We start from the raw sequence: 208,740 nt of genomic DNA on the forward strand, positions 1-208,740 counted from the left end.
TGGCCATTTCGAGGTCAGGGTTGTTGCGAATGCGAGCAAAGGTTTTAAAATTGCTAAAATGTTCTTTTCGAACGAGAGCACGCCGTCATAAAAGGGCAAACACACACAGCCTCAGGTGATGCGCAGCCAGCCAGCATTCGTATGCGAAAAAAAAAAGACTCCAAAGGGCATTTAAACAAAGAACATTTGCAGGCTGTCGTCTTCATGAAACTATTATACGGACGCCGGGCTTAGAAATAACAATAAAAACCTGTTAATTAAGTCTGTATGAAAATCTCTCTCTCTCACTCAAGGCTGGGAAACCAGTTCATCATATACAGGGTGCCCCCCCCCCCCAAAAAAATGCATTCACTCTTTGACTGCACATTAGGCAAATATATATATATATATATATATATATTTTAAAAAAAAATTCTTGACATATCACGACTTCATTTTTATAAGTCATTGTTGTAATTTTGCAACTTTTGGAGTGTGTGCCTGTATAAACGCATGTGAAAGATTTGTGTTTGAAGCCCCGAGGGAGAATTTCACAGCCATCATTCATCTACACTGTGGAAGTGTCAGTGTGTCTTAAATCCAGATCGACAGTGGTAAACCTCCATTTTTCTTAAACCAAATCTGATATATGAGGGAGTAAAAAGGGAATTGATTGGCGATTAAAAGCAGAAAAAGAAAAAAAAGCAAACCCAACGTAAAGCGCAGATTTGCCCATTGGAGATGCAGGTTTAATCTCTGCAAATGATCTTTATATTTGAATCTATTTTAGCTTTTCAGGTGAATTTTTTTCCACGATGTTTTTGGGGCTCCCCCTGGAGGTCACGAACCCCTTAGCGTTCGCCGATATCGCCTAAAGGGCGAGTCGGCCCTGTACTCACTGATAAAATGAACATAAATATACAGCGTTTTAGTGTTTGTGTGATTTGATAACCGCACGCTTGTCACAAACAACAGTGACTCTAACGGCCTGTCAGGGTAAACAAACAACATATGCTGAAATTGCCCCGTCGTCCTCGGCTTGTGCGAGGACAATTTTCAAGTGAAAAAGCATCTCATTTTCGTGGGAGGAAATGAGGACAAAAATTAAAAATAAAAATCACCTAAAAAGAAGAATGCAATGAAGCTTAGACATGCACAGAAAATGACAATCAATCTATTAATATTCTACAGACAGTGTGAATGCTGCTTCTCTGTCTTGAAACTAAGGCCTGAATGCACAACTCATAATTAAAGGTCGGAAGTGAGAGCCTCTTTCTCTTCCGATTCGTACATGAGGGGCCACTTTATTAGGGATGCCCGCACAGCCTAATGAGATCTGGTACACGAGTGGAATAAAGCCAACATTGTGCCTTTGCAAAGACAATTACTCTCACTTCTGAATAACAAATTGCTTTAGTTGCGCTTTACTTTCGACATCCATCTCAAGGATAAATATGACACAAGTTTCCAAAAGGAGAAATGATGCCTTCAGGGCCAATTGGGAAGCGCAAATCGAGAAAAAGGGAGCGGTCATAAAGATGAAAAATGATTGCGTAAGAAGAATGAGCAGCAAGAAAATCAAGGGACTGATGAAATCCTTGAAGAAATATTTCCACATTGTATTCTCCTTCAACATGAACAACATTTTATGTAGGACTTCTTTGTGTAGTGCAAAGAAGTGAATCATTAGAAATACAACAAGAATTTTTGGGAATAAATGACATCTCACAATAAAAAGTTTTTCTTTCGGTTTTAAGAAAACGTCAATTGTGGAAATATTTGTTATATTTGTTAAAAATCATATTTTTCAACATTTTGTGAAGAACCAAAAAAAGAAAATGTATTTTGTTCTTTCATTTCTCTACTTTCTTGACTTATTCTCATCACTTTGCGATTTGTTGTCGCCTTGTAATTTTGCTATTTTTTTTTCTTTTCAGTTAACGGACTACAACTGGTACTTTTGCACTATGATTTCATCTGCGTAAAAAAAAAAGATTTGTGCCCCAACCCTTTTTGTTTCCCCCCGATGTGCAATAAACACCACATTTGCATTTAATGCGTGCGTATTTGTGTCTGATTATAATTCTCCCCCTCGCGCACACAAACGTACTCGCTGGCTGTTAAATCCCCCCATGACAGCCCCGATTGTTTCCCACCATCCAGTTGCTAGGCAACACTGGAACTTGAGCTGCTGCTGGGCTATTGTGGGCCACGGTGGACGGGGATGGAGATGAGTTGAGGAAGTCTGGGAGGTATTTTGAGTGGGGCTCCTTTGAGGTTCGGTGGGTGGGGGCTGACGGAGACAGCGGCATATTATCTCGCCCCCCGTCACGCGTCTCGCCGGGCATCGTGGGAGCCTGGTTTGCGCTCGGGTCAAACGTGCGTTTGATGCAATTACAGAGGAGGGGTCGTTAGTCATGTTTTCTTTTCACTGCTTTTTCATTTATGCTGCCTGGAATGAATGGAGTGCATTTGAAAAGTCTACACACCCCTGTTGAAATGCCAGGTTTTTGTGACGTCAAAAAAAAAAAAAAAAAAAAATGAAGTCAATATCATTTAAAAACTTTTTTTCTTTCCACTGTTAAATGTGAACTAATAGCAAATAATGTGGTTGCACAAGTGTACGCACGCTCTTTTGACTTCATGGGAATCAGCACACACCTGCCACAAGTTAAACTGCCTCTAATTAACTTTAAATAAAGTTCAGATTCACCCCAAAAACATATATTTCCAACGGATTGCTGAATAAATATTTCACAATTAAATAAAAACAATTACATTTTATTTAAATACTAATTTCAATTTAGTATCACTATAATTGCAGTTGCTAACAAGGTTGCAAATCAATGCTAATGTCAGATGAGTAACACATGTAGAAAGATAATCACAGCCATAAATTATTTTATTCCCTGTGAAAACGACTACAATTTCTTAGCAGTTGTGACCGTCTTCTTTGCTTATAGCCGTAATTTCTATTACGGTTATATAAAATATGTGATGAAACAAAATCTTTTAGCAATCGCAAGGATGACATATCAACAAAAACATACTAAAAAAAAAAGTATTCAACTTTTTTATCTGTTAAATTTGATATGTAAATTGGTCATCAAGCGGGTGCGAGGAACAAGAGAAAAAAGCCATTTTGGGGATGATTTGGTACTGTAAATAATACCAATAAATAATCATTTTTACGACAGCTACAGTTACATTTTGTCTCGGGACCAGTATAATTTACACAACAATGGCAGGTTTGTGTATTTTGTGGTAGGGTTATTTGAAATTTCACTGGGTGAGTGGGCACAGAAAATGTCTTCCGGTTGTGGAATGAGCCTTCCCTCACCTGATACCTCAGCTCCAAACACATTCGCTTTGATGGTGGCCAAATGTGGATGCATCAGCTGTGGGAATCAGTCTGGCATCACCGTCCGACAGCTGCCCGTGTACATCATGCGAGGGCAGGAGGGGCATGGAGGATTTGGATTTCTGTTGGGTTTAAGGATTTAGACAAAATTCAAAGTGAAAGGAACAAGAATTATATCGTAATGTAATATTACGAGGGGAAAGAAAGTCACAATCTTACAATTTTTACGTCAATAAAAATGTAACTTTTATGAGAAAAAAAGTCAGAATGTGAAGAGGAAACACGTACAGTTGAGCGTTCTTTCTATCTAGCTAGCTGGCTAGCGGGCTAGGTAGCTAGCTTGTATTTCCTCCATAAGAGAACCCTAATTTTACGAGAATTGAGTTGTAATTTTAAAAAGCGAATGTCAGCACATGAACCTAAATGCAACAGTGATCTGAAAAGAAAAAAAAATACAATTACAAGAATAATGCTGCTGCAAGAATTCAATTTTGAGGAATAATGGGAGGCCGTCGTGGTTTGGTGAATCCCCCGCGCATTTGTGGTTCACACTTAACAAATTCACCTTCTTTTTCCCCCCTGTGGAACCTGTACCCAGCGATTTCTTCAAAAGCTCAGCTTTTCACAATTTGTGCTCTTTCTGAAATGCCCTAAAATGCCACAGGATGGTGCCTATGATGAAAGTAGTACAATAAGAATGTCTTTGTAGCCATGTTTTTTTGCACTACTAGTGCCACTTTTACCTACTAGTAAACGATTAAGCCATTTTTGTTTTTTTTTTAAGTCGAGTGAGTGATTTATATTTATCAATATATATTTATTTATATGAAGCTATTTTTGGCAATCCTTGGGCTCATGTCCGGCGAATACCGGGGGACTACTTTATTTGTAGCTGCCCTTTAAATGTACTTCGCTGCGGTCGCCTTTTTTTTTTTTTTTTTTTTTTTTTTTTTTTTTAAGGCCGCAAGTCTTCCAAACAGTCCTGCTCGTTTATTTAGCGACAAGAACGAGACACAAAGTAGTCAATAAAACATTGTTGGCACGGAATACGTTGCCACGGTGCCACTTTTGCGATCGAACTCCGCCGAGGACGAGGAAGCGTTTGAGCACCGCTTCCGGCTCCTCAGTTCCGACGTCGACTACTGTGCGCGGCCGCCTTGTGAGCACTCATTGCCGGGGAGAGTCGCTGCGATGGACCGGTGAGTTTGCGGTACCTCTGCAGGAGGAACGCTTGAATTGAACGTGAATATCAGTTTGTATCTATGTTGTGAGAGGTCTCTTTACATTTACGCTGTATTCACACATTTGGTTTTTTTTTTTCAAAATTTGTCATATGTAGGGAAGCATGGTATGGTAGTGGTTTTCACGCCTGCCTCACAGTTATGAGATTCAGGGTTTGAAGCTGTTCCTGTGTGGTTCTTTGCATTCAAAAAAACAAAATGAGGGTCAAGATGGCGCCTATCCCCGCTGACTTTGGGCGAGAGGTGAGGTACACCCTGGACTGGTCGCCAGCCAATCACAGGGCACATATAAACAAACAGCCAGCTAAACCGATGGACAAGTCAAAGTCTTCAACGATCACCGTGCTGCCACAACCACAATAATAAACACCTAATGTTTCCATGAAGTGTGCGCTTGTGCAAACTATTCACATCCTGAGCATCTTTCTGGATTTTGTGGGTTGCAGAGCTGTTACAATGGAGCACTACAAGGCGGCCATGTTGCTGAGCGGTGCAGGTGATGCTCTGGGCTACAGGAACCAGAGGTGGGAGTACAACAAGTCCGGACCAGCCATTCACAAGGTGGGATCCGCTATGCCAACAGATGATGACACACTCAACACTAGTTTTCCATGTTCAAAAAGGAATGGGGAAAAAGTTGTCTCTGTTACATGGGTGCACCTATGGCCAACAACGAGGCACTCTAAAGCACCCATGCTAGCCCAAGTGCGTCACTGGACCCCAGTTCAGATTCTCCTTGACCTGCAGGAACTGGAGGAGCTTGGCGGGCTGAAGAACATCAACGCCGAGCTGCCCGATTGGCCCGTGAGCGACGACACCGTCCTGCATCTGGCCACGGCCGAGGGACTCGCCACCGGTGTGCTCCAAATCGCACGTTTTGCCCGTTTCTCCCCCCCCCTCTCTCTCTCTCTCTCTCTCTCGTCCTTTCCGTGATTGGATTGATGCGATGGGCCCGCGTGGTCGTGATGAGCCCTCATCACGCAGGAAGGCACGCACGCACACAAGCCGCCCTCCTCATCAAGGCTGAAGGTTAAATCGCATTTGCGGCCCTTTGTGGCATTATTGGGCGCAGCTGTGACCTTTGCGGTGATGAAGGCAAACAAGCTGCAGACCTCACAGCTGTGTAACGTGTTTTTAAAATGTTAACACGGAGCACGGCTCATGTTTTACCCCAATTAACTGTCTAGTCTCTCAGGTGTTATGGAAAGAAGCATTCATTCTGAAGTCAGGGAATACTGTGGTAATGTGACTTACAACTAACACGACATTTTTTTTGGTTCTGTTTTGAAATTGTAATTCAATAGCCGATCTTTATACCTGCTTTGGCCCTGAGTGCTAAACGGTGAATAGATGTGATTTTTTTTTTTTTTTTTTTAGCGAATAATGGAAAATAGGTTCCCCAAAAAAATATGCAAATATGGGGCGGTTCACCGTAATCGAATTAACCCAAGTGTGGCTTTCCCATCATTCACTATTGAATGCAAACAAACACAACTGAAGTAAGTTGTACTATGAGAGATGATATATTTTCCGTTCCACAGCCAAGAAGGGAGAAGAGCTTCTGCACGAGGTGGCCGCTCGCTACGTGGAGGGGATGAAAGACATGGAAGGGAGGAAACCGGGACCGTCAAGCATTCTGGGTAAGAATTTAGCAAGTAGTAAAGTTATGATAGTAAAATAAAAATTATTATGAGAAAAATAGTCGGGCTGTAGACTCTCAAGAAAAAAAGTCAATTTTAACGAGTGGATATCCAAAGTGAGTTGAACAAACATAAAACTACCAGAATAAAGTTAGAAGAATGAAATTGTAAGATTACGACCACAGAGAAGTTGCAAACAATTTGGACTCTCACAAGAAATTTGAAAAGAAAAAAATCATTAAAAACATGATGTAGTCATACTAGAATAATGTTGCAGAGTTACAACCATGCAGCCAGAATATTGTAAAAAGTTTCAATATTGTGTGGAATAAAGTTGTTGTTTCAATGAGTGAATATAAAAATTCCCAGATTAACGTACATGCAACATGGCATCACTGAAAATTCAAAAAGTAAAATTAAATAAAAGTGAAATACATTTGTGAGGTAAGCAGAACTAAACCATAATTTTATGGGAATAAATTAGTAATATTGCAGCAAAAAACTAATTATACGAAATATGTCCAAAAAATTGGTATTTATTCCTAGGAAGAAAGAGAGAGGAACAAAAAAAAAAAATGAAATGTCCAAATTCCTTTCAGGAGTGTCGCAGCTGAGGCCTGGGGAGGAAGGGGGCTACAGAGTTCCATACAACCCGGAGGGGACGGGCTGTGGAGCTGCCATGAGATCCATGTGCATTGGCCTCAGGTTATTAAAAAAAATAAAAATAATAATAATAATGGTTAAATAATTAATTTCAAACTGTAAAATAATAAAATGTAAGTCAAATAAAGTTACTCATGTGTTTACTATTTTGAAAAAATAACTTGTTTTATAATAAAATAAGTAAAACTTCAATTGCATAAGCATTTAACTTTTTTAAAATAATTAATGTATTTTAAATAATAACATTGGTAAAATAATACATTTTATTTATTTCAAAGTGGCTAATTTATTTTAAATAAATACTAGTAAAATAAACAATTTTACATATGCATTCAATTTTTTTTAAATATTAACCAAATATTAATGTTCAATATTAGAGCAACAAAATATTAGTAAAATGAACAATTTTATATATTTAAGTTTTTAAAATATTAATTTATTTTAATAGAATAAAAAACGACAAAATATACAATTTTGAATATGTATATAGGGTTTTACAATTGGTCATTTTAAGTAATAATAGATATAATAAAATTTATTTTACATATGCATTAAAATGTTTCAAAGTAATTGTTTAATTAACATACAAGTCAAATAAATAATTTTACATACACATTCAAAATTTCTTAATTGGTTATTTAATTTAATGTTAATAAAATAAAAACATGGATAAAAGTTGACAATTTTACTTATGTACTTAACTTTTCTTAATCGGTTGCATTTATTTTATATAAAAATATTCACAACTATTTTAAATGACTAAAAAATAATTTTAAACAAATGTTTTGTAAATAAAATGAGTTAAATATGAATATGCATTTAATTTTTTTCAATAATTGGTCAACATAAATGATATAGATTTAAACCAATTTACATAGTTTACATTTTCATTTTGACCTTTTTTTTTCTTCTAAACCTCATCTACATATGACCTTATCCATCTATTTAAAAAAATCAAACGTGACCCTTGAGCACAAACCTTTCCCTACCCTCGCTCACTCACGGCAAACAGATACCCTAAGCCCGACCAGCTGTTGTCCTTGGTGGCGGTTGCCGTGGAGACGGGCAGAATGACCCACCCTCACCCCACCGGTTTCCTGGGAGCCGTCGCCTCGGCGCTTTTCGCCGCGTACGCCGTCCAGCGCCGGCCCCTCACCACGTGGGGCGTGGGCCTGCTCAACGAGGCGTGCCCCATCGCCAGGAACTTCGTGCAGCGTCGAGGCTTCGCTGTAGACGAGACCGAACGAGACTGGAGCTACTTCTGCGACAAGTGGCAGTGGTAAGACGCCGACGCACGTGTCGCCTCGCATTCGCATCGCTGACATCAGCAACTTCTCATAACCCACGCCTGTCAAACTTGCTTCCGTCACGGGGCACATCCCAATTACTGTACTAGTAATGCACTACTTTGCTCTTTGTCCTCACAAGACAATTCTGCACACTACTGTCTTACTAGTAATGGTTTTCGCTCTACTAGTGCCACTGTAAGGCCTTCTAGTATGCAATTAAACCTTACTAGTAAATTACTGTGTGGCACTAGTAAGTTACTAGCCCAACGGAAGGTATGTGTCACCCACTAGAAGCCTAGTAATATAGCCTCGCTATATAGGCAAAACCACTAATGGGCATTTTGGTGCTAGTTATAGGGTGCAGGGGTTCACTGTTCTTGTTAGGAAAAAGCACCCCGCTCCCCATGTGCGTGTTACTAGTACTAATAGTGAAGCACCAGGTGTTAACTATAAAATAAAAAATCCATTATACGTCATTTGTTTTCTGCACTACTTTAGTAGCAAGTACCTTTGCAATGTGTCGCCGCAGGTACCTAGACACGAGGGGCATCTCGAATGGGGTGGGGCCCCCAATGTGGCCAGACTCGTACGGGCCGGCCGAGCGGGACCGAGCGTATGAGACGTTCAGCCTGGCAGGCTGGGCGGGGCGCAGCGGGCACGACGCGCCCATGATCGCACTGGACGCGCTGCTGGCGGCCGGGTCAGACTGGGAGGAGCTCATGAGCAGTGCGGCCTTCCACGGAGGTTACGATAAATGTTAAACCGCAGTTTCATCGTGCTTCAGATTATTTTGAAGTGGAATCATGGAAGTCGTTATGTTGCTCACAGCCACTGGGGGGGGGGGCATTTTCTACAGCGCTTGTCCTCATTTAGTGTTGCCAGCGAATTGGACAAGTCAATGTTTGCTCTATTTGCCCTGACATTGACTGGCCACAAGTCCAGGGTGTTCCCAAAATCAGCTCTGATGGTCTCCAGCACAACTTAACCTTCTCAGTTAACATGGCTATTTTACTTCTAAAGCCGTCAATGGCAGTGAATGTGGTAAATGAGGATGAGCCTTATAGAAAACGGATGGTTGGATCTTTACCAGCCACATAAAAGCCTTTTTCTTGCCCCATCGTGTCCAGGTGACAGCGACAGCACCGCCGTGATCGCCTGCTGCTGCTGGGGACTCCTCCACGGCACCCGCGGGGTCCCCGAAGGCAACTACGTCCGCCTGGAATACCGCGAGCGACTGGAGCGCAGCGGCGAGCTGCTCTATTCGCTGGCGCACTGATCAAGGCCACCGTGGGCGCCCCCACAGCAAGGGGAAAGTAGGCCACACGCGCACGTGTTGACGCCCAACGAGCTGAGCTGAGCTGTGCTGGCTGTCGCGGAGCGGCAGTACGTTTGGTGCCATACTCGCCCTGAGGGGACACCGCGTCCCACTGACCCACACGGGAGTCACAACAAGGACGTGACTGTCACATGATGTCACTACAGTGTGGCTGCTGCTGTATCCAGAGGGGGCCCCCTAGTGGTTGTTTGAAGTAACCTTGCAGCATTGTAATGAGTGGGACCACTGGATGCAAATGAGAATGACAAGTCCCCCTTTGGAGAAAGCCATTTGCGTATTTATTCGATATCACTGATATCCAGCTTATGGTCCATGGACTAGTAGACTGTCCTCACTAATTACACAATTCAGTGAACTAGTAGAACGACTGTCTTACTACTGTATGCCATTTCTGCACGCTAGTACGACATAGTAGGATAACTGCATGTTAGTAGTGAAGCAAAACTACACCTATTGCATCTGTGCTAGATTTTAACTATCCATCCATTTTCTGAGCCGGTTCTCCTCACTAGGGTCGCGGACGTGCTGGAGCCTAAGATTTTAACTAGTAGAACTTAATTTCACTTGTTCAACTAGCATAGTTTTTCCTCAAATTTGATATCCAGCTTCATCTTCATGTACTGGTACACTTTGCCCTCACTAGCAAGACAATTGAGAGCAATACAAGCATGAACTGGTCCGTAGCGGAAAAAAGGTTGGGAAGCATTGCACTAACTGTGTGCTACTAGTGACATAACATTCTGCTAGTTAATCTCTAGTTCTTTACACGTAGCACACAGATGTCAACTGGAGCACAGATCAGCGTCATTAGTAACATGTAGTTGTGTAACAAAAGGCCTTCTTGGCAGTAGTTGAAACAATATAAGGCAAAGTCGTTCTACCAGTGTGCTGAACTGTCTTACGCGTGACTAAGAGTGTGTGTGTGTGTGTGACTTTCCATATCCACGGGGAGGTACTTACCAGTACTTGATTTTTGTGACGTGGATGAATAGTAAGCTGTATAATGATATGTGCTTAAACGCAACTGCAACCCTGTAAAAAAAATAAAAAATAAAATAAAATACCACAGTATGTTGTAGTTAAGTTGAAAACTTTTATTTTTTGGTCATTATGTTTTTAACGTTTTTTTTTGTCTTGTCCATTTTTTATTATTTTATTTTCCTAAAGAAGAGAAGAATGGTCGGAGGGTGATTTTTAACTATTGGGGCGAGTTAAAAGAACTGATTTGTTAAAAATCCCCTGTCCTCTTCAAATGCCTCCTGTCGTGCAGTATTCATCCCGTGTGTGTGTGCGTTTGTCAAAAAGCCAACACACCCGACAAGGCCAAAAACATTTTGGCTGGAAGGTCAAACCATTTGTCCTCTGACTGGTCCAAGAGGGCAAGGTGCCGCCTGCCTCTGAACAAAAGGAAGAAGTTGAAGAGGAGCGCAAGGATTTGAACAGATGTTAAGACGCTGCTGCTGCTGCCGCCACGGTCTTTGTTGTCGTCTTGCCATCTTCATCTGTTTGTATTTAAAAAAAGAAAAAGAAAAAACAAGTTCCTTCTCTTCTGGGGCCAATGAACAACAACAGAAGAAGAAGGTGCTGTGAGACTTTTGTCCTTCCCCGGCCGCTGCACTTTGCTGTCAGTCTTGTTTTCGGACGTTCAGTTAGCTCATCGCCCAGCGGACCGCGGGGATGTCTGCGCTCAATCCTGGGAACATTTCATGCTGGACAAGTTTAGTTTCCAGGTGGATGGAAGGATGCCGGGTGTGTCTGAACCTGCATTGCTGTGAGCAGTGAAAAAGAAAAATTAAGTGAGAATTTTAAATAATGGGCTTAAAAAAAAATGCAATTGACATGTCCCCTACAAATGTTTATATTTAACTATATTAAGAGTTTACCATTCCACGAACTATAATTCCAAAACACTTTAATATTTCTAACTCATCGGCCAACGTAACTTTTAAAAATAAATGGCTTGTAGATTTGATTTAAGAAAAAAAGATGCACTGAAAATTCACATTCTATGACACCAATTACTACAGTCTTACTAGCCAGGGCGCCATCTAGTGTTATAGCTGAGTTGGTTGGTTATTTGCAGGTGATGGGGACTGAGCCCAATCGCAAATAATGAAAAAATGTGAGTAATTGACACCACAGAAAAAAGTTTACAATTGCCTATAGAGTCCACAATTTTTCTAAAATGTCCTAATATGGTGCCAAAAGCCCTGCCTGACCAAAAAAGTAGTGCTTGAGCAACCTCTTGGTCCATTTCATAAAGAGCACAAAAACAGCAGATTGGTGATTTTTCCAGTGAACAACAGCGGATAGGTTAACAATTTACATATATAATATTATATTTTCCTACCTTGCGGATGTCCGATGTAAAAGTGTTGGTGTGTTCCTTGCTGCGGTCCGTGCTGCGGGTGCTGGGGCACCGAGCCGGGCCCCTGCTGCGGGGGAGGCTGCAGCATCACTAACTGGGGCTGACCGTGGCTCCCCGTGTGGTGGGGACCTGACATGGCTCCTTGTACATGGGCCTGACGAAGGCAGGGACACGACAAAATGAGACGTTTATGTTGGAAACGGAATTTCAAAAGGTAAGCCCGGGCAAGTTCCTACCTGCGCCAATTGCCCCAGGGGGTACGTGGGCGGGATGCCCTGGTGGCCGTGGATGCTGTAGCCCTGAATGGGGTAGGAGCCCTGCGGGGACGTGTGGCCTGGCGGCATGTTGGGTGGGGTTGGTGCCGATAGTGGACCCGAGTGGTACAAGGACTGGGGCTGTGGGCCTGACTGCGCATTCTGAAAGAACACGTCAGCATTCAGTCGTTGTCACAACTGTGAACTCAACCACGCAGATGACGTGAAGATCACATTACATTCAATGTGTTCTTTGGACGAGCAGAACTCTTACACACACACTTCGGGAGCTGCCATATCACAAGACAACCAATGTGTGTTCATACAGCATGTGCAGTGTCTTTTACAAAAAAATGATGAGATGAGATTTTGTCTCCAGCTATCGAATATTTTTTTTAGAATAGAGTATTCTACCGATTAAATTGGATCGAAAATTTATTTTGCCTTATTATTTAAGTGCTTGTGAGGGGCTGGTATTATTTTGTCCACTTGGGTTGCCATCCTCACATTTTCTTTTAGTATTTGTGACCTTTGTGTGTATGGCTTTAAAAGGCAGGGCCTGGCCTGGTGAGTGACGTGGGCGTCAGCAAACCAGAGTGGAGAGTTGGCTGGCCATCAATGTTTTGCTTTTGTTTTTTAATCACTGTAATCCTCAAGGGAAAAATGCATCTCGTGATTTACTGAAACAATATCCGATATGGTGACTCAGTGAAACAACATTCTTAAGTATAGAAAACCTGTATCGTCATAGTCAATTTGTGGAGACAGTGACAAGATTTGAACTAGAGATAAGTGGACAAGCAAATAAAAAAGATTAATCAATTAAACAAAAAAATGTAATTATCTACTTCTCATTTTGTAATAATTTCCACTGATCGTTAGCCTAATAACGTAACTGCCAAAGTAATTTCTAACTTACTGTAACAATATAACAAAAAAAAATGCCAAAGTGCTTGCTAAAAACTGTGTGTGTGTTTGTGTAGATTCACACTCATCCGGGTCATGGCAATTCACAAAGGTTTAATTCCGTCAAATGGAGTCAGTCTTTCTTATTTAATTTGTTGTGTTTTTTTCTCATTTTCCGAAAACGACTTGGGCTATTACGCTTTTAGGCGAACGAGATGAGCCTATTCATTTGAATGAATTAAATTGTAAAGAGACTTTATGGACACCCTTTATGTAGGAAAGAAAGTCTCCGGGGTTGTCTCACCTGTCCGGGGCTGGGTGCGGCATGCTGGGGTGGGGGCTGGTTGCCCGTTGGGGTACTGGATGGCTGTGGCTGATGTACTGCCCCCGAGTGGTGGGAGAAGGACTGTGGCGCTGCAAGAGAAAAGACAGTCCATGTTATTCTTTTATTTTATTTTTTTGCCAGGTTTAAGATCAATTCATGAGAACGGCTGCTAAAACTACACTTTTCCTCACCATAGATGCCCTGCTGAGGTCCCTGTGGCCCATCCCCCTGTGTCTGGAACTGTGGGCCTCCTGGAGGTCCAAGGGCTTGCGGATGGGGACCCCCGCCTTGCCCTATCATCCTAGCTCCCCCCTGCAGCATGGAGTACATGGGCTGAAAGAGAAGTTGACCATTATTTGAAATGTCAAAGCAAAACATGGGTGGTGGTGGGGGGTGCCTTTTACTACCTGTCCAGGGTAGGGTGACATAGCCTGGATGACCTGCTGCTGGCCATACTGCTGCGGGGTGTACTGAAGGTAGGACTGAGGGTAAGGGGAGGCAACCAAGGGGGCGCCGGCGGCTGACGCCGCAGCTTGCAGCATAGGGGGTGCCGATGTGCCATGGTCTGAACGCGGCGCCACCACAGAGCCTGAAATGTGGCATTGTTTTAATTGAGGTCATAGGGAGGTAGCCATTTGAGAGCTTTAGGGCACAAAGTTCGTGATAGCATCGCTAAGTAAATTAAAGATGTACCTTGACTTAAGAGTGGCCCAACTTACAAGGTTTAATGACAGACCCCATTTTTACACAAGAGCGCTATTTTTCTTCATTAGAAACATACAGAAATGTGGTAGTTTTTCACGGCTCGACTGGATTAATGGCATTTCAATGGGGAAAAAATTATTTGACAAAGCAAGTTGTGTTATGAACTTAGTCATAGACCCAATTAAACTCATTAGTCAAGGTACCACTTTAAAGGTATAACAACCTTCAGTATGAAGTAAAAAGAAGGTTCCATGCATTACCTTTGGTCCTGGGGTACTTTCCCTGGCCGACGGCAGACATAGTGTACTGGTACATTTGTGGGGTCTGGGGGGGGGGGGGGGGGGGGGGAATTCATTCTTGAATACCATAAAGCACTTGCGACGTGGTGCACTAAGCATTTTTTTAAGTAAATCAAAGTTGAAGAAGTTTCTTTGACAATCCAATCAGAAATCTCTACTTATGTACCTGTACAGAATGAATCTGCGACACATAGGACAGGTAGGGGGCGTTGTAGAGCGGACCCTGCCCCCCTGGGTGCTGAATGACCACGGGGCTCGGGGGAGTGGGTCGGGGCGGGGTGGGCGCAGTGTTGGGTTTTGTCTGTACAGCAAGGCAATGGGTTAAAACAGGATCGTTGGTATGGGTCCGACCACATTTTACATATACACGCAACATACAAGTTAAAGGCTCACCATAGGCATCTGAGCTTTGACGGGGTTGAATTCTTTAGCGTTGGGGTTTAACGTGGATTTCTTCACTTGGCTACACATGAGGACAAAGATGTTAAAATGGTTCCCATCACAGCGACAACATATCTTTTTTTTTTTTCATTTTTAAACTCACTCTGCCACACCCTCCGTGCGCTCTGACGTGCCCTCCTCACTTCCTGGGGTCCTGGCCGGCTGAGGGGCAGCCGGTGAATGCCTGTCTGGAACGGCTCCCGCGGCAACAGAGTTGGGGGCACCTGGCGTGACGGCCTCCTTGGAGGCTTCGTCGGACGGGAGTGGCAAAGGGTGAGGGAGGGAGGAGCTGGGGACGGGGGGCTGCGGCTTTGGTTCGGAAGCGGCGTGAGCGTCTGACGGCGAAGGTTTGGCTGCGCTGGCCTGCGTGGCATCGCCTACCGCGGGGGGAGTCGCCGCTGCGGGAGAGCTCGGCGAGCTTGAGCTGCCTCCACTTGGCTGGAGCTGGACGGAAAACCACAAGCGCCAAGTAACTAACTTATCTATATAGCACTTTTCACAGTACGAAATATTAAACATTGGTGTTAAACCACAGCGAAGCCCTAACAGGACAAAAATGACAACAAATCCACCAAGTATGGAGGAGGGTGATCATTAAGGGCTCTGTAAGTGACTTAACATTTTGTATTGAATCCTAAAATAAACAGGAAGCTAATTGCAGTGTAATTAAAGTAACAGTAGAAGTATGTCCAAATGTAATGAAACAATCAAATTTTTAAGGTTACAATATAATTATATGAAAAGTATTTGCTTATCAAGTCAAATATTTTTTACCAAATAATTGTAGTGGTGTGTTTCAGTGTACCAATGTCTTGAAATTGGGCAACGCCTTTCCAATTTCACACGCCATGGAAAATCAACCAAACACTTACCCTAAATTCCTTGCCAAACTTCCGTAGCTCCTCAATTTGTGACCTTTGTTGAACTGAAGGAGCTAGCCGGGAAACGGCATATAATGAAAACAGGTTTTGAGAATGTAGTTGCGGTGCTTCATGTCATTTTGGCACGTTCTCACCTTTGCTGCTTTTGCTTTCCTCCGTGCCACCGGGGCTCTCCACGGAGCGCTCTTTTGCAGCGGCGCCAAGGATCTCATTCACTGGCAGGACAAATGACAAACTAATGAGTTGTGCCGCTCCATTAGGTGTGTCGACTGACTCAATTTGGCAGATGAACTTGGTGTCATTGCAGAATAATGTAGACTTCGATTTCAAACTTTTCATTATCAAGGGGGAACAGGAGGTGAAAGGGTTGACTGTACCATCCACGGGGAAGAGAGGGGCGGGGCCTGAAGTCTTCTGCACCGGCAAGGAGATGGACGACGTGTCTAAATAAGGCGTGTCCTGGGAAGAGGCTGATTTCGGCGAACGAGTGGCTGCAAGGACAGAATCCAACTCATCAGTAGATATAAAAGGAGAGCATGGTACTGTAGAGCAGCTGACAGATAAAATGAGAGCATATGTTACCAGTGGACTGAGCATGTGTGTTGGGAGTGCGGACTGTTCTGCTCGACTGTGGAGCTCTTTGAGCTTTGGGAGAAGTCCTGGTGGCGACTGAAAGACAGAACACAAAAAAAAACGATTTCCTACTAAAATTGTAACAAAACTTCTATTCATAACACTCCAATTGATAAAAATACTTCAATTACAGAAGTAAAAATGCATCAAATTGGTGTCAAGGTCTGACTTGTGAACATGCCACTAAGATCGTTTTGTAAACACTGCTTAAAAATTGTCATCTTCCTTCATATTGCGCTTGTTTTAATTCTGAATGTGGAAATGGGATTTGCCTGCTGCTCAGTGCAGGGGCGGATCTATTCTAGTGGGATACAGGGCAGCAGACCACCCCAAAATACTGAAAAATCCTAAATTATTTACACCATCATTTTTAAACAGAAAGCTGTGATGTAGCAGCCTTTTAAAAAGAATTACAATGTACAGTTCTAGAAAGAGAATTAAAAAATAATAATAAATAATAATAATAAAAAAAAGAGACCAAAAATGGTTAGCCACTGTAACATTATGCAGTTGGAGCACAAATGATTCAGCTAGAATGTATTGCATAAAAAGGTTGAATAAAAATCTTACTGAAATAAATGTTGAAAAAGAAACAGTTCTTAAAGATTAAATGCAAAAGTTAAATACAACTGAACAGTCTTCAGTGATTCTTCTGCGTACCAGCAGAGGGTGCCTGTGAACCACAAGTAGTATTTGTACTGCAATGAGAAACACCGCTCCAAATGACAATATTTGTATGTTATTTAGGAGTTATGACATCAGCAGACTATACAATAAAACCAAAATGTTCATTTTTGCTCAAACATAAATCAGTAAATAGGAAAAGAAAGAAATCAATCATTTTGCAGTGTTCTTTTGTGGCCTCCCTATAAAAATGAAACATAATTGACCAAAACGGAGACTTGCAAACGCTACTTACCTCCATTGACAGGTCTAGCAGCCTCTGACAGGGAGTGTGGTACGGAGTGGGAATGTGGCACTAAGTGTCCATGGGGGGCAGGCGGGCTAGTCGGAGAATGGGCAGTAGAGAGGGAGGCAGCAGAGGGTGGTGCCGCCCCCGGAGAAGCGGGCGTGTACGGACTGGCGGGACCAGAGCCGGGGCCTGGACTGGGGCTTCCCTGGGGGTGGTGAGCAGCGTATGCCCCGCTTCGGCCAGACAGGGGGCTGCTTCGCTCCGAGGGGGAGACGCCAGATTGGGGGCCGGCTGCGGGGGGCAGCGGGGGTCTGGGAGATGAGGAAGAGGATGGAGGGGTGGAGCGATAACCCCCAGTGAGACGACTGTGAGGCGGAGGACCCCCGGGACCTCTCTCGGCTCGCTCTCTGTTCATCTCCCTTTGCCGTTGAGGTAATGGGATGTACTTGCCCTCCCTGAGTAACAAAACACACCAGTCAAGCTGTCAATAAAACCTTCGATTGATTGCTCATACTAATTGTCGAAGCTATTGTACTACATTACATACACCTGCATATTCCAATAAAATCGATGCAAAAGCTGGACAAAGAAAAATGATCACACTGTCAAAGAAGTATTTAACTACAGCTACAAACGAGTTAGTGGTGAGTGTAATTGACTCGCAAATGTGTTGGAAGAAGTGTAATTATCTGCGACTTTGAATGTGTGTGGCTTTAAAAGGCGGGGCCTGGCTTGGTGAGTGACATATGTGTTAGCAAATGAGAATGTAGTTGGCTGTTGTTAGTGCAGGTTAGCCAGTCAGTGTGTTGAGTGTCTGTGCATCAGTTGAGGCCATAGCTGCTCGCACATTGTTTCTCTCTTTTGTTCCCATTCGTTCAATAAAGCTATTGAAAGCGCACCGGCATTCTGTCTTTTACGGACGCTTTTCTCATGACTCGCCGCCATCGTGCCAACTTATTTGTACACGGAGTGCTGTATGCGTCTGCAGTAACATTTGTGTGGAAAAATTATCCCTGCAAAAGCATCGAGGCAGAGATTTTGCTTAAAAAAAAAAAAATCTAACTGGGAAAACCCATGAAGTTGGTATACTTCTATGTGAAGGTAACATCTTTTGGCCTTGTCGAGAAGCTAAAAACAAACAGCTCTCAGTATAATGCGTGGTGGAACTCAGCATTATTATTGTTACAAATGCAGAGTTTGTGATACAGCTCTTTTTGGACATTAGATTAACTTGATTATGATAACACTTAATTGATACAGAAATACAGTCATTTACAGCAACCCTTTCAACACTAATGTAGTCAAATGTATGTAATTTTGAGCTTGGACATCACAATGTGGAGACCCTACTTTGAACATCACGCCTCTCACCTGGCTCCAGGGCTATCTCGGCCCCTTTCCCGTTCACGGGGACTCTCGTGGCCTCGCTCCCGATCGGTACCGTCGCGCACCACAGCGCTGTACTTGTCTTCCTCACTTTTACCCTCGTCGTTCTCCAAGCCCACTCGGTGGCGATACTGGGGGCTAGACTCAATCTCACTGGCCAGGCGAGCAGCGCGGGCCTCCCTCTGTCGGTACACTTCGGAGTTGCCTCTCTCTAGTGGCACACTGTGAGGTGGGGGGGGAAGCAACCAGTTTTTATCTCTACCTTTTTCCTCTCCAAAACGCATAAAATATGACTATAGCTTTTCAACTATATGTTCAGCCAACATACATGCTTCAGTCGTTTTTTGTTTTCTCAGAAAACACCACTAACTCGATAATAACATACCATAAATTTGGAACAATAAAAACTCAAGGAAATGTGGGTTTTAGTCCATTAAGACATTTCTCGGTGGCTGTTACAGAAACTTACGTATACATAGAAAGGCTGGAATCATACGTAGACGTGACTCCATATTTCACTTCATTGTAACGGAACATCTCGTTGGCATCCCAGCCGTTGGACTAAGGTGGAAAACAACAAACTATTCAATGAAACAAATCACAACAAGGCAATATAGGAATGTCAAGTGACATCTTTAAAGGGCTCTATGGAAACAAGTGTCTTACAACAACGTAAAAATATACGTCAACTACAGTGCATTGACAAATAACAGAATACAAACAACAACTAGTAGAGGTATTTTTGGAAAGAACTATGGTGCCATATCAATATGGGATGCTAATGCCGTGTCTGAAGAACTTACTGCATCAGTGTCCAGATTATAACTCTCCCCATTGCTGTCTCCTCCCTCCCATCTCTGCAACACCTTCTCTTTGTGTTCTCCGTTGACGCGAGTGGAGCTGATGGCGGTGTCGGTGAAGGTATCTACGCACAGTTCAAGATAATACAATATTCAACCACACAATAAGAACTTGGTTTTGTTACTTACATTGCAAAGCAGTTTTGTAAACAGACACGCTGCAAACTCACAGGTACTTAAAGTAATCTTTACTTGCACTGTGCACTTTCATTCATCATTGTTTACACAGAAACGAGTAAACCATTGAATGCGAATCAAACATGAATGTGACACTGAAAATCACCCGAGCGTGTACCTCTGGTGGCATAGTTGAGGTCTACGTCTTTGCATATCATAGTAACCAAGTCTGAAGGGCTGAAGATCATGGTGTCAGTGATGTCTTCCCTCCGCGGTGGAGTCGATGTCGAGATCTCCACGCTGCGTTTGTGCACAGCGTCCACAGCCAACTCGCACTAACGACATTGAGGGTCAACACGTTAAGACAGTACACATGATTAAAATGTTTTTTTAAATCAATAACTGGTAACATGGACAATAAAACCATGCAAAAAATAAATTGTTTACTATCATTTAACCACTTTTAAGACACACGAATTGTGTGTGGGACATGACAAAAATCTTGTACACCCAATTAAACTGCATAAAATGAGGGGGGAAACACATTTTAATAGATTTACCATTGAAATGGTATGTGTGCCAATGTTCATCCATGAATAATAAGAGTTCCGTATTTGATAATTCTGCATTGCTTATTTGTGTGCCATATAACCAAGTAAAAATAATGTTGGGGGAAGTAGCAGCCTTACCCGGGAACTAAGTGTCTTGAAAATGCCTTCGAACATACTGCCATTCTTCACTCTTATATCGCAAGTGGAACCCTAAAAGATTTTTTTTCAGATTTGAAAATTGTAATCACAGAGCTACTTGACACATCAATTCTCTGGAAGAAAATAATAACAACTGAAAGAAGAGGATAATAATGATACTGAGCAAAGAAAACTCACCACAACAGCTGTGAGGAAATGAAGCATTCTAGCATTGTTGTAAACACCCTCAAAAACCTGCACAAGGGATGTGACACAAAGTATCTATCAAGATTCAAGCAAGACATTCCAAACATGCTATCTTGATATCAGATGATATATTTATCAATCTACTTGGGACTAAGAGAGCAAAGCGTTACCCTTTTTTTCGCAACAGAAAATGCCACCTTAATCATATCAGGTTAAGTGAGGTCAAAGGAGGCAGCTACTTTCACCTTGTGTGATTGGAAAGCAACAGAATCTTGCATATACAAAATTCCTCATTCAGCTAAGAAAAATGCAAAGTTTAGATCTTTGGTGCTCTGTGGTTTACACACATTTTTTTGTCGGTCTGCAAAATGTATTTTACATGAGTCACCACCAGTTCTGCAATTATTCCATTAGGTAAAAATTCTTAAAACTTTTGCTTTTGTTTGCTGGCCAAAAGGTCTATGCCGAGATACTCACAGGAGAAGACTGGAACGACGGTTTTGCAGAAGTTCGATTCCTGTGGAAGAACAATAACAGATATTTAAGGTTGTTTTTTTCAGAAGTCAGATAAAGAGCAACAATGTAACGTTAAACATTTAAAACAACAAGCAAATCCTTGCTGTCATTACATCAAATCAATTTAAAATCCCCCAAAGTACGTTTGCTAATAACGATTTTGTTCAAATTCCAAACAAATCTCGTCGTGAACAAAAGCAACAACAAAAAAGCCCGAAGTACAAATGACAAAATGCGATGTTTTACGTTCAGTCCAAACTAGAAACATGAGGGTTGCTCAACGAGGCTGTAACGCAGCCAAGAAACATACACGGTTACAACACAAAGGCTCGGGCGAATCTGACCAAAACAAAAACAGCACATTGGCAACAGCGACGACGAAGCACGACTGACCTTGCGTTAGCCATTTAAATCTCTTCAAAGTTGACAAAACGGCTCTGCGGGCGCCGTTTTGAACGAGCTACATTGAAATTAGCGTTGCAAATCCGTTATTGTTTTCCGCCGAGCTGCGTCCCCTTTCTGGGTCTTGACCGGCCAGATAAACTTTCTTTCACCTGTATGTTGATTTGCCACTTAATGGTTTCCCCGAAGTTCAACCCGCCCATTGTAGTCGTTTTCGGTTCCGTTTGAGGAATCGGATTGGGTCAACCCACCTGTCAATCTTACAATAAGGAATTGGATTGGCCAGGAGAGAAGCTCAGTGGCTGAGACGCGCCCCATTGAGCACCCTGAGCGTTAACCGGTAGGCCTCGCTCGACCCCGGACTTTCCTGTCACGTGTAGCCCGGCTCACTCACCTCCCGACCGGCGTCCTGTTGCCGCTGCTGCCGCCGCCACTGACAGGAGAAGACATACCAGCGGGGCCCGTGGTACCATTAGCCGCTTTTCTCCCGCCGGAGTTGGGCTGCTGTTGTTTCAGCATGGCGAAGAAGCACAGTACCAAAAAGTATCGAAACTGCTAAACACTAACCGTCCGATGCGAAGTAGCGTCGGTTGTAAACTATCTTTAGCAGTTCGAGCCGGTGTCACCTCAGCAATACCGGCTATGGTAGCTAATCTTGCTAAGCGAATACCAGTCGCTTGTGGCCTAGGCAAACACCCAACTAATTCAACCGAATGCGGCGTGCACTCTCAAAATGCTTCCCCGAACATCGACTTTGTGATATCAGCGGTTATGACAAAGCAAACGACGGTTAAAAAAAAATCACACGAGTTTTCGTGTAATTATTTAGCGACGGCTAGGTGGCTTAGCATTAGCTTTGATCCTCAAGCTCCAGTCAGGCGCTTTCACTCCGCGTTTTACTTTCTTCCTTTCTACCGCGTCACCTTGACTCCGGCACCGGCGAAACCTCCCGATAAAAAATGTGTATATAAGGTCTTCGCGTTGCTTGTCAGTCGCTTCCGAAAGTGAAATTGTTCAGGTTTCGTATAGAAAACCTGCAGCGGACGGTCAACACCACCTCTCGGTAGGTTCACTTGACTCAATCCGCGCGCGGCCAACTGGGTAACCGGTCCGAAAGGGGCAGTGGGAGGAGTTTCGACGTACGTGCGCGCACACCTTCTGCCAGGCGTTGAGGGTGAGCGCGCACGTTAAAGGAGGGATTGATTGAATCGAATTGTTCTACGATTGATTCTTTTAACACAAGGGACAAAGTGCAGCTAAGTAGAAGAATAGATCATTGTGTTTAAAAAAAAAAAAAAAAAAGTATAAGTACTGATTTAATTCTTTTAGTAAAAAAAAAAAAAAAAAAGAGTAAAGACCCTGTAAAGAAAAGTATAAACTTTATATTGCAAAATAGCAACGCGACAAGATTTGCCAAAACTGGCAAAATGCTGAGTCTCGTTGGAAAGGTCACTTCAACTATTACATTTCACCTTATACTACACAAAACACATAAGCTCCGCACAGGTATGCATACATATACACAACTGTTCAAAAGTTTAGGGGTCAATGAGAAATGTCCATTTAAAAAAAGAACAAATGAAATTTTTAAAACCACATTAACAACGTCTGTTTTTTAAATGCTTTTTTAAAATGTAATTTACGTGCTATATCCAATCAGTTTATAACTGTATTAAGGTTTGCCAATGTGCTTTAATCAGTTTAAAAGTGTATTAAGGCAAATGTTCCGACAAATGATGTTTCCATTTTATGTTTCGGTGAGTACATCTATAGCTTTCACTAATGTAACATTTTGTGTCCAGCAAATTTGTGCGTGCGTCTTTAGTGCATGCATTATGACTGTAAGCCCCACACAACATGGCCGCCGCCTCAGCCAATATTTCCTAGTGTTTCCGAAAACGTTGCCTTATCAAGTACTTTGTTACCCCTTTAAAAAAAACAACAGCAGCCTGAAACCAGAAACATCCTCTGTAATTTGCTCCAGAAACTGTAAGTAATTCAAAGTAGTCACTTTTAGGGGGTTGTGATAGCTGCAATATTCCAATGCATTCGTTCCTAACAGAAGTCAAAGGCGTTTGTCAGCTTCTTTTAAACCAGTTACACAATTGCACAGCCTACAAGTTAAACAAGACGTTTCTATTGTGTTTTCTCATAAACATCAAGCCACATGTACGTTATCTGAAAATCTAATGTGCTATTTTATTCTTTGTTAGACTAAAGGGGGAGGGGGGGGGGGGATATTTCAGTCATTTAGGAGTGAAAATTAAACTAGAACATTTCATACATATTTTAAATCCAGTAGTAGTGAGATTATCCAATATTAGTCAATTGTTTCGGAGAGTATGTTTTAAATGTGTGAATTTACTCTACCTAAAGTGGTTAAGCACATCTGGCTCATTGTTAGAGGTTTCAGGTTCGAATCTCAGCATGCGTGGAGTTTGCATGAACTCGGTCTTTCTTACACATTGCAAAGACAATTTCAGTGTGAATGTTTTTTTTTTTTTTTTTTGGTCTGTATATCTCCCGACTCCCCAGGTTAGCATCGTTCATGTTGACAAAGAAGCTCCCCCCCTTGGAGAGTTTCCTTTTACTGGTCTCCAGACGCGCCAGTCATTTTAGCAGACAGCAGTATGACGTCATCGTGGTGGGCGGGGGTCACGCGGGCACCGAGGCGGCGGCGGCGGCATCCCGAGTGGGTGCACAGACGCTGCTGGTCACGCAGAAAGTACAAACCGTCGGTAAGAGAGCGAGCTTTGACCTCCAAGTTCTTGCTCATGGTCCAAGCAGTGTGGTTCTCCTCTCATCACGTTCCTTCCAGGTTCCTTGTCGTGCAACCCCTCTCTGGGCGGAGTAGGGAAGGGTCACCTGGTGAAGGAGGTGGATGCTTTGGACGGCGTGTGCGGGCGAGCGGGAGACTGGGCCGGCATCCATTTTTCCATCTTGAATCGCAGGAAAGGTCCCGCTGTGTGGGGGCCACGGGCTCAGCTGGACCGCCAACGTTACCGCCAATTCATTCAGGTGAAGGGGGGGAAAAAAATAAAAAAATATTTTGATGAGTCAATCCAAACTCCACTTTGTCAACGTATTATTATTACGAACGATTATCGGTGCAGACGTTCGACACGTATCGGCATTGTCCTTTTTCTATGTTGTGTTTTCTGCTTGCAGTCCGAGCTGCTGTCCACTCCCAGACTGACAGTGCTGGAGGGATCAGTGGAGGAGCTTCTTTTAACAGAATCAAACCCGGAAGAGCCCGGACGCCACAGAGTCACTGGAATACGTTTGGGTGGGCAGCAAAAAAGCCCACCCACGGGCTCCCTCCCATCACTGCCTAAATAGAACATGGCCATTGAAGTGTACTTACTAAATACAGTTTAGTTGTATTTAACTTTTTAGTACACTGCATTTATATTCAATCTTTAAAAACTGTTTTGTTTAAAAAAAATAAAAATTTTCGTCCTCTCACGGCAGCAGGCGCAAGCCTCTCGATCTCGGCCCGCTCCGTGGTTCTTACCACCGGTACTTTCCTATCGGGCTCCCTCTTCATGGGTCAGAACACATCCCCCGGGGGACGGATCGGAGACGCCCCGTCCGGCGCCGGAATGTCCCACACGCTGAGGGAGCGCCTGGGGCTGAAGATGGGCCGACTCAGGACGGGTACGCCTCCCAGAATACTGAAGGCTTCGGTGGACTTTCACGAAGCTACGCTACACCCATCTGATAGTCATCCGACTCCCTTCAGCTTCCTCAATAGCCACACACACTGCAAGGTACCTTGGAGCACATTTGAATGCAGCGAGTATACTATACCGACGCTTTTAATCTCAATGAGTGTTTTAACAGGCTGAGGAACAGCTACCGTGCTACTTGACCTATACCACACCTGGTGTGGATAAAGTGGTGAAGGAGAGCCTTCATCTCAACTGTCACATACAGCAGGACACGAAGGGCCCCAGGTACACACACAGAGAGAGTGAACATGCCCATATTGTCAGTTCAGTTAATGTCATATTACCCATATATATATATATATATATATATATATATACTGCTCAATATGCACCCCTGATACTATAGTATGAGCACTTTTATATTTCAATTTTATTGAACGCGTTTAATCACGTACAGAAATTTTGTAACATGTTTTTTTTGAATAAGAAAAAAAAATAGCAGTCTGTAGTATTGTACTTTATAAAAACACAGTCATGACCTAATTCATTGGAATGTAAAGAATTAAATAGTTTGAGAATCATTTCTTCCCGGCCGCTCCTGGTGTTGCCACTTGGCCACCGGGGGCAGTATAATACAGTCAAGGATACAAATGAAGAAGACTGTCACAGCTGCTCAGTAAGCTGCAGTAATAGTTGTCGTTTTTCGCAGAGGATAAAGAATATATGCCTGTGACTATTGTTATATTGTCCATGTGTGTTGCTGCACTTTGTGTTCAAATATCTTTTGATTACAGTTCTAACTACTGTGACAATTCTAGTTTTGTTAGCCTCTCAATGGCCTTTTGCTTTGTTTGCTCACATTAAACTAAGTAGAGCAAGTTTTACAAAAATTAAGATAAAAACAAAAAGTTATGTACACCAGACACATTTGCGAATCTCTGCTCAGATTCCTAAAAAAGAGGCCCTTGTCTATATTCAGGTACTGCCCGTCAATTGAAGCCCGAGTACTTCGCTTTCCTGGTCGGCAGCATCAGGTATGGCTGGAGCCTGAGGGGCTGACCTCTGACCTGGTGTACCCGCAGGGTCTGTCCATGACCATGCCCGCTGACATGCAGCTGCGCCTCATCAGAGAGATCCCAGCCTTACACAGAGCTGAAATCCACACACCCGGTACGTGCGACCTAAACCAGCCCCCGTTAAAAACATTTTTTTTTAATGTTTTTTTTTTTTTTTTGGGTGTTAGGCTATGGCGTGCAGTACGACTTTGTGTGCCCCACTCAGCTGAGCCCTGCACTGCAGGTGAAAAGCACCCAAGGTCTCTTCCTGGCCGGGCAGATTAACGGGACCACGGGGTATGAGGAGGCTGCAGCACAGGTGCCGCAGCTGCATTTTACGAGGTCTAAAAAAAAAAAAATACAGCGGTACCTCGACCTGCAAGTTTAATTTGTCCTGTGATTGATTGATCATTGATTTAATCCTACATCATATCGGGTTTTCCATTCACTTTAATGTGGAAAATTGATTTGTAATACGATTACGATGTCAAATCAATTATCCCCTATCGCAGTGAATTCAAATTCCGTGAATCCCTGAAGGCAAAAATTAAGCCATAGTATATAAAGCTTCCCATTTGCTTTTACGGGACTTCCTCCTCCCTCTGCTCTACAGGGCTTGTGGGCGGGGGTCAACGCAGCCCGCACGGCGCTCTCCGTGCCCACAGTGGCGCTGTCTCGGACCGAGAGCTACATCGGAGTTCTGATTGATGACCTAGTGACTCGAGGTGTGACGGAGCCTTACCGGATGTTCACCAGTCGGGCCGAGTTTCGAACGTCTCTGAGGCCGGACAATGCTGACCTGCGACTTACCCTGAAAGGTAAACAGCGATGCGGAGCCTCTCTATAGATTATAGTAAACCCCTTCCATTGCTGGGGATTACGTTCCAGACTTTCCCTCCACAAACCCAAACGAACGTCTTTTCAGGCTTTGAGGAAGTGGGGTGCGTGTCCTCCCTGCGCTACCAGCAGACTGTGAGAGTGAGGGAGAGTCTCCAGGATGCGCTTGCAGCTCTCCACGAAGTCTCTCTGTCTGCCACAAACTGGAGACGTAAACTGCCAGGCGTGCCCATCAGCGAGACGAAACCCGCCAATTTGACGCAAGTTTCAAGCCGTTGGACTTGTCTAGTGATAATCCCATAAAAGTGCCTCTGTGGTCAGGTTTTAAGTCTTTGGGCATCTGGTTTCTCTTTCAGTGGTTTGGAGATGCTGCAATACAACGACGTGTCCTTTGAAGTGGTGGCCTCCGTCTTCCCAGAATGCCTTTCACCGTACAGAGAATTCTCCCAAAGGCTGAAGATAGAAGGTGATATATAACTACTTACAAAATCATTTTCATTCCAAGTCAGTCACTTTCTGCTCCCGATAAGTACCCTGGTGCCTATTATTTACAAACATTATGAAAAATGTATTTGTAATGTAATTGATGGCTGTTCTTCTTTTGTGGACGCGTCTCATGTGCTGTGCAGCTGTGTACAGGCCTCACTGCGTCCTCCAGCAGAAGGAGATCGAGAGAATTCAAAAAGAGGAGAGCATGTCTCTTCCACAGGACTTGGACTATTTGTCTCTGCCGGTTTCTCTGTCACAGGAGGTCCGGGAGATTTTGGACAGAATGCGGCCCAGCACGGTGAGTCCAAACGCACCGTTCTACATAGTATACGTTATCTTTATCGTGTTTCCTGCTATATTGCGGGTCACCTACCGCATGCAGCCCTGCTATATTGTATTTGTGCCGAAATCTTCAATATATCGTGGAAGTGTGCGCTTATACACAGCCGGGTGCATCGCAATAAATTGCAATTAGGCCACTTCAAGTAGTTCAATAAAAAAAAAATCATTATAAAGATTCACTACGGAGTATATTTTCTGATTTTATCTTCCAGCTAACGAAAACCCCAATCCGCAAATGACGTTGGAATTGACCTTGCGAAAAGTGTTTTGTTGTGTTGAATGAATCTGTATAATTTATGAGTTTCTCGTTCAGAATTGCAATGCTGCAATAAATGAACTCTCCTACAGTATTCTACTTTATTGAGATGCACCTGTACATGTATCTGTTGTGTTTTTATGTGCAGGTAGATTGCCAAATTTAAATTGTCCTTAGAAAGGGAGTGTTGAGAAGAAGCAGATGTGTATATATATATATATATATATAGAGATATATATATCTCTATCTATCTATATATATATATATATATAGATACATATCTCTCTCTCTCTCTATATATATATATATATATATATATACATATATACACACATATATATATATATATATATATATATATATATATACATATACATATACATATATATACATATACATATATATACATATACATATATATATATATATATATATATACATATATATACATATATATATGTGTGTATATATATATATATATATGTATGTATATATACATATATATATATATATATATATATATATATATATATATATATATATATATATATATGTATATATATATGTATATATAGATATACACACACACACACACGTATATATGATTTGAGTTACAAATGTGGTCACGGGACAAAGTAAACTCGTAAGTCATGGTAAGACTATAAAATATTTTTTTTTATATATGGACTCACAATCTTGCGAATTTTCACCTATTGCTGGTGGGTCTTACATTTCTTCCACAATAAACGGGTTTCAACATATAAATTTTTATTTTGGGGCGGTATTACAAAAATAAATAAATAAAAACTACGTCACCGAGTTATGGCATACATTAAAAAAGCTCATTGTGTCCCTCCAGCTGGGTGCTGCTACACGTTTGCAAGGAATAACTCCGGCTGCAATTGTCCACCTTCTCAACTACGTCCGCCACTCGGGGAGAAAGGAGAAAAGGACGCACAGCAACTAGCCAGTCCGGCAGGAGAAGCTGAATACAAAAAAAATAACACCTTCAGCCCAAATGCTGTTCCTAAAAATTTACAAAAATAAGTTTTATTTTATTCTGAGGGGAAAGGATTCAAGTTACAGATGAGAACCCCCTTTTTCCTTTAGTGCAGTCTCGCACAAGTGCACCCTCAGCCAATGTGTGTATAGAATTTCTCTTGGACAAATAAAGCAATGCCTTCCTCAAACTTTCAATAACCAAAACATCTACGATCCAGTTCCCTGGTGAGGAATTCTAATCCTGTTGGGAAACTGGCTGTAAGCAACGTTGAACTGTAAGTGACCTTAACTGTAATAAGAATGAGTCTGTCCAGCTCAGCAGTGCCTCTGGTGAAGACGCCAATCGAGCAGAGCGCGTCGTCAAGTTGACCCAGTCTCCAGCACAGTTTTGGGGTAAACCGTCATGTCGGCAAATGCGACCTCAGTGGTTAGAGCGATGGTTGACGACAAAGGGCACTGAAAGACACGTCAGAGGGTTTATTTTCAGAATGGAAGCATTGTTTGGGTGGTTAACAGCAGGGTTGCAAAGGGGATAGAACATTTATGGCAAATTGCCATGGGATGTTAAGATGGGACAGTTTGGAAATATATTCAAATTGGAAACTTTCTATGTGAGGTGAGGGTCATTTAATGGAAACATATCTAAGCATAAAGATATGGGCCATTCCTCAGAATCACCTGGAAATAAAATGTATAAATGATAGCTAAATTTAAACAAATAAAAGGTTAACTAAGTGCCCAGTACATTTATCTGATTGTATTGTATTAGAATTAATTTCAACTGGAGGGTCAATAAAGGACTATAAGAAAGCAAGATTCAGTCTTAGTAGTTGTTACTATTGGGGCAGTACTGTTGCCTAAAATAATTTTGGGGGGATATTTTTGAAATAAAACAAAATGTTGAATCATTGTAATGTGCTCAGTGTCAACATTCCATTAACAGCAATGCCATGTGATTATATTTCACGCATGTTCTTTATAAAAATAAAATAAAATCACTGCTGTTACTCACATGAGTTTCAGATGAATAAAACAATGACGAAAAAAAGACATTTTTGATTACTTCAATACAGGTATGTGTATTATCAGATTTAGAGTGGGGGAAAAAAAGACCAAATTTATGTTTATTTTGTAAGAGTTACAAGCAAATTGAACCGCTTCAATTAAAAAAAAAAAAAGAAAGAAAAGAACAAAAAATTCCTGGAGTTTCGCAACCTTAGCAAAGAGGGTACTGGCCTACCTGAAACTTTTGACAGTGGAAGAGGTATTTAACACCCAGGATGTAACTCTGAGGGAGGTCGAGGAGGCCCATACGAGCCCACAGCACTTGCACGGAGAGCAAGTGTGGGAGGGTACAGCCCGAGTCACATGTTTCCTAAGAGGGGAAACCAATCGGTTAGATCTTCCAAGATTATAGTGATGAACTTGTCAGAAACGCTAATATTTTGTTAGCGGTCACAGGTTAGGTTTTAGATAATCCTATCAGTTCATCCACTTTTTCCAGGCGACTGGTACCTCCGAGCTGACAGGACACTCCTGCTTGAGGACTGTCGCCCAGTCGGGTTGGGAACCCGAGCTCGTGGCAATCACGTCAGGAACAGCGGCTCCCTGCAAGATGCTGTCAATCTGGGAACGCAGCTCAGCGCAGTTCCTGGAAGGAGAACTTGGAACACACAGATACGTTCAAGACACTGTAAAGTGACTTCAGGGATGTGTTTCTAAATAAATTGCACGTGTTTGAAGATAACTGCTGAAAACGTGCAAAGACTGAAAACTATGTAGTACTGAATTGTGGAGATATAGCGTCAAACAGTTTTTTCACTTCGGGGGGCATTGCTAAAACTGTGCCAAGTGACGCACTTGTTTTTTTTGGTGCGCTGGTCCCCATAAGTACGTAGGCATTTTCTAGCAATTTCCGGGGACTCCTGTTTGAGAACCCCCGCATTAAAGAAATGCAAAGCAGGAAAGACCTTGCTGTTGCTTCTTGTGGGCAATTTTGGCTTACCTAAACTTGCAGCCTGTGATTGTATTGTACGTGAAGAGGATGTTCATCCTCGTGGCGGGGTCAGAGGAGCACTCGCTAGCTTGCGGCAACCCCATTATGGTCACCTGGTATGTTATCAAGGATCTGCGCCGCGTAACTGGCAAAACTACAAAATGTAACCAGCTCTGAAGGAGGTTCACAACATGGTCGCAAGGATACGGGTTTCACTTCTCCGTTAAAGCCACCAAGGACACTGGATCCCACCCGCAGTCCAACTGAGGGAATCGTCGGCATTGGAGACGGGCGAGATGTCCCTAGCTAAAGAAGACGGAAGCACTAAAATAATCTGCTTTGTGATAAATCCCATGCCTTATATTATTAATAACAATATTAAAACCTTATATTGGATCGAGTGCACTTGTTGCAACAACTGGTTCATTTTCACATCCGTTAGAACAACATTCACTGTCGCACTTGCCAGCTCTCCTCTCTCTGTGTACACTATGACAAACTCCACCTGGAAAAGGTTCAAAACAGATGGAACAAATTAACTCGTGGCTGTCATGTGACATAACACCATATTTGGACGGAAAGACTTCAAACACAAAAGCCAACATCTTCACTTTTTTTGTGAATGGAATAAAATGAGTGTAAAAATGTTTGCTTCCAAAATATCAAACTTTTATTGAAAGTCTTTAATCTAGGTATTTGATGTCATTTCACCACAAACCATAAAACGGCAAGAAAATAATTTTGATTGAATTCTTTATTTCGAACGTGTGAAAGTGACGTAGAAAGACGAACAAAAATACAAGATTAAACTAAACTAAAAAAGTTGTACACATTCAAAAGAAAGAGTAGGAACAAGTAAAAACGTATTTAAGTGTTACGAGTTAGCGAGAAATAACGGGCGCAGAGATGTTGGAGGATGTACGTGACGAGGTCATAAATACGTATGAACTTGCCATTGACTTCAATGGAGATGACGCTCGCTGCAGTAAAATGCGTATGGCGCTTGTCGATTTCCGAAATAAAACCATTTCAAATGAGTTTTCCTGCGAGTGTTTTGGTTTTGGTGGTTTGAGAAATGCAAAATCGACTGTTGCCGTGGTAGGCAGTCCGCTGCTAGTAGGCATGGATCTATTTTTGTCTAAATTGCGCTTGCCAGCTTTTGCGCTTCAATTCGTCACTTCAAAAACGTCTCACCTTTTTTGCCACGTTAACACAAAGATTTGTTTCCTCACTGGGTGCAGGCCAGTCAGAAAGTGGGGAGACTGGGATCTGTAACAAAAAAAAAAAAATGGAATTTTACTTATTTACACAGTAGCTTCTCATTTATGCTGACGCCTTCTTTTAACCAGCAGGATACAGGGGTAAATGTGTTCTCACCAAAAGGTCAGACACTTGTTCTTCTGCAGGTTTTGGAATCTGTAATAACATTTGTATTAACTTGAGGGGAAGTGTTTTTTTGTTTTTGTAAAACGCGAGCAAACTTGCTTACTTTAATCAGACTCAGTTCCGTGAAGTAGGAGAGAGCGCTGAGATTTGGGTCTTTGGTGCACGACTGAGGATTTACCATGCGGGTACAAGACAGAGACTGTGACCTTAAGAAGCCTGCAAGCAGAGGAACACAAGTGTTGATGGTGGTTGTAAAACGAAGGTACAAAGCATGTAAAAATGAAATCACTACACAACCAGTGTCTTTCATCCTACATAAAACCACAGCAGATCCAAGAAATTTAAATGTCATGACATCTTTTTGTTCACAGAAAGAAGGTGATTGGAGAAAACTTTGAAAAGCTCTCTCTCGACTTGCATTTGTGGAGTTTTTACTGTATGTGGTCTCAGCTTACGTGCGGGGTTGCGACTAAGACAGAAAGCACCAGCCGCTCCTGGAGACGGCTGACGAAGGAGACCTCGCACAGATGATTTGGTGAAAACTGTCTGGATGACATCATCCGCCTAGAAATTGATTTTATCATTGCAAAGGAAGGAAAAACAAGTTGAATAATTGCATAAATTACAAACGTATGGGAACATGGTCTTCGACATCATCAAACGTCACAAAAATGTTTTTGTTACCCGATAAAAATGTCTGCTGTGGCCGACGCTTATTGGTTGAGGTGATGAGAAGTGATAAGAGTCTCCTAAAACTGGAAGTTGAAGTGGAACAGTGGGGACCTCCAAATGCTCAGCTGTTGGGAGAAAAAAAAAATAAATACAAAAACAACATTAAAACTGTGTTGGTCATATCCTTGTGATAAAACCGATTTGACAATCTGCACATAAAAAAGTTAAATACACGTTTACTGCACTTGGACAGTGATTGTTTCGTGTGCCACTAGACTGAGCCCGCATACCATATTTTGAGAATAACTGATGTTGTGTAGAATAAATTTATTTACATCATCATCTGCTTGGTAAAATTAATTGGTGTATGTAATTGGTATGGTTAACCTAATAGCATAATTGCCCATGTCATTTTCAAGTTACTGTCACAATAGCAATAAAAAATAATGTTGAAAACATAACATAATATCCCCAGGCATATATTCTTTATCCTCTGCGAAGAACGAGCAATATTACTGCGGCTTACTGAGGCGGGACCGTCTCCATGCAAATCCATGTCTGTATTATACTGCCGCCAGGTGGCCAAGGCTCACACTCCAGAAGGAGCAGTACAATGTCCATTGAATTCAAGCAAAAAAATGTGGCAAAAACTGTTTAATTCTTTACATACTATTTTATTATGCCATTAGTTAAATTTTTTTTATAATGTACAATGCTATGAGTAAAATTTTTCTAATTAAAACATACGTTACAAAAGTGTAATATTTTTTTTTGTGTTAGGTTGGAACAGACTAATGGCATTTCCATGAATTTCAGTGGGGAGAGATGTTTTGAGATAAGAGTGTTCTGAGTTACGAAAATGGTCAGGGAACAAATGAAATTCTTATCTTAAGGCACAACTGTGTAGTGCTTGGTTGAAATGTACTTGCGTCCATTTACCTGCAGATTGAACACAAAACAAAGATTCGGTCACACTGACTAAAGAAGAATCCACGTTGGCGCGGAACATCAGCCATTTCTCAATGCAGACTCCTGACCTGCAAAGCACACACAAAAAAAAGTCTAGTCATCTAAACAATGTCAAAAATATGGTCTTTTACAAGCACTGATGATACGTTCTTACGTGGCTTTCTGAGGACATCCTTTGAAAACAGTACTCAGGTCAGCAACGCCGCAATCAGCAATGTCACAACAGCAGCCAATGTTGCAGAAATCGGGAGTCAAATCGCAGACACACGCTGGATAACAACACACAAACCTTTTGTTACTCCAGATTACATGTTCAGTATGAGTTCCCAAGCCTGGCATTGACAAGGATCAACAAGTGAAGGGTTCTCTAAGGAATTAACTACATTGCACAAACAAGACATAGATTAGATGAAAAGGCCCAAAAGAGAGAGTAGCGATTGAGCTTAACTAATATAACTCATTATTCATAAAGTTGAAAAAATACATGTCTGTGCATTTGTTATACATGTCTATATATGTTGCTGCGCCATTTCTGTTTGAATATCAGTTAGAGGTTTACACTGCGAGATCAATCCAATGTGTTAGCCCATCTATGGAATTTTTAACGTTTTAGCATTAAGCTATCGGAGATGAACCGTTGTGGGTAACCGGGTGTCGCATTATCGCACCTTTTTATGAGTCCCAAGTCCAAGTCCAGCATATCACTAATATTTTTTCAGTCACTATAATGAGCTAATTTAGAAGTTATTGTTTGTCAGTTCACATTAGCAAAACTATGGAAACACTTGTTTTAACATACGACATGTAACATGATTTACTTCTCATTACAAGTACAATGTAAGTTAATAAACCAGTGAAACTATTTTGTGTGGAGAGATGTATTTTTTTTCCCGTTGTGCCATTAGTTATCAATTAGGCACCATTTGTGATTGACAGGGGGAAGAAAAAAATAGTTTTTAGTTCCATACTTAAGTACATCTCAGTCTATACTTTAGTTTTGACTATATTCAACTCTAGTTAAATCAATAATTCTCCTTTTGAGTCTTTTAATTTTACGTTATCGATGATCTGTACTTGCGTGAGTACTTTCGCCACTTCTGCCAATTACTGCTTATGCACTTTTGTTTAGACACAATCTGCATTTTGTTGCCTTGTACTTGTGACATTTGAAATGACAATAAAGTTGAATCTAATTGAATGCGTGAGAATCTTCACATACATTGAAATCAAGTTGCCAATTACCCTCAGGGAGTCTCACAATCGGGGTGTCTTCAAAAGGAGTCCCAGTGCTTCCGCCTGTAACATTTACGGACTCATTGGGGCCAGGGAGGGGAATGGTGGAATTCACTCCGTCGGTCACCCCAGAAGAAGTGGTGGTTGCTGAACTGACAGGTTGCCCATTTATCGGAATTACGGCAGTAGCAGCCGTCGAAGTTTGGTTGTCTGCAAAGGGGGTCCCGCTTTCACCGCGAACATTTATGGAGTCATTCGTGGCAGGGAGGGGGCTGGTGGACTTCAGTCCGTCGGTGACCCCCGGAGAAGGGGTCGCTGAGCTGACAGGTTGCTCATCTGTCAGAGTTGCAGTCGTCCCCGCTTGCGTCAAACACTCGACCGCTAAGACGACGAAGGCGAGACGTAAACGGCCCCACTGGCAGCTGTTCATCTCCTCACACAACAAACATGGTGCGAATAGCAACACGGTTCTAGCTGGCCATTGATTTAGCAGCTTGAGCTATTTTTCGTTTACGTTTGACCGTAACGCCAAAGTAAACCAAGCAACACGGCTCTAGCTGGCCATTGATTTAGCAGCGTGAGCTAGTTTTCGTTTATTTTTGAACTTAACGCCAAAGTAAACCAAGGTGACATCATAAATACGTGTTTCGAGCTAGCTAAAGATGCTACATACTGTACACACACACACAGGAGCGGTTGTGAGGCTTGTTGCCAAAGGAAGTTGAATCAGCAACTTCCGGTTACAACAATAATATATAGTTCCGTAAAACCGAAAGCGCTAATGAATATTTGTATATTATATACACATTACATTACTGCACACAAAATAATTTTCCTCTTTTTAAAAATGTTTTTAATTTGTTTTTGCTTGTACTGACGCTGATACTGCGATACCCGTTACCAGTATGTCGTATACATACTGAAGTCTACTATTCTCTACTCCCTGTCGTGCAGTTTGGGGAAAACAAAGTGTTAACGTGTGCTTGCGTCAAGCTATATATTTACACTCCAGTTCAATAGTGTAAAACTAAACAAAATGTTTTTAAATTACATTGTATATTTCACCAAATGTAAATTAATATTCCTTTGTCACATTAAAAACCAAATTAAAGTTGCTTGTATTTGGATTTCTTCAAGCGACAAGTGTAATTGTTTCATTGTCATTGGTAGTGCTGTACATATACATATAAATTGTTTAAGGATTTATTCTAAATTGATTTACAGTCATTTGTGATACAAAAACATTTTTCCTCACTTTTGGGCCATTCGTTTTAGGTCAATGATTCCTTAACCACGTGTCTGAACCTTATGTGACAAAATACAGCATTCTCTCTCTCCCATCTGCTCTAAAGACAAGAGTGGGGTCTGGCTGCATGGTCAAGTGCTTTTCATAACACAGAGTTATGTTCACCATCTTATTCCATTTTTTAAAGGAAAGTGCTTTGTGGTCAAATCTTTTGAGCTTGTTTTCAGTATCAACATGGTTTCAGTTATTGACAGGCTGTTGAGCAATCACATTTCTAAAGTTGCTCCAGGCTGAACATGCTCACTATGTATTCTGCAAACGGTGTTGATTGCGTGACCATACTAAACAATGATAACCAGGTTCTAGTCACTATTTACCATTATTTAGCCACACATTTAGACCTTTATTTAGCCACACATTTAGACCTTTATTTCGACCGAGGACGGCGAACCGTGGGTAAAGAGTTGGCTTGACTTGACCCTGGGTCCAAACTTGCAGTCAAAGGTGTGAGAGGAAAGCACATGTTCTTTCTCTGATTCAAATGCATTGCTCATGAATCCACTGACACTTCCATTTCAGTTGTAGAATTGCGCCAGTGACCATTGTTCTCTTTGGCTGTGGAACTATCACAAGACCATCCTTGTCCTTTCCTCACGCTACACAGGAAATGCTTGATAAAAGTATCAGGAGGGAGGGATCTTACAGTACAGCTGAGGGCTTCTCTTCACTCTGTTTATGGCAAAGTCCTGTCGGGACAGCCCACTGCAGGTTTTTTTTACTCACGTGTCGGAGAGGCTGTAAAGCAAACCCACGTGAGTTCGCAGAAGTAAAGTCCAGATGTTAGCGGACCGGATAGGATAGGATAGGAAAGGGATATTCGACAGAGACGAGGAGTTCCAGCTCGGGTGGGATTTGTGGTCGATAAAGTCAAGACTCTGGCAAATATTTGACAAAAGAGGAGAACAGGACTTCAGACTGAACCAACATACTGGATTTTCTGCAGCAATTTTGAAGACTTTTTTTTTTTTCTTCTTTCTGTCCAGTAAAACGTTTTGATTCCAGCCATGTCAGAGGACAACGAGTTATCCTACAGTGCTGCCATCCAGGAGGCCAGCACCTCCATCTCTCGCTTCCCTCTCATCCCAGTTAAAGGGATTCCTCTCATGAGCCTCATCGCCAATAACTTTGACGCCATCTCAGCTTTCTGTCCTGACAGCTCGGACCTCCTCATTGCCACCTACCCCAAAGCAGGTCCGACAAAATGCACTGCTTCTCACCACATTCGGATTACGGGATGTCGTCATTCATTGTGTTCTTTAATTTTGGGGGTTTAGGGACAACATGGACTCAGGAGATAGTTGATCTGCTTCTTCACAACGGGGATGCCGTGGCTTGCAGACGAGCCCCCACGCTGCTCCGTAGTCCTTTCCTGGAGATCTGGAGCCCACCACATATCCCCTCAGGTGTGTTCTGTACATACATTTGTGGACGTGTTGCTGCAATCTGTTCTAAATTCACTGGAAACGTTATTAGGCACATGTGCAAAAACCAAGGTGAAATTGAAAGGTTGTATACAACAATTTACAGTACACTTTCCATGGGACGTTTCTCCAAACAGGATCTGAAGAGAAAACACAAAACGTCCAGAGCAGGCGTTCGTTCGAAGCTAGGGAAAGTCTATCCGGAGGGCTGCACTGGAACTCTGCATCAACAAAACACAACAACCAAATCATTCATATTTTTAAACAAATGTTGTATGGCCGTACTAAAACTGACCCCTCCTGAGAAAAAGTTTGATGATCTATTATAAACAGCTCTCAGTATGATGCAGTACATCACTGCAAGCTACAGTCAATACGAATAGGAGGCAAACATCATCGTTTCCCTGCGAATGGTTTGTTGGCAAGACATTTTGCACATCGATAGACGGCTCGTCTTTGCAATTTCCAGTTTAAACTCACTGCGAACAAACGGAGCAGGCTTGTTGGGAAGGCAATCTGTTACACTAATACTGGGCAGCCGCACTTGGTCTCTTGCGCTTCTCACGTCACTGGAGAAACCGGACTGGCAAATTCTTACATGAGAGAGAAAGATGAGATTGTGAGAAATAGCATTAAATATTGCGCAGGTGTGAGAAAGTGCTAAAATGTAATTTCTCATCAGCGCACATCAGAAAAGTCCATTCGTCAGCCACTCCCTCAATGATCATGTTAACCATGTCTTAAATTCCACGTCTATTTTTTAAAATCAATTTACCTGTTGAAACGGAAACGACGGCCGGCGTTCCGTCTCCCTTACAAGCAACTTTCCTCACTCGCTGTAGCATCTTGCCGACTCGCACTTCACACATTCAAACTGCAGCAGTAGAGAAGAAGGCTAGTATAGTAGTAGAGTAATGCAATCTGGATTCACAGTTTGTGTGACGTCATGGTGAAGAGGTCTACGCGTATAGTACAGTATAATATTTTATCCTTAATGGATGAATGTAAATCCTCAGGTCTTGAGCTCCTGAATAAAATGGCTCCCCCGAGAATCATTAAGACACATCTGCCAATTCAGCTGGTTCCGACTGGATTTTGGGAAAAGAAGTGCAAAGTAAGTTGACACATGCACCGATGGATTACAATACACGTTTAAAACATACTAATAATGAGCTCTCATTAAATGTTGTATCATGTGTACAGACCATCTACGTAGCGCGCAATGCTAAGGACAACATGGTGAGTTACTACCATTTTGATCGCATGAATTTGACCCAACCTGAGCCCGGACCTTGGGAGGGCTACATCCACAAGTTCATGCGAGGAGAGTGTAAGTGGATCCGTGTCATGTGGACCAAGAAAAGAATAAGAATAACAAAAACTAAATCAAGAGCCCTGTAAAAGGATTTGGGGAGTTGTTATGATTCTATGAGTTAAAAAAAGTCAAAAGTCAAACACATTTGGTTCACTTAATTTAAAAACAATTGCCAGTTAATAAAACGAAACTTCAAAATCGTGAGAAAAATTAAATCAAGCTGTTGTCTGCTCTCAAACTGAATTTGTGAAGCCGCAACGGCTAAGAAATGGATACTACTTCGTCTAGCATGTTTCTTATGTCTACACATCCCTACATATTTGAGCTGCCAACATGTAATAACCATTTATAGCCTCTGGTGGATGGAATATATCCTACTGTGGTTGTTGTTTTTTTACACCGCAACAACGAGGCGCTCTAAAGTGGACACGTCAGTGGAAGTCCCAGCTCACGTCTGACCTTTTTTTTCCCCCCTCCACCTCATTGCTCTTCTGCCTTTCTCTCTGTGACATGCGTGCACTCAAGGCCTACAATGAGGCGCTCTAAAGCTACCTGAAGGGAAGATGCATTTTCGGGGGTGTAGGCCTAGTTAGCAAGCTAACTGCATGTCGGAATTGCACCAGGTAACTGCTGAAGGCACTTGAGTTTATATTTAATGGTGGAGGGTGGACTCATGCCAGACCCCAAGTGTGTCACTGGGTCCCATTTTAGCCCAAACATGAAATGATGAATAACAATTTAACGCTACAGTATATCTCCACGGCTACATACTTCTGTCTTTGCACATTTGCAATTGTCTTCAAACATGTATAATGTGTTTAGAGACAAATCTCAGAATTTACTGAAAATGGATTGTAACTGTTGTACAAATGTAAAGAGGAAGTCACCAATGTATGATAAACCCTGAATACAACTAAAATAAAGAGTAACTATTTACCATTTTAGGATGCTCAACAGACATAATGGAGAAGGGTTGAAGAATGGTACTGTCACCTAATGGTGTTTTGTACTTGTAGATTGCTGGAATTAAGTATTGTGTAGTTCATTTTTTTCAACCGTTATTGAGACAAGCCACATATTTTACATTAGAAAAATCTCGCAGCACACCCCCGAACAAAAATATCATAAAAGGTATCATGGACAGTATATCCTGAAATAACTATGACCGCACAATTTACTCACAAATGTAAATCTGGGCCTGTTTACTTAAACAAAAACCTTTTATTTTGTTGAATGAATTGTAACAGGTTATTTGGACCTTCTGCCATCTAGTGGAAAAGCATTTATTTACGTTTGTCACACTTTGCATAGATAAAGGAACAAAGACACATCTGACACATCATAAGAAAACATTTCAGACCATGTAGGTGTAATTGGTTAATTTCACGTGCACTAAATGTGCTCTGCAGTGTCGTGGGGCTCCTGGTACGATCACGTGAAAGGTTATTGGCAGGAACGAGAGAAGAGGAACATCCTTTACGTCTTTTATGAAGACATGAAAGAGGTAGAGATTTATGTATTATCCCTCCCGTGGTGTTCATTGTTATTTTTAACTGTCAAGATGTGGGGAATGTATTCTATATATAATACAGTGGTACCTTGACTTATAAGTGCCTCGACTTGCACGTTTTATGAGTTAGAGCTGTCGAATGGTTGATTTTTGTGTGTGTGTGTAGCGATCAGATACGCCACCGCTGGAATGAAGTGAAAAAAAAAAGGTGCAATTAAGGTACTGTAATGCCCTCACGTGTGGGCAAGGAGAGCCACAGGCGCCGATGCATTCTCAACTGCTGTCGGCCACAACTCTCACAACAAATTAGGCCAACTCGACTGCAGCTCCTGACGTCACTCACTAGGCCACGCCCCTTAAAGGCACACATCAAACACATGGCTACGACAGTACGTACAGGAATTAAACATAAAACCAGTTTACGTTTTGAGATTTTCTTGTAGTCTGTTTATTTAAAAAAAAAAAAACAGTACTATTGTTCTTTATTCAAAACGTAGCCAAATATGATTTTGGTGGTTTGAAAGGGATTTATGGCATTTACATTTATTTCAATGGTGAAAATGGATTTGATTTACAAGCTTGCTGACGGAACGAATTAAACTCGTCAAAGTACCACTGTATACAGTATACTAGGGCTGCAAGCAACTCTTATTTGAATAATCAATTAATCTGTCAATTATTTTATTGTTTCATCGATAAACTGTGGATTTAAAAAAAAACAACTTACAATTTCCATCCCTTTATTAAAAAACAGGACATTACTTCAAATTGACAGTGCAGAAAATGCACAAACAAAATGATTATGAAATGATTATTCCGTTTCTGGTTTGGTGGGTAACAGGTCAGAAAATAGGCAAAAATGTTGCTCATTGTTTTCCAAAATAAAAGATGTTTGCAAATGTCTATTTTGATGAGTCACAAAGATAAGCAGTGTGCTTTATTATGGTAATAAATATAATTATCAATATTTACTGTTGAGAGACTGAAATTCTGAGTATTTGGACAGTTTTAAGTTAAATAAGGTCGAATCTATTATCAAAAATCATTATCGATTAATTGAACAATCGATTAGTTGATTAATGGTTGCACCTCTGAAGTACAAATTAGTATATAATCTGGATCTGATGCAAATTTGTATTGTTTAGCCATGTCTTCGTGATTATTTAGTTTGCAATGAACTCCAAAGGTTTTTGCCTACATCCCTCCGTTTCTTTTTACCATGCAGAATCCCAGACGTGAAGTGGAACGCATCATGAGGTACCTGGACTTGTCCCTCTCTGATGACGTCATCGGCCGCATTGTGGAGCTGACGAGCTTCAAAGCAATGAAGGAGAACCCAATGGCCAACTACACGTTCATTCCCAAGACTGTTTTCGATCAGTCCATCTCGGACTTCATGAGAAAAGGTCATTCAACGCATGAGTCAAACGTTGTTATAGTACAGCAGTGGCCCCTAGAGGTTTTGGTAGTCACTGCATTCTCCTCTGTCCTATTTTCAAAATGAGTCATTTTTGATGCTGTCAAACAAGGGCGGGGAACCTTTTTCCTATGAAGAAATATCATGCAACATTCTAACAAATGTTCATGAATCAGTGTTTAAAAATGTGTAACTGAATCTATTTTGTGCCTTTAAAACACATTCACTGCCATTGATGGCTTTAGAAGTCAAATATCCATGTTAACTGGGAAGGCTGGCAGTGAATGAGTTAAAAATTGTTCCTCTGAAGCTTTAAAGACCGTCTGGCAATTTTTTTTTATTATTTAGCAGGCTTGCTACCAACGCGTCACACTTTATTTTCACTTTACAGGGCGTGAAATGTTTTTCGAGCTGCATGTCAGCATAATTTAACAAAAAGTGGCGCACCTGTTCTTCTTCTTCTTTGACAGGAGAAGTCGGTGATTGGAAAAATCATTTTACCCCTGAGCAGTCAGCAGAGTTCGACGAGGACTACGAGAAGCAAATGAAGCAAGTCAACATACCGTTCAGAACGGAGATCGAATAGGCTTGTTTGCAGCGTTTCAATTCTTGTCAAAGCTACTTCTGGGTTAAAAAGAAATCTACCATAAAACCTGGAAGACATGAAAATATATCAATAGAAGAGACGTTATGATACCACTTTGTGACTACTTTTTAGATGTTCCTCAATTTAATGCATCATTGTGGTTCATGTGGGAATATTACACAGTAATGTAGTCCGAAATTATGCAGTACACCACACTATTTTACGGATTATTTAAGTATGCAATCTAATTTGACTGTCACAATATTGACCGTACCTTTCTTACCTCATGAAACACGAGGTTGACTAAACAAACGCGTTCACACCCAGAGTTTGAATAACTGAAATAGTGAACTTCAAACACAGAATTTCGACATCGGCATGGTATTCTATCTTCCTCGCTTTACTTCTGCTTTGTTTAAATACATACAGCCAGTGATTTTCTACTCTATATCTTGTCCTTATTAGGGTCACCAGTATGCTGGAGCCTGTCCCACCCTTGACTGGTCGTAGGCCACAGATAAACAAACAAATACTCGCACTCACATTCACACAATTCAGTCTTCAATGAACCTACCATGCACGTTTTTGGAATGTGGGAGGACGCCAGAGAACCCAGAACAAACCCACGTAAGCACGAGGAGAACATGCTAACTCCACTTAGGAAGGCCGAAGTGGAGATTCGAACCCCAAACCTGAGAACTGTTTGCAGATGCGCTAACCACTCCAGTACTGTGCTCTCTTTGTTTGAATCATAGGAATGGGATGGATTGGATTGCTCATGTGGGGGAAAAAAAGTATCTGCTTTGATCCACATGCTCATTATCAAAGGAACCCTTTGCCTCTTTTTCAAAAAGTCTCCCTAATGCCGTGGTGTAATTTGCTTCATTCCTAATGGATGGTTTCTACAACAAGATTTGCTAGAGTTTGAGTGTAGGAACTGGAACATTCTACAGGATTCATGTCAAGGTTTTAAGTGACTAAATTACAGCGCTTACTGTATGACTTAGCCCAATGCTTAAAAGCATGAATGTAATAAAAATTCATCTAATGTCCTCTGGTCATGCTTTAATTAATTTCATCTATTTGGGTACAATGGTGTATTTTGGTGGTAGAAAAGTTAAGGGAGCTACTCAAGAGATGTGGGAGTGATGGATTTCAGTTGACGGGTTAAGGGTTCGAGTTAATGGTATTGTTGGGGTTTAATTATCATTTCAACTGCATGGTTTGAAAATCAGTTGGAAAAAAATTAACACATGGCTATCTACTGCCTGATAAATGTTATTTGACCAGTTAGAATTTAATTGAAATCACATTTTGTTCCTGAAATCCATCCTGAAACCACCCAACTGCTGGGATCTAGAATGGACCCGATTTTTCTGGGGGGGGATCAAAGTTATCCCAATCCTACTAAAATGTTTTGAACACCACAAACTAAGATTGCATTACATGATCTAATCTGATTTCAAATCAGATTTTGGTTTTGAACAACCCATTTTCAAGAATTGATCCAATCCATTATCCAAAATCTGATCAGATTACCAATGACCAACTGAATCCCCAGGGTAGCTTTCGGGGGTCAGGGGCAAGGACGTTAGGTCTTAGGGAGTTGGAGTTAAGAGCAAAAAGACAAAACAGTCAAGCCACCTTGCAAAATGTTAGATATATTTTAGAAGTTATCATTTATTTGCTTAGCTTGCATTAGTATTATGGACAATTTTTTAGAAAGAACGATGTCTCGCCTTCAAGAAGATGACTCAGCATCATCCGATGGAAGGGCGCCTTAACCAAGGACGTGATCGGATGTGGTCGGGGACGTGACAGGTGTTGGTCTGGTCCCATGTTTTGTGTTGTGTCCGTGCGAAAGGCACAAGATGATAAATCCCAACGATACTGTTGTGAAAGGGGCTAACAAAACAACGTGATAATCGGCGAACCAATAACGAGTGACCCATTTGGACCCTCGACCGTACGTTTCCCATGATTTATGTTGTGTCTGAGTGCTTAGAACATTATGTCTTGTAAAACCCTCCTATTTTCAAATAAATGTAGGAGCGACGGGGGAGATTGTTTAGAGCGTGTTGAGAGGCTGTAACCTGAACAATCTCCCATGCGCCCTCCTCATGAGAAAAAGAAACCAGCGAACTTCATTCCTTTTGTGTCTATTTTTTATAATGTTGGGTGAGATACATCCAACACAAAGACAACAAGCACCTTTAGGGTTCTCTTGATTACATTTTGGGTGTGGCACTGTTGGAAGTGCTCCACTGACGTTAGTTAGGTTTTGAAATAAAACTGCAAGAGCTGCAAGGCAAATATTCAGATGTTATGGGACTAGGGATATCAATTACACAAAGGAGAAAGGACTTCATACAGGAAGAACTGCCATACTGAAAGGGATATTTTTTTGTTGCGCCACACAACATTTGACTTCAGTCATGTCAGACAACCAGACTGTCATCCCTCGCTCCCACTTGGTCCCAGTAGAAGGGGTTCTTTTGGAGGACCACATCGCCACAGGTTTAGATGCCGTGTCTGCCTTCTGTCCTCATCCGTCAGACCTCCTTGTCGTCGCCTACCCTAAATCAGGTTTGCTAACTTTCGTGGTCCTTGTACAGTATTTTTTGGCTGAATGTGTCATTTAGATGTATAATGATGTCATTAGGGGTAGCACGAAAGGTATGTCGGTAGTCTGCCTCACAGTCATGGCTTATGGGTTTGAATCTTATCTCTGACCTTCCTGGATGGATTTTGCATGTTCTCCCTTTGCTACATGAGTGTTCTGCAGGTACTCCAGTTTCCGTCCACGTTTCAAAAACAAGCACGTTATGTTCATTGAACACTCCAAATTGTCTATCGCTATGATTGTGAGTGTGACTGGTTGTTTCTCTTCCTGCCTCTTGCCAAAAGTCAGCTGCGATAGGCTCCAGCTGCCCCGTGACCTTCATGAGGACAAGCGTTGTAGTAATGGATGAGGGGGCCTCGATATTTAAGTCATGTGTTCTTGTATGTACATTTGGCTGATCAGGCTCAACATGGACTCTGGAGATAATTGACCTGCTCCTTCATAAAGGAGATGTCGAGACCTGCAGACGAGCCCCGATAACGATCCGAACAACTTTCCTCGAGGCTACCATTCGACTACGCAGCAAATCAGGTGTGTAGACGTCAACTGGATGTCATTAGATTGTCCAGGTGCTCCTATTGAAGTCTAAGGTTTGTGTAGGGCACAGTTTGATGAAATACTGGTAAATTTTCAAGGTAATTTAAATATATATTGTTAAGGTAAATTTGTTCAAATTGTCTGGTTCACCCTTTATCAGGAAAGTTACCATATTGGAGAAATTACATGTGAGAGAGAGGAGAAAAAAAAAAAAAAAAAAAAGGGTTGGCGTCCTTCTGCCTCGCAAGAAGCCACGTCATTCTGACCCAGCCCATCAGCAATTCCAGCATTTGACCAATCATCAGGATTCTGGAGCATGCCACATTTCCTTGTTTTTTTCCTTCAGTCAGTTCACAGCCTGTGCATACATACTGTACCTATCGCAACAGACATGAATTGAGAAACATTGTACAGTGCCGTGAAAAAGTATTGGCCCCCTTGTCAAATTCTTATATTTTTGGAATGTTTCCCCACTTTAATGTTGAAGCTCATCAAACAAATATTACCCAAGTGAACTTAAGATGCTCTTTCTAAATGGAGATTTCATTTATTAAGGAAAAATAAAAACCTTTCAATGGCAATGAATGAGTTTAAAATCAAGTTTAGCCTAATCTTTTTTGCATAAAGGGGGAGAACTGTGGTTGTGCCAGCCGTCTCTGCCATTAGCAACGATGACGAGGAGGACGTTACTAGGGGCAAAGGGGCATGGAGGGGTCTCGCGTAGATCTCCATTCAAGCTAGCACCAGCACTGGGCACACAGAACAATACAGTTGTTGTGACATTTGGCACGTCCCAACGTACAGCAATTACACTTAAAACCAGTTGATTTGCTTTTATTATGTGTTCATAGAATACAGTGCTATTTCTCTTCATTTAAAACATTGCAGTGTTTTTTGGGGGGCAGGAATGGATGAAGGGAATTTCAAATCAATTTCAGTGGAGTAAATGGAGTTCCCAACTTGGTCACAGAACGAATGAAACTTGTAAGTCAAGGTACCACTGTACTTTGATACTTAAAATGCATTTGCTGTAAATCACCAGGTCTTGATCAACTGAAGGAAATGGATCCCCCAAGAGTCATTAAGACACATCTCCCATTTCAGCTGGTTCCACTCGGGTTTTGGGAAAAGAAGTGCAAAGTAAGTTGATGCGGCCAAGCACCTGCGGGGATGACGACTCAGAACCACCCCTCATTTAATCACGTGACGTGTTTTAAAGACGATCTACGTTGCGCGCAATGCTAAGGATACCCTGGTGAGCTTCTACTACTTTCATCACATGAATAAGACTTGTCCTGAGCCTGGAACCTGGGATGACTTCATCCACAAGTTTATGCATGATGAGTGTAAGTATGAGTGTCATGAGGAATATTCGACCATTTCAGTGACTTTTGTCTCTGTAGTGCAATGGGGCTCCTGGTATGATCACGTGAAACGTTTCTGGGAGGAACGAGAAAAGAGGAACATCCTTTACCTCTTCTATGAAGACATGAAAGAGGTAGTGATTTATCTCCCCCAAGTTGTTTATCGTCCCTACTTATCGGTTAATAATTACCATTGTCCAAATGTTAGCTTTCTCACAGTATTTCCACATAAACTTGGAAAATTGGGCTAGGTCTGGGCATTAGAGCAAGGAAGTTGTCAGTTGTCAGTGTGACCTTGCGTTCTGGTCCTCACCCAGGCTCTTGCCTGTTCGGGGGATGATGGTGCACTGTGACAGGACTGGGCAGTGTCCTTCTTGGGCTCTAAATGATTTTGTGGCACTGCAGTTCCAGTGGTCCCGTGGGTTTAATGTTGTTCTGGATTTGTGTCCCACTCATTTGCCCCTTAGGGGCTCTCTGGGTATTGAATGGCGGCAGATGCATGGGGGGCATACAAGCCTTGACATAAGACACACCTTTTTGGCTTTATTTTTTTCCCTTTGGTTCCCCTGCCTAGAATCCTCGGCGTGAAGTGGAGCGAATCATGAGGTACCTGGACTTGTCTCTCTCTGATGATGTCATCAGCCGCATTGTGGAGCTGACGACCTTCAAGAACATGAAGGACAATCCCATGGCCAACTATACCTTCCTTTCCAACGAGATTTATGATCAGTCCATCTCCAAATTCATTAGAAAAGGTCATTAAACCTTTATTTAACCACCATAAAGCAACTGCAGTATATATTATAACCATGGGGTCTCAAGCAGGGCTGGGGAACCTTTTTCCTATCAGGGGCAATTTCAGCCCCAGGTTTCCCACCCCACAATTTCAGTGCTTAGGTTTCTGTCATTTATTTCATATTTGTCAGGAGAATTTAACTAACCGGTGCGTCTCTTCCTTTTGCTTGGTTCACAACAGGAGAAGTCGGTGATTGGAAAAATCATTTTACGCCTGAGCAGGCAGCAGAGTTTGACGAGGATTACAAGAAGAAAATGAAGCAAGTCAACATACCGTTCAAAACACAGTTCTAACAGGCTGCGCAGTGTTGCAATTAATTATGCTTAGTTTGAGTTCTCCCCTTCTCAGTAAAATATAGTTTGTTTCATGCTTGCGGGAAAGCTAGCTAAACATGCTACACACGAACATGTTTCAAAGGTTTATTGTTGATGTAAAAAAAAAAAAAAATTCGAGTAAATCCAGTCAAAGAGATAACATTTGCATCATTTGATAAAGGATAATCTTCTTTAATTCACAATGCCCTCTATCAAAGGAACCCTTTGTCTCTGTTTTATGCAACTATTGCCATTATGCGATGAGATAATTTACATTGTTTCTATCACAAGACTTTCTCCAGGTCCACTGTCAGACCTGGAACATTCAACAGGATCCATGACAATGTTTTACATGATACTGGGGAAATATCAGTTCGAAACAATACGCCTGGATGAATCACAGTGCTCACAGTACAATATGTTATGGATATCCTGTTGCTTAAAAACAATGTAACATGCATTTAAAATTCACCTGATGTCCTTTGGTCATGCTTTTATAGATTTAATCTATTTGGGTACCAAGGTGTGTTTTGGGGTAACGACGGGAGGAAAAGTGAAGTAAACTATACTTCAGCAGTCAGCAGAGTTTGAAGAGGACACCCGAGAAGAAAATGAAGCAAGTCAACAATACGGTCTAACAGGCTTGGCAGTGTTTCAATTGCTTCTATATTGCTTTAGTTATTTCTCTGTGTTTGCTTGTTAGAACCGCAGCGTAACATCACAGTAAAATACCATTTTGTTTGTTTAGCAGTTGGGAGAACGCTAGCTAATCATGCTACACGGGAACGTGTTGCAAAGACGTCTTGTCGAAGCAACTTGCTAACATCCATCCATCCATTTTCTGTACCGCTTTATCATCACAAGGGTCGCGGGCGTGCTGGAGCCTATCCCAGCTAACTTCGGGCGGGATGTTAAACAAAATAAATAAATACAATTTTAAAAAACAACTATCAAGCCTGTGTGGTGGATTTCCGGGTGTCTGTGTGTGATCGTCCATCTGGGTGAATGGGGCTTCCGTCGAGCGGGAACGAAGAAATACTTCGAGACACAGGCTTTTGGGCTAGATTAGGTTTATTGGGAAGCACATTTGTCATAACAGCCGTTTACAGAGTCAAATTTGCAAAAAGCCCGCCAGAAATTCTCGGTCACAAGCTTATAAAGTCTCGGATCTGTGGGCGTACTCAGAGACCACCCCGAGGCTTGATTGGTTCACTTAGTGGGTTTGAATGGCAGGGCTCCTCCTCTTACCTATAGTTAGTGTCACTTCCGTCTACAACAGGGCTCGAGAATGCGACTAAGTTAGTCGCATACGCGACCTTTTTTTCAATTTCTTCAATTAAAAATTTCATCTTGTGGCATTTGCACGAGTGCATGTTTTAATGGTTGAAAATTGCCTTTTTTTTCACTGCAATCTCCTCCTCCTGCACGAGAGAGAGAGAGATACCGCCAAACGATTGCCTGCTTAATTTGTCTGTCGTTGTCATTTCACTCATTATTACACAGTCACGTGCAAAGATTTAAATAACTTATGAAGGTAGAAAAGCTAACAAATCACTTATGTGCAAAGTTAAAAAAAACAAGACTCCTTTAAAGAGGATTGTATAGGAAAACAAACTATGATTAAAATAAAGTGCAATAAGAGCAGTAGTGATGATTTATCCATGTTCAGCTTTTGATTTTAAATAGGTAAATTGGTTTGTTTTGCCAGTATTTAATTTGCAAAATAGTGTGAATAATCATAAAGGATACTTTTATATGGTGTTGGTACACTTTTGGAATCATTTTTAAATGTATGTCAATCATATGGTTGTGTTAAAGCTCAAAATTAAGTAGTTTTCCCAGGGGGAAGCGGTTTAGGGACCCTTACTATAAAAACTGGCCCCTCTGACTCAAACAAATGATCAAATAAAAGTAAACCCTTTGTTTTTATTTTGCAAAGCAGACTTTGACGAGGACTACGAGAAGCAAATGAAGCAAGTCAAAATACCGTTCCTAATACAGGTCTAATAGGCTTTGCAGCATTTCAATGGCTTCAACTTAGTTCGTTATTTTTCAATCATTGCTGGTTACAATTCTAGTATAATGTCATATTAAAATAAAATACTGTTTGCCGGTTGCAGGGAAGCTAGGTAAATGTGAACCACTGGAACGTTTTACAAAAGGTTTCTTGTCGAAGCAACTTCCGATGATTTGAAAAAAAAAAAATCTCCCATAAAGCCTTAAAAAGGAAATGTAATTTTCATCATTAGATAAAGAAGACAAGCCAAAATATATAAATACTGTATGACATATATTATATGTGATTTTTTTAAACTATTTTCTGCATATCCCGATGCTTAGTGTGCTTTGGGGGCAAGAAGGGTGAAAGACGTATGAGTGACGGATTTCATAGTGACCCGCCTAACCTTGTCAAAACCGTGATCCATTTGGACTGGGACTCCTGAACAAAATAAAAGGGCCACTGCGGGTTTAGGATTAAATACTAGGTACTGTATTGGGTAAGGTAGGGGAAGCAATTAGGGTTAGGATCAAAAACTCAAGCAGTCAGCCAGCCTCCTTGCAAAGACAAAAAGCACCTTTAGGCTCCTCCTGATTACATTTTAGGCGTGATGCTTTTTGACACAGCCCACTGAGGGTTTTTATCCAAACCAGCAAGAGCTGCAAGGCAAATGCTCAGATTGTATGGGACCTCTTTATTATCATAAAGAGGAGAAAGGACTCCATACAGAACCATACTGAAGGGCTACAATCAACAATCTTTGGTTGTTCCACCAGACGTTTTGACCTCAGTCATGTCAAACAAACAAACGGTCATCCATCACCCCCCAACTGTCAAAGTTCAAGGGATTCCTCATCCGGACCACGTTGCCGAAGACTTTGACGCCATCTCTTCTTTCGCTCCTCATCTGTCTGACATCCTCATCGCCTCCTACCCCAAATCAGGTTTGACCGCTTCCATGCTTCTTGTTCTGGTCCTTGTACAAACCCCAATGGACCATATGGACGGAAACATATTACTTATTTCCGGCGGAAAGATTAGGCAGCATACGGGTTTCTGGTGTTCATCTGTTTCAAGCTACTGGGGTGCCATCTGACATCGAAATAAAATAACCTCATTTTTTAAATGTGTGATATTCTGGGGTTGTGTAATAGGTATATTCAATCGTTAAGTGCTGGTATTTGTCAAGGTGGAAATGTCATCAAATGTTTTGAGAAAAAATAATCATAATTCAAGCCATGAGAATATTGATCCTGACAGTGCTACATGGTCGTTATTATTGTTTTTATTAAAAAGGCGAGTGTCAAGATTGGGTATAAAAGAAGCATCAAAGGCTCAGTTGTTCACAAGCAAGGATGCGGCGAGGTTTGTGAACTTTGCGGAAAAACTGTGAGCAAATCGTCCAACAGTTTAATAACAACGTTTGTCAACATACAACTGCAAGAAATGTAGGGATTTCATCGTCTACGGTCCATTATCATCAAAAGATTCAGAGAATCTGCAGAAATCCCTGCATGCAAGCGGCAAGGACAAAAGCCAACTTTGATTGCCTGTCCTATAGTAAATGGACGAATGCGTGGATGGATAGATGCTCATAGCTGTAAATGGGATGGCTGGCTAACGTGATGCTTCGGTAGCTGTACTAGATATTTAAGTCTTATGTTCTTGTACATTTGGGTGACGAGGGACGACATGGACCCAGGAGATAGTTGACCTACTTCTTCATAATGGAGATGCTGAAGCCTGCAGACGCGCCCCAATAACGGTCCGCGTGCCTTTCCTCGAGGGTTCCGCCCGACTAGGCCGCCCATCAGGTGTGTGGACCCCAATTGGGTTGTATTCGATTGAGCAGGTATTCCAATTAAGGTGTCCAGTGAGTGTGGGACAAAGGCTGAAGAAATATTGGGAAAAAAATTCAAACGGTGGTCAGTACCCAGTGGAACCAATTCCTTAAATTCAGAAAATGAGAAGCATGATGAGATTCAGTCAGAGGTCATTTTTTAAATCAAGTGTACTTAGTTCTTCTTAGTATGCTTTCATCAATTTCATGTCTGAAACTACTTCAGATCTAAATGGAAGGCATACAGTGGGTACGGAAAGTATTCAGACCCCCTTACATTTTTCACTCTTTTTTTTATATTGTAGCCATTTGCTAAAATAGTTTAAGTTCATTTTTGTTCCACATTGATATACACACATCACCCCATATTGACAGGAGAAAAAAAACGCAATTGTTGAAATTTTTGCAGATTTATTAAAAAATAAAAATTGAAATATCACACAGCCATAAGAATTCAGACCCTTTGCTCAGTATTTAGTAGAAGCGCCCTTTTGAGCTAATACAGCCATGAGTCATTTTGGGAATGATGCAACAAGTTTTTCACACCTGGATTTGGGGATCATCTGCCATTACTCATTGCAGATCCTCTCCAGTTTTGTCAGGTTGGATGGTGAACGTTGGTGGGCAGCCATTTTCAGGTCTTTCCAGAGATGCTCAATTGGGTTTAAGTCAGGGCTCTGGCTGGGCCATTCAAAAACAGTCATGGAGTTGTTCTGAAGCCACTCCTTCGGTATTTTAGTTGTGTGCTTAGGGTCGTTGTCATTTTTGAAAGTGAACCTTCGGCCCAGTCTGAGGTTCTGAGCACTCTGGAGAAGGTTTTCGTCCAGAATATCCCTGTACTTGGCCGCATTCATCTTTTCTTCAATTGCAACCAGTCTCCCTGTCCCTGCAGCTGAAAAACACCCGCACAACATGATGCTGCCACCACCATGCTTCACTGTTGGGACTGTATTGGACAGGTGATGAGCAGTGTCTGGTTTTCTCCACACATGCCACTTAGAATGAAGGCCAATCATTTCTATCTTGGTCTCATCAGACCAGAGAATCTTATTTCTCACCATCTTGGAGTCCTTCAGGTGTTTTTTAGCAAACGCCGTGCGGGTTTTAATGTGTCTTGCACTGAGGAGAGGCTTCCGTCGGGCCACTCTTGTCATAAAGCCCCGACTGGTGGAGGGCTGCAGTGATGGTTGACTTTCTAGAACTTTCTCCCATCTCCCGACTGCATCTCTGGAGCTCAGCCACGGTGATCTTTGGTTTCTTCTTTACCTCTCTCACCAAGACTCTGATCCCCCGATTGCTCAGTTTGGCTGGACGGCCAGCTCTAGGAATGGTTCTGATCGTCCCAAACGTCTTCCACTTCAGGATTATGGAGGCCACTGTGCTCTTAGGAACCTTAAGTGCAGCAGAAATGTTTTTGTAACCTTGGCCAGAACTGTGCCTTGCCATAATACTGTCTCTGAGCTCTTCAGGCAGTTCCTTTGACCTCATGATTCTCCTTTGCTCTGACATGCACTGTGAGCTGTAAGGTCTTATATAGACAGGGCTGTGGCTTTCCTAATCAAGTCCTATCAGTATAATCAAACACAACTGGACTTCAATGAAGGTGTAGAACCATTTTAAGAAATGGACAGCACCCAAGTTAAATATATGAGTGTCACAGCAAAGGGTCTGAATACTTATGGCTGTGTGATATTTCAGTTTTTCTTTTTTAATAAATCAGCAAAAGTATCAACAATTACGTTTTTTCTGTCAATATGGATTAATGAGGGAAAAAAATTAACTTAAGTGATTTTAACAAATGGCTGCAATATAACAAAGAGTGAAACATTTAAGGGGGTCTGAAAACTTTCCGTACCCACTGTATGTGAGAATGTGATTGTTTTTGTCACAGTGACAGCAGTTAGGTTACAGCCATGCCTGAAAATCTTGACGTGGCAGTTGAGAATGAGGAGACAGACAATGTAGTGACAGAGGATTAAAAAAATCCTTTTATTCAATTCATAAGAAATTACCACCAATTAATCGATTAATAATTAAGATGTATTTGCCGTAAATACTCAGGTCTTGATCTCCTGAAGAAAATGGATCCCCCAAGAGTCATTAAGACACATCTGCCATTTCAGCTGGTTCCAGCCGGGTTTTGGGAAAACAATTGCAAAGTAAGTTGATGCAGCCAAGCACCTGCAGGGATGACGACTCAGAATCACCCCTCATTTAATAACGTGACATGTTTTAAAGACCATCTACGTTGCGCGCAATGCTAAGGACACCCTGGTGAGCTTCTACTATTTTCATCATATGGATATGAACAGTCCTGAGCCTGGACCCTGGGACGGCTTCATCCACAAGTTCATGGATGGAGAGTGTAAGTTCACGTGACATGAGGACAATTCAACCATTTCAGTGACTTCCTGAATGTTGCCTCTGCAGTGCAATGGGGGTCCTGGTACGATCACGTGAAAGGTTACTGGGAGGAACGAGAAAAGAGGAACATCCTTTACATCTTCTATGAAGACATGAAAGAGGTAGTGATTCAAGACAGGATTTTAAAAAAACTAGATATACCGTATTTCCACATGGCTTTGGGCTAGGGTAGGGCTTTAGGGTAAGGAAGAACCCATTGTCACTGTGACCTTGCATTCTGGCCCTTACCAAGGCTCTTGTTTGAGGGAATGGTAGTTCCAGGTGAGTCCACCTTTCCTGTGACCTTGGCCGGAACCTGTGCACTCTGACTGGACTGGTCAGCAGGCTTCTTGGGCTCCAGATGGGTTTGTGGTGCTGCAGGTGCAGTGGTCCTATGGGTTTTATGTCTCAGGTAATGGACCGGGATGTTGAGCCACAGTTGACCTCTCGGCTCAAGTGGGAGCCGAGTCAATAATTGTGCCACCCACAACTACGCCTTGGGGCTCCCTGGGTTCTGTGTGGCAGGAGATACATGGGCGCCTTAAAAGCTGATATATTAGGTGGCCTATATTTCACTGACAAGGTCTCTATGTATTTTTTCTCAAGAAAATGAAACTGGCAGTCCATCCATCCATCCATCTTCTGAGCCGCTTCTCCTCACTAGGGTCGCAGGCGTGCTGGAGCCTATCCCAGCTGTCATCGGGCAGGAGGCGGGGTACACCCTGAACTGGTTGCCAGCCAATCGCAGGGCACATAGAAACAAACAACCATTCGCACTCACAGTCCTGCCTACGGGCAATTTAGAGTCTCCAATTAATGCATGTTTTTGAGATGTGGGAGGAAACCGGAGTTCCCGGAGAAAACCCACGCAGGCACGGGGAGAACATGCAAACTCCACACAGGCGGGGCCGGGGATTGAACCCGGGTCCTCAGAACTGTGAGGCTGACACTCTAACCAGTCGCACACCGTGCCGCGAAACTGGCAGTCATTTTCAAAATATCAATCTGTTTTAAAGCATGAGAATAAGCGGTACGGAAAATGGATGGATGGTAAATAATGAATTGCCTTTGGAACAGCCCCTTTTCAGCACCCCCATGTGGCAGAAGTTCAGGCCAAATCCGCTGCATAGCGTATGTGGCCAAAGGAATGTACTACAATATAGTTATTACGGTGTCATTAATTAAAATGGTACGAACACGAATTCAAGCAGGTTTACACCCTAAAAGTGGGTGGGCTTTCAAAATCTGGTGAAAACCATCATAAAAACGGTCTCAAATAACTAGTGGTTTTTTCTGGGGGGGGCAGACATTGTTTTTAAATCCAGAACAATACAAGAAGTGTCAATGTTCAAGCATGAGAGAGGACCAATTAGTTCTATTTTTCCTTTTCTTCCCCTGCCCAGAATCCTCAGGATGAAGTGGACCGAATCATGAGGTACCTAGACTTGTCGCTCTCTGATGATGTCATCAGCCACATTGTGGAGCTGACGAGCTTCAAGAACATGAAGGCGAACCCAATGGCCAACTACACCTTTGTTCCCAAAATTGTTTTCGACCAGTCCAACTACAGCTTCATGAGAAAAGGTCATTCAACACCAGTCAACTTCCATTAGACAACATCAGTGGCCTCTAGAAATTTTGGGAGTGACTGAATTTCCTTCTGGTTTAAGCTGATGTTGTCAAACAAGGGTAGGGAACCATTTTCCTGCCATAAATCGATGAAAAAATATTATGCAACACTCTTAACGTTAATTATCACGTTATATGAAATTGTGAGTCAAGATTAGGTTTAGAATTTTCTTCTAAATGCATGCCAGCGTAATTTAACAAACACAGGTCTTTTCTGTCCTCAACAGGAGAAGTCGGTGATTGGAAAAATTATTTTACCTCTGAGCAGTCTGCAGAGTTTGACGAGGACTACGAGAAGAAAATGAAGCAAGTCAACATACCGTTCAGAATGGAGTTCTCATAGGCTTGTTTGCAGCGTTTCAATTCTTGTCAAAGCTACTTCTGGGTTAAAAAGAAATCTACAATAAAACCTGGAAGACATAAAAATATATCAATAGAAGAGACGTTATGATACCACTTTGTTCCTACTTTTTCGACGTTCCTCAATTTAATACATCATTGTGGTTCATGTGGGAATATTACACAGTAATGTAGTCCGAAATTATGCAGTACAACACACTATTTTACGGATTATTTAAATATGCAATCTAATTTGATTGTCACAATATTGACCGTACCTTCTTTACCTCATGAAACTTGCGGTTGACTAAACAAACGTGTTCACACCCAGAGTTTGAATAACTAAAATAGTGAAATTCAAACACAGAACTTTGACATAGGCATGGTATTCTATCTTCCTAGCTTTCTTTCTGCTTTGTTTAAATCCAGCCAGCCAGCCATTTTCTACTCTATATCTTGTCCTTCTCGCAGGCTTAGCAGCATTTCAACGGCTGGCTCACACTAAAATAAAATATGTTTTGTTTCATGGTTGCACTGAAGCTAGCCAAAGTTTCTTGTTGAAGCAACTTTCGTGTTAAAAAGAAATTACCATAAAGCCAGTAAAACAGATTATGAAGTACAACCCCAATTCCAATGAAGTTGGCACATTGTGTTAAAAATAAATAAAAACAGAATACAGTGTTCCCGTGCCGCTTAGCGCTTCACGTTTTGCGGCTTCAGTGCTTCGGGGGTTTTTCCAAAATATTCATAAAATTATTATTATTTTTTTTTAAATACAGCCATATCGGCAGCCATATTGCGGAACAACGCGTTGTTTCATGTTGATGTGCGCGAGAGATATGTTGCTCCAAAAAAAAGCATTAATGGTGCCTTCACAGCTGTGTAAATTACCCATGCCATTAGCACTAGCACAGCCCCATACCATCACAGATGCTGACTTTTGAACTTTGCGTCCATAATAGTCCGGATGTTTCGTTTCCTCTTTGGCCCGGAGCACACGACATCCACAATTTCCAAAAACAATTTGAAATGTGGACTCATCGGACCACAGAACACTTTTCCACTTTGCATCAGTCCACTTAGATGAGCTCGGGCCCAGAAAAGCCGGCGGCGTTTCTGGGTGTTGTTGATAAATGGCTTTTGCGTTGCATAGTAGAGTTTCAAGTTGCACTTACGGATGGAGCGCCGAACTGTATTTACTGACATTGGTTTTCTGAAGTGTTCCTGAGCCCATGCGGTGATATCCTTGACACATTGATGTCAGTTTTTGATGGAGTGCCGCCTGAGGGATCGAAGGTCACGGGCATTCAATGTTGGTTTTCTGCCTTGCCGCTTACATGCTTAGTGTATCAGTTTGACCATTAAATATCTCGTCTTTGTAGTGTTTTCAATTAAATATAGGTTGAATATGATTTTCAAATCATTGTATTCTGTTTTTATTTATGTTTAAAACAACGTCCCAACTTCATTGGAAATGGGGTTGTAGTTCAACCTCTTTAAGTGTATTCTATTTCAAGTGTAATGTAGCCTCCTGTATCATCAACATCCCAAATACCAAAAATTTAGCATTTATTGTTAACGCCATCATTATGTTTGCTCCAGTTAGTTCAACAGCTTCTTTTATCCCTTTTGTTAAAATCATATCGATAATATGTACAGTGTTTTCTGAATATCCCCGATTTAGCAGCTATGGCTTCAGGTGAAAAGGTGTTCGCTCCTTTAAAAAGATATACAAAAACTCGCAATTGTATCAGGGGTTCAAAAAATTAAATAATTATTTTTTTAAATTAAATAATAAAAAACAGCTGCTTTATGAACTATACAGTATGTCTTAAACGCATTTGACAACATCTTACCCTTATTCAATGTCGGGATACATTTTACTATTAACAGGCTACTTTTATTCTTATTCCCCAAAAAAATAGTACTTATTTTGCTTATATAAGTTCTTTTTAAAACATGTTTGTTTTAAAACTAACTAAACTAATGCACACTATTAATTCAAACTACTATACAGCCTTTCAAGACACCTTGAACCTAAATCTATAAAACGTGATGATGATGATGATGATGCCAAAAATGTACACTTGCCGCTCGTCCAACATTTCTCAGTCTTGGACATTTGCTATGACCTCAAAGTCCCTTATCAATCGAGAGTCAAAACCTGCGTACCGGCAGTTACACTTTGCCGTTCATTTTGTTCACCGGCTTCAGAAGCCAGCAATCTGCAATCTGTGGCTGTTCCTCCACCTGCCAGGTTGTCTCTGCTGATTTCTTTCTTCATCTGTTCAACCTGCTATTATCATCACAGCTAGCACTGGAGGTTACAGCAGCCCCCCGACGAACATATCTGTGATTTTGGCATATTCAGCATAATCTCTGACGATGTTCTTCAACTAATTTGCACTTTTTTTTGTTTAGTTTTTTTTTAGTTTCTCCGTGTTTTCTTCCCCCCCAATATGGCGTCGCTCACTTCTCTGTACGACTGGGTCGAGCTGGAAACTAGCAGCGGGAAGAACACGGACAGATTTCGTATAACCTGATTGGCTCAGTCTACTGTCTGTATTGAAGTTGGACCAATGGGCCACCTCCTCTAAATTACAGGGCAGGTGTCAGGCAGCTTTTGTCCTATACTCTGATTGGTTGAGTTTACTGTCTGTATTCTCCACCCCTTCTAAATTGTGGGCCGGGTGGATGATGGATGGATTTAACGCCATTTGAAACAATTGCTCAATGGCACGAAAATCCGTTTTCGAACTGTCCCAGGCTACATTTTAGATTAGATTAGATTAGATTAGATAGATAGATAGATAGATAGATAGATAGATAGATAGATAGATAGATAGATAGATAGATAGATAGATAGATAGATAGATAGATAGATAGATAGATAGATAGATAGATAGATAGATACTATTTCAAATAAAGGACAAATTAAGGTTTACACACACAGACACGCACACACATGTAATTATGATACGATAACGATATGTGACGTCAACTGTGGGAAACATTTTTTTATTCCGTTGACAAGTTCAGCAACTGGTATTCCAGACTTTTTTTTTTTTTTACACGAATCTTGACAATGTTACGACCGCGCTACTACCTAACACTGCCTTTAAGTCATGTTTTATAACTGGTTTAACATCCTTCACATGAATCCCTTCTGTTCTTACAAGTTAACTTTTTAGTTACAGTCATTAACGTTTACAAATTATATTTGCATCATTTACATTTTTTAGAGATTCAACAGTGTTATCCTCTACTTTATTATCCTCAGGAGAAGTTGGTGATTGTAAAAAGAATTTTACACACGAGCAGTCAGCAGACTTTTATGAAGATTATGAGAATAAAATAAGTCAACATGTGGTTCAGAAAACAGCTCTAACAACATCAAATTAGTCTAAACAAAAAAAGACCAATTGACAAAAAGTGTGATGCTTGATTAATCAAATCCAAAAAACAATGACATGTATTTGACTCCCTTCTCAAGCGTGGATGTAAAACACGTCATATTTAAACGAGTTAATAAAAAGGGGGGTAAAAAAATCATTCATAATAAAATATGCTCAGCAATACAGGTACACGAGTTTGGCATCATCAGTTTATTTCATCTCATCGCGTAAACAATATATAAGACCAAAAGTGTTGAGACTGCGTGGACATGCCCAACGTGTGTCAAGAGACCACTGACTGCAGCGAGCCTATCGAGTCGAAGCGCTGGCCGCTGGATGGATGACGGCTTTTCTGCCCTTCGTGAAGTCGTTAGCGCGACCCTACAGCACACTTGTGCGGAGCTCGCCAGAAGCGGGGCGCCTGCACGAGGCAGTAAAGACTAAAAGAGTCAAAGTCATGAGCTGAAAAACCTATCATAGGAAAATGGACAGAGGACACGAAAACACAACAGCTGAGAATATCCAAGTTTAACAAAAAAAGTCACTTTTAATACATCATTTCTGAGAATAAAATCTTAAATACTTTAATACTTAATTTGCAAGGACATCTCGCTTTTTAAAATTTCTATCTCCTTCCTTATATAGAGGCTATTTTTATATAGATTTTTGACACATTTTGTTGATTTTTTTTGCACATTTCCCTGTGTTTTATCTATTCTCCTCTGTTGGTTGGTTCAGTTGGGCCTTACGGCTGTGATGCTCCTTCCTCTCTTCCTCTCGAGCTCTTCTCCACCTATTTCTCCCCAACCCTTTTAAGATCTTCTTCTACATCTCTATTTAGCTTCTGTACCTGCCAAGGGAAAAGGAATCAGTCAGGAAGGGGAGAGGGTTTGTGGTACAAAATGGAAAAAAAAAAAGAAGGACAAGGACTTGAAGTACGCTTGCCAATGTTTTTTGGGAAAATCTTCCCCCAAAAAACGGACATAATCGAAGCACACATAAAAAAAGATTTCTCCAATGCATTATATGATTGGAGATCAATGTGCATTGATCAAATCTAAGAAAAGCAAGCGACTTAGGGCTGAAAATGTGTCAGTAAATGACGCATAAAGCTTTTCCTAATTCTATTTACTTCCGGGATTTAAAATGATGACTATAGCCACTCTATTCTAGTTCTAGCCCAGAAAGATCTATTAAAAAAACAAGAACAATTATTCCAGTGGTACCCTGACTTAAGAGTGACCTGACTTACGAGTCTTTCGAGGACAATTTTTTTGTGTCTTGATTTTTAGGTTTTTTAAGTTACAAGTGCTAAATAGTGGCACTAAACTTCACAACAAGAAGCAGTTTGGCAGCTAATGAACAATTGCATATCAACCAAACCACATAACTATGTCAAACCAAAGTCTGCTAGCTTAATGCTAACGCATAATGCTCAATGCCATAGCAGGGCTAACAATACTAGGATCGATGTTGCGGTAATTACAAACCTTTAAACAACATATTTTCACACATGCAGTCAAATCATATAGCAATACTCACAGGCATATATTCTTTATCCTCTGTGAAAAACGACTAATATTATTGCAGCTTAGTTGCGACGGGCTGTGCTCCATCATCAAATCCATATGATACGAGTATTTTGAGTTACCAACGTGGTCACGGAACGGATTACGCTCGAAAGTCAAGGCACCACTGAATGCCAATTACGGAATAACACACTTCAGAGCAAGCATCGCGACTGTGCTCCTAATGCGGACATACATTCGCTCCAATGCAAATGCGGACAACTGAAACGAGCTGAACTCACCACGGAAACCATCACTCACTGATGTCATGTGACACCAATAATGCGCACAAACACATGGCTCAAAATACATGAAAAAGTACAGGAAATAGCAAAGTAGGCAAACTATGCACGAGGAGGACATATGGGACGAAACACTAACATGCGTTAAAACAACATATACTGGCAGTATGTGGCAGATTTATAATACCTTACTTTAGTTACAGGCTAACGGTGATGGTGGACTGAATTAGCCTGGAAACCAATAGAAAGGGTTAATTTGACAATGAATGGAGGGTCAGTAATATGATAGCTTTGAGTGAACCTGGAGGATGGGATCACACTTTAAGGATTATGTTAATGATGTTATACATTTCAAAGAAACGCTGTATAAAGAAATCACGGAATCAGATTTGTTACGTCAGAAAGAGCCAGAATGCCCAAATACTTACACTCAACGTAGTTACGAGCCATAAACTTCAACACCTCGTCAATCAAGATGACGGGGAAGGAAAGTTTGAGGACAACAATCCATTGTTCTACAGTCAGATGGGTCAATTTGAAGATCATCTGAGGGGGTGTGAAAGTTGAAGAGTCAGTAGTTGCAGCGTCGAAAGCAACAATGGCGACTACACCATTGACCTACACAGAAACAGGAAGTACTAAAATAGCCGCAACAGGAGATGATTTCGCCTTTGATTTGTTTGGATTTAGAATACATTCCCTTTTGAAAGAAGTGGAACACAGAAATAATCCCTTCCAGATGACAAACGGGAACAGGAATGATTTTTTTTTTTTGTATGATTAGTCGTCACATTTTGACCTGGGAAAAGATAAACAGGTAATGGGATATGCTCGGAACATGGGAACAAGGGAAATTGGTGGCAGTTTGGCTTTTGGATTCTTTTGAATGTTTATTTCCTTGAAAGTGAACTGTCCTTAATGTCAATGAACTTACGGGCAGAGGGTCAACATAGATGATCATGAAGTGCAGGGACATGGAGAGGGTCATGGCAGAAAGCAGCCAGAAGTTACTCCATGGGGGCATACGGATCAGGGACTGGTTCTCAGACAAGCTTGAGAAGAATAAAAAAGAATTCATCTACTTTTGCAGACCTGTTGTGTTGCTATTCACACTCATCCTGTGTTTATGGACGTACCTGTTGAGAGCGTTGCACATCTCAATGGTGACCAGCACGGACAGAGCCATGGTCATGGGAGGAGAGGCCTCAAAGACTTCACACTCAACGCCGGTGAAGTCCTCGTTCTCGTCATGGCACTGCATGAAGTGGGACTGAGGAGAATTTGGTGTTAAATGCGTGTATGAACAGGGAGGCTTGCGACATGGTCGAGAGATAAACACCTACCAATTGGTGGTAGGTGACTGAGGGACCAGTGGTGTCGTACAGGAACCACCAGGCAGCGCCACCAACGGTGGCAGCACCGACGTATCCTGCAGGAAGGGGCCAGTGTAGGTAAAACAAAACTAACAAAAAAAAACATTTGAACAAGAGAAGAGGATCTCTATAATCCACGTACCACCAATGGCCATGTATCTGAAGAACAGCCAGCCAGAGATCAGGGGCTCCTTGGGGGAACGTGGGGGCTTGCCCATGATGTCCAGATCAGGGGGGTTGAAGCCCAGAGCGGTGGCGGGCAGGCCATCAGTCACCAGGTTGACCCACAGAAGCTGCACGGGGATCAGAGCCTCGGGCAGTCCCAGAGCGGCAGTCAGGAAGATACTGGCAAGATAAACATGGAGCGCTCAAACAAAGGCGGTACTTGAGTTCGGAAGCTGAAACATGGCAGCTTTCTGATCACGGTATGGGGCTATAAGTAAAATTTGATTTGGGGCCAGATACAAGCATCTATCATCTTTCTTATTCCCACAAGTCCCTACATGCTTGAGCTGCATAAATATCTGCTTAAAGTCTCCGGTGGCTGGAATATATCCCACTGGGTCGTCGCAGGGCTTTTTCATGCTGCAACAATGAGGCGCTCTAAAGCAGCCACACCAGCGCAAAGTCCCGGTCCATGTCAGACTATTTTTCTTTCCAATCCATGCTCTTTTGCCTTTGCCTCCATGAAGTGCACGCTCTAAGGCAGCCACGCCAGCAGACTTTACAAACGGAAGATGTGTTGTCAGGGTATAGGCCTAGCTAGCTAGCTAACCGCACATGACAAAGTTATTCTATAATGGGGATGGTGGACTCATGCCGGACCCATAAGTGCGTCACTGAGCGCTGCTTTAGCCACGCCCTAACAAAATCTGAAAAACTCAAATGGCGAAAATAGTTTAGCACTTTAGCTAACAGTTAAGTTTAACTTTATGTTACTCTGTTCTTGCTGAATACTTCCATCTCTGATGACAGTTTTTTGCTCGGAGGGTGAGGGGGTGAATGTTCACAGGGCCATACGTAGTTTGCTTATGCTTTTCCTGATTGTCTTCCTTACCAGACAACCTCACCCACGTTGGAGGAGATGAGGTAGCGAATGAACTGCTTCATGTTATTGTAGATAGCTCTGCCCTCCTCAACAGCAGCCACAATGGAAGAGAAGTTGTCGTCAGCCAGGACCATCTCAGAGGCAGACTTGGCAACGGCAGTGCCAGAGCCCATGGCGATGCCAATCTCGGCCTTCTTCAAGGCAGGGGCATCGTTCACACCATCACCAGTCTGTGGCAAGACCACAACTCACTGTTTGCTGTCTAGCTTAGGTTCATCATCATCATCTTTTGTGGTCTTCTTACCATGGCAGTAATGTCATCATAACTTTGCAGGTACTCAACAATCTTGGACTTGTGGGATGGCTCCACACGGGCGAAGCAGCAAGCTCTACGGACAGCCTCAGACTGCTCGTGGATGGGCAAGTCATCAAACTCACGTCCGGTGTAGGCCTTGCTTTCCACATCCTCATCCTCCCCGAAGATGCCAATACGACGGCAGATGGCGATGGCGGTTCCCTTGTTGTCACCTGAAGAGCGACAGGAATAAAGTTAGTGATGATCATGGATGTAATATTTATGCACAATGCAATTGTATACGAACCAGTGATCATAATGACACGGATTCCGGCGTCTCTGCACAGCTCGATGGAGCCAGACACCTCCTTACGAGGGGGATCCAGCATTCCCACGCAGCCAACAAAGGTCAGGTCAGTCTGTGACAAAAGGGTAGCAATGGGACTTTCAGACCTTGTTAACTCTTGGGGACTGCTTAATTTGACTAGTAAAACCATCAGGCTCTCGCCTCGTATTCAGCAAACTTGGTGGAGTCCTCCAGGTTCATCTCCTCCGGCTTCAGAGGGTTGTCGCAGGTGGCCAGGGCCAGGCAACGCAGGGTGTCACGGCCGGTACCCCAGTCCCTGATGACGGTCATAATCTTCTCCTTGATGGCATTGGTCAAAGGGACGCGGGTGGTGCCAACGCGCACGTACATGCACCTGTCAATCACACCTTCTGGGGCACCCTGTGAAGGCAGGTGGTTTTGACGCCTGTGCTAGGCAAGTTGAAATATTTGGCTCAAGAGGAAGACACAAACCTTCACAAACATCTTGGCACCGCCGTCACCCTTGGTGGGAGTGCAGTAAACAGACATGGACTTCCTGTCGCGGGAGAACTCCAGGGTGAAGTTCTTCTTCATGAGCTGCTTGATGACCTGTAAACCAAGGAAATATTAGAATTCTGTTAGATACAGGGTCAAAAACAGCACTAAGTAACAATAGAATAACATTGCAGCTGTATTGACGCAATGCTCACCACTGGTTTGGAACCTTTTTTTGTTTTGTACAGTGGTACCTTGACATTACTCCTGTATCAAATTAATTTTCTCCATTGAAATGAACTGAAATGCCATTAATCTGGTCCAGCATCCCCAAAAAACACCACAAAGAAAAATAACAGCATTGTATCAAACATAACATAAATAAATAAACTGGTGTACTTATTGTACATAATGTAGTCTTTTTTTTTGTTGGATATGTGCCTTTAAGGGGTGTGGCCTAGTGAGTTGGTCGCTGGGTTTGTTGTGCGAGTGTCTGGGCGTGAGTTGTGGCCAACCGAAGCTCCATGTTCTCATTTTGAATTTGTGGTTGACTGTTTGCCACGGTCAATGAATGTCTGAAACCGCATCAGCGACTTTGGCTCTCCTTGTCCACATGCGAGGGCACTTGTAATCACTGTAGTCTTGATACATGAGTTTTACAGGAATAGAAGATACAACATTTGTACTTTTGTGGCCCTGGAACACGTACAACAACTGACAATTTACAGTACTTCAGTTGGTATCTGTAGATGAGGGTAAAGAGACCAATGCCATAAGTCGTAATGACCCTTGTCCCGCAAGATCCCGTCTGCAATTACGCACCTCATATTGCTATTTACTGAATTGTTCAGGGCCCAAAAGGTACAGGAATCTTCACAAGAGATAAAAGTCACTTGTCAAGGGAATCAAAGCAGTACCACTGCACTGTCAAGAGCTTGTCCAAATAAAAGTACAGTTTGCACAATTCGTTGAGAATATAAAAAAAAAACTCAGTGAAATGAATGGAATACGAGGAGAATACTCATATTGAAACGAGAAAGGAATCTTACACAGCAGCAAGCGTTGGCCCTCTCAATTCTGGACAGGTTCTTCACGTTGGAGTTGAACACGTTCATCTTCTCAACCAGGCAGCACAGGGCGGTCTCGGTGGCCTCACCGACCTTCTCATAGATCTTCTTAGACTGGGATGATGGAAAGCAGTGATTGTTCGTGATCCTTCCATGTTGTGTAGGAGGAAAAAAACGGTGGAATTGGACGAGCCGATGCGGAAAACACGGGCTTTACCTCGTTGTAGTCCAGAGAGGAGTCGTTGCACAGGGCGCAGATGGTGGCGAGCTCTACAAGACCGTCGTAGGCGCTGCAGTTGGTCTTTGCACCTCCCTGGGAACTGCAAACCAAGGTAGGAATTCCGGATCAATCCGAGATGTTTTTTTGTTTGTTTTTGTTTTATATATTATTGATGGTTTCTATAATTGCAACATGATAGTGGTGGATTGAGTCGGGTAAGTCAGCACTGACGAGCTAGCTACCAAATGCACAGCCCCTGCCACAAACTTACAATATTGTACAATATAAGAAATTCTGGTTCAGAATTGCAAACTTACACCTCGCCCTCAGGGGTGTACTTGGATCCAGAGATATCGAATGCGTCAAGGTCAACATGGCTGCCCTCAACGTTCTTGACAATGAACATCTGCGGAGGAGGAACTCGTCAGGTGTGTTAAACAACTTGCTATGGTCTCTATGACGTTTCCTGTGGACTCACCTTGGTCACACACATCTGGTTGGTGGTGAGGGTGCCAGTCTTGTCGGAGCAGATGACGGAGGTGCAGCCCAGGGTCTCCACAGAGGGCAGGCTTCTGACGATGGCGTTCTTCTTGGCCATACGACGGGTTCCAAGGGCCAGGCAGGTGGTGATGACAGCGGGCAGACCTGAGCCACATAGGAGGACCATGTTTGTTTCTCATCATTTAGATTATATAATAATCATTTCTTTGATTTAAAACGGTTATTATTTAATTCACACCCTTAAAAACACATCAAAATCAATCAATCAAAAATCTGTCGTGATTGTTTTGAGTGCCCCCCTCCCTCGCTTCTCATGCAATAGACTAATCCATCTTCTTACTGCGCATGGGCAGGAAAACAAACATTTTGGCGCGTTGTGAGGAAAATGAAACATTTTCCCTTTAACCATAACTAAACAAGGTTTCAACCACATAAAACAGCAAAAGCCAGACGCTCTTGTCAATACCAGTAGTACCGCTGTCAGTGTCAATCGAGGATGATGCATTGAGATGAAGTGGAGCGTGACGTGAGTGACGCTCATCACAAAGATGTATTAAAACACTGAAATGGTCAACTATATTAAACGTACAGTAGATACATGTTTGTCAGTAAAAGCACTGAGAGGATTCACTTTTTTTTATTTTAAGGACTTTATCAAGCTCAGGAAATAGGATCATTTTCTCAAATTCACATTTTAAAAAAATCTGATGATCATTAATATTCGAAATCTTTGCAATGCACTGATGTGGAGGGCCCAATAACTGGGTTTGCCTTAGCCCCCCAAATGACTAAAAAGGCCCCTTGTCAGTTTTATGGAATTGGATTCAAGGGGTTTCGCAATTGGCTTTTTTCCTTCAGAAGAACATGTGAGTGTGACAAACCGAGAAGACAGACTTTTGTGCGTGCTCACCCTCAGGAATGGCAGCCACAGCCAAAGCGACTGCGATCTTGAAGTAGTAGACGGCACCGCGGATCCATGAGCCTCCGTGGACGGGGTCGTTGAAGTGGCCGATGTTGATGGCCCAGACGGCGACGCAGATCAGAGAGATGACCTTGGACAGCTGCTCGCCGAACTCATCCAGCTTGGCCTGCAGAGGGGTCTTCTCCTGCTCGGTGGCGGCCATCTGGTCGCGGATCTTGCCGATCTCGGTGGAGACTCCGGTGGCCACAGCCACACCGATGGCCTTGCCGGCGGCGATGTTGGTGCCCTACGGTAGCGAGGAGGAGGACGAGGAGATTAAGACGAGGACTAAGCAGAGGCTCCGAGCGAGGCTGGAACTTTAGGGACAGAAGAAACGATGTTTGTCGGAGGAAGCTTACAGAGAAAAGCATGTTCTTCTTGTCCTGGTTGACGGCTCTGGGGTCCGGAACAGACTCGGTGTGCTTGATCACACTGACCGACTCACCTGAGGGAGGAAATGGACATTTGCTATGAAACCTGAAAGACACACGTACGCTACTCTGAAAACGTTATGGATCTTGCTTGGGCTTTTGGGTGAAATTTCAGGATGAACCTAAGATGTAATATAAGCGTGACAGGTAAACTGAATTTTCATGTCCATTTGTACAATCTTTCAGTACTTTTTGCATGACTTTGAGCTTGCTCTTCTCTAGCAAGGACCTGAGCGGCAAAATGTGTTTCATCTCGACTCAAACATTTCCAAGGAGAGTTCTTCTGCGCCTATCGGTGCGTCTTCCAGTCTCTCTGTATCTGCGTTGCAACCTGTTGATGGCACTCTAAGCTCAGTGGACACTTAGTGGGCAGTAGTGAAACATTGAAGAGTTGAACATGTGCCTTCAAAAATTTAAAGACGTCACCTGTCAAAGTTACATTGCCTTTTAGGTTCTTCTGTAAACTTCCCCTGAAAGCCAACTATCCTTAACCTTTTATGAATAGCGTATGAACACGTTTGCTGTCAGCTTACCAGTGAGGATGGACTGGTCAACACGCAGAGTGGTGGACTTGATGGAAACAAGCCTGATGTCAGCAGGGACTTTGTCACCAACTGGGAATCACATGCAATCAATGGTTTACATCTACTTGAAGCCTCCATTAGCGTTCCCTTTTTCTTTGAGATACAGAACACTCATGCGCTACTGCAATAGCCACACCTGCACAATCCGCAATCCATTCAATAAGTACTGTATAATAGATCGTACTGTATGTTGTACTCATGTTGTGAAAGATATTAAATATAGGAGGTCTACCATGCAGTAAAATTATGCTTGCTTGTTGTTGTTTGTTTTCAGTATGGAAAATTGAGCCTCAACTCCTTTAATTGTGTGCAAGTTGATTATTATTCGACACCAACATTTTAAATTTCTTCCCACTTTTTCGACATGCTTCTCCTTCCACCTTTCTCTACTGATTCAAACCATTCAAACGTCTAGAGATTCCCAAAATCTAGCAATTTCCTACCACGTTCCATAAATCCCCCCCAAATTCCAAACCCTTCACGGTACAATTCCAGAATTTTCACAGCAAAAAGAACCCAAATTAAGAGATATTTTACATATATACCTCCTCCTTCCACATTTCTTGACCCATTCAAAACATTCCAACTGTTCCGCTCATTCAGGACATCTTGGGAACAATTACCATCACTCAAGATTTCACAGTAAAATTCCCAAACGGAAGCTGTATTATACATAGTTACCTCCTCTTTGCACATCGACCAATTCAAACAATTCCAAGTCTCACATTGTACATTTCAACGTTTCGATTAGCTCCACAGCACTTCAGTTCAGCGTGTCCTTGAGAACAAAGAATTTAAATATATGCATAAAAGACATGAATTTCTCTGTGAATGAAATAAATGGAATAAAGTAAAGTCTGGCATATGCATAGCCATTATCCAACTATTTAGCATATCTACAGCACTGCTATTATAGTTTACTCTACTCTGTGTACGATTGTATTAGATTATGCAGGTGTACTTAACGTGTCTAGGCATACAGACTGCATAAATATGATGACCTTCTGCAAGAACATTAATTATTTTCACACCCTATAATATTCAAGTGACTGTAAGGGAGACCCTCGGAGCATTTCTATACTTGAGCCGTGGATTTCATAAGGGTGCGGAGGGTAAACCGATGCCCGGCGAGAATGAAGCGCGGGGGGTTGTCAGCAAGAGGGGCAACAGGTGTACATGGACAAGGGAGGGGAGAAGAGGTGCGGCAGGTGCAAGCCAAGGGTATTTATACTTTGTGATTTTGTTTTCCTTCACTCAGCATGTTTTCACAGCCCAGCGGCAGCGCCAGCGTCCCTTGCTTGGCATTGCCTTAAAAAGACATGACGCTTGGCCTTCTGCTTTCTCTATGCAGTCAATTATGCGTCCGGTGATGGACACTTCATTAGGGCCACTCGCACAATGTAATAAACTTGAATACTAAATTTAAAAAAAAAAAAATCTAAAAAAATGCTCCGTTTTGATTGTCATTGTACAAGAGGTATTTATTTAACAATGTTTACCATTGTGGTTGCATTCTACCGGGAGCTGTGTGCAAGCGTTGTTTCAAATGTTTTGATGTCGGTAAAACTAATTGTGCCTGTCACAATACGTCACTGGCCGAGATAGACAAACAAAGACAGATGATTTATAGTAAATAAATAATCATTTTCGGACCAATGAACAGAATGATCAGTGATTACGAATCACTGTTGGAAACCTTATTTCCCATCCGCATCAAGAGCGTGAACACATCTTACCAGAGACCTCCACGATGTCTCCAGGGACAATTTCTCTGGCCTTGATCCTCTGCACGCTCTTTCTGTCAGAACGGTAGACTTTGCCCATCTCAGGCTCGTACTCCTTGAGAGCCTCGATGGCATCCTCAGCATTACGCTCCTGCCAGGCGCACACATACACACATTCGATCATATTAGTTAAAACCCCCCCCAAAAAAGGGGTTGGGGGTCAGCCGCAGGGATGTCAACGCAGCTGAGTCGGATATAAACAAAGCCGCGGGTCATCCGCACGCTTTTAGGGCGTGCCTTCGTCGTGCATTGTTCTACGGCTGACAACGAAGAATGATAAATGCCCTCATTCAGAAAAAAAAGCCTTGGCATGGGCGCGATGAACTTCCTCCACTGACAAATGCCTGACAGCGGTGCCAAGCACTTAACGGCGTGCCTGCAGAGGTGTTTGAATAGCACTACAATAGGATTCAGCCAATAACCTGCTCGGACACAATCTGTCACATACACGTGGAGGACTTAACACATTTATTGGAGAAGGCGACCAGCCAGAATCATAATTCATGCCGAATAATTCATGCAGAATCATAATTCATGCCGACTTTGAAATTTCACTCATTTCTCGACTCACTGAGTTTTCTGTTCAGGAATGCAACTAAATCATTATCATTTGACATTGGAATCAAGAAGTAATGACATATTTTTTTAAATGATACATTTGAAGATTCTTGGATAGCGATAACAATAATCAGAATGACAATTAATTAGTCATTTTTAATTATAACATTAAAAATAGGATTTTGTTCATCTGACCAAACTTTGTGGTTGGTGGTCTAATACAGTTAAGCACTGCATCAACTCAAATTACTTCATATTATTTCTCATGCGACTTCTTTTTATTTTGAAATAATGTTATATTTTGATGACACGAACACAAGAATTAAATCCACATGCAAAAGCCAATGAGATTCAAAATAAAAAAATAGTCTTTTATTATCTGGATACATTATTATAATGATAATATAGCTTAGTTTCGATCACTACTGTCAGAGAATTTAATTTGTACTTTATAAAGATTGTTTCATCATGCTAATAATTAATTGTAATAATAATAAATATTTTTTGCAAGTGTGGTACGTTCACCACTACAATCAATTCCAAAGTACAATTCTGTTGTATTTAACTTTGACTAAGTTTAATATCTTTGCATTTAATATTTAAGAAGAGTTTGTTTTTAAACATTTATTTGGTCCATTTCTTATTTTACTTTGATTAGCCATACATACTAATTGAATCACTATTTAAGTAGAATTTTTAAAAAAGGATTTCCCTATATTTAAGTGCAGTATTAATATTCAAACCATGCATAACGTTATTGTGGCTTACGATCATATTAAATACACTTTTTAGGAATAAAACTGGTCTCATTTTTGATGGTGGTATTTGAAAAGCTAAGTTTTTTGTTTTTTTTTAGGTGGTACTTGGTGTAAAAGGTTTGAGAAGCACTGATGTAATGCATTTGAAAACTTTGGCTTTTAACATACAGTTTTGTAAATTAACTAAGAATTAGTTGCTGTTGGGTCTTATTGGCATGTGCAGGTGTACCTAATGAAGTGCCCATATTGTATTAATACAGTACACTGGTGTCAAACTCAAGGCCCGGGGGCCAGATCCGGCCCGCCACATCATTTTACGCGGCCCGCAAAAGCAAATCACGTGTGCCAACTTTCATCATTCTTGCTAAGATCTGTGAAAAAAAAAATTCGAATTGTCATATGTAATAAATAATAAGGTTGAGAAATTACAAGCATTATTTTTTTACCGAGCCCAAATAATATGATGAGGCGATTAAATACAGTATTTATATGGTTGCACAGTCAAAACGGTTTGACACCCCTGATAAAAGTACGTTAGAAATTAATGTGTGAATAGTGGCAACTTTTACGTCTCATTAAATATTCATATTAGAGTGTGGTACTTGAGTGCGTCTGTTTATCTATCCAATGGACAATAGTGGGAAGTAACCATGTACAAATACTATACTTAAGTAGACCTTTCAGGAATTTGCACTTTACGTCAGTTTTTTATTTATTTATTTTTTTTTTTTACCTTTACTCTTTATATTGAAAACAGAAGTGTATACTTTCTGAAAATAGAGAGAAAATATATATTTTTTCAACCACAGCAGAAGATTACAGAATGTTTAAAAAAAAAAAAAAAAAAGGCCTAGATAGAGAAAGGTAAAGTCAATAGCATTTGAGTTCTTGACTGACATATCTTGGGGACTTATGACTTTAGGCTGGAAAAACACTAACGGTAAGACATTTCCCATACATGGTCTTATTTAAAAGAAATATGTACTTCAGTGCATTCAAGTCTGTACTTTTACTTCAGTAAAACATTGAAACCAGTTCTTGTAATATTACCAGTCTTTTTATTTTACAAAGTACACAAAGCACTTGTACTTGAGCGCAGAGTACGTTTGCTACCTCTGCCAATGCAATATTGAGACAGCGGCCTCTTATTTTGTTACTCCATTTGTGGCATATATGGCGACATGTGTGACATTGTTTATGCACGTTGCGCTAAATGGTGCAACACCACCGTCCGTCCGCAGCGGCCAAAAAGCTATTTTGAGTCTCGGCGCTGTAAAAGTGATAGTGTTCCAGTCGAGCATGAAGCGAGCGGGCCTGCCTGGGGTCACCGGAGCCGGTGTGCTTTCTGACATCACCGTAACGGGATCAGCGTGTTATTGCCCAATGTGCCGGGTGCCCCCACCCTTCCTTCATCCCTTCCTTCCATCCATCAATCGCACTGACCTGCCATACTCCGACCACAGCATTAGCGATGAGGATGAGGAGGATGACGAAGGGCTCCACAAAGGCAGTGACGGTCTCCTCACCTTCCTCGAACCAAGCCAGAACCTTGAAGGACAAAGAGAGGGTCAATCATACTTGAGCGGGGGTTCTGGAACGGGGTCGGGCGGGCAAAATGGGTCTTAAGGGGAGTAAATAATAACGTAAGCTATTTTATTCATCAGGAATGAAAAATGAGTTTTAAATTAAAAAGCTGAATGTTACAAGATATCACTGCAAAAAAAAAAAAAAAAATGGGTCCCCTGATGGGACCAGCCGAAAGTCACGACAACAACAACAACACTTTTTTACATTTTAAATTATTTTTTGAATGTAAATAAAGGTTTGATGAAAGTTTGTCACACATTTTTTAAATCTAAAATGTTAAATATTACATTATTTGTTATTTAAAATGTTTCAAGTTGAACTTGACAAGATATCCGGCCTTTTTTTAAATTAAGATGTCACAGTAATACTACCAACTTTTTGCTTTGTCACCAAGCTAAGATTTCTTTAAATATGTTTAACTGCTTGAAATGTGGAATTGGAACTGAATTTTCTTTCATTGAATTAAGTTTGAATTAAAGACATTGATTTTTTTTTTTAACACATTTCTTTTTTTACCATAACATTTTTTATCAACAACCATCAAATATCATCACATTTCTAACAACAATTTTGAATCTTAAATTCAAACTGAGATGGCAAAACAATACCACAAGCTCGAACACTTATTTTATTTACTGTATATGAAAACAAAATCAGTTTAAAAATTCCAATTCAGGTAGCACAGATATATTTATTTATATCTTGTGGTGTTTATGTGCCATCTGAGTTGGAAATTGAATTGAACATTTTGAAATTGTTTGAAATTTGATGGTAGTTGATGATTGTTGTTACATATTTGATAGAGAGTAAAAGAGTAAAGAGTAAAAGTATGACTTTGGTCAAACATTTGCGTGTAAGATATGTGACTTTAAGCAAATTCAATGTTAGAAATTGAAACTCAAACTTTGATGTCGTTGCTATACTTTCAGGTTTTTTTTTTTTTTTTTTCCTGTATGTGACCCTGAGTGGAAAAAGTTTGGACATCCCTGGTTTAGATGTCCATATGCTTTACAGAGAAAACACTGCACTTGAGTAATGACTGAGGTTACTTAAAGTGTAATAAATGTTTAATAAATGAGTAATAAAAAAAAGAAGCATTATTTTATGGCCGGTGTAATCGTAATTGGGCGACATCATTGTTTTTAATTGGATCTGCATGTCCTTGCGACTCAGAGACCATCGTTCCTTCCTTGAGTCCTGACCTTTCCCGAAGGATTCAGTTTCCCTCCTCAGCTTCGGTCCTCCCTTAAAATAACCCCCCACCCCACCGCTCATCTCCCTCCCTCCCTCAACCACCCCCCTCTTCACTTTCATGACCCCCAACCCTCCCTCTCGCCCCTCAACATTCACCTTCTAAGGCCATCATGACAGCTGGGGGTGAAAGCCGGCTGCCGGAATGAATACACCTCCTCCTACGATGCGCAATTTGTCTCAAGTTGTCATCTTGCGAAATACACTGAGAGGTCTTGGAGGGGGAATCGAAGAGGGTGGGGGGGACTAGGGGTGGGGGGGAAGGAGTCTTGACAGGACTTGTTGTCCCTCACACCACATGAGTTTTAGAGTCCGGATTTAAAATGACAGACATGGTCGGGCGGCGTGCCCAGTGTTTACTTACAAAAGAGATGCAGGCGGCCAGCAGCAGGATTCTGACCAGCAAGTCCTCGAACTGCTCGACGATCAGCTCCCAGATGCTCTTGCCTGTGATGTGCAAAGAGAGGACAAATCCACCTTGTATTTCCGTGCCAAAGTCAGCAAGGAAAACTGAATTGTGAGGATCGTGCTGTCACTCGGTATCATTGAAGTTAACATGAAACCGCAAAGGTAAAATCAAGGCGACTGGACTCTTCACGTGAAGATGTTTCCAAAATCCAAAAGGCTTCTTCAGTTCTAAATTTGAAGTGTGGAGTCTCTGGCTTGAGACCCGAAGTAGCCTTGAGGATCACTACAGGGAGTCTCCACACCTAATATGTAGAACTGAAGAAGCCTTTTGGCTTAAAAGGTGAAACATCTTCAACAAACAGGAATCCAGTTGCCTGCTTCAACCTTTGAGGATCACCGTGACCTGGAAAGACTGAGAATCTCCACAGACAAGTGAAGATGAAGGTCACCTGAGCGCAACTGAGTGGTGTTTTGAGGGGTGGGCTTTAAATACTTACCCTCCTCAGCGGGCAGCTCTGGAGGAGGAGGAGAAGAGAAGAAAAGTTCAGTGATTCAGCTTAATGAGGCTAATGCATACAGAGGTTTGTTGACTCCAAAGAATAAAGCAATTAGTCATTGATGGGCAATCACGTCACATATCATTTAACCCTAAGCCCCCCAAGCCCTTTGAACCTTGCCTAAAATTATCCGAGCTCCCCGGCCCATATATCAGCCAGGAAGCTTCTTGAGCCTGTCACCTGTCTCTCTCGCTCTCCGGCCATCTTCTTTGGCTATCTTTAAATAGCCTCTCAAAGCCCTCAAAGATCTCTGCTTCTCAATGTCTCACTGCGTGTCAAGCAGCTGTCGCTAAGCCTCGCTAAAAAAGCCATGGCCGCGCAAGCAGAGACCCTTCCCCACTCTTCCCGAGTCTGTCCCGTCTTACCATTGAAGCCATACTTGTCCAGATTCTTCTTGAACTGGTCTGGGGTCAGACCCGTGTTCTCGTTCACGCCGAAGCAAGCCAGGCATTCTGCCGGGTTCTTGGTGTGTGAGTTCTCCATCCTGTTGGGATAGATAACGGACTGGCCGTACGACGGTTCCTGTCCGCGCTCTCTTGTTGGGTCTACTCGTTTACAAGTGTGTGCACCCTTGATCCACCACCCTCGCCCCTAAGCGCCACCCTCCGATTCAGGAGTGCTGGTCTGACAGAAAGAGCAAATAAGCGCATACTTGCTCAGGGTTTTATACCACCTAAGGGTTCCCTGGATTGGTGGACACCCCCCGCTGACACACGCCTTCGCATACCAACATGGTGGGCGCACATGGTGACTGGGAGGGCTCGCGTTAGGGTGGGGTGTGGCGTGAGGTGGAGCAACGAGGAGGTAAGACAGGAACAGGGGGTACAAGGAGGCTTGGATTTTGGGAAAGGAGGTGAAGCGGCAGTGGTGAGTCTGAGGAGGGGGGGGGGGGGGTGTCACCGCAGATGAAAATGGGATCTGTTTTTGGAACATGCATGGTCAGTGGAATAAGACGAAGAGAGAAGGCGAGAGAGTGTCGTAGGGGATCATGCAGCAGGAGGGTTTTTTTGTTGTTTCTTTTGGGTAGGGGGCGGCGTTCACTGAGTGACAGCTCAACTGGTTTCTGCTGAGGAAGTTGGAGACAATGAAATTTGGAGGCGCATGGGGGTCTTGGACAATCAAATTTAAGGCAGTGTTTCTCAAGGCGCATATTTCACTTTGGATGAAATTGCACAGTAGACCACTAAAGAAAGAATGTCACAGAAGTATACACTACTCCCAAAAAGTTAGGGATATTGGCTTTTCGAGTGAAATTTCAGGATTAACCTAAAATGTACTTCACTCATTACAGGGGATCTTAATTTGAACTTCTCTATGCGGTTCAGTGGGCCTCTTCGGATTCAGTTTTTTGCTTAGGAACTTTCAAGACGACCTGGAAGTACTTGGTGGAAAGGCTGTTCGAATTCTGTAAATGCGTAGGAAAGGTGCAACTTTTAACCCACCTGCATAGGTTACTTCTGACCAACCTTTAAGAAATGGTGTTACCCATAATCCTTTGCAGCAGCAACATTTCAAGAAACAGGTCACCAATGAAGTATACCGAGTCTACGTGAAGACGTTCGGGAGTTTCACGCTAGTGACTTAGAGTACATCAACGATAGTCGCAGTTGCGCGATGGTTTCGGTAGGGAAAATTCATTTGAACAGTGCTGTCTTTCCCACCTTTTCATCTCAGCTTAACCGAAGGCACGGTGGAAGGGTGGGGAATTTGACTTTCTGAATGCGCCGAGTGTTTCAGTACTTTTTGCACAACTCGCTGTTCTCTGACAAAGAGCTGAACGGCAAAATTCGCAACAGGTGCCGTAAGAGATCGTCGGAAGCGGTGAACTATTCAGTTTCACTTGAATTGGTCAGAAAAGCATTATTTATTGACTACAGCTAAGGTATCGTTGATCGTCTGTCAATGCTAATGACGTATAGTGACAGGCAGAACAATTAATTCGCTTCCACTAGATAGAAAAAGGTACAGTTAACGTGTGCATCCACGTGTTGTCCTTCATACAACGGAATAATTTGCTTTGCGCTTATCACTAAGTCAATTTGTGCGTCGGTTGAGACGAAATCATCATGTCATTATGTATACTTTTGTGAAACGCTTGATAAGAGGATAAAGTGAGCACGCAGAGGAGGAATGGGAGCAGGAATGTCCAGAGCAAAGCCGGCATGACACATAATCGCAGCGCAGAGGAGACGCACTGTTGGAGGGATGAAGGGGGATCGAATTATATGCCACTTCCCCCCCCCCCCTCCCCCAGTTACGAGCAGTGAAGACACACGACCGCGCTCACGCTGCGACTCACAATGGCCTCTTGCGGCAGAGTCACCGCATTGAACTGGCCAGAACATTAGGTACACGACACCTGCACAATCTCATGAACTCCGGAGTTGGATAGAAAATTGGCCTTTAACATGGTAATAAAGTGAATGACAGGTGTATTACTATATTTTTTATTTTAGGGTATCTTAGATGGCTAGATAGCTAGCTAGCTAGATAGCTAGATAGCTAGATAGATAGATAGATAGATAGATAGATAGATAGATAGATAGATAGATAGATAGATAGATAGATAGAGCAGGTGTACCTAAGGAAGGATCACACTGGTGGATTGAAAAGCAGATGAAAAGTTGATTTACTATTTCCTTAAACAACACTAAAGTGTCGTAAACAGGCAGGTGGGGGCTCGGGGAGGTTCGGGGGGGCTTCGAGCTGGCGCAACAAGTTAATAAGACGTCAGTTGTCACACGACTGGCCACTCCAGCTCCCACATTTCATCGACCACCATTCCGTCCAGATTGGTAAACAGACATTACAAAGGCCATTCCAGAATTGGGGGGTGGGGATTAAGGTACCCACATTTTTGAAAAAGCAACCATTTATTTTATGATTGTTTGTGATCTTTGCAAGAAAGGCAAGTCATAAACTATCACATTTGTCCAGCTCAAACCAAGAACGGTACACTTTTTGCTCATGAGTATGTGTTAGCTGCGTTAGCTGCTATGCTAAGAACAAGAACAAACTTTTATATAAAGTACAAACTGAAAAAAAAACTTTGATAAGAATGTATTTTTTTGATAATATGAGTAACAGGGTTGAGTTTGAGTGAAACGCTGCAATACAGCTGAAAACCTAAAATATGAAAAAACAGATGAGAGGACTTAGCACCTTAGGTTTACGTGAGCTATTGACGTGATACACACTTTTAAATCTTTAAAAGGACACGACCCTGTCATTTGTTGCCTCGTCAATAAACACACACTTACAGCTCAGTACACTATTAAGTATTATCTAGCCATTAGCTAACTAGATAGATAGATAGATAGATAGATAGATAGATAGATAGATAGATAGATAGATAGATAGATAGATAGATAGATAGATAGATAGATAGATAGGTTAGCTAACTAGCTAAACACTAGCTAGCTACGTACGCTGTACGTTAATCATCCTGTAGCTAGCTAGCTAGCTAACTAGCTAGCTACGTACGCTGTACGTTAATCATCCTGTAGCTAGCTAGCTAGCTAACTAGCTAGCTAGTTAGATACTTACCATTGCCAACATGAACATGCCAGATTATATTGGCTCAGATGTGTTTTTGTAACAATTTGGGGCCTTTTGTTCACGTGTATTTGGCCCAGAACTTTCTCTTCAGCTGTTGTACAAGCGTTCTGACCTCTGAGATTTTGGGGAGCTGCGATTGGGGTCGGCCTGTCAGTGTCTCCCTCAGGGCGTCGCAGTGACATTTAACACAATATCCCAGAAGGATAGTGTTTCCCAACCCCCCCTCATCCTCCTCCCCGGGCCCCTCTGCCATCTTCGAGGCACTACAAGGCAAGCTGGGACACTCGTGGGGGCGCTAACATGCCAGGACATCTTGCCAGGTCTGAGGGATTACTTTGTGCCACCTTAACCCCAACCGCCAAACCCTCCCAGCCCTTCCATCATTTGTTTACACTATCCGTGTTGCCAGATCTGAACAAGCGTTAAGTAGTGCGGGTGCGTGGGAGACGGCTTGGTGGGGGGCTTGCGCAGCCGCATGCGCGACGGGGTTACGCAACTGATGAGCATCACTGCAAAATGAGGCGGACAAGGAGACATTTTCAGGCGCATGAGAGATGCACCAAAACGCATGCTCGGAAGTGACAAAAGTACACTCTACTTCAGTAAAAATACAGACTTGGAAAAAGTCTTGCAAAAGTAGAAGTACCAATTCAAGTTCTGTTCTTATGAGTGTATAAAAAAAAAAAAAAAAAAAAAAAAAAAAAAGTACAGACTGAAATGCTGGCCAAAAGGAAAGTTTTACTGTCGATTATATAAAATACCCTTTTTTATACATGCGTCATTAGAGTCTGAAAGATCTGTCTGTACCTCTGTACAGATCGAACCTCTTGTGATACGGTAGTAAAAAAGTAAGCCCACAAGAATGAGTAAAAAAATGAGTAAACATTTTTTTTTTTTTTTTTTAAATAAACCACGAAACACCTTGGCCAATTCCAACATCCTATCTTTGTTAAGCAGGATTTTCTGCAATGACGGTGACCGAAATAAAATTACAGAGTGGACTTGACTGACGTAACACACTTCGGGTGTAACCATCTCCGATTACGCCAAGATGGGACCTAGTCATTGAAGAGAAACTAGCGCAGGGCTCCCACTCATTACAACAGCTAGATTCAGCATAATGGTGAGTTAGCCTCGTGGGAACAGTGTGGGGAAGTGTCACTTTTCATGTTCCCAGTGCGCCAAGCAAGGTCTGTGAAGGCATGCTCGGATGAGTTTGGTGTAGAAGAATTTGAGATCCCTGAACTACAGTACATAACGTAACCTCAAATCCATTACACATTTGGGATGGACTAGAACGGGAGATTGTGCGCCAGCCCCTACAGAGCTCATATTTCTGAATTTAGGGTAGGGGGGCTACTACGACTACGACTACTACTATACAGGGTCGGGCCAGAAGTGGGTGTACACTTTTGGAATTACAGGTACTGTGGAAAATGGAGATTAGAGATCATTAGAGATTGAAAAGAAATAAACTGGTTTTATAGTGTAATCAAGCCGAAAGTCACACACACACACACACACGCACCGTAGTATCAAGAGTGTTGATGTTCCTTTAAAGGGCGTGGCCTAGGAAGTGACATCAGAATCGGCAGTTAGTCTGCATGTTAGCATCTACGCCATGCTCCTTGTGAGTGTTTTCATTTTTTAGTTGTGCGTTTGACCATTTTCCCCCGTTTAATAAATGGCCGAAAGCGCGTCCGCACCTTTTATCTGAAACTCACTCGTAATTGGCCTTTATTGACTCAAATGCACACGCAAATGAAATCGGCCGGCGAAGAGTTGGCAGGAGGAAAAGTTGAATTGAAAGACACGAGTGGTATTGACAGTGAGGACATAATTAGTAGCGGGCAATAAGGCAATGGATAAAGGAGCTACAGTGTCCGCGTTCGCCGGGTACTTTTTACAGCATTAGCTAATAGTAATAATAGAAGTGGCAGCTGAGTCCGTGAATCCAGGATTCCTCCGCTGATATAAATAGAGCAGGTGACACTGTGATGCCGGGCATGGCACCACGGCAGCTTCACACACTTTTTTAATTATGAATGTGGAATCATTAGGAGAAAACATACATGACAGGACTTCACAGAAAGTTAGGATATCGTGGTGACATTTCAGGATGAATCTAAAATGCACTACGATCGTAACAGGTGCACTGAATTTCATCTTCTCTATGTCCAACTGTCGAATATTTCTGTACTTTTGGCACAACTTGCTGTTTTCGAACAGGGAAGTGCATGGCAAAATTCACAAAAGGTCCTTTTTCAAGCAATGTTAGCGTAGAGTCCGAGGTGTAGTCTAAAGTCAGTCTTTTCTGGGGATGGGAATTGATAGGAACTTAACAATTCTGATTTTATTGATGATAATGCTCATTGATTCTAGTTGGGTGAAGGAATTAATTAATACCAATGATATATGATACAATGATATGATTAGGACTGCAACTAACGGTTAGTTTAATCATCAATTAATCCGTCGATTCATTTTTTTCAATTAAATCGCAAAAAAAAACAAATTTCCCCATTCTATTGAAAAACAGGACCTTATTTCAAATTGACAGTGCAGAAAATACACAGAAATTGATTAGTGTTCAGTTACTGGTTTGGTCTGTAGCATGTCAGAACACGGGCAAAAATGTTGATTGTTTTTTTTTTTTAAATGTAAAAGCAGATGGTTGCAAATGTCTTAATTTAATTAAAAACAAAGATAATCAGTCCTTTTTTTTTTATATAGAGAACTACATAAATCTGAGAATATTTACTGTTGAGAGCCTGGAATTTGGACCGTTTTAGGTTAAACAAGGTCTCTAAATGATTGATTATCAAAATTGTTGATTAATTGGATAATCGATTAGTTGTCCATTAATTGATCAATTGTTGCACCTCTAATACAATGTTAGCGTCTAAAGTCCCTCTTGTCTAGGGATGGGAATGGATGAGAATTTAGAGAGTTTGATTCCATTATCGATACTGCTTATTGACTCGATTCTCATCGGGTGATGGAATGGAATAATACAAATGATGGGATTATTTAATATGACAACACAAAAGATGATTCTGCAAAGTGCTTTGCGATATGGACAAAACTTAATATCCCAATATACTGTTGGTCATTTTGTATCCCGATAATGATACACACTAACGTAACAGTTGGAGCGAATCTACAATGCAACATTAGAGTCAAAAACAACGTAAACGAAAGGATTTTATGTACAGTAGGTGTTTTGATATCGCACTACGACACTTGACCCCACGTTGGAAAAGTTCAGAACCAAAATACACTTTTTGCGTGTGACGTCGTTACTTATTTGTAAGAGGAATCGATAATTGGAATCGTCAGCCAAGCAAACAAATGACTCCTAGGAATCGAATTACTGTTCTCAAAGAGAACCGGTTTTCGATTCCCATTCCTCGTCAGAGTCCAAAATGTAATGTTTGCAGTATTGAGGCGGCCGAATCATTGGACCCCAGGGATCCCCCCAGGTTGTTCGCGCCATTCCTCACACTTAAGGCTGCAATACAGAAGACGCTGGGGACACGGCGGGAAAACCACACTGGTGGTCAAAAGCGGCTTTCACTCTTGACTGGCCAATTCAACATCCTGCTGGCAAGCAGTCTTGAACCGAACATGCATGTTTTTGGAATGTGGGAAGTAGTGCCCGGAGAAAACCCACACAAGAATTAGGGTGGGGAACCTGCAAACTCCACGCAGGAAGGATTTGGGATTCGAACCGCAACCTGAAAACTGTGAGGCAAATGTGCTGACCACAGATATTGAACTTCTTCTTTTCCTATATTATTTACATACCTTTTCCCTCTCGCTCCTTTGTTTTTTCTGTCACTCCCCTTCAAAGACTTTGTTCTGTTCTACGGAACGACTGTAATTCTCAATCAGCATCCATCAGAATACAAAGAGACCACAGAGACCGTTTACAAAGTCCAGTGACACAGTAAAAACAACAACAATGTTGTCATGTTTTTTTGATAAAGAAAATCACACTAAAAACAATACTGTCACACAGACCAAAAGGAATAAGAGTAACCATTTCTCAGTGACTCAGTAACCTTCAATTACATTCGTCGTTTTTCGCAGAGGATAAAGAATAGATGCCGTGCTGGGATTATGTAATTTAATTACAAAATGTATGTAATTGTCATCCATTACATAACTGGGAGGAAATGTGCAATTAAATGTATAAATTAAGGTTGATTTTGGAAATTTCCATGATTACAATTTTAGTTACATTTGAAAAAAAATAGCCACAAAAGCTTGGATTTTATTTGATTTTTTTCTTATATTCATTCGTCCTTCTAAAACCGTCGCTTGTGATTGGCTCTTTCGTCATGTGCCATTCTTCCATAGTCTCAAATATGACATATTTTTCCAAATATGAACAATGAAATACATGAATGAGAACACAAAATTGTTTCCCTCTATTTTATGAACTAACATTTTGTCCATCCCAAGAATAAGAAAGAAAAAATGCTTTACGTTAGCCTGACTCTTATGCCACTGAAACAAAAACGTTAACACACACGTTAGCGTTAATGAGAACGGACTAAGAAAAAAATGCTAAATTAACTCACGATAACTGGAAAAAAAATACATCTGACCTGTGTGTGCTTTTCAAAAGGATTAGAAGTACAGATATTTGTTTCCAAATGTAGGGAGTAAAGTAAAAAGTTGTCATAAAAATAAATACTCAAGTACACATAAATGTAAAATCAACTTAGGCTATTCCTAACACGGCTAATATGATATTTGTTTAAGCATTGTATGTTTTCAATAATTTAATATGGCCCTCAGAGGATTTAATAGCTTCCCCACCCAGCCATGTCTTTTAACCATTACATTTCATTATGTGCATGCATCACATTATATTTAGCACAGAAATATCCCGTTGCAGACAGCATGTGGGATTGCACGAGCGGAAACGAAATCTCTCTCCAGTTTCGTGATACCGCTCGTAAAAAGAGGAAGGGCCGCTCAGTGGCGCGCATACCAGGATACGTGTACAGTATTACTATCTGCGGCGGAGGGTGGTTAACAGTCATTGTACACTTCATTAGGTGGTACACATGGACTAGCTAAAGAAAACCAACGAGCCGCCAGCGAGATGATAGAAAATAGATTGTTGTACAACTTACAGATGTCCAAACTTCCTTTTTTTCCCCCCCTCTCCCCTCTACAGAGGATCACAACTAAATCAACACTGTTCACTTTAGGTCACCCTGCAGTATATGTAAAAAGTCTACACACCCCTGTTAAAATGCCAGGTTTTTGTGACACAAATAAATGAGAGGCCAAGATAAAGTCAAAAACATTTCCACCATGAATGTGACTGTACAATTAAAAAAACAATTCATTTTGAGAGGTTAAGTAAAGCACTGAGATAATGGGGTTGCACAAGTGTGCACACCCTCTCAAAATGGGTTTGTGGCTGTGTTCACAATGAACCAATCAAATTCAAACATTTCAGGTGCCGCTGATTGAACTAAATAAAGTTAAGCTGTTCCAGTAGACTTGATTTTTTTTCCTTTAATTGAATTATAGATCGCATTAATAGTGGAAAGTTTCAATTTGATCTCATTTTTTGCATCACACCAATGTAGTGTTTTGAACAGGGGTGTGAAGACACTTTAGATCAACTGTATGCTAAGCAGTTAAATGTACTGAAAGGGGAAAAAAATGCTGTTCTTGGGGACAAAGCAAAATGTTAGTGTGAGATTTTGTAACATTCAATATATAGACTTTTTAGATATTCTTGTAACAATAATTTATTAAATACTGTCTTCTATCTATAAAAAAGCACAATATTTTAATGTTCAAATATTTTAAGACATTTTTTCATTATTTTCTACTTTAAAATTTTTAATACAAAATACATTGTGATTTTTTTCCCTTAAAACCAGTGCAATATATTAATATCTTGAAACCTTTAAATATTTTATAACTTACAATAAAACCATTTTTCTTCAAGAATAATTTTTTTCATTTTAAAAATAATTTCAAATCCCTTTTTTTTTTTTTTTTCAAATGTGATATCTTTCAACTTGGGTCGCCACTGACTGACATCGTCAATCAAGCCTTTTGTTTTTGTTTTTAATTGGAAAATGTATGATTATAATGAGTGCATTTAAGCTTTAAGGAAGCATTAAGGAACAGTGTACTCTTTCTTTTGGGAGGTTCAATACTTACATTGTCACAGTACACGATATATTGTGGGTCTTGAAAGATGAATCGAAATGCTCTAAAACAGCTGGCAATTATGAGGAAGTCCGCTTTGAAAACGGCCCGCAGTGAATGAGTTCATAATTAGCATCTCTGGTGAGTATGATGCATTTTCATTCTTTGTTTTTGTTATTGGATTTCAAACCGGATGAGTAACAGCAACGTGCTGCTAAGATTGCATTTTTGCATAATATGGTGGTATGAAGGTTTCTATAATTGCGACGGACGAGCCTAGAATAGTTCAACTTCTGTTGCATACAAAAAAAACGGGTACACACGGGACGCTGTAGCTCAGATTCTCGCTTTATTGGTCAACTTGATCAAAGACTACAAAACGAATTCACAAAAAAAATCTCTTTCAAGTAATCAAATCTGTACAAACCTAAACTGTACGGGGTTGTTTTTTTTTTTTTTTTTTTTTTTTACAGCTCTGGCTCATATGAATCTGAGGAGTTGTGCATGTGTGTGCGTGTGTGTGACATGCACGCACGCCCCCGCGCGCACACACACGGAGATTTTACAATAACGGTGGGACAGGGAAAACAAAATATGCCCTCCCTCCGGGAGGACACACACGCCACCTGCTGGCAAAATTTCCTTGCGTCGGACACGCGGCCGGCCGAACTGCTTTTTCAGTCAAATCGCTGTAGAGGCGCGCTCTGTGGTGTCAACCTTTCCACAGGTAGAGTGGCAGGAGGGAGAGGGAGAGAGGGAGAGAGAGAGAGAGAGAGAGAGCGAGAGAGCGCGCGAGAGAAAAGTGGAAATCGCTAATACTCTCTCACCAAGCGTACAACCCGCCCGCCATTTTAATGCGCACTGGCACACAGGGGCGTACATTCACTCGTTCGCGCACTCGCTCAGACAATATGTAACAGGAAATGTTTTCAGAAGTACAGATTTAAAAAAAGGGGGAGAAAAAAGCCCTGGGTAAAGGTTTGCTTTCCGGCTGTTTGCTGAAAGAAAGGAGAGGTAGAAAGGGCAGGGAGGATGGGGGGCAAAGGTCGCGGGGCCCACTACTGCTGTCATTTCTTAGCTTTCCTCGGCGGGGTGACGGGGCGTCCCGAGCCCATGCCGCCGCCTCCGCCGTAGAACAGCTTCTTGTCTGCGGGCTTGAGAATCTGGCAAAGGAAAGGAAACACAAATGCACTTCAAAATAACCTTAGCGGACGTTCACTGTATACTGAAATAACGATCTCGCCTCAGTGTGCTCGCAAATTGACCTACTGGGCCTTTTCAGTTGAACACAAAGCTATTCATCGATGAGTTCAATGGCAACAGAGTGGATGCGCAGGTTAATTGTCACCTTCGCTGATGAGCATTTAATTGTTCTGCTTGTCACTTTTTGCTGCTGGCATAGATAGCTGAACAAAAGATACATTATTTGTGGTAAACGCATATATTTTGGGGCCAATTATAAGGAAATGTGAGCTCATGAGTGGGCAGGAATCACTGCCCGTGAATGGCGTCTGGCATTCCATCTCCTTTCCAAGCTATTTATCTCATGTTACATCATCTTCTGAATGGACAATTCACACATTGAACCAAGACAATATTTCTTCCAAAATATTGTTCCTGAACCAAATGAAAAGAACCGGTGAAAAGAGGTCGCGCCGCATGTTCATCCGGCGTATCGGAATTCTCTCTTCCGCTCGCTCACCTGGAACGAGCACATGAGGGTCTCGTCGACGCTCATCATGGCGCCCGCGTTGTCGAACTCCCCGCAGTAGTTTGGGGCGGAAAACAGCGTGACCAGCTGCCTCTTGGCAAAGAACTCGTAGCCGTCCTCGACCACCTGAAACAGAAAGGACGGCTCGGTATTGAGGAACATCTCCAACCGGAGCCACTTCACAAACGCTGACTTTTTCTAGAGCCCGTCCTAAGAAGTTGGGACTGGCTGGTCAGTTTATGAGAACGACTACAGGAGAGACAATTGAGTCTGTTTGCTGCCACCGGCTGACAGAAGCGAGTACTTCATCTACCCTCATTTTGCACGTAGGGTAAGCGTTGCAGGCGTGAACCTGAACCAGCGGCGTGCAAACTTTTGTGCTCAAGGGGCCAAAGTTGATTTTTTTTTTTTTTTTTTTTTTTTTTAAATGGAGAGATAGGCCAGGTCATTCGTAGCTAAAGCATAAGGAGGAAAAAAAAAAGGAAAGAAAGTGAAATAGTGAAAAGTAGAATGTGGGTGTAATTGATTAAAATAAAAAAATCTATTATACGTAATCTCTTAAGGGGAGTTCAACTCACACTCTGCTAATATATAAACAAATTAAATAAATGATACAAATAGAATTCCCAAGCTTTTATTGTACTTTATAATAAATTAAAATTGATCAACTAAATGAACAAAAAATTTTAAATGTATATGCAAATGTGTTATTTGTTATCATTCACAATAATAAACACATTTATAAAATGTTAAATATAACCTACATGTAAAATTGTTTGTTTTACTTTTTTGGAGGAATTTTTTTTGGAGGAATTTTTAAGTCTCATATTTTAATTGTAAGCTTTACAATTTAATCAACTAATTATCTAATACAATACCAAAGTTCAATGTATATCTAAAGTTATACATTTACATGTATAAATCAATACACTAAATACAATAATTTGAAATGCGCTGTATCTGTAAAATTGTTTCGTTTGCGCTTCATATTTTTTATTTACTAATAATTTTTTCATGAAATAATACAATTTAATTTTTAAAAAAGGTAAAACTCTGAGTACTCCGCACCCCTAAAATTAAAACTGTAATTGCCGATAGATGCCTCAAGATAGAAAAAAAAAAAAAAAAAAAGTCAATTTCAGCTTTCTTTTTACCCAAATTACCACCAGATGGCGCCAAAGCAACACTGGTATTGCTTTGGCCTGAGCATAAATACAGCGAATTAGAGTTTTTCAGTGGTTTTATTTACAATAAAGCAATTATTAACGAGAGAGAGAGAGAGAGAGAGATATATATAGATATATATAGATATATATATATATATATATATATATATATATATAAAAAAAAAAAAACAGTATAAATATTACAGGACTGTTGATATTGTAAAACAAGGGCGCCTGCGGGCCCTAATTTGCCCACCCGTGCCCCAAACTGACCTGATGGGCCCGGCAGATGAGGTCCATGTCGTGCTTGTGGAGGAACTTGGTGACCACGTCGGCGCCGAACGTGAAGGAGACGCCGCGGTCGTTCTCCCCCCAGCCCAGCACGTCCTTGTCGGGGTCGGCCCACAGCAGGTCGCACAAGAGGCCCTGGTCGGGCACGTCGGTGGGGCGCATGACCCTTCGCACCTGCTCCATAGACTGCAGATCCGGAGACAGGCCTGGCGGAGGAAAACGGGAAGAACGTCACGTGCCTCTCTGGTTCCAGCTTTGTGGGACTTTGATTGCTGCGGGCCGCACAGATGAATAAATCTGGCAAGCGGACTGTATGTTTTGCTTCTCGTCCGGCGGAACAGCACGCGATCAGACGGGGAGACGCGTTTGCCCTCGCGATTATCACGATCGTCTGTTTACATATTCAGCATCGTGCGTGTTGATGGTTGAGACAGAGGATCGCGCCGCTCCGGACTGCACGCTACTAATTCACAATTCGAGGAACGCTTGGAACGATCCGGTCCCTGTTATAACAGCAAATACTGCAGTCTTCATTCATGACAGAGGTGGGAGGAAGTCACAATGTGCAACTCTCAAGTCTGAACCTTCAGGTTTTCGAAAACAAAAGTTGAGTTGAGTCCTGCACAAAATTTCAAGCAAGTCAAATCAGGTCATACAATCATAACATAAATTGGAGCAATAAAATGTTTTCCGTTTATCAGTATTACCACACTACTGGTCGCCTTACATTGCTTAATGACTCTCTGTACTTTTGTGTTGATGTCCTAAATGTATACTTTGTCACAGTGGCTTGTTTGCCTGTAGCACTAGAGTGGCTCCAAATACCAAATGTTATTTTTTTATAATAAAGTTGTATTTTTTTCAATTCCCTTTGTAAAATGTGACTTTATTTGCCCATCAAACAGACTTTGTCATTGAAAGATTTTCTTTTTGGGGAGGCGGGGGGGATGTTGGGAAGACTCATAAGATTGCAGTTTTTCCTAGAAAAATAAGTTCAACTTTTTTCATAAAGTATTTTTTTAGAAACAAAATAGTCATATTTCATAAGAGAATAAATGTCTCTTTTCCAGATTTTTTTAAAAATAATTTTAAATTAATAATTAAAATGACATTACCCCAAACTTTGACTTTATTGTAATAATATAACTTTTTTTTTCAAAACTAACTTTATTCTTATTCTCAAAAAAAAATACATCTGAATGTTACCTGAACCTTACAACCTAGTCTACAAAATAGGAGACTTTTTAATTGCTATAGCATTTAGGGGTACACGTGGTAGTTATGTTTAATTGATGTAAGGATTATGAGGGAGGTCCTTGGCAAAAAATTCTCCCCTGCAAGGGCTCACTCGACCGAGCTTTGTCAAATACATAACTGCTACTACTAGTCGTCAGTAAGTACGACTCTTCCGTTGCGAGTCAAACCGAAATTAAGATGGCACAGGGCCTTGAAGGTCGGGAGACGGCGGTGTTGACAGTAAACGCCCGACAGCGGCGAGCGAGTGTTTGTTGTTCTTGTGACGCTACCTCCATGGCAACAGAAGATCTTCTCGTCAACAATGGCGGCGACGGGCAAACAGTTGAAGCAGTCGGTGAAGGTCTTCCACAGCTTTATGTTGTACCGCCTCTTACCTGTGCACCAAAACAAACAAAAAATATTATTGGTCTCTTATCTGGACACCAATAAAATCTCAAGGCTCAGCCTGTTGCATCACATTCTTAAAGAAAACATTTTATGTAATAGCGGCCATAAACGGCAGACGGGCTCACATTGCTCGATCACGCGGTTTAGCCCGAGAGCGCATGTAGCTTCAGGTTGGCAGTGTACCAACGCTGATAACTGAGAACTAACTTCAAGGCTCTTTAGAGGCAAACCCCTTCTTTCTCCATGCGTGTGGAAGTCGAAACCCCTTTTGAAGCATCTACTCTAAGTTAAGAACAGTGGAACCTCTGAGGCCTAACATTGTAAAAATGGTCCAATTTGTTTGAGGTTTATCAAATTTTTAGGGGGAAAAAAAAAATTGCCTCAAAAGGCAAATTAACCTGTTACAACACAACAAATAAGATTAGGTTTGTTTGTTTTTAATTTGTTGTATCTTGTATTAAACTGCATGTTTTATTTTCTTTATTAAAACATACAGTAATGACATAATGTAACTATAAAGAATTAAAACGTTTTTGTCATTTTTTGCTTCACTTCAACAGGAATTGTGCTTCTCCTTTTGGTGTGCGCATCTTGGCCACATGGGGCAGTAGAACACAGACGGGGACACGCACAAAGAAGAGTTTCACAACCGGAATCAGTAAGCTGCAATAATATTTTTCGCAAAGGATGAACAATATATGCCTATGAGTATCGTTATATTGTCTGTACACGTGTCGCTCCACCGTTTGTGTTCAAATATCCGTTGCTTAGGGGTTATAACACCGCAACACCAAGGCTTTTCGTTAGCACGTCCATGGCGTTTTGCATTGTTTGTTGACATGAAGCTAAACGGCCATGTGGTTGTTCTAAATACACGATGTATAATTCTTTGTTTTGTGTTCAGTTTGGCAGCAAACCTCAACTGGAATTGGCAATAAACAGCTACAAACCTCTTTTTTTTGAAGAAGAAGAAGAATTGCAGAAAGAAAAGAATTTAATCTCAAGGCACCAATGTATAATAAAAAAAATAGATAACATGACAAAATGAATATGGATTTCACTTTCAAGTTAAATTGTACCTAAATAAATGTTTAAAAACAAACAGTTCTCAAAGGTTAAAATGCAAATGTGCTTAGAAGTTCAATATACTGTACCAAAGCAGTGATTCTTTTGCTTACCACTAGAGGGAGCCCGTGTAACACACTGATAATCACTGGACAAAAGCGTTGACTCCACGTCTTTGGCTTTTTGGGTAGAAGATGTTTTTTTTTTTTTTTGATTGAACAGACACGTAAATAGCGAGTAGCTGGATGCGTAATTGCCAGTGACTCGCACGGAAGCTTGCCAACGATTTTTTTTCTTCCCCACTCCATTACGTGACGGTCAGGCGTGTTTAACTGGCGAGTAGTTTTACTTGATTTTACAGTGCCCAACTTGCCTTTACAAGTGGATGCCAGTTCACTATGTTAACTTAAACATAGCCTGTAAGAGAATGATCTAGTTGCTATGTCGTGGAATCCACTGTTTCTTCTGCTTGTTCAACACTGTTGCAATAAACTCAGCCAAAAACTAATTACGTGAACCCGTGAGACCAGAGCGTTAAAAAAGGTGGCGACTTACACTCATCATAGAAACCATATATCCTGTTAATGGAGGCACACTCGTGGTTTCCCCTCAGCAGAAAAAAGTTTTCTGGGTATTTGATCTTGTACGCCAGCAACAGGCAGATGGTCTCCAGCGACTGCTTGCCTCGGTCCACGTAGTCTCCCAGGAACAGGTAGTTGCTCTCCGGTGGGAAGCCGCCGTATTCGAACAGCCTCAGTAGGTCATAGTACTGCCCGTGAACATCCCCTGTTTACGCAAATAGATGGACATTGGCCACGATGTTTCAAAAGTGTGAGTATCATGCTAGAAAGGAGCAACGTAGCATTCGCAAAGTAGCATCGGCCAAGGAAAAATGATGGACATTGTATTCCAAAATAAAAGCAGATTTTTGCAAATGTCTTATTTTGATTACACACAAATATAATCAGTCTGCTTTCATGGAGGATGACAGAAATCTGAGAATATTTACAGCGGAGAAGCTGAAATTCCGAGGATTTGGAAGGTTTTAAATTAAACAAGGTTTCTTCACGATTAATTGATCATCAAAATAGTTGTTTATTCATTTGATGATCAATTAGTTAGTTTGATTAATTGTTGTGCCTCAAGTTTAATTCTCTTATGTTTGGTGTGTCACCTTTACAGGAAACTTCATCTGGGAGTGACCAAAAAAAAAAAAAAACAACACCTTGAAGTAAGTACGCTGTGCCTCTTATTTGGAGAACTGTGCAACCAGGAGTCCTCATTTTGTGTTGTTATACGACAGCCTCCCAATTCATGACAGGCACTGAGGAATACTTTTTAAAAATGTGTTTTAATACATGTAAATGTGTTTAAAGCCTCCGGAGCGGGGTAAAACTGTTATAAAAGAATGTTTTTATATTGTCTCTGCATATTGCGGGGTGGGTGTGGAACATATCGCTGGCAATATAATGTAATACACGAGGCATACGGTACACTGATAACAATTTCCTCAGCATTCGGTGCTAATAAGTACTTTGGCAGACATCCCAAAAACCTCTCACCGCAAATCTTGAGAGGCGCCTCGAGTTCGAGCAGGATTGGCTGGCTGAGGAAGAGCTCCCTGGATTTGAGGCAAAGGCCCCGGATTTCATTCTCTGTCAACTGGACATTTTTGCCAGGTCTGGAGCCTTTCACTGCCACCGGTGGGAGAGAGAGCAGGCGTGAGAAATCAGCAATAAACCTCCAACTAAAGACATAAACAGACATCAGAAAAAGTATTGCATTCCAAGAAAACTAGTGTGGCCCCAACGCAACTTCCAGCTGCATTTAAACAGCATTTTATATCTGTTTTTAGAGCATAATATTTCAGACGGTTAAAACTGTTACAGTGGCACATGTCTGCGTCCTTCATTTCCTTAAAGAAGACAAACCATTTTTGTTGCGCTTTACCAAAAAATCAGAGATCAGTGACAAAAGAATGAAACTGTGATATTTAATTTTACATTTTTTGCACATGCAGTTGTCATGTTTATCTCCATCTTATTATTAAGGTGGACTGAAAGTCACTTTGGACATGTATGCATCTTTGGTTATGTATTTATAAAAAAAAATAAAAAAGACTTTTAGTGCCCCAACTTCTGAAGTTTTTGACTTACAAACTTCACATAAGTGAGTAATTAAAAGTACTGGAATGCTCTCGTGTGTGAGCAAGGAGAATTACATTAAACACAAATCCAAAATGAGAACACGCACTCGCAAGGAGCTGCTGTAGACCACAACTCACACCCAGAGGCTCACATGCAGACTAATGGGCCAACCTGACTCCACCTCTTGGATGTCACTGACTAGCCAACGCCCATTAAATACACACATTCAACACAAATACTACAGTATGCGCAGCAATTACACTTTAAAGAGACATTTTATTTATACGCTTTTATTGTGTTTATTAAATACACAAAAATGTGTTTTTGGGGGAGCTGGTCCTAATTAAAGTCATAGCAATTTATTTCAATGGGGAAATTTTATTTTAAATATGACTCAATTGGGTTACAAACTCGCTCAAGGTACCACTGGAGGCTCGTCAATTTTGTAAAAAAAAAAAAAAAAAAAAAAACAGCTGTCATTTTCGCCACCCAGATTCTTAATAAAGTGCTCCGAAAGGCACTTGGAACATGTAAGCATGTGTAAATATATATATATTTTTTTAACTATATAAAATGTTTTCAAAAGCTATTTTTGAACAATACATTGACTGAGTCGTTGCTAACTTCTGCAGAAGTGGGTCGCAACCACTGTTGTACATTGTTCCCCTTGAAGCAGTAAAGCGCTAATGATTAGTAGAGCCAAATGATTGCGCGCGCTGTTTTTGCCGTAGTTTACGAGCTTGTGGAGAATCTGCTGTCCAACCTTTAAATCGAATAAGAAATGCATCTATATTCAAATGCGTAAAAATACGTAGACGATGGGCAAAATAATTTTGGTAAGCCAATTCCATTTTAAAAAGAAGGAAAAAAAGGTTTTTGGGTTGGTGAAACGCTGATATTAATTCGTTATGGTGTGTTGTAAAAGGGGGGAAAAGGGCAAATAGTGAGAATGTATACCGAATAGAGCATCGTTTACTCGGCTATGAAACTTAGCTTAAAATGGCTACCTCGCTCGGTGGAAGAGGTATCGAGCGAAATTGTGCAAGTCTTACCTTCCAACAGACGCTGAATGATGGAGTCGATGTTCAGTTTGTCGGCCTCCGCCATGATTTCCCTCAACTCCAAATGTTAGTTTTTTTTTTCTTTTCTTACAAATAGCTACGATGCGAGGGCGTAGTAGTGAGTGATAGCGGGTTCCTGAGTAACAGTTTTGTTTTTCAGCTCAACTAGTTTAGCGATAGCGCTTAATCGGCTATCGTTAGCCGGTGAGCCCGCTAACCTTGGGGGAGAGAAGAATGGGCAAAGCCGAACGGGCCGTCTTTATAGACTACGGAATAGCTGACAATCACTTCGAAAACTGAACCGAGTCAATTGTTTCCCATGAGATATCCGAAGTCAAACGAGGATTGTCGATGAATTTCGTTGTTCCTGCCGTGGCTGCTTAGCACCATGCCATCGACAGAAAAAAAAAAAGAACACTCAATGAGTGTTAGCGTGAAAGGTTGGGCGGAATTGGCGAGACAAGATGCCGGTTGCCTATTGGTCCGTTCGGCGAAGAGGCGGGGTTAGCGAGATTCAATATTTGTGTGCTTCGGTCGTTTCTGGTTTCTGTCAGCATTTACTCACACGAAAGAAATCAGTCATTTAAATGGCAAACATTCACCAAATGAACACAATTTTGCTGTACACCACGGACACTGTGCTATTTAAACCACTCACGTTCGTCCTATTAATGTTCACCAGCGTTTTATGCGCTTGTTTTTTTTTTGTACTGTATGAAGGGACATCCACGGGAGCGGCAAGAATGGGAGGAATGTACGACGTACATTGGCATCGGACTCGCAATGACGCAATGACCCAGCCTTTCCCACCGTGCGTGCGCGTGCGTGAGCGCGAGCGCGTGCGAGCCCAGACTTGTGGACATGTGTGACGTCAGCCAGACGTTCCAAACTGTTAAATATGTACGTGTCAATAAAGTTTATTATTTATTTTAGTGCCACCTCACTGCGCCCTGAAATCTACGTCGGGAATGCCGACATTTTGGATGTGGCATATCTTCTCATAATGTTTGCACTGGACTTCGCGCAGTTAAAATCAGCATTAAGCTGACTCCGTCATATTTGCATGTTTTGTTTTCTATATTGCGTTAGCTGTTAATTCAGAGTATGTTCATTAATGTGCACTGTCCCGTCGGAATAAAGCAATAAAAAAATACATACATACATAAAATACAGAATCAAAACAATTGACATTTTACAGTTAATGCAAGAAAGGAAAAAATGAATCAAAATCCCCCAAAATTTAAAAAATAACACACACACACACAAAACTATTTAGTAGTCTTGTAGTAAGTGAATGCACTGAATTTCATGTAGCGCCTTTCTATAAAGTGCACAAACTTAATGCCTCCCATTCATCCATTATTCAATTATTTATATTGACCAGGTGTCACCAGCATGGTGCCAGCGGTTACCCCCAAGTAACACTAAAATTAGTTAGTGAAAATTAGTTAGTGATGGGACATTGTGATCTCCTAGGAACATTTTTAGAAGTGATCATTAGAAAATGCAAACCCTTGCAGATATTTAGAGAAACAAAAAGTGTTGCATATTAATATATATCTGGTTCCTACCTTGTTCTATTATTGTGAGAAATCATTAACATGATCAGTTTCGTCACACAAATGAACATAATTATCAGTATTAATATCTAATTCAAGCTAATTTGAGTATATTTCTATTTTTGATTTGTGTATCTAACTGGTAGCCCTTCACATTAATCAATACCAAAGAAGTAGCTTTCTGTATAAATAGGTTGGTGGCTATAGACGATATAAAGTTTACTTAGTGGTGAACAAACCACATACAATATGGCGGTGATGTTGACGTACGAATCAGTCTCTGGCCAAAATACCCGGATGTTACCGCCCATTCGTGTTTCCATTTACTGTTATGGCGACGTCACCTACGGACGCTACCACCTTTCATTTGTTTCTTTTCTTGTACGAACTTTATTCATTTTCACGTTGACCGCTAGTATGAAGCTCGTCACGCGGCCGGACGCTGTTTAACGTTCGTGAATCTATACCATTTTCTCTTCAAAAAGCCGTATACACAAGAGCGACCATGAAGCTGCTTCATCGGGACATTGAAAAAGATAATGCCGGGTCAGTGAGCTAACCTAGTTAGCCATCGTAGCTAGCCCTGCATGCTAACCCCTTTTTACAGCAGTTGCCCACGTGCCACGTACCAGCACGTTTGTTGACATCTGGTGACGAAAATAAGACATCTCATAGCATTTATTCATTTTTTGCATACTACGAGGCTGTCGGACGTCTCGCCAGCTAGCTGAAGTGTAAACAAACCAAATAATACTGAAGTGCTATGTGTAGTATGCGTTTCCTAACTGCTATTGGGCTATCATGGCATATATTGTATATTGGAAAAAATCCCAAGGCACACCACCAAACAAAATGTATTTACAAATGTACTTCGTGTCAATCTGAGCCTGTGTCGATATGCTGAGTGAAGTTTTGACATATTGAGTGACATCATCATCATCATCACTCACCTGCCATCCACTTTTGCAGTCAGGTTACTCTGATGCCAGAGGAAGCAGAGGACATGTGGCACACCTACAACCTGCTGCAACAGGGGGACAGTCTGAGAGCGTCCACTATAAGGTACCCGCCCGGGTATTGCCGTTGAATTGGTCGAGTTATTCGATTAATCATTGAAACCCTAGTTGAGTGACATCTTTAGTTGGAGTTGGTCTGCACCGCCATCTGGCATCTCTGTAATTGTGAACGAAATCCAGCACACTGGCTAAGCAGATGTCCCCCACCCCTTTTTTTTTCTTTTTTTTTTTTTCTGAACGCCACAGAAAAGTACAGACAGAATCCACTACGGGAAGCGTGGGCAGCTCAAGAGTTCGGACAACTTTGACGTTATGTGTGGAGACCATCGACTTTGACACGCAGGCCTGCCAGTTGCGAGTCAAGGGCACCAACATCGAGGAGAACCAGTACGTCAAGGTCGGGACTCGTCTCCAATAATTGACTAAGGTTGACTCACAAATGTCTCCTAAAAATAGTTAGGGTTCTTCATCTCAACAAACCAAACCAATAATAAATGTCTGGTAAAATCAATACCTTCCTGACAGTGTTAAAAAAAACAAAAAAACAATTACAATATAGTGTTTAGCGAATCCATTAGGTTCTTTTTAAAATAAAGTGTGTGTGCTTCACTCATCAGATGGGGGCTTACCACACTATTGAGCTTGAGCTGAATAGGAAGTTCACGCTCGCTAAAAAGAGTTGGGACAGCGTTGTGTTGGCCAGAATCGGTAAGCGGGAATTGTATGACAGTTACGGTGCCGTGAAAAAGTTCCCCCACTTTAATGTTTAAGAGCAACTAAACATACAATGCCATTTTTAAATGGTGATTTTATTTATTAAGAAGAAAAAAAAAAGACACCCTCAGCAGCAACAACTGACATCAAGGTTTTTCTGTAACTGGCAATGAGTCTTTCACAGCTCTGTGGAGATATTTTGGTCCACTCGTCCTTGCAGAATTGTTTCAATTCAGCAACAATGGAGAGTTTTCGAGCATGAAAGTACTTTTCAAGGTCACGCCACTGCATTTCAATCAGATTCAAGTCCAGAGTTTGACTCGGCCACTCCAAAAGCTTCATTTTGCTTCTTCTTTTTATGACTTGCTGGTGTGTTTTGGATCGTTATCCTGCTTCAGAACCCCAAGTGCGCTTCAGCTTGAGTTCACCAACGGACGGCCAAACATTCTCCTTCAGGATTTTCTGGTAAAGAGCAGAATTTGTGGTTCCGTCAATCACAGCAGCACAAATACAAGCATTTGAGGAGGGGGGCCAATACTTTTCCACAGCACCGTATGGATATTGAAAATGTTACTTTTGCACGATATGATCCATTGACGCTTGTGCGCGGACTGCGCCGCAGACGAGGCGTGCGACGCAACGCAGAAGGCGGACGTGGCTGCGGTGGTTATGCAGGAGGGTCTGGCCAACCTGGTGCTGGTGACCCCCGCCATGACGCTACTGCGTGCCAAAGTGGAGCTCACCATTCCGCGCAAGCGGAGGGGAAGCTGCACCCAGCACGAAAAGGTGCATCTGTCCTCCAGTTGTTTCATGCAGTACGGTAATCGTATGTGAGTGTGACTGGCGTCTCCTCGCAGGCTCTTGAAAGGTTCTACGAAGCCGTCATGCAGGCCATACTTCGCCACATTAATTTTGATGGTAAGACTTTACTGAACTTACAAAAGGTTCATTTTCAATTGTCACCCAAAAGCCCTATATATTTGATACAAATTGATTTCACTTCGTGACGGGACTCATAACTTCAAAAATTCGTATCTCAAATCATATTTCCCCATTGAAATGAATGGGAATTTCATTAATCCATTCCAGCCTCCTTTTAAAAAATATATATTTATTATTATTTTTTTTTTAAATAAGTAACACTTAATAACATTGTACTTTATAAGAACTGAAAGTAATGACATAGTTAAATAAGATGTAAAACATTGAAACAGTTTTTGCCAGATCTTGGGCTTCAATCCAATGGACATTGTGCAGCTCCTTTTGGTGTGTGCACCTTGGCCAGCTGGGGGCAGTATATTACGGACATGTTAGACTCCTTCGCAGGGGCGGGCACGTGTACCACACATTACCCAAAGTGCCCCTATATGTGCGATGTGCCCCCTGTGCTCCATTAATGTTTTTGTTTTAATTTATTTTATGTTTGGTTTGACAGTAACCAACTAGGGGAGTGGCAATAAACAGCTTGAAACCTCTTTTGATTTCAATATATTTATTTTTCTATCTGCCAAATTGCTGCTTGTTGTGAAATGAGTTGAGTTGCATTCACTGCCACCCATATCTCCAATTTTGGCTCGCAAAGTCAATGGAACAAATCGACCCGACGACGGCTTGACTTTGCAAAACTGGAAAATTGGGTCACTCATCTCTCAAGGCAGCACTTTTGTCAAACCTTTTGTGAGTGGTGTGTGTTTTATTATGGTTGCTGCGTTGCGCTCTTGACTTGCTGTTCGCTTGCTCCTCAGTGGTGAAGTGCATCCTGGTGGCCAGTCCGGGCTTCGTGAAGGACCAGTTTATGACGCATCTCTTCAAAGAGGCCGTGCGACAAGACAACAAGCTGCTGCTGGAGAACCGACCCAAGTTCGTGATGGTCCACTCGTCGTCGGGTCACAAGTACTCACTCAAAGGTGATAAGGGGAAGTCTTGTAATGTTAAAGTCTTGCTCAGTAGCAAGTCTTGTGTGGTGTTGGACTGGAGAGAAAAGATACACCATAGAAAGAAAGCGTGATGTGAGCGCTCCTGCTTGGTGTTTTACAGAAATCCTCTCAGATCCCACAGTGACAAACAGGCTGTCTGATACCAAGGTGACATTCCTCTCTTTCTGTATACAGCATACAGTGTTGATTTTTAAGCGCGATTCTTCAAATACAGGCTGCGGGAGAGGTGAAAGTCTTGGAGGACTTCTACAAGATGCTCCAACATGAGCCTGACAGAGCTTTTTACGGGTTAGCATTAGTAGAGCGTGGTGATTTTTGACCAGCATTCATTTCAAGTGGTGATGGACTCGTATCTCTCTACGTTTCCTCACAGACTCGCTCACGTGGAGAGAGCCGCAGACGCCCTCGCCGTCGACACTTTGCTGGTCAGCGATAAGCTCTTCAGGTGAGTAACATGCGTGTTTCCCAACCTTTAATCGAGCCAAGCCACATATTTTACATAAGAATATCTCCCTCCACCACCTAAAAAAATAAAAGTCACAAAGTGTATATACTGAAATACTGATAACCTCGTCTCAATGTACTCACAAAAGTAGTTACGGTACTCAGGGTGAATTCTATGCTCACTGCTTGTTATTGCGTGTCTGCACAGACATCAGGATGTGCCCACAAGGGCACGCTACGTCCGCTTGGTGGATAAAGTGAGAGACAGTGGCGGCAATGTCAGGTAAGCCTGGGAAAAGAAAAAAAAAAAAAATGAAAATAAAATAAAGCACAGCGAGGCCACATTTGAGGTGATTTGTGGCTGTAAAGTTATTTTTCTTCACGCAGAATATTCTCAAGCCTTCACGTCTCCGGTGAACGTAAGTTGCTCAAAAAATGTATTTGGTCTCTCTATATCATTTTTCCCTCTGGAGAGCAGGTCTGGAATGTAACCCCCCCCCCCGTGATAAACAGACTCACTGTATTCCAAATGCTGTCTTGATTGTATTTGCAGCACGTGTATGCGAGTGTTGGTTGATATGTTTTAGCATGCCGCAATCAGTGCAAGTCATTCTACCTCGTTTCTTTAGAACTGACTCAACTGAGCGGAGTTGCGGCCATCTTGCGGTTTCCCATTGCCGAGGTTTCGGAGGGCGAAGACGACAGCAGCTCAGATGATGATTGAGTATAAAAACATGGATGAATTTAAAAAAAAAACAGTCTTGTGTGTTGTAAATATGAAGTGTGTATCGCTTTATATAAATTTTGTTTCCACCAGAATTCAGACCAAAATGGATTTATACAGTAACTGGCTAAACAACTGAATTCCCCCCATCAATCTACTGTCCCCAAAGTAAACCAACACAGGAAAAGATGCAAAAATATACAATTTATTATGTCTTTTTTTTTTTAAATAACCATTTTGACCACTGCATTTCAACAAGCTACTGTCCAAGTCAAGTAAGCAGGATTTTTTCCATGTGAATTCCACAATTTCTTACACGTGTGATGGCGGTTAAGCACCAAGCTTACCCTAGTGCCACCAGGGCTAAAGTGCATTTAAAAATATACACAGTATCTTTAACCCTTACATACTGTTTATTTTCGATGCACACATTGTATGTTCAAAATTGACCCAGGCCCAGAATATGCTCAAAATAATTTACTAGATCATATACTACAGATCCTGTCTGTCAACATTAATAAATGGATGATTATTCCTTAATATTTCAGAGAAATCATTGCTTACGTGGGTGCAGCTCTCGCACCTGTCTCGGCACCCTTTGACCTGTGTTTTTAAAAAATATATTTTTACTACTAACATGCATTTTAGTCTAATTTCCAGAGGGCTGGAATTAAATCCTTTAACTGCATTTGTTGGTACTGTGTGGATGCTACAAATTTGGTGTACAGGAATGAAGACAGCAAAATGCTAAACGGTTAGCAATCGTCATTAGCATTAGTGCGCCAGCGATGACCATTTTAGGTCCAAAAAATGCTACGATTCAGCTCACTCCTACATCACGTATGTACATTAAAAAAAAAAAAATTCCATTACACATCCAACAGTTTCTTAAAAATCATTTATAGACCGGTTCTCTGTCGAGTTTGGAAACATTTTACCTGGTTCAATTAAGGCGTGCGACTGCATTAAATGTCCGAGTGAAACATGGGTTGTAGTGGCGCAAACAAAGTTCCGGTGGACTTTTTTTTTTGTCTCGGCGGAGCTTCGAGGCAGACATTTTGCGTCGACCTATTTCTGAAGTTATTCGATTTTTTTTGCCTCCCCTTCCCAACAGCCCTACATGAGCATTTGTAATTTAAATTTGTTGAGTCACTTTCAGAAAAGTCATTCAAATCGCAGGGTGAAAGAATGACATTTGAGGGATTTTTCTCTCTGTCATATGTGAAACTTGTGAACATTCTGTAAGGTTTAAACTATACGTCACACCCCACTGACTCCTAAAAGTCAAATCTATCAACCCAGCTTGTCATGCGACCATTTGTGGGTCACTCTTCAGGACACTGGTAGTTCTTGACCCAGGTCAGATCCTCCAGCGTTCCCCAGTGGAGGTAAATAATGGAGCAGATAACCATAACGTGCATGATCTGGTGACTGTTACCCCAGTTGTCAAACAGGCCCGGGACGAAGCGCTCGGGGATCTGGACCACGTTGACCACCCCGCCCAGCACGGCCAGGGAGTCCATGATGACGAAGAGGCGCAACGAGTCGGGGCTGCCCACCCCGCTGCCGTACGCGCGGAACAGGAAGAGGCTGAAGCGGAACACGGCCTGCCACACAAAGGCCCGCAGACGCAGGACGTTGGTGCGAGCCGTGGTGGCACAGTAGATGCCGTAGGCCGACAGGAAGACGTAGGCCAGCATTGCGGCCTGCTGCACGGCCGGGAAGCAAAGGAGCGTGATGTGGATGATCGGAAGGGCACCTGGGGACAAAGGAGCATGGGCGAAGAATTTACAGCACAATACGGGGTTCTTCCCTGTTATTTCGCAGCCCCGCTATATCGCAGATGTTTTGATATTCCCGCTCAAAAGCTTTGTATTTGCCAATACAGGCCACAAGATGGCAGAATTTTTTTTTTAACTTTCAAACGAGGCCTGACTAACTGAAGCTCCTCCCCCTAACTTTAACCTACTTCCTCAACAGAAAGTTTTGCAGCGAATGGGCTAATTTGTGAGTGCCGAACCGTGACTATGCAGGGTTCACTGCACTATAAATGTTTTCATTCATTACTCGTACAAACAATATTTTCTGTAAATTTTATGCTCGCATTTGTGTATTCAAATGTAGTGTGTTTGGATCGTGTTTTAACAGGTTCAAATATTTGGCCTTATATGTTAGCATTAAGCTAGCAGACTTGTGAGCCAAAGTTATATGGTTGGAACATTTTCCTGTTTGTCTTTTATGTCAGTGTCACTGTAAACTGACAAATGAGCACGCTATGCCTGGTATTTGAGGAACCCTGCAAACATTTATTTATTTTTTGCCAAGGAGTCAAGATCACACCTAGCGTGTTCACCAAGCAGACGCCGACCATGTCCAGCGAGAGCAGGGTGTCGTACACGTGCTCCCCGCCGACGTGGTTCATGAACACGTGGTAGAGCACGGAGCCCACGGTGGGGCTGAGGCAGGCCAGGTAGTGGACCACGCCGATCCAGACGCTGTCCACCTCCCTCCAGGGAATGCTGAAGGGCAGCAGCACCAGAAACAGGAAGAAAGGGATCCCTGAGGAACGCCAGAGAGGTTTGAGGTTGCCGATCAATTGACCCGTCCACACAGAGGAACCTGACAAATGTTAATAGCCTTTGCTTCCCCTCTGTAAGAGTGTTACACTTAATCAACTTAGTGGATAGTCAAGGAGAAAATTGAGCATGAAGGTGATTTTTACACCAGGGCAAGACAAATGAAACCTAAGAGAAACTGTTACAGAAAAATCTTTAAATACTCTTATATAAAACATCTGTTCAAACGCAAAACAGGGATGGGAAAACCTGCGTTTATTCAATATCCATCTTTGTCCTCGCTAGTAAGGCACACTCGTATAACAACTGTTTTACTAGTGATAATTTTTCCTACTACTCGTGCCACGTTTGGCCTACGAGAACAACCTTAAAATGGATATCAAGGACATCGAATAAATGCTCCAATGGCTTCAATATCCTTTAACATTGAATAAATACTCAAGCAGCTTTATGGAAAGACCAACTATTGATGTTACACTTTCCTAAAAAGAAGACTATTGATGCAGTTTCCGAAAAAGACACCCTACATTTGAAATCAAATCAGAACTTCCTAATCCTTACTTTGTCAAATGGTTACTTTTTTCCAACCTCCGTGGCTGACAAAACACAGTCTGCTTTTTTGTTTGTTGCGTTTTACTTTTGAGTTGAATCCCTACTTTTCTTTTAACCAAGTACCTGCACTTCAACTCGAGTAAGAGTACTTCTTGCCACCTCGGACTGCATTTCCATACTCATCTGCTCAAGACCCAGTTAGCAGCGGGATATTTCCGGGACAGGGATTCCCAGGGCAGATTACAACTAATCCCATTATCCTAATTACACACGCCTGTCAAGTCAGTTTGGAAAATTGGCCACAAGTGAGAGTATAGTGGACATCTGCAACTTTGTACACGTTCCCCTTGCAAGAACCTGTTGTTTATTTAAGGCTAATAAACACCGTCTGTTAAAACACGTGTCAAACAACAAGGTGATCGACTTACCATGGCTGTAGATGTTGCCCAGCTCATTGTGCATGTAGAAGAGACTCCGCGCACACTCGTGAGCGGTGGACACTGGGCGATAGCCGGTCAGGACGTATTTGTTAAACTGAAGATGCGTCGGGGTTTTGGTGAAGTCCAACAGCCGCGGCCCCCGGGTGAACCATCGTGACGACTTCCCGCAGATCCGACTTCCGCGTGCGTCGGGCATCTTACGGCAGGCCGCGGGAGGCCGCGACATGGCCGAGACCTCCGCCATCCATCGCGCAACTCTGGTGGAAGGACGGCAGAGGCAAGCAACCCGTAGCGGCACGCTCGCGGCCGGGGCCAATCAGTGCACGCTTCTTAAGGATAAAGCAGGGCTAATCCTCACCAAAAGGCCATGCACGCTATTGCCTCTCATCTAAGTGAATAAGTCAATCACACCTTAACCTCATTGGAAATAGATCGTTGGAGGTTTTTTTTTTTTTTTTTTTTGGGGGGGGGGGGGGGGTGACAAACGAATGTAACTCGTGGCAGTTTCTGGCATGTGCATCATGTGCGGCCACACACGGCCTTCTTTTGGAGTTAATTTTGCTTGGAAAACCAGCTCATTTGTGCATTATCGCCAACATCTGGATTCAAGTGTGTCAGCAAAACAAAAAGTTTAAAATACAATTTGCTTGTTGCACATGCGCAAGTAGATGAAAAATGTACTTGCATTGTCTCAAATTTTACAGTTTCATATGGGATTTTCATTCAATCATTTCTCTGCAACGCATAGATTCGCCTTATGTATTAATGGTGCTACACAAACTTTGCTTGCCAGGATCTGGTTTCACGGTTTTTGCCTTTTTACAAACTGTAGGACCAACACACACAAATCTGAAGTGTATCTTTGATTTTAATCACACAAATACTGTACAATAAACATTACAAGTAGCTCTAAAACCAAAATCGCCATGCAAAATAAATTAGAAAGCATTTTGTTTTTATATAGAAATATGCAAGATATATTTGAGGCAAAACTGACTGATTCAATCAAAAACAGACAAGCAGAGGACAAAACTCCATTCTTCTTGTTTGCACGTACAGTTAACATGCAAGCGCAGAGTAGAAAGATGTTGCAGGGTTCATTAAGAGGTATATATTTATATAATACATAGATAACATAGCAACTCAATGTGTAAAAGGTTTAAAGACTAAGCAAGTAAATAGAGTAAACTAATATACAATCAGGAAGTGATGACAAATATACAGTGGCACATGTGATGACAGCAGTGTTAACCTGTGTGAAAGAACAATGGATTAACCTTTTTATATTTTTATGATTTAAATCCGTTCCTTACCTTGGTAGCCACTATTTCCAACGAAGCCATTAAAGTCGTATTTACCATTTTTTGACCCTGAAGACAAATGAAACTGTCACACAGTGGTCTTAGTTTTCGGCGGTTTATTAACTGCAGTCGAATGTAATGCAGTTTGTGTCTCTTGCCTTGAGGGTGTAAATGCAGTTTGAGGCGCTGCTGGATGTGAAGCTGACGCGGCATCTGCTCGGGGTCGTCCGGCTGCGCCGACCCCCGGGCCGCGGCCTGTTGGTCCGCGTCGGCGGAATCAAACGAGAGCCCGCCGGCGCCCCTGAGGTCAGAGGGGAGGTCGTCCGATCCCATCGGCACGGGGGCGGGTGCCGCGGGGAGCGAAATAACTTCGGAGAGGAAAATGATTATCGTCTTTTATCAACATGCTTTATAGGCATTGTAAAATCGATGTTTTACCTTCTGGTTGTAGTTTGCTTCCACTTATGTAACCCACATTTTCTGAAAGTGATTAAAAATAAAAATGACTGCAATGGCGGTAAAATAGTTTTCTGCAGCCTTCAAGTTCTAAAAAGAAAAACTATTGATGACACTTTCCTAAAATGAAGGCGACCCAAGTAATGAGTTGACTTGCTTGATTACTGTCACAATAACTTGCGACTTAAAACTTGAAGACTGATGACTTGCACATTTGTGACTTATTCCCACTGACCATATTTATTATTCGCCATGCCCTCGCCATCGACTGCTCGTGACAGAGTTGGATCACCTCCCACTGAGAGGAAGCAAGCACAAAAATTGTAAGATTTTGTTCCAATGTAAATTCTGTGAATAGGCTCAATAAAGTTTGGAAAACACTGCTCTACCTGATCGCCTTTCAGAAGCAGATTCAAGAGGTTGGCTCTGGTGGAGTCCCTGGTTATCCACTAAAAGATTCAAATCAAATTATGTACAAATGACAGAGTTAATATGTGCTACATGATTGAAAAAGAAACAAACCATTTTTCCCAGCAGGCTTTCCGTCACCCACCAGGCCTTGTGGCCCATAGGAAGCGTCACCACCACCTTGGCAATTACAAGGAGATGTTAAAATAAAAATGCTTATAAAAGGTCACATTTGAAGCCTCTCACCATAGTTGACATTTGGTCCAAATCCAAGAGGGCCTGACTGATATGGCGAGGCTCCAGGACCTGGGGGAGGGGATTCAAAATGAGCTACATGCAGTAAACAGAGGACTCGTCCAGATTGTGGGTTAGTTTCATGGATTTGATGTTTATATATTTACCGTTTTGGCCAGCACCAGGATATTGGAGTTGGGGGACAAATCCAACAGGTTGAACTTCATGGGGCATTCCGCCATAACCTGCACAGGAAATACTGTTGCCATCAGGACAAAACATTTTTGTATGTGTCAAAACACTTAACTCACCATATTTGCCAGCCATGTGTCCATTGCTGCCACGACCGAGAAGGTGGCCAATATTGGGTAAGCCACCATAACCTGACCAGCGAGGATATAGTTATAGCTTCAGGTGACTTTACACCGATTTTTATCGGCTGATCGCTATCGGACGATATTTAACATTTGACGATCGGCTTTAATGTCATAATTCGGCGATCCGATTAATGACTTCATTGACCGGCTCCGCAAAAGACAATGCCGCGTGCACGGTATATTTGAATCCAAAGGCTAGTTTATTTTTAGCCTTGTCGCGTGTCTTTTGACGTAGTACTGTAAATATCTGACGGCCAATGAAGTTATTTAAAAAAAACGTCTGCGGTGTGGAACAGACAACACGTAATGCCCGGATCAGACAAATTTGCACTACGTCAGACTACTGCAATAAAATCTTGTATTCCAATACCACCACATCTCGTTTTTTTTACAATCATTGGTTTGACCTGAATGATTAGAATAAACGATCTGACTAGAGGAGCGATTTCCGACCTTATGGAGCCAAGGAACATTCCAATTGAAAAACAAACACCAACAAACAAAAATGTCACAAAAAGTGGATACATCAATTACTGTATTTACTTCCTGCCATCCAATAGGAGACCATTAATTTGTTCTGTCTGTCACTCTGCCTCACTGGCATAATAAATAGAGGAATAAAGATACATTTATTGTAAATATATTTTTGAGCAATTAAGTACACAAGTATATACAGTAAATGAACAGGTCATTTAAACAGACATTCCTCCATCTTGTGATCGGATCGGTGATCGTTTTTTTTTTTTTTAACCCACTGATCGGCCCCAAAAATCCTGATCGTGCAAAGCCTACTTTTTATAGCTTATTTACATAGAGTATCATATCTATACTTACCATATTGTCCAGGTACACCACCACCCGTATTGGTTCCACCTATAATTTACATAGAGGATTTGGTGATCCTGAAAGCTTTAAAACTTTTTTTTTTTTTTGCACTGCATCCTAATTATACACTGCCAATATATATATCAGTGACATAACAATGGCCAGTTTTGACCAAACAATATGCCTACCGTATTTTCCGGATTTCAAATCAGCAGTGGGTTCATAGACGCCATAGCCTGCACGAAAAATTTACAGTTTCAGAAGCAGAGTTAAGAACGTTTCATAATGTTTGTAAACAATAGTCAAGTAGTTCTGGGTGATCGAAAGTGATTATCTTGAACTAAAAATAAAAATGTTTGGGGCTGCATCACCAGATATAGCCCAAGGGGTTTAGGGTAGTTTTCAGTTTACTTAAAATGAAAAATAAATTCAGCAAAACCTGGTCGGTGAGGAGGAGTGAGTTGATGGCGCAAATAATTGTACAGAGCAGCTCGCAAGACCACCTAGTGCCTTCTAACCGGAAAGACAAACCAAGCCATCATCGGGTTTGTTACAAGTAAAATGGTCATCTTTGTATAATTCAGACCATAAAGGCTAGCCTGAGAGCTAACGTCAGCGCTATAGCATGAATAATCCAAGCAACAAAGTCAATTAGCTAGTCCCTCAATAATCATGTTTGCCATGTCTGAATTTCCACCATGTCTGTTTTTGAATCAACTTCGCGCATGAAAATACATGTTTTTTTTTTTCCCCACACCTCAAGCCATTGACTTTGTTTTTCCCCAATCGCACTGCCTTGGAAGAGGTTTGTTTACAAGTAGTGGAATTAGCGCTTTGTCACCCCTAAGTAGATGTGATGTCGCAATGAACAGGTCTGTTCCTGTCACACGTTTCGAAATTCGTATAGTACATACCGTAATTACCGACACCATTAGTTCCCGTTTGAGGGCTGCCACCAAATTGCAATCCGCCAATGCCTGAAAACAACACCAAAGAAGAAGAGATTGAGACTCTTTGGGGGAAATTAAAGGTTTTAAAAATTTCAACGTCCAACAACAAAAACTCACCATACTTTGCATTGGATTTCTCAGGACCCATCCCAGTTGGACCACCGTAAAGTAAGCCCACCATTCCTGATGCAGTTGGGAGAAAATGATGCTGCTACTTGTTAAAATTAGATTTTCCTGACCAAATTACAAACAAAAACGAAACTTCCAGGATCAAACATACCACCGTACACTGGGCCTTTTATTCCATTAGGACCGAGGCCAGCTGGCTGCTGCTCAGGCCGACCCACACCTGCAGAGGTCAACATCTCAGTGAATACCACATAAGACCGATGGATATGTTATTTAAAAAAAAAAATTAAATTAAAAAAAAACTCTCTCTACCCATGCCAGTGACATAGTGACAGGCGGAACAATTAGATGTTCTTCCACTAGATTGCAGAAGGTAGAATTAACCTGTGTATCCACCTGTCACCATTTATACATCATAATACAATATGAATAATACAACAATAATACACTGAACAGTGGCAGTTTCTGGTATGTGCGGCCACACGGACCATTCAAGCTAGGACCGCCACTGACAAACAGTAGCAGAGATTTGATTTAAATATACTGTATATAGCCTACTTTGTGTGACATTTGTTTTATGGTGTTCTGTGAGCTTTTTATAATTTAAATTATGTAGCTTGGCCTAATCAGATTTAACCTCATTTTCTTTATTAGATGGCATAGTCTCACCATCTAGTGCGGCTGGAACTGCTGGGGCGCCATTGTAAGGAACCTGCAGACCACCACCTGCAAAAATAAAAACTTCAAAATCAAACAAAAATTCTCAGAAGTGGGATCCAATGAGGGCCAAATTGTCATACCCGATTTTGCGTTCATTGTCGGAACACCGTGGCCAAGATCTGCGGGGAAAAAAATAAATATAAACGCTATTACGCATACATCTATTTAGGGTCGCAGGTGAGCTGGCGCCTATCCCAGCTGAGTTTGGGTGAGAGGTGGGCTACACCCTGGACTGGTCTCCTGTTAATTGCAATAATCCAAATCAATTGTTTTAAATAGGATGGTTACATTACATACTAGCATAGTCAGGGTGGACACCTGCAACATAGCCATTTGGATAGCCTGGAACAACAACAACAACAAAAAATAACTAACTTAGTGTTAATACATTACTAGTTGGAGCCTGTGTTAAGCATCCAGTTTACCCGCTTTAGAATTGCCAGTTTCTCCATTTCCTATAAATACATCTGATTTCATGTTTATGTACCTACCACATTAAAAATGTATTGCACATTCTGCCTAAATACAGGGCGACAGAGTTGGTTCAAAGCTTTGTTTAAATTCTTACCTGGGTAAGAGTTTCCCTTGACATAGCCAGCTGCTGCAAGGTTGGCTCCTTGACTGTAAACTGAGTAAGCATAAAAACAATATGAATTGTTTATTGTTGTGAGGGCAACACTTTTGGGGTGAGGGAATTGGGTACTCACTTGGCTGTTGGGGTTTGCCTGCATTAGGATATCCAAGGCCTGCAAGCACACAAATATGAGTGAGTTGGGACATTTGTCATGATTGGTTGGATAAACAACCTTACCTGCTCTGTATCCATTAATAGGTACAGTATGGCCTCCAGTTCCATAACCTTTGAATACATAAGATATGCAATTTAAATCGATTAGCAATTAAAACAAAAAGTGGCGACAGACGTAAATTTGATTTACCGGGTTTGGCACCAAATCTGTTTGGAACACCTGCTCCGTAACCTGACAACAAATACAATGTATGATGAGAAAAACAAGAATGGTACCTTGACTAACAAGTTTTTTTTTGCTTTGTGGGGCAAGCTAAAATTTGAGTTTCATAAACTCAGCAGTTCAGTTAATCTAATGTAGCCACAGTTCCCTCTGCACTTTCAGCTCTTTCTTGAACAGGACAAAAACAAATACTGACATGGGGTGAGCAACTTTAAGCAACTGAATCATAAGTACCTTTAGTGTTGGAGCCCGCCAATGCACCAAGTCCTGCATTATAGCCTAGGAGGGACAAAAGAAAAAAACCTGACCCATTTTCATATCTAACACACACTGCATATTCCAAAAGGTGGCAAAACATTTTACCCCACAAATGTATGATAATCACATGGTAAATGATACTAGACACCTTTCTTTGCAGTGTTTTACCTGTTCCAGGTATTTTCATCCACTGTCCAGTTGTACCTCCTGGGGCACAGTATACAATAAATGTGCATTTATTTTTTACTAGGAGCAAAGAAACATGATAAAACATTTACATCAACAAATGCACCACATTGTTGAGCTTTATACATAAAGCTCATTTGATTCATCAACTAGTAGACAGGATTTACCAGGTTTGGCTGCTTTAGGTCCCTGTCCTTTGGAGACTGAGGCTCCTCCTACATTCTCTAAAACTCAGGACAGATTAGCAGGTTACATTTAGTCAACTTGTGTCTTATGGATAATTTTTTTTATTTTGGAACACAAATCGCACGTCATGCACAAAATGCAACAAACTAAGTACAGTGTCAGGCATCATATTACATTAAATGATTACATTTGATGTTATACAAGTTACAGTTACAAACAGTGTTCGAACAGTCAAACGTGCACGATGGGTAAACATCTCATTCAGGATTCCGTTAGTTGACCAAAGAACCCAAGTTCCCCTGAAAGGACACCTTTGACCATTAGCCGGTCCTGTGCTTCCTCAGTCTCTAGATTCTGGACTTCCTCCTCCAAGGGAGCTGTAGGAGCAGGTGTTTGCTCTGGATGGAGGACGTTCTCTGAACTCGCAGGAGCGTAACCCTCGCTCGTCGCCCACCCCAAAAACATCTGGACTTTTTTGTGTGCGCACAGCGCCGCCAAACACATAGCCACACGTCAACTTCACAATTATGCTCTACCAACCCGACTTTGACAAGTCTTGCCTGCTTAATTTGGGGGGGGAAAAAAAACTAAAGGTTTTATGAAAAACATTTTGGAAGTGCCAGCACCCATGGCATATGCTATGATTCAGAGATTTAAGATGATTTTTTGTTAAAACCATGAAAAACAATAACATGCAAGATTTGCAACTCAAAGATGAGAAACTTCATCTGTCAAGACTGGTATGATACAATAACTTCACAGTTTAGCTAACAGATAGCTGGTCTAACAGCTAAGCTTCACGTCAGTTATGAGTTTAACTGAGAGGGAAAAAAAAAAAAAAAAGTAATCGCCAATGGTATTAAAAAGTACTGTATGTGGTTGTGAATGTGATAGTACAGCTAACAAATGGAAGTACAGCTATTGAGTGCAAAGTCGTTAAAATTTTAATACGACTGAGCAAGATTGCGTGACTTGACTTAGGACTTGCATAAGCCAAGTTATGACTTGCTTGAAACTTAAAAAGGTCAAGACTTGAGACCGACTTATGACGTGTAAGACCTCTTGATACTTGCCTTGACGAAGGGCTGCAGGATTCTCTCCTGCTGGTCCAGCTTCATAGGAAGGGGCCTTCAGACTTTTGTCCAGTGGTCTCATGGGTGCTGACCCTGAAGAGTCTTTATGACCAAGCTTGGGCTCTTTACCCTGAGGGAAAACCGGTGCATAAACCGGTGTAGCCTGCGGGATGGGCAGCGGCTGCATGTAGAGTTTCCCCTGCGGCACAGGTGAGGGCAGCTTCTGGTACTGGTCTTGGGTCACCAGAACAAGCCGGCCACTGGTGGGCTCAGGCGCCAGAAACGAGTCTCCTTCGATGATTGGTCGTTGAGGTGTGGCGCCCTCCCAGGGAGCTGAGCCTGGTTGCTGAGGTGAAAGAACATCACCTTTAAGACCTTTGCCATTAGGCGCACCTGGGATCTTTGGACCGTTACCATACGGCATCTGGACAAATCCTGAGACGCAAACAAAAGCATTTTCATATATTGTTCAATCGGATTACAGACGCTACAGTGTCTACACATGGGATGTCATATCAGTTTGTGCAAGTGTTATTTAGGCTATTATGCTAGCTAATGCTATCAATGAGCCTCATGTGAAGGTGGTTTCTGTTGAATAATTTAACTACTGAATACAGTCTACTGGGTTCATGAACGTGTACATGCTAGATTCAGGGCGTTGGTGCTTTATGGTCCTCTGTTTTAAGTGCCACCTTGTGGCATCTATACACAATCAAGAACCCATTTTGGAGAGGGGCCTCAATAAGTTAGATAATCAATAGGAGTAGGGCTCTGCCCCTAATCACCAACCATAAAACAATTGGCACCCCCACCCCTTCATATACAAAATGCACTGGTGTGCGCTTGTGCATACTGTACTTACTAGAGTTTGGTGCTTTAGCCGGTTGATTTGGTATGCCAGCAAAACCACCAAAGCCTGTGGATATAACCATATACATAATACAAGTACAGCAGTTCATCCCAGTTTGGATGTCACAACACAAGGAGCACTACCTTGGCCAGGTAACATCGGCCCAACGCCTTTAGTGGTCTGAGGGGGCGAGCGTGCACCTAGCCATCCATATCCTGCATACAGTGGTTCATATTTATCATAACACGATACCAAGAACAGAGCGCTCAAATGGCATAAGCATTGGGCTCCTGAAACACACCACTAAGTTTATTTCCAAATCCTCCAAGTGCTGCACCATTTCCAGTTTCAGGGCCTGAAGGGAAGCACAATCAGTATGATGTTGTAAACACTAGTGCTCTACTGTTCATATTAATAGGACGTCACCATATCCTTTCGTGCCACCAGCTCCATAACCTAAAATCAAACAATCAATGTACCATTTTTTTTTTGGGTCGTATCAGTGATAAGTGTTATCCACTACCATTAGGTTTGGCTCCATATCCATTGGGAACAGCGCCAATTCCATAACCTTGAATAAAAAGATCCACATGGAGATTAGACAGAATTGTAGCATACATACTTTTGTTGCATGTTCTTAGAGATGTTAGTACCTCCTTTGTTTGCTCCATATCCTTAAAAAAAATGAAAGGACGTTACTTTAAGAACTACACTTATATGCTGTGTACACATTTTAATGTAAAATGCGAGCCTTACCACTAGGCTTGACAACATTCCCATAGCCTAAAAAAAAAAAAAAAATACAAATAAAATTTTATGGTAAAATGACATTCAATCCTCTGGATAATTTAATTAACCTAATGTGCCTGTTTTTGGAATGTGGGAGGAAGCTGGAGCATATAGTTTAACCATAGCTACCCGGTTTTACAGGACACTTGGTGCCACCATGACCTTCAGAATCAACAAAAAGTCCATCATACTGATTCTATGGCTCGATTAAAAAGATAGTGACAGTGACCACTAGTTGGCAGGTGCCTGTACTTAAATGGCGAGATAACCAACGTGAACAGATGGGTGCATGCATGTGGTGAGCTTACCATTGGGGACAGCACCTTGTCTGTTGGGTACACCCGCTGCACCGCCGTATCCTGAACATTTCAAATCATCATGGGGTCAAAAACCTGAGTGAGCGAGACAATGACAAGTGACTTTTTGGCCCATCAGTAAAGTTGTTCTAACCTGGTTTGGGTCCTTTCATTCCTCCACTTCCATAACGTGGTCCCAGACCCATTCCATAACCACCAGTGTAGCCTAAGAATACACACAAATGCATGGCCTTCTTAACATTGTATTTACAATAGTAGGCGAGGTCAACGGAGACCGGCTGTCTCACCACCCATTGGTTGTGTACCATAACCGTATGCTGAAAGAACAAAATATACACACTATTAAGGATAGGTGTTGATGAAAAGAGCTGTAAAGAGAAATTCACTTACCCTTGCCATGGTTCCTGGTAAACTGGGGAACCCCTTGAATTTGAGACACTCCCACACCTGCACCAGGACCGTATTAACAATCAAATACAAGTTAACGTTGAACCCACAAGAGAACAGTCGAGGTGTTTGTTTCATCACCTGCTCCATAATATGGCTGGCCGTATCCTTTCATGGGTTTACGTCCAGCACCCACCAGGCCTGTTTCAGGACAATACGTAATGCAAAAGATATTAACAAATACATAAATGGATCTGCCTTAAAATGTCATCTAATTATGTATACAGTCCATATCAGGGTTCCCAAACATTACCATTGTTACCAGCTCCATTTCCGTTTGGTAAAACAGATTTTGCTCCATATCCTAAAGAGTAATTGTTGTAGTATACTGTAATTAGTCATTAGTGCAGTAAAATCATATGTAATTGTCTATAGATGCCACAAGATGATGGCAAAGGACTACTTTTGTCTAAAAGCAGCTCAACTCGCTTCAAAGGTTCCTTGTCACAAACATGCCACCAAAACAATACTTTTATAACAGGAGAGTTTTTCAGCGAATAATTGAGGACTGGTTTAAAAAAAAAATCCACAAATTGCTACATTTGCAAAGGCCACACTGCAAATATACGGGGGTTCACCGTTCCTCAAAAGTATGATACAGGAGGGAATTTGATTTTCACTGATGTCACCACACCAACTAATGATAGTCTTTGTCCACAACACTACTAGTGGTCACTCACCATTTGGCTTGGCTCCATTTCCACCAAGAGCACCACCGTAACCTAAACAGAAAATTTTGTCATTACCATGTTGTAGGACTTCTGAAACCACATTCATTTACGCCACCAAAATGTGTGGTATTAAATGCTCAAAACTTAATACACCCTTCATCAGACCTTTGTTTCCACTCTGGGGTCCAGCAGGAGGACCTCCATAACCTTGAGAAGACAAGAGTTCCATTTCATGAATAATACCAAAGGTAACTACCAAAATCTTGTCATCTTCATCTAAAAGTACCATTGCCTTTATTTCCTTGTGCACCAAATACGCCAGCGTGATAGCTGTAGCCTGCAACGTGAACATTAAAAACAATGTAGGAGAGTACAATGTACAACTAGAATTTCTAAAGGGAAACACACCGTTGCCTTTCATTGGATGTTGGTTGGTGGGACCAGCATGATCGTCATATCCTGCATCAATGACAAAGTGGCACTACATTCAAGCCACAAATTATTAGAGTTGGATTGGATATTGTATTATAATCACACCATGTACCATTATATTTAGCTGCATTGCTATTGGATGAAACTGCTGGATTTCCCATTAAAAAAATAATAAAAATCCAAGATTACCATTTGGTTTTGTTTCACTAATAGTTTCAGTACAATGTGTTGCTATAGTTCAGAAATCTTCTGGGATACTTACAACCTTTGTGTTCGCAAACCAATGATTTTGTGTGATACAAATTCATATCAATTGATCTTTAACTTGCCATCATTGCCCCCAAAAAAATAAAAACTGTCAAAATCAACTTTACAGCAAGCTTCGACTATGCATGTTCAGTAAATTACTACCTTGTGGCCACCCTCCCTGAGCTTGCGCTGCACCATTTGCCGCACTGTAGCCTAAAAAAAACAAAAAAAAAATACAAAAAAAAAGTTAGAATGTGGGGATTCTTCAAAGCAGACATCAAATAAATAAAAACCTATCAATTAGTCAACCTTTCATTCCTGCTCCATTGGCAATTCAAGCAGCTAATCCATTGCCTTAAATTTGAGTGAAACACCAATCAAAAATGGGCTCTTGCAACATTGACTTAAGGTCATACAGCTTTTATTTCACGTTCACTCACCTACTCCTTTATTGGGGTAGCCACCGTAGCCATTCTGCGCACCCATTGGTGAACCGACACCTTAGGAATAGAAAACGGTTTTCACGTACTTGTGAAAAAGATTTCAATTCATTGTTTGGAGGTATTGAGCCTAAACCTTTCAATGGAATCAGCCTTCTTCCAGTGCCTCCGCCATTGTGTGCTCTCTTTCCTATAAGAAAAGGCCATTTTTAGCTGCGAACATTTTAATATTTATAATTAAAATACTGTTTGTTACGTAACATGCCCTCCCTCACCATTAAAGTGTGCTTCACGGCTAATGGGTACTCCAGCACCATAACCTTCAACCAATTACATATTTTTTCATTTAACCAGCAGTTCACGTGAATAAAGATGTCACTTTCCATTAACAAACTCTTTGAGAGGACTTTAAATGGCAAAAAATAAACAATAAATTTAAAAAAAATTAATAACTTGTCGTTTTATAGGAGAGTGGATTAAAGTTCAGTGCAATAGTCGTCCAAGTCCAGACATCCGTCAAATCTATCAATATTTCACAAACAGTGATAAATAACATCCAGAGTACCTTGGTTTAACCCCGAATAAAGTTCAGATGTTCTGGTAGGCTTTTCCTTACATCTTAAAGCGTTGAAAATACACTTTATAGACTTCACCCAAGTAAGACGCTTTTGATGATGTCGGTGGTTCAGGAGTGGCTTGGAAAACCGGAGTGCAATACTTGGCCACTTTGTCCTTCCATGCAAGAAAAACCGCATTGGTTGACATCTACGTGCTCTCAAGAAGACTCGTGAAACGCTGTGTTATCGAGTAGAATTTTATGTTATCCAAGACATTCCAATTTATTTAAATGCACCTGCATGTATAAAAATACTGTGGTCAGGGAAGACTTAAAACTTTTTGGAAGTCAATGCAGACATTGTGTATCAGCAGTAAAACCACTCTCTTGCCTCCTCACAGAGGGATGTTAAATTTAGACAGCTGCTGTCACCGACGCTCGAGTGCCTTTGATTTGGACAGAAAACGGAATATATGGACAACACGGGCACAGCTGCTAAGATTTCCGTTTGACAGGCTAGTTTGAAATTTGACAAGCAAATCCGAGCGTTTGAAAAAGACATTCATCTAAACTCTGAGCGCATTACAACATTTACGGTACAAGGCCGCAACAAGCTTAATGGCAGAGTATCATGGGACAGTATGATTTGAAGACAAACACAATGTTACAATATTTACATTCAAATAAAATACTTAAATGTTGCCATGTATTTAGTTCTCACCAAATTAATGTATTATTTTAAAGACAAAATTACTCATGAACGTTATCCATCCAACACAAGAGCTGTAACATTCTACCATCAGTTTGTTTTGATTGACCCTGATAGAAAGAAATTCGAGCCACTAAGTGTGCCAACTCCATGTTAATTTCAAAATGACTAAAAGGGAGTTAGCCCACTATAGTTCTCTGCGGCTCATTTATATAATAACAGCTGTTTTGTTTTTTACTGGAATTGTATATTACAGTGGCACAACTGCATCAGTGATGCATCCAATATTTAAGTTACATTTGCCTGCAATTAGGAAGTCTAGTACATGAGCAAGTTTGTAGATTTTCATAAGACAATTTATATATGCTATTACTTGCTGAAAGTGCAATAACATTCAATGTTATTGCACTTTCAAAACATTACAATGCTAAATATTTAGTGACGTCAGTATGTTTGACATTGAAATTGTGAAGACTGTCAATCAGAGAACTAGAGTGGGCTAACTCAATTTCTGTCATTTCACAGGAGAGTAGTTTTGAAATTTAATGGCGATAAGTGCAATAGTAGTCCAAGTCCAAACATCTGCCAACTCATTCAACATTTCTTGAAAGACTTTCAATTTGATACCAAGACTTCACTTCTAATTTTATTCCAAAAGTGTGTTTAGTGTACTCACTGCCAGTATGCGCACTCTGGACCAGCCACAGGATCAGCACACTCTGGAACACCAAGCGCCCTCTCATGTTGGACCTGGAAGGGGAAGAAAAGCCCATTTTTAAAAAAAAAATATGTTTTAAAGAGAAGAATAGGATGAAGTTGAGTGTGCAGTATACCCAATTTATGAGGGTCTCATATACACTCTGGCTGCCAAGTGCTCCTCCTCCAGTCTCCCACCCATCACCCCCTAAATCCACACCAGTTGTATGCACACACACGCAAAGTGACCAATTAGGGACTTAAAGCACATTTACACTTTTAAGTGAAAGTTGGAGACGCAAAGAGAGGGTGTTTGGACAGTGACCGTGTTTGGACAGTGACATCCCTCGTGTTTGTAGAGACAATAAAACCATCTTTGAAGCAGTTCAGGAAGGTCTCGGCGAGTGTTTTCTTTTAAAGGGTGATGGATGCCGACTCTCCGTAATGGGGGCACTTTGTTAGGAGTTAAACGAAATTAAAACATAGCTGGGCTTTTTTTTCATTATAATTTTTTTAATTGAGCATAAATTGAATGAAACTTGTTTACATTTAAAAATAAATTTAAACAAAAGATTATCACTAGCAAAATGTGTAAATGTTTTAAAATATATATATATATATATATATATATATATATATATATGAAGCATGCTCAAGCCCCCAAAATGAGCAGTCCTCGTAATGACAGACATGACCTCAGACGAGTGTGCAGTTAGCCCAGATGAGCGACTCCATGGAAACCGCAAGGGAGAGCTTTGAGTTTCCATGGCGTCATGCATACACAAAGTACATCCGGAGCGTCGGGCACCCCACTTGTACATTTTAAAAGCAAGCAAAATGAAAAGGTAACTAAAGAAAGAGAGGAAAGAGGAGGGTGGGAAATCTCACCTTTAACTTAGATTCCTCACTCGAAGCCCAAATCGCCTTCTTATGAGGTCAAAGAGAGGTTAACGTCGCACCTCCTGGTCCGCCCAGACCTCTCACATACTTGGCTTCTGCACAAACTCGGTCAACACTTCAATTACAAAAATCACACGGCATCAAAAGGGACTCCAAATGGCTACAATTGTTGTTTTTGCCAACTGTCTTAAACCCATTTGATCACATACCCAATATTAAAAATCAGCTGTCATTTTTTGTAGCGTTAGTTATCAAAAACAAATGGATTCCAGCCACGAAAGATTTATAACCATCCTAGAAACTTCAGGGCGGGGGGGGAAATAATTCCAAATAATTTTACCAGTTGTTACACCTTCCCTGCATCCCATTAGTGAACTACAGTACTTTGTGTCCGAGTATTCCTTGCTTGTGGTAAAAGTCCAGAATTGTCTAATTTCCCGCTCTCTTTCGAGGAATGTCGCACAGCGGCGTCTCAGCAAAGAAAAACTTTTTTTGCTTAAATGTAAAATAAAGCAACTAGCAGAGCAAGTCTGGACTTTTTGGTTTAAAAAAAATAAATTAATTAATTTTTAAAAAAAACATACTTCCATCAAAACTGTTGATCATTTTTAAATATGTTTTTTTTTTATTTTTATTTATATTGCAAGTGCTCTAACAAGGGTGAGATTTAAGTCCCATTTCCAAATGAATCATAAATAAAAGTTCACATCAAATGTATACACAACACACTTTTTTACACAAGCAAAAGAAGAAAACAAAAACAAAACAAAAAAAACTGCATGGCTAAAATGTACAAGGGCCATGTCATAACTTAGTGATTACCATAAACCAACATAGGTTTGACTGTACAATCATTACTACACAATCCTCAACTTGGCCAAAAATTTCTGATCCAACACAATTTGACTAGGACTATACAAAGACTGACAGAAAGCAAACTTGTATTTGTGACTTCTGCATAACCGTAATCTAACCTGTTTGAGACGAAACGGAGAGGGGCTGGGGAAACAAGTTTCTGGGTGTGCACAAATGTGAGGTAGCAGGGGAAAGGAATAAGAATCAAAATGGATACATATGATTACATTTACAATATACTGCAAGGTCCAGCTCGGCTCACTACAAGACGGCCACACTCCATCGGCATCAGGACGGAAGCGCCAGGCCTCCTGTCGCAGACCTAAATACAAATTTGGGATTTCATTCTGGCAGATTATTTTTTTTGTGTGTGTAGCGATAACAGACAGAAAATTATGAAAAACATGTCTTGGGTCCCCACATAGGCTCTCCATTCCTCTTTGTTGATGGTAGCAATAAAAAAAAAAAAAAAAAAAACACTTTTGGAAAGTTTCAGTACATCTCATCGCAACTGAAATGACCCAACACAGAGTGTTAAATAAAATTAAGATAGGAGATAATATTAAATTTCTTCAGAAGAAAACTTACTCCATGTTGCTTTTCAGCTGGTGCACGGTGCGCTTGTCCAGGTAGCGGCAGAAGAGCGTCAGCAGGTTAGAGGGCAGGAGGAGCGGCTCCACCAGCGAACACTGGGAAAGCTGCCCAGCTACCTGAAATATTGTGTCCGTCCTGAAATGCAAAAAAAGGGGCATCAGAACTGATCTCCTTTCAGGAAGCGACAAGCCGAAAAGTGGTACCATGTCTCAAAGTCACCGATGCTGGGCTCCAGAGGAACACCAGATGATAACAACTTTTCTCCATGGGACAGCAGAGCATAAAGCAACGAGAGCCCAAACTGAAAACAAGGGGGGGGGGGGGGGGGGGAGAAATAATATTTGATTAAGAACTGCAATCCACTAAATTATGGCAATGGCTGATTCTGAAGTTTTATGAATTCAAAAGCCTGCACAGGCATCCACACAATGCTAATTCTCAGCTGTCAACATTCACACAAATAATTATAGACCTTGTTCTGGCATGCCAGTGAGAGACACTCATTCGTCGACAGAGTCTCTGATGAGGTCAGAACTCTGAGGATCACGATCAGCTGACTGAAGGTCAGGCCTCCAATCACATTTCGAAGAGGAGGGTAGAGCACGGGAAGGTTCTAAATACAAACACAGGTCAACAACCAACTTTGAAATGTTTACAAATGAGGAAAATACTGTCAACCCGGACTACCTCGTCTGTGTCTCTGCTCATCAGCGTTGGAAGGTTGGCCGTGACAATCCTCAGGATCTTGATGGCGGAATCATGCTTCAAGAATGGCAAGAGGCGGGCAAGAAGCTTTTTGCCCTTTGAGACCACCAGGAAAGGAAGAAACTCTCCTCCTGAATCTCTAAATTGTGAGGGAAAAAAATGAAGTACAGTATCAATAAACAATCGAATTATAGCAAAGTTTACAAAAATGAAGAAAAAGTCAAGCGTGTGAGAGTGAAAAGTATTTATTCCATTGTGGAATAAATACTGCAAAAAATGAAAAACGTGGGGGGAAAAGTGAAGCGCTGCAATTTACTTTCCAGATGCAGTCTTTACAACATGGTCACAGCAGTAACTCACAGGACGTCATGGTTCTGCATTTTGGAGTAAATGTGCTCCACTTTCCTCTGGGTCTTCTCCGTCAACCTCCTCTCCTCAGGCTCGGACAAGACTGCGGTTTTCGTCCTATCCGTCTCTTCCACCTCCAACAGAACCATAAACAGCTGCAGGGAAGAAGAGAGCTCAAAGTGGAGGAGGATAAGAAAAAAAACGATAAAAGGCAGGTCCTCCGTCGCACCTTTTCAATCTCGCTCAGAAGCTCTAATCGCTGCCGTCTTGTGTCTTTTTGCTCCTGCAGTTGTGGCAGTTAAGTGGCAGTCAGGGAAGGGAGGGGCAAGGGCAACTGATCATCTTAAGATATTGGTGACAAAAAAAATTTAAATAATTATTTTTTTAAAAAAGCCACCTCGAGTGGACCCTGGGCTTGGACCGCGTGAACGGCACCGATGGCGCGCCGAGGAGAGTAACAAGTGGACACCGCCACTTGACCCAGGGAGCCTTCAATGTGCACCACTGCGAGACAGGGGGGGAGGAAAGCCTACTAGAACATCTGAACTTAATTTTGGGGTTAATCCGAGGCACTATAAATTGCAGCATTGTGGTCATCAAACGATCAAGACGACAACCTGGTGTGTATGCGTCCGTTTTTGTGATGTAAGGCGTCGTGAGCTTGAGGGGCTCCCTCTTGCTCCTGATGCCCAGCTCCTCCTCTGCCATCTTTGCTTCCACTCGCCTGTAGTACTCCTAAAACACCATTCAGCACATACAAATATGAATAAAAATGACTGTAAAAGCAGTGTCTCACTTCCTATACCTGATAGTAGTAATCCTCAAGGTACGGATTCTCGCTTTGTAGCTGGATCATCTGGAGCCGGATGATCCATTCCTTCTCCTTGGCTGTCATCAGATTACAGTAAGGATCCCAATCATCCAGTTTCCTACAAAGGTGTGTAATTACATGCAATAAACGAACGGCCACAATCCTATGCCAGCTTTAAACAAAGATGACTACCCACCTGTGGAATAGACACTGTTTTTGGTTAAGTAAGCGCTTATGCTGCGGGTGGAGCTGAGTGACTGGACCTGGGTATCTGCAAATTATACAGCCATTTGCTTAACTGAATCTTAAAAACAAACTCATGAGAGATTTAATAGATAAATGCAGTGATTCTCGAAGTGGTTTGTGAAAGAATCACTCCAAGTACAGTTCAGTGCTATTTGACTTTAAAGTTCAATACATTCGAATTTCATCTTTATGAACAGTTTGTTTTTGAAGTACTTTTGCAACATTTTTAGTCAACACTTATCAGAAATATATTTTAAATGAATTATTATTCAAGTACAGTTGTTCCCAACCTAATTTAAGTGCACAAACCTGAATTGTTGTACCGGATTAGATGAGGGGCTGTAAAAGGGGGACGGCCTCGGCGAGTTGGGGCCAAATCGAAGCTGCATCAGTTTGGGGGTGAGCGGTTGGGGGGTGGATGGGCACGGCCGGTTTGTAGGATACCCGAATCCCCCCGTCTGATCGGCAAAATAAAATAGAGTTTGTGAAATGGGGCCCAAAAAAAAAAAAAATAAATAAATAAAATAACATTTCCAAACGGAATCTGAGTGGACACCTGATTGTAGTGCTGCCTCTGGGTTAGCGGCTGACGACAGAAAGGAGGACCTGGCATCATGGGCACCTAAACAGAAACAAGAAGCTGACAAGCTCGTTCAAAACTGTAAATGATCATTAAACTGTCAAATTTCACTTAATCGGCTCCAAAAATTTACAACAAATAATGCATCTTTGTTCATCTATCCATGATGTATAGTGACTAATAAAGATTTCGCTTTCTTCCACCAGTTATTAACTACAAATATTAGTTTTGGATTCACCCAAACAGGCCCAGATTTCACACAAAGTACATTTATGATTAAACAGGTGATTTTAGTATGCATTCAGTGACCTCACTTGTAATTCAAACCACTATCTCAAATCATCTTTCCCTATTGAAATGAACGGTAACAGTCACTAATCCCTTCCACCCGCCCCAAAAAACTAAGGAAAATAGCAGTCTGTAATATTGAACTTTATATAAATAGGAATAAACAATATAAAGAATTAAACTGTGCATTATGATTCATTCAATGGGGGCTCTCTCTGGAGTGCAGAATTTGGCCACTGGGTGGTGGTATAATCCAGTCATGCAGACAAATTTGAGTCAACTATAGCAAGTGACTCTGTAACTGGCAGTGACCATTATTCCACAGAGGATAAAGAATATATGCCTGTGTTATATTGTTTCTGTGTTATTGCACCATTTGTGTTCAAATATCCGTTTCCTATTAGAGAGCCACATAGATGCTATTGATTATCCCGTCTATGGTGTTTCCCATTACGTGTTAGCATTAAGATAGCAGATGTATGCGGTTGTTAAATACAAGGTTTGTTTTATGTTGAGTTTGACTGTAAACCTCAAATGGGAGTGGCATTAAATCACTTGAAGCCTCTTTTTGGATGAAAACCGCTGCTTGTTGTGAAGTGATCTGAATTGAGTTCATTGCGGCCATACAGTGCTTGTATCCCAAATTTCTGATCACAAGCCAAAGCGGGGGGGGTGAGGGTGGCTGAAAGACTGGTCACTTCTAACCCACATTACTTTAGATATTTTTTCTTTTTTGAGGAAACCAACTCCCATCATAAATGATACTGTAATTAGAAAAAAAAACAAAAGTGGTCAACTCTAGTTCCCAAAAGTGTCAAGCCATTGATTTTAGGTGCATTGACAAAAAGGAATTCTCCACCTGCGAGGGGCCTCTCGGGACAAACTGCCGCCTTGAGTAGGGCCCCCTCGGTTCCCCCCCTCTCCTGCCCCTGAAGGAGACGGCAGGATCCAGGAAGTTGGAGGTCAGCTGATGGCCTCGGCCCCTGTGGCCTTCAATCACACACACTATAGCGCTGTCCTAAGACACAGAACCGGATAGGATAAGGCCGTAAATCTTGAGACGCTGAGACTTCTGTCGTCTGCACCTGAAGTATTGATCCAGAGACTCTTCTGGTCTTTCGGTACGATGGTTCCACCCACTGCAGGAACAAAATGAAAGAATCCCCCCCAAAAATATATGTAACAGAAAATAACCAGAAGAAGAGAAAAAATAAAATAAAAATAAAAAAAGTACTTACATCCTCAAAAGTACGGTGAAACAGGACCTTCCCACAGTCCACTATTGCGCTATCCAGACTCTGAAGTTTAGAAATAAAATAAAGGGATGAGTTGCCAAAATGTCCAAAATATAAACAAATCACCTTTAGGCTTGGCCGACCCTCCACTATCCTCATCACGGCGGGGTCTTCGAAGATGTGACCCCTGCCCGTCCCTCTCCTCTGCCCTCTCCCTCTGCTTCGCTGCACGTACTGGGCAGCCCGCCTGGGAGGAGAAGGTGAGTTCTGAGGCGATGGATGTTTGCGGTCTGGCGGCGGCGTGGGGGGCCGAGGCGGCGGCTCGCCAAATTCGAGGAGGTCGCCGCCGGGCCAGTTTGGGGTCATTTGTGAATCGACATCTGACATGAGCAAACACAGCATTCACAATCAGTAGAATTTGGTACTTTGTCAATGTGCTTTTACAAATGTTTCTATGAAAACAGTCAGCAATAAGTATACTAAATGTATTTTTACCATAAGAGGTTATGTGCATCACCTCCACTTTAAATCAATCAACATGGATTATTAGAATTATGTTATTGTTCTAGGCAGACCTTTGCACTCAAGGTCCACATTTGATTCTTAAACCAGGCCAAGTCATTGTAGATAGTTAACCACTAGTCTACCATGCTGCCTAATGTTTTTCTTATTATTATTGTTTTGCAAAAAAAAAAAAAACACTTCAACACACCCATGCCGAAAGTCTCCTCATTGTGGACGTCGATTTCCTCGTCCTCCTCCGCCATGGCCTGCAGGAGCCCACAGTCCATGCTGGTGTCGGCCTCCCCTTCACTCCACTCGTCTCCATTTTCAGGCCACTGAAGCTGCTGGGACTCCTCGACTTCTTCAGCCACCTGGATGAAACAATGGGGTTTAACACAGTTGGCTGCTCGACATCATTTTGTTCCAGTGTTTATTGAGTTTTTGTCAAGAGAATCCAACCGCCAACATGGCAGACAAACAATTACTGATCACTTGATCAAAATCTATCATTAGATCCCACAAAGAACAACAGACAATACATTAGGTGCACTTGTGTTTTGTGCTCACATTTTCCTTGTTTACAGGTTCTGTGGAGATCAAATTGTGTTGGACAATAATAAGTCCAATTTGGGGCTTTTTTCCTGGAACAAATTAATTGCACTTCCATTAATTTCAACGGGGAAAGATGATTTGCGATACAAGCAACCAGGGACGGCCATGACGTCAGCATTTCTCCATCTTGTGATTGGTTGAATTGTGAAACTCTCGTTACAGTCAACTTCACCTAGCAAAACCTGTCTGTAGCATTCTGAACACATTTATACGTAACACTTCCAAACTAACAACTAAGGTTGACCTGTTATTAGACAAATATTGATTTTAAAACAGCTGCAGATGACTTTGGTGACACAGTGGCGTGCAGCTATAGTTTTATAGTATTGCTAACGTGATAGTGGTAGTATTAAGAGGTATAATAAGTCCCCACTGAAAGCCCAGCGACCAAATACAAGTCACTCTACTCCAATAAACAATTGCCAACATGAATTATCAACTTAAACCAACGTGAGACAACATCCTCGTTAGCTAACTCTGATTAGAAAATTACCTTAAATAGTCTTCACTTACTTCCGTATGCTCTGAATCACTCATGGTGTATTATTATTATATTTTCAAGGTCTCCTTAAAGCTGACGGCCCACGGTCAATGTTGTCCACGCTGACCCGCTGTTGGGGACTCGTTTTATCTTATTACTGTTTAATTGAACTCACCTGGGCGTGAGGGAACGTGCATACGTCATCACGTACATGCGGAGCATGTTTTTTTTTTTTTTTTTTTTCTTGTCCCCTACAATTTCAATAGGGGACTGGTGACATCTGGTGGTTAAAGTTAGCGTTACATGCATTCTTACAGTTATTCATTACTGTGACTCCAGTTCCCAGTGGGGTAAACTTAACTGTATCATATTGAGATTTTTGTCCTTCTCATGGAACCAAAATATGAGATATACACCTTTCTACATGACGAATTCCTTGCGTAGTACAAATGCAACACTTAACATATTGTAAAGTAACACTTCTCTGACATTGGCAATCAAAAGAGAGCATCATCATCTTTGTAAAGGCAAAATAATGTTTAGATATCCTGTATCACATTGTATGGTGCAAATGTACCTAACATTTTGCACAGTGTTATCACGTCATACTTCAAATAAAGCAGTGCAAAAATGAAAAGCAGAAATGAAACATTGTGAAAATGTGTGTTTTTTTTATTTATTATTCTTTGGAAGAGTTTTTGGCAAAGTGCATACAGTATTTGTGAAACAATAATGTAAACCGATATTTAGCGTGTGACAGCTTAATTGGTCCTATTCAACATATATGTAGCGGTAGCGGACAATATAAAACATAAAAATACGTGCAGGCATTTATTTGGTCTGCAGCCTAAAACAATCCTCCAATATATTTATTGTTGTCTATCTTTGGTAGAAAAAGCCATTGGAATCAGCACGTTACGTAAAACAGCCAAGCATGTAAAAAACATTTTTAAATTCTTTTATTTTAAGCCGATTAAAATCAGGGGTGGGCAAATTATTGTGCTCAAGGGCCACATATGATTTTTAAAATGGACAGATGGGTCAGATCATTTGTAGATGAGGTGGGGGGGAATAAAAATGTACAATGCTATATGTAAAATAGCTTATTCCCCCCCCCCCAAAAAAAAAAACATGAATTCATTGCTATTTTTAAATTGTTTGTAAATTCATAATATTTATGTGTAAAATAGATTCAAAATAAATGTACATACTACTGTATGTTTGCATATTTTGTAAAATAATTACCCATAAATTAATTCGATAATCATTTCATGATATTAAGGAATAAAAAAAAAAGAAATAAATATATCTTAATTAACCAAAATCAGGGGGAAAAATAACTAAATGAATCCAAAAATGATTATAGGACTCTTGTTCATGGAAATGCTTGGTGGGGCGAATTAAAGAACGGAGCGCCCCGAGCCATATGTTGCCCACCCCTGGTCTTATTAATACTAAGTACTTCTTTCAGTTGTATGTCCCCTTTTTTTTTGCAAATAGAAAACTATTCCGAGTTCTTTTTAATTCAGTACAGTGTTCCCTTGCATATTTACAGACTTTTTTGTGGTTGGGCCAAAGCACTGTCAAATATAAAAGTATTGCTCTGGCGTCACCTTTTGGCCTCTTGATGCCAAGAAATGACGTTGAAGCGAGTTGAGGATCTTTATGTAGTGCACGGCTGCCATCTTGTGGCATCTTGGTGACAAGGAACTAGGTTGAAGTGAATTGAGGCACTTCATGTAGTGCATTGGCGCCCTCTTGTTGCCAAAGAACGATGTTGAAGCAAGATGAGGACCTTCATGTAGTGCTTTGATGGCATCTTGGTGCCATGGAACAATGTTGAAGTGAATTGCGGAGCTTCGTGTTTTGCCACCATTTTATGGCATTCATGGGAAATTATCAACCCTTTTGGGGGATGTCATTCAATCGAGGCTCGTTCCCGATCCCATGTGATTAGCAGGGGTTCACTGTACCCTTTTAAAAAAAAAAACAAGAAAGAGACCAGCTCCACCCTCATTGCCGTAGTATGAAATAAAAAAATACAAATAAAACAACAAGGGAGGAGGAGGAGGTCGTCCGTATCCTCAGCCGAAGAGCTTGATGAAGCACGGGTGGCAGTAGGGCTTGTTCTCCTGCTCCTTGAAGCAGCCTTTGCTCAACGGCTTCAGGCAGAAGTGGCACACCAGGTGGTGGGGGTGGAACTTGGCCCCCATGGCGGTGACGCAGCGACCCAGGATGGGCTGCTGGCACGCCTGGCACACGCTGCCCCGCGACTGATGGTAGTGGGCCTCGCACAGCGGCTTGCCCTCGTGCTCGAAGAAGCTGCCGTTGACGAAGGGGCTGTAACACTCCTGCGTGACCGAGAAGAAGTTTCGCTTTGTGAGACGCAATCTCTTGAAAAACAGGGACAGGCATTTATAGCTCCTAAATGACTTTAAGGATGCCTCTAGGATACCTCATTTGAGGTCCATCCGGAAATTTCACCCGAAATCCCTCACGTTTTGTGAGTACCCACCGCGCATGGCACACTCACCCTGCATACGAAACACTGTGGGTGCCACAGAGAGTTGAGGGCTGAGATGTAGTTTTCCAGGATGGGCTGGCTGCAGCCCTGACAGCGAGAGGCGAACAAAGTCAGGAAGCACTGCTGGCAGTACTGCTGGCCCTCGCGGTCGTGGAAGCCTGAGAACAAGAACGTTGCCACGGTTGGATGCGGGGGAAAGCGATGAAAACGACATCGCATCGTGCTCTACGTGATGCCGGTGTGATGTTTGATTCAGGTGTGGCACACTGCAAACAAGTGAAATCTAATCAAGAGTAATTATTTCCAATCAAGTCAATCAAGCAAATGTTTGATTGAAGCTCATTTCCAATCATATTTCAATATTGGGATAGGCTCCAACACGCCCGCGACCCTAATCAGGATAAGCGGTATGGAAAATGAAATATCAATCATTTCATTACTTTCTTTTTGTTTTTCTCCTTGTTCTTGTATTTTGCTTGTCAGAACAAAAGCCAACACGAGCTAGCTATCAAATCAGATATTGTATAGCATTCACAGGAAAATAATTCATTTCTATTTTCGTACTTACCGGTAGTACATATCATAATCTGTACTTTGTTTTTTTTTTTACTTCAAAATACAATACTTTTATTCCGTTGTTTGTTTGTTTGTTGTTGTTGTTGTTTTTTTTTACACAAATTGACTTTGTGCCACCTCTGCTGTTTTACCTTCCTCGCCAAACGTGCGGCCGCACTTGACGCAGCAGAAACACTCGGGGTGCCAGTTCTTGTCCAAGGCCGTCACCATTTTCTGAATGAGAGATAAAACATATCTGTAGACCTTTTCATCATGTTTGTACACATCTGGCACCAGAAAGCGAGTGACTACCGCGAAGCGGGACGATGGATAAACAAAGATCTTTTTTGATTAACGGTTCGAGTTAGGGTGGTTGGGGGCTGTCGCCGCCTGGAAGTATGTGCGGCGCCATGGTAACAAGGTCTATAAAGGCCGCTCATAACTGGAAAGGTTATGCAGAATACGACAAAGCGGCCTCTTACATTTAGTATGGGCTTGTTGCAGTGCGCGCAGTGAGGGGAAAAGAGCGCGAAGTAGTCGGACTCGCAGTACGGCCGCCCGTCCTTCTCGAAGAAGTTGCGGCTGCCCAACTCTGTTTCGCATTCTGTGCACACAAAGTGCTCGGGGTGCCACACCTTGCCCAGGGCCGTCACCACCTGCACGATGGGAACAGTCACAAAATGAATGTGTTGTGTTGCAACTAGTTTCCAGTCCCCCTAACGTCTGGATTTTGGTCTGTTTTACTGCCGCTTCTCTTCCCCCTTTCAGACCCTTTTGTGATAGAGCGTTGTAGAAATCAACTTGGACGAGGCTCTTGGACCCGACCGTCAACTCACCTGTCCCACGACCGGTTTCTGACAGGCTGAACAGTTTCCTTTGGAGGATGTTTGAACCCCTTGTCGGCTCAAGTCCGATTGGAGGAGCCCCAGCATGCTGTCCAACGAGCCGCCCGATGAAGCTCGTGGAGAGACCGGCTGCTGCTGCTGCGGTGTTATTGCTGCCGTTGTTGCTGTTGTTGTCGTAATCACCGGACTGACAGCCACAGCCGGCTGGAGCGAACAAAGTACATCTGTTTTTCCATTGAACTAATATGTCGAGTTCTAAAGTTGAATTCTCTTGTCGGATGCGATGCTGCTCCATGTGTGTTCAAGCAGCAGTTGTTTGAAGGTTTATAATCCCTGTAACGTATATGCTCATTTCTGTTAGCCCGTCAATGGCGTTTCGCATGATATGTTAGCATTAAGCTAGAAGACTTAAGTTGGACGAAATTAGAGTGTAAGGTTTGGAAGAAATGCTTTAAAATGGTGTTTTAGTGAGTTTAAATGAAAGTGTGTGTGTTGAAAGTGTGTGGAGGGGAAACAACTATACTGGCAAAATTATATGATCTTTCGATATCGCAGAGTTTCACCTTTATTTTTCGTGTCACTACTTACTGTGCTTTGAACACGGAAGTCGGAGAGAGACGCCATGAGTTTGTCCAACTCCAGCGTGGCGGATGTCGCTGAAGGTTTTGCGGAGCTGAGACAAAGTACACAAACGGAAAACAGTAACTTCTGTAGCCTTGGCAACTCCTCGGGCAGGATTGTCTACAGTACATTCATTCAGGTGGGGAAAAAAATTGGAGGAATTTGTTGTTACTTGGAAACGGTGTAGTCCTTATCTTTTATTTTGTCATCTTTAGAAGTGGGAAACTGGGCCAGGATCTCATCTGAAAGACGCACAACACGTGATTATGAACAAACTAAAAAACAGTAAACAGTAAACGACTGTGCTGCACTCGTAACACTGTGAGGCCCAAGTAGTAGGCATGTATCATAAATGCACTTGTGCAGAAATATCATACAGTAGCGCAAAAAAAAAACACTTTGCCGGTAAGACACGGTCTTTCTACTAGTGTAATGAATTATCTTACTAGTGAGTGACAAAGAGCATACTAGTAAGATGCATATCAGGGATATAATTGAATAAATGCTCAAACAGCTTTTCATAGCAGCACACAAACAGAAACTAAAACAAACAAAGTGACCTGTGATGTTGAACTGCGTGGCGTTCAGCTCCTGCAGCAGATGGTCCAGTTCACTCAGACCTCCTCCGAGTAGTGATGAGGAGGAGAAGGCTGGAGGAGGAGGGGGAGGAGGAGGATCAGCTGAGCGGGGAGAGCGGGATTTACACACTGTGCTGTAAGACGGATAACACGAGAAGGGAGCGCATGAGTGGAGTGCACAATGATGAACACACACATGACAGTTGGAGAGGGGAAACAAAGTTTGATTACCTGTACAGTTTGTCTGGGTTGGAATTTTGGGAGGTCTTCATGGCGGCGGAAACTGTCTGCGACAACAAGATATTCCCAGAGCGGAGCAGTGTAAATAATAATAATAATAAATCATCATTTGACGGCGGAACAGTGGTGGGGCGTGCTGTAGGTGTGACAGAAGAGTTTGAGGTCGAGGTGGGAGTGCATCAGGGATCAGCTCTGTGCCTCTTCACATTACGTTATGCTACCTTATGTTACGCTAGGTCATGTTACATTCAGTTATGCTGTAATGTTACATCACTTCAGTGGGCTTCAGTACCTGCTGCGGGGTGTAGGCGGGTGGCGGCGGCCGGGCCTCGGCAGGGTCCTGCTCGGCCGGATCGGCGTGTATTGGCGGATCTGATGTTAGGAGGACCGGGCAACGGGCGAGAGGGGAGCCGGTGTTCTCCAAATCAGCGAGGAGGGCGTCTGCGCGGAAGAGACGGACTCTATTGAATCTGTATAGACCGTTTCACAACTTTTGTAAAGCCACGTCATGGTGATAAGCTCAATTATATGGACAGATAAATAGAACATTTGAAACACATGCAGCATGTTCCAGACAGGAAGTAGAAGAAGAAGCACATGCACAGACAGTTACGTACCAAAGACAACAATACGAGGACTGAGAGGGTAGTTAAGTGGCTCAGGCACTCCTGAGGAGAAACGAGACAGCTTCACAACCTCGTAACAAACACTGTGCAGCACTTTTAAGGCCTCGAAAATATTTTTAACAGTCCAGACACGCTAGCATGGAAATGATGCGGAGGACGAAGAGCATTTGGCAGTCAATTTCTTATTCCATGCTACACCCCCCCCCCCACCCTCCACTCCACTGTGAGCTTCGCAGCTGCATGACATCATCCACTTGCCTGTGTACTAATGATTCATTACAAGCTCACTGGTTTGAATTACTGTTCTTTAACGTTTAAAGTCACCATAAAAAAATGTCGCTCTCCACTTTATAGGGAGGAACATCAGTAGTCGCGTCTGAATAGAAATTGCTCAATAGTTGTATATGATTGGTTTTCACTACGTTCCATGACTTCTAATTTCAAATTGAATTGGTTGTTGAAACATGTATAACAACAATGAAATGCAGGGGCAACTGTCTATGAGTAATATTTTGATGAAGTGATGATACAGTTATATGATTTTTACAGTCATAACGGTCGTCAATAAATTTTGGACCCCGGGGAGGAATTACAATTCTAATTTAGCTGAAAATCTTGAATCTCGTCTTTTGGGTCAAAATATTCGAAACCGCTCGCATCATGAGGCAGACCATTGCAACCTCGATAATAAACATTTGAATGTCCGAGTAAAATGAAAATAAATGTGCTTCTAAATTTGGCAAACCACATAGAAGAGTGTTGTTAGCGACCCTGGCAAATTTTAATGATAAAAATTTTTTTTTTTTGCAAGTATATAAAATGATTTCTTGCTTCTCGAATGCTCTGGGCGTGTCCGCTGAATGCGCTGAAACCACGCCCCACTCAACTGTCAATCAAATACCACTTCTAGGACCTGGAAAAAAAAAGATGCTTCTTTGTCTATCATCTTTCTTATGTGTACGCATAACTACACGCTTGAGCTGCAAAAATAGATCCACTTAAAACCTCTGGTGGTTGGAATACAGTATATCAAACCTGGTGGTCGCGGGGGTTTTTGCACGCCGTGACAACGAGGCGCTCTAAAGCGGCCACACACTGGCTGTCAAGTCAGATTGAAGAAAAATAATAATAATAATTCTGCCCGCTTTACCAGTTTTAAATTGATCTCATTTTTTAAAAAGGCGGATGCCGATATGCGCGAAAATGCTGAATATCAGCGCCGATAACCGGCCCGGCCGATAATCAGGCCCGGCCGGTAATCGGTCCATCCCTAATTTTAAATGTAAAAAAAATACAAATAAATCAATCCAAACGGTCTTCCTCCATCTGTCCGGGATGATTCACAATCCTGGTATACGAGTGTGTGTCGAGGATCATGCGCATAATCTACAACTCCCCCACCACTTTCTCCACACATTCAGTCTGCTCATATAAGGAGGTGAAATTCTCCCAAAGGGAATTATGCCCATATTTAGAGCGCGCCCGTCCAAATTGTTTATCTTGGCCGCTCCGACAAGCTTCCTCTCTCGACACATTAACTTACTACGGTACATATTTGGGGGGAAAGAGCATAAAGTGGACCAAACATGGCCACTATGAGCCAGTCGGAGTGGCCAATCTAATCCAGATGTGCTCAGTTTTGCTTGGCTGCATCGAAAAGCGGACGCACAGGGAAGAATAATGCAAAAACAATAATAAAAAGGCCTAATCTTCTTCTCATAGAGCTTCGTGGGGGTTTTTTTGTCAGGGGAAGTAGGAGCATGGCCTTGGGCTATTCGAGGGCACCGTCCTTCTCATTATGCTTTTTCGGGAACAAGAGGAAGTGTCTTGTGGCTTTTCGAAAAGAAGATTTGATCAGTTTAGAGCTTTCTCGTTCTGTGGCCAAACTTGCTGATATGAATGAACAAATCCATCGTAATGTCATTAACCGGGAATTCGCTGCAGTCAGAGCGTTGCGCGTTCCCGGTTCTCCGCAAGACAAAGAAGACTGCCTGGATGAGAGTGAGCACAAGCCATCATTGGACTCTCAACTTTCTGAAGGTATATACACAACATTGCTGTCTTACATGGAAGGTGTGGAAGAAAACAAACAAACAAACAAACAAACAAACAACAACAACAAAAACAGGCAACCAGAATCAGCAGAGAGATGATTTCCTGCAGGACTGATGCAGCTTTAAAAGAGCAACACACACTCACTACTTACCCAAATCCTCCATGGTGGAACACCCCAGCTTGGATCCTGTGTGTGCGTGCACGTGTGCGCGCGTGTGCGTGTGTGTAATACGGACTGGCGCTATTGTCTGGCTGCAATAACTTCTCATGCACCGTTATTCGCCCACACAGGAGGAAGAGAAGGAGGGCGTCCCGTCTTTTTTTTTTTTTTTTCCACCCCCTGACTCCTTCCCTCTTCCTGTGTAATGCCCTCCTCGCAGGGAGGAGGAGGAGGGGAAAAGAAAAAAAGAAAAGAAATGCGGTTCCCAGCCCACATTCTCTGGACACATGACGTCACTGCGCCGACTGGAGCTCGACATTCCCGGAGTGTTCGTGGCTGTGGAGCATGCGAGCTCCGCAAAGTCAACTGGTGTCAGGAAAAACGTCCATTTATGTCTTCACGTGACGTAATGAAGGGGTTCAAGTCGGACGTCCACCTTGTGCAAATTACAGAAACGTGCACTTGTAAATTATACATGTCCTAAGATAAAATGCAACTATTTAGTATCAGTGATTCCATTTAAATTTAAAATAGCAAATAGCTCGAGCACCCCCTAAAACAGCCCCCCCCCCCCCCCATTTTTGATGACCAACGTACATATCGACTATACCAAATAAAGTTTTCCACTCATTTTTTTCCCAGACTTTACAAATACTTGATTGCGTGTGTTCAAAATAGCTACCGCATGAACTATTATGAAAACTCTTTTTATTTGCGGTATGAAGAGTGGATGTAGTGAACTCTTTACTATAAGAGTGCAGAGTGACTTATCCTACGTGTTTTATGTGACGTCAGCAGATTTTGTCATGTATTATCACCCAAGAAATTTGATTTAGCGCACCTTTTTGAAAGCAATCCCTTAATCTGAACCCGAAGTAGATTTAGTATTATTTTTTTGTTACCAAATACCATAACTTTCGACTTGGTCAAATGTAATGACAGCTCATTTCTGTCTGTTTTTGATTTTGATGAATTCTTATGTAATACTATCCAACAGTTACTGTAAATTTTCACCTTCCCTAAATGCATTTGGGTCATCCGCAAATAAGATGGAGTAATTCTGATGTCTTGATGTACATGATAAATACAGTTCGGACACAGCACTGACCCTTGTGGCACCCCACACACCATGTCCAGGAACGCTGATTGATATTCACCCATTCTTACAAATTGCTTCCCGTTTTTTAAGTAACTCTTCACCCTATATATACAAATTGTTCTAATTTAGCGATGAATATTTCATGGTTTATTGTATCAAATCCTTTTTGATCAAGTAATACTCCAATAGCGCTTTTTTATTTCATTCCAGTTCAAGCGGTTTACTTTTTTTTTTTTTTTTATAAATACTAGCAAGACAAAAGTGTCCTGTTTAGCCTGGACTGAACTTTATGAAAAGAGAAATAGCCCATTAAAGATTTTCCTCCCACTGTTGCCGAGAACGGAGCACAAGCGTAACGACAATTGTTGGTTCTCTATTCGAGAAGTTAACGAAACCATGACCTTTTCCTTACATTTACAGATAAAGGTAGCATAGTCCACTAGTGGTAAGCATGACTGCCTCACAGTTCTAAGGTTCGGGGCAGAAATGTTGCATCCTGCGTGGAGTTTGCGTGCTCTCCCCATGCTTGGTTTAGTTTTCGCTTGGTACTCTGGCTTCCTCCCATATTCCAAAAACATATTCTAGGTTCATTTTAGACTCTTAAGGTGGACCCCATGTCTTCTGGGAAAGGCGGCAGCTCTCCCAGGACGCTAATGAGGACAAGCGCTGTACAACAGATACAATTCTATCACAGATCTCTTTGTATAGACATTTGACAGTGTTCCTTCAGGAAAAATAAAGACAAAAGTGTAAAAAACAAAAATTGAAAACCTTTAATTAAGCAAGCTCACAGTTACAGAGTATTTTTGTGGGGAAAGGTGCCGGAAAAGGGATGACGTGTGACGTAACGATTTTCCAAAAGTTTGTGGCACGAATCTCCGAAAAGAACTTTTCTCTGGTGTCCGAGAGGTGCCCGCCTTTGGTCTCAGGAAATGAAACGTGTACAAAGAAGTGACACAGTGATGACACACGCACACAAAAAAAGATGACAATAACCGCCAACAAAAAAATTTTTCCTCATGGGACGCAAGAAATCAGACGAACATAACATAAGGAAACAAGAACGAGGTTCATCTGTTTGTGTGAAGATTAAAGCCCTCGGGTCATGCAGTTTGCCCATGTACACACCACACTCATCACCCATGCAGGTTACTTCTAAAAAGGACTTTACTACACCTTCACTTTTTGCAAAAAAAAAAATATGAATGAAAATAATTACAATAAGTCAAACACACGCACACAAACACATTCGCACTTTCCAAACCAAGTAGCAGAACCCAAGTGGAAATCATATTTACCTAAAAACTTGACACGTGAAGCCAATTGGGAGGGAAGGGGGGGTGCAGCAATGATAGCATGAAGGTAACACGGACGGGCACGGTTACCCAGAATGTCCTCGTTCATCAACTGAAATGACACTACAGATCCTCCACCCCACTACTTCTTCACTGCAGTTAATCCACACAGCCCCAACCACACCCTACTTCCACAATTGCGTCGCCTGGCGGAGGGGGGGGGGGGGGGGGGGGGGGGGGGGGGGCGCGCATCACTGCACGGCCTGTTCACTGGCAGTGCTACCGGAGTCCTGAGGCTTCATCACATCGGGGAGCTCTGGGGGGCTGGAGAAGGCCTCGATGTGCAGCTGCTCAAACATCTCATCTGGGGGTTGGGGGCACAGGAGAGCGAAGCGTTTACAACCACACGTACTGTACGCTGGTGCCCGGAGACACAATGGACCCAACTTGGGAGTTTGCTGAGATTTGTTTGCTTTGACTTCTGTGAAACTTCTTTTTATAATAAAATAGAATTTGGTTTACTTATCTATAGACATGAATAACAGTTAATAACAATCATGAATATTTAAAGTAGTTTCAATTGGATTTTTTTTTTTTTTTTTAAGGCAAACCAATAAGCACAAAGTTGACCATCATTTCAGGCCTTGATAGTTTTCTGCCAAAATGGGTTGCAGGAATTGAAACTAAACAGGAAGAGAGCAGAGCGTGGTGAGGAACAATACATAAATAATAATTTATTTTTATTTTTTTTAATGTTGTTGCAAATATTGAAACATTTCATAAACAGCCACTACTACAGGTCGGTGGAAAACGAATGGAGTGGGGTCCCGTGAGCTGGTGAAGTTAGCATATCAATAAATTTCTCGAGTATTTTCAGCTGTCGGACTGACTTTCACATTTCACTACAAGATTCTTTGGACTTTTCTCCTTGTACACATACCACTGATTCGGAAAGCCAGCCCAACTGTAGCCGGTGCCTGTGGTCTGGCGGTCTGGTTGGTGAATCCGCTGTCACCCAGAGTTTTGATGTCCTCTAGCAACTGATCGTCCTGTCAAGTCATAGCGGAATCAGTCACAGAATTCTTTCAAGGCTTGAAAATGTGTTATTTTAAGAAGGGGATTAGGAAAGGCATCCAATTCACTTTGTAGAGCCGCTGGTCCTCGGGTGGTCTCTTTAGAATTCCCTCGACTATGCGCTTTAGTTCATAGACTGTGGTGGACTCCTTGGCATCGGTGAAGATGGTGGTCTTTTGACGCCGGATCATTAAGAACACATCCTGTATTGAGGGCAAATAAGTTAAAAAGAGTTTGATTTTGAAGATGACAGTGATAGAAAACGGCCATTAAAAGTGACCCTAACATCTGCCTTACGTTTATATTGATGCAAAAAAAAAAAGTAATCCCAAATTTATCTCATTTTGAAGAAGCTACTTGCTTAATAAATTATTTGAAAATAGTTAGCATCAGTATAGAATATATTTTTATTTTTTATATTTTACACATTCTTCGACAATATGTACATTTACAAGCACAATAGTAAATGTATATTTTTATGAAAAGTTATTCTGATCCCGGTGAGAATGTTGTGGAAAAACAAGTTTACAATTTCTCTGTGTTAACAAATTAAGTGGGCCAAACACGTTTGAGAGTGTTGCGCAGGACTGCAATTATAAATAGAGTAGGAAATTCATCCGATTTCCGGAAAGTACCACAGTTTCTGGCATTAATCCAATAGCTTTCAATCGTGAGCTCAATGCTGACAAGCAACTCACTCATAAGCAAAAAAAAAAAAACATCTTTGGGGATTTGTAATTAGCAACTCCAAACACAATCTGTGACAACGGCAGCGTGAAGGCGTTTTATTTGCCTCTATTTTCACCGGCTAAGTAGATAACGCGAGTCAAATTACGTCACCCCCCCCCACCCCCCCGCAAGGTTAGCTGGGCTAAGTTACCTCGCTATCTTTGTAGATGGGAAGCCGAAGCTAACATAGCAAACTTAGCATAAGATCGCTATTCAAGACCTAACTCGCCCTTTGTATCGCCAACAGCGTCGTCTTTTTGATACTGACCACTGAAGGTTAACCCCCCGCGATCCAACTACAAACCCATATGACACAAAAAAAGTGATAATAATAACCCACTTACCATCTCAAGTGATCAGCTAGCTAGCCCGATACACAAGCCCAGTAGTGCAGCAGATGCCCCGGACTCACTGCGCATGCGCGAGTTTACGGCTATGGCGCACGTGAAATGAGCAAATGGTATTCACGAGCCACCGATGCGCGTCACTACGTTTCTTAAGAATTTGGCGCGAGCTAGCTACGTATGTTGACTTCGTCAAATCCCACTTGTGTTTTAGGCAGGACGTGCCCCGCTAGCAATATGATTGGCTGCTGCATGTGTTCCGGCCTGGATGCATTAGCCAATTAAATTACAGCAATCCGTGTACTGCAGCCAATAATATTGCAGCAAGGCGTGTCCTGCCTAGAATTTGAGTGGGATTTATGATAACGTGACTAAGTCACTTCACAACAACTCGACTGAGTGAGGAGGACTGGGTGGGCACCTCTGTGTGTTCATATTCATGCTGGATTATGGTTAGTATGCAATTTTATTACTTTTACACACAATTAAAGAAGTAATTTATGTTTTACGTGGACCCTAACATATTTACTTTTCTTGAATGTGCTTCAACGAGCTACCTAGGGTTAACTTTACAAACAAACACCTCTGCTGCATTTTTCAGTCCCAAGTTTACACCGTAGTTAATTTTTGTAATTGTTGTTTTCGAAGTGATTTCGTCAACAGAACAGAAGCGATATCTGCATCACAGTAGTGTCGTGTCCCTGCAGAGGCAGGCAAGTCTGTTGCATAGCATCTTTGATCTTGATTTGACCAATTTGGTGACTAGGGAGTTTCTTTCAACACCGTCGAATCGGTTATTACAGTTGAACTGCTTTTATTTGTAATCCGCAAGTGTTTGACGCCCTATAAACACTAGAGATGGTCGGTAGACCTGCAGATACTAGTATCAATACCAGGTTTAACTGTATCAATACAAGTGATACCAGTAGCACTAACTTGCTTTCTGTCTACAGTAGACATCGCCTAAATAACCTGTCTGGCAGGATGCTTCATTATCAAGTCAAATGCACTTGGCTAATCAATCACTTTAAATTGTACCTTTTTATTATTTTTGTTTGATTTATGATTGGTTCCGGGCAGCACGGTATGCTAGTGGTTAGCACGTATGACTCACACTTTTGAGTTTTGGGGTAAGGAATCTTGGCTACGGCCTTTCTCCTGTAAGGAATTTGCATGCCCGAAACCTAAATCTCAGAACTGCGAGGCAGACATTCGAGCCACTCCTCGACTGTGTTGCCTTGTTTGATCTTTGTTTTCCTGATCTAATTTAAAAAGAATGTCCACATTATATTGTTCTAAAATGCTCTTTTCAGATGTTTCCCGGGATGTTTGATAGTTCTCTTACTGTTACAGGTCATTGCCTGCAAAGAAAGGAGCTGAAGACACACAATGTCCCTAAGCGTGGATACCACAGTCACCACCAGCATGCTCCCGCTCCCTTCCCACTTTGCCCACGCAGAGCAGTCCTTCTCCTTGAAAAAGCGTCGACACCCTTTTTCCTCCTCGTCCACGTCCAACTCCTCCGTCTCATCCCCCGATTACCTGTCCCACTCTCTGCCACCGCTGGCACCGTACAAGGAGTCTTTCTCTGTGAGCCGCATCTTCTTCCTCCAGAAAACGGCCCCCTGGACACCCCTGTCTCGTTCTCTCAGCCAGTCGCCCCCTCTGGAATCTGTGTACGACCCCAAAAAGCAAAGGCCCTATTTTAACCAGTGCTTCACTACGCTGGGCCTGCTGGGAAGGGGTTCTTTTGGAGAAGTCTACAAGGTGAGTGTGGTGGGAGTGGGTGACATACAGTGGCACCTCTAAAGTCGGCTAAATTAAAAATGCAGTTTTCATCTTCACGTAAAGAGATTTGACACATCACGATGAAGTCAACAATTGACGAGAGGATCCTCGTTAGCAAAGAGTTAACGTATAACGTCAACAGTTGATGACCAGGGGTCACCTGGGACTGGGTTGCTACGCTAACGCCAGGTTAAAATTTCAGAGTCCCGGCACCCTCATACTGGTCAATGGAGACTTCAATCGTGCTCCTCTCTCTCATCTACCAACAGCGTCACACAACATGTGCAACAAGAGGGAAATCAAACTCTGCACCTACTCTGGCATCATCATTTTGCATTCCTGTTTTCTAGGTTCAAAGCAACAAGGATGGTCGCCTGTATGCTGTCAAACGCTCGCTCCATCGCTACAGGGGCAACAGTGACAGGAACCGCAAGGTCAGGGAGGCTAAGAACCACGAGCGAGTCTGCCCACATCCTCACATCCTCAACTTGGTCGCGGCCTGGGAAGAGTGCGGTCGGCTGTACATCCAGACGGAACTGTGTCACACCAGTTTGCTGCTCCATGCAGAAAGTCAGTCTCCTGGCAACGGTAAGGACCGTTTAGACTTTGTCACCATGACATCACAAGTACTTCCGGGGGACAAAATCTAAAGCAATACCAAAGGCTGAACCGATTAATCAAACAAATTGAGTAATTCGATGACAAAAAAAGGTTGACGCAGAATCCCTGCCTCAAAGCTTTGCAGGGATAATTTTTCCGCACGGGCTAATGTTACCATTGCACATACCACACCACTCCGTGTTAAGTAAGTTGGCATGATTGCACGTTATTGTCCAAAAAAACCCCACCCATTAAGCACATACAACCGACGCCCTGTTACTCATCACGCAGATTGGTTAACGGTTAGCCAGTTAACAGCCAGCCGACAACAGCCAACTACACTCTCATTCGCTGATGCACCCGTCACTCAAGCAAGGCCCCATCTTTGAAAGCCTCACACTCAAAGTTACAGATACTACAGTGTAGAACATGAGGGTGGCGACCCCAAGTGCACAAAAATAAAACATGCACCTCACGTGCACTTTGTTATTGTATTGTGTGTTGGTATTTTTATTTAATACTGTAAAATCCATTTTTATCCGATTATTCCATTAATCAATGGGCTAATCACTGGCGTTCTGTCCTCTGGAAATACCCCGGCGCCTATTGTTTACAAACATTGATGTAAGATTTTGACACCGTTGATGTGTGCATTCTCCCCCCGGTCGACACAGACGAGCGTGCAGCATGGTCGTACTTGTGCGACCTTCTCTCGGCGCTGGACCACCTGCACTCTCGCAGTTTCGTCCATCTGGACCTGAAGCCCGCCAACGTGCTGGTGACGGACTCCGGGCGACTCAAACTGGGCGACTTTGGGCTTCTGCTAGAGCTCAAAGAGAGCAGCTCAGAGAAAGTGAGAGAAGATGACCCCGGAGGAGATCCCAGGTACATGGCTCCTGAGCTCCTCCGGGGGGAGTATGGCCCTGCTGCAGATGTTTACAGGTAGAGATACTATCAATAAGAATACTCATACTTTTGTGACATTGTGGAATACCTAACATCACCTTTTCGTTCCCTTTTAGTTTGGGTGTTTCCATTCTGGAGCTTGCGTGCAATATAGAGGTCCCCAATGGTGGAGAGGGCTGGCAGCAACTCAGACAAGGGCGCCTCCCTGAGGTCGCGAGTGGTAAGTTCATATTCATATCATAGTGGTGACTAGCTAAATTCTGTATGGAATGCACCCACCCCAAAAAAAGGTTTATAATTACCTGTAGGTGCCACAACATGGTGGCAAAGCACTACTTTTCTGTTAGACAGGGCTATGGCCTGACTAAATGAAGCTCCGCTCCTCACTTCAACATAGTTCTGCTGAAGTAAGTAGTAGTTCTGCTGAGAACTTAAAATGGTGTCCCTCAACCCAACAATTTCCCACACTTCGAATATAAGATCCTTGTGGCCTTGTTTCACTTTTTAAGGCAAATTTTATAAATAGCAGATTATTTGTATTTGTTTTCATTTTAGTCTCTTCGCTCACAGTAGGATGTAAAAATCAATCAAGTCTTATACTGTATCAGTGTCAAACGTCTTAAAATCAGATTGTAACTTTTTATGCCAGATAAATCATTGCTCCATTTGTTTGTGCAGAGCTTTCAACAGACCTTCAGAAAGTTCTGCAGATGATGCTGACTCCAGAACCTTCTGACAGGCCGACAGTACCCGAGCTTCTTGCTTTGCCCTCAGTGAGGAAACGCATGTGGAAGAGACGCGCTTACCTTTTCTTTGCAGAAACCATGCTGACTTTGACCTTCTTCTGCCAGGTAATTTGGTTAGAGACTGTAACATATAAGACTGTTGATTTGGTTAATGGCAGCAGAAATGTCGGAGTGGTTAGCACGTCTGTCGAACAGTTCTGTGGTTGAGGGTTCGAATCTCAGCTCCAAATGAGGATAAGCATGGTAGAAAATGTATGGATGTCTGTGGTTAATTTTGCTCTTTACCTTTCATGTTCTTCTGTGTTTGGTTTTGGTTTTAGATGGTGATAGGCTTTGGCCGTCGACTTTTCTCTTCTCTTTACCTGCCGATCTTCCGCCGTTACAGCAAGCCGGCCCCCTGCACTCCTCCCAAAGAGAGCTGGGACAAGGAGGTGACGCTGACCCTCAGCGCCTTGCGCGCTGACAGCTCAGAGGACGACGGGGTGTTCGCGATGGACCCCGTAGGACCGGAGGATTCCCCAAAACCCTCAGAGAAGTAAGCAAATATGCGGTTGGCTATTCGCAATTTCACCTAGTTGCGTTTTATTCTGTTGAACCTATCCTATGCCACAAGATGGCGTCAAAGCCCTGGCTATTAGTCGTAATTGATGTCAATGAAGTACGTCAAAACACTGTATATACTTGATAGAGAATTATCAATATTTTTAGGGGGTTCACTGTATCTATTTTCATGTTAAAGCCTCACTTTAACTTTACTCCCAACAGGATGAAATCTCCACTGGATTTGAAAACTACGTCCACCCCTCTCCCACGTTCCCCGGCACACGTAGACCGGAGTCCTCACTCTGTTCAATTTGACTGGTCCCCGTGTAACGGAGCCCGGGGACCCTCCAGCAGCCCCGCCAGTGACTGCTACACATCAGACACACACACACCCTGTCACACGGACTCACTGGACTCCAGGCAGGGCAAACGGTCTTCACAGCGGCGCTATCGTAACCGGAGCCGCTCAGATGACGTGTTCGGGCCAAAAAACCTGCTGTGTCTGTTTGAGGAAAGCGCCGCGGAGGGGCAGCCGTGACTTGGAGACCGGCAGTATTTGTGGACTGCACTGGACCTAATGATGACATATAACAAGTTCACTTCTTGCATGAATGCACTATTTCTGCCATTTCCTTCCTTAACATGTTTTCGTCAAACACATTTAAGGAAAAGGGATCACACTTAAAAGCATGGTTCGTGTTCCTACGAGTGCAATTAATTGTAGAGTATTGTTGAGTAGAGATTTTTTTTTGCTTAATGTGTGTTACTTGAATTATATTTCGTCCCCAAAAGATTATAAACTGTTGATATTGTTGAATGTCAATTTGCTAGATGGCTTGTGATTATTGAGGAATTTCCATCAGTATTACAGGTATGATATACATTTTGTCAGCGCTATGAAAAAGACCAGAAAGAAAGAATTAAATGTTTTCCATGTTTTACTTTTTAGGCTTTACCAGTAGGTTGATAGCAAAGGGCCAACCTACCAAAACACTTGCTTCTTGTTTTTATGTAGGCCTGTCTACTTTACTCAACCAATGTAAACGAAACCGATGTCTTCGCGTTTTTCAATCCCTACAAATTAATAATTACCAAAGAGCGCTACTCTTTGCTGAACAAGACTTGCAGCAAATGAATATCAACGGCAACTTCATTCATTCATAAAGAAAAAAAGCCTTGGTCAATTTTTGGTTTTTTAACAATTTTTTTCACATTTTCGCACTTCTAACCAACTGTGACTTGCTTGAAGTTGCAAACTGTAAAGAGCCGTCAAGACGACCACACACTTCATCCTACGTTGGTCTCATACAGTTAGAAACTTCTTGAATGATGATTGGAACTTTATTCATAATGTGTTGTGTTTGAATTGCTTAGGGTAATACGCTGGTTTGATGGGTAAATTAAGATTCCCCCCACCCCATTTATTTTGTTGTCAGGAACATATGTAATAATTTATATTGGCGATAGATGAATTCATGAAGAAGTAAGTGAATAAGCATATATATATATATATATATATATATATATATATATATATACATACAAGACAAGAAGTGTAGCAACAATAAACAAAAGGAAAAGAGGAGAGGACATTTTTTAAATGGTATTGCTGCTTAGAAAACGAGTATTTATTCCTTAAATTTAAAGATGAATCAGTTTATTTATTTGAATTTGTTACAGCTTCCTGGTTGTTATTAATTTCATTTTTTTTTTTAAACGAAGGCGCTTTATTCTGAAAGTCACACCCTTATACTGAAAATCGCATCACAAAAGGTGTTCCGGTGTTGACCCCGACCGGAAGCTTAAGCTTGGTATGATACACTTTTCGCGATGAAATGAAATAATAGCCACAGCCTGTCAGCTTTGCCGCTAGTTAATTCAAAGTGTGCTACTTTACTAATTACGTATATTTACCAATACGGAAACTACAAACTTCATAAGGCACACGACCACAAGGTACAAACACAATTAGCTTATGTTGCTGTTCAGCTCGGTATGCTAGTGGTTCGAACGTGTCCCTCCCTGTTTTGCGGTTCGGTGTTCGAATCTCGGCCCCACCCTTTTTGTGTATTTTTCATGTTCCCCTCATGCTTGTGTGTGTGTGTGTGTTTTTTTTTTTTTTCCTCCCATAATGCAAAAGCATGCACGTATCGAACTTAAAAAGTTAAATACAACTAAATTGAATTGCCCTTCTTTCGCGTCCCACTCCAGTAACACACTTTCGAGAATCACAGAATTATGCTGTGTGATTGTTTTTAAGGATGGAGGATACCAAACTGGAATGCTTGAACGCCCGTTTGGCCAAGCTGCTGAACGAAGTTGTGCAGGAGGTTGTGGAGATGGTGAAGGAAACTGTGTCGGCGTATCGGGAGAAAGCAGCCAGCACGCTAAAGGAAAATGAGAGTCTGAGGAGAAGTCTGCTGGAGATACAACGTAAGATATAGGAAAGCATTATCTCGGGCATCTTAACATTGTAGAAAGTAGAAGAATTTGCCCGAAAGCTGCTAACCTAGCTCTTAAATGTATAGTGGTGCCTTGTAATTAATTCCTTGACCTTGTTCCTATCTCAAAACACTCCACTCTGTTCTAGGTCCACAAAAATAAATAAATAAATTTGCAACGTTGTTTTTAAAAAAAATATTTATTTAAATCAGTGGCACTCTACAGTATCGTACTTTATATAAGCCAACATTCATGAAATAAAATGTTATGAATTAAACAGTTTGTGCAAGATTATTTCATACGTCAATGCCTATTGACATTGTGTTCCTTCTGTTGTGTTCACCTTTGCCACAAAGGGGGCAGTACAGTATGATACAGCCATACGTAATACACAGTTTCACAACTTGGTAACGTGCTGTATTATTAATATTTTTTCACAGAGGATAAAGAATATATGCTTGTGAATATTGTCTACGTGTTATTGCACTGTTCAAATAGCTGTTGCTTGAAAGGGTACTGCAACATCGATGCCAGTTTCCCTAGCCCGTCTGTGGCGTTTCGCATTGGCTACTTTTTTTTGGAAGAATTCTTCACTATCTACTGTTGAATTTCTGCTGGCAACTGAAGACAAAAAAATCGAGCGTCGGCTCATATCTCGAAAAACTCGTTAGCTGGGTCAGTCGTTAAATCGTGGTACCTTGTGTGTGTACCTTGTGCGATCTTACGTACTTGGCCAATAAATATGATTCTCTTTCTGGTCTTTACTCACAGATATTCTGCATGTCCACGGTCTGTTTCCTGTCCAGGAAGAGGGCTCGGAGATTCAGGAGCAGAACCCCGCCCTCCCTTTGTGGCCGAACAATACTACCCGTGATTTGAAGCACAAGTACAATGACGCGGGGTCACAGGCAGAGTGCGCGTCGGCCCAGACGCTATTAAAACAATGCAAAGAAGAACCAGAAGACGAGGAGCTTGAGGAGGCTCTGACTGTCCAGCTGACCACAGACGACGCGGTAAATGTTGTTAAAAGAGAGCCAGCCGCTTGCTCGCTGTCTGGTCCGCCAACGTTACAAGAACATTACAACGGCTGTGTGGATTTAAGCCCCTTTCCTCACAACTCTAGCAGGCCCGCCCACTCAACTCACTCCAAGCACAGCTTTGACGGAGGAACAATCCAGACGGAGCCCGCCAGGATAGACGACTCCCACCCGTGTCTGGTATGCGGGAAGACGTTCCGCCGGCTGGCCTACCTGAAAATCCACCTACGCTGTCACACGGGAGAAAAGCCGTTCGGCTGCACGCAGTGCGGGAAGACGTTCAGCCGAGTGGGGTACCTGAAAATCCACCTACGCTGTCACACGGGAGAGAAGCCGTACGGCTGCTCACAGTGCGGGAAGCGCTTCAGTCAGGCAGGAGATCTGAAGAAACACAGGATGGTGCACACGGGAGAGAAGCCGTACTACTGCAGCCAGTGCGGGAAAAGCTTCAGTCGGGCGGAGAATCTGAAAAGGCACCTCAAGATGCATACTGGAGAGACTTGAGTGTTTATCGCAACAACAGTCAGTGGTCGGTAGACGTTAAAAAGTGACATACAGGTTGTCCAGAAAGTCAAAGTTACAATCAAGGACGAAGCAGGAAAACACAGAAAATTGCCTGGGCCCTCAAATGTCTCAGAAAAAGTGACTAATACTTTGGTGGGGGGTGTTCGATTTAAAGCAATTATTATTGTTTTAGTCTTAATTCACACGCTTCAAAACACTAAAATGCTTAATATCACACTCGTTTCAAGTGCTCCCACCTCACTTCTCATCCAATGGACTATGCCATCTTCTTACTGCACCTGTGCAGACTTGTTTCAGGAAAACAGTGGGAAAACAACCTTGTCGAATCATTTGGCGGGGAAATGAAGCAGCGTTACGTATCCCGCTGGAGCCGAGAAGAGGAAAAGGCGCTGAATCTGTATATCCCATTTTGTTCAAGAAACCAACAACCTGGCTATTTTTCAAAATATGTCTGTGAACGAGCTGAACTTCTGGATCCTTGGCTGCGGGAGGATCCACCATTTTCAAGCCACAGGCCAGCCCGACCCTGAAAGCACTGTTGTGTCAAAGCCTAAAGTTAAGCAGATCTACAGTGTCTGAAGCACAGATTAGCCTTATTAGCATTCGCTTCTGCTAAGTCCACATACTTGACTAGTCGGTTTGCATCGATAGTTGCGGTTTTAGAAGCAACTTCTGTTTGACGGTGGAGCAACACATTTGGATGGATAATATAACAATTCTCACAGGAATATATTCTTTATCCTCAATGAAAAATGACAACTATTACAGTATCTTAAAGCACTGATTTATACAGACTGTTCGGAAACTCACTGCACTTACGTTTTAGTCATTTTTTTCCAATATACAATACGGAAGGTACATATACTATTTTGATTGAAACACATGGCCCTCACTGGGAAATGTATAAATAAAAAATTACCCCCGATAGAAAGTTTACAATTTTGGTCCTTTCTCACAAAGGTTTGTCTTGTCTTCTGTTACATTCTTATTCGAGAATAAAAACAGCAGAGAGTAACTTTGCCTCAAGGGTTAATACAAGGATAACATGTGCAATAAATTAACACCTGTACCCCAGAGACGCTTGGCTCAGCAGACAGCATACTGGAGATTTTCACAGTAACCAACACACCTCACTTGACTAATATAGACTTCATCACACGCATGACTGCCTGACGACAACATTTCACTAAGACAGCATGCTCGCCTCTGGGAAAGAGAGCTTATGTTGAGCAGAGATGTGAAAAATTAAGGTGTACTTTGCGTACTGGGACACATGAGCTGTCACTTTTGCCAAAAGCGTTAGTGTGAAAATGGCCTGAAGAGATTTTCTAATTGGCATGACACCACACACACAGACACACACACACACACAAAGACGAGCAGAGTTAATACTTTAGAATTCAGTGATTCTCAAAGTGTGGTACATAAAAAAAAAAAAAAAAAAAAAGTGCCCAAGGTCAGTTCAGTTGTGTTTAAATTTTAAGTTCAATACATTTGCATTGAATTTTAAAGAGCTGTTTAAATTTTTATTTAGGTACATTTTTATCTTTTTTTTTTCATGTGCAACACATTTCAATTGAATTATTGAGTTATTTATTTCCCTATAAGCACTGTGCTCATGTTCAAACTGCGCATAAAGTTATAGTGGCTGACGATAATATACTGGGAGTGTATTTTGGGGGGAATAAAAGCTCTCATTTTAAATTAATAATTTCATTTCAATGTTTGCTGTAAGTTTTTTTTTCTTGGGAGATCCATGGCTTTAGATGCTCACTGAAATGAAGTCACTTTGTGAAATTCACGTTGTAGCACTTCAAGAAATTGTTCATTTTACCACCACTTTTTCCTTTCAAGTTAAAAGTCAGGCCCAGGTGAGAATTGAACTCACGACCCCTGGTTTACAAGACCAGTGCTCTAACCACTGAGCTACAAGGCCATGTTATAGTTGACCTTCCACAACCCGGAAGTTATCGGCACACACCGCAAGAAACGACACTTTCGTGCTTCACACAGGTGAGTACCTGTAAACACTTAACTCGTGCAAGCAAAATCCCTAAACGTCTGTTTTTATGTAAATGACCATGTCGGATTAGTTACGGTGCACTAACATGTAAGTGTAGTGTATTTGTATTTTTCAAGAGACTTGTTTGGACGTCTTTCGAAACTCTCTCGCCCATTTCACACAGCGTGGAGCTTTAAATCGCCTATGTTGTTTTCATTTCTGATTTTAATTGTTTTTAAATTTTAATTATGCCAAATTAGCTATTCGGGTAGGGGGGGGAATGACCGTAAGACGTTCTAAATGTGGGAGAATCGTCGTCGAAACGCGGAAAAGCGCAATTTCCGGTTTGACCACAGACGACGTTGTGGCTGTTACTTTCCATTGCTCTATGACTACTTAACTACTGTGAAACATTTTCTGTTGAACTTTGTGTGGGGAAATTGACTCGTCGTAATGCTTAAGTTGTCATTGCAACAGGTTCGGGGCTGAGCAGCCCGTGATGTAATGAAATGAAGATAGATGAGAAGGTCGTCTCTTATTTTGAATCAAGCGACTCACCTGTGGACAAGGAAGGCTATCTCTTTAAGAAGGTAAGCTACTCACTAAAACATTTTTTGTCAAGACATAAAACTTTTCGAATTTAGAATGGTACATTGACTTACGATGCCCCGACTTTTACGAGTTATGAGCCTTCGCTCGGTTAATTATTGTTCTTTGTTGCAAGCTAAACTTTGACTAACGAAGAAGCTTCAGACACAGCACCAAACTTCACAACATCCGCCCACGATCAGTTCACATGGGAACCTCGCAGTAAAAGTACAATCGCAGTGCGTTTTGTGCCTTTTTTCATTTTTTTCAGTGCTTTGCGAAATTATTTTTTTTCCAACCAGCTAATCTGAGGCACTTCCTTTCAGCAAAGTCAGCAATATTAGACAGCTCAGCTTCCTGTGGTGCAACACACACACTAACCGACAGTATTGTCCCACAGGGTGACATCAGGCCTTCCTATCACAAGCGTTGGTTTGTTCTAAAGGGGAACCTCCTCTTCTACAAGGACCACCCGGATGACCGTGACCTCATCGGAGTCATTGTTCTGGAGGGCTGCACCGTCCAGCTGTGCGAGTCCGAGGAGCAGTTCGCCTTTTCGCTGGTGTGGAGCGAGCTGGGCCTGCGGCCCTACAAGTTCGCCGCCGAGGACCAGGCCGGCCAGGAGAGCTGGATCAAGGCCCTGCTCTCGGCCAACCACGGCTACTTGTCTCTGCTGGTGATGGACCTGGAGAAGAAATACAAAGGTGAGCAGCTCAATGGTAGAACGACTGTATTACTAGTCCCTGTTTTTTCACTACTAGTGCCACTTTTGGCCTACTAGAATGCAATTAAACCTTACCTAAGAACTCCTGTGCTGTACTAGTAAACACTTTTAGTCCTAGTAGCCTCCTGGACCTTACTTGTAGCATCCAAATGCTCACTAGTAGTTTTGTCTCACTAGTAACTACTAGCTGTTGTAGTAGTTTGCAGAAATGTCATCCGGTAGTGGGGGGAACTTTACTAGAGCCATTCCACCAAATTGGTGCATTTTTGAAGTAACAGTGAAGAATACAATGCATGTTGTCACATGAAAATAGTTTTCTTTGCTTCTGATATATAATTTCAACATCTAGTAGCCCCCCCCCCCCCCCCCCCCCCCCAAAAAAAGTCCAATTACACTGAGTCACCGCCAACAGGGCTATGGGGTCATTCTCCCAGATCAAAGATCAAAACAAGTGCACTCTGCATGAGGCAAACATTAGCCTTCACAAATTTGATTGCCCATTGTCTTGTACTCGATGTGTGCAGGCCATGATTTGTTGTTGTATGAATGGCAATAAGTGGATACACAGGTCCTTTAGTGTAGTACCACATTGTGTTGCAACACACCGGGCAACTTCGAGCTCTATTGGGTGTAGATGCAACATAATTAGCAACAGGAAGAGGCAGTTATACGAGTCTTCCATTTCTTGACAGCAAGCGTGAGTCCTAAGGAATGCTTAATAAAGGGTGTTTGAATAAGTTGTTTTAGCAAGTTTAGTAAGTGGAAGGGGCAAATCTAATACAATTATTTTTTATATCTTATCGCGGGTGGGACTGGAACGTATCCACGCTATAAACGGGTGGTTCACCCTATATTCAGTTCCTATCAGTCATAAAATGTAGTTAAGACACTAAACCTGATGTTTGTTCAATTGTTTATTGCACGAATCATACACCACATGAATAACATTCGATGAACTGAACTGAATGTTTTCTTTGTTGTTCCTTCAGAAACATTAGAGGCTTTGTTCATTGACCCAGCCAACGGCGGCGCCACCCCGAATGCGGATCGTCAACTGAGCCCACAGTTGTCCACATTGACCCGGAACCCAGCAGGAGCTGTGGCTGCAGGCCCCATCCCGAGCTCCATGCCGACTCTCAAAACTCCGCCCGCTCCCCTCAAATCCACCGTTAGACGGTCGCCCAAGCTGTGGCCCAAGAGGACCGCAAACGTGACGCCCATTACCGGCCCTGCCCCGGCCACGGGGGACTGGTCGGCAGTGTGTTCTGGCAACTGGGAGGAATTCAGCAAATTGCACGATGATTTTGGAAAGGAAGTCAAGGACCTGATCGCCGATTGGTCAAGAAGCAAACGAACCAGCCAAGTGACTCTGAACGAAAACTTGATAGATTTGAGTGGTTTTGAGTAAACTGGTCCGATAGAATTTTCCAGATCTCATTTCAACAATATGTCCTTTCAATGCAGTGTTATCATTTGAAAACAAATTCATATGTGTATATACAGTTAAGCCCGAAACGATTCATAACCTGGAGTTAAATCGAGGGGTTATGTACTGAATATGTATCCTCTGGATGTAAAAGGAAATCTAAGTGGCAAAAGTTTAAGATGTTATGTTAAGTGTCGCTGTCTCAGCTCCGTCAACAGGTGAGATGTTTTCTGACTGGTACTTGACAGACCGTGAAAACTCAAAACAAAAAAGAAAAACAATATCCGTCCCATAATCATGACAAATTAGAGTGACGCTTCAAAGTGCAAAGAAATGACGTTTCACTCTCATTCCGCTTGCCGAGGGCGCCGATCGAAGATTCAAGATCAGAACTTTGTTTCTCCTTCCCCGTAGCTAACATTCAACGTTTGAAACGCTCTTAACGGAACGATGAATACAAATGCAACGACTGTCTATAGGTAAAAGCGAAGAATGTTTACCTTCGATCTGTCATGTTCATGATTTTGAGGTTCAGGACCTTTAGTTCCTTAAAGCTCTTGTCTGTCACCAAGTCTCGGAGTGGACCTTTAGTACCTCTGATTTTGATCATCGTAAGACGGGATTTGTTTCTGAAGATTTATGACTTGGACGTAATGTTCTAAGCGTGTCATCTCTACTATTCGTTTTCCTATGTGACATTGTTTGCAAAAGTTGATCAAAGTTTTATGAATACAGAATACATGTCATTTACATGAAGAGATATTATTTCAAAAATATGTATATATTTTGGATTATTATTATTATTTTTTATTTTTTTTTACAATTTTACATTTTTTGTTACTTTTTCTAAATATAAACTGTTTAAAATGTATAGTCGATAAGAATGCTTTAGATTATGCTCCAAGTTACCAGCATTGTGAAAATATTGAATTTTTGTCATAACTATCACTTAGCACCACTCCCTAAGACACTTTCTTGTGTCATTCACCAAATAAAAATTCATGTTAACTCAAAAAGTTGGCCCTAAATTGTATGTTAGATATGCAGCAGTGTTATATAGCGTCTTTTTTTTCCGGATCTTCCATTCTGAAAGTCAATTAAAGAGGCCTATAAATGAATCTTCATCTCGGTAAAAACTAATATTGACTTTTGAGTCATAAGGAGCAATACCGTGACATGCTTTTTTTAAGTAACAAAAGAAAAAAATGATTTCTTGATGTGTATTTGTCAAATGCAGACAGTTGTTAAAATGGGAACAAAGAGCAGGCCAAGCTGTAGGAAGTAGTCAAACTTTAGAAGTAAGCTAAAATGGTTGAGAACGAGAACGGCGGCAGGAGGAGGCGGCGGCTATTTCGGTGTGTCCAGCTGTCTTGTTTTTATGGTCTTTCTGTCTCTCTCTTTTCACCTTCACCATGCTCGAAGTGCTGGCGACCTTCATTCAGTTCAACTCACCAGTCGCTGCTGGCTTCATGTGCGGCGCTTCAAACAGAACAAAGTCCAATTGAATGTTAAGCTACTGATCCTACTGGGATGTGTTTTATGTGAGTCAAAAACATAGTATCAGTTCACTTTGGACTCACCATACATGCTTTCGCTGTACATTGGCATGATTGATGGCCCCCCAGTAGAGCTCATATATGGAGTGAAGTGGGTGGGCCTCTTTCGTGCAGTTTGAAAGCGACTATAATGGGCACGCGGCCCAAATTAGTGCAACCCCAAAAAGTGCTCATTCAATCATTTTTAAGAAACTTTTTGCCTTGTCTTCCAACCATTCTATGACATATAAATTACTATATCACATGATCTGCATGTGTACTCCCCCCCCCTCCAAAGCAATTGTGAGACACGTATTACGTGCCTCGCGTACTTGTTGACATTTCTCAGTGATATCACAGGCCTTGTAGTCGCGTGCCATCCCTGGCGCTCAACCAAAGCCAACTGTTTTCAAATTTCATGGCTGTTTATAAATCCTCCAAGGTTCTACTACTCACCCTACCCGCCTTGTAGCCACAGATCAACGCTATCCCAGAGACAGGTGATGATACTTGAACATGCGGGGCGGATTAGCCACTTAGGACTTGGTCTCAATCCATGGCTGCCCATTTTTTGTTGTGATGAAAGGGAATGGACGCTGAGTCTGTGTGTCACTTTGGCCATATTAGTCCACACATGACGCCAAAGTCACAGCCCGTGTGTTGGCATTGAATTCACCTCATTCCAAGACTCCTGATGCCTATTTTGGAACGTGGGTTTATCCAATACGGGCCTCGCCACTTCCTCGCTCCGCCCCTTTTGCTCTTACTTTTCCATTAGCTCTGTTTTCCTGCCAAACCCGATGGTGCGGCTAAAGTTAGCCCCCCACAGGCTGGTATATAAGGTCCTGTGGGGGCCCGGTGCTTACATGTCAGTCACATCGGCTTGTCGTAGGCTTCTCTTCTTGACCAACAGCAACCCAACAAACTTGAGAGATGGTGAGTTTTTGTCTTAAGCTTTGGAACGCAATTTCTCTTCGCATCATTGACTGCATGTTGGGAATTACCAATAAATAATATATAATATTTATATATTACATATAATAATATTTTTTTTTGCATTAGTATGACATTACTAATGATCACAGTCATAGATGCAATCTGAATTCCAGTGCCTTGTACTTGTGACATGTATGGTGACAATAAACCTGAATCCAATGTATTTTACGTTCGCATCCTAGGCACCCAAGAAGGCCAAGAGGAGGCAGCAGCAGGGTGAGGGCGGATCCTCCAACGTGTTCTCCATGTTTGAGCAGAGCCAGATCCAGGAGTACAAGGAGGTAACCTCCCCATCGCACGCAAAACGGCATCATTTGAACGACGCATGTCCAACTGATGACTCGGGAGGGTGGGGGGCGTGACTGCCAGCGACCCCCCCCTCCCCGGTAGCCTCCTATGTGACCCCACGAGAATGCTGCCCAACAGCTGATGGGATTAGCGGTCAATGGAAGCAGGAACAGTCAAATTTAAATGACTGGATAACAGTAACGTGGATGCAAGTAGAGACAGTGATGAAAAAAACGAATGGAAAGATTTAAACACTTTGTGAATCATGGTAATTCAATGCGCCCAAACACCCAAATTAAAGAACTGTCTCCATTTTTAGGGACAGCCTTTATTCATAATCTAATGAACAAGACCAATTTGCCAAGAAAGCGTGTGCCTGAATGATTAATAAAACATCTGACAGCATTTTAATCGACAACCCCATAAAAATAGAACCCATTCTGGTTCTTGACCCTCAAACCCTCCTCTAAACGGACCCCCTTGAAAGCCTCTGAGGTGATGGAACATTGCAGCGAGGAAGAGAATAGTCACAAGACGCAAAAAGGGGACGGGGTCCGGGCACACAGTGGGCGACAGCTGTAATCGATACCGAATGCCTGAATGTTGCAATGGGCTAGTCTGGCATTCCGAGACCATTTTACCACCTCGGGAAGACAAGTGGCCGACCAGCTGCCAAGTCCCGAACGGGTTCCGATGTCATTTATGGTTTCACTGTGTTTGCGTGTGTGTGTGTGTGTGGGCAAAGTGAGACGGGCAACATTTACAAGTTGACGTTGGCAAGCCACGGTCATACGCGTGATTAGGATACCGTGTTTTTGACACGCATGTCATGTCTCGGCAGGCTTTCACAATCATCGACCAGAACAGAGACGGAATCATCAGCAAGGATGACCTGAGGGACGTGCTGGCCACCATGGGCCAACTGAACGTGAAGAATGAAGAGCTGGAGGCCATGGTGAAGGAGGCCAGCGGCCCCATCAACTTCACCGTCTTCCTCACCATGTTTGGCGAGAAGCTGAAGGGTCCGTTTCATAGCTTACATTCATTACATCTTTATTTAAAGTAAACTAAAAACAATCACAACATACATTTTCCTATCAATTAAATACTTGAATTTTTTAGAAAGTGGCTCTTGCAGCCTTTGATTTTTCTTTACGCAGTCCTTTTGAAGAAAAAAAAAAAAGTTTAGACACCGTTGACCTATGCTGACTTTTGGCGAGAGAAGCAGGGTACACCTTGGACTGGTCACCAGTCAATTGCAGGGCACGAAAAGACAAACTACCATTTGAAATGAATGGACACCGTTATGAGCATTTGTGAATTAAATACTCTCGAGTAACTGGATTTCCCTCATATAGGCGCCGATCCCGAGGATGTCATCGTGAGCGCTTTCAAAGTCCTGGACCCTGAGGCCACCGGCTCCATCAAGAAGGAATTGTAAGATCTCGGGAGTTTCCAATTTCAATCATTCCGCCGTCTTGAATCAACAAACGGGTATTGAAATGTTCATTTGCGTCCGCTTTCCTTCTCAAGCCTTGAGGAGCTCCTGACCACCCAGTGCGACAGGTTCACCGCTGAGGAGGTGAGCACGAGCACAGTCGTTATTATTAACGCATTATACTATTAGCGGCTCAAGGGTCTTTTTCCACTGAGGCCTCTGTACAGAAAAATGAAAGGGGTGGACTGAAACATGCTAAAACCAGACCAATATACTGTTGGTCAAACATATGCTAGGCAGTTAAACTTTTTATTATTATAATTTTTTTTTTTGATGACTTGAGGCCTATTTTTCTCCCAAAAAAAAAAAAAAAAAACTGAATCTGAACTCCAGATTGTACACATTCTGTAGTTCTTGAATTTCTTTATAGTTATTTTTTCACTTGGGAAAAGGCCCAGCTGAGAATTGAACTCACAACTCCAGCTTTACAAGACCAGTACACTAACCACTGAGCTACAAAGAATTTCGTGTTTCTGTTTGTCTAATGAAGGCCTGCTAGCTTAATTTTAACGCAGCTTTTAAAATGCCATAGATGGTCTAACGGATAGCGTCGCTTTTGAGGCATTTAGAGCCCCTTAAGCAATGGATATTTAATAATAATAATACAAATCATAATTTGAACATAAACGGCAGAGCAACACATGAAGACAGATAACATAATACTTACAGGCATATATATTCTTTATCCTCAGAGGAGCTAAACTTCCTCAGAAACAGAGACCAGCTCCAAGTACAGCATATCCGTATGTCAGTATTATACTGCCCCCAGGTGGCCAAGGCGCCTGGACTAGAGAAGGAGCAGCACAATTTCCATTGAACTGAAGCAATAAATGTGGTTAGAACGGTTAAATTACTTTACACTCCATTTAATTATGGGAATTCTGTGTGTTTTTATAAAGTACAATGCTATGGAGTGCTATTTTGTTTGGGGGGGGGGGGGGGGTGGCGCTGGAACGGATTAATGGCATTTTAATTACTCTCAATAGGGAAACACGATTTGACATACGTGTGTTGACTTCTAAGTCAAGGCACCACTGTACTCTTTCGGAATACAACCTCTGTCTTGTTTTTGATGAATATTTTAATTGTTAGTCTTGATGGTGGAGTAAGAAGTTTTAGAATCACTGTTATTCATTTAACAATATGATCAACCTGTTCCATCTGTCGTCCAGATGACCAACCTGTGGGCCGCTTTCCCCCCTGATGTGGCTGGCAACGTGGACTACAAGAACATCTGCTACGTCATCACACACGGAGAGGACAAGGAAGAATAAACCTGCCTCACAAAAAAAACCCAAAACAAAACAAAACAAAACCCTCCACCTCACTTCCGCGGCCGAACCTTACCGAACCGTCCTCACGCACCCGCTCAGTTACGCTTGCCAGCTCACTTGGGAAAAGACTTGTCTCCTTTATCGAGACGCTCACAGTGAGAGGACCTGAAGGCTTCGGTGGTGTTTGCGTGTGAGCACCAACGTGGGATTATTTGCAAATCGTCAAAACATAATAATCTCGCTACATCTCCGTCCCCGCCGCTTTACCGTCCATTGTGTTCATAATTGCGAGTTAAGGCCAGCAGTGCGTGCATCACACCTACACTACGCGTTCGCAGTCCGGTGCTCCTACAGAATGTGATGCGTGCACAGCCACTTACTTGAAACAAGTAAGCAGTCTGACCCACTTGGTCTGTTAGTCTCAACCTCGCTTGGATTTTCAGTGGAGGTGTCGTTATTTTGTGGAGGAAGAGTGGGGGTCTTGCACTAAAATAGTCAGCCCTCCGCCCCCAGTCTTTCTCCCGTAAGGACAGGTCAAGTTGCGGGGACGACAGAGATGCTCGAAAGATGACGAAGGGGCAGGAAGGAAAGAAGCAAAAGTAAAACTGACCTCTTTCTTCCTCTCCACCCTCGCTGCTGTTTCCAACCTGTTGTTGTGACTGCATGTGTCTCCGCTGTAACAAAGAAAGAAGTACAAATAAAAGCTCACTCTCTTTCATACCATATTGTGTCTTTTTTTCTTTGTTCGTTTGTTTAATTTGAGGGATGCAATGAAATACAATATGCACAATCTAATCATACACACAACAACATTCTCAGTTTTGAAAAAAAAAAAAAAAACATAAGTACAGCTTTAACAATATGTCTAGTAATGTACTTGCATCATACTGGGAGTTGATCATATTTCCCCCACCACACATGATACAGCTAAAAAAAATATAACCACTTTATTAGAAACACTGTCCAATATAATACGTTGACTTTACCTTGTCAAATTAACTCAAATAAACTGGATTACAGTCATGTGTTACATTAAACTAATTACATTACAGTAATTTATTTATTGTAAGACTCCAGCAATGAAATCCCTTACATTCTGATAACAATTTTATTTATTTACTTAAATTACATGAAATTCAACTTCATATTCAGAGGCAGTAAATGCTTAATTGTGTAGTTGCTTAAAATAATGTCAACTTCATTTTCTTGGAGTGACCAGTATTGCTGTTGTCCGGCAATGAGTCACGTGACGTTTAGACAGGAAGTAAAGTATCATAAGCAAAACGCATTGTCCCTTCAAAATAATATAAAAACGTCGCTTATCAGCGTTTTAAAAACGTCTGTAGGGTAAATCACTATGATTACATGTATATATCGGGTATTTATATTTTTTTATATATATTATTGATGAACTAGTTTGCCAAAACGTACACAACACCATACTGTAAACATTTACTTTGGAAATCGACGACCAGAAGTGAGAGTTCTGCGTGCTTTTTGACGTGTTTTCAAAGGCCGCTCCGATCTACCGCTGTCGTCTCGTCGAAGGCCACTTTGTCCCCACACACGCAGTCACAAATGGCACCTCGATAATGTGGACCGCGGGCTCCCGAACCTCCCGTTGCCGCCGTCGCGTCGCCGTGCCTTCGTGAGCGCCTCCGCCGCCGCCGGGCCAAGACCCCACCGCCGCCAGCCGCCAACATGGCCTCGCCGCTGTCCCCCCCACGCACATCTGTCAGAGCGGCTTCGGTGGTCGTCGTCGTGCTCCTGATGTCGGCGACCGCCGCGGAGGGCTCCCAGGGCGACCGAGAGCCGGTGTACAGGGACTGCGTCAAGCAGTGTGTTCAAAGCAACTGCACCGGAGCTCGGCTACGGCGATACCAGACAGTCCAGTCGCAGTACATGGCACTCACAGGTGACATGTCCATTTTCTTCTTCTTGTGTCGTTTTTTTTTTTTTTTTTTTTAATTAATATATATTTTTTTTTAATGTAACTTGCTCATTTGAAACTGTTCCAGCTCAAATAACCTTCTGGCTCTATAGTGACAATTAGTCTTCCTTTTTTTGTGTAGTGCAATGAATTTGTCTGTCAAAAAAAAAAAAAAATGTGTGGGAATTTGATTTTATTTTTGTATTTTTATAATTTTTTTTGTCTGATTGTGTCCTTTTCACCCCATTGAATACATCGATCATAAACAAGATGTGTCCGGAAAAAAGAAAAAAAAGTTGCTGGACGCGGTATTATGTATGTGTGTGAAATTTTCAAAGATGAATTGATTTACCTGAGACGAGCCAGATCAGACAGATCCTTTTTAAAGACGATTTCAGTGATATTAAGTATCATCTTTTATCAAAATTAGTCACGACTCTTTTAAAATCAAGAGCAACCAGGCCAAATTTAATTTGCCAGAATCACAGCAAAATACATAATTGTGATTATTATAGGGGATTTGAAAGAATATCTTACTCGTGTTTGATGTTTTTTTTTTGTTTTTTTTTTGTTTGAGTATCGTTTGTCAACTGTAAATTTTGGTAAATGTCCGCTATTTGTAACATTTGTACTTGGTCGATAAGAAAATTTTGAAATTGACGAAAACTGCAAAATGTGTCAGTAGTCAAGAGTATTGGTAAGGAAAATAATGCAAATGCCAAGAAACACGGAATACGTGAATACCTTGGCTCCATGATTTTTTTTTATTTTTGTCAAAAAAAATTTCCAGGTGGGAAACAAACCTGAAAACGCTTATCCCCGCTCATTCAAGAATGTTTGCCTTAAAAAAATCTGAATACAAAATACACATTTTTTTTCCCCATGCAATTATAATTATCTGCAGCATTTTACTATATACTATGACTAAATTTGAGATGTCAGCTAAACTTGAAACCGCATGGCCTAATGGTGTCGCTGGAACAAGTTGAAAGCAGGTTTTTCTTGTCTTGCAAGGTGTCGCGAAGGTTTCATTGGTTTCATCACCGTTATTGGGATTCTGCTCTATCGATTGTTAGGTACGTTCCCGGGATTGAGCGATTAATTCCAGTTGCTACTTTCCAGAATGATGCTTATTGAGAGGCTAAGAGGAGAAAATAATAAAGTGGGCCTTGATCTTTTGTTATTTGTCGTACCTTGGGCAGCACAGGAGCCTAAATTGAGCAGAAGCACATATTTTACATTTGAAAACTCTCAGGGCACACTGCTAGTGCTATTGAAAATGAACTTATTTTAAAAAGAGCATAATAATAAATATCAGGGGAAAAAAGCTGCCCACCCTAAAAAGGTTTATTTAAAATTGCCTACGAATGCCAGAAGACGGCAAAAAAAAAAATACTTTTTTTTCTATTACACAATGCCAACGAAATGAAGCTCTTCCAATAGTTCCTTGGAATCAGGATGGCGGCAAAACAGCATTGATGTATTACACACAAACAGCGATTTCCTTTGAAAACAAAACAAAAAAGTGAAAAACTATTTAGAAAAGTTGTTTTTTTTTTACATTTTTAAGTGCTTATTTTTTTTAAAACCTAAAAATATATGTAATTTCTTTGTTTAACAAATCGTTTGCGTCATGAAATGTAAATACGACCTTTGTCCCCACTAGAAAATCTTAAAATATCAAGTGTGTTTTTCCACTACTTATTTTTTCCATTTATTGAACTGTCAATAAAGGGTTTGACTTTAAAATTCAAGCCTTCCCTGAACGGTTGTTCCCGTTTGTGCTCCAGGTTGGACTTGCCGCGATGATTGCCGCTATGAGTGCATGTGGGCCACGGTGGGCGTTTACCTGGCTGAAGGCTACAGAATCCCGCAGTTCCACGGCAAGGTTCCAAATCTCTTTCTTGACTTAAGTATCACAGGATGTGCTCCCAAATTACTGCTGCTGTATAGTAACCCTATGGAGTCAAGTTTGCCATTTTGTAGCTTATAGGTTATCGCCTCAATGTATCCCACAATGCACCTCAAAAAACAAAACAAAAAGGTGATGAAATGATCTTGAACACAGGCACAATTTGTAATAAACATTTCTTGTGTCACGTGCGTGCGTCTTAGTGGCCGTTTACACGCTTCCTGTGCTTCGAGGAGCCGGCGTCCGCCCTGGCCTCGCTCCTCAACGGCCTGGCGTGCCTTCTCATGCTGCTGCGCTACCGGAGCACCGTGCCACGCCAGAGCCCCATGTTCAACACCATCAACGCCTTCTCTCTGGTCTCGCAACTTGACGCTGTCGGACAAGATGATGCGGAGAAGCGGAATTTTTAATAACTTAAGATGGTGGGTGTGTTTCTGCAGGTGTCACTCAATGCTTGGTTCTGGTCCACGGTGTTCCATACCCGGGACACAATCCTCACTGAGGTAATGTGATAAGGCTTTCACGAAACACGATACAATTGGTGTCTTGAATTACAAGTTTAATGTGTTCCGTGACCCCGATCGTAGCTTAGAACTCTTGTAGCTCAGATCATATTTCTTCATTAAAATGACTGGAAATGCCATTAATCCGTTCCAGGCCCCCTCAAACCACCAACAAAGAAACGTAACGTCTTTTTAAATACAAAAATGAGCACTGTAAAGTATTGTACTTTATTTAAAAAAAAAAAACTTATGGTAATAACATCATTAAATAGAATGTAAAGAGTGAAAGAGTTTGCACATCATGATAATTCAATGGGCATTGTGCGGCTCGTTCTGGGGTCCGCAACTTGGCCACTAGGGGCAGTAGAATAAATACGTGAAGACAATAAATACTTGAAGAAGACAGCTCAGTAAGATGCAGTAATATTACTAATATAACGCGGAGGATAGAAAATATGTGATTGTTGTCATACTGTCTTGTCTATAGGTGTTGCTGCAGGCCTTAGCCTGTAAATATCAGTTGCTCGATATCATTGGTGGTTTTGTTAGCCCGTCTATGGCGTTTCACATCATGTGTTAGCGGACCTTGCTAATTGTCCTTCTGTTGCGAGCGGACTAATGGCACTTCACTTCCTTCATATCAATGAGGAAAATAGATGTCAAGGGACTTTTTTTGTAAGAGGTGTTTTGCTGCTTAATTCACTTAGCAGCTTAGCCAATGAGTAAGGTCCTAATGCCAATTACTGATAAGCTTTCCAGCAGCGAAGCACGTCTCTTGCTCTTGATCTCATTTTTTTTTTTTTACAGAAAATGGACTATTTCTGTGCCACTGCAGTCATTCTCTACTCCATTTACTTATGCTGCGTCAGGTAATTGCCAATATTTTCCCCCCAGGAAATAATGTAAAATGAATTCATTCTCTCTGGAGTCCAACTGTGATCATCGCGAAACCTATATTAACTATACAGAGGCTGCTTTAAGTTGAATTTTTAAGTGTAGAAAGAGCTAGTATAATACAGCACTTTGTTTTATTTATTATAGCGCGTACTGCCACCATATACCGTTGCACACTCACATCAACACCCCAAAATTACTATGTTAAATTGCTTATTTAATATGTTAAAAAATTTCTAGTTCATTACATGGTCATTTATTCATTTGATTATTTATTGATGTGCATGCAAACTTACCTGCGAGGCTGACGAGTGTCCTTCTGCAACAAAGCCTTACACTGTTCGATTTTATCCCCCCCCCCCCCCCCAAAAAAAATATAATATTATAACATTGGCAACTATATTGTCGCACGGCTTCCGCAGAACGAGGAATTCGCTGGGCGCTCGCGAAACTTCTCAGACATTTTGAGCGTTCAAGAGCGTCAATAGATTTGTTCTCCAGCTATTTTCACCACATTAAATTGGTTAATACAGTGAAACCCTGCGATTGGCGGGTAACGGGGACCGGTCTGGACCGCCAATAGTGAAAATCCGCTCATAATTGACGGCCATTATATTGCATTGGGAAAAAAACTGATAATTTTCTTTAAACCCCCCAAAATCTTTGAAAAAGTGGAAATAAAATGGCAATAAGCATTTTGGTGATTGGTCCAAGCCCTCCGCCAAAACATTTTCTCTCATGTTTCCCCCATTTGTTCGTCTGTGGCAGAACGTTGGGCCTGAGGCACCCGGGGGTGTCCAGCATCGTGGGGGTGCTGCTCATCTTGGCCTTCACGTCACACGTGTCCTACCTGACCTTTGTCACCTTCGACTACGGCTACAACATGGCCGCTAACACCTCCTTCGGTGCGACGTACGCCGGGGTGGCCGTTCCGAATTCTACAGCCAAATATGATCAAAACGATGCTCGACGGATGGCCCCCTGGCCTGCAAAAGGCTTGTTTCTGCTCGAGACTTTGTTTTTCTTTTCCTATCATTTCAAGGCATGGTGAACCTGCTGTGGTGGCTGTGCTGGTGCTGGAGGAACCGGCGGACGCTGCCGTACTGGTGGAAGTGCGGCCTGGTGGTGGTGCTGCTTCACGGCCTGGCCCTGCTGGAGCTGCTGGACTTCCCGCCTCTGCTTTGGGTCCTGGACGCGCACGCCATTTGGCACCTGAGCACCATCCCCGTGCACTTCCTTTTCTACAGGTGGGGCCGCTCGCTCGTCTCCTCTTTCGCCCTAAACTTGTCTCAGAAATATTTTGTTTTTCTTACAGACCGAATGTGTTTGTAAATGTATTTACCTTACAAGGTCATGTTGGACATTCCAACAGCACCTGGTCCCCATTCTCAAAATGTATTCAGAGCAGATACTTTCATTTATGTGATAGCCTCAATATCCAGCTTGGTATCCATGTACTAGTGCATGCTTTTTCCACTACTAGTGCCACTTTGGGCCTACTAGAACGTAAGTAAACCTTAGTAACCTATTGTGGTGTAACACTACTAGACCCAACTCGTAGGCATGTGTCACACACTAGTAGCCTCCTGGACCTTACGAGTAGCACAAACATTTCCACCGATAGGTTTCCCTCACTAGTAAGATGTCCATGTACTAGTACACTATTTGTCCTCACGAGGAGGACAACTTCGGCACACTAACAGAAAAACTGTCACACTCGTAAAGTTTTTATCCACTGCTCGTGCCACTTTTGACTAACTAGTATGCAATTAAACCTGAGTAAACTATCGTTAATCCTTTCGCGAAGTGGTCCGTACAAGGTCGCTATTTATAAAATTGGACATTTAGCGCTAAACCAGTGGTATTAGTTGCGCACAGATGTCAATTAGTGCACAATTTTGCCTCACAAATAATGTAGTTGTGCTACTAGTGTGCAAAAATGTCACATAGTATTGGGAAAAAAAACGTTACACGTTGAAAGACAGTCATTCTACTTGTAGAGTGAATTGACATTGAGCACTTAGTACTTGTACACTCTTTGTCCTATAGCATACTAGTAGGAAAAATAACATGTTTGGTATACAAAAATAAAAAAACGAAAGAGGAGATAATGTTGTCTCTCAAATTCTAAATTGGTGTCTACTGGCGCTTGCAGTTTCCTGATAGACGACAGCCTCTACTTGCTGAACACAGAAAAGCTGGGCGTCAAAGTCGAGTAGGAACTGAGCCCCGTCGTCCGACACCGCCGCAACTCTCCAATCATGGCCGCCGGACACCCCGACGTAGAAGTAGACCCGCCTCCCACGTGACCTGCATGACACCTTCCATCAGGCAGAACCGTTTACATTGTTTTATTATTGGTATTTATTTGACATTTTATTTTTCGTTCTATTTGCATTTGCCTTATTGTCCATATGTGGGAAAACAGAGTGAAAGTGAAACGTTTGAATATTTAAGAATCCACTTTTTTGTTTTGTATTTTTTTAAGCTAAGTTCAGCCCAATATGCAGTTTGAGCTTCCCTACGATAGGTGGTGCCAAAATCCCCTGAAAGTGTCTGGGTACATCTGTACCAAAAGTGGGAGAGTGGTGCCCCCCCCCCCCAGTCCTGTGGATTGTTCGAGAAAAAATGGGGTGAGGTTATGTTTGAAGGTCATTTTAGCTGACTGAGATTTTTCTTTTATTTTGTGCCTCTGTTGTCTCCTTTGCTGCTTTTGTTAATCTTTTTTTTCTTAATTCGATCACCTGCTCCCTTAATTTTATTTTTGGTGCTTTTGTTGTTGTTATTGTTGTTGTTTCTACTAGAGTGGGATGTGATCATGAAATGGAAGTCTTTTATTCACCTGGATTGCCTTTTTAGCGTGACGACAAATTGAAAAGAATCAGAAGCGTTTCTGAAAGAGTGTTATATATTATGATATTTAAAGCAAAATTTGTATTGTAAGTGTTTTAAGAAATGTCTTGATGGCTTTTGTATGGATTTCATTGCTGCAACGGTCCCTTCAGAATGGCACGCACGCACCCCCAAAATGCCAACATGCTTGCGCCCGCCCCCTCCATATGTGCACTTAAGGGCCTGGCTCACTGGCAGAGTGAGTCATCAGTTCGATATCGCCGCGACTCCTTGGCGACCCCGCTAGTCTCCAGGAGGCGCGAGTCGCCAACTAGTCTCCAGGTCAGTGAGACGACGGGCTGAGAGATCCACACGGCAATGTATTGAGTTTGGAATTCGGCTCACGCCTTTCTGTTTTGAGACTGAACAATGGCCGCAATGTGTGTTTTTTGTGGTCACGCACAATTGGATGGTTGCTGAATGTTCTGACACGGGCGTGTGTAAAAGTACACTCACGTGATAATTTAGGATTATACATGTACAGTGGTGCCTTAAGATGCAAGTGACCCGACTTAACAAGATTTTCAACATAAGAGCAGGTAGTAAACAATTCTTCAAAAAGGAGGCTTCAAGCTGTTTAATGCCAGTTGACGTTTACTGTCAAACTAAACAGCCATTTAAAACTACCACACAACTTTGCTTTCCGCTAGCTTAATGCTAGCACACAATGCAAAACACCATAATAGGGCTAACAGATAAGCGTCAAGCGTCGCAATGTCAAGCGTCGCAACGGATATTTGAACACAAATGGTGCATCAACACGTAGACAAAATACAGAAAATATCACAGGCATGTATTTATCCTCTGTGAAGAACTAATATTATTGTGGGTTACTGAGAAGTGAGCGACTCCATTTATAAGCCGTATGTCTGTACAATACTGCCCCCAACTGGCCAAGGCACAGACATGAAGGAGCAGCGCAATATCCGTTGAATTAAAGCCAAACAAAATGAGGCAAAAACTGTTTAATGCTTAAACACAATATAAATCTCTTCAAAAAAAGGATTATTACTACTACACCTGAGTCATTTACAGCAGCAAAAAGATTTGTCCTCGTGACTATTATACTGCCCTCCGGTGGCCAAGTCTCGCACACCAGGAGTCGTAATAAATTCATGATGCACAAATTGTTAATTCTTTACATATGTTATTAACAGTTTTAAAAAGTATATTACAGACTGCTGTTTTCCAAATGTCTGCTGTATGGCTGCGATTTAACAAATTAAACTCGTATCTCAAGGCACCATTGTGTACATGTACATCAGATGGGTGCAGTGGAATGCAACAGTCCTGAACCGCGAGCTTTTAAAAAAAAAAAAAAAAAAGATTGTTAATGAGCATAAACAGTCAACCTCATCTGACTTAGCATGCGTGAGTTCATGTGTACTTAATAAATTGGCAAGTGAGTGTTTACATTAGTGACTGGTGGGATAAATTTAGCTTATCGAGATTGGGCAATTTGATTTGATGTCGGGAACGAGAGACTAAATCATTGCTATTCATGGATGGTTGTCTTATAACAAGCAAAATTAACATTTAAATCCCAAAATTATTTTCAGTGCTGTATTTTATGGGCTAATGTAAGTTACCATTAAGTGGATATATTGTTGCTTTTCCCATCTTCCTTTTTCTACATGCCACACCCCTCTCGAGTGCACATCTACTGCGCCCTACACAAAGGTCCACCTCACAAAATTCACACACAAAAAGTAACATTTTAAGATGTTGAAAAAAAAATAAATATTCTTTGTTGATAAAGAAAGACTTGAGGCTCATGTGTTTTTGTTGTGTAGAAAGTAAACTCATTTCCCTACGACATCAAAATGCTCAGCCAGTTTAACATTTCAATTTATTTTTATTTCTTACAAAACAAAATTTCTGAAATAATACTTGCTACTAAGCTGGATGAACATTGTGTCAGCTGGGTGACGTGAAGAACCTCCTCCCCGGCTCGGCGCACCCACTGCTGAAGGAAGCATTCATTTTTCGAAATTAAAAAAAAAACAAAAACATGACAATCGGACAATAAAAGCATCGGAATCGCTTTCTTCATCTTACCTCCCCACGTTCTTAGTGCGACTTTGAACGAACGCCCTGCCGGGCACGCCCTGGTAACTGCTCAGCTCGGGCGACGTTAGCGGATCGAAGAAATGAGCTAAAAGGGACCAACGTCAGAAAACTTCAATGTATACTTTGCCCGTGCCACACAAGTAATTTCTGAGTAAAGAATTCAAAATGGTGTCACAAGAGGCCACATGATCGACGAGTGTCAGTCAGACCTCCCTGTCCTTGACCCTGGTTGCTGCTTTTATGCGAAGAGGAGACTGCGTGGACGCTGAGCACACGCCTCCAGTAGTCTTCGGGGAGCGACAAGAAGCGAAAAACGACCTGACAAAGGATGTGGACGTACTTTAATGTCATGTCAAGTGTGTCTACTGTACATCGAACGGGCTGAAAAGCTCCTCACCTTCGGCTGAGTATTGGTGTCGCGCATGATTGTTGACGGCGACGGTTCCGCCAGTCCGTGTCCCACCAGGGTTGGTCCAAAAACCCGGGAAAGATTATTCTGGTCCATCTGACACTGTGGACTTTGCATCACTCTGAAACATGAGGACACATTAGTTTTTTCTGCTCCTGTGGTTCAATGCTGGCAGGCATCGTTTACGTTATTAATCCTCGATACATCAAGGGTCTGTGTGTACAACTTCCTACATGATGCGCATTTGGAAGACAAGACGCTTGTCTGGGTACGACAGTCAAAGCCGGGATTCGAACTGCCGACCTCTACCAAGTGAGCCACAGTCGTCCTTAGCCGTATTAGTTTAAGCAGACTGTTTATTGAAGATTAAACATGACTAAACCATGCAGCAATGGAAGAAATTCCAAATGGTTTGCATACTTTTCCTCCAACTACTATTCTGAACACGTCTGCTTAAAAGTGTTACAATTTACTTGTGGAAATGAAGCATGAGGAAGGCCAGCGTGTCTCTGTGGGGCTTGGGCAGCTCTGCGACGGCCCGGATCACGGCGGCTGAACTCTTCTGCCCGTCGCTCATCTCTGGCAACAAAGTTAGGACGTGACGGCGCGAAACAACACTGCGGCGATCGGAGGAAGCCTTTATCGTACCCGAAGCCGCCATGAAGTTGCGGTGGAGTTTGAAGGTGACCAGAGGTTCTTTCAGCTTCCTCAGGAAGTCTTTGAGGAAGCCGCAAACCACGTGGATGTCCGAAACGCTACTCAGTTGTAACTGCGTTTTTTTCCCACCCAGGAAGCGATCGCGCAATTCCTTGACCTGACGCTCGCCGCCGGGAACTCTGTAGAGGCCTCGCTGAAAGCGGAAAGAAAAGTCTGGACTTTTCCGGGACTCCGGCTGACCGCCACCGGCGAGCTCACCTCCTGTAAGCCCCGCCTCTCGATCTCCTTCACACACGCAACGATGAGCGCGGGAATCCTTGGATGGGTCGTAGGAGCAAAATCCTCCAGTGAGACCTGATGAGCAGACGCATGAACGCAACGCCCTTGCTAACTTTTTGCAAAACGCCTGAAAGCTCGCTACCATCTGCTCTGCACTTCCTGCGGCTCCGGCCGCCCTGGATGCGCACGTCTCCGCGCATTTCTGTTTGCACTCAGGATGAGAAACGATGCGGCAGTTCCTGCACTTGAGAGCCACCTTGCCAAAGCGGATCCTCTTCCCGCAAGGCAAACACATCTCGGGCCGGATCACCTGGCAAAGGAGCGGGAAGTTTACGGTAGAACTTTCAAACAGGAAACCAAAAGGAGTCTCTCACCGTTTTAGACAGAAAGACGTGTTTCTGACATTTTTCCGTCCGCACTTGAGCTTCATCGGGATCACACGGAAACCACACAGAGGTTTGATCTGCGGCTCAAGAAAAAAAAAAAAAAGAAACTATTATAAACTATAGACATGCTTTTACTATGAAGTCAATGAGGAAGTTGATAAATAACATTTCTTGCCCAACAACCTCTGGCACTGTCAGGAACAGCAAATTCCTGTGTGAGGTCTTCAGGCGTCTCCTGCGTGATTCCGACCACCGTGTGAACGCGACCTCCAGTGTCAGGGGTCGTCACTAATGCCTTGACGGTGGTCTCCACCTCCTGAGATGCAAACACGCCCGCACGACTAAAAAGTGAAACTTTTTTGGGGGGGGGGGGGTCTCAAACACTTTCTTCGCTCTGCTCGTGTCGTGACATTTTGTTTCGTGACATTTCCCGACATTTATTTTATTTTAAACATTCCAACAACGCGAAAAAAATTCCAAGCTCCCCAGTCGTCGGGAAGACTGATGAGATTTCATTTGCTTTCACGCATCCCCGATGAGTTTGTCAAGTTTCTCACCTTCTCCACAGTTTTTTGCTCCGGCAGCTCAATAGAAATATTCCCGCTTCGCCCTCGCTTTGCTACCGGTGCAGCAACGGTCACACCCATCGACGAACGCTGCAGAACCAGAACAATATCAACTTAAGAAACACAAGTACGTCTTCACGTGAATGCCCAATGTTGTCGAAAGGTTGGCTCCGCGGGAAATGATCCAATTTCAGGTCGTTGGACCGAAAATGTTATTATTTACTACAAACAACGCATCTTTGCTAGCGACGGATAGTGCCAGCCTATCACTTTGTGGTCAACTTAAAAAAAAAAAAAAAAGGTCCAAATTTCACACTGGGCAAATACATTCGTAGTTAAATCGTGACAATTATCCTTATTTCATTCTCACACTTCCTTTGATCCATTTGGTTTCACTAAAGGTTTGGAAACACTGGGCTCGTCAATGTTAGCTTACCCTCCTCTCTCGGGCTCGGGACCTGAGAGGTTTAAGTATACTTGCGTCCAGGTCCTGGAAGCACAAAAGCTCCAAGTTACCAACCTTCCGTTGTATTCGTGTGTACAATGACCTTACCATGTCGTCATCTGTCCGATCGTAGCTGATGTCGGAGTGCGAAAAGAAGGACGACTCGTCGATGGCGGACAACCTGACGCACGGAGAGTTTGTTAAATGTAGCGGCCGGGCGCTCGGTACTACTTTTGTCATCAGGGATGGACATTAACTTTTTTTTTTTGGGCAGACCAGCCACTGTGGCTCGTGGTTTCCCAGAGTTGCGAGCCACTCAGCATTTTCACTAGCCACCATTTTGTTGTTGGGCAATAGAGGTTAGGCGCTGACAGAAATGTATCCCGGTCAAAATCCATTCTTCAACAGGGGAATGGGGAAAGGGTCTGACAAAAGATAGTAGTACATTTGTCATGTCGTCTGAAATTCGCCTGCATATGGCGGGTGTTAACATCAAGCCCTTTATCATCATCATTCATCATCATCGCTGCTGACTTTTTTTACCGTTTGCTGCTGCGGTGCAAGGTCTTATTGGCACCTTTGTGTTCGAAGGCGGCCAAAAGGGATTTCTGCTCCTCGTTCAAACACGCGCTGGATTTGCTGTCGTGAACCAGGATGTCGCACATGAGCTGCATCTGCCTCTGCTGTCCACATCAACGATAGCACGCTTGTTAACCTTAACCCCCTAACTCTGAATGAAGCAGGTTGCAAAGCTTTTCGGTTTCTTCAATTCTGGTTCAAACCCAAAAACTTTTCGGGTTTCTCTAGATCACCAGATCTAAAGCGCGAACTCTAAACACGACTGTTCAATTGTACCCGGTCGCGGCTGTGTCGCTTCCTTACCAGGTACTGATAGTCGCCTTCAATCTTGTAGCGTTTCCTCATCTCCACGTCCAGCTGGTTGCGGGCGTGCTTGAGTTTGACCTCCAGCCCGGCTTTGGCCACGTCCGACTTGACCAGCAGCTCCTTGTACTTCTTCAGCTCCGTCTCGGCGTGCAGCCATCGCTTCCTGACGCTCTCGACGTTTTTCACCACCTCAATAAACTCTGGGAGCAAGTGGCACAAAAGACCGGCATTCACTAGCATGGAAGTGATTTTGGTTTCATTTTTACTCCAAGTTATTCATCCGGCATATTCTTCCGCACGTTAAGCATTTTACACACGACGGGCCAGACTCACCAAGCTCTGTGTTCAGGGCATTTTCCTCAATTGTGATTCGCTGGAGACAGAGAGCTAGCAGCTCCTCCATGATGAGTCGAGACTCTCCCATCCCTCGGCAGCATTACACAAACTCTTATTGTGAAGGGCTTCTCCTTCTTCCTGTGTGCTTGAGAGTTGATTCAACTCTTATTGTGGCGCTTGAGAACGTGTACTTGCGACTGGGCAGAGCAACCATAACATCATCAGAACATCTTCCTTCCATTCGCCTGTGTAATTCAGTTTGGCAACTTCGACTCTTCCAAATGTGATTACAGCCCGTCAGAATGATGTTGTTGCAAGATGAGCGTTTTGGTCGAAAACGAGCAACGTGGTTTATTGTTGAACAGCTAAGAACACACAAACAATTGGTAGCTTGAACCAAACGCTGCATTTCCACGTGATGAGAATGATGATGATGATGATGATTGTAATCGTTAGGAACTCACATTTTGCAGGTGAAGGAAGCGTTGCGGGTTACTTCTGTTTCCCGCGTGCGTTTCTCGTCGCCGTTGCCTGTGACGTCATTTATGCAGGTGGGCCAAGAAATACAAAAAAACATAAAACGAAGAAAAAATGAATAATTCATCCATTTGTCATATATTTGCGCAAACATGAAATCAATTTGTTTAGGTATTGATTATTGATTTTGCTGTTTCGTTTCCCCCGTGATCCATAAAAATACCAAGGGGGAAAAAACATGCAGTGACGATGAATGTCCACTTGGGGGAGTCACATGTCCGGATGATGACGTTGAGGCGCGCGTCGCAGCTGAGGATGCTGGGAGGAGGAAGATGACGATGAGCGGGAGGAGGAGCATGATGAAGATGATTACTGACCGTCTAACACACGCACACGCACACACACAGGAGCTAATAGCTAACTGCTCCATGCACGCACACGCTGTTTACATGCTGGCAGATTCAGCTCAGTTGTATTTAACTTTTAAATTCAAAACATTTGCATTGAATCTTTAAGAACTGTTTGTTGTAAAACATTTCTTGCGGTACAATTTGTATTTAAGGTGCAATGCATTTAAATTGAGTCATTAAATACACCCCCCCCCCCCCCCCCCCCCTATGTTTCAGCGCAATGGTCATGTTCAAACTGTGCATAATTTTAAGTGGTTTCAACTTTGTTTTTCAATGCAGCACAGTACATTTGTTAAGTACAGCTCAGTTATATTCAACTTTTAGGTTCAATAGATTTGTATTTAAATTTGAAGAATTGTTTGTTGGAAAACATTTATTTATGTACAATTTGTACATCCACTGAAATGCACTTTAATTGAATCTTTTAAGTACACTTGCTTTGTTGTCCCATTTCTTTTTAAAGCACAATATTACTGTTTAAGCTGCATAATGTCATTGACATACAATAATATGAAATATACCTTTTAGGGAATAAAACCTCATTCTCGTTCAATAGTGAGCTATTATGACTTGTCGCCCTGCAAGTTCCCAAAGTGTTGTTTGTGATTAACGGCGGAGGAGGCGTCTTCAGGGTTATTCATCGGGAAGTGACTTCACTTTAAGTGTTCGCTGATAGATGTGCACACTAGTTTTGGACTCTGACCCGGGCTCCTGTGGGTTGGGACACTTCGGTGGGGAGGGGGAGGGGGGCACATTAGGATGAATGGACTTTATTCTTCCTCCTTCTACTCCTGATTTGTGACCGTGGAGTGAAGGGCATGAGAAAAAGCGAAAGGAAAAGAGGGACTGGTGAATAATTTGCCTCCATGCGACTTCTGTGCTTCATAAAACATCAGCAGGGAGCTGAAAGTTCATTTAGCGCAAGGGCCGTGATTTGATAGTTTGGGGGAGAAATGAACCAGAGCACATTGTGGGGTTCCTGAATTTTTGTTGTGGGTTAAATTTGATCTGAAGTAACGATTGTTGTTTTAGTCTTATTTTACACGCTTCAGAAATGCTTAATTTATCACGATAATGTTTTGAGTGCTACTACCTCCCTTCTCACGCAATGGACTATTCCATCTTGATTGACAGCTCATCAGTCACGCCTTCTGTCTATTTGGTTGTTTTTTTCCCAGGCGCGGTGGTTTCTTGCATATCAAATTAGAGGCAAATGAGGGGTCCAGAAAGGACGGATTTTTTTTTTTTTTACACAAATTTGACAAAAAAATATCAAAATATAAATATATTTACTTTTAAATAGAAATATAAAAATAAAATGGATTAAAAAAATAATCCCCCAAGTAGAGTAAAAATATATATATATGTATCTTTTGGGGGGGAGTCATTCTTTCATAATTCATGCAGCAGTGAAGTTTGAATTGGGTTGTCGGGCCACGCCCCTCGCAGGCCTTCACGGGAGCGCGCATCCGTGTCGTGCGCGCGCAGACACGCTTTACTACAAGCAGGCACGGAAATTCCACAGAAGAAATCCGAGATTGTAATACAGCGAAATCAGGAAACAACCCCGGCGAATTGGCTCAAAGTGGATAAGAAACGAGGCCACTCCTAAACGGGAAGAGCGAACGTCCGGACGTCGGGAAAATGGACTAAAGTCGCACCCGGGGGAGTCCGCAGATGGAGGCGGTGAGAAGTTTGCTGTTGCTCGGGGCCGTGCTGCTCCGAGGGTCCGGCTCGCTGGCCAGGGAAGGTGGGTGACTTCGCGGCAAGCGACAAGACACACAAACGCGCATTCAAGTCGCCGTCGAGCCCACGAGAATAGAGGCTCGCTCAATTCCCTCGCTTTTCGAGTACTCCATAAGTCGAAATGGGACATTTAACAGACTTTGAAGTGACGAATAACGAACCGGAAGACTCACACCTGTCACCCCCCCCCCCCCCCACCCAAAAAAAAAATTATATTTCACATTTCCAACACTTCTAACCTAAATGTGTTACGTACTGCATGTACGCACCAACCCCGCCGGGAGTAGTTAACAAAAAAACAAAAAAAAAATGGGCCAGGTAACAAATATGAAAACCTGCTTTACAACTTTGTGGCGTGTGCAGCCAGCAAGCCAGGCGGTAGTTAGCTCCTTAGTCGTGCATGTAAACAACAATAACAAACAACAACAGGAGGCGCGTTGTGCAGCCCGAGGATCATTGCGATGTCAATTATTCACCAGTGGCTTCTTAAACAGGAGGACATTGTGTGATAGTGGGCCACTTGTCTGGCTGAGTGCGTGCGTGCATGCATGCATGCATGCCACTGTGAGGAGACTACAAACTCAGTAGGCTTTTGAATGCACACGGCCAACTGTTGAAGTTTAGGTACTTTTTGCACAACTGTTCTCCAATGAGGAAAAAAACCAAACAAACGATTCCAAGGACATCCTCATCTCCACCTTTCTGTGACTCTTCCAGTCATTTTTGTTGCAGCCTGCTCATGATACTGAGAACATCCTGTTTGATGACTTAGGATGCAACAATACCACTTTTTTTTCCGAAGCAAATTACAAATACAAGTGCCGAAAATCAATTAATCAATACTTTAATTTAAGCAGAAAATTAAAACCCCATTGCTCTGTTTTCCAAAGGTGATCGGCGGAGCACAATTCACGTCATAAAAATAACAACACAATGTATATATAAAAGAAAAGAGCGCAGAAGTACACATAAAAGTATACATTATAACAGTGCAGTACAATTACAAACTGAAAACTATCTATCAATATAGACTACAAGTGCTACACGTCATACCAGGGGCAACTGGTAACTAGAACTTCCGCAACTTTTAGTTGAAAACGGCCGGTATCAGATCGATACCTTGAGTAATAATATCACGGTATCGCAAGTACAGCTCAAAAATGCATCATTTAAAAAATGTATATAATAACTGAACTATGAAAGTAACTGTTTTCTTAAATTATTCTACTTTCAATCAACGTATTCAGTAGAATATTTGGTGTATTAGTACCTGTAAAAAGAAAATATTTTTTTTTTCAAAATACAGTTATCTTTCGCCATATCGCGGTTCACTTGTTTCGGTCTCACCGTATCACCGCAAATTGTTAAAATAAAAATGTATATTGCGGCTATTTCGCTATACCGCGGGATTGTGCGGTGAGCGTTTTTCCCCCCACACGGACTAATGTCACTGTCGACTTGCATTGTCACATGCAAAAGTCAGGAGGGAAGACAATGTCCAAAATTTGGGATCTTCTTCTTTTTGGGGGCGGGGGAATCGTGCAGGTGTACCGAATAAATTGTCCCTACGCTGGGTCATATAATACAGCGTGTTCATGATTTTGTTTTGTTTTGCGGTCGATATGTAAAGATCAATACGACTAAAAGCGTTGTTTTTAAAAGGGGTCAATATGACACGCGGTCATACTAAAAATCAATAGCACTCATTCATCCTGGACGTGCCCTTGAAACCGTTCTGTTTACGACTAAAAATAATCACGTAACCTGGCAGCTAACCAGGAATCATTTCGAAGGACCTTTACGGTACACGGAGTACTATGACACAGCCGCTTGTCGCAAGTAAATAAATCCGCATTGTTGGCGGGAACTGGTTGGTGCACTTTCGTGCTTAAGTGCCAGTCAATCTTGTACGCAGCATTCGATAAACCTGCAGGATCCAAAATGAAGAGCCCTGTTGAAACGAATGGAAATGCCATTTATCCATTCCAGCCCCCCAAAAATATTTGGAACATGTTTAAAAAAAAAAAAAAACTGTAGAGCATTGTACTGCATAAAAACATACATTAATAAAGATGTAAATGGAATGTAAAGTATTAAACAGTTTGTGCATCTTAATAATTCATTGGGTATTGTGCTGCTCCTTCTGGTGTGTTCGATTTGGTCACCAGGGGGCAGTAAATATTTTTTAAAAATCGGATTCATCGATTATTCGAAAAAATAATCAACAGATTAATCTGATTAAAGTAATCGTAAGGTGCAGGCATCCCTAGTTATAACTACTGTGACCTCAATGCTAGTTTCATGAGCCTGCCTATGGTGTTTCACGTTGTGTGTTAGCATTTAGCTAGCTGAAAGCAGTTATTTCGTTGTCTTGAATGCACAACAGGCAATTCTCTTGATTTTATATTTATTTTGACATTAAACCCCAACAGGGAGTTTGAAGCCTCTTTTTTTTGAAGAATTATTGTTGACTCCTTTTTGTTTTATTTGTGTTTTTATATTTTGTGTTTGTAGAGCTGCACTCAATCTTTACAAGGGGTTTCTAATATTTTGCTTACCAATCAAAGGAGAGGATTATAAAGGCAGAGTACATTCTGTGGATTTTCCAGCTGTCGTATTGGATCTCCTTGGATTGTGTGAGTGTAACCCAACAGTGTCTGCGTGGGTTCAGTCGCTTCAGCAACGTTCGTGTCACTGGGACGAACGCGCGAGTGAAGTGGATTCGTTCTGCTGAAACTGAACGCAGTTTCAGGTTGAACCGGCCAGCTGTGATTCACCAGTCTAGACGTTCGTGTTCGTGATCTAACTAACACCGCAGTTGAGCAAGGGGGGCCGTGACATTGGCAGCCTTGGACACAGGTCCGCAATGTTGCCCACTCTCCATCTTCCGCACGTTCTCATGCGTTGAAGTGTCCGTGTGGATTATGGTTATCGAGCTATCAATTTCCTTCAGCTACGGTAGTTTATCTTTTATTCGAATGATATTTATCTAGTTTATAAGTATATAATCAAATGTAGAAAGTGGACATGTGTAAATATCCAATGTAATCCTGGGATTGTGCTGGTTGACAAATGTTTTGATGGTACACTGATCCCCCTGTTCATCGCGGGAGTTACGCTCCAGACCTACCCACGATATGTGAAAATTGGTGATATAGAGAGACCATATTCAAACAAATAAAAAAAAAAAAAAATGTAAAAATTTTAGATTTAAAAAAATATATATATTTTTAGATAATTAAAAAATGTTTTTTTTAGTAGTTTAAAATATTTAAAGTAACTTAAAATACACCTCCCACACGCTTTAACACATTAAAACCACCATTTTTAAACTAAGTGTATTTGAACACAAAAAACATTCCATGCTTAAGATGTGTAGAAAACGCTTAATAATACTGAAGTAAAAGATAAAAACCGTTGTAGCCTAACGCTAACAAACAGTGCTAAACTCCATAGGGGGGCTAACGATTCGCCTCTGTGGAGGTGTTTTAACCCTTTAAGAAACATGTTTGAATGACGCATTGACACATGTAGACGGATAATATAACAATACTCTCAGGCATATATTCTTTATCCTCTGCAAAGAACGAATATAAACTGACCCATCTTTGAGAATATTCGGACGTCTGCCTTCAGGTGGCCAAGATGCACACATCAGCGCAATTGTCCACTGAATTCAAGAAAAACGGGTGGGGGAAAACGGTTTACATTTTATTTTAATTGTCATTACTGTATGTTTTTATAAAATATAAAACAGTGTTATTGTTCTCACTGTTCTCTTTTTTTGGGAGTCTGTAGCGGATTCATAGCGTTTCCATTTATTTCAAGGGGGAAAGATGATTTAAGACACGTGTTTTGAGGTACGAGCGTGGTCCCCGAATGAATTAAACTCGCATCTCAAGGCGCCACCGTATATGACAGGCTGGTAAAGGTTGTCAAAGTATCAGAGCGTTTTCAGACACACGCTGTAATCACATTTTAAACGTATTCCAATGCAAACGATGTTTATGTTTTTACCCCCCAAAAATACACAATGTAGCTGAGCTGCAATGTTGCGTGGGATTACCGTTGATTTTGTATTGTTATGATTTTTTTAACTCCTTGTGTTGGTGTACGTTCAGATTCCTTTCGTATTAAACAATCTGCCCTTTGTGCGAACCTTTGATACAATCGGTCCATTTTGAAGCCGAGCGCAGCTGCTCCCAGTAAATGTGTTGCGTCGCGGCAGAAAGCTTGCCGTGTTTGTGATGCTAATCTCGACAATGACAGCGGGCATGCGCGAGGACGACTACACGTATGTAAGCCCGAGTCTCGTTCAGATCCTGTTCAGCTTGTCTGTTGAGCAAGACTTGTTCCCCCAACCGCCCCTTTTCTTTTCTCGCTCGAGAGCGGCCTGAAGAGAGAAAAATGTGTTCAGATAGGTTAGGTGAAGTCTATGCGTTCACAAGGATTAATGACGAACAATGTAGAGCAACAATCAAATTAGCGCTCTGTCTTCCTCTGGCTGGAGGCTCGGAGGCTTCGGACGTTATACTGCAGGTCACGGGCATGTCTCTGAGCGACTGTGTCATTTTTCAAGATTTGTGAACGCTGACATTCCTGTGAAATGAGTCCCGAAACCCCAGTGACAGCGAGCCGAGTGACAGGTGGTGGCAGTAACATTGAATAAGGAGAAGGATAAATAGATGATGATGTCTCAAGCTGCAGAGCGGTTGGGTAGACGTTTAAAGAGTAGCCAACTCCCCACCGTGCATTGCGCACACACTCAGTCGTTGCTGAGAGACTTGAGAAGAGCAAACAAAGAGCAAACAAGAGAAGTCTAAGCTTAACGATAGAAATGGAAAATGCTCTTGTTTGCGCACATACACGCATTCTTAAACAAATAATGACCTCTGAAAAATATCTTTATCATCAGCAGAATGAGTTCATAGGTTGCTACGTACAGTACACGCCAGATCAATAGTTCGTACAATAGTTAGTTCTACTTTGCTGTAGATATACAGCAGTTGCACTTAAGCTTCTTTTTTTAAAAGTGCAATGAACTTATTTCTAAAGTGGGTGTCGCGGGAGTCTGTGGAGAAAATGATCCCTGCGAAGTTTCGAGGCAGAGATGTTGCTTCAACTTTATTATTATTATTTTTTTGTAATCGCATTATTCGAGTTCTTCGATTCATTGTGTCTGCCCTTAATGGAAAGCACGACTTGGCCGCACCCAACAGCAGCGCTGCTAGTTCAGTCTTAACGACTTTGCTGTAGTTAAAAAACAAATTGGTCTTAATCGGGACACAATTCAATGATCGTTAATTTCCCCCTTAGTCAAGGAAATGTAGTCACTTGCCTATCCCTAATTGTAAAGTTAAAACAAAATGAAAAAAGTACCATTGTTTGTCTGAGCTGTGGTTTGTGGTCACGGAATTGTACAAGGGGATACTTTTCTGTGTTGGCTATTTTATCCATCTGTCTAATTGTGACTTAATTTGTCCATCTGGCAAGTAAAACTATTCCCGATGATGTCAACGCTCAAGCGGCGAGGCATTGGAATTGACATCTGACACAAGCCGTGACGGCCGAGTGTGTATTTTTGGCAAACTCGCGTTGCGCCATTTGCTGCAAAGCGAGTTGCAGTGGGTTCCCGGCAGGTTGACACGCTTGAACCTGCTACTTAGTCCCAGTGTGGTATTAAAACCGTGTCTGCAGAAGGAGGGACGCCGATAGTACAAGTGGGGGGTGGGCTCCAACAGGAAAAGTGCGTTGACTATTGAGGGGCTGTTGGCAGCATGCCAGAGGAAGTCATTTATAACCTCAAGAGGAGGAGGAGGCGGGACCATCCACTGTATGACTGATTGCTAAAGCATGACAGCTATGCATGCATGTGTGAGCCCCCACTGTGGACTGTAGTGTTGTATGACCCCGAATGTGGTGACTCGCTGTGGGGAATCTCTACTCTCCGTAGCCAGTGCGAAATATATCTTAAGTGACAGACACACTGGCAGTGCATGTGGTTTGTATTTCACTTTCCGATATCTCCGCTTTCTTTTGTAAAAGGAATAAGTAAACTAGACCGGAGTATTGTCTCAGCTCTCAGATGCTGTGGGCGTGTCTGGTGAATGTGCCGAAACCACGCCCCGCTCAGCTGTCAACCATCAATCAAATACCTCTACTGTGACCTAGAAAAATGGATGCCACTTCGTCGAGCATATTTTTTGATGCCTCCACAGCACGACGTGTTTGAGGAACGACAATATATCCGCTTAAAGGCTCCAGTGGGTGGAATATATCCCACCGGGTCATTGCAGGCCTTTTCCAGGACCACGACGACGAGACGCTCGAAAATCGGCCACACCGAGTCAAAGTCCCGGTGTTAAGTCGGACTTCTCTTTTTTCTCTCTCTCTCTCTCTCTCTCTTTCGTTTCCCCTCCTGGCGCTTCTGCCGTTCTCACCGTGACATACGTGCACTTACAGCTGACAACGAGGCACTCTAAGGCGGCCACACCAGCACGGAAAACCACATGCTAGCTATCGAGCTGCCCCCCCCCCCCCCCCCACCCCTCCCGCTGCAATATCTAGGATAGATAATCAATATCTTTGGAGCTAAAATGGAGTGCAGTACTAAGATGCAACGTTTCCTCAATTGCTTCAAAAAGCGTTTAATCCCCAATCCGTTCCTCACTTACGACAAAATTGTTAACAATGGATTAATTGACGCATCAATTAAGCAAGTGCTGATGACTTTTTGTCTGTTTTGCAGTGTGCCTTGGTACGGACATGAAGCTGGCCCTGCCTTCGAGCCTGGATAAACAATACGAGACCTTGAGGCTACTTTATACCGGATGCCAGGTCGTCCACGGCAACCTGGAGATTACGCACCTTCACGGAGACCTGGATCTCTCCTTCCTTCAGGTGTCTTCTGTTGAATCCTGTTTTTGACCGAGAGGTTGCTCTCGAAAGTCTCAGCAAGAGCAGTCAATAGATCTGAAATCACTGTCAAAGTTCACTTATGCGTGTGATCTTTTTACAACAATGGGCTTAGAACCAAACCTTGAGGAACCCACTTCAAAGGTTGCCGCTTCTTACCACATCATAGGTGCATTTTATGTCCTTGTTTTACAGGGGATTGTGGAGGTGCAAGGCTATGTGCTAGTGGCTTACGTCTCAGTGAGCCTAGTGCCTTTGGACAACCTCCGGATTATCCGAGGCAGCCAACTGTACAATTCCAGCTATGCTCTGGTGGTGCAGGATAACACTCGGGGTGAAAAGGTTGGACTCGGGACACTTCGTCTTCGCAGCCTCACAGGTTGGATAACTGAAACTGGATCTCAGTCGTTTGATGAATCAGTTTATGTTCAAGTCATTTGCACTGGTTTATGAGTTCCGATGACAATGAATCTCCCTGCAGAGATCCTGTTGGGCGGGGTCTATATTTGGGGGAACACCCAGCTTTGCTTCCCCGACCCCCAGAACATTGTGTGGAGGGACACCTTGGATGAGCAGAACATCCACGCCGGCCCACACCGACTGCAGCCCAGGGCGTCCAACTGTGAGCAGTTAATTAAATAGATTGCAACATAGTACTGACAATGCTTTCACTAGAAATATTGACTTTGAGCAGACAACTTCTGTTCGATTGCCGTCCTTCGGCATCAATTTGTCTCCTCTTAGATATGATATGATATGATATGATGTGATTGATTATTTTTTTGGTTTTGTTTCCGTTCGACAGCATAGATACAGGTCACAAAATCAATGTACGTTATGGGAGGTGCAGTTTATCGTGAACGTATTCGTGATTGAAATTGGGGTTACAGATTTAGAAATGAATTACTCGCCATGCTTGTATACACGCACGCACACGGAATTGTATCGTTGCATTTGAGATAGCACTACTCTATACGAGGGGTTGAAGATTTATTTATTTTTTGTCAACGCTAAGGTGAAGAGAGTCGAGCCGACGCCGATTAATCAATGACGTCGTTGATATTTGTCGGCGCTTTCACCTCCAAACACAAGCTCGCTCACTCACTTTACCCGCCGCCCTTGGTTGCACTGGCCCTACCCTCCGACTTCTTCATCCAATCGCATTCAGACACTCGCTCATCCAACCGCATTCAGAAACCTTCATGGCCTCGCAGACAGAACTCGTTTTTATGTTTATTCATTGTGCTAAATGTTTGTAAGTCATGGGATAACAAAAGAAATTGTAATAGAAGTAAAATGATGGTAAATTATTCACTATTCTCAACTATTTGTGATCTCTGATACAGGTTCAAGTTGCTCACCTGCATGCAAAAACAGCTGTTGGGGAGAAACTGCACAGGATTGCCAAACCTGTGAGTTGTCTTCTCACAGTCATTTTCATCACCAACATGCAAGAAAGCTGAGCATTTCCCCCACTCACGTCTACAGTGACTCGTATCAGTTGTGCGTCAGGCTGCCAGCGGTGTAAAGGCCCTCTGCCTAACGACTGCTGTCACATGCAGTGCGCCGCCGGATGCACAGGACCCAAAGACTCAGACTGTCTGGTAAATTGCACGCAATATTTAGTTGATAACTAGATCTGTCGATCAGTAATCATCATTAGCGCGTCCTCTCGCGTCTACCCTGCAGGCGTGCCGACATTTCAACGACAGCGGCGTTTGTAAGGACAATTGTCCTCCACCCACCAGCTACGACCCGGTCAGCTTTCAGACCAAACTCAACCCGGACAAAAAATTCAACTTCGGAGCCACCTGCGTCAAGACGTGTCCATGTGAGAAGGGACTTTCAAAGCACCCGATCGATCATCCACGAAGTGAGGCACTACACAGCTAGCGATTATCCAATGCTCCCTTCTCTCTTTGGCTCCTGGTCTTTAGATAACTACCTAGCGATGGATGTAGCCTGCACTTTGGTTTGCCCCAAAGCCAACCAGGAAGTCATCATCTCCAATCCCGATGGGAACGAGACGCAAAAATGTGAAAAGTGTGAAGGAGAGTGTCCAAAAGGTGAGTGTTATGGACTCAAAAGCATATTCATCAAATGTTTGCATTCCTTAGAATGTACTGGTAAGTTCTGCTTAATATATTTACAGATAAAGAGGGTCTAATCATTTTCCCCATGCCATGTTGTGACTTTATTTTCACAGTGTGTTATGGCCTGGGTATGGACAACCTTGGCGTCATGGACAACAACGGCGTCACCATGGTAACCTCTTCGAATGTGGAGCAGTTCAGTGCTTGTAAGAAGATTTTTGGCAGTTTGGCCTTCCTCCCTCAGAGCTTTATTTGGTAAGTCATGTGTGTCGATCAACATTTTATGAAACATTATTTACTACAGTATGTTAGAAAGACACCATGGAACCACATTGTCCACTTGAGTCTTTTGAGTTGAGTGTTAAAACTGTGAAGGAGGAAATGATGGAAATATCAGTCAAGTTCACTTTTTTTACTCTTTTTATTTTACGCAAAATTGAATTGACGTTGCAGTCAAATACAATTAAGATGTATAGCAGCCATCTGGACCTACTTCCAATCAGTGGGTATAAATTGCTCTTAGGGACCCAGTGACCAACACATCCGGCCTTGCTCTCGAGCAGTTGAGTGCCTTCAAGAACCTGGAGGAGATTACAGGTAGAGCATCTTTCAACAGCTTTTTTAATACTGCAAATGTAATCCGCTAATATTCGGAATCAGATTTGCTATATGCAGACAATCTAGCTTCTGCACTGTGTGTATCATCATTAGAATTTGCTTTTCAGGTTATTTGTACATTGATGCCTGGCCAGAAGACTGGACTGACCTGACTGTGTTTGAGAACCTGAAGGTGATCCGAGGCAGGATGCTCTACAAGTAAGACTCCAACTACACAGATGACCGTTTTTATTACAGTGGTGCCTTGAGATAAGAGTCGAATTAGGTCTGTGACAACAATCGCATCTCAAAACACTGAAATGAATGGAAATGCCATTCATCTTTTCCGGCCTCCCCAAAATTCCAACAACATTTTTTGTAATACGGAAAATAGCACTCTATAATACTGTAATTTATAAAAACATAGAGTAATACCATATTTAAGTAGAATTTAGCCAATTCGTTTGTGCATCGTGATTTAGTGCTTCAATTCAATTCACTGGGCTACTCCTGCTGTGCCCATCTTGGTCACCGGGGGGAGTATAATAAAGTCCTACAGACACAAATGAAGAAGAGTAAGATGCAATAATATTGGTCCTTTTTCGCAGAGGGGAAAGACTATATGCCTTTGGGTAATTTTACATTATCTAGCTGCGCGTGTGCTTCCACAGTTTTTGCTCAAAGGGTTAGAACACTGCGAGTAGCGATGTTAAAAGTCAGTCGGCTCACTCGTAGGTCAAGGCACTACTGTACATTGAACCTTAGGATTTGCGGTTGCCTGTGCTTGTCCTTGTAAAGGACACAAAGGCAACCACAAAGAAGAATAAATTGGCAAATCAAAACAAGAATTAAAAGTGGGGGAGAGTAAAAAAAGAGAGAGTGAACAAAAAAATGGAAACACTTGCAGGGTTATAAAGGCTAATTATTAGCCAGGCCAGCTGCTTTAACTGGCAGCACGCGGCAGCCAGGACAAAAGTAACAGTCAGTGCCGACAAGGACAAGCACAACATGTTCAAACTAGATCATAGCAAGTGTAAATAAGTTGCGAGTAAGATCCGTGCGTGTGTTTTTTTTGTGGGTTTTTTTTTCCCCCTACTTTCCTTTTCATGTCGGTGTAACGGTCGCGTATCCCACCATTATTCTGTCATTGTTTTTGTACTATATTGTTTTTATACATGTCAATCAGATGGCTGAGGTGCCGCTCTATTTTACCAGGGGTGTATTTTCCCTGGCCGTTCAGAACCTACACATTCAGTCTCTCGGGCTGCGTTCGCTGCGCAGCATCAGCGGAGGTTTGATCCTGTTGCACAACAACTCTCAGCTGTGCTACACCAATTCATTGCCCTGGAGCAGCCTCCTCCACCCCACCCAAGGGCCCCACTACATAGTGAACAACAACCAAGACCCCCAACTCTGTGGTGGGTAAACGTGTTGTACAATGGGTGGCATCAGTGCAATGTGAGAGTGCGACAATTACAAAGTTGCTTTCTTATGTTTCAGAGGCAGAGGGGCGTGTTTGTCACCCGCTGTGTAAGGACGGCTGTTGGGGGCCGGGGCCCAGCCAGTGTGTGTCCTGCAAGACTTTCCGACGTGGCACCGAGTGTGTTGAGCAGTGTGACCTTCATCAGGGGTGAGCTTCTTTGTGTGTGTTTGTTTGGGTGCGGTCAACCCTCCACTAAATCTATAAAAAGCCCAGTGATCATGATTAATACATGTAATCAATTTAAATCACGTTGGAACTGATGTTTTTCAAAGCGATAAGCGTAACTCAATCTTGAAGCCTTGTCACTTTAATTGCTCTTTTATGGTGATGTTGATGTCGTGATTGGTTGTTTTTTTTTTTACCACTAAATATTCAAAAGCCTTTAAAACAATATTCAAAAGCCTTTAAAACATACCCAAATTATTTATAACCTTGCCAAATTTTGAGTCAGTGCATGTTTATTTATTGACTATTTTGGTACGCCATGATGTCACATTTTGTGCTTGTTTGCTGTGACGGCCGACGACGAGGACGCTAATAATGATGCTTGTCTCACAGGCCTGCACGGGAATACATTGATGGATCCTCGTGTGTCGCCTGTCACGCCGAGTGTCGGCCTCTCAATGGCTCGCTCACATGTCGTGGCCGGGTAAGATTGGTAAAAACAGCTTTCGAAGAGCAAAATAGATCAGTACAGATTAACTTCTTTTGCAGTAGTGATTCTCAGTAGGAGGAAACTGTACAGTTTTTTTTTTTTTTTTTTTTTTTTTTTTTTTTTAGTATCCAAAAAAGATTTAGAAAATTAAGCTCAGTGTTTTACAACCAGCCAACCAAAGCACATACTTTACATTAGAATTACATTACACCACTCAACAAAAATGTCACATATGTATATTGCAATAATGATTTGTGGTGGTAGTGTCCCTCATTATATGTCACTGGCGTAGATACAAACAAAGATAGAATTTTGAGTAAATAAATAATTTTCAGAGCAATTAAATGAAGTTAGATCATTTCTCACAGCACATCTGATGATTGGTCACGACACATTAATGTGGTCTGGCACAGTTGTTGGGAATCACTGATTTAGACAAATACAAAACTAAATAATTGTCAACTGAAATGTTTATATACCGTATATGCATGCGTGTGGCGAAGTCAGGCTGTGTGTGTGTGTGTGTGTGTGTGTGTGCGTGCGTTTCCGCAGGGTGCGGACCAGTGCGCCGAGTGTCAGAACTTCCAGGATGGCGAGTCCTGTGTGGAGCATTGCCCCAGCGGTGTGAAGGAGGACCAGCACACCGTGTGGAAGTACAGCAATGCCACAGGACACTGTCTGCCCTGCAACACCAACTGCACGCTGTCGTGAGTGGACACACACGCACACATACACGCACACTAGTTTAAACACACTAGTTTAAACACACTAGTTTAAACACGCCATCTCACACCTGGTGTTTTTGCTCTCTCACAGATGCACTCAGATGGATGAGAGAGGCTGCCCAATCCATCCCAAGACAGGGTAAGAGCATTTCTAATTGAGCATCTTTTTTTTTTTTTTTTTTTCTCTTTCCATTGAGTCAAGTCATATAGCGCCAATGTGCAACAGACGTTATGGCAAGGCACTAACCCAAGAACCGCACTCCTCAAACATGAAACAAAACCAACTGAACTCCACATGAGCAAGCACTTCGCAACGGAGGCAAGGAAAAACTTGCTCTAAGGAAGGAGCCGTCGGGTCGAGATGGAGAGACAGAGGAGCGGGACAGAGGGTAGATAGAGAACAATGGGCACAAGAACAGCCGTATCGACAACAGAATAGTCCTATGATGACTGCAAAACCTCGGTTTTTGTGATTCACCCATCCGTGCAGAAAGTCTGCCAATAACTGAATCACCGGCATTACTACATAACCAGCAACCCTTGATTGCGCAGTGACTGTTTTTCTCAATGTCTTTATGTCTCCAAAGTGTTCTCTGTCGCTTGACTGTCTGTTGTCGTACTAGAGCGGCTCCAACTACCGGGGACAAATTCCTTGTGTGTTTTTTGGACGTACTTGGCAAATAAAGATGATTCTGACTCTGATCAGCGTAGAATCCTGTCAAAAGTTAGGCCTTCAAAATAAAAACCAGTTTAATAACAAAATACGTTGAGTGGTTCAACTATTATACCGCATGCTTTTATTGTGAAGGTTTGACAGGACGTGTTATTATGGTGGTGTTGCACAGGTGACCCCGGAAGGGTTATTGTTGTTTATAAAAGCTTCCATTGTAGAGCACGCCTTGCCGTCTGTTGAACCAACTCACAAAACGCTTTGGATGAACGTGCATCGATTCCAGGAAAAGTTGTTGTTGTTGTTTGTTTTGAAAACTGCGCGAATGTACAAAAACCAGGACAAATTAAATGTTGTTCATAACGTATTCATAAATTTATTCATCACTTCATTTCCTCTGAATTTATGAATAAACAAAGGCTTTTTCTCTGTGTAGACCGGGCACGACTATTGCGGCGGCAGTGGGTGGTGTGGTGCTCTTCTTCATCCTCCTCGCTCTGCTTGTCTTCTACTTGAGGAGACATAAAAAGCTGAAAAAGAAGGAGACCCTGAGGAGGATCCTGCAGGAGCACGAGGTGGGTACCACGCACTCACGTTGCAACGGTTGCAGGCTGAGCAGGATATGGAAGCGTGTAACGGAGGAATTTTCTTTCCCAGCTGGTGGAACCTTTGACACCAAGTGGGGCCTCACCCAATCAGGCTCAGATGCGCATCCTGAAGGAAACGGAGTTAAAAAAGCTCAGAGTGCTTGGCGCTGGAGCTTTTGGTACCGTTTACAAGGTTGGAGACCCTTTCTATTGGCAAACAAACACATCATTTGTCATCATGAACCCACGCTAATAAAGATTTCTTTTGCTGTGTTGTGGTTGTTGTTTGCAGGGAGTGTGGACTCCCGATGGGGAAAACGTTAAAATTCCGGTGGCCATCAAGGTGTTGCGGGAGAACACCTCGCCAAAAGCCAATAAAGAGATCCTTGATGTGAGTCTTTGAGGGTTGATTTACGGTAGTCGCTCGCCAGTGAGAGTGACAAAAACGCTTGTTATGGACGCCCCTTAAGAGAATATGAAAGAGACAATTCCTGTGTTAACAGTTCAAACTGTAAATGTACCACAAACTATGATCCCAAAACACTTGCATATCATTTTAAGCTCATGTCGTGTCAGCTTGTTAATGCACGTGTGGGAATGACTGTCCGTAATTTCCACGAACAATCCATGCAAAGCTTGTCTCTCAGTCAAGATATATCGCTTCAACATAGTTCCTTGGCACCGATGTACTACTTTCCTACGAGACTAGGGCCTGGGCTGAATCTTGTGGCGTTTTAGGGTATTGCAGAAAGTGAATGCAGGGGATTATTATACACAATTCAAAGAAGAAGAGACAGCGGCTTTTTCTACTCTGCCCGCTGTCTTTCCCAGGAGGCATACGTGATGGCAGGGGTGGCCAGTCCCTACGTGTGTCGCCTGCTGGGCATTTGTTTGACTTCCACGGTGCAGCTGGTCACTCAGCTCATGCCGTACGGCTGCCTCCTCGACTACGTCCGGGAGAACAAGGATCGCATCGGCTCCCAGTTCCTCCTCAACTGGTGTGTCCAGATTGCCAAGGTGTGCCAAGTCCTTTTGTGTGCGAAGAGGAGTTCGCTTTTGCTTCATATTCATCGTCGTGAACTGTAATCGTGTCGATGTAGGGGATGAACTACCTCGAGGAGGTGCGCCTCGTCCACAGAGATTTGGCAGCCCGCAACGTTCTGGTGAAGAACCCGAACCACGTGAAGATCACAGACTTCGGCTTGGCACGCTTGCTCGATATTGACGAGACCGAATATCACGCCGACGGGGGGAAGGTAAAGATGCATTGCGGCCTTATCGCCATTTTTCTTTTGAATTATCTGCTGACGTGTGTGTGTGCTTTTAGGTTCCGATTAAATGGATGGCACTGGAGTCTATCCTGCACAGGAAGTTTACACATCAGAGTGACGTTTGGAGCTATGGTTGGTGTTGTTCTGTGGGCGGAGAAATACAGTAATCACAAACCAAGCACATCAAAACTTTTATTGTAGTAAAGTTATTTTGACGTATTTATTTTGAATACAGCTCTTGTATCGGTTCTCATAGTGACCAGTGATTCAATAATAGCTGTAGAAATACAAAATACTGCATGCTTTCGATGAACAATTGCCCATTTCCCCCCACTCAGGGGTGACCGTGTGGGAGCTGATGACATTCGGCGCCAAACCGTACGACATGATCCCGGCCAGAGAAATCCCAGATGTTCTGGAAGGCGGGGAGCGCCTCCCGCAACCCCTCATTTGCACCATCGACGTCTACATGATCATGGTCAAATGTTAGTACTTACTGTACTTCGCCATGTCTCGAATAGTCCGTTTTCTCATGTACTGTCTATTTACTCAACTGCAGAGGGGACATTTATTTATTTACATTAATGTTTTGTACATTAAAAAAAAAAAAATAGAAATAACATGACTCACTAGGTGCTGCTGTATTGGTTGCAAAAATTTAGAAGCTCATAATGCTAATAATAATGATATCGCAATATACTTAGGGGTGTGCAAACATTTGTGCTCAAGGGCAACATTTGATTAATAAAATGAAGAGATGGACCAGGTCCTAGTTGGGGTAAATAAATCCCCTTTTTTTTTATATGTATAAATAGTAGCATCATTAAAGAATTATTTAATAACATAAGTTAAATTTGTTTATTTTCCTACTATTTTTGTGTTTTATTATGTACAATAAATAATGACTTTATAATGAATAAATAATGAGAGGAATCATTTCTAGTTCACCAATTTTGGGGAAATGAATTCAACAAATACTACAAGACTGTAGACTGGATTTAAAAAAATGAGCAGGCTGTATTTTTGTTTAAATTGTTCACCCCTGGTAGAACAATTTCCGACGACTTACTCCTAAACTTACTTCTTACTTCCTACTTCAAGTTCTCATTTGTCAAGTATGCGTCCCATTGCAATCCAATTAGCTCCCATAATCGCGATTGTCTTTATGAATGGAAGGTTGGATGATCGACCCAGACAGCCGACCCAGATTTAAAGATCTGGTGAGTGATTTTTCCGCCATGGCCAGGGACCCACCTCGCTACGTCGTCATTCAGGTATGCGTTGGAAAAGATCGTACACGTGTGCACCATTTACAAGACGTAAATGTTACCCAAAAAAAAAAAAAAAAAAAGACACGGGCGCCTCTGTGTCTTGTTGTGCACGCAGAACGACGAGCAGATGAGCATGTCCAGCCCGGTGGACAGTCAGTTCTTCCGAATGCTTCTGGAGGAGGACGGGAACAACATGAGGGAACTGCTGGATGCCGAGAAGTATCTGGTGCCTCAACCCAACCTCTATCCCAGGCCTCAGGGAGACGGGGCGCAGTCAAACGGGCCGTCCAGGCATCAGTCATACAGGGTCAGTGGCATAAGGATTTGGTCTTGGTTGTTTCCAGCAGTCATTCTCAGCTATTGTCACCCTGGGATGTGCATTTTGCCACTTTTGTAGATGGTAAGTCTTCTAAACCGTTTGTCCTCATGAGGGTTGCAAGTTATTATTCATTGAACCACAAAAACATGTTGCGATTGTCAAGGTAGAAGCAAAAGGCCACCAAGAGAGGAAGCGGTTGAGAAACTAGTGGCCGACAGTAGGTGGCGAACGCTGCCCGACAGTTCATTCGGTTTCGGCCGTGTCGCTGTGTGCGGCGGGTCTTAAGTCTACTCGACTCAAGTCGTGTGGCTCCAGTCCCCTACCGCTTCTATTAATACTGAACTCCTTTCTTTCGCTGATCATTTGCAGAGCAGAGATCAGGGCTTAGAAGTTGAGCCCCCCATGGCTGCCGCAGCCCCTCGTAGCATGTACTCCTCCCTCAGCACTCTGGGCCGCAGCCAGTACCCCACCTTACCAGTAGGAACCGCCGCCTCCAACGGTACGTGGACCCCTCATTACCCCACGCTGGCACGCAGCCCCTCCGCCGGCGGCCAGTCCGACTCGGTCTTCCTGGACGGACCCCCGGACGACCCCTCGCTGCCCCCGGCCAGCCCCGGGCGCTACTGCAAGGACCCCACCTACGGGAGCCAGGGCGAGCTGGAGACGGACGGCCCCAACGGGTTCCTTCATCCTCCTCATCTTCATCACTCGCTGCCCAGGAGAAGTCACGGCTATAATCGCAACCACGCCTTGCCAGGTGGGGCTTAAATGGCTGAAAGATAATTAAGTTTAAAAAAAATAAATAATGCATCAAAAGTGTACATGCCCATGCACCAAAGACTCTGTGTAACTTCTGCTAACAACCCAGGCTAAACTAAGCTCCTCCTTGACATAGAAAGATACAGTATGTCTTTCAGTCAAGATGTATCACTTCAACATACTTTCTTGACACCAATTCCTACTTTTTGAAAGAAACAATATTGACCTGCTTGAAAATCCACAAAATCGTCAGACACAACCCAACTAGTGCAACACCGGTCAGTTAGTAACAGTTCTCATGATGTCAAAAAAGAGGCAGAAGAAATGTTTGCAGATGGAAGCCTCGCATCACCAAAATCAGTTTGTTTCAGGGAGAGAAAAAAAAAAAAAAAAAAAAGAAGAAGCCATCTTGGTTGAATCAACACAGCACCACTCACCAATTTAATGCCCTACACAAATTGCAATTTAAAAAAAAAAATGGTATTAAAACGCTACAAACACAGCGCCAGCTTGTTGTCTTAAAAAAAAACAAAAAAACATTTATTTGAGGTCAATCCAGTAACTGTATTGTTGTTCTTCCTGCTTCCCGCCTTGTTCAGAGTACGTCAATCAGGAAGTCCAAGAGGCCAGACCGGAGCGGCCCACCACGCTTCCTCGGAAAATCTCCAAAGTGGACAGACGCCTGCCGAACGGCTTGAGTTCAGGCCACAGTGTGGAGAACCCCAGGTACTTGGTCCCCTCCACCTCACCTGCCTTTGACAACCCGTACTACCTGGACCTCGTGGCCAAAGCAAAAGCGGTCGCCGGGGCGACGCCGGCGGACGGCCCGGCGGAACCGGAGCGGGACGTGCCGCGACAAGTCAACGGATTTGTCACTCCCACGGCCGAGAACCCGGAATATCTGGGCCTGGCGGACACCTGGAGTGGATACACATGAACCTTAAGGGAGGTATTGAGGGGGTGGCAGCTTGTGAATGACAATATTAATGCAGCCGGGACGTGTTTTTTTTGGATTGCGCAAGTGAGTATCTAACCAAATGAGAAGGTAATGGCGCACTGTGATTCATCCCGTTCATCCGGTGTTCCTGGTGACGTTTATATTCCTCTCAACAATCCGACCTTTCTGGAAAACAAGTTTACTCGGCCTATGTAAATAATTCACTGTCAAACAAAAACTGAGGACGTTTTCATCCAATCACATTCGACTGGAAGATAGAATGTTTTTTTTTGTTTGTTTTTTTCTCTCTCTCCAGGGTTTTTCCTGACTGTAATTGAACCATAGGCGGGATCATTCCGTTCAGTTGTTGTCTGCGGTTTTAGGAGCGACTTCCAGCTGTTTCTGATACGTAATACGCCAATTGCAGATAAAAAAAAAATGACATTGCATCTCCAGTTTTTATATGCAGGAATACTCTGCTTTTTTGCCAAACTTTCCAGTCGCCACACGCGTTTAGTATTCCACTCACTTTCTTGAAAAAAAAAAAAAAAAAAAAGAAAACCTGCTGGGGGTCTTCCATGCGCTCAAAGGCATTTTGTTGTGGTCTGAGGCGTCCCTGTGCTGCCCATCTGGCCAGTGCGCACGCTCCCTCAAAGAAAGAGGTGCTGTATGTTGAAGACGGCGGCATTGTGCCGCACAGGCGTGTGTCTGCTGCTTGATTGTGGTACCACTCATCCAGCCATCCATAAAAAAAAAGTAAACTCTTCAGGGATTCATGTTGCAAACATTTGCTTTTGCACAATGCACTGCTAGTTTGTGTCATGCCCTTTGCCTCCCATGGCTGTATTGGCAAAATCTCACAGCACAACAAACGAAAATGTCACAAATAAACCCCTGCTGTTCGTTGGGGGACCGAGCCCTGCTGTGAATAGTAGGGGGGGAAAAACCTGAGTAATTGATGCCCCCCCTTAAAGTCCTAAATTTGACACACTACAGAGAGGAGTGTTGTTATGTATTACGTGTATAATATGCTTTTTTTTCCCCCTAAAAAAAAAATAATCGAAAGTCGATTGAGTGTATCATATATGGATGGGTATAACCTAAATGAGAGAAAAAAATCACTTAGTATGAACGTATACCGAGTATAACGTGTACCTCGAGTAGAAGCGACAATGCTAAATGTTTTGAGTATGGATACCAGCAAATCGATGGTGCGTATCATACAAGGGTAGATGGAAATTCCTGATTTTAGGTGCGTATGTTATACTGCAAAGCGTATCATACATGAGAAATTACAGTATTTAGGAACAAATCTCTACAGGGTCCTTAAATGTTTATCATTAAATATCTTTGTCATTGTAACAGGTACAAAGAAATTGAAGTATGTCACACGATAATGAAAATCCACACACTAAATAACAAAAGAGGATTTTGTTGTAAATAGCCTATATTACAAGTTTTAACCATAAATATATCAAAGATTATGATCCCAAGACACCCCAAGTGTCTAAGTGAACATGTCCCAACAATTGGGAAGAATCGACACGCGTGCACTTGTATTAAACGTAGCTGGAGGGAGACGTTGTTTTCTGTGTTTGTTGACACGTTGAAGCTGCAAACGTTCACATTGTCAGTGCATCGCTGGAATTCCTCACCGCGACACGACGAAACGCACGCATTGGCAGTTAATCATCAACTGCCTTTTTCTGCCCTCATGCCAGGAGGAGGTCGAAGCCACTCACTGGAGACATTGTCCGACCTCTGCGGCCATGTTGACGAGGCGACCTTCTTTTTTTTTTTTTTTTTTTTTAAATTAAAATTTGAAAGCATAATAAAACATATGATGTACGTAAACTCACGATTAAGAACTTGGAAGACATGAATTTACAGCGCTGCAAAGAAATTGTGCTTAAAAATATTGACTACAAATGACAAATTACTACAACTACGGCATTTTACTGAGACCCCATTAAAAAGTGACCCACAACCCGTTTTCTACAATCAGGTTGCGGAATTACAATCGGATGCCGTCTACCACTGCTAACTTTCAACGTTTTAAAAATGTAACCTCGGTGAAATTAGTTTATTTATTTTTTTAACGAACAATTAGAACGCTTTAAAAATCCTTTAAAAAATAAATACAAATTATACTAGTGAGCTGTTTCTGTATAATTCCGCCGACAAAGGGCAGCTTTTCACAGTGACAAGCTGTTTTGAACTTTTGTTTTGGTTTTGAAACACTTTATTATTCTTATACTAACATTATTTTCGAGTGATAGCATATAAAAGCTATTTTGTATTATTTGCCTTTTAGTCCAAAAAAAAAAAAAAAAAAAAGAAAATCTTAATTGGAAGTTATTTTGCAATTTTCACTCAGCAAATAATAATAATAATTGAAATAATATAATCCAATTTGTGTACAATTTCACTTAATGTAAATACTGTATGTAATGTGAATATTTTGTGATCAGTCTACTATGGAGAAAAAAATGTAAGCAAATACAATACTTTATGAAGAAAACAGTCAGTTGTATGTGGATTTGTTTGCATATTGTGTGTTTTTAAGGAATTAAAAAATGGAAACATGTTTTCTTAATTTCTGTGTATTCCTTTGAAACTTCTGCCCACAAGTAATTCAGCACACATGCTACTATTCCAGACATCTAGTGCTCATACGTGGAACTACAGTAAATTGTAACTTTTTTTTTTTTTTTTTTTTTTTTTTTTATATATATATAAACTAAATTGAATCTAATTGCTCAGCTTTTCAGGTATATGATTTATTTTCCCCCACAATCATTAGATTGTGCAGGTGTACCTAATGTTGTGGCCTTTGAGGTTATGTAACTCCACACCTGCGTCGACAGCTGATTTACATTTGTAACGCGATCCTTGTAGATAAGCAAGCTCAGACGAGAAAAGAGAGGAAAGGCATTGGGGCAACATTTTTAAAATGGTGGCCGCAATATTGCGATACAGCTGAAGTGTGACTCAAATACTCATTTGCGTGTTTAATATCATGCCCGTGTGGAGGTCTGGGTAAGCAAGAAACTAGAAACTGCAATACACAATGTCCTCTGCCTCATGGTTTCCAGAGAAGGTTTGCTCCATTTGCTCACCCGAGCGTCCAGAAATTATATTAATAATTTGTATTTTGTGTGCACACTATCCCTAATTGGCGGCCACAAATTCCGTGCGTACGTTATACGTAGTTAGCCATACTTTTGTCTCTATCTTGTAAAAATGTTTACCCCCCTCTGTCTCTTGTGCGGGGGGTCCTGTAGCCTCTTAAAGTGCATGTATTTATTTTTTTTTATTGTCATTTTGTTTGTGGACAAAGGTTACTCATTCTGATATAGAGAATACCTGAGAGAAATCCTTGAAGACAAAGTAAGCAGTTTATTATCTTTGGCAAAGAGGTTATACAGTCAACGTGTGTCACGCAACAGATTAACATTGGATATCAATATGGCATCTTTTGACTCTCTCTCTGTATCACCAGCTAATGTCGATCTCTCTCTTTCTCTATCGCTCTCTAGCTACTGCTCTACTTCCATCTTTTTTAGCTATCTATAGCTATCTCTCTTAACTCTATCTTTATATACATCTCTCTCGCTAGCTATGTCTTTGTGTCTCTCTCTCTCTCTCTATATATATATATATATTCTCTCTATCTAAAATTTTCCATTCCAGTTACTGAGCGCATCTAACCCAGAGACAATTGAATTTGCCAAGATCATTTAAATGGAGCATGGGCATGACTGCAGAGCCCCACGTGGAAGTCAGGGTGATCGGCAATCCGACGGTGCATATGAAGACACGGCTGTCCGACATCAAGTGGAGGCCAAATATGAAGAGAACCACAGGAGGAAAGTAGGAGATGAACGTCATCACCAAGCTGTTGGTGAGCGTGTGAATGGCTCTCTGCTTCTGCGGGTGGACGCCCCTGCCGCTCCTGCCCGACGCGATCAACACGTACAGGATGAACGCGTCGCAGATGCCGATGATCACCATGGCGGCGATGAAGTACAACGTGGAAAACAAGGTGAAGTACAACTCGTTGAAGGAAAAGTAAAAGCCGGCCGTGATTAAGGTCACGAACCAGACCACGGCCACCCCAACCGCCCTGGGAGTCAGACTCTTCATCCTGCGGTAGAAAATGGGGTGAACCACGGCCACATACAAATCCAGGCAAATGCACGCCATCAGGAGGGGCCGGCCGCAAATGTTCAAGGTGTATGTCGCGCTGGAGAAGGCGTTCAATAACCAGATATTTAATTTGAAGTGATTGATAATGGCAACCGGTAGGAAAAGCAAGAAGACGGTGTCCATGGATGACAGGTTCAACAGGAACAGATTGTAGGACGTTAAAGCAGCTCCGTCCCTGTAGGCCTTGAACATCTCCCACAGGATGACGAAATTTGCGGGAAGGCCCGCCGCGCAGCAAATGATCGAACCAATCCCCCAGATATACATCCCGGTCTCCATGCTGACACAGTACGCCAAAATGCCTACGTCCCCAACATTTACAGCGCTGGAAGAATTGTTGGCCATCTTCGAAGTAGCTGTGTCACAACGGAACAAATCCAACAACCATTTCTGCACAACAATGTCTACTGTGCCTGGATGTCATACCTTCCATGCAGTCCATTTAACAACAACTTGCAAATTCCTGGCTGGTTTTGCCAAGTGCAGCACGTATTTATGGAAAAGAGGAAGAGAAATGAGGTGTGTGGGATAATGTGTTTACACAGACACGGCTCGCTTCATTTCAATCTTATTTGGATGATTTTCCACTTTGTCGTGCTATGGAAGCAGTGTATGTGTATGTTAGATTGTTTTTTTTTGTTTGCTTGTTTTTGTCCAATCAGATTTGAGTTTCTATCTACTACCATGTCAACCTAATCCGCCTCGGTCCTTCAGAATCAGTAATGCTGGTCGATGTAACGTAAAATTCAAGTTCTCCAAAAGTCACTATGACCCTTTTTTTTCGTCCTCTACTCTATCGAAGCAAAGTTTCTCGAAACAGAATCAGTTCTTGACGAACCACGCAGAGGAAGCCCTGCTAGTTACTGTCACTGATGAAAACACCAAACTCTTCGAGCACACGTTCGCGCAAAGCCAGGGAAAGTCGATCCAGAGGGCTGCGTTGGAACTCGCTATAAACACAAGTTTGATTCAGTGGATTCTTCAGAGAGTGATAAAGCTTTACCGATACCAACTTCAGGTTGTTCAGAGGCTTCAAGCAGGAGACGATGATGCTCAACAAACGTATCGTGTCGATTGTACTTCACGCCGGAGGAGTGTGACGGCCGTAAAACTTCTCAAACTGACCAGAATTGCAGGGGAAAAAAATTCAAACAATATTTTATGTTCCAGTTTGGTCAGAGCCAGTCGGCAATTTTTGCAACGCTTTTCCAATGTAGATTCGTGACCCATGATATGCCCACAAAAATTGCAAAGCCCGTGCTGTCAAATGCTGATGAGTTCTGTCCTATAATTTTATTATATATAGGATGGAGCACCAGTCTTAAATCTGGGACATGCAGCTGGCGCCGCGAGTCATATGGGACCATTCAATACATATGCTGCACGGGGAGCGATCAATAAAGTCTTGTGGAGCTCCATCCATTATGATTGTCAGAAAAGCTTCTGGGTCAGCGCTCCACGAGACAGTCCAAGGGAAGGAACTCGAAGACCCATTCTCCGACAGTTGAGACCACATTCATCCTTTTTGTTAACTATCATTTAATGCAATGCATGGGTTTTTTTGTGTGTTTTGTTTTACATATAGAGTACTTTCTATTTCAATATCACATTTAAACCGTCTTCAAGGAATTGCTCCAAAGACGCGCACATTTGCATCTCCGTGGCTATTGACTGTCACCATCCTCATCTTGTCCGGAGCATTTAATGATCAGAGTGTTTTACTGATGAGAATTAAGTCATCATGTCAGTCATTAACCACGATTGGAGGGAGGTAGGAGTGATTCAGATATTGTTAACCTAATAGCACAATTGCCTAAGTCATTTTTTACTTACTGTTACAAAAAAACAATGTAACTACTAAAAAAAAAAAAAAGTTTTCCTTATTTTCCGAAAATGTTTAAATCATTTAGGAAACTATGCTATTAAGCTAACAATATATGCAAGTCATAAGTAAATCTGAAGTCTTAGCTTGCAAGTTTCAAGCTAGTTGCAAGTTAGTGTAACAAATAGTCCTAAGTTAGTGTAACAAGAGCATGCAAATCGAGTCATTACCTGAGTTAAGCAAGTCATAAGTTAAGTCACATCTTACTCAGTCACAACATAAATTAACATGTTAGCCACTTTGCGCTACATTCAGTATTAGCATGTAGCATCAACCCTATCTGTACGTTAGTTAGCTAATGTTTACAATTACATCGTTGTTTTTTTAATGACCCAATACCAGTCTGTGTATTGTCTATCACTTTGTCTTCTCAGTTAAATGTATAACCGACTTGAAGCTAATTTAATGTTTGACCAGCTATCGGTTAGCTACACGGTTAATGTAGCTTACCTGTATTTTGGGGGGATTTGTACTGACGGATGACGGAAGATGTCAGTTGTTGTGTCTCTTTGAGTTGCAAACCTTCCATGTTGCTGTTCTTTTTTTTTTTTTTTTTGCCAAATTTTTATCGAAAACACAACCCTAAAATCCAAATGTAATAATCTTCAGAGAACCTTCTGTCACTGCTTTCGTAATGCATGTAGTTCCAAGTCTAAGTCAAGTAGCGTCTCATGTTGACCTATACCAAGTCAAACTCAAGTCAAATCTTTCTTAAGTGTTCGCCAAGGAAGTCCCAATTCCTAAAATTGGCAACTTATGTTACGTCATGTGACTCGAGTCCCCCACCTCTGCTGCTTGTCTTTGGAGACCTACAGCATCTACTGTACTGACAGAGGATGTGTCCCTTCAACTTTACAAGTCATACTGAATGCCATTACTGACCCAGTTAGGTGATAGGAAGTACTGGGTCTGAGTGGTGCTTCTGGATCTCAGACAGCCCTGAGGTCGTGTCCAGGTTGTCCGGCAGCGAGGGGCAACGGAGGGAGGTGCGCGTCCTCGGGTTCGTGGGATGAGGACGTTCCACAGTACCTGTACCTCTACTTACTGGAGTGGGTGCTGGGCTGTCTATCTGCAAGGGGGCGATGGGGTACATGGCACACAGCACGGGCGTCCCGCTGCCGTACAGGCCCGTCGAGTCAGTCGGGAGTGTCCGGGACGACACGGTGCTGTAAGCCGGAGGGACGGCCGCGATCTGCTGCTGAAGAAGCTGGAGGATGACGTTGATGTCGGCCGTCATGCGGGTCTCCAACCTGAGGAAGGAAAGGTGCATAGAGCAAAGAAGGGGTCCAAACAGCCAGGGGGGAATTTGTGCTTACCAAGAAGACATAAAAAAAATGTAAAAATGAAATACTTATACTATTCTAAAAGAGCAGAAAGCAGAGAAACGTTGTTTAAATTATCTGTGTTGCCTGATTTGTGACGTATTTCCAGTTTGGGGGGGGCAAAAACCTTCCACATAGTCGTTAAAAGTTGCTCATGCACAGTAGCTTCTATTAAATAGAAGCGACGGTAGCATACAGGGCGCATGATTCCTGTGCCCACAGCTGAATGGGTCAATTTTTCTGCACGAGGAAATAGTTTGGACACCCATGGGTTATAGTCTTCAGTCCTCAACAGAAGGGGGGCAATTGGTTGACGTGGTGGAGGATGACCGTGAATGGAGTGACGTTTCTCAGGCAGCTCATGTTCATACTTTCATGCCTCTGGACTCTTAAACTCACCTGTTGAGCTGTGCATGCAATACTTCCAGTCGAGACTCGAGTTCGCTGCGCCGCTCCTCAGTGAACTGCGGCGGGTGGTAAGAGTAGCGGACCGACGACGATTGCCAGGCCTGACTGGAGAACTGGTGAGGTCGTCGATCTGTCCAGTAGTGGAACATTTCTGGCACATTCGAAGACGGAGCTGCAGACAATGCGAATAAAACAATGGATGGTAATTCCAATTGACTCTGTGGTGCTTTCCGCCTCTTGGGGCACTTTCTGGCAGTAGTGGGAGACTTGAGTCAATTCACATGACTTGACTTGAGTCAGACTTAATTTGGCAATTTTAGGACCTGGGACTTGCCCAAAACGTAACTGTGGTACCTTGACGACTCCGGTCCAACACTGCTTCCCTTCCCACCGACACGCCACTTGGGGGTAGCAGCTGCACCTCAGTGGGGACGTATTCCCTTCTGCCGCCTTCAGACGGGTAAAGCTCAACTTTGGCGTTCTGAGCGAGAGGTTTAGTCGAGTCCTCGCTGGACTGGGAACACGAGGAACCGCAGCTACAGCTGTCTTCCCAACGGGCTTGGGATGGGGAGCAACGATGCCGACAGGACTGAAGAGGGTAAGAATCTTCGTGATCCATTCCATCTGTTTTAGGACCATGAAATATGAAGACTTCATAGCTGAGTTAACAGCAATATATACGGACGCCTCACCTGGTCTGATTCTGCAGTCCAGAGAGTGGATTTTGTGTCTTGGCCTGTGGCGGTAATCACAGTCATCACCTGAATCATCAGTTGATATTGGCACCACTTGATCTGCCTGATAAAGACGGGACAAATCCATGTTGTAGTCGTCTTTACAAGCCCAAAACGTCCAGAGATCCGCCACAGCATTTCCAAACCTACATCTCTGAGGTTGAACGTCAAGTCCAGGTTCCTCCAGAAGTGGTCTGCAAAGCCAGGGTACATATCCAGAACCTCCAGCAGATCATCCCTCAGAATCCGGTGTAGGTCACAGTAAGTGATTGTGATCACATCCGAATTGGACTTCCCAGGCTCATTATAAAGATGAATCAGTTCACCAAAGATGTCCTTCTTCTCTATAAGAGGAGTTTTCATTGATTTTGAAAAACAAATGATCTCATCAGTGGTCGCTCATGCATTTGGTACCTGGGCCTTGAGTGTGGACTGAATCCACCTTTAAATGCCACCAATATAATTTCAACACAGAACAAAAAAACATTTGAGCAAGTGATGGCTGGTAACTCGAAAAAGTTGGGGTACTCGTAAGTCAAGGTACCACTGTATTAGCATTTGGGTTGCAAATGTAGGTCAGCGCTTCTCATAGTGTTTAGAGCTACCACTGTATCCCATTAAGTTGCCGATGGGTACACTTTACCTAGTATGGCAACCACCACGTCATCCCTGATGACCTGGACGGAACCCCGCGACATGAAAAAGAGCGAGTCTAGGATGTCGCCGTAGTGGATGAGGGTGTCGCCCGGAGGCGCGTGGACCGTCCTGAATCTCATGGCCAAGCCCCGCAGGCAGGCCTCGCTGCTTCCACGGAAAGCCTTGCACGTCTGCAGAAGAGATCGGTTCAAGTGCAAACAGATGTCCGCTTGCAAGGACTCTGGGAAGCCCTTCAACACCTGCGTAGGAGAAGAAGACTATGAGGTAGACTTTCAGACCCCTCAGGTCTTCGGGATTTAGGCTGATTGAGTATTTACAGAACCAGAAGCAAACAAAGTGAAGCAGTGTTGTGTTACGGCGTTAAACTTACAGCGTTCATGTTGATGCCGTTCGTGTAGGACCACGCGTGCTGGAAGTATTCCTCCAGTCGTTGGCGTAGGCTGACAGGGATTTGGTGAAAGCGAATAAACTCTTTGACACGTAGCATCTGCGTGTGGTAGCGAGTCGTACCCGAGTACAGCCTCTGGATGATGGCCGACACGTTCCCGAATATGCTGGCATACATAAGAGCTGAGATGGAGAAAGCAAAACAAAATTAACATGCTCATTCGAGTCAGGAGGTTTTAGTCGGTTTGTTAAAGCCGTTTTTCCCAACCCTTAGTGAGCCAAGGCCATAGCAGTCTACGTATACGTTTTCCTGTCATATTCATAGTCATATTCTTTGATGGTTGAGAGAACAGTCCTTTCCAGTCGTACGTATATGAAGGGACCCGATCGAATCCACAACCGTATTTAAACGGTCCGCTTCATCATGCTGTTGGCGTTTTGACATCCCGAAACCAAGCCGACCGCTAACAATTGATCAAATCCATCCATCCATCCATCTATTTTCAACACCGCTTATCCAGGTTAGGGTCACTGGGGCGCTGGAGCCTATACCAGCTGACTTCGGGCGAAAGGCGGACTACACCCTGAATTGGTCGCCAGTCAGTCGGCAGGGCACATACAGACATGGACAACCATTCGCACTCACTCATACCGACACTGAGTGGTAACTGAACCCACGCTGCCCGCACCAAAGTCAGGCGAGTGTGCCACTACACCATCAGTGACTTCCAATTGATCAAATGTACCTCGATATAGCGAGCATTTGAACGGGATGTTGTCAGAAGGAAGTGGGCAACTCAGTTTTCAGTGGCACAGAGTGTCCTCAGCAATTTGCAAAAGAGACTGCAAGAGTGTATTGCTTGATTCATGGATTGCCGTTGAATAATTGAAGAATCATTCATGGACACGTTTGACTTGAAAGTGAGGGTCACAGCCGTTTACTGAAAACAAAGTTTTATATATCTTTACGCATGCTGGTTGGCTTCTGAGAAAGGGTTAGGGTTAGAACAGCAAGATGTGCAAAAAGTACTCACTCATTAAACAGTTGGAGATCAAAAGATTTTGAGAAGATGAAATTAAGTTAACCTGTAAAGTTTACAGTGCCTTTTAGGTTAATCCTGAAATTTCCTCCAAAAGATAAATTTCCTTGAATTATTGTGAGCAGTGGATTTTATAAACCTCATGACGCACCACCAAAAATGTCACAAAGTATACTGCATATACTGTTCTAAAATAATGACTCTCTCATCTGAATTTACTCACAAATGTACTAAATCTGGGCGCGAAGCCATGATGTCTTCTGTCGTAGCGATGGCAACAGGTGGATACACAGGTTAATTGTAACTTCTACCATCTAGCGGAAGAGCATTTAATAGTTCCGGCTGTCATTAAACATCACTCGGAATAAATAGAAAGATGAATAAAGACACATTATTCATAGTAAATAATAATTTTCGGACAAATTATGTGAAATTGTCACAGTGGTTGGGAATCACTGCATTAAAGACTTGATTTACTCACAGCCGACAACCATGACACAGATGGAGAAGAGCTTCTCTGAATTTGTGTTGGGAGAGACATTCCCGAACCCAACGCTTGTCAGACTGCTCAAGGTGAAGTAAAGTGCTGTCACGTATTTGTCTTTGACAGAAGGACCGGAGCTTGAGTTGTTGTCGTTGTAGGTCTTGCCCAGTTGCTCTGCCAGGTTGTCCAGCCAACCGGTCTCCGTGTAGGGCCTCTCCACGAAGCCGATAGCGTACCACATGCAGGCGAGCCAATGGGCGATGAGCACAAAAGTGCACATTAGCAGGAAGAGAACAGCGGCTCCGTACTCGGAATAGCGGTCCAGCTTTCTTGCCACGCGGACCAACCGCAGCAAGCGAGCCGTTTTGAGCAGACTTCTTAAGGTTGCCATCTGTGGAAGTCAGGAAGAGTTGATCAGGGAACAGCAGTTCTGCGGTCTGGAATCACAGAGCTGCGTGACGGTGGTCTTACCTCATCAGAAACGGACCTAAAAATGAGAAGGTCAAAGGGGATAGCCGCAAAAAGATCAATAGGGAACCACCCTTTGATATAGTGCTTGGCGATCCTGCTGGGCTGCGTCACCACCTCATCGTTGTGGTCCACGTAGGTGGTGCGCAGGTTGATGACTATGTCCACGATGAACAGTACGTCCACCAACAGGTCGGCCACGTTGAGCGGGTTGCATGTGTAGCCGCAGCTCCTCTGACGCACGTCGCTGTGCTCGTCCAAGAGGAACGTCGCCGAGTACGGCGTGAATACTGCTGTGTAGAGCACCAGGAGGAGAATGATCCAGTCCCAGAAGGCCTTGAAGGGGCTGTAGTGGAGCAAGATCCACCACGTTGTCTCTGGCACTTGGAGTTCATATTCTGGTAGCACGTCAGACTCCAGAGAAAGAACCTAATGCAGAAAAAGATCAGTACTTCGTTTGACTTTAAATCAATGTCGTTTTCTAAGTAACAGTAATAGCTAGATCACGGATGTCCAAACAAAACCAAAAGACAAAGAGTGTTCTAGTACATGGACCGAAAGCTGGATACTAAGGATATCAAATAAATGCTTAAATGGCTTGCATTAAAGGTGAAAGGTTTACCACAAGAAGGAAGTTGACCATCAATTTTAACACAGTCCAAAGATCCACAAAAGTGGAATGGAGGCAGTTAAAGTTTTCTCGGTTGTTGAATATGTAGACAGGTGGATTCCAGTTGCCTCCATTCGACTTCTGTGGCTTGCTAGATAGAAACATTGAGAGTGAGTTCTGTCACCATCACGGTGCATCTTAAAATCCAGTTCTTCTCAGTGAACGGAAAACAAAGTTATTCAGATTATATCCACATTGTACAAGACAGATGGACAAAGAAGAACATCCTGGAGCTAGGACTCTGGTTGGGTGCTGGTGGTGAAGTCTTCGCTTTTGTCCATTTAGAAGCTTATTTTCAATCAGATGTTTCTAGCTTTTTGATGCATAGGAGCTCTGGTAGCACCCAGCGTCCCAGAGAGGCAGTGATGCAGAATGTCGAGCCCCTGGGCAGCAACTCAATTGAACAGCGGCTCAATGGAACGTTGCTCTTGTTTGTCACCCAGAAGGAAAACATCCAGCCACCGAACAAACCACTGATTTTTCCACTTGCATGCCAATTAACAGCAGTCCTGAGCATAGGACCTCTTTTTAAAACAATGACCTGAACCTGCAAAATTCACTGACTCCACCGTCATACCTGGGTGACCTTCACCTTGGAGGGGCTGAGAAGCTCTATCCTTGAGGCCGGAGGGGATCGGCAGTCGGGGCCCCTACCAGCCGGTCCCCCGCACTTCATCGGGTCTGAGTCAGACATCTACAGAAAGACGAGTACGTGTCCCATCACCAATTCTTCTTTGTGAAAAGTTTCAACAATCATCAACCAAAGATGACTTTAATCTCTGGAATCTTGATCTTTCTTCTTCACTCCAAGAGTCAAACATCCATGTTTCTCTTCAGAAACATTCCCTCTTCCCATTCATGGCATTCAAGGTACTGCAGTTATGAATGCGAATGCAGATGTGTGTGTCGGACCCTCCTCTCTGGCACTGCCTCTGACGAGTGGCCCGCAGCACGCATGTCTTCGTCAATGCTGGAAAACCGATTGATCCCGCGTTGTAGCCACAGTGGAAGTGAGGTGAAAATCAATGGCTGGCATTGGTAAACAAAGAAATGAAGCTGGAGGGCTATTACAACGGACTTCCCCTGTTGACATATTACAGTGCGTTCTAGTATGGCACCTCGATTTAGTCGTTGCTACATATTTCATGGAGTGTCGTTCAATAATAAAGAGATTTAGGCACCAACATTTTTGAAAAAGGAACCATTTATTTTAGAATGTGTTGTTGTCGAAACCAGATAATAAGGCATCATCAACGGTACACTTTTTGTTTTTTTCATATCAAATTTTAGGCTACTATTTTTGGTGCAACTGTAGCACATGAAAAACACATTTTAAAATATGGCTGAATAAATCCTTAATTAAATAATTATTTTTTTCTTTGAATACTAATCTTACTGTAGTAATCCTAATTACAGAAACATTACATTTTTATTAATGTTAGGGTTTATGCTCGCGTACATGCTAGCTGTGTTAGCTGCTATGCTAACTCGTCAAGAACACACTTAGCTATGTTAATTTTGATATTGACAACATTAGAAGACATCAACAAAAATCATACCCCACAAAAACTGATTTAAGACTCATTTTATCTGTAAAGCACATTTGACATGTAAATGTCATCAAGAGGGAAGGATGAGGAAAAAAAATGTAGAGGGTGCTCAAGAGCTTGGTATTTTAAAAAATATAAAGAAATCCCTTTTTACTACAGCTTCATTTTGTCTCAGGACAACGCTAATTTACACAAGTCCATTTTTCTGTATTTTGTGCATGGATTATTTGAAATTTTATGAAGGGGGAAAGAAAATGTCCTCCAATTCTGGAAGGCCCCATAACGTACATACAGTAAAGTGCTCAATATGTTGCATGCATACTGCTAATGTGTCATCTTATTGACTGCAGTGTTGCCAGTACAAATACGTGAGTGGGAAATGACCTGTGAATGACGTCGGTCCTTCAGTTTTGACCTTCAGTCATTTGTAGTGATGCATTTTCAAGAGGTTATTGTAGTTGTTCTACTACTATGCTAACGTGGTCCTACTAGTGAGAACAAAGAGCGTACTAACCGAGACCTTGAGCTGAAAAGAAAGAATGTTGAATATATTGACAAATGGCTATATGGAAAGTTGTTCGAGCATTTCGTGGTGTTTTTTGGTGTGGGTCCTGACAGTGTTCCAATGTATTTTTCTTTTGGAACAGTTCCTCTGTTATTCAGCCAAACCCTCATTGGCTGTTTTGTGCTCAGGCCAAAGCCATGTCTAATAGAAAATATATTGCTTTGGCACGATTTTGTGTCATCTTGGTGCCAAGGAACTATGTTGAAGTGAGGGGAGGAGCTCCACTTAATCAGGCCATGACTAAAGACTGCTTTGCTACCATTTTGTGGCCTCTATAAGAAATTATAAACCTTTGCAGGTTGGGGTGTCAATTCCTCAAAATTTCCAGCCGTTC

At 42.3% G+C, this 208,740-nt stretch overlaps 24 protein-coding genes and 1 non-coding gene across 51 annotated transcripts; 11 read left to right on the forward strand and 14 right to left on the reverse strand.

Annotated features, from left to right (window-relative positions):
* Nucleotides 1-4,309: 4,309 nt before the first annotated feature.
* Nucleotides 4,310-10,568, forward strand: adprh (ADP-ribosylarginine hydrolase). Of its 2 annotated transcripts, XM_061706697.1 has the most exons (8): nucleotides 4,310-4,539; nucleotides 5,028-5,142; nucleotides 5,329-5,437; nucleotides 6,123-6,221; nucleotides 6,821-6,926; nucleotides 7,897-8,163; nucleotides 8,703-8,917; nucleotides 9,301-10,568. In XM_061706697.1, the coding sequence occupies exons 1-8, from the start codon at nucleotides 4,532-4,534 to the stop codon at nucleotides 9,447-9,449; spliced, it is 1,068 nt and encodes a 355-aa protein (XP_061562681.1). In that variant the 5' UTR covers nucleotides 4,310-4,531; the 3' UTR covers nucleotides 9,450-10,568. The 2 variants fall into 2 exon arrangements, with proteins under 2 accessions (XP_061562681.1, XP_061562682.1); XM_061706698.1 differs by lacking the exon at nucleotides 8,703-8,917 and having other exon boundaries at nucleotides 9,275-10,568.
* Nucleotides 10,569-10,588: 20 nt separating this feature from the next.
* Nucleotides 10,589-22,525, reverse strand: atxn2l (ataxin 2-like). Of its 4 annotated transcripts, none has more exons than XM_061706642.1 (23): nucleotides 21,806-22,525; nucleotides 20,971-21,010; nucleotides 20,485-20,541; nucleotides 20,287-20,358; nucleotides 19,776-19,932; nucleotides 19,424-19,545; nucleotides 19,090-19,181; nucleotides 18,606-18,842; nucleotides 17,241-17,689; nucleotides 16,271-16,357; nucleotides 16,066-16,179; nucleotides 15,823-15,903; nucleotides 15,680-15,732; nucleotides 14,911-15,251; nucleotides 14,760-14,829; nucleotides 14,533-14,667; nucleotides 14,328-14,391; nucleotides 13,770-13,951; nucleotides 13,554-13,695; nucleotides 13,342-13,451; nucleotides 12,114-12,293; nucleotides 11,860-12,031; nucleotides 10,589-11,278 (listed from the first exon to the last, which is right to left on the reverse strand). In XM_061706642.1, the coding sequence occupies exons 1-23, from the start codon at nucleotides 21,928-21,930 to the stop codon at nucleotides 11,229-11,231; spliced, it is 3,132 nt and encodes a 1,043-aa protein (XP_061562626.1). In that variant the 5' UTR covers nucleotides 21,931-22,525; the 3' UTR covers nucleotides 10,589-11,228. The 4 variants fall into 4 exon arrangements, with proteins under 4 accessions (XP_061562626.1, XP_061562625.1, XP_061562628.1 ...); XM_061706641.1 differs by having other exon boundaries at nucleotides 15,680-15,741; XM_061706644.1 differs by lacking the exon at nucleotides 21,806-22,525 and adding an exon at nucleotides 21,403-21,757 and having other exon boundaries at nucleotides 15,680-15,741.
* A 244-nt stretch (nucleotides 22,526-22,769) lies between these two features.
* On the forward strand, nucleotides 22,770-30,943 carry mto1 (mitochondrial tRNA translation optimization 1). Of its 2 annotated transcripts, XM_061706656.1 has the most exons (12): nucleotides 22,770-24,149; nucleotides 24,230-24,429; nucleotides 24,580-24,697; nucleotides 24,883-25,181; nucleotides 25,255-25,367; nucleotides 26,062-26,252; nucleotides 26,326-26,456; nucleotides 26,751-26,955; nucleotides 27,063-27,234; nucleotides 27,331-27,440; nucleotides 27,604-27,761; nucleotides 28,921-30,943. In XM_061706656.1, exons 1-12 carry the CDS (start codon nucleotides 23,900-23,902, stop codon nucleotides 29,026-29,028), a joined length of 2,055 nt encoding a protein of 684 aa, XP_061562640.1. In that variant the 5' UTR covers nucleotides 22,770-23,899; the 3' UTR covers nucleotides 29,029-30,943. The 2 variants fall into 2 exon arrangements, with proteins under 2 accessions (XP_061562640.1, XP_061562639.1); XM_061706655.1 differs by having other exon boundaries at nucleotides 24,230-24,697.
* Nucleotides 22,806-43,640, reverse strand: LOC133418208 (tectonic-3-like). Of its 7 annotated transcripts, none has more exons than XR_009770428.1 (16): nucleotides 42,736-42,835; nucleotides 35,329-38,920; nucleotides 34,241-34,355; nucleotides 34,057-34,154; nucleotides 33,130-33,242; nucleotides 32,901-33,009; nucleotides 32,549-32,661; nucleotides 32,437-32,475; nucleotides 32,254-32,328; nucleotides 31,445-31,564; nucleotides 31,267-31,365; nucleotides 31,069-31,172; nucleotides 30,579-30,726; nucleotides 30,304-30,438; nucleotides 29,354-29,519; nucleotides 22,806-27,427 (listed from the first exon to the last, which is right to left on the reverse strand). XR_009770428.1 is itself a non-coding variant. In XM_061706670.1 (16 exons), exons 3-16 carry the CDS (start codon nucleotides 35,747-35,749, stop codon nucleotides 29,424-29,426), a joined length of 1,785 nt encoding a protein of 594 aa, XP_061562654.1. In that variant the 5' UTR covers nucleotides 35,750-38,267; nucleotides 38,822-38,920; nucleotides 42,736-42,835; the 3' UTR covers nucleotides 28,716-29,423. The 7 variants fall into 7 exon arrangements, 4 of the variants coding, with proteins under 4 accessions (XP_061562654.1, XP_061562651.1, XP_061562652.1 ...); XR_009770429.1 differs by having other exon boundaries at nucleotides 22,808-24,396; XR_009770430.1 differs by lacking the exon at nucleotides 22,806-27,427 and adding an exon at nucleotides 28,716-29,046.
* On the forward strand, nucleotides 37,286-49,368 carry LOC133395239 (uncharacterized). Its single transcript, XM_061663999.1, has 14 exons — nucleotides 37,286-37,816; nucleotides 37,900-38,028; nucleotides 39,063-39,160; nucleotides 39,250-39,376; nucleotides 40,771-40,865; nucleotides 42,097-42,277; nucleotides 42,759-42,872; nucleotides 45,308-45,460; nucleotides 45,900-46,028; nucleotides 47,077-47,174; nucleotides 47,254-47,380; nucleotides 47,438-47,532; nucleotides 47,973-48,153; nucleotides 48,375-49,368. Exons 1-14 carry the CDS (start codon nucleotides 37,630-37,632, stop codon nucleotides 48,485-48,487), a joined length of 1,827 nt encoding a protein of 608 aa, XP_061519983.1. The 5' UTR covers nucleotides 37,286-37,629; the 3' UTR covers nucleotides 48,488-49,368.
* A 2,875-nt stretch (nucleotides 49,369-52,243) lies between these two features.
* On the forward strand, nucleotides 52,244-56,392 carry sult1st6 (sulfotransferase family 1, cytosolic sulfotransferase 6). The gene is made up of 5 exons (XM_061706715.1): nucleotides 52,244-52,321; nucleotides 54,409-54,506; nucleotides 54,586-54,712; nucleotides 54,778-54,872; nucleotides 56,154-56,392. Exons 2-5 carry the CDS (start codon nucleotides 54,429-54,431, stop codon nucleotides 56,361-56,363), a joined length of 510 nt encoding a protein of 169 aa, XP_061562699.1. The 5' UTR covers nucleotides 52,244-52,321; nucleotides 54,409-54,428; the 3' UTR covers nucleotides 56,364-56,392.
* A 3,666-nt stretch (nucleotides 56,393-60,058) lies between these two features.
* On the reverse strand, nucleotides 60,059-76,729 carry atp2a1l (ATPase sarcoplasmic/endoplasmic reticulum Ca2+ transporting 1, like). The gene is made up of 23 exons (XM_061706645.1): nucleotides 76,474-76,729; nucleotides 76,049-76,066; nucleotides 75,508-75,590; nucleotides 73,749-73,853; nucleotides 70,942-71,080; nucleotides 69,155-69,235; nucleotides 68,550-68,635; nucleotides 68,140-68,437; nucleotides 67,207-67,373; nucleotides 67,046-67,134; nucleotides 66,726-66,828; nucleotides 66,491-66,622; nucleotides 65,439-65,555; nucleotides 65,148-65,366; nucleotides 64,947-65,058; nucleotides 64,649-64,872; nucleotides 64,354-64,574; nucleotides 63,439-63,641; nucleotides 63,267-63,352; nucleotides 63,060-63,193; nucleotides 62,858-62,975; nucleotides 62,352-62,469; nucleotides 60,059-60,963 (listed from the first exon to the last, which is right to left on the reverse strand). The coding sequence occupies exons 1-23, from the start codon at nucleotides 76,589-76,591 to the stop codon at nucleotides 60,947-60,949; spliced, it is 2,988 nt and encodes a 995-aa protein (XP_061562629.1). The 5' UTR covers nucleotides 76,592-76,729; the 3' UTR covers nucleotides 60,059-60,946.
* A 9,561-nt stretch (nucleotides 76,730-86,290) lies between these two features.
* On the reverse strand, nucleotides 86,291-95,340 carry LOC133418224 (serine/threonine-protein phosphatase alpha-2 isoform-like). Its single transcript, XM_061706699.1, has 7 exons — nucleotides 94,929-95,340; nucleotides 93,292-93,423; nucleotides 92,285-92,515; nucleotides 90,547-90,651; nucleotides 89,003-89,226; nucleotides 87,555-87,689; nucleotides 86,291-87,015 (listed from the first exon to the last, which is right to left on the reverse strand). The coding sequence occupies exons 1-7, from the start codon at nucleotides 94,981-94,983 to the stop codon at nucleotides 86,920-86,922; spliced, it is 978 nt and encodes a 325-aa protein (XP_061562683.1). The 5' UTR covers nucleotides 94,984-95,340; the 3' UTR covers nucleotides 86,291-86,919.
* Nucleotides 95,341-96,825: 1,485 nt separating this feature from the next.
* On the forward strand, nucleotides 96,826-101,389 carry pelo (pelota mRNA surveillance and ribosome rescue factor). Its single transcript, XM_061706693.1, has 13 exons — nucleotides 96,826-97,042; nucleotides 97,466-97,558; nucleotides 97,759-97,909; nucleotides 98,130-98,220; nucleotides 98,849-99,012; nucleotides 99,084-99,144; nucleotides 99,972-100,133; nucleotides 100,264-100,310; nucleotides 100,378-100,451; nucleotides 100,537-100,608; nucleotides 100,816-100,890; nucleotides 100,995-101,026; nucleotides 101,237-101,389. The coding sequence occupies exons 1-13, from the start codon at nucleotides 97,002-97,004 to the stop codon at nucleotides 101,329-101,331; spliced, it is 1,158 nt and encodes a 385-aa protein (XP_061562677.1). The 5' UTR covers nucleotides 96,826-97,001; the 3' UTR covers nucleotides 101,332-101,389.
* A 164-nt stretch (nucleotides 101,390-101,553) lies between these two features.
* paqr4b (progestin and adipoQ receptor family member IVb) lies at nucleotides 101,554-105,158 on the reverse strand. The gene is made up of 3 exons (XM_061706704.1): nucleotides 104,888-105,158; nucleotides 103,672-103,890; nucleotides 101,554-103,090 (listed from the first exon to the last, which is right to left on the reverse strand). Exons 1-3 carry the CDS (start codon nucleotides 105,141-105,143, stop codon nucleotides 102,657-102,659), a joined length of 909 nt encoding a protein of 302 aa, XP_061562688.1. The 5' UTR covers nucleotides 105,144-105,158; the 3' UTR covers nucleotides 101,554-102,656.
* Nucleotides 105,159-105,755: 597 nt separating this feature from the next.
* On the reverse strand, nucleotides 105,756-112,717 carry LOC133418214 (elastin-like). Of its 6 annotated transcripts, XM_061706679.1 has the most exons (24): nucleotides 111,882-112,717; nucleotides 111,697-111,774; nucleotides 111,505-111,549; nucleotides 111,238-111,279; nucleotides 111,111-111,158; nucleotides 111,007-111,045; nucleotides 110,868-110,927; nucleotides 110,380-110,418; nucleotides 110,249-110,305; nucleotides 109,731-109,799; nucleotides 109,568-109,633; nucleotides 109,415-109,477; nucleotides 108,689-108,736; nucleotides 108,510-108,548; nucleotides 107,610-107,681; nucleotides 107,466-107,543; nucleotides 107,311-107,370; nucleotides 107,179-107,244; nucleotides 107,046-107,105; nucleotides 106,892-106,954; nucleotides 106,639-106,680; nucleotides 106,359-106,568; nucleotides 106,213-106,269; nucleotides 105,756-106,151 (listed from the first exon to the last, which is right to left on the reverse strand). In XM_061706679.1, exons 2-24 carry the CDS (start codon nucleotides 111,713-111,715, stop codon nucleotides 106,147-106,149), a joined length of 1,347 nt encoding a protein of 448 aa, XP_061562663.1. In that variant the 5' UTR covers nucleotides 111,716-111,774; nucleotides 111,882-112,717; the 3' UTR covers nucleotides 105,756-106,146. The 6 variants fall into 6 exon arrangements, 5 of the variants coding, with proteins under 5 accessions (XP_061562663.1, XP_061562662.1, XP_061562660.1 ...); XM_061706678.1 differs by having other exon boundaries at nucleotides 105,756-106,269; nucleotides 111,697-111,735; XM_061706676.1 differs by having other exon boundaries at nucleotides 105,756-106,269.
* On the reverse strand, nucleotides 112,241-119,348 carry LOC133395240 (spidroin-1-like). The gene is made up of 23 exons (XM_061664000.1): nucleotides 119,267-119,348; nucleotides 119,110-119,183; nucleotides 117,305-117,358; nucleotides 117,169-117,228; nucleotides 116,891-116,941; nucleotides 116,456-116,506; nucleotides 116,334-116,384; nucleotides 116,213-116,254; nucleotides 116,057-116,098; nucleotides 115,458-115,517; nucleotides 115,320-115,376; nucleotides 115,217-115,246; nucleotides 115,063-115,134; nucleotides 114,921-114,971; nucleotides 114,580-114,606; nucleotides 114,477-114,497; nucleotides 114,347-114,394; nucleotides 114,250-114,279; nucleotides 114,125-114,178; nucleotides 113,967-114,038; nucleotides 113,836-113,889; nucleotides 112,974-113,408; nucleotides 112,241-112,365 (listed from the first exon to the last, which is right to left on the reverse strand). Exons 2-23 carry the CDS (start codon nucleotides 119,174-119,176, stop codon nucleotides 112,241-112,243), a joined length of 1,554 nt encoding a protein of 517 aa, XP_061519984.1. The 5' UTR covers nucleotides 119,177-119,183; nucleotides 119,267-119,348.
* A 1,329-nt stretch (nucleotides 119,349-120,677) lies between these two features.
* Nucleotides 120,678-127,448, reverse strand: patl2 (PAT1 homolog 2). 2 transcript variants are annotated; one of them, XM_061706657.1, is made up of 19 exons: nucleotides 127,321-127,448; nucleotides 126,404-126,566; nucleotides 125,818-126,071; nucleotides 125,695-125,754; nucleotides 125,542-125,595; nucleotides 125,316-125,474; nucleotides 124,145-124,210; nucleotides 123,898-124,046; nucleotides 123,539-123,613; nucleotides 123,337-123,460; nucleotides 123,149-123,266; nucleotides 122,929-123,035; nucleotides 122,761-122,814; nucleotides 122,544-122,686; nucleotides 122,166-122,322; nucleotides 121,951-122,091; nucleotides 121,682-121,779; nucleotides 121,473-121,613; nucleotides 120,678-121,206 (listed from the first exon to the last, which is right to left on the reverse strand). In XM_061706657.1, exons 1-19 carry the CDS (start codon nucleotides 127,342-127,344, stop codon nucleotides 121,173-121,175), a joined length of 2,121 nt encoding a protein of 706 aa, XP_061562641.1. In that variant the 5' UTR covers nucleotides 127,345-127,448; the 3' UTR covers nucleotides 120,678-121,172. The 2 variants fall into 2 exon arrangements, with proteins under 2 accessions (XP_061562641.1, XP_061562642.1); XM_061706658.1 differs by lacking the exon at nucleotides 125,316-125,474.
* A 1,388-nt stretch (nucleotides 127,449-128,836) lies between these two features.
* LOC133418213 (transforming growth factor beta-1-induced transcript 1 protein-like) lies at nucleotides 128,837-135,610 on the reverse strand. 2 transcript variants are annotated; one of them, XM_061706674.1, is made up of 12 exons: nucleotides 135,484-135,610; nucleotides 133,269-133,319; nucleotides 132,944-133,092; nucleotides 132,643-132,698; nucleotides 132,394-132,545; nucleotides 132,006-132,075; nucleotides 131,801-131,885; nucleotides 131,204-131,416; nucleotides 130,850-131,023; nucleotides 130,520-130,601; nucleotides 129,822-129,970; nucleotides 128,837-129,639 (listed from the first exon to the last, which is right to left on the reverse strand). In XM_061706674.1, exons 1-12 carry the CDS (start codon nucleotides 135,599-135,601, stop codon nucleotides 129,373-129,375), a joined length of 1,566 nt encoding a protein of 521 aa, XP_061562658.1. In that variant the 5' UTR covers nucleotides 135,602-135,610; the 3' UTR covers nucleotides 128,837-129,372. The 2 variants fall into 2 exon arrangements, with proteins under 2 accessions (XP_061562658.1, XP_061562659.1); XM_061706675.1 differs by lacking the exon at nucleotides 133,269-133,319.
* Nucleotides 135,611-137,341: 1,731 nt separating this feature from the next.
* On the reverse strand, nucleotides 137,342-140,139 carry LOC133418239 (elongin-B-like). Its single transcript, XM_061706717.1, has 4 exons — nucleotides 140,034-140,139; nucleotides 139,029-139,163; nucleotides 138,827-138,935; nucleotides 137,342-138,250 (listed from the first exon to the last, which is right to left on the reverse strand). Exons 1-4 carry the CDS (start codon nucleotides 140,034-140,036, stop codon nucleotides 138,138-138,140), a joined length of 360 nt encoding a protein of 119 aa, XP_061562701.1. The 5' UTR covers nucleotides 140,037-140,139; the 3' UTR covers nucleotides 137,342-138,137.
* A 277-nt stretch (nucleotides 140,140-140,416) lies between these two features.
* On the forward strand, nucleotides 140,417-146,088 carry pkmyt1 (protein kinase, membrane associated tyrosine/threonine 1). The gene is made up of 8 exons (XM_061706672.1): nucleotides 140,417-140,485; nucleotides 141,387-141,800; nucleotides 142,172-142,409; nucleotides 143,096-143,363; nucleotides 143,444-143,547; nucleotides 144,006-144,178; nucleotides 144,394-144,608; nucleotides 144,839-146,088. The coding sequence occupies exons 2-8, from the start codon at nucleotides 141,423-141,425 to the stop codon at nucleotides 145,152-145,154; spliced, it is 1,692 nt and encodes a 563-aa protein (XP_061562656.1). The 5' UTR covers nucleotides 140,417-140,485; nucleotides 141,387-141,422; the 3' UTR covers nucleotides 145,155-146,088.
* Nucleotides 146,089-146,393: 305 nt separating this feature from the next.
* LOC133418226 (zinc finger protein 239-like) lies at nucleotides 146,394-149,981 on the forward strand. 2 transcript variants are annotated; one of them, XM_061706703.1, is made up of 3 exons: nucleotides 146,394-146,427; nucleotides 146,877-147,049; nucleotides 147,830-149,981. In XM_061706703.1, exons 2-3 carry the CDS (start codon nucleotides 146,878-146,880, stop codon nucleotides 148,597-148,599), a joined length of 942 nt encoding a protein of 313 aa, XP_061562687.1. In that variant the 5' UTR covers nucleotides 146,394-146,427; nucleotide 146,877; the 3' UTR covers nucleotides 148,600-149,981. The 2 variants fall into 2 exon arrangements, with proteins under 2 accessions (XP_061562687.1, XP_061562686.1); XM_061706702.1 differs by having other exon boundaries at nucleotides 146,400-146,572.
* Nucleotides 149,982-150,483: 502 nt separating this feature from the next.
* trnat-ugu (transfer RNA threonine (anticodon UGU)) lies at nucleotides 150,484-150,556 on the reverse strand. Its single transcript has one exon. It is a non-coding gene; the product is annotated as a tRNA-Thr (tRNA).
* Nucleotides 150,550-154,357, forward strand: LOC133417701 (sesquipedalian-1-like). Of its 3 annotated transcripts, none has more exons than XM_061705704.1 (4): nucleotides 150,550-150,633; nucleotides 151,100-151,212; nucleotides 151,611-151,914; nucleotides 152,924-154,357. In XM_061705704.1, the coding sequence occupies exons 2-4, from the start codon at nucleotides 151,132-151,134 to the stop codon at nucleotides 153,340-153,342; spliced, it is 804 nt and encodes a 267-aa protein (XP_061561688.1). In that variant the 5' UTR covers nucleotides 150,550-150,633; nucleotides 151,100-151,131; the 3' UTR covers nucleotides 153,343-154,357. The 3 variants fall into 3 exon arrangements, with proteins under 3 accessions (XP_061561688.1, XP_061561689.1, XP_061561687.1); XM_061705705.1 differs by lacking the exon at nucleotides 150,550-150,633 and adding an exon at nucleotides 150,658-150,730; XM_061705703.1 differs by lacking the exon at nucleotides 150,550-150,633 and having other exon boundaries at nucleotides 150,758-151,212.
* Nucleotides 154,358-155,769: 1,412 nt separating this feature from the next.
* mylpfb (myosin light chain, phosphorylatable, fast skeletal muscle b) lies at nucleotides 155,770-159,652 on the forward strand. Its single transcript, XM_061705706.1, has 6 exons — nucleotides 155,770-155,831; nucleotides 156,074-156,172; nucleotides 157,021-157,201; nucleotides 157,538-157,616; nucleotides 157,713-157,761; nucleotides 158,850-159,652. Exons 1-6 carry the CDS (start codon nucleotides 155,829-155,831, stop codon nucleotides 158,949-158,951), a joined length of 513 nt encoding a protein of 170 aa, XP_061561690.1. The 5' UTR covers nucleotides 155,770-155,828; the 3' UTR covers nucleotides 158,952-159,652.
* Nucleotides 159,653-160,420: 768 nt separating this feature from the next.
* pgap3 (post-GPI attachment to proteins phospholipase 3) lies at nucleotides 160,421-168,410 on the forward strand. Of its 2 annotated transcripts, XM_061705700.1 has the most exons (8): nucleotides 160,421-160,866; nucleotides 162,672-162,769; nucleotides 162,997-163,149; nucleotides 163,234-163,296; nucleotides 164,104-164,165; nucleotides 164,959-165,095; nucleotides 165,233-165,437; nucleotides 166,346-168,410. In XM_061705700.1, exons 1-8 carry the CDS (start codon nucleotides 160,653-160,655, stop codon nucleotides 166,407-166,409), a joined length of 996 nt encoding a protein of 331 aa, XP_061561684.1. In that variant the 5' UTR covers nucleotides 160,421-160,652; the 3' UTR covers nucleotides 166,410-168,410. The 2 variants fall into 2 exon arrangements, with proteins under 2 accessions (XP_061561684.1, XP_061561685.1); XM_061705701.1 differs by lacking the exons at nucleotides 163,234-163,296; nucleotides 164,959-165,095; nucleotides 165,233-165,437; nucleotides 166,346-168,410 and having other exon boundaries at nucleotides 162,997-163,215.
* A 561-nt stretch (nucleotides 168,411-168,971) lies between these two features.
* Nucleotides 168,972-173,740, reverse strand: si:ch1073-416j23.1 (rac GTPase-activating protein 1). 4 transcript variants are annotated; one of them, XM_061706177.1, is made up of 17 exons: nucleotides 173,580-173,740; nucleotides 173,113-173,480; nucleotides 172,777-172,979; nucleotides 172,438-172,577; nucleotides 172,003-172,075; nucleotides 171,886-171,939; nucleotides 171,441-171,539; nucleotides 171,067-171,199; nucleotides 170,872-170,960; nucleotides 170,640-170,807; nucleotides 170,477-170,572; nucleotides 170,210-170,411; nucleotides 170,035-170,140; nucleotides 169,550-169,682; nucleotides 169,362-169,470; nucleotides 169,141-169,237; nucleotides 168,972-169,048 (listed from the first exon to the last, which is right to left on the reverse strand). In XM_061706177.1, exons 2-17 carry the CDS (start codon nucleotides 173,201-173,203, stop codon nucleotides 169,000-169,002), a joined length of 1,842 nt encoding a protein of 613 aa, XP_061562161.1. In that variant the 5' UTR covers nucleotides 173,204-173,480; nucleotides 173,580-173,740; the 3' UTR covers nucleotides 168,972-168,999. The 4 variants fall into 4 exon arrangements, with proteins under 4 accessions (XP_061562161.1, XP_061562160.1, XP_061562159.1 ...); XM_061706176.1 differs by having other exon boundaries at nucleotides 170,035-170,411; XM_061706175.1 differs by having other exon boundaries at nucleotides 170,210-170,807.
* A 1,747-nt stretch (nucleotides 173,741-175,487) lies between these two features.
* On the forward strand, nucleotides 175,488-194,527 carry erbb2 (erb-b2 receptor tyrosine kinase 2). 2 transcript variants are annotated; one of them, XM_061705520.1, is made up of 27 exons: nucleotides 175,488-175,752; nucleotides 182,497-182,648; nucleotides 182,859-183,042; nucleotides 183,145-183,285; nucleotides 184,010-184,075; nucleotides 184,152-184,267; nucleotides 184,353-184,494; nucleotides 184,601-184,729; nucleotides 184,870-185,011; nucleotides 185,280-185,353; nucleotides 185,482-185,572; nucleotides 186,569-186,771; nucleotides 186,854-186,983; nucleotides 187,395-187,485; nucleotides 187,999-188,198; nucleotides 188,308-188,355; nucleotides 189,323-189,461; nucleotides 189,544-189,666; nucleotides 189,766-189,864; nucleotides 190,305-190,490; nucleotides 190,574-190,729; nucleotides 190,801-190,876; nucleotides 191,083-191,229; nucleotides 191,921-192,018; nucleotides 192,131-192,322; nucleotides 192,704-193,091; nucleotides 193,693-194,527. In XM_061705520.1, exons 1-27 carry the CDS (start codon nucleotides 175,680-175,682, stop codon nucleotides 194,028-194,030), a joined length of 3,924 nt encoding a protein of 1,307 aa, XP_061561504.1. In that variant the 5' UTR covers nucleotides 175,488-175,679; the 3' UTR covers nucleotides 194,031-194,527. The 2 variants fall into 2 exon arrangements, with proteins under 2 accessions (XP_061561504.1, XP_061561505.1); XM_061705521.1 differs by having other exon boundaries at nucleotides 188,044-188,198.
* A 3,196-nt stretch (nucleotides 194,528-197,723) lies between these two features.
* LOC133395245 (proteinase-activated receptor 3-like) lies at nucleotides 197,724-198,584 on the reverse strand. Its single transcript, XM_061664005.1, has one exon. It carries the CDS (start codon nucleotides 198,582-198,584, stop codon nucleotides 197,724-197,726), a length of 861 nt encoding a protein of 286 aa, XP_061519989.1.
* Nucleotides 198,585-200,104: 1,520 nt separating this feature from the next.
* Nucleotides 200,105-206,967, reverse strand: kcnh6b (potassium voltage-gated channel, subfamily H (eag-related), member 6b). Its single transcript, XM_061664006.1, has 10 exons — nucleotides 206,869-206,967; nucleotides 205,625-206,050; nucleotides 205,151-205,544; nucleotides 203,613-203,812; nucleotides 203,229-203,481; nucleotides 202,732-202,929; nucleotides 202,544-202,645; nucleotides 202,206-202,475; nucleotides 201,843-202,023; nucleotides 200,105-201,371 (listed from the first exon to the last, which is right to left on the reverse strand). Exons 1-10 carry the CDS (start codon nucleotides 206,965-206,967, stop codon nucleotides 201,008-201,010), a joined length of 2,487 nt encoding a protein of 828 aa, XP_061519990.1. The 3' UTR covers nucleotides 200,105-201,007.
* Nucleotides 206,968-208,740: the final 1,773 nt, after the last annotated feature.

Source organism: Phycodurus eques, chromosome 19 (genome assembly GCF_024500275.1).
Source record: "Phycodurus eques isolate BA_2022a chromosome 19, UOR_Pequ_1.1, whole genome shotgun sequence".
Taxonomy (NCBI): Eukaryota; Metazoa; Chordata; class Actinopteri; order Syngnathiformes; family Syngnathidae; genus Phycodurus; species Phycodurus eques.

What these genes read in the sequence shown, in the direction of transcription:
- adprh (XM_061706697.1), top strand. An exon ending in TCCATGTGCATTGGCCTCAG is followed by an intron (nt 6,927 to 7,896) that starts GTTATTAAAAAA and finishes CACGGCAAACAG; the next exon opens with ATACCCTAAGCCCGACCAGC. An exon ending in TTCTGCGACAAGTGGCAGTG is followed by an intron (nt 8,164 to 8,702) that starts GTAAGACGCCGA and finishes GTGTCGCCGCAG; the next exon opens with GTACCTAGACACGAGGGGCA.
- atxn2l (XM_061706641.1), bottom strand. Translation starts at nt 21,930, where the DNA reads ATGCTGAAACAACAGCAGCCCAACTCCGGCGGGAGAAAAGCGGCTAAT. An exon ending in CGAGATAGCCCTGGAGCCAG is followed by an intron (nt 17,690 to 18,605) that starts GTGAGAGGCGTG and finishes TTTGTTACTCAG; the next exon opens with GGAGGGCAAGTACATCCCAT. An exon ending in TTACATCGGACATCCGCAAG is followed by an intron (nt 11,279 to 11,859) that starts GTAGGAAAATAT and finishes CACTGCTCACAG; the next exon opens with CAATGCAGGTTCAGACACAC.
- mto1 (XM_061706655.1), top strand. Translation starts at nt 23,900, where the DNA reads ATGTTTTTTTTTTTTTTTTTTGGTCTGTATATCTCCCGACTCCCCAGG. An exon ending in GCAGAAAGTACAAACCGTCG is followed by an intron (nt 24,150 to 24,229) that starts GTAAGAGAGCGA and finishes CGTTCCTTCCAG; the next exon opens with GTTCCTTGTCGTGCAACCCC. An exon ending in CCAAAGGCTGAAGATAGAAG is followed by an intron (nt 27,441 to 27,603) that starts GTGATATATAAC and finishes TGTGCTGTGCAG; the next exon opens with CTGTGTACAGGCCTCACTGC.
- LOC133418208 (XM_061706669.1), bottom strand. Translation starts at nt 35,749, where the DNA reads ATGAACAGCTGCCAGTGGGGCCGTTTACGTCTCGCCTTCGTCGTCTTA. An exon ending in GTTTTGTGTTCAATCTGCAG is followed by an intron (nt 33,243 to 34,056) that starts GTAAATGGACGC and finishes TTCTCCCAACAG; the next exon opens with CTGAGCATTTGGAGGTCCCC. An exon ending in TCCACTGTCAAAAGTTTCAG is followed by an intron (nt 29,520 to 30,303) that starts GTAGGCCAGTAC and finishes CGTGTCTTTCAG; the next exon opens with TGCCCTTTGTCGTCAACCAT.
- LOC133395239 (XM_061663999.1), top strand. Translation starts at nt 37,630, where the DNA reads ATGTCAGAGGACAACGAGTTATCCTACAGTGCTGCCATCCAGGAGGCC. An exon ending in CAAGTTCATGCGAGGAGAGT is followed by an intron (nt 39,377 to 40,770) that starts GTAAGTGGATCC and finishes TGTGCTCTGCAG; the next exon opens with TGTCGTGGGGCTCCTGGTAC. An exon ending in TCGACTACGCAGCAAATCAG is followed by an intron (nt 46,029 to 47,076) that starts GTGTGTAGACGT and finishes GTAAATCACCAG; the next exon opens with GTCTTGATCAACTGAAGGAA.
- sult1st6 (XM_061706715.1), top strand. Translation starts at nt 54,429, where the DNA reads ATGGATCCCCCAAGAGTCATTAAGACACATCTGCCATTTCAGCTGGTT. An exon ending in TTTGGGAAAACAATTGCAAA is followed by an intron (nt 54,507 to 54,585) that starts GTAAGTTGATGC and finishes CATGTTTTAAAG; the next exon opens with ACCATCTACGTTGCGCGCAA. An exon ending in CAAGTTCATGGATGGAGAGT is followed by an intron (nt 54,713 to 54,777) that starts GTAAGTTCACGT and finishes TTGCCTCTGCAG; the next exon opens with TGCAATGGGGGTCCTGGTAC.
- atp2a1l (XM_061706645.1), bottom strand. Translation starts at nt 76,591, where the DNA reads ATGGAGAACTCACACACCAAGAACCCGGCAGAATGCCTGGCTTGCTTC. An exon ending in CAGATACATGGCCATTGGTG is followed by an intron (nt 63,353 to 63,438) that starts GTACGTGGATTA and finishes CCCTTCCTGCAG; the next exon opens with GATACGTCGGTGCTGCCACC. An exon ending in TCTATGTTGACCCTCTGCCC is followed by an intron (nt 62,470 to 62,857) that starts GTAAGTTCATTG and finishes ACACCCCCTCAG; the next exon opens with ATGATCTTCAAATTGACCCA.
- LOC133418224 (XM_061706699.1), bottom strand. Translation starts at nt 94,983, where the DNA reads ATGGCGGAGGCCGACAAACTGAACATCGACTCCATCATTCAGCGTCTG. An exon ending in CATTCAGCGTCTGTTGGAAG is followed by an intron (nt 93,424 to 94,928) that starts GTAAGACTTGCA and finishes CACCGGTGGCAG; the next exon opens with TGAAAGGCTCCAGACCTGGC. An exon ending in CCCTCATGTGCTCGTTCCAG is followed by an intron (nt 87,016 to 87,554) that starts GTGAGCGAGCGG and finishes TTCCTTTGCCAG; the next exon opens with ATTCTCAAGCCCGCAGACAA.
- pelo (XM_061706693.1), top strand. Translation starts at nt 97,002, where the DNA reads ATGAAGCTGCTTCATCGGGACATTGAAAAAGATAATGCCGG. An exon ending in TCACAAGTACTCACTCAAAG is followed by an intron (nt 100,134 to 100,263) that starts GTGATAAGGGGA and finishes GGTGTTTTACAG; the next exon opens with AAATCCTCTCAGATCCCACA. An exon ending in ACAGGCTGTCTGATACCAAG is followed by an intron (nt 100,311 to 100,377) that starts GTGACATTCCTC and finishes CTTCAAATACAG; the next exon opens with GCTGCGGGAGAGGTGAAAGT.
- paqr4b (XM_061706704.1), bottom strand. Translation starts at nt 105,143, where the DNA reads ATGGCGGAGGTCTCGGCCATGTCGCGGCCTCCCGCGGCCTGCCGTAAG. An exon ending in GGGCAACATCTACAGCCATG is followed by an intron (nt 103,891 to 104,887) that starts GTAAGTCGATCA and finishes GGCGTTCCTCAG; the next exon opens with GGATCCCTTTCTTCCTGTTT. An exon ending in CTGCTTGGTGAACACGCTAG is followed by an intron (nt 103,091 to 103,671) that starts GTGTGATCTTGA and finishes CTTTGTCCCCAG; the next exon opens with GTGCCCTTCCGATCATCCAC.
- LOC133418214 (XM_061706678.1), bottom strand. An exon ending in GAAATCCAATGCAAAGTATG is followed by an intron (nt 109,478 to 109,567) that starts GTGAGTTTTTGT and finishes TGTTGTTTTCAG; the next exon opens with GCATTGGCGGATTGCAATTT. An exon ending in AAAGCCTGCTGGGAAAAATG is followed by an intron (nt 107,106 to 107,178) that starts GTTTGTTTCTTT and finishes TGAATCTTTTAG; the next exon opens with TGGATAACCAGGGACTCCAC.
- LOC133395240 (XM_061664000.1), bottom strand. Translation starts at nt 119,176, where the DNA reads ATGAGAGGGCGCTTGGTGTTCCAGAGTGTGCTGATCCTGTGGCTGGTC. An exon ending in ACATCCAATGAAAGGCAACG is followed by an intron (nt 116,385 to 116,455) that starts GTGTGTTTCCCT and finishes TTCACGTTGCAG; the next exon opens with GCTACAGCTATCACGCTGGC. An exon ending in ACAAGGAAATAAAGGCAATG is followed by an intron (nt 116,255 to 116,333) that starts GTACTTTTAGAT and finishes TGTCTTCTCAAG; the next exon opens with GTTATGGAGGTCCTCCTGCT.
- patl2 (XM_061706657.1), bottom strand. Translation starts at nt 127,344, where the DNA reads ATGAGTGATTCAGAGCATACGGAA. An exon ending in TCTCTGGATCAATACTTCAG is followed by an intron (nt 125,475 to 125,541) that starts GTGCAGACGACA and finishes TCTGTGTCTTAG; the next exon opens with GACAGCGCTATAGTGTGTGT. An exon ending in TCCCGAGAGGCCCCTCGCAG is followed by an intron (nt 124,211 to 125,315) that starts GTGGAGAATTCC and finishes GTTTCTGTTTAG; the next exon opens with GTGCCCATGATGCCAGGTCC.
- LOC133418213 (XM_061706674.1), bottom strand. Translation starts at nt 135,601, where the DNA reads ATGAGAAGTTATTGCAGCCAGACAATAGCGCCAGTCCGTATTACACAC. An exon ending in AAGGACTACACCGTTTCCAA is followed by an intron (nt 131,886 to 132,005) that starts GTAACAACAAAT and finishes ACTTTGTCTCAG; the next exon opens with CTCCGCAAAACCTTCAGCGA. An exon ending in ACTTCCGTGTTCAAAGCACA is followed by an intron (nt 131,417 to 131,800) that starts GTAAGTAGTGAC and finishes TGTTCGCTCCAG; the next exon opens with CCGGCTGTGGCTGTCAGTCC.
- LOC133418239 (XM_061706717.1), bottom strand. An exon ending in AGGACCAGCGGCTCTACAAA is followed by an intron (nt 138,936 to 139,028) that starts GTGAATTGGATG and finishes ATGACTTGACAG; the next exon opens with GACGATCAGTTGCTAGAGGA. An exon ending in GCTGGCTTTCCGAATCAGTG is followed by an intron (nt 138,251 to 138,826) that starts GTATGTGTACAA and finishes CCCAACCCCCAG; the next exon opens with ATGAGATGTTTGAGCAGCTG.
- pkmyt1 (XM_061706672.1), top strand. Translation starts at nt 141,423, where the DNA reads ATGTCCCTAAGCGTGGATACCACAGTCACCACCAGCATGCTCCCGCTC. An exon ending in CCTCCCTGAGGTCGCGAGTG is followed by an intron (nt 143,548 to 144,005) that starts GTAAGTTCATAT and finishes TTGTTTGTGCAG; the next exon opens with AGCTTTCAACAGACCTTCAG. An exon ending in TCCCCAAAACCCTCAGAGAA is followed by an intron (nt 144,609 to 144,838) that starts GTAAGCAAATAT and finishes TACTCCCAACAG; the next exon opens with GATGAAATCTCCACTGGATT.
- LOC133418226 (XM_061706703.1), top strand. Translation starts at nt 146,878, where the DNA reads ATGGAGGATACCAAACTGGAATGCTTGAACGCCCGTTTGGCCAAGCTG. An exon ending in AAGTCTGCTGGAGATACAAC is followed by an intron (nt 147,050 to 147,829) that starts GTAAGATATAGG and finishes CTTTACTCACAG; the next exon opens with ATATTCTGCATGTCCACGGT.
- LOC133417701 (XM_061705704.1), top strand. Translation starts at nt 151,132, where the DNA reads ATGAAGATAGATGAGAAGGTCGTCTCTTATTTTGAATCAAGCGACTCA. An exon ending in AAGGCTATCTCTTTAAGAAG is followed by an intron (nt 151,213 to 151,610) that starts GTAAGCTACTCA and finishes ATTGTCCCACAG; the next exon opens with GGTGACATCAGGCCTTCCTA. An exon ending in CCTGGAGAAGAAATACAAAG is followed by an intron (nt 151,915 to 152,923) that starts GTGAGCAGCTCA and finishes TTGTTCCTTCAG; the next exon opens with AAACATTAGAGGCTTTGTTC.
- mylpfb (XM_061705706.1), top strand. An exon ending in GTTTGGCGAGAAGCTGAAGG is followed by an intron (nt 157,202 to 157,537) that starts GTCCGTTTCATA and finishes TCCCTCATATAG; the next exon opens with GCGCCGATCCCGAGGATGTC. An exon ending in ACAGGTTCACCGCTGAGGAG is followed by an intron (nt 157,762 to 158,849) that starts GTGAGCACGAGC and finishes TCTGTCGTCCAG; the next exon opens with ATGACCAACCTGTGGGCCGC.
- pgap3 (XM_061705700.1), top strand. Translation starts at nt 160,653, where the DNA reads ATGGCCTCGCCGCTGTCCCCCCCACGCACATCTGTCAGAGCGGCTTCG. An exon ending in GGGACACAATCCTCACTGAG is followed by an intron (nt 163,297 to 164,103) that starts GTAATGTGATAA and finishes TTTTTTTTACAG; the next exon opens with AAAATGGACTATTTCTGTGC. An exon ending in ATTTACTTATGCTGCGTCAG is followed by an intron (nt 164,166 to 164,958) that starts GTAATTGCCAAT and finishes CGTCTGTGGCAG; the next exon opens with AACGTTGGGCCTGAGGCACC.
- si:ch1073-416j23.1 (XM_061706173.1), bottom strand. Translation starts at nt 173,203, where the DNA reads ATGGGAGAGTCTCGACTCATCATGGAGGAGCTGCTAGCTCTCTGTCTC. An exon ending in AAGGCGACTATCAGTACCTG is followed by an intron (nt 172,578 to 172,776) that starts GTAAGGAAGCGA and finishes TGATGTGGACAG; the next exon opens with CAGAGGCAGATGCAGCTCAT. An exon ending in CCCGAGCCCGAGAGAGGAGG is followed by an intron (nt 171,540 to 171,885) that starts GTAAGCTAACAT and finishes CTGGTTCTGCAG; the next exon opens with CGTTCGTCGATGGGTGTGAC.
- erbb2 (XM_061705520.1), top strand. Translation starts at nt 175,680, where the DNA reads ATGGAGGCGGTGAGAAGTTTGCTGTTGCTCGGGGCCGTGCTGCTCCGA. An exon ending in TGAAGGAGAGTGTCCAAAAG is followed by an intron (nt 184,730 to 184,869) that starts GTGAGTGTTATG and finishes TTATTTTCACAG; the next exon opens with TGTGTTATGGCCTGGGTATG. An exon ending in CTTTTGGTACCGTTTACAAG is followed by an intron (nt 189,667 to 189,765) that starts GTTGGAGACCCT and finishes TGTTGTTTGCAG; the next exon opens with GGAGTGTGGACTCCCGATGG.
- LOC133395245 (XM_061664005.1), bottom strand. Translation starts at nt 198,584, where the DNA reads ATGGCCAACAATTCTTCCAGCGCTGTAAATGTTGGGGACGTAGGCATT.
- kcnh6b (XM_061664006.1), bottom strand. Translation starts at nt 206,967, where the DNA reads ATGAAGTGCGGGGGACCGGCTGGTAGGGGCCCCGACTGCCGATCCCCT. An exon ending in CGTGGTGGTTGCCATACTAG is followed by an intron (nt 202,930 to 203,228) that starts GTAAAGTGTACC and finishes CTCCTCTTATAG; the next exon opens with AGAAGAAGGACATCTTTGGT. An exon ending in GTTGGACCGGAGTCGTCAAG is followed by an intron (nt 202,024 to 202,205) that starts GTACCACAGTTA and finishes CATTGTCTGCAG; the next exon opens with CTCCGTCTTCGAATGTGCCA.